Source organism: Syzygium oleosum, unplaced genomic scaffold (assembly GCF_021117445.2).
Source record: "Syzygium oleosum isolate NSW1041296 unplaced genomic scaffold, Sole_v2.1 Sole_v2.14, whole genome shotgun sequence".
NCBI classification, from domain to species: domain Eukaryota; kingdom Viridiplantae; phylum Streptophyta; class Magnoliopsida; order Myrtales; family Myrtaceae; genus Syzygium; species Syzygium oleosum.
In genome coordinates, this window is record NW_026607498.1 from 8,017,856 (window position 1) to 8,242,483 (window position 224,628).

The 224,628-nt window shown below is 41.3% G+C and overlaps 21 protein-coding genes, 1 non-coding gene and 1 pseudogene across 25 annotated transcripts; 9 read left to right on the forward strand and 14 right to left on the reverse strand.

The window, feature by feature from the left end:
- Positions 1–9,772: 9,772 nt before the first annotated feature.
- LOC115688505 (B2 protein-like) lies at positions 9,773–11,826 on the forward strand. Its single transcript, XM_030614330.2, has 5 exons — positions 9,773–10,557; positions 10,758–10,858; positions 11,050–11,133; positions 11,248–11,358; positions 11,486–11,826. The coding sequence occupies exons 1-5, from the start codon at positions 9,831–9,833 to the stop codon at positions 11,525–11,527; spliced, it is 1,065 nt and encodes a 354-aa protein (XP_030470190.2). The 5' UTR covers positions 9,773–9,830; the 3' UTR covers positions 11,528–11,826.
- Positions 11,827–15,153: 3,327 nt separating this feature from the next.
- On the forward strand, positions 15,154–16,682 carry LOC130139995 (uncharacterized). The gene has a single exon (XM_056318117.1). It carries the CDS (start codon positions 15,852–15,854, stop codon positions 16,467–16,469), a length of 618 nt encoding a protein of 205 aa, XP_056174092.1. The 5' UTR covers positions 15,154–15,851; the 3' UTR covers positions 16,470–16,682.
- Positions 16,683–17,078: 396 nt separating this feature from the next.
- LOC115688528 (RNA polymerase II transcriptional coactivator KELP) lies at positions 17,079–20,227 on the reverse strand. Its single transcript, XM_030614354.2, has 3 exons — positions 19,790–20,227; positions 18,745–18,850; positions 17,079–17,371 (listed from the first exon to the last, which is right to left on the reverse strand). The coding sequence occupies exons 1-3, from the start codon at positions 20,132–20,134 to the stop codon at positions 17,277–17,279; spliced, it is 546 nt and encodes a 181-aa protein (XP_030470214.1). The 5' UTR covers positions 20,135–20,227; the 3' UTR covers positions 17,079–17,276.
- Positions 20,228–21,325: 1,098 nt separating this feature from the next.
- On the reverse strand, positions 21,326–26,541 carry LOC115688527 (F-box protein SKIP8). 2 transcript variants are annotated; one of them, XM_030614353.2, is made up of 3 exons: positions 25,746–26,539; positions 23,044–23,240; positions 21,326–21,989 (listed from the first exon to the last, which is right to left on the reverse strand). In XM_030614353.2, exons 1-3 carry the CDS (start codon positions 26,220–26,222, stop codon positions 21,731–21,733), a joined length of 933 nt encoding a protein of 310 aa, XP_030470213.1. In that variant the 5' UTR covers positions 26,223–26,539; the 3' UTR covers positions 21,326–21,730. The 2 variants fall into 2 exon arrangements, with proteins under 2 accessions (XP_030470213.1, XP_056173993.1); XM_056318018.1 differs by lacking the exon at positions 21,326–21,989 and adding an exon at positions 22,018–22,292 and having other exon boundaries at positions 25,746–26,541.
- A 1,730-nt stretch (positions 26,542–28,271) lies between these two features.
- LOC115688526 (SUN domain-containing protein 5) lies at positions 28,272–31,860 on the reverse strand. The gene is made up of 4 exons (XM_030614351.2): positions 31,402–31,860; positions 29,527–30,830; positions 29,319–29,404; positions 28,272–28,681 (listed from the first exon to the last, which is right to left on the reverse strand). Exons 1-4 carry the CDS (start codon positions 31,574–31,576, stop codon positions 28,447–28,449), a joined length of 1,800 nt encoding a protein of 599 aa, XP_030470211.2. The 5' UTR covers positions 31,577–31,860; the 3' UTR covers positions 28,272–28,446.
- Positions 31,861–33,838: 1,978 nt separating this feature from the next.
- Positions 33,839–42,950, reverse strand: LOC115688524 (uncharacterized protein At4g10930). Its single transcript, XM_056317671.1, has 14 exons — positions 42,560–42,950; positions 41,905–41,990; positions 41,543–41,633; positions 41,302–41,351; positions 40,923–40,992; positions 40,408–40,517; positions 39,880–39,945; positions 38,836–39,356; positions 38,619–38,723; positions 38,470–38,545; positions 36,732–37,869; positions 36,568–36,642; positions 34,796–35,845; positions 33,839–34,373 (listed from the first exon to the last, which is right to left on the reverse strand). Exons 1-14 carry the CDS (start codon positions 42,641–42,643, stop codon positions 34,149–34,151), a joined length of 3,747 nt encoding a protein of 1,248 aa, XP_056173646.1. The 5' UTR covers positions 42,644–42,950; the 3' UTR covers positions 33,839–34,148.
- A 3,392-nt stretch (positions 42,951–46,342) lies between these two features.
- Positions 46,343–79,718, reverse strand: LOC115665835 (GDSL esterase/lipase At4g10955-like; annotated as a pseudogene).
- Positions 55,846–58,405, reverse strand: LOC115688516 (GDSL esterase/lipase At4g10955-like). Its single transcript, XM_030614340.2, has 2 exons — positions 57,826–58,405; positions 55,846–57,006 (listed from the first exon to the last, which is right to left on the reverse strand). The coding sequence occupies exons 1-2, from the start codon at positions 57,885–57,887 to the stop codon at positions 56,037–56,039; spliced, it is 1,032 nt and encodes a 343-aa protein (XP_030470200.1). The 5' UTR covers positions 57,888–58,405; the 3' UTR covers positions 55,846–56,036.
- LOC115688480 (GDSL esterase/lipase At4g10955-like) lies at positions 65,128–69,403 on the reverse strand. Its single transcript, XM_056317690.1, has 3 exons — positions 69,289–69,403; positions 67,169–67,275; positions 65,128–66,346 (listed from the first exon to the last, which is right to left on the reverse strand). Exons 2-3 carry the CDS (start codon positions 67,228–67,230, stop codon positions 65,392–65,394), a joined length of 1,017 nt encoding a protein of 338 aa, XP_056173665.1. The 5' UTR covers positions 67,231–67,275; positions 69,289–69,403; the 3' UTR covers positions 65,128–65,391.
- On the reverse strand, positions 75,481–79,732 carry LOC115688517 (GDSL esterase/lipase At4g10955-like). The gene is made up of 3 exons (XM_030614341.2): positions 79,593–79,732; positions 77,501–77,607; positions 75,481–76,684 (listed from the first exon to the last, which is right to left on the reverse strand). The coding sequence occupies exons 2-3, from the start codon at positions 77,560–77,562 to the stop codon at positions 75,718–75,720; spliced, it is 1,029 nt and encodes a 342-aa protein (XP_030470201.2). The 5' UTR covers positions 77,563–77,607; positions 79,593–79,732; the 3' UTR covers positions 75,481–75,717.
- A 343-nt stretch (positions 79,733–80,075) lies between these two features.
- On the reverse strand, positions 80,076–87,171 carry LOC115688513 (dynamin-related protein 5A). The gene is made up of 16 exons (XM_030614339.2): positions 86,828–87,171; positions 86,141–86,204; positions 85,939–86,046; positions 85,303–85,404; positions 85,036–85,086; positions 84,675–84,736; positions 84,202–84,292; positions 83,883–83,947; positions 83,368–83,562; positions 83,172–83,291; positions 82,891–82,961; positions 82,569–82,794; positions 82,095–82,145; positions 80,850–81,078; positions 80,591–80,730; positions 80,076–80,513 (listed from the first exon to the last, which is right to left on the reverse strand). Exons 1-16 carry the CDS (start codon positions 86,954–86,956, stop codon positions 80,385–80,387), a joined length of 1,833 nt encoding a protein of 610 aa, XP_030470199.2. The 5' UTR covers positions 86,957–87,171; the 3' UTR covers positions 80,076–80,384.
- Positions 87,172–92,168: 4,997 nt separating this feature from the next.
- On the reverse strand, positions 92,169–97,912 carry LOC115688455 (UDP-glucose 4-epimerase GEPI48-like). 2 transcript variants are annotated; one of them, XM_056318103.1, is made up of 10 exons: positions 97,634–97,911; positions 97,160–97,209; positions 96,773–96,908; positions 96,212–96,313; positions 94,193–94,420; positions 93,777–93,855; positions 93,328–93,410; positions 93,030–93,121; positions 92,378–92,524; positions 92,169–92,315 (listed from the first exon to the last, which is right to left on the reverse strand). In XM_056318103.1, exons 1-9 carry the CDS (start codon positions 97,814–97,816, stop codon positions 92,431–92,433), a joined length of 1,047 nt encoding a protein of 348 aa, XP_056174078.1. In that variant the 5' UTR covers positions 97,817–97,911; the 3' UTR covers positions 92,169–92,315; positions 92,378–92,430. The 2 variants fall into 2 exon arrangements, with proteins under 2 accessions (XP_056174078.1, XP_056174079.1); XM_056318104.1 differs by lacking the exon at positions 92,169–92,315 and adding an exon at positions 93,191–93,222 and having other exon boundaries at positions 92,383–92,524; positions 97,634–97,912.
- Positions 97,913–102,299: 4,387 nt separating this feature from the next.
- On the reverse strand, positions 102,300–107,954 carry LOC115688454 (UDP-glucose 4-epimerase GEPI48-like). Its single transcript, XM_030614270.2, has 9 exons — positions 107,657–107,954; positions 107,245–107,294; positions 106,839–106,974; positions 106,255–106,356; positions 104,278–104,505; positions 103,862–103,940; positions 103,403–103,485; positions 103,091–103,182; positions 102,300–102,651 (listed from the first exon to the last, which is right to left on the reverse strand). The coding sequence occupies exons 1-9, from the start codon at positions 107,837–107,839 to the stop codon at positions 102,558–102,560; spliced, it is 1,047 nt and encodes a 348-aa protein (XP_030470130.2). The 5' UTR covers positions 107,840–107,954; the 3' UTR covers positions 102,300–102,557.
- Positions 107,955–109,226: 1,272 nt separating this feature from the next.
- TRNAA-CGC (transfer RNA alanine (anticodon CGC)) lies at positions 109,227–109,299 on the reverse strand. Its single transcript has one exon. It is a non-coding gene; the product is annotated as a tRNA-Ala (tRNA).
- A 650-nt stretch (positions 109,300–109,949) lies between these two features.
- LOC115688456 (nucleoside diphosphate kinase III, chloroplastic/mitochondrial) lies at positions 109,950–119,923 on the reverse strand. The gene is made up of 15 exons (XM_030614273.2): positions 119,657–119,923; positions 117,994–118,160; positions 117,782–117,893; positions 117,620–117,702; positions 117,324–117,387; positions 117,106–117,223; positions 116,291–116,442; positions 115,626–115,669; positions 113,124–113,203; positions 111,952–112,089; positions 111,306–111,343; positions 111,121–111,171; positions 110,664–110,831; positions 110,467–110,579; positions 109,950–110,295 (listed from the first exon to the last, which is right to left on the reverse strand). Exons 2-15 carry the CDS (start codon positions 118,116–118,118, stop codon positions 110,172–110,174), a joined length of 1,410 nt encoding a protein of 469 aa, XP_030470133.1. The 5' UTR covers positions 118,119–118,160; positions 119,657–119,923; the 3' UTR covers positions 109,950–110,171.
- A 2,380-nt stretch (positions 119,924–122,303) lies between these two features.
- Positions 122,304–123,182, forward strand: LOC115688510 (NAD(P)H-quinone oxidoreductase subunit S, chloroplastic). Its single transcript, XM_030614335.2, has one exon. The coding sequence runs from the start codon at positions 122,350–122,352 to the stop codon at positions 123,094–123,096; it is 747 nt and encodes a 248-aa protein (XP_030470195.1). The 5' UTR covers positions 122,304–122,349; the 3' UTR covers positions 123,097–123,182.
- Positions 123,183–123,396: 214 nt separating this feature from the next.
- LOC115688511 (uncharacterized) lies at positions 123,397–126,887 on the reverse strand. Its single transcript, XM_030614336.2, has 3 exons — positions 126,733–126,887; positions 124,549–124,697; positions 123,397–123,585 (listed from the first exon to the last, which is right to left on the reverse strand). Exons 1-3 carry the CDS (start codon positions 126,803–126,805, stop codon positions 123,568–123,570), a joined length of 240 nt encoding a protein of 79 aa, XP_030470196.1. The 5' UTR covers positions 126,806–126,887; the 3' UTR covers positions 123,397–123,567.
- A 6,500-nt stretch (positions 126,888–133,387) lies between these two features.
- On the forward strand, positions 133,388–135,933 carry LOC115688459 (putative RING-H2 finger protein ATL21B). Its single transcript, XM_030614275.2, has 2 exons — positions 133,388–134,359; positions 135,385–135,933. Exons 1-2 carry the CDS (start codon positions 133,684–133,686, stop codon positions 135,861–135,863), a joined length of 1,155 nt encoding a protein of 384 aa, XP_030470135.2. The 5' UTR covers positions 133,388–133,683; the 3' UTR covers positions 135,864–135,933.
- Positions 135,934–169,967: 34,034 nt separating this feature from the next.
- On the forward strand, positions 169,968–170,699 carry LOC115688483 (RING-H2 finger protein ATL22-like). Its single transcript, XM_030614311.1, has one exon. The coding sequence runs from the start codon at positions 169,968–169,970 to the stop codon at positions 170,697–170,699; it is 732 nt and encodes a 243-aa protein (XP_030470171.1).
- Positions 170,700–175,163: 4,464 nt separating this feature from the next.
- On the forward strand, positions 175,164–176,400 carry LOC115688484 (RING-H2 finger protein ATL20-like). The gene is made up of 2 exons (XM_030614312.1): positions 175,164–175,299; positions 175,931–176,400. Exons 1-2 carry the CDS (start codon positions 175,164–175,166, stop codon positions 176,398–176,400), a joined length of 606 nt encoding a protein of 201 aa, XP_030470172.1.
- A 16,930-nt stretch (positions 176,401–193,330) lies between these two features.
- LOC115688485 (putative RING-H2 finger protein ATL69) lies at positions 193,331–196,277 on the forward strand. Of its 2 annotated transcripts, XM_056318051.1 has the most exons (4): positions 193,645–193,820; positions 193,967–194,102; positions 194,961–195,405; positions 196,037–196,277. In XM_056318051.1, exons 1-4 carry the CDS (start codon positions 193,791–193,793, stop codon positions 196,065–196,067), a joined length of 642 nt encoding a protein of 213 aa, XP_056174026.1. In that variant the 5' UTR covers positions 193,645–193,790; the 3' UTR covers positions 196,068–196,277. The 2 variants fall into 2 exon arrangements, with proteins under 2 accessions (XP_056174025.1, XP_056174026.1); XM_056318050.1 differs by having other exon boundaries at positions 193,331–194,102.
- Positions 196,278–198,240: 1,963 nt separating this feature from the next.
- On the forward strand, positions 198,241–199,283 carry LOC115688487 (putative RING-H2 finger protein ATL21B). The gene is made up of 2 exons (XM_030614314.1): positions 198,241–198,586; positions 198,823–199,283. Exons 1-2 carry the CDS (start codon positions 198,241–198,243, stop codon positions 199,281–199,283), a joined length of 807 nt encoding a protein of 268 aa, XP_030470174.1.
- Positions 199,284–215,035: 15,752 nt separating this feature from the next.
- Positions 215,036–216,696, forward strand: LOC130139978 (RING-H2 finger protein ATL22-like). The gene is made up of 2 exons (XM_056318068.1): positions 215,036–215,994; positions 216,223–216,696. The coding sequence occupies exons 1-2, from the start codon at positions 215,310–215,312 to the stop codon at positions 216,654–216,656; spliced, it is 1,119 nt and encodes a 372-aa protein (XP_056174043.1). The 5' UTR covers positions 215,036–215,309; the 3' UTR covers positions 216,657–216,696.
- Positions 216,697–224,628: the final 7,932 nt, after the last annotated feature.

A 224,628-nucleotide genomic window follows, 5' to 3' on the forward strand; every position in this document is an offset into this window, starting at 1 on the left:
GGAACCAAATCCTCCTTGGGCAGTTCTAGATCTGATCTTGGAAGAGGCAGGCACTACTTTTGCACCGCCAATCGGGCAATGACCTCTAGATTTTGATTGTGAGAGTTCGCATGTACTTACACTTAGTTCTTGAACTTTTAAGCGGTCTTTAGCTTTTGGGGCTTGTAGAGTTTTCTTCCGAGATTTTAATGGGTATTTTCATTGATGATCGATTGTTGGAATAATGGAATGAGATCTTGAGAAACTAGATCTAGGATATTGATGAGCAACGAGTATAGATGGAGAGCACAATTGAAGCTTATTTCATTCCAAAATCACGATCTAGCCTTACCGAGGAAGCTTCGACGGGATGCGCGGGAGAGAGAGAGAGAGAGAGAGAGAGAGAGAGAGAGAACTAGGCCTGTTGGGGCTTTTGCAGCTAACATTGAAAGGGTAAGATGGTAAATTTTCGTGCTTTTACTGCTAACATTGAAAGGGTGAGATGGTAAATTTTCGAATAATCAATATCTCTTAACATAAATACTTATTGCTATAGATTTTTTTATAAAAATCTATCGAAAATGGAGATACTACTCAATGGGGATGTGATTCACCTTAGGGACTGTGGCTTACTCAGGCTAGAATTAGAAGGGTGCTTGAATTGCTTTGAGCAAACCGCTTTGGTGCACATAAGGACCAAGTAAAACTTTCTTTGTTTGCTCTAAGGGACAATGGAGAAAGATCTCACCAACGTCTTCCATGGGTTCGGCTCAAAATGTTAGGTACGATGGTCGACGGACGTCTTTAAGGTTTTTTTTGTTTCAGTAGCTGTTGACTTGAGTGATCATTGAATGCGCGCACCGGATCCCAAAATTCTTACCACCGAGTGGTTTTTGAGGGAAGTTGACTACAAGTAGGCCCGGTGGCTCTACAACATGTAACATGACTCTGGGTCTGTACGTATAGGGCTTATTTCATTTGCAGTACTCACATTTTAATTAACTTACAACAACTCCCGTCAGATCGAGATCTTATCCGATGCGTTACAGGTATCTCGCCGGTCGTTCATACCCCACCACAGTCCTCGATGTCGAGAGCACGTGATATTAAAAATCGGACGGACGCGGTGCATATCGAGACACGATTAAGCGTCGGGAGGACAGGCGATCACGCGTCGCAAGAAGAGGATTCTGTCGTCAACACTGTTTTGAATCTCGGCGACGGGGTTTGCTACCCGAGCTATTTCTTTGCTAAAATCACTGGCCTCTTGATTCCTTTCTCCTTTCGGCTATTTTGGGTCAAATGGCGTCATCTGACTACAATTAGTCATCGCTTTTTGTTTGGGCAAAGTCTACTCGGTCAACGGGAGGCCGACTTCAACCTTTGAACCTAACAATGCATCTAGAATCTCAAAACCACAATTTCACATCCTTTCCATGTGGGTGCTTTCTAGGATTTTACTGTTTCTGTCCCTCCCCAATTTTTCAGGGACAGATGACATTGCAATCTTAGCAGAAAAAAAAGGGCGATCTATCATCATCGTTAAAAGGATTGTCAAATTGGTCATATACAATCCCACTATTTACTTTCTTTTCTTTTCTAGGAAGACACATTGGAAATACCTTATAATACTTGAGCAGAAGAAAATATATTGCTGTTATTTTAAAAAAAAATTAGGCTGCCCATTTTCGCTCGGTTTTCACCCCTCTCGAAAAATTCAATTTTAACGTGGTTGGAGATTGATTATTACGATAACTAGTTATTTTCTCCACGTCCTGACTCGTTTGAAGCATCATGCCCCTCTCTCGTTGCATTAGTATGTTAGATGTGTTGCGCAAAATTGGAAAAACTCAACACAAATTCGATCACAGGCATCGGTCGTATGTGTTCACAGGTCGCATATATACGAGAGGCATGTTGGCTAGCGAGGTCTGAGTTGTACGGATCTTTCCGTTTTGCAATTTGGATCCCGCTTTGAAATTATAGCTCCGTGACCTGCATCTGAGGACAAGCATCGATACTAATACAATGTTTTAAGAATGATAGCATAAAAACGCAGGATGATTAAAAAATCACATGTAGGATTTGGATGCTTAGGTTGAAGATGCAATCTCAAGAAGTCGCATCATCTTTCATTCTTTTACGTGTGACCCAAGGTTCTATGAGTCTTGGATCACATCACATGTAATTAACAACAAATTGCTCAATTATGAATAACAACTTGCTTAATTAAACAATAGCATCTCAGAATCAATCTTTAAATTGCAAACATCTTAAAGGACCGAATTCTTTTTCTTTTGGGTGGGCAGAATCTCAAGGACCGATTTGCTCAATGTTTTCTTCCCAGTGGAATAAGCACGCACTCGTGATGGTCCTACAAATTCACGTACGAATTTTGATTTTCTTTCTTTTTCTGAGTTGATTTTGTGGAAGGGACATAAGAGGATTATTTAAAGCAAGCACTTAAGAAGAAAAGTAATTATCCGAGGTAGTAGGTGTTGCCTGCCTAGTGATTTTTGGGTTTATCCTGAAATAAGATCCACTGATCTTGAGATTAGTTGCTGTTTGCACAATTTAGTGGGTGGGCCTAATTGTGCATTTTCCGCAAGGGGCACTCAACAACATTGTAATCACAAATTCTTAATTAAAAAAAAAAAAAAGGTATTCGAGTGCTCGACCGATCTTCACTGCACGAGACGGTACTCCCGTCTTAAAACTTTGACAATCGCCAAAATAGATAAACCCGTGTTGGGTGCGCATGCCCGACGGTATGAATTCGAGGTTGAAGAAACAGATAAGAGACGATACTCCCGTCTTAAGACATTGGTATAGACGGACACAAACACACGCATATTCGTGGAAATGTAGGTAGGGGCAAGCGATGTAAAATATGACTCTAGGGGTCAAATTTAATATACGAAACAAATTTCCCAAAGATATAATTAGGTCTTCTTTGTAATTAGACAAGAATACGAGGCCCATAAAGAAACTTACTCATGGGTCAATATTCTGATTTTCTTGATCTTCATTAGTAGGTCTAGAGTCTAGACCCTATATTCACTGTATCATCCTTCAAAACTTGACTATTTCCCGTTCTTACGCATCTTTTACTTCCATCTAAAGCGTCAACAAAACAAAACAAAACAACGAATTTACTTTCCTCTGCTTTGACTCCACATTTTCCCTTGATTCATTCATTTCTCAAGGACTCGCGACTAAAATAGTCTCACTCCACATGAATTCACGACGTTAAACTTCGCGCAATGGTTCATTCATGAGTTATTTGGCGTAAGCATGATCGATGGATGACGTGCTGCTGCTATAACCTTAAGTCTTAATCATTCAGTAGCGAGTTCGGCAGCGCAAGTAGAGGGGGAAAGCCCGTTTTGGTAGGTCTGCTAATATAGCGTTATCTTGTACCAAGACCACCGAATTTTTAACCTATCTTATCTTAATCAATCAAGCTCCCCAAATCATCATTGCAAACCCCATGATAAGATTGAGCGCACGCCTTTTGGTACTCGCTACTGTTCTTTATAATTAAGTCTGAGATCGATAGTGCAACCAAAACTCTTTTTGGGATCTCAAGGCAAAAGAATTAGGGATTCAAAAAAGAGGTGATGTGCAATTATAACTCTGTTATGTGGGACTTTTGCTCGCGGATAGATTAAATTTGGATTTAAGAACCCGAACTGGGTTATTTTCAAGTGGTAATCTTGACCATTGCGGGGTCACCTTCAATCCTATGGAGCAATGTATACTTTTGCATAGTTAGTTAGTGAATAATCTTATGCCGAAGCTAATGATGTTCTTGTGTCAATGGCCCTACAAAAAGTAGGGTTTGGTTTTGATAAATCCAAAAAGTCAAAATGTTCATGCATGCTACTCTAGATTGGAACCCTCCATTGATCAACCCTTTGGTCAATGGACTACGAGTCTCCTTTTAGGCTTGAACATAGGTCCCTAATGACATCCCGTGACATTTGATGTACCGAACTCGACTCAGTCTAGCTTATAACAATGCAAAAAATCGAGTGAATTGCTACAGTATATGAACACCTTAGAAATAGGAGGATATTGCATCGCGGGATATTAGATACGTAGTCATTTCACGCTCTCAGAACTATATGGGGTTTCTTCTCTATGTTTCTTTTTCTCAGTTTGTTTGGCTATTTAGGTCTTTATCAACGTGAAATAGTATTAGCAAGGCAACTGCGAAAAATGTTTAGCATGGTAACACGAGAACGTAAGATTCTGTCTGTCTGTCTTTCTCTCTTCTTTTTGGGCCAAAGAGAACTGAAGATGAGTTCAACTAGGCCGGTAGTGGGCACACATTCTGGGCGAGAAAGAGAGGTTTTATGAGATGGACATGGGCTCTCCTGAATCTGGAACCTATTGGACCCAAAACCCATGATTTTAATTCGGTCCATTTGACCGGACAACGAGTAACGAGAGCTTAAATTCGTCTCCCCTGCAATTACTATTCGATGAATTATTGGTTTACATGTAGAATGATGCTTCTGTTATGTAATATATCGTCCACCCTCAAGAAATGAGACTAATGTCATCATATTATGACAATTTCACATCGCCCCACAACCGGATAAATGCTAAGGTAGAGGGACTCTTAAGGGATCCCAAGAATGTCGCCACTACTCCAGCTCGAATACGAACTCATGGCCATATTTCTCGAGGTGCAATTTGATGTTAAATCGCAACCTCCCCGAATCTCTATCTCCCTCCCCCCTCTCTCTCTCTCGACTCCTTATCCACATCCTAAATGTACAACTTTTGCACTACGGTCTAGGTCAAAATCGGGAGTATCACAATATTAAATATTCAACTACGCTTGTTGTTGTCAGTTTAAGTTTTCACAACATCGATTCAATTAAAGCTCTTCAAATTATTTCCTTCGTGGAGAAAACATTCGACTTTTTGCCGCTTAGGGCAACTGTTTATAGCGTTATTAAGGAGAAAGTATGAGGCAGCATTGCTAGATGAGAACAGGAGAAGAATGAACGTTAAACAAAGTTTGTACGCGGTGCATGAAAGCTTGGTCGCAAAGCAGAGGAGAGGAAAGTTAAAAAACAACTTAACATGTTAAAAACAGAACAGAAAAGAATTGCATGTAACGATATTGAATGTCAAAGGAAGATGCGATACAAAGCAGCTCCAAAGCCATCCTAGCGATTCGGTTTTGGCAGTCACTAGTCAGCATTATTGGCTGACGACCAGAAACCCTGATTAGCGTGCTTCATCATGTTTGTGAGAACAGGATCCAATTCAAGTTTTCAGCTATATGTATGGACAATACTATCTATTCCTCGGACTGTCTTTTTCTTCGACTAGTTAAGCACGGGCTACTTTCAACATCTTCTTGCTCATGACTTGTTCATCCTGTTGAGAGGCGTCTACAACGATCATCACATGGGTCTTCTACTGTTTCAACTGATGCAGAAGCGTCCACAGGTCACGAAGACTTTCTCGAGTCACTTGCGATCACAGGCGCACAGTGCCTCCGAGCTCTCTCTCTCTCTCGACGCCAACAAGATTGCATGAGGAAGAAGACTCCAAATCGAACTACCAACTTCTTCAACCGTCCATGGGGGTTAGAATCTTCACTTTTCACCCCACTTTCGTCTGTCGAGAAGTGGATCTTGGAGATCGCCACTCGTTTTCATTGGAGCACTCTCGAGGAAAAACGGTGGCCACTTTGAACTTGGACTTTTTTCAAAGAGTCCAAGAACTGCTGGGACACCACCCCATCAATGTCCTCGTGAGAACAAAGCCATTGATTGCGGGCTATGTAAAACGAAAGGTCCACTTCGGCACCGTCCTTCCTCGGTGCAGCCCCGGGTGCCGACACGCCTTTTCGAGGATGTCGAGTCGATTCGCGGGAGATATCTTCCGTAAATCCGAGATATTTTTTTTGTTGGGTGCACTACGAAATCGTTTATGATACAATGTTTGCTTCGTAAAAAGGTTTGTTCTTTTTTTAAAGTATGTACCGACAATGGCGCATCGAAAAGATTTTCGTAACTTTTCAACGCGAGAGAGATCTTGAATGCACATAATCCGACAAAGAATGTCGAATAAGTGTGAGTGGAATCTGGAACCCACCCTCTCGGAATTGGTTCGTTAGTTTTTGGAACCTTGTAACCCACCTTGCGTACCCTAGAATCACGATCTACTTAGGAACGGGCCAATATCTTTTTTTTTTTAATCTTTTTCTTCATTTTGATTTGCTTCAACTACCATTGCCTTTCTCAATAGACCTTCCTCTAGCAACTAAACGGCCCCATGGTCATTACTGCATTCAAAAGTCAATTATGTACCTAATTTCTGCTTATTTAGAAGACCAGTCTTGACATATTTAAGATCAATAGTTTTTCGACTAACAATCATGGTCTCTCTAAAATTTTTATATGAGGGAGGTAGTGAAATCATCAACAAAAGAGCTTGATCCTCATCTTTAATCTTAACATAAATACTTCTTAATTCAAAGATAATAGTATTAAAATCAGAAATATGAAACTTAAGAGAAGCACCTTCAGCTATATGAAGAATGAAGAGTCGTTATTTGAGTCTCAATTAATTGGCGAGGGATTTTGTCAAAAAAAATACTCCCCAATTTCGTCCATAAACATAAATCTGTTTTTTGATCTAGTACTTTCTGCAAAACTTCATTCGTGATACACAACTAAATAGCGAATATAGCTTTTTCATCAAACCATGTAACCGCCATTCATCGGTTCCCATTTCTTAGGTTCCTAGTTTGATTCTTACGTAAGAACCGAAACCCGAACTGCACAGTACCAATTCCATTTCTTTCGAAATTAGGAACTGGATCAGTAACTTCGCAAATTTGCTATCAGACCGGCTCTTAATTCTTATGGCTGGTCTAATTTTCGATTCTACTCTAAATCCATACTCACCCCTTACCGTCGAATTCGATCGGCCTCACCCAAGATCTATACGAGTCCGCACCGATGGGGGGCGGATCGGATCCGATCCAGTCCCACTCCACTTTCCTCAGGCACACGTGTACGGCCAGGGTTCCTCCTCGATCCCTCCGCTGATCTCGGGTTCCATTTCTTGGACGATCGAGATCGAGGGTCTCATCACGAAGCGGGGCCCATAAAAGACCACGTGTAGGGCCTCTGATCGAGGGAGAGGCCCGCCGCGCACGATCCATCCCTTCCCCTTCGAGTTCGGCCTCCGTGGAGTCGCGTGGTCAAACCCGAAAGCCTAAGAACGGCGTGACTCGCTCCTTCTCGCTAATACTATACCCAGTGAATGCGTCACCGACGACGTCAGCCCACACGTGTATGTGTCTGTGTGTTTGCACTGACATTTCGTCGACACTAAATTTTCCGCACCGCATCAAATGCGTGTCATCAATTCATTCATGGTACCATCCCTAGGTAGACATAGACGTCGGAGCCTATAGGGAGGTGTGCTGTCGTTAACACGTATTCCAAGTTAATTGAGGTTGCTATAATTCCAAAATGATAAAATAAAGGGTTAATACTAAAAAAAAAAAATCTCAAAATTAATACATCCGTGATAAATTTATCGAAAACACCAGTGACAAATTTACTTTTTGTTATTTTCCGTTAAATTTTATAGCTAAATTGATGAGTTGGATGGCACTTGGCAGTTGATGAGTATACTAGTTTAGGGTTTTATCCCTCCGTTTATTATAGGTTTATCGGTTTGTGATTTTTCGTAGTAGTAATCCAATTTAACGGAGGATAAATTTGTTACAGATGTATCGGTTTGGGATTTTTAGTGATCAAAAAATTAGTTTGGGATAAATTTGTTATAAACGAATTAGTTTCGAATTTTTGGTAGGTAAAAAATAATTAATTCGGGGTAAATTTATTACGAGTATACTGATTTGAGATTTTCCATAGCAAAGGCAAGTTAGATCGAGGAAAAATGGGGGGGAAAAGAAAAAGGGAAATCAGTGAGGAGAAAATGACAATGCAACCGAGCTGACGTGTATATTGTTAAAAACTTGGGAAGGAGGAATGAATCTTAGGAGCTAAGGAAAAAGAGAGAGGGGCAACATCGGAGGAGCAACGCGAACTCACGGAAAGAGCAGTGGAACCTCGCTAGGCCGACCTTCTAGAAACCCACGCTGGTAACACACTCCGCTCTGTTAAACTCCCCCCCCCCCCCCCGAGTCATCACTCCCACACGAAAAATTTGGTGAGTCGGACTTTGGCTCGACTCGAGTCCGTCAATTAACAAAAACAAAAGGTGAACGAAAGTTTGAATAGGCGAACCCCATTCTTGGAGCCAAATTGGGATGCTACTGTTAGGGATAGAATTCTCTCGTACCCTTAAGAACTTATGCCGCCCCTCTTGATGAGGTTATGACAGGTCGAGATCAGTTATTGTATCGAAGCGATCCGTTTGTTTGTCTCCTTCGAGGGATCGGGAAACGTGAGCTGAACTGAGCGTGACACGATCCGGTGCGATTCGCCGTTGCTATGCCTAGGAACCATCTTTACAATGAGGGGCCGGGCTGGTGTTCTCGGCTTACCAGGCGCCGCGCGCGCGGGGCTATTTCGCGGCCGAGAAACTGTCGGCCCGTGACGCCAGCGATAGACGGATCCTGCCATTTGGAGCCACGCCGAGATGCTGGCTGTTAGAAAAATGTCTATACACGGATGCATATCGAGATCGAGAATGCAGCACGAGCGATACACACGAATCTTTGTAACCTCGCCGAGAACCGTCGATAAGGTGGGGAATTCAATGAATCTTTTAGTTCATCGAATGCCACGAGCTCGACGTCGAATCCCACGAGTGCTTCTTCCCCTCCAACACCACCTACCCCAACCACAGCAAAATGACCCTCTTGTCCATTCCCCGTCCCCCACTCTCTCTCTCTCCTCTCCCGATGCCGCCACGTCACCGCTCCGCTCCCATCCTCCCACGCGTTTTCGGCCGTCATGGCTCCCTCCCATTGGCTCAGCCACGTTGTCCAAATCCTCTCTCTCTCTCTCTCTCTCTCTCTCTCTCTTTTTTGAAGGATTTATAAAATCAAATCACCTTTCCCCTTTTCAAAAAATTCATTTTAAAAGTCCCCCACACACCCAAAAAAAATTCCACGCGTCCCTCCTTTAAACGACCCGATGCGAAACCGATGATAAGCACGCTGAATTATTCCGTTGGCTTTTGTTACTGATTCGATCGATGCGGGCGCGGGCGGGGGTACGCAATTTCGAAGGAAAAGTTTGGGATTTCCGAGTCCCAGATTAATTCATATATTCGAACCGAATCATTAAAAGGAAGAGAAAAGAAGAAGAAAACACAGTTTCTTGGGGGGTCGTTCAACCCACCGAACTCCAGTGATCGGGCGATCACTAATCAATTAATCGTCCATTACTTAACGCCGAAGGAGAGAATCTCGGGTTAAAAAAAGGGAGCAAAAAACGGGGGAAGAAAATCCCCCCCGAGCCCCGTAAAATCGGACGCGGTTGAAATCCACGCACTTTCCCCTTAAAAACAACGATACCAACTTTGACAAATCCCACGCGCACAAACCCTCATCTCCCTTTCTTTTCACCTCCTTTTGGCCTCCCTTATATAAACGAGCTCCTCTGCTTCTCCTCCTTCCGCCACCACCGCCAGTCTCATCTCAAAGTCAGTCCGTCGGTTCTCGCTCTGTTTTCTGCTCTGTTTTTTTTGGGGCTCTGGTTTTTTTTCCCGCATTTCCACACGCGCGGTCGGTCGGTCGGTCGGTCACTCGCTCGCTCGACACTTCTTCGCTCGAGGACTTTACTACCCGACGAGCGCCGCCGCCGCCGCCGCCGAGCTCCGTGACGGGGTTGCCGGAGATGGAGAGCAATCAGCAGTCGTTCTGGCAGTTCAGCGACCAGCTCCGCCTCGCCAACCTCTCCCTCAGCGACTCCATCTGGAGCAACGACTTCGCCTCCAGGCTCCCCGAGGAGCGTCGCAAGTTCGACACCCGGGTCGGTGGCAAGGTCGCCCCCGCCCGCTCCAACAACGACAACAACAACGATGCCAACTTCAACACCAACAACAATCCCCTGAAGAATCCGCTCGGCGAGCCGCTCGGCCTGCCCAACGACGTCGCCTCGGGCGACTTCAACGGGTTCAACTTCGGGTGGAAGCTCGGGGGGTCCGGCGCCGGCTCGAACCTGAGCGAGCTGAACCGGTTCGACGACGGATGGAAGGTCGGGGGGTCGCGGGTCGACGTCCCCGTCAACGGCGGGTACAGCAAGGCGGCGATTTACGGGGAGCAGCAGCTGGGGTATCCGTTCATCGGCAATTTCGTGAGCCTGAAGGGAGGGAAGGCCAAGATCGAGGGGGGCGAGCACGGGGGCAAGCTGGGGAAGAAGAGCGGGGGCGGGTACAGGAAGAACGGGAGCGACCACGGCAATAACAACGCCAGCGGTTACGAAGGTAAAGAGGGGAAGAGCGACAAGAGGTTCAAGACGCTCCCGCCGTCGGAGTCGCTTCCGAGGAACGAAGCCGTGGGCGGGTACATCTTCGTGTGCAACAACGACACCATGCAAGAGAATCTCCAGAGACAGCTCTTCGGTATGTCCCATGTTTTCTTTTCGATGACATTAATCTCATCTTTAATGTGCTGCAAATCTAAATCCGATGGTTTGGCAACTCCAGTCATCTTTACGGGTGATTTTAGCTAATTGCGAATTGTAACAATTGTTTTGAGTTTGGATCATTGATGGTTCTGATGTCTTATGTTTCTTGTTTTGTCTTCTGATGTTTTTTGGCAGGCTTGCCTCCACGGTACAGAGATTCGGTGAGGCAGATAACGCCTGGGCTTCCTCTGTTTCTGTACAACTACTCCACCCACCAACTCCATGGCATTTTTGAGGTTGGTCATCATTACTTAGTATGTCGATCTTGTAAACCACGCTTTGTAAACATAACATTTCTCTTACTTAATTAGCAAATGAGGGCAGGTTGTTGAGTTGACGAAACTGTGAAGTGAACTAGAAAAGAAGCATCTTTGGTTCGGGTTGAATGATTTCTGAAGTTGCTTATCATGGAATTCAATGTGTACAGGCTGCTAGTTTTGGAGGGACTAACATAGACCCGATGGCCTGGGAGGACAAGAAATGCCCCGGCGAATCGCGCTTCCCCGCTCAGGTATTGCCCTTTGATCATGCCATTCGTGCGTAACCGGTGCTATAAATTTGAGTGTCATATGGTGGTTAGGACATGGATAAGGGGGCTTACTTTAATGTTTCTTCATCTGGGCAGGTTCGAGTGATCACGAGGAAAGTTTGCGACCCGTTGGAGGAGGACTCGTTCCGCCCGATCCTTCACCACTACGATGGCCCCAAGTTCCGTCTAGAACTGAACGTGCCCGAGGTAATTGAACTTCACCCATTCTCTTTGTTTTTTAAGCAGAATTTGTACAGGAGATGTTCATGCACATGGAATTGGCAAATTCTTATATACATGCCTAAGTATGTGAATTTGGGGAATTCATTTGCAGGCGCTGTCTCTCTTGGATATATTCCGGGACCAAGAACCATGAAAACACCAACGAACCGAGCACTTCGAGGCTTGGAGATACAGAGCTGATCCAAAGAAATTAGGAAACAGATAGTGTCGTACCTACTATGGAGGCGAGAAGAAGGATGACACTTTGTCATGTTAGGAAAACTTGCAGAAGTATAAAAGCTGTCTTGTCTTTGGGATGTAAATTTTTGTAAGGGCGGTTTGTTTACTTATTTTGCTCTTTGTTCCCTCAGTTTGGATGATATATAATAGGAAACAAGCACAGAATTTGCCAAAACAGACTTTTATGAAGGTTAAGATGAGAACTACTCACTTTAGTAGTCTCAAGGCTAAAATGAGACTTTGTTAGTAGAGACCACTTTGGTTTATCTTGGGGTTTCTGGACCGGATATGAATCTCGAGCTATGAAACATTTGGTTATCTGGCTTTGAATTAGCTATAGAGTTATAAGGTGAAATGAGGGGCGGCGAGGAGCTTCTTGCAGAGCTCGAGTTCTGCTCTGCTCGATCTTGCCTGGTGTTCTGTCGGGACCTGAATGATTCACTCGCCCCGAACCTCGATGTCCTGGGACGGGCCCGAGTGATTCCGTGCTCTGAACCTCCTGATCTAGGTAAAGGGTTTCAATGTATAGCTCGGAAGAATCGAATTCCTAATATGCCTGCGAAAATTAGTACTCTTCGGATGTAAATCGCACCGCATGGTTCGCAAATCGCAAGGGATTCTAGGCCTTGTTTGTACCCATCGATTGGAAATCCCCATTTTGGTCTTTGATTATGGAGATCGGACATGACCTCGAACTTATGGACGACTATTTTAACATCGAGCTCCGGGGAATTCTCGATCACGGAATATGAACAACAATGCTAAGAGATATGAAGCTTACTGATTGAATTGATTTTCAAATGATGCGGGGCTTCGAATAGACATTTCTGTGCGTTTATCATCCGTGTCACTCAAGCATGAAAGGGGGGGCCTTGTGGAGCTGTGATTATTGCACAGTTCTACATGATTGAGCTTTGCTGTTCCGGGACATCCTATGCAATCACCGAAAGTGGTTGGGAGTTTGGTGCAATGGTTGAGAAGAAAACAGTCGATTCAGCAACAGCAAGCATCATTGTTGGTTGTTATTATTATTGTTGTTATCAGGGAAGTGGTTAGGCCATCAGTTATGGCCAAGTTCCAAAGCTTGAAGCCAAAGTGATAAGGGGGTGGTGCCATGCGGCCATCAATCTTGGACACATTTCTTCACCTACGCAGCTTTGACTGCTTCAAACGCGAAACCCTATGGTCACAACAATTTCTACCTAACGTTTTGATGTTTCTCGTCGCCTCCTTTGCATGTGATCCCCGCCGCGCGGCCTTACGACGCAAGCAAGCCCGATACCGCATTTTCAACACATCACCAAAAAAGCACTGGGCTTTGAACTCGTTCGTACTGTATCGACTTGTTATGGGCCAACCGGATATTGTAACTGCTTCACATTATATCAATTCATGGATGTGCGATTGCTGCTTTCACTACCCTCACGTGTATACCTCAACACGTAAGAGACAATAGGATTTTAATCTCCCCATTTGCGACGACGGGAAGACTTATTTTAGGTAGGCAAACGGTAAACCTCAAACCCGCACTTTTTTGTTAATCTTTTGCTAGGGAATGCACCTCATTGATATGTGCATCCCTATACCCCAATCATCTATAGATGAGAGTCGCATCTCCCGTAGCCTTCTTCTCAAAGAGGACTGGCTCCTAGGTTAATGTCTAAGTGATTATGATGACCATTGGAGTCAATATAGATTTGGTTACTTAGTGCAAAGGAAAATTTTCGATATGGTTATTGTGATGTGTTTCATTCTGTCCACATGAATTTACCCCGAAAGTTCTAGAGCTTTTTGTGAGATTTGATTTCTCCACAGGAGTTGGACAAGATAAAAACGCTGTCCAAATTCATTGAAGCTAGGGTTTACTTTTCATTCATGAAGGAGAACCTTGTGGAAATGCAAGGGAAGAGAAAGGTGGAAATAGAGATGAAAGAATTGTGCGGTCCGTACTTTTAACAAATCGGAATCTTTTTCAGTAAATGTGTTTAATAAATGCTTTTAGGACACTAGTTAAGATAGTTATTTTCACGGTATTTTCAAGGGGATTAATAAATTAAGATTCTGATCTCCTTTGTGCACTCGTTATGCATCCGAATAAAAGAATACTGCAATCGCCGGCGCACCTACCATCTTTGTAACGTACGCAATCAAACACTTTGAAAATAAAAAAATTCCATCAATAGATGTAGTGCCTAAATTTGCAAAATCTAGATCATTGGTGTCACGGGCTAAGTTCTGTTGTCGTGGTGCCGTATAGAGTAGGTTGGAGGCATTGAACCTGGCAAAAAGAGCAGACCATATGGAGAGGGGAGGTGAACTTCTTTTCTTTGTTAATTTGTATTTATCAAAGACTTTGTCGAGAGTTGTTGAAAGGGCAAAGAACATCTTTACTCCTGCTTTGTTCTTTTCTTCCACTCTTCACATGTCGATGTTTGAGGCCTAGTAGTTGACTGGTTGGTCGATGAGAACAACTGTAAGGCCTAGTTTAATACCATTTGCTTAGTTGCAAAACTTAAGTGTGATTGGTCATCCAATCAGTGTCCATCCATCACTCTCTACTTTGGCAGAACAAGTTAACCACAGAAAGTTGTAGCTTAAGTTTAGACACGTTGGGTGCGTTTTTTGCAAAAGGGGATGTAAGAAATTGACAGGATCTTGTTATAAATTATAAACATGGCTTAGCAGGACGCAAAACCGGATGGTTGAATATCAATATACGGCGTTGAAAACGATGTGTAGCAAAGACAAAATGGTTTATACAATGCGTAGACGCGATTAGAAACGAGATTATTATAATGATGATGGGTGTGACATCAATGGAAGTTAATATGAGTGGGTTTTCGATAAGGTTTTAGTAAGTGGGGACGATAATCTTGGGATGTGCTATTAAGAGGAAGCCATTATAAGATGAAGAGGAAAGAGCTAAAGAAGACGTGAAGATAGAAGATAGAATGTTCAGGCTTCAGAATTTTTTTTTAAAACTCGAACTTTTGATGGGAAAGACTTAGGAAAGGCAATGGCATTTCATGGGAAATATAATCAAAATTAAAAATTTAGAAGCTTGAAAGTTGTAAAGCTTTACCACCATCTTTCCTCTTTTTTTTTTTTTCGTAATGTAACGATTAATCGCATCTCGCACCAACTTTTACTTATCAAATTAAATTCATTCACATTTTCAGTCCGGTCAAAGACTTCACATTTTCAGTCCTGTCAAAGACAGATCATTCATGTTAAGACCGGGGCTTGGTTTGGAAAGTGAGGGAAAATGGGAGGAATGAAAATTATGTGGAAAATTTTGAAAAATCGATTTTTTTTTTGGTGAGATAGAAGAGGACAAAAAATTCGAACTTTCGATAACTTTCCTTGCCAATTTTCATCACCTCATGCTCCGAAGCAAAGCATAAGGATTTTACGAGGAATTACTTCATTTCATTTACAATCGTATTCTAAATAATTATGCAAAGAGATCTCACGCCTCTAGAGATGCAAGATCCTCGACTGTTTCACTGCTCGATCAGTAGTACCACCCGGGGTTCATACATAGAACCGTCCTCCCGTGAACTCGGCTGCCTTTGTTGATCTAGAAGTAGTGGAGCGGGCTACACGATCCAAAACCCAAAACCCCCCAGATGCAATTTTGCTGTTCTGGTTTTGCTCCATCAACATTCTTGATGAACAGGTTCTGCAAACTAGTCGTTGTGAAATTGATGCACTGAACCTGCAGCATCCAACTGACCCTTTAAATCAAATCACTGACACCTCTTCCTAAATTTAAAAATTTACTGAAACCGAAAGAAATACAATAATCACAAAGCAGCAACAAGTGAAAACCGCACCTCCCAAGCCACGGATTTTTGTACCGGAGTGAAATTTCAGCATATTTAACTGTTCTCTTTTGGGTACATTCCAAGAAAAAATAGTGTTCAATTTAGTCCCCCCATTATTGAATTCACAATTCCACCTCCTTTCTCCTATTCTTTTGTCCCCGGGATCACCGCAAAAACTTTACCTTTAAAATGCATAAAATAATGGACACAACGGTCTTCAGTCACATGGCGCCTCCAGTTTGTTTTCAAAAAAGGTTTTAAGGACTTTGAGTGCCTGTTCTGCCCTGAAGCCCCCGTTAACTCTCTCTACCTGCTCTCTCCTTTTCGAGATTCTTCAGTTTAAATACAGGGTCACTGACTTTTAATCCCTTTGTGTAAAAAGTTGCGGAGGGCTTGCAACTTTTTGGCTACATGGGGAATTGCTCACTCAAAGGGGATGCTGGGAAGAGCCCTCCCAAGAAGAGTGGCAACTTCCGGGTGCTCACCGATGCCGGGGTGATCGTCGAATTCCAGGGCCCCAAGATAGTCCAGGACGTGCTCGATCACTACCCTGGGTACGGCTTGTTCAGGCAGGGCTGCGCGTCGTCTCGATTGCCTTGCGACGAGCGTCTTGCTGGCGGCAAAATGTATTATCTCCTTCCGCTCCGGAAGGAGCAAGGGCAGGAACGAGACATGGAGGTTGGGCGGGAATTAGAGGCGAAGGAGGATGTCAGCCCCGCTGGCTTGGAGGGGAGATCTTTGGGTGCTGGGTTGGATCTCGTCGAGAAGTTCGCTGGGGGGCTGGGCCCGGCGATGGAGGTGCTGCCACGGGATGGGAATGGGATGTGGAAGGTGAAGCTGGCGATGGATACAAAGCAGCTGGAGGAGATACTGTCTCAGCAGGTCAATGTGGAGGCCCTGATAGAGCAGATGAGGATGGCCGCGAGTTCGGCTTCTCTCCCGCCGAAGAGAGCAAAGGGTTCATGGGCGGTCGGTTGGAAGCCAGCTCTTTCTAATGTGTTCAAAGCTGGGTTTGATGATGGGAAGTGAAAGCAAGCAGAGGGTTTTGGTTTGAGAGCCATCTCTAGTTTGGGAAGGATTAGGGAAGGTGTAGTGAGTTACTTTTATGTGTTAATGTGAAACGGCATGATATGTCTGATTATCATGCGTGCATATACTGATCTTTTAGCTTGACTTACCATTCCAATTTTGGTGGCAAAATTGTACTCGAAGGATCTGGATTTTGGCTTCTTGTCTCTATAATTTCTTGACTTTCGACCTTCTCTTGTTCCAAAATCATGCACCATATGCACTATTGTTCCCTATAAAAGATGATGGACAAACATAATCGCTGATCATTATCGATGTCCTCACCACATAAACGACTCATCAATCGGATTGGGGGCTTCTGGCCAGAAATGCATTCACAGAATGCTAGCTTGAAAGTGAGGTGAAGTTTCAGAAGATTTGACACTGTAGTTTCAGAGCTGCCAGAAACATTAACCAAAATGCACTGGAGGTGGAAGGCATACGAGAATTCTTAATACGATTAGCGAAACCCAAATCACTGATCACTTAATCGAAAGCAATGTTAGTAGATCCTGAATTCATATAATCTCGGTGGTTGCTGAGCTAATAAATAAGTCTAATGCTGCAGTATTATGATGAAACATGGTCATTCACTTATTGAAAATATGAGACAGCACCACATGTATCGAGTTGATGCGAAATTTGACATCAAGAAAACAACAAAACCCCACAATGCAGAGCTGGATCTTGGTTAAGATCACACAACTCAAAAGGTTCAAAAGGTTGAAGCTCTACGATGGGGCCAGTGTATTCAAAGGAAATCATCTCTCACATGGAGTTTGACTCCATCTTCTTGACGGCTTTCTCTATAGCAGGCATATTCTTTCTCAGGACAGACCATTGTTCCTCTGTCAAGCTTATGCCTGAAATGCGATAAAATAACAATTGTAAGTTTAATACCATGCATAGAAAGAAAACTATGAGCAGGACAGGTCTTTTATTGCAAACTTGCAAGCATTAAGCGATGATCGCACTAGCGTATGAGGACACGAATGGAAGAAAAAGCAACTCAGAATGATCCAATTATATAAATTAAGTAGATTGAACCATTTGGATCGAGGTTCCTCCTTTTGGATACTGTTACCATCTCTTAGAACCCTTGTCTCTCATATAGGAGCTATAAAGCCATGAAGTTTAAATAGTCTATTAGACCGGAAATGGAAAAGCAGCTTTCTTTTTCAAACATAATCACTCAACACCTTTGGGCAGTGTCTCAAATTCGAGGGGCTTGGAAACTTCCATCTGTGGAGTGAAGGTTGCAGTGAGTAGTGTTATGAGAATCTCTTTTGCTACTTGAATCTACAAAGCAAATAAAAACAAGAGGTGCATCGTTTTTCTTATGTGATACTAATTACCATGGAATCAAACTCCAATCTTCGTAATCACCTAAGCTTTACTCTCCCGCCTACATGATACGCAAGGCTCTATCAAAGCAATCTACATGGTACATGTGATAGAAGTGAGAATGACCAAGGCTTGTCACTAAAACATGATGCAAGACCAATACTAAAACATTGAAAAATAACTTGATCCTGAAGCAGAGGTAAGGAGCACATAAAGATGACAAGATATTGACGCTTCAGTGTCATCACCCCACATCTCAACTGCACGTCATCAAGGTGAATTCTAATGTCAAAAACTCACACAATAGCAGATATCTGGTTAAGACCTTTAATTATGTCGACTACCAACAATTTGAAGCGAATTGGTACACTGCAGTAGTTACAATTAAGATGCAGCAATCCAATTCACAGGGCTTGGGTATCACCAATCCTCATCCTTTTTTCCGAGTCGAATGATTCAAAAACACTCTAGAGCAGAGATGAAATTTTCCACCTTTACCAGTGAGCTAATTGTCCAATAGATTCAGTACCAGTTCCTTACACTCCTAGCTCCATATATCATTATCTTATGTTTGCACTATCAAGATTTTGGAGGCAATTGAATATCTTTTCTGTGGTTTAATTCTTATTCCTCATCAGAAAGCGCTGTGCTGACAACTTATGAACCCACTCGAATGCCAATCCGACAGGTTATTAAGTTTCACCGATAATCCCTTCTAATGCAGCCATATTGAGAAGTCAAAGATCAACTTTAGTCTTTTCCCCTATCTAGGCAATATAACTATTTACCTTGCAATGCTTGTGAAAAAAGGGCAAAGTAGATACAAGCATAAAAGAGGCAATCTCTAAGATGTGGAGCAGAAGAAGGCGAATAGCTACGAGCAAGAATTTACCTTTTGAAGTAGGGAACTCCTTGCCTCCCTTCTTGAAATACTCCCTAATTGAGACCAGGGGTTTGCCTCTAAACTCTTGCATAGTCACCTTTCTCTTTTCAGATAACTGCATCGAAAGAACCAAAGAATATCAGCGATGATCAAAGCAAAACAAGCCACCGACCTTCTCTCTTAAGCAAATACCCATCATATCAAAGTTTTCCCCATTAAAGTCAGAACAAAATCCATACTATAACTCCTAATAACTTTCCAAAGATTCGTTTTTCATTCTCAAGTTGGGGATATCATTCGTTTAACCACAATTAGTGACCACTGAAACCTGACTACATTGTCATTAAAAACATTAAACGAAGATATATCAAGACGAATCACATGTGTATAAAGAACATATAAATCCTGAATGTGCAATATTTAACACCCCTCCCACGTGCAAGTCGATTAGACGGAAGCTGCACATACGGAATATACTGAGACACCACCTGGCAGTTTGTTTTGACATTATCTAATCCAAAAGTTTAAACTTTTAAGTGGAGATTACATGCACACGTAGACAAGCGATCGGGGAATAAGCTTCTTATTGGTGGAAGGAGATCACGTGTATAAAAAGATCATAGAATTCCCAAATGTGCAATATTTAAAACCACCCCTCTCACGTGCAAGCCGGATTAGACGGAAGCCGCTCGTGCGAAATATACTGGGACGCAACCTGGCGGTTTGTTATGATATTATCCAATCCAAAAGTTCAAACTTATACGTGGAGACTACATGCAGACGTAGACAAGCGATCCGGATACTTTGATAATCTGCACTAATTTTCTACTATGCAGTGGATCATATAAAACCCTAGATAACCAAAATCGTTCTCAAATTCTGCAATCCATATCCCTCCACACACGCAACACATCTAAAATTCCTACAACAAATCACCACATTTGAACCTCTCTTCTCTGCTCTCACGAACTTACAGAAAAACCCAACAACAGCAATTGCAAGAAAAAAAGGGCGTAAGAAAAAACGAAACGCAGGACCAAAGGAAAGGAACAACCTTGCAGATGATAAGGTCACCGTCCTCAGTATACTCAGCATCCCCGCCAGATTTCTTCCCTGCCTCCTCCTCCTCCTCCTCCTCTTCTTGCTCTTCCTCTTCCCCCTCTTCCTCCTCTTCCTTCCCCGCCCCGTTCGCTGCTTGATCCTCCTTCGCTTTCTGCTCTTCGAGGAAGGACTGGACGACCCGCCTCACGACCGCCTTGAGCTTGGGCTGGGACAGGTCCATTCCGAGCCTCTCGGACGCCTGCTTCCGCACCTGGTACTCGGTGGTCTTGTTCATGTCCGATTCCTCCAGGACCTCGCGCACCGCCGTCGCTATCCTTCGCTCAACGTCCGAATCCATGGTTGGGTTCTGCACCTCCAAACCTGAAGAATTTCTAAGCTGTCGAGAAAGTGGAGATAAAAGAGCGACCTTTACCAATTTAAGGTACGAGGTTGAGTAGAGTTTACTTGCCCAGTATGGAAATTTGGGTGCCATTTATGTCAAACTATGAGAAAAAAAAACAATTTTTCTTATTTTGCTATCTAAAATAATGATTTTGATGTGACTGGGGAGTGTGTACTTGTGGAAAGTTCGTTATTTTTTGCAGATTCAAATCGAGAAAATGAATTTCTGATCCAACAAATGGAGAGAGAGAGAGAGAGAGAGAGAGAGAGAGAGGCCAAAAAGTTGGAGGCCAAAAAAAAAAAAAAGTTGTGTTGAGAAAACAATACCCAAAAGGGGTGAGGGTCATAAATCACATCATATTCCATCTATAGAATCAGAAAACATTTTAATTATTGAAAATCTATGGTAATCTTAAAAAGGCTAAATGGAAAAATAAGACCATCTTAAAATATTATATTGTTTTTATCGAATTTTTTTTGGGGTCGAAATCGAATTTGAGATGGTATACTTGTTGGTAAAAACTTCAACTTGTCCAACCCCCTGAGAATTTTTTGCAGCTTAATTCCCAGCTGAAATTAGCCTAAATGGTTGGTTAGTCGACATAAGACCCGGTTAAGGCATAATCCAAATTGAAAACAAAGGAAATTCAAGAGAGAGAGATTATATAGAGATTTAGATTAAGTGAGATTTATAAACTTTTAGCTATATTAACGGGTTCATTCTATTGCTGGTTAGAGAAAGCGCTTGGCATATTGCGCTTCCTTTCAAAACATACTGGTCTAAAATTGGTTAAGCATATGTCATTTGACTTAAATAACAATCTTGCCAAGTCAGACTGATTTTCACATACCCTTTGCACTACTCTTTTCTGCTCAGTGGGATTACACACTTTCTTCACTTTCCAATCCAGACAACGCCACAATTCACACGAGCAAATGCCATAACCTCATGTAGAATCGACATTAACTCAAGTCAAAATGTTTAACACCTACATAAGCTAAGTAAATCGGGCACAACCGATGCCATCGGTAGGAAGTCCACACGCATAAAGATCAAAGTAGAAGCGTAGCAATAGAGCTACCAGCATTGGAATAATCAAAACTAGAGCTGGAGAGACTGAATATATAAGCCATGTAGGACATATAGTTCAATAAAACTTAAAAGCACCATTGATATCACGATCCCCGTATTTTCAACCCATATTTGGCATATCACATAGCTCTCATTCGATTCACGCCAAACTTGACCGGTAATGTTCATCCCTCAAATCGAATCTCATTGCTATCATGTATGTACTTTCATAATTTGAGCAAGACTATACAGAACAGAACAAGAAGAAACACTGTGATATGGATGGTAAAGCAAGACAGCCTTCATGTACCAGACTCACCCATAATAAGGTTGGGGCGAAAAAATTATGGAGTACCCCTCGACAAAATCATAGATAGTTTTTCCTTTTTTCAAATCCTTTCTTCCTACAGACTAGTTACCACTATTGCTCCAGCAACCGAGATTATGATCTTCATCCTCGCCAACTGACCACTCATCCATTTACCCATGAATGTTTTGTTGATCCACGTCTCCATCAATGAGCATCACCGAGCTATGATGGTGTACCATGTACCACTGTCCATTATGAAATTCAAAGACATTTGTCACGTTAAAAGGCCCAGTATCCATATCAACAAAAGTTTTCATGGTGACCCAAGCCATGTCTGTCAGCACTCGGACACGAACGTCGCGGACCTGGAAGTCAACCCCCTGATCCCAGTTAAATGCAAGCTGCCAACTTTGTATCACAGCATTATACCTGTAAAAAAGTGTCAGCCACTTCCAATTCTGTAAACTATGGGTTTACCACCCCTACTAGAAAGGAGATACGACCTAGGCTTGAATTTGGTCAAACAGCTAGAAACATGTACCGAAGATATAAGGAACATCAAGATGTATAATCTTGACCAAGAAAAGGCACGAGATAACAGATGACATCATTAAGCTCAAAACACAGAGTCTACCCTGATGTTATGAATTCAGATTGAGGTGCACAGCACAACCGCGTAGCGCGGTAGATCAGATAAGAGCCTGAGCAGTCATGAGAAGCTGACTAGGAAAGCTAGCAAAAGGTTAAGCTATCAGACCAAGGTAAGTGAATGACGAAATGCCTTCTCCAAATGGAAAGACTGGGACTGACACAGCGAACAAACTTAAAACACAACAAAAAACTCACATACACAGGGAAAAGAAAACAAAAAAAATTAACAACAAGCACACATGTCCCCACCTCACGTCTCTTTTATTAGTGACACCATCCACGAGGACTAATAAGAAGTTCTCAACATTAAAGAAAAAGAAAACAGAACAAAAGCATGTGTTTGATTAGAGGAGACTTCCAATCATTGCTTTCAATATATACATGAGAATATTTGAGAAATAAATTTGGCGGTCTCCCTTGCTTCTTCTCAACTTTCTGGAATAAGACATCATTTTTCTGAAAACTAATTATGACATAAGTTTTTTTCCATGTTATCCAGCAGAAAGAAAAGGAAAATAAGCATTTTCCAAAGATGACAAAAAAGACCAGCTTTTTAGATATCATGCTCCGCGAGTAAGATAATGTACAAACGTTTCAAACAGTTGTTTCCAACTGAATAAGACTATAAGATACTTCACAAATATTGCTCTATTTCTACGTCATCGAATATCCATCATTCACCGATATGACTTATTGGGCTATATTGACCGGTAAAGAGAGACACCCAACCTTCATAACAACAGAGTGTGCCAGCTCTAAGACTCCACAATCCAAGTATTAAACAAATCTCAACACTCGTTGGAATTCTGAAGACATAGACAGAAATTCTTACCCAGAAAAGAGTTCCCCTGAAGCATGAACACACTTGACATAATCTGCATTGAGCCAAAGGCGGCTCATTGATTGAAGGGACCTTTCTCTAATAATGTTAAAGAAATCTGAATTAATATTCACAATAGCCCTTGTAGCCGCATAGTAGGCTTTCCACCCATTGACTGGTGTGACGCTATCTTGTTCCAGAGTAAAATCCTGAAGAACTAAAGAGAAGGCATTAATATTCGAATAAAGCAGAAAAAAATTCATTTTGCCGAAGTTTAACTTTGGTAGATGAAAAAAAAAGTTATAAGAATAAATTAGGCACTTTCCATCAGAATTAAAAAAACCAGAGATCAAAATATATACTCCAATAAATCTGCCACTCCTGAAACCTTTGCACAAAATAAAGTTCAGATCACATCATTATCCTTCAGTTAAACCCTAAACCCTAAGCAATTATATAAAGTTTGAACAAGAAATAGAGGTATCTGTACAGCAAGAGAACAAAAGCATATGCAAGTTCTATTGCAACAAGTCGAACCAATAGGAATGTATGATGCCATAGTCAATGCTGCTTTTATGGTTGAAACTTGATTGCAAACATAACAACCAACCAAAATCGCGGAGCGCAACTCTATCAACTACTTTCCCTCATTTCGTCAAAATGAACAAGATTATGAGCATATGAAGGACATGAAAGGTAGGTGAACCAATTATACAAGCCACATTGTAAGATATAATTGTATACATCACATCTTAGATTGCCATTGCTAAGTACTAAGAGAATTCTAAAATAACCCAACAGCAAATAGTTAGTGCAATATCTATAAAGCATGCGTCCATCTACTCACGAGAAAATATTGGAATTTACATTAATAGGTACACGATAGAATTTTATTGAGTAGCATAGAAGATAAGAGAAAGGATGTATCACCCCCCTAAAACACCCGTCATACTAATACATTAATGCCTTCTCAAACTTGCAGAGCTGTGACGGGGACAGATGGAGAGACCAAGAGGATGCGGATTCCCCACTATACTCCCAACCCCATATGATGCGTGGAAAACAATCAAACAAAAGCAGATTTGCATGGATACACTTAAATGTTTTGACATAAGTTAGAATGTACAGGTTTATCGCTAGTATATTTCGTACCAATAGCTACGGCATTTTCTATAATGAAATGACGTGATAGCTATCTCTCGTGAATGATAATTCTCCTTCTAAATCACTAATTCTCCTAACTTTACGTACTTCTCTAGTGACTTCAATTTCTTCAAGAAGTTTCATAATTTCGCAGTAACGCCTATAGGAAAATTATCATTCACGAGAGATAGCTATCGTATATGGTATTGTAGTTTAGTTTTTCTCCCACGACGGTAGTCTTTGCTTTCTTCCGTGACTTGGGGAGGAAAGGCTTCATTCCGTTATCAGGAGTTTTGTTATCATTTGGTAGGCGTTACTACGAAATTAAGAAACTCTCTAAGGAAATTGATGACATTAGTGAAGTAAGTAAAGTTAGGAGAATTAGTGATTTAGGAGGAAAATTATCATTCACAAAAAAATAGCTATCAAATATGGTATAATAGTTTAGTTTGGCTCCCACTATGGCGGTCTTTGGTTTCTTCCGTGACTCGGGCAAGTTTCTTAATTTCGTAGTAACGCCTATCAAACAATAAAAAAGCTATCGATGATGGATTCCAAGTCATAGAAGAAACCAAAGACTGCCGTAGTAAAAGCAAAACTAAACTATTATACCATGTTTGATAGCTTCCTCTCACGAATGATAATTTTCCTCTTAAATCACTAACTCTCCTAACTTTACGTACTTCTCTAGTGTCATAAATTTCCTTAGGAAGTTTCATAATTTCACAGTAATGCCTACCAAACCATAGAAAACTCCTCAAAACGAAAAAGAAGCCCTTCCTCCGCACGTCACAAAAGAAACCAAAGACCACCGCAATAGGAGTAAAACTAAAGTAATATACTATAATGATAGCTATCTCTCGCGAATGGTAATTTTCCTTCTAAATCACTAATTCTCCTAACTTACATACTTCTATAATGTCATAAATTTCCTTAGGAAGTTTCTTAATTTCATAGTAATGCCTACCAAACCATATAAAACTCTTGATAATGGAAAGAAGCCCTCTCAAGTTCCTAAAGGAAAACAAAGTCTGTTATAGTGGGAGCAAAACTAAACTATTATACCATATTTGATAGCTATAGGAATGATAATTTTCCTTCTAAATCACTAATTCTCCTAATTTTTCGTACTTCTCTAGTGTCATAAAAGTCCTTAGGAAGTTTCTTAATTTCGTAATGATGCCAAACCATAGAAAACTCCTGATAGAAACCCTTTCCTCCCCAAGCACGGCAGAAACCAAAGACTGCTGTTGTGGGAGCAAAACTAAACTATTATACCTCATATCATAGCATTAGCTGCACAGGATTATTGAGTAAACAAAGGGTACAAAGTCATAAATTCTTGGAGAAACCATGGCAGGTTCCAACTCCTAAGAAAACTACAGATTCTTGTCAAAGTTCATACTTTAGCACCAATTCGAAACTCTTCTCAGCTTACATTTTGAGAGCAACCACATTCAGAAACCCAAGCAACGGCATGCTATAAAGAACAATCCAACAGCAAATACACATAAATCCAATTGCCAACACCAAATTCTACAAAACATCTGCGAAGCCGAACCAAACCTCACCTTATGATAGAGCGCTTTCCAGGCATTGTCATCATTAGCCGCCTTCCGCATTAAGGAATTAGTCATCGAAAGCCGGCACAAGCTCGGGTAATCGAGGTAACTCAGCGCGTGCGTCGTAATCTCCGGCACGAGCTGTTCCATCATCGAAGCCCCGCTCTGCCTCTCCGCCGCCGCGGCCGCCTCCACCACACCACCCCCGTTCGCGTACGTCTTTCCAACAGCCATCGGGGCGGAATCGGAATCGGAATCCAGCACGCTCGAGCCGCAGGTGCACGGGCAGTCGCAGGCCTTCAAGCTCGCCGGCTGCTTGGCGGAGGGGGAGGAGGAGGAGGGGGGCTTCTTCGATTTCGAGGAGACGACGGAGAGGAGGAGGAAGGCGAAGGCGAGGAGCAAGCAGAGGGCGGTGGCGACGGCGGCGGCTACGAGGCGAGGACCGGATGCGAGGTAATCGGTGGCGAAGCTGGGCTGTATCTCCATTCACAAGACATGAAAGCCGCAGAGAACATGAAAAGGAGAGAAAAAAAAAACCCTAGAACGGAGAGATTGGACCGGCTCGGAACGACGAGCGCAAGCGTCGCGAGAGATCTTTCGACAGGAGGCGGCGGAGGAGGAGGAGGAGGAGGAGGAGGGTTTCGTTGCTCCGGCGAGGGTTCCGGCTGAGCAGCCTAGAGCGATTCAAGCGGCGGACGGCCGGAGTTCGCCGGCGACGTCGCGGAGGAAGGAGGAGGAGGAGGAGGAGGAGGAGAGAGAAGAGGGAGAGAGAGAGATCGGCGACATTAGAGAGTTCTTCTTCGTCGAGCCGCAAACTGACTTGGGAAGAGAAACCCGAACGGGTGCCCGCCTGGTCAAAACCGTAATTTACCGCGAAAGAGGAGAGTAATTTCTGTGATTTTTTGACCCAAAAAAGGAAAATAATTTCTGTGATTGCATTTTTTTTTGACAAAAAAAATGTGACCGATAAAATAATGAGTTAATACCACGAAAAATCTTAAATTAGTACACTCGTGATAAATTTACTCTAAACTAATTTTTTTATCATAAAAAACCCCAAAATGGTATATCTGTAACAAATTTACCCAAAATTAATTTTTTGACCACTAAAAATTCCGAACTAGTACATTACTGATAAATTTACCCTTCTTTAGTTTCCGTTAAATTAGATTAATATCACAAAAAATCATAAACTGCTAAACAAAGAGAGGCTAAAACATAAAACTGGTACATTAGTCAACTGTCGCGTGTCATTTAATAAAGTAATTTGACAGTAAAATTTAACGGAAATAAACTGAGGTAAATTTGTCACAGGTGTACTAGTTTGAGATTTTTTAGTAAATTTGTCACAGGTGTACCAGTTTAGGATTTTTCGTGGTATTAACCCTAAAATAATTTAGCAAGGTAGAGAACAAAAAGAGATTTTTATCTTTCTTGGCTCCCAAGAGAAAATGGTATATAAAATTGGCCATATCGGCCGAGTCGAAGATTTAGAAAGAAACACAAATGCGACGACGGCATTGCTTGCCTCTTAAGGATTCATACTGGACATTTAACTCATTATTCAATAGATTCCTAAAAGAAGATACATAATTTTGTCGATATTTTAAGGTAAGAGATCAGATCGGAAGTATATTTCCATTAATCGAAATACTCCAAGAAAATCGGAGAAGAGTGTAAATAGACTCTCAACTCGGAACAACCCTTCGAGTGTAGGCGGATACCAATACACCTCGTAGAAATGCTCGGACTCGTTCTCAAATAAATAAAGCAAACACTTAGTAAATGGAGCATAACTTCTTTCACAAGACTCCAAATAGCGCGAAACTTAACCAATAAGAAATTAGAGGCATATAACTTTTCTAACCATGTACGGTGGGACTTAATTAACAAGAAATTAATTAACAAGAAATTAAACACGAACTCCTTCATCTAAAGGTAAAAAGAAAAGAGTGACTTCAACAGGATTGAACTCATCCTCTCCCCACCAAGCAATTTGATGTTAACAGGTCGTTCGTTTCGCGAAAAATGAATAATCTGAAAAATATTTTCCAAAAAATGATCGCTTATATCGATTAGAAAAATAAATGAATAGAAATTTTTTTCATTACCCACGAAAATAATTAGATGTAAATTGTTATCAATGATAAAAATATATTCTGTTGACTAATTTTTCTAAACCATATAAACAATCATTTTTCAGAAAATATTTTATAAATAACTTATTTTCCCCTAAACGAACGCACCGTAAGTGTTGAAACACGTGATAATCAATGTTATCGAGTTGATTTATAAGTGGTATGTGGTTTAATGGGACTAAATCCACCAAAATTTTCAAGATTTTTATGGTACGAACGAGCCATGATTTTGGGTTTATAGAGTTCCATAGTTCACACTTTACATTAATATTGATTTTCCTAATCAATTTAGAGCTTTTTTTCCTGATTTTTATCAAGGTTTCTTTTAATTATGCTACTAAGGTCCACAAATTGAGCCATCTTCCTTGTAAATCCTTGATCAAGTCAACTGCTATAGTTTCCAATGTATGGCAGCATTAGTAAATGGTCATGCTGTTCTCATGGAGTCAGAATCTCATCAACATGGAAGCAAAAGGATTAGCAAAGAGTTTCCCTACAAAACCGTTCTGAGAACGAGAGCTTGTAATTACATGGGGAAAGAAATCCTATCCAGAGCTAAAAGAAGTCAGGGACTAGCTATAGAATAAGGGGATGCACATTGTCGTGCTGCTGCTAAGTAATATCAGGAGCCACCCTCGACTCGCGTGGACTGCTCTGTCAGGTCGAGAGGCTCGAAAAATTAGGGAGGGACGTGTTGAAACTAGCTTGAAAAGCGCGCAGCAGAAGAAGAAAAAGCTCACTGCCAGCACGGCGAGCTCCTTGTTCTTCAGACTCGCCTGATCTCTCGCGACCTTCTGGATGTCCGATCTGAAATGCCATCAGTGAAAGGATCAATGAAGTGAGGAGGGGACTTTGATGGATAACATTGTGGAGACTCTGACAAAACATGGTGACAATATTTAAGGAGATAAGGGGTGATGCTAGACAGGAAAGTTGGGAGAAAGAAGAGAAATAACGATACAGAGACAACGGGAAAAAAATCAAAAGAACTCACGAAAACGGGAAATTCGGGCGATAGAAACTGTGGTGGAAGTTAGAATCAAGGTGAAGGCGAAGATGGAGAGTATAGAAAGTGAAACATTGCTTCAATTCATAGGGCACATCTACATAGAAAATCAAAAGCAGGATTTTAAACACACTTCTAAGTCAATGAAAGAGGGACATGTATTCTTCTTTGCAAGGCAAAGAATATAGAACAGGTTACACTTGATAATCTTATGATGATCTAGCATGGTTAGATGAGACAGTGTCTCTGCAAGTACTAGGGAGAAGTGAAAAGGCAAATGGACTAGTCACAGTAGATGGCTCTAATCAGTCCATACGCAAGTTAGTCCTAAAAAACAGTCGGGTCAGTTTTCTTTCCTCGACGCAGTATAAGTTTTGCTTACTGCTAAACAAAGCAAGCCAAAGAAGAGACTCAAGCAAAATTCACAAGAAGTCTAACCTCAACAGGGTGTTTTCTTTACCGAGTACATCCACTTGTGATGAGACAACAGACTTCCATAACACAAGATCGTTATATCCTTTTTCCTGAAGGAAGCCAAGTGTCAGACAAATAAGGTGATCGAGAGAGAGAGAGAGAGAGAGAGAAAAGAGAGAGAGAGAGAGAGAGAGAGAGAGAGAGAGAGTAGCTAGGGACAGATAAGCTATACCGTAAGTTCCTTCCACTCCATGAGATCTCGAATCTCTAATTTTCTTTTCTCCACGAGGACCAACATCGTAGATACCTGTTTCTCGAGTTCGGGGAACATGTCCCCTTGCCGTCGGTTCAATTCTTTGATATACTCCTCCAACACCGCCAAGTTCTGCTCAAGAGACCGAACTTTCTGCATCAGGATTTTAAGAACAGTGTCACCAGGAATTCTGCCATTTAGCATTTGCCTCACTTCCTCAATGGGATCAGGAACCTTTCTTGTAATGTCAGGATCAGTCGCCTCATGAGCTTTTGCATTTTGTGCTTGATCAACAGCTTCGGTTGCCATAGTGGCTGTCTCAACCGTATTTTGACTTCTATTGCTGCAATTAAGTTCCACAGGAACTGACTCATGTCTTGGCAGGTGTGTTGCCGTCACGTTAGGCTTTGCAAGATCAACTTGAGAAGGTTCGTTAGAAGGCACAAAGAGATCTTCAAGCATCCGCTCTATTGCATCGATTCCATAAACCTCCATAACGCTTAGTGTGCAATAGAACTTTGATCCGTAATGACTAAGCAAATTCAATTTCAAGTACCTCAACCATTTCGGCTCGGGCAGCTTGAAGGTTTGAATATGCTTCACATTTTTGGCAACAAACTTGCCCAGTGGGGCCCATGTTTGCGTAGGGTAACTCAAACTTCCAGACAACTCGAATTCCTTAAAATTGGAAGAGTAGTGCTCAAAGTTTGCGATTTTGACTGCGTCAACCAGAGTTTCCTCTGCAAGCTCAATCACGACAAACTTCTCTTCGATAGAACAAGGGTTTCTCAAGTACTTGTCATGGTCTTTTCCGAGTATGTTCGTTGCTCCTTTCGCTTCTTTGTTATAAGCAAGAACCTGGGCTCCCTTTGATGCAGACGCATAATTATACTCAGTTCCATCCGGTTCAAGCCGGTGTGTAATGTTGACAAGCCAAGTAGGTATTCCCAACACTTTTTCTTGCCTTCTCGAGTTTCGAAAATCATCGAAATTGAGATAAGAAGGCTGATTACCTCTCGAATTCAGCTGTTCTGGTGCTTTTCTTCGTTCTTCTTTTTGTATTTTACACAACGGAGCAGCATAACCTAATAAGTGCCAAAGGGCTTCTTCATTGACATTGATCTTCGGAAGAGGATGCTCAAAATCTCTAAGTTCTCGACGAACATTTGACCTGTCGCGAGCAGTACAACTTCTGGATTCCGAACTCAACTGATTTGCACCGGTATTGCTACCAGTGCCAACAAAATTTGCATGTTCGCAAAGCTCACTGTCCCTGCAGACACCTGAAAAGGGCTTGCGTCAATTAACTGCAGGACAAATACAATTAAACAACAACAATTTAACACCCGGCCTGAAAGGAGACAGTAGATTACCATAAATTTATCGACACTGCAATTCTTATGATGTTTCAACCAAGTCCTGTTCGACCAAAAAAATAAAGTACCGAGTCCAGAAAGTTGGTTATTGTAAGGACGAATTTATTTCCAAAAGTTCATCCCGCCCCAGAAACAATGGGCCTCCAATGCACTGGCAACTATCATTACTCACCACCAGCAGGAAAGAGCAGACCAAATCTTGAGAACAAACGGGCATCAAATATGGAAATCTGAATGTGTTGTTAAGCGGTAAAATTCAAGGAAAAATTAGATAAATGAAGAAAGAAAGCTTCTTTTTTGCACTATTGCATTCAAAATTAGAAAGAACCGATCTTGACTGATTCCCATCAAATGGCATATGCACAAAACTGATCGAACTCAAGCAACTACCTCACACACGAGCTAGATGCAACTCAACAGAAAGCACAGCTAAGAGAAAGGAGCGAACTTTACTACAGAAACCGGGCAAATTCTTCACCTTCAGTCCCATGGCTCAGCCTCGAGCGGGAAAAGAAGACGAAGCACCAGACCCAGAAGATCAAAGACGTCCAGAAGAGCTCCCGGAGCCTCCTCCTTCCGCCATTGCACCCAGAGTTGCCACTTTCGTTTCGGGTCTCGTCGCTGTCGCGCTCGATGTGGCTGGACATTGTCATGGCTCATTGGGCGAGCGTCCGAGGGAGGGAAGGACAGGGTCGAGGAGAGTAATTGTGCATGTGGGGGTTCTCTTCTGTTCCTTCTGATCACGCGGATGGAAAGCAACGGCAATTGTTCTGGATTTCCTCAGGAATAGGGAGGGAGAACGACGAGCTATTTTTGGGGTTTGGTTAGTGAATCACGAGCATTTTCCATTGGTCGAGTCTTGGCATTTAGTCAGTTCGTTTATTTGGCCCATGTGACTCATGTGTCAATTTTTGGGAACCAGTGCTCGCGGAAACGAGCTTATTGAATGTTTGGTTTGAAGGAATGGGGGCATTCCAATGATGGGTACATGAGTAAGCTGTGAAATGCCATTCTACCAGGCAGGTTGAGTAGGTTGGAACCAGCCTGAGATGGAATGCTCCATTAGAGAAAATGCCCGATTTTCTTCTGTTAAGCATCGTCTGATTTCATGAAAGGCTTTGCTTGTTTCGTAAAAAATCTTTTCCGGGAAAACTTTTTCTTCATTCTTCAATGTTTGAATCACTTAGGAAAATGAGCCAACAGAAAACGTTTTCCAAATTAACGGAAAATCTATGCTTAAATTCAGAAAAATTTTCTTCTTGAAAAATCAAGAATCATTTTCTAAAATATGACTGAATATCGGTTCTTGAGCACGAGAGCCCTTACCCTCATTCCTGGGTCCCCGGCGCCTTGGCTCAAGACCTTTGTGCTCATGCCTGGGTCTTCGGTGCCCAAACCCAAGTCCATTGAGGCCAAGCCCAAGACCTGGTACTTGTGCCCAGGTCCCCAGGCTCGAGACCCCAGTGCCAATGCCTGGATTTCTCGTACTTGGGTCCATCATGGTTGGGCCGAGGACCCCGGTGCTAGTGCTCGGGTCCTCGGCCCATGTCCATTGATGTCATGCCCGGGTCTTAGCGACCAAGGGTCCTAGGCCAGCCCTGATGGATTGAGTTTGGTAATCGAGGACTCGAGCCTAGTTGTCAGGGACTCGAGCATGACCACCAGCGTCTTCTGGTCAGCTTTGATGGACCAGGGCTTGAGTGTCGAGGTCCGGAGCTCGAGCGCCGAGGACCTGGGTCATCGGGGTCCTACACTCGGCCTTGTGGACCCGGGCTCGGGTGCCGGGGATCTGAGCACAGGCACCGAACCCGGCCTCTGTGGACCCAGGCACCAAGAAGTTGTGCACGGGTATTGGGTTCTTAGTTTCCGCTTCTATGAATGCGGGATCGTTGACGGTGAAATTCGGCGATTAGGGACTAGTGATTGACGATTGGCAACACGGTCTGACAATCGGCGGGAGTTTGTTAGCGATGACCGTCACCGCCGACCAATGGCAAAGTCTACTGCTAGTGCTCGGTGGCAGCGGGGGCAACAGCAGCTCTCGGCTGTGCAATTGAGTTTTTGATAGTTTTTTGGTTATCAAAATATTGAGAATGGGTACCAATATTGGAAATTGTACAATTTCCAATACGCGAACTTGTGTCGTGCATTGGACCACAAAAAAAAAAAAAAACCTGTGTTGTGCTATGCATAATTGATGCTTAAAAAGTTGAATAATGTTAAGTATATGCTTCATAAGTGTAACATCCCTGGATTAATTCACTCGAGGTATTGTTTACTTTGACCTATTTTATACCGAACCTCACGATTTTCTCCTTTGGCGCACAGGCAAGCACTTTCCAAGCGATCACCCATCATAATAGTGCTCAGCAAACCTTGCCGTTACGTTAAAAAGCACATCCGTGAGTTAATTTCAATTTTCACACACACAAATATATATATCCCAAAATAGCTTTTCTCATGTTCGGTGCACAATTTGGTGCACTCCTGCCCCCTTCGCCATACTAAAAGCCTATCAGGAAATTTATCAGGAGCCGCTCCTTGTCCAGGCTCTCTAGCCACGACAATCACTCCCCACCCTCGTCTGGCCAAGTCATTACAATAAGTATCCTAAGAACACTCATTAACATGTTAAATATGGTTAGCAAGTTAGTTAACATGATCCTAACTGTTCATCATTGTTAAGAGTTCTTTTTTCTTTTTCCTACCTTGGGAAAATGAATAGAATATCTAACTGTGCAACAAATATAAACCAGCAAATTGGTCACCTTCAAGATATAAATTACTACCATTGACAGTTGCTATTATCTCGCCAGCAACAACTGTTGTGGGCATCTTTGAGCGAACATCTTAGCACCTCGCTAAGTACTCCCGAAGGCCTGTGCTTCCAATGCCTCTCAACCAAAAATAAAAAATTGTAACAACTTAGGTAGCTCAATTTCATATATCGAACATCGATATTCATTGGTTGCAGCACATGATAAAAACTCGGTTTCTTAGGCGTAAAATTGGGTCACCGTCATTTTCAGCCCTACCTCCAACAATGGAAGAGCTGCCTTGACTGATAAGGATTTGACTCTCCTGATACATCATCATCCAGCTGTCTATATGTACAATCCTGGACAAAGAAACATGCTAAAATAGAGAATAGTTGGGAAAGAACTTCCAAGTTGGGCAGGGAGTGATATTGAAATTGTGAAAGAATAAGGAAGACGAACACAGTTACTACAACGGATCAGTTTTTCCCCGCTGTTGAGATGCCTCGACGTATTGCTCCGCAAGTCTCTTCACCTTCTCACCTTCTTTAATGAGGAAGTTGGCATTTTTAGCTTTGCAATGGTATTTCATAACCTTCTCTACAGATTTTGCAACGGCCCAACGATACTGTTCAATTGAGATTACACCGCTCTTGCATAGTGGCCTTATGTGTTCCTTGATGTATGCTTCCACCTGCGCAAAATCAAAACGACCGAATTTTGAACGAGAATTTCCCACATAAAAAGAGGAAAATAGGAAGCTTGGACAATCCACATACTAAAAGTAACATCAGATTAATTTCTTGCGAGCTAAAGTTTTTCAGCAATCGTAGATTTTTATGTCTTTATATCACGCTACAACAAATGAGAGAAGAAAGTCAAATGTGACCTAAAACAGTCTTCCAAAGATATAGGGACGGCTAACCTAAAATGCTGTTGCTTTCTTATGTTGATACAGCCAATCTCATTATAATGAGATGGTTTCCATACATTGATACTTCAAATAGTATTTTGGTTGTTCCCAAACCTTTAATCGTGGGATGGAAACCTCAAACCTTATGTCACGCAAGTATAGAATAGGAGGAACAAGAAACATGAATCACATTAGGTACCAACCTTTCTCTTTATGGATTCGGCGTGATCAGACCGCTCTTTGTCATGTTTCTCCCTGTCTTCTTGCTCCAATTTACTGTCTTGAGAAACACTACTAGATTTTTTTTCACCAGAAGCCTTGTGATGCGTGGTGACTCCAGCTGGTTGTTCTCCCTCCTGGCTTGGCTCGCAAGTCTTAACATCTCCAGGAACTCCTATTCCATTTTGAGATTCTGTATCAGTCAGATCACACTCCGTCCCTCCTATTCCGGCAGAAAGTTTGTTCATAAAGGGTTCTCTATCTGGACCATATAATTCTTCACATTCTCGTACTGAAGGCTGATCCCCGACACGATCACATGACAATTTATGAGAATCACTAGGTTCATTGCCCACATCCTCCACAGGAGATGTTCTGATGCTCGCCCATTCACAACACTTGGACGAGGGAACCTCAGCAGGTTTGGAATCAAGAGCATGATCCAAATTTTCAGAACTTGAAGACGGAAAAACCCCTTTCATTTTAGATAAACCTTCTTCTTCTTCTGGTTGCTCAGAGACTTTCATCGAACCATTGCCAACATAATCTTTATCCCCCAGGTTATGCTCAAACTCACCATAAATATCTATTCCAGATTCACGACCCGCTTGGGTAACATTATCACACACTTCTTCTCCAGCTTCTGCAGAGGGATCCTTTTCCTCACCCGGGACCCCAAGAGTAAGACTTGGAGTATTTGGAGGAGAATCTGACAGAAGACCAGCAGCTCTTAATGCTACTTCAACCTCTGGGTCGGAGCGTTCTTCCATGCCTTGCTCTGGTTTTTCAGTAGGCACAGCTAATGGAGACAGGGGAGTGGGTTCAATTGTTCCAGAGGACTTGCTATTTTCTGTACAGTGCATTATCTCTTGAGAACAGAGATTTAAATAGACAAGTTTACTGTTTGACCGATTTGCGACTTCCCTTTCAATATTGATGGCATCTGCAACAGCCAACTCCGTCTCTGCAGTTCTACATATTGTTTGCAAATTTGCATATCTCAAGAAGTGCTCGGTCAAACGATACAACTGTTTCTGCAGAGTAACCATTTATGAGATGTAAAAGCTGGACAACCTCCAGAATCATGTTTAAAAGTATACAAAATAACACAACCTTCATGATTATATTAGGAAAGCAATTTTGAACCACTTTGAACATTTGCCGATGAATGAATGCATCTCTCGAGCAATTTTTCTCCATTGGGGATGTAAGTTCTTCGAAAGTTGAATGTCACTCTTATCATATATTAAAGAAAAAAATTAAAACGACTAATCAGTATTCGTTGAATTTTACATTTTAAGAAGAAACAGTCAAATATAGATTTCTTTTTGTGGTTCTATTCCTTCAGTGGTTTACATAATCATGAGGGAGGTTGAGCTCAAATTCTCACCATTGACCACACAGCTTAATCTCTTAAATATGACAGAACATGTGAGAGATTATCTCTATATAGGGCACACTCATAATAGGATGTAACTATCCAACATGGAACTGTTATTCTGTCCATCCTTAAATAGAGAGCTTCAATACTTTGTTCTCTGAATGTTTGAATCACATATGGTGGCAGAACCTTGAGTAAGGGCAAAGAGTCGGTGCCGCTGTGGTTTGGTCTAGGGACGAAGGTAATAAAAGATTTCCAAATCCAAATCCTTTCTCTTCTTATCCACATTTTCACAGAAGAAAATTAACAAAAAACAGAATGATCCATATGTTTATGTCTAGTCTCTCTATGAAGACAGCATTAGGCAGGTCATACCTGTCTTACTGATTTAGGAACTTTGTTATGGTGAGTAGAAGCCAAGACTGGTCTCATGTCTTTTGGTAGTTGAGCCTGCTCAATACAAAGAAATGACTCAATAATCAGTCGCATATATGCAAAGACAGTACAACTTAGCATAATCTCTAGAAGGTTGTACGCACCAACAGTGGGAAATTTCCTTTAAGTATGGCATTGTCTTCATGTTCATCAGAAGTAGCACCTTTACCTGCAGAAGCAGTTTTCCTAGCAAGAATCTCCAGGGCCCACTTTCTTTTATCCCTCTTCAAATCATCCGATTTACTAACCATGTCATTCCCTCTACCACAATTTGAAGCATTGTGTTTTGAGCTTGGCACTTTCATACCATGTTTAGCAGAAGAACCTGAATTATATGTATCCTTATTAGGTTCTGCCGATTTCAGAGCATGATCCACAGTCTTCCCCCCAGGGATAATTTGCTCCTTTTTCTGCTCAGAATCGACTTCAAGATAAGATAGAGGCTTTATGTCATCCTTTCGAGGTAACACAGAAGTATCTGCTAAATACAACCTAGAAAGGATAGAATCTGTAGAGGGCTGATCAGGTTCCTGCATAATCTCCAAATTTGTTGAATTCCCTTTAAGGAGATCAAGGACTGACTTCAAGGTCTCAATCTTTTCAGGCTTTGCTGCTCTCATGCAACGATACTTCCAAAATTCGACCTCACAATCACGGTCCCATGCACGTTTTCTTCTTCCATTAGATGTTCCATATATTTTCTTTGTCAAACTTTCGCGTACTTTCCCCTTCTGCAACAGTGACTTCTTCGCCTTGACAGACAAAGGTGATAACTTTTTAACAGGTTCAACTCTAGGTCCGGCAATCACAGATCTAAAGGCAGCTAGAAGTTTAGTATCAAAAAGATTTTCCTCAAGAGCTTTGGAGGATTTATTTCGAACAGCTTCTCTTATTTCTTTTCTTAGATTCTGGACCAAGATTGATGATTCCTCGTCCTTACCAGCTGTCCTCATGATCTTCTTAATCCTCAAACCACCTGCATTTTCTCCTCTTGATGAAGGTTTATCTGTGGTAGAGGACTTTTGTCCTGTTCCCTTAACTATATTCATTATATCTGGAGGTGTTTCTCGATTATTACTCAACTCATCTGCTACATCAGCCAGGATGGCGCACTCTTTAGTATCATCAGAAACTAATGTGTCAGTCTGGTCCTTGAAGCAACCAACTTCAACCTTCTCTTCCACCCTCCTTTTCTTTGGGACAACTTCAGTCTTTATCTCAGCTTTAGGTGCCGCAGTATCACTGGTCACATGCATGGCAACAACAAAAAGATAGTGCCCAAATAATACAGAAAAGTAACTTGAATTTAGAATCTCCACAACGATTATCTCTTAGGTAATGATATCGATAACTGACATGCACATAACAAACAAAGTACCCAGTTATGCATTCCTACAACTTTCTAATGGTGATTTACAATAATAGTACCACTCCCTAAAGTCATAACGCAGAACCACAATGGAGAATTTAAAATGACAATTTGACTAAAGATAAACTGATCGGATTATTTGTCCTCTTAAAGAAAATTTAAGTACAGATACATAAGGCTCTCCCTATACCAAGAAAAGTTTTTTTTCCCATTACATAACTGCGATATAATAAATAATTTGTCAGCAAGTAGCCGTGTTAGTGAAAGGAAGGACAACACATTACAAATAATGGACAGTTGAATGGAGAATTTAACAGAGACAGAGAGAGAGAGAGAGAGAGAGAGAGAGAGAGAGAGAGAGAGAGAGAGAGAGAGAGAGATGGACCCTGGACAGGATTGAAAAATAAATAGCATCATAAGAAAATGAGCGCCAAATGCCAATTAGAACAATACAGATATTTGTCGGAAATTACCAGGAATTTGTATGCTTTCTCTTTGCACCAGTCTGTATTGCAGGAACTCTTTCAGCAACAGGTGCAGTATTATATGCTGAAAACAAATCAGTAATGAGAAACTCTAAAAACAATCCTCAAAAGCCCTAAAGGAGACAAACTTTCCATACCATCTAAGGCAGAATCTTCCATAAGAGTTGTCTGGGAAACATCTTGACTAGTTTGATTATTAGTTGCACCCTCCGTTTCAATCTTTGTCTCATCAGTGTCTTGCCCTAAAAGCAGAGAAAGAGAGAAAAGGGACATTGATTGTACTTCTACTCGTGAAATTACCAGGTGAGAAAGAGCCAATAGATAGAACAAGGTGAAAACCAATACTAGACTTACATTCAGATGTTTTCATTCCAAGGTGGGATTCGCTAAACAACTTCCCAATAACATCTTGAGGGCCACCAGTACTCGGTTCATTAGCTGCATTCTCATCATTGTTAGGCTTCAATTCACTGAAACTAAAGGAAGTGGGGGGCATAACTGAGAAGGTATCCTGTGATAAGGACAGGGCCACATTTTGTGTAGCTGATTCTGGATCAGTAGCTCTATTTTCCACTGTTTCAGTTTCCAACTTTCTGATATTGGCATCAGAAACTAATACCATGCTTTCCGTTTTTATGGCCTCATCAACTTCAATATTCAATGGACTCTCACTTGGCATTTCAATCTGCAGATCTCTCGGAACCATGGAAACAACTATAGCTGTCTCTCCAGCATCAGCAACAGCTACAGACACCTTCCCACACAAGGCGTCCTCAACCATATAATCACAACTGACATTTCCAGGGCACCACAGGTTGCCAGACTCTTGTAATGAAGCTAAACTTGGAGCATTCTGCATTTGATGAGCCACACATCTGCAGATAAACCCCAATTGAATAGTAAATATAAGTGGTGGAAGGAAATTAGGTTTATATGGCAAATTGGTCAGGTAACTAAGTATACTACCAATGCACTTTGAACATCTTCAAGGGTTGGAAGGATAGAATACAAAGGCAACTCTAGGTTCTATCTAGAGCAGTATCTATGTTCAAGAGTATACTGCCAGGGTCATGTAGCTTTAAGAAGATGTTAAAATCGCTCGCCAACCCATGCTTCTCAGCCCGACAAATTTCCAAGAGCGTACAAATTCTCAAAAAAATTGCATCAACAGGATATGAAACTTACAGTTCTTACCAAAGTACTCTGCTTGGACAATTCATTGTGAAATAGCCACTACAACTTTCTATTACTTAGCAAACAAACAAAAATATGCAATACAAGATGAACACTAGGTGACATTCTATTAAATTGCACCTGGGAACCAAAATCATCACTGCAGATGAAGCAAAGTGACATATGCACTATGATCGAGGAGGTGAAAACAACTCTTGCACAAACCTGGGGCATAACCATGTATTCTCTGATGTGCCCTCGGGATCAAATCCTACACAGGAAGCATGATACCTATTTTGATGCAAGTCGAAGATATAGTTAGTAACGGACAATGTAATAAATCAAAGGAAAATTGTGCTCTAAGAAAACAAATGAAGAAACAAAATAACAAGGGGAAAAATCCAGAATCGATCAAACATGCATGTCAATTTCTAGAAGACAATCATTTGCTGTAAGGTATTTCATACTTAAGAAATTATACTACGCCCTAGACTACAACAGCTTCTAATCTGATTCTCTCTCTTCAGTTAATTAAGGATGTGCCATGAAATGCAAAGCATACATCATTGTCAAAATTAAGACAACCTCAGCAAAAGCCAAATTGGATATAATGTATATTAAACCCGTTATAGAGAGAATGGAGACCTCCCTATTAAACTGTTGAAAGTTATGCAACTATCAGATAAGCAATCTAGTATAAGCATAAACCAATTTGTATTTACAAATTAAACAGGTCAGGTTTATTTCCTTTACCATGTGTCACATATATCGCAAGCAATCGACGTATCGAGATGAGAATCACACTCAGCACTTGCTGATCCACTGCGAACTTTGCAGCCATCTCCATCCAAGCAGACAACTGCCTAGAAAAATGCCATTTTCATAAGGATGAATTATGAGAGGATACAAATGCAAACCAAAGACAAATTTAAGACGTGAAACTCCAGCTTGTGACTATTTAAACGATCTCCACTCTAATATCTTTACATTGTGATCGTGCTAATGCAAAAGGTCAAATTCTTGGGTACGATAGGAATCATTCAACTTCCCGAGGGGGAAGAGGAAGGTAGGACACAATTCCAAGACCCCTGGCCCAGTACGGATACGCCAATCCCCTTTTTAAGTTCTGCTACTCTATTTGTAACATACATAAATCGACCATAGAGGTGTCATTGTTCTCTTTAACAGGTTAATAAACATTTCGAAGCCTATAAAGGAAGAAATGTCGAGCCAAAATCATGAAATTATTCCACATAAAAGATAATTACATTTTCATCGATGTAGTATGATGGAAAAGACAGAGTATTATTCTTCCCTTCAACGCACCAATCATCTTCCCTGCATTATTGAAATAGGAAGAGACAAGAAAAATAGCACATTAGTTGTTGCCCCATTATCTTTGATTAAGAAAAGATTCCGAAGGATTTACTCGAATTTTTTTTTTTTGGTAAGGATTTACTCGAATATTTTTTTTTTTGGTAAGGGATTTACTCGAATTTTAATCATCAGTATTTTCAAAAAAATTATCTTTCTCTAGTAACAGAATGATGAATGATGAAATGAAAAACTGCAATCATATGGAACATTACAGTGACCAGTCAGGTTCTCACTAAAATACTTGTGCAGAGAGAAGACATATTAAAGTACCTTGAGACTGGCTCCTCTTCAAACTTGCTGCTTCCAATAGTATCATATACCTTCAGGTACAAGTAAAGCCAGTATTTAATCTTATATTATACATGATCTTTGAAAAAAAGTCCCAATGGTCTAGCCAAATATTTTAAACAAAATGTTGAGATGGAGAGTGAGGAGAAAATGCAAAATAATATAGTGTAGCATAGATTGGAAAAAAGAATAGGCTATAGTCCGATGATTCAGTGTCACTCACAGGAACACAAGTGATCAACAAAAATTCACTTTGGCAAAGCGGACACAGGTTGGTGATGGTGGCCCAATTGTCAATGCATGTAAAGCAGAACCTGAAAATCCAACAGATTCATGTCAAACTCAAAACAGTATTGCATTGAAGAACATACATAAAAATAAAAGATTGAAGATGCTTAAGAATGAGCTCATTCCTATGTCCACATATGTGAGTCAAATAGTAAGCGTAACATGATAAGCAAGATGGCTGTAATGGCAATGCCTCAGTGGAATAGCAACAGTTCTAATCGTTCTACCATGTTTGTTCCTTCCTCATCCAACAAACAGGTTTATTAAGATGCAAAAGAGCATTGTGAAGAAGTGTACCAGTGCTGGCAGCAGTCTAAGACCCCTCTGTCGATGATAAGATCCATGCATAGCCCACATCTCTCGCCCCCAAAATTAGCAGCGTCCTGCATGTACAAAAAATTATAAAACTACTCAGTTACAGAAACATCAAAGCAACACAAGGCTAACCTCGATTCTTTACCTATGCGAACATATGTCAAGCAGGAAGCAAAGATTCCGTAAAGTTCATGTATTTGACAAGGATGATTTAAACACAAGTAGAATTGGATATATCAAGCCTTAAATTCGTCGACAAGATCCTCTGTTAAGTTCCAGAAAGCAATGGAAGAATCAAACTTCACACATCAAAGGAGAAATAGCCATTACTCCTCATAGTCTCTTCCTTGACCTTACACTCTCAAGGCTATTCCAATTCTCCCAAATTTCATCCAGAACTAAATTTCCAAAACCATGGTAATGGAAAAAACTCTCGAGAAAGTAAATTCCTCGAAGAAAAGCAGCATTCATTCGCACAACCTCGAGAATTTCACATTCCAAAAGAGATAATTCATTGCCACCACCAGACCAAACCGCGAAGCAGCCCAGAAGAGACCATTTTCCTCGACTCAACCGATTAACCGAAGAAGACCCTCTGTTCCGACCAAACCACGTCACACGAAGCAACAAAACTTACAGCAATGTGGTCAGCTTCGAGAATCTCCTCGTCCGACATAGCCGGCTCCACCAAACCCAGCTCCATATCGTCGAACAACGGCATGACCGCAGGCAAAAAAGATCAACGCCTCGAAGGCTTGCGGACGATGCCGAGGCGATCGTTCGAATCGGAAACGAGGTTGCGGCGGAGGAAATTCATGGGATTCAGCTCCGGCGACGAATTGCTCCGAAGCCGATGGCGACGATCCGAAGCGGAGAAAAGCTTGGAACTTGGGAAGATTTGCGAGGTCAAGCTCCGGAGAATCGCGTCAGACGATCGCTGCAAGTGGAGATGGCAGTGGAAGAGAGAAAGAAGGAAGGAAGGAAGGAAGGGTCGGAAGGAGAAGGTGGCTTTGCGCGAAACGAATTTCGTCGCCTGAAAAGGTAGGGCCAAAACGAAGGAGAAAAAAGAAAGAAACTCCTTTTTTCAATTTTCTTTTCTTTTCTTTTTAATTTCCTCCTTTATGTAGCTGTAATAAAATTGCAAAATACAGAAGAAAAGGTTATTTTCAAATTCACGACTTATGATGGTTCAGCTAACAAAAATAAATATAGGTTTACGTATGACGACTTTCCCTTTGAATTTAAAAATAAAAATATATATATATATTGTTTCAAAATTAAAAAGATTATTAAAAGTTTCAAATATTTCAAATTAAATAAGAGTTTATATGAGAATTCCCAAAAATCTAGAAAAAGCTAAAATGTAAAAGTAAATGTCTCATGTGATATTTATTGTTTACTCTTTGCAATATTATGACTTCATAATATGCCTTTTTTCTTAATGGAAAATGATTAGGATAAATTGTTTTAGGGAAAATTTCAAATCAGTACCCAAAGTAGGGTCATTTTCTTAAAAAGGGGTCCAAAATGGATATAGTACTAAAAAAGGGCCTGAAATGCCCAATCAGTCTTAAATAAGAGCCTGAAGTGCCTAATTAATCTTAAGTAAGGGTATGGGTTCGTTGGCCAATCAAATGCTCGCCGGCTGGCAAGCACGTCACTATTCCAGCGATCGGAACGAGGGAAATTTCGTCTTTTACTTTTTAAATTTTTTTTTGTTTCTTTTTTCCTTTTTTCCTTTTTTTCTTTTCCTTTTCCTTTTCTTCTTCTTTTTTTTTCCTCTTTCCCTCCGCCGGCCATAGCCGAGGCCGGCGAGCGTCAGGCGAGGGCAGCCTCCGCTCGAGGCCGGCAACCTCCGCCTGCCTCGGCTATGGCCGGCGGAGGGAAAAGAGGAAAAAAAAAAGAAGAAAAGGAAAAGGAAAAGAAAAAAACAGAAAAAGGAAAAAAGAAACAAAAAAAAATTAAAAAGTAAAAAACAAAATTGCCCTTGTTCCGATCACTGGAAGAATGACGTGCTTGCCGGCCGGCGAGCGTTTGACCCACCGTCGAGCATTTGACCGGTTGGCGAACTCAAGCCCTTACTTGAGACTAGGGGTGTCAATGGGTCGGGTCGGGTCGGATTTTCGTGATACTCGACCCGACCAAAATATTGGACATATGTGTTCGACCCGGCCCGAAACAAAACCTGAACAAGATAAAGCTCCATGATCGGGCCGGGTCATGTTGGGTTTGGTCGGGTCGAGTTTTGTGTTTCAAACAATGAATTCAGAGATAGAGATAGCGAGAGAGACGCCATTATTGCGGATCCCGAATTCATCATCTTCCCAGCAACACCCTGTGCATCACCGCCCCGGCCTCAGCGATTCAACCGCCGCCGCGCCATCACCGCCTTTTGCGCCGCCGTCCCGGCATTGTTCTTGCCCTCGCCAGGAGGACTCCGCGTCGTCAACGAGCCCGCCGCCGCAGCGCGCCCGGCCTCATTGTCCGGGAACCGCTGTCGCCGCAGCGCCAGAGATTCCGCCATGAGAGCTCTTCGAGATCCGTGGAATGGCCGAGGCCCTGTCGTCGACTCCTCGGCCTCGGGACTACGCCGTCGTCGAAAGCTCGGCGACCACCCCTCCGATTTTTCTTGACAGAGTTTGTCCGTCCGTCTTCGTCGATTATCGATTCGTCTTCTCTTTTCCATTTTTCGTGTCGTTCTTTTTGGTGGGTCTCTTCGCAATGCATCAAGAGGAGTGATCTTTGAGCGAACGGTTCACGACATTTCCAGCTTCGCCTCCCATTTCTTTTTTCTTGCCTTCTCGCTTTGCTTGACCCGAAGCAATATCGCAAAGCAAATATTCTATCTCAAATTCTCTGCTTTCTTCAGATAACTCGATTACCAGATCACAGAGATCTACTTGCTTTCATCAGCTCTACTCCCTAGCATCACATTCTTCTTCTCTCCCATTGCTCTGTTTCGAGATCGAAAAACAGAGCAAGCGAGTCTCCATCGAAATGGACCGGCTCTCCGCAACTAGTCTCCTTCCCGACACGTTCGAAGGAGCAAGAGACGACATCTCCATGCAACTGTCCTTGATTTGGGCTCAGATCAAAGCGCCGCTGCTCGTCCCGATGCTCAGGATCGCGGTGGTCCTGTGCTTGGCCATGTCGTTGATCTTGTTCATCGAGAGGGTGTACATGGCCGTTGTCATCCTCCTGGTGAAGCTCTTCGTACGGAGCCGGAGAAGCGGTGCAGTGGGAGCCCATGAAGGACGACGTCGAGCCGGGCAACTCGGCCTATCCCATGGTCCTGGTCCAAATCCCAATGTACAACGAGAGAGAGGTCGGTCCCTTTCCGTCTCCCTCTACAACGACGAAGGCGCGCGTAACCCGGGAAGAAGAAGTCGGCGGGTCCTGGGAGGAGGAGAGATTTTAAGGATTTTGGTTATTGTTTGAGTTTGCTATTGTTTGGGTTGGGCTTGGGTACCCAAGCCCAATAGATCCAAACAATACCCAATTCTTTTTATTGTTACCCAAATAAGTTGAGACCCAACCCGACCCAATAAGAAAATTTTGTGTTCGGGTCGGGTCGATTCGTGTTTCGGTTCGGGTATTGTGTTTGGTTTTGACACCCCTACTTGAGACTAATTGGGCACTTTGGGGCTTTTATTTAGCACTATGTCCACTTAGGACCATTTTTTGAGAAAATGACCCCATTTTGAGTACTGATTTGAAATTTTCCCATTGTTATACAATATATAGAAATTGCACACAGGATATGACATTTTTTTTACACGGCTATATGAATTTTAATACTTTTTTACTTTCAAAATTGTAGAGGAAAAGTGATGATAAAACTTAAAAGTTGATGGGAAGAATCATCCAATCCTTTTTCTTCTTTTTCCATTTCGTAAACTCTCTCGACATCTCAAAAGTAACAAATATTAAATCAAATGAAAAGAAATAAAAAGTCAAATTAGTTGCAAAAGGTCCTAGATTCATATTTTGGTATTGTTAGATGCCGTCATTTGAGTTTTGTGCTGTTTTAACAACGCTATTTATTTCCTATACGAGTTGTTAATCACTTTATTTGCATCAGAAAATGTGATGAAAACGACTTTCTATTTGGTGAGAAAGCACCCATGGTCCCCCAATTCCTTCTTAAAGTTCTAAATTAGATCTGACTTATGCCGTAAAATGGTGGGTTTAGCGTCATGACAATTCCATGAGGGGGTTGAAGACTTTGTGTACTCACAACCACTAAAAAAAAGGTGGCATTGCTTCAAACTCCAAACTCTGTGTACTTTCCCTCGGGCGGTATATTTTGGATTGTTGATGTACACTTTAGGGATCGCTCGAGCAGTTTGACGTCTTTCCACTATTGGTGGACTAAACTCTGTCCTGAATTCAGGAGCCAAAGTTTTGGGGATACCCCACATGAAATGCAGTACTCTTTCCAGTTTTTACACCAAAAAGAAAATGTGCCATAGAACTCAATCTGGCATGTCTACAGGTCCAGATTACATTGATCTGCAGACAAACAGCTCGGCACAGGGAGAGCAAACAACCGCCTATCCAACGGCTTGTGGAAGTTCATCCACACCATGAGATACAAACGCATGTACAACTTGAAATCGTCCAACAATAGCACCAATACTAACTGTACTTGTAAACTTTGGGTTGCAGGTTCAGGTCGTGGCTCCACCATTGGTGCATACCATGCGCCCTCTTGAACCCCAGCTACGGACTTAAATTGATTGTTAGATATGCGGACGGGATGAGGTGCAAAGGCTCTGCCTGCTTCCCCATCGCGCTCATGAACAGCGATCCCTAAGAATGCTGAGTAGCTAACCTAACGATAGCTCCTACTCCGATCTCTTGCATCTTGTTTCAGTGCTCGAAATATCCAATGTATTCTGAGCAGACATGATCGTCCGCGTTGACATGCAGTTGAGGGACCCAAGCGGACAAAGCCGCAAAAGAATCGGCGGATTGATTCCTGAGTTGCGGAGCCTTCATGGCTAACGTGAGTCCGGCCGTGATCACGCTGGTGGCGAAGCGAATACCATGCTTCACTTTACTGTTCTTGATCTTCTCGATCGGGGCAGACACATAAGGCGGATTGAAGAGGAAAGACTCGAGAAAAGATCCCGTTTTGGCCATGTTCTTTCCAGCTAGCAGAGCAATGGCAGACCCCAGGGAATGACCAGCTAACCAGACCCTAGAATCGCCGGCGGTTGCAACCATGTTTCGTACCTCCTGCATGGCAGTCTCGAAGCGAGATGTGGAGTGGAGCATATGCCGGATCAAGTGAAGATCCAGCATAATATCTCGAGAGACCGATTCTTTCTTAGCCATGGTGCCTCGGAAGGCGACCACGAAATGCGGTCCATCTGCTGAGTGGTTTCCCTGAGGATGATGGAGGCTTATACTCCAAGATGGCACAGAAGATAGAAGAGTCGACATCATCTATGAGTTTGCGCAGCAACTGAAAATTGAAAAATTCCCACCAAGGAGGAGCAAGAGCCTTGGGACCTTCACGTTTCAACTGGCGGTCCCGCCTTAAGATATAGACACCTCGAACCAAACAAGCAGCAACCGACCTCCGATGATGTGCATTTTTCCTATGTTAGAAGTTCAAGAAATGTTGTTTTCGTCAATATGTTTGCTGACAAGAAACTCTGTAGCTAGACTATGCTAAATGCTGATGTCATCGTTTCACGCAAAAAGAAAAAGAAACTCGAGAGCCAAACATCAAACTTGAGAGAAGTTTAAAATGCCATATTTTCCGAAAAAGCCTCTCATGCAGTCTGAACTTGGTGCAGAACGAAAAGTTGGCACTCCGCGCATGTTGCTTCTGTCCCAAAAACTATGAACTGGATGTGTCCATGAACCAATAGAGTATTACATGGCAACCGTGGAGGACGAAGTTACAATATGTGGTGGATATGCTGGCAAATCAACACCTAGCGATAACAGCCTATGACATATAAAGGTCGCATATCTAGCAAAACTCCTCCTTTTCGGCTTAGTATCTAGCAAAACTATATGATGAAGGAATTGGAGATATGCATCCCCCAGCTTAAATGAATTCCAAGGGGAGACAAGCGCCCGTGGCACATTAGGGAAGTTCGTCTGTCAAGAACACAAATTACATACAGAAGTAGATGTAAGTTGCACCATAGATGCACATTCCGAGTCGGTATTTCTCTTACTATAAACCCTGCTAGTCGATGTTAAGTAATGGAAAAGTTGAACAGCTAGAACAGTGCTTAGTTTTGCATGTTCAAAAAGTCCAGTATGACAGTAATTAGCCATCGCCAAATAAGTGAGACAGAGGAGAAGAAAACTCTCCGGGAATTTTGATAGACATGACGGAAACTTAAAAGGTATGACTTGGACCTTTTGTTCAATGAGAAAAGAGATTCCGAAGGTCTTACCAGTCAACGCGAGTAAGGTACAAGGGCCCTGAAATGTCAAAACTTTCCCTCTCAGAGACCATAATCCCACAGGTTCATTTAGGACTTCTTTGTTGTATCCCTGAAAGCTGCTCAGAACTGGACATTCCATATGGCAGTTAGTAAATGACAATGCCTAGTGTCGTGTGCATAACTGCACATCCATATTTGTACTCGACTTCCTTTACCGTAATTAAATCGATGTACTATAAGGGTCAACTGTGTATCTTTTTTAACACATACAACTATTTTAAGCCGCCTCATGAAGTTTTAAGTTCCATCCAATTATTATGCATCAAGGACCTTCTTTTTTCTTCAATAAGTATGTAAAGTTCAGGGAGAAAAGTAATCTGCTGAGACAGTAATAATTTGGACTGTCGAAGTATGAGCTTAAAGGTCAACATGTCTGGACCAGTAGATTCAGTCACTAAAAGAGTAGCTACAAAGAGGTTCAGGAGGGAGTTAAGCTGGCCCAAATGATTCTGAATAATGTTCCCTCTTCAGACTATGCCTTAATCTACATCCTATCAATTTCCACTTATCCCAAAAAGATCGAGCAGGTTAGTATGCAACAAAAATCTGAAAAGACAATGAGAGGAAGAATATTGTTTTGCAACTTTTAAGTCGTAGCAAAATGCCCGAATAGATTACCAAATAGGAAAAGGAGAAAAAGTGGAAGTTTGATTATATAAAAGATCGTCACCATTCCCAAGCTATGATTCTTCACGAAGAAAATTCAAACTACTCCGAGGAGAGAACTTGCACTGGATTGTTCATAATGACATCCAATTCATTCCAGACTATCTCACAATCAATATGCACACAGCAATGTTACAACAGATAATATTCAATTAAATGGACAGAGACGGGTCATGAGAGGTGGACCTGTTAAGAGTAAATTAAAATTAGGATCTTTAGGGAAAGGGGAAACAAAGAAAAGAGAAAAAAAGGAGAATATAAAAAAACAAAAAAAAAAAAAGAAAAAATAAAAAAAAAGAAAAAAAAAAAAAATTTTAAAAAATTTTTTTATTTTTTTTTCCTTTTATATTTTTAAAAAATTTTAAGGGTTTATAAAATTTTTTAAAAATTTTAAAAAAAAAAAAATAAAAATAAATTTAATATTATATTAAATTTATATAAAAAAAGATTTAGAGATATGGAGAGGAGCGGGAAGTTTCTAGCTAAACCGATTCTGGTGGAGATGACTTTGACTTGTGCAACATCCCCCACGAGCTAACGGGGCGGACGAATCGTCGGCATGGATCGTAGAAGTCGAAAACGTGCAGAGGAGAGTCCTTTGGTGAAAATATCAGTAGGCTAATCTATGAATGAAATGAAGTGAAGATAGAGCTGCCCACAAGCTAGTCGTTGACGAATAAAATGATAGTCAATCTCCACGTGCTTTGTACGAGCATGAAAAACGGGGTTTGCAATTAGGTACAGTGCTGATAAATTATCGCACCAAAGAGTAGGTGGATGTGGTGGAAGAGCATTTAGATCTTTCGAGAGATATTCAATCCACATAAGTTCTGCAGTCGTATCAGCCAAACACTTGTATTCAGCTTCTGTACCAGAACATGCCACAATTCGTTGTTTGCGAGAGCTCCAAGAAATAAGAGTACGACCAAGGAAAATGCAATAATGTCTAACAGAACGCTGATCGTCACGATTACCAGCCTAGCTTGCGTCTGGAAAGGCATGGAGAGTTGTAGATGAACCACGACTAAACAAAATACCAAGTCGAGGAGTGTCTGCAAGATAGTGTAGGATGCGCTTCACCGATTGCCAATGGGCTGTGGTAGGGGCATGGAGGAATTGACACGCGGTATTGACGGAGTAGGCAATATCTGGTCGTGTAAGTGTTAAATATTGTAGAGCACCAACAATACTTCGATAAAGTAGAGGGTTCGGGAGAGGGTCTCCGTGGTGGAGAGAGAGGGGCTCATCGGTGGTGCATGATGTGGAAACAGCTCGAGCATCGGTCATTTCGGAGCGAGCTAGAATGTCATGTGTAAACTTGGCCTGATGAAGGATGAGACCATCAGAAGTGGACTGTACTTCAACACCGAGGAAGTAATGAAGGGGACCCAAATCTTTAATGGCAAATTCGGCTTTGAGAGCACTAAGGAGGTTTGAAAATGGAGTGTGAGGAGAACCTGTGAGGATGATGTCGTCAACATACACAAGGAGTATCATACTGTAGTGACGTGTATGTAGAACAAATAATGAAGAGTCCGCACTCGACATCCGAAATCCAAGAGCAATTAAATAGGAGCTAAGACGTTGGTACCAAGCTCGAGGGGCTTGCTTGAGGCCATAAAGAGAACGCCGGAGACGACAGACATGATGTAGCCTTGTTGTATCTACAAATCCCTATGGTTGCATCATATATACTTCCTCATTGAGATATCCATGGAGGAAATCATTCGAGACATTAAGTTGACGGATGTTCCAACCCCGAGAATACGCAAGAGCTATGATAGTGCGAACTATTACAAGTTTTGCAACAGGGCTGAAGGTTTCATTGTAGTCCAGTCCTGCTTGTTGATGATATCCCTTCGCTACAAGACGGGCTTTATACCATTCGAGAGAACCATTGGATCGAAGCTTAACTTTGAAGATCCATTTACATCCAATGGGACGAGCATGAGCAGGAGCAAGAACAAGCTCCCAAGTTCCGTTTTGAATTAAGGCAGTATATTCAGCTGCCATGGCTGCACGCCATTGAGGATCACGCGATGCTTGAGTGAAGCATGTAGGTTCAGTGTAAGGATGAGCTGCGACCATCATTGCATATGTGTGCTGGCGGTTGATAGTCCTGCGCGAAATAGTACCATCTTTGAGACGAGTGACCATCGGATGAGTAGTTGCAGAAGGACAGGTTTCTGGTGGAGATGGTGCTGTTGAGATAGGGGGTGATGGTAAAGGAGGTGGAGGCGTTGAAGGCACCTGTTGTGGAGTCGCGTTTGAAGTTGTGACTGGAGGTGGAGGTAGTGGCAACACTATGTCCGTAATGTGAGTTGGCGTTGATGTAGAAGATATGTTGTTGAATGGGAAGCTTGTTTCTTCAAAAATAGCATCAGTAGCAACGTAAAATTTACGGGTAAGTGGACAGTAACAACGATACCCGCGATAGCCTGGAGGGTAGCCAAGAAAAATGCATGCCTTTGATCGTGGAGCGGGCTTGGAGGAGCATAGGGCCGTAAATAGGGGAATATTGCACACCGAAAGATGCGTAGATAAGAAATGTCAGGAGGTGTCCCAAATAACGCCTGCCAAGGACTGATGTTACCAATGACCGGCGAAGGGAGTCTGTTGATGAGAAAAGTGGCAGTCTCGAATGCAAACTCCCAAAATTCAGATGATATACCAGCGTGTGTCAAGGGAGCAAGGCCTGTTTCAACAAGGTGACGATGCTTTCGCTCAGCAGTGCCATTTTGAAAAGGAGAATACGGGCAAGAGACACGTTGGTGAATGCCATGTTGAATAAGGTGAGCACGAAATGCCGATCAGAGAAATTCAGGTGCGCCATCACATTGTATTACTTGTAATCTACACTGAAGTTGAGTCTCCACAAATTTATGAAAAGCAATAAATGTAGGTAAAAATTGTGCACGAGTTGTGAGAGGATAGTACCTAGTAAAACGAGAATAATCGTCAATAAAGCAAACATAATATTTATAACCACTTAAAGACATTACAGGAGAAGGCCCCCATATATCAAAATGTACCAGCTGTAGAGGGGAAGAAGCCCTAGACATAGTGGATGGGTGGGAATGACGATGGCTCTTGCTAAGAGCACATGACTTACATACAGTGGAGGGTGAGCTGGTAAAACTAGTCTTAGTGGAATGTAGTAGTCGAACTGAAGCATTGGAATGTGCATGGCCCAATCGATGATGCCACAAATTTATTGAATGAGCATGAGAAGCAGTAAAAGCTGGGGAAAAGTGCCAAAAAAAGTCCTAAACCTTTTGCATTAGTACCAATTTAGTCCTAAACCTTTTTTTGATGCTAATTCAGTCCTAAACCTTTTACATTAGTGCCAATTTAGTCCTAAACCTTTTTTTGGTGCCAATTAAGTCCTAAACCTTTTAAATTGGTGCCAATTCAGTCCTAAACCTTTTGTTTTTGTGCCAATTTAGTCCTTCCGGTCAATTTTGACCGGAATTTGCCGACGTGGACGCCTGCCGGCCGGCGGCCGGTCACCGGCGCCGACGTGGCGCTGACGTGGACAACTTTAATAATATTTTAATATTTTATTGAATTTTTATTTTTTTTCCTTTTTTTTCCACTTTTTTTTTGTCCCCCCTCCTTCCTCTGGCCGGTCGCCGGTCCGGCGACTAGCCAGAGGCTAGAGGCTGGCGAGCTCAACCTCGCCGGCCACCGGGCGAGGGCGACGGCCTCGCCCAATGAGGGCGACGGCCTCGCCCGGCCGAGGGCGAGGCTCGACCTCGCCCGGCCACCGGGCGAGGGCGGCGGCCTCGCCCCTCGACCTCGCCGGCCACCGGCGAGGGCGGCGGCCTCGCCCGCCGAGGGCGAGGCTCGACCTCGCCGGTGGTCGGCGAGGCCCGACCTCGCCGGATCCGGCGAGGTCGCCGGGCGAGGCTCGACTTCGCAGATCAGCGAGCTCGGGCCTTGCTCGACCATGGCGAGGCTCGCCCTCGTCGCGGCCTCCCGGCGAGGGCTCGAGCCTCGCCGCTTGCCGGCGAGGTCGAGCCTCGCCCGACCAAGGCGAGGCTCGCCCTCGCCGCTGGCCGGCGAGGTCGTGCTCGCCGGCCTCTCGCCTCCGGCCTGGTCGGGCGGACCGGCGACCAGCCTGTGAGGAGGAGGGGGGACCAAAAAAAAAAGTGGAAAAAAAATAAAAATTCAAAAAAATATTAAAATATTATTAAAGTTGTCCACGTCGGTGCCGGTGACTGGCCGCCGGCCGGTAGGCATCCACGTCGGCAAATTCCGATCAAAATTGATCGGAAGGACTAAATTGGCACAAAAATAAAAGGTTTAGGACACGGAAGGGCAAGACGCGGAAGGGCAAGACGCGGTAGAGGCCGTTCTCAAGTCTGCCTTGGAGTAGAATCTGATTATTGTGAAGAGAGATCGCAAGACAATATGTGCCATAAAACAAGAAAACACAATTATTTTCAATGGCAAATTGAGAGACTGATAATAAGTTTTTAGTGATAGATGGTAAAACTAAAATATTTGATAATTGAAAAGGAGTGGAAGAAGTCGGCTCAAGTGTACCTGTGTGGGTGATATGAAGAGAAACTCCATCACCCACAGTGTTAACATGTCGAGACGCACCAGAATCCGGGTACCATGACGCAGCATCCAAAGCAGAAGGAGGAGGAGCAATTGGAGCATAATGGGATACGGTTGGGGGAGTCAAACCTCACCGTTGCTGGGTGAGGGCTCGTCCTCGCTGGGGTCAGCCTCGCCTAGCAATGGCAGGATGATCCTCGCCATCACCGGCAACTAGTGAGGTCAGCCTCGCCCATTAATGGCGAGGTTGAGCCTCACCAGCGAGGTCGACCTCACCGGCCCTCGCCTCTGGCCAATCGCTGGTGACCGATTAGAGGTTAAAGATGAAGATGAGAAAAAAAAAAAAGAGAGGGAAAAAGGAAAGGAAAGGAAAGGAAAAAGAAAAAATGAAGAAATGAAAAAACTTGCAAAAATAAAAATAATATTAAAAATTACCACGTCAGCGTTGGCATGCCGGCTAGCCAAATTGGCCAAATAGACTGAATTGACACAAATGCAAAATGTTTAGAACTGAATTGACACAATTGCAAAAGGTTTAGGACTATTTTGGTAATTTTTTCGAATTCAAAGCAAAACGATTGAAACTGGGGGGTTGGAAATGAGGAAAAAAAGAAACTCCTTTTTTATTTTATCTTTTATTTTCCTCCGTCGATATGTAGCTATAATAAAATTGCAAAATGCATAAAAAAAGGTTATTTTCACCTTTAGGACTTATGCTTCAGTTAAAATAATGATTAAAAAATTATTTGGAATTAAATAATGATTAAAAAGTTATTAAAAATTTCAATTGTTTGGAATTAAATAAGAGTTTATATGAGAATTCCGAAAATTCTAGAAAAAGCTAAAACATAAAAGTAATTGTATTGTTCACTCTTCGCAATATTCATAAAATGATTAAAATAAATTGGTTTACAAAATATAGAAATCAGCACACAGGATGTGACATTTTTTTGACATTTTTTTGCACAGTTTTTAATTCTTTTCCTTTTCAAAATTGCAGAGGAAAAGTGATGATAAAACTTAAAAGTTGACTGGGAAAATTATCCAATCCTTTTTCTTCTTTTTCCATTTACGTAAACACTCTCGACATCTCCAGAGTGGCAAATATTGGATCAGATGAAATGAAAGAAAAACTCAAATTAATTGCAAAATTTTCCGAATTTATTACATATCAGTATTATTAAATGCTTTCGTTTGAGATTTGTGCCATTTTAACAAAAACTATTTCATATATAAGAGTTGTCGGGAAAATTACCAAAACAGTCCTAAACCTATTGCAATTGTGTTAAGTCAATTCTAAACCTTTTTTTTGCATCAATTCAGTCCTAAACCTTTTACATTTGTGCCAATTCAATACATCCGGCGATTTTTGGCCGACCGGTGCTGACGTGGACACCGGCCGGTGCCTACCATCCTGCCGACGCTAATGTGACAATATTTTTAATATTTTTTTGAATTTTTTTTCTCTCTCTTTTTTTGTTATCTTCTTCCCGGCCGGTCCGGCAACGGGCCAGATGCTAAGGCCGACGAGTTGGGCAAGGTTGGCTGTCGCCATCGCTGGGCAAGGTCGAGCTTTGCCAAGCTCGACCTTGCCCAGATCCACCCTTGCCGTCGGTGGGCGAGGTCTCGCTAAATCCACCTTTGTTGTCGCTAGGGGAGGCCGAGCCTCACCATGGCTGGGTGAGGCTCAACCTCGCCATTCGATGACGAGGCCGCGCAGATCTGGCTCGACCTCACCCGCCGACGGCGAGGGTGGATCTAGCGAGACCTCGCTGTCAGTGGGCGAGGTCGAGCTCGCCCGGCCATGGCGAGGCTCGACCTTGCCCATGGCCGGCGAGTTCAACTTCGCCGGTCACCGGACCGGCTAGGAAGAATATAGGAAAAAATAAAGAGAAAAAAAGTAAAAAAATTCGAAAAAAGTAAAAAATATATTTAAAATATTGCCACGTCAGCGTCGGCCGGCATCGACTAATGTCCACGTCAACACCAGCTGGCCAAAAGTGGCCGGATGGACTAAATTGGCCAAAATTTTAAGATTTAAGGCTAAATTGACAAAAAAATTTAAGACTGAATTGATACAAATACAATAGATTTAAGACCGTTATGGTAACTTTTTCAAGAGGATTAATGGCTTGATTTGCATCGGACCACCACCACCCCACACCCCCCCCCCCCCCCCCCAACGGGTCCAGTTTTGACACCAAAAGTAGACAATAAAGCACTGTTTCGAGTTCTCACACCAAAAAGAAAATGAGCCACACGGAACAGCACGTCCAGATTACATTGATGGCCACACAGACAATTCAGCACAGGGAGAGCAAACAGCTGTCTATCAGCACAGGAAGTTCAATCACACCATCAGATACAAATGCATAAGCCACGGGAAATAGTCCAACAATACCGCCAATACTAATTCTTGTACTTGTAAACTTTGGTCTTCAGCTTCAGGTCCTGTTTCCACCATTCGAGGATACCATGCGCCCTCCTGAACTCCGGCGGCGGATCTAAATTGATTATTAGATTTGCCGACGGGATGAAGTGCAAAGGCTCTGCCTGCTTCCCCTTCTTGCTCATGACCAGCGATCCTAAAGAATGCTGACTAGCAAACCTCCCGAGACCTCCTGCTCCCATCTTTTGCATGCTGACTCGGCGATCGAAATAGTCAATGTATCCCAAGCAGATTTTATCGACCTTGTTGACAAACAGCCGAGGAACCCAAGGGGACAAAGCCGCAAAAGAATTGGCGGATTGATTCAGCTGTTGACGAGACTTCGTAGCAATTGCCCACGCAGCACGGCCCACGTCGGTGCCAAAATGGACAGCCCGCTTCAAACTCTCGTTCTCGATCTTCTCGAGCGGGGTAGATAGGTAAGGCGGATTGAAGAGGAAAGACTCGAGAAACAATCCCTGTTTGGCCATGTTCTTTCCAGCTTGCAGAGCAATGGCAGACCCCAGGGAGTGGCCAGCTAACCAGACCCTAGAATCGCCAGCGGTTGCAACCATGTCTTGCACTGCCTGCGTGGCAGTCTCGCAGCGATAGGCGGAGGGGAGCTCATTCCGGATAAGCTTAGCATTCAGCTTCATATCTTGACAGAACGTTTCTACCTTGATCAAGGTGCCTCGGAAGGCGACCACAAAGTGCGGTCCATCTGCTGAGTGGTTACCTGAGGATGGCGGAGGCTTATACTCAAAGATGGCACCGAAGATAGAAGGGTTGGCCTTATCTTCGAGTTTGCGCAGCAACTGAAAATTGAAAAATTCCCACCAACGAGGAGCAAGAGCCTGGGGACCTTCACGTTTCTCCTGGCGGTCCCGCTCTAAGACATAGACAGCTTGAACCAAACAAGCAGCAACCGACCTCTGATGATCTGCATTATTCCTATGTTAGAAGTCCAAGAAATGTTAGTTTCGTCAATATGTTTGCTGATAAGAAACTCTGTAGCTAGACTAAGCTAGATACCCATTTCATCGTTTCACGGCCAAAAGAAAAAGAGAAACTCGAGAGCTAGACATCGGATTTGAGAGAAGTTTAAAATGCCATATTTTCGAAAAAGCTTCTCATGCAATCTGAACTTGGTTTAGAATGAAAAGTTGGCACTCCATACATGCTGCTTCTATCCAAAAACTACAAACTGGATGTGTCCATGAACCAAATATTACATGGCAACCGTGGGGGACGAAGTTACAATAGGTAGTGCATGTGTGGGCAAATCAACACCTAGCGATAACAGCCTATGACATATTAAAGGTCACATATCTAGCAAAACTCCTCCTTCTCGGCATAGTATCGAGTAAAACTCTATGAGGAACTAATCAGAGACATGCCACCCCAGCTTGAATGAATTGCAAGGGGAAGACAAGCGCCCGTGGCGCATTAGGGAAGTTCGTCTGTTAAGAACAAAAACTACCTACAGAAGTAGATGGAAATTACACCATAGATGCACCTTCTTAGTCAGTTCTTTCTCTAACTATAACCCCGGTAGTGCGTGTTAAGTTATGGAAAAGTTGAACAGCTAGGACAATGCTTAGTTTTGCATGCTCAAAAAGTAACAGCACGACACAGTAATTGGTCATCCCCAAATAATCGAGACAAAGGTGAAGGAAACTCTCTGGGAATTTTGATAAGACATGACGGAAACTTAAAAGGTGCGACTTGGGGCTTTTTGTTCAATGAGGAAAGAGAATCTGAAGGTCTTACCAGTCAATGCGAGTAAGGTCCGAGGGCCCTGAACGGTCAAAAATTTCGCTCTCGGAGACCATAATCCCACAGGTTCATTTCAAACTTCTTCTCCCTGAAAGCTGCTTAGAAGTGAACATTGCATACAACAGTTAGTAAAGGACATTGGCTAGTGTCGTGTGCATTACTGCACATCCATATTTGTACCCGACTCCCTTCACCGTAATTAAATCTATGTACTATAAGGATCAACTGTGCGTCTTTTTAAACACATACAACTATTTCAAGCTGCCTCATGAAGTTTTAGGTTCCATCCAATTATTATGCATCGGGGACCTTCTTTTTCTTTAATAGTCATGTGAAGTTCAGGGATAAAAGTAATCTGCTGTGACACTAATAATTTGAACTGTCGAAGTATGAGCTTAAAGGTCAATGTGTCCAGACCAGTCGATCCAGTCACTAAAAGAGTACCTACAAAGAGGTTCAGGGAGGGAGTTGAGCTGGCCCAAATGATTCTGAATAATCTTCCCTCTTCTGATTATGCCTTAATCTACATCATAACAACTTCCGCTTATCCCAAAAAGACCGAGCAGATTATTATGCAACAGCAATCTGAATATACAATGAGGAAGACTATCATTTTGCACCTTTTAAGTCGTAACAAAATGCCTGAACTTACCCTGCGTCAATTACCAAATAGGAAAAGGAGAAAAAGGTGGAAGTTTTGTTATATAAAAGATCGTCGCCATCCCCAGGCTATGATTCCTCACGAAGAAAATTCGAAATACTCCAACGACAGAACTTGCACCGGATTGTTCATAAATGGCATCCAATTCATTCCAAACAATCTCACAATCAATTAAATGGACAGAAATGGGTCATGAGAGGTGGACCGGTTAAGCTTGAGTTTTTCTAACTCGGCTCAAGTTGATACAGTTTTTTTATTAGACGTATCTGCAACCTTTTCCCAGATGGATTGCTGGGTCGCAGGTCGAACTGGATTTTGTTTAGCAATGACCATGTGTCCTGAGATATTCCCATTTTTTAAACATTGGAAATGTGGTTTTGAACATTGGTCTCGTCTTTTGTACCTTGTAATATAGTGTATAGCCAGCAGGTAGAAAGAGATCCCAATGCAAAAGGGCAGAATAGGATAAACAAAGTGTGATGACATCCAAATTCAAAACAATTCCAGCATACCATTTCTTTTTCCATCAAAAGTAATGCACATCTCTTTGTTGGCTTATACAAACTTTTTCTCTTTCAAACTCAACCCACAGTGTGCTTCTTATTGTTGCCATATTAAACAAGCACAACGCACACCAGAAAGCACGCAGAGATAGACCCGAAAATGGTACATGCGCACTCAAACAGGCACGTAAACACACGAATACCATGGATGCCATTGCGTGTGCGTCGAAAACTGATATGAATTTGAGCAAAATTACCAAACGTTTGACCTCTATTGTACCTTACTAATATAACTGCCTCATCTCAAAAGGGCATAAACATACGCGAAACCTGACCTATTCACAACAATTCAATGAAAAAACCCACTAAAAGATTCACGAGGTTCTGCACAACTACTCCACTATCCGCCAGAGAGAGCAGCAATTCCTTAACTTGCAGTGACATATGCAAAACCCCACAAAAGAAAAAGGACAAACCGAACCTCGCCCATTTGCAATTACTTAACATCCACAACACGAAACATCGCGCCCGTGGGCATTTTGACAAAGTCCATTCCTTTCACTTTTCGACCTCGAAATCGATCGTCAGGAATCGGAACTTCAGCGTCCCCGCAAGGCCAAAACCACAACCCCAACACGTAACGCAAAGCGAAAGGGTCCACGGACAAATGTAACCCAGATTAGAAACAATGAAGCGTACCTCAAACGTATCCGATGAGGTGCGAGAAAGAGTCGCAGGGTTGATCAAGAGCTCACCTTTGCTCGTCGCAAGAAACTTTGGTGTTCTTCTTCTTCTTTCTTTTTGTTTATTTTTTTGGGTCGAAGACAAACTTAACCCTACTAGTCCCAGCTGAGTAAATCCAACTACAGACGAGAAAATTCACGGGATTCAGCTCCAACCAATGCCTCCCTCCAAACCTGATGATGACAATCCGAAGCGAAGAAAGCTTGAAAATTGGGAAGAATTGCGAGGTCAAGCTTCGGAGAATCGCATCAGACGATCGCTGGAAGTGGAGACGGCAGTGGAAGAGAGAAGGAAGAGAAGGAAGGAAGGAAGGGTCGGAAGGAGACGATGGTTTTGCGCGAAACGAATTTCCTTGCCTGAAAAGGGGGGGCCAAAACGAAGGTAAAAATGAAACTCCTTTTTTCAAAAAAAAATTTCTTTTTATTTTCCTCTCTCGATATTATAGCTGTAATAAAATTGCAAATTTCAGATAAAAAGGTTATTTTCAAATTTACGACTTATGGTTCAGCTAACAAAAATAAATATAGGTTTACGTATGACGACTTTCCCTTTGAATTTTTCTTAAAAAAATATATTGTTTCAAAATTTAAAAATTTGTTAAAAGTTTCTAGTGTTTCGAATTAAATAGAGAGCTCGTGTGAGAATTCCGAAAAATCTAGAAAAAGCTAAAATGTAAAAGTAAATGTCTCACGTGATATTCATTATTGTTTACTCTTCGCAATATTATGACTTTCATAATATGCCTTTTTCTTAATGGAAAATGATTAAGATAAATTGTTTGACAATATATAGAAATCGACACATGGAATGTGACCCTTTTTTTACACGGAATTTTCAAAATTGTTAGAGGAAAAGTGATGATAAAACATAAAAGTTGACGGGATGAATCATCCAATCCTTTTTCTTGTTTTTCCATTTCCGTAAATTCTCTCGACATCTCAAAAGTAACATATATTAAATCAAATGAAAAGAAATAAAAACTCAAATTAGTTGCAAGACTTCCTAAATTTATATTTTGATATTGTTAGATGCTGTCATTTGAGATTTGTGTTGTTTTAACAAAATTATTTTCTATAAGAGTTGTCAATCATTGGAAAAATGTGAAGAAAAGAATTTTCTATTTGGTGAGAAAGCACCTATGGTCCCCCAATTCCTTCTTAAAGTTCTAAATTATATCTGACTTATGCTGTAAAATGTTGGGTTTAGCATCATAACAATCCCATGAAGGGGTTGAAGAATTTGTGCACTCACAACAACAACAAAAAAAGGTGGCGTTGCTTCAAACTCCAAACGAAAAATGACAAGAGGGCTCTCTCTCTCTCTCTCTCTTGCCCACAAACTGAAAACTCACCTGTCCTTTCACAACTGACGGCATATTTTGGATTGTTGATGTTACACTTTAGGGATCACTTGAGCAGTTTGACCTTTTTCCACTATCTTTTCAAAGAAAAAGAAAAGAAGCCCAGCCGTGTTTTTACCTTTCTTCACGGTTTCCCTCCTCCTGCACTTCACCTTAGCAAGAGAATAAAAGAACAGGGAGCTCGGGGGTGATGGGGGAACAAGATCGTGTCTCACAGGCAGGTGATCAAAGCAAAAATCGGAGCTCTTCTAGAAGCTGAGCTGGAGAAGGCTAACGGAATTGGTTTTAGATTCCTTAGAGATAACAGCTATGGGGAAGAAGAGAATCAGTTGGACTCTGAGAGAGAGAGAGAGTTGGCCGAAGAAGAGAGAGCTCGCGGAAGAGAGTTCAGAGGGAGAGAAAGTGAGGTTGAGGCTCCACTGAGAGAGGAAGAAGAAAGAGTTCTTTGCCATTGATGATTAGTCGGAAGCTTCGCCGGTGTTTGCTGTTGTCCGTCGGTCCTAGACGATCATCGCATTTCGATCACCGGTCATCGTCTTGCTCGTGATTCATTTCTGCTGCCGCTATCATCACATTGTCGACGATTTCCGATATCGCCGTTTCTGTCATTGCCGATTTCTCCTCACCGTCGTCGATCGCCATTCTGCAACTCACGAATCAGGTAAAATCATCTCCTCTAGTCTTCTGTTGCCTCTTGTTTTCTGTAGATGGGTAGCCGAAAGTCCAATTCTCTGGATAGGATTAAACGGAGCAGAACTGACCATACATGAGACTGATAGAGCGTCATACATTCATCTGATTCGAGCACGATTGCGAGTTTGCATCAGAAGTGGTTACAATCCACTCGTTCACCTTTTGCATAACATATGTTTGACAAAATGCTCGAGTGAAAGCCTGAAACCGATTTCGTAAAATTGATTCGTAGAATTTTCGTTTTATACTCTATTTGTTCTTAAATGGTCAGATTGATACTGAATCCGTGTTTTTCCTTTGATTTTGTGGCATATTCGTCCTTTGTTCGAGTCGGCCATTGATGGAAACTTCGACGGAGATCCATTCCACTTTTGCTGGAGCGATGCCCGCGGTTAGAGGCCGATTCAGTTAGTCCATCTCTTACGATTTGATTTGCATATATGTTTCCTACGTGCGATTGAGTTTCAGTTTACGTGATTTTTGAGTTTGAGAATTTCTCGCCGGAGTTAGTCCGACGATGTAGAAACCGTCGGCCAACTAGTGGCCGGTGGTTATTGGCCGGCCGTGGTTATTGACGTCGACGATTGAAGGTTGAGGTCGACGGTGTTATGGAGTTCGCCGGAAGAATTGTTCTCAGTGAAGGCGTGAGGAAAGTGAGATTTCGGTGAAGAAGACGATGCAGAGGGGAAGACCAAAAGGAAAATTAAAAAAAAGTTTAAAAAAATTTAAAAATAAAAAAGAAATAAAAAAAATATAAAATGGGGATAAAAAAGGGAAATAAATCAAAGTCGGGTCAGATCTGGTTAATCGGGTCAGATTTGAGGTTGGGCTAGAATCTGGGCCGAACAAGGAATAGGGACTTAAAAAGTTTAAATAGAAAGTGGGCTGAATTCGAATTGGGCCTAATGAATAAAAATTGAAATTTGTTAATTTGGGCTGTAGTCACATTGAGCCCAAGAGCTTGCTCGAGTTGACCCAACCCGGGCCCTCTGGATCCGGGTCAGACCGGCTAATTGGACCGGGTTCCTTGACCCGGTCCGAAGTCCTTTTTCCCGATATAAAAAAATTCAGAAAATTCAGAAAAATAAAAAATGTGAGAAAAGCTAAAAATGTAGAATTCTCTTGGCTTAGGGCTTTAATAAACACTTTAGGTTTGAATAATATTTGATCCCAAAATTGAATAAGCCTTTAGGGCTTTACCTTAGGGATTTTTTATTGTTTTTTTTAGAGACGATGCTAGGTTGCTGTTTGTGCACTTTCATTTTGATTTCATTTGATTGCGCGCTTTTAATTCATTGATTGTTGTTTTCCCCTTTTAGAATGGTTAGGATGCAAATTCAAAATTCTCGACTAGTAAAAGACAGCCGTGATATTTTGGTTAGCAAATAGTTAAGTTTAGGTACCGAAAGGGCATTAGTTGAAAAATTAATGTAATCAAGTCCCCGATCCCTAAAAATCTCTAGTTGCGTATGTTTTCGAGATAACACTCTCGCATCTCGATTAGGGTTTCTAGCCGACCCTTAATCGTAACTAGTGATGACTCTTATCGAATAAATATATTTAAACAACTAATATTGCGCGAGGTATGGACTTGGGGGAAGTGAACTGTAATAGGCCTAAGGTTGGGGGTGGGCATGGTTTGGGTAGTATGTGTTTTGAGTCTGATGAGCAAAATAGGTCTGTTGTGTTGGTGGGGGAGGGATAATTTGAGGATTGTATCTTTCTCGACATGTGGCAACTTTGTGACCCGGGCAACGGCACAGCTGGCAGAACAACACATTTGAACGACGGCCACGATTAGTTGGAGGTTGATGGGGTGCCAGTGAGGTGGGAATTGGGAGAATTCCATTGTGCTGTCTTGGATTGTACCCCGAGGAGTTTCGGGAAGATTGTGAAAACTGGTTCTGGCAACTTTGAAACGAAGGAAAACTCCTTTTTCATTTTATCTTTTATTTTCCTCCTTCGATACGTAGCTGTAATAAAATTGCAAAATGCATAAAAAAAAAAGGTTATTTCAGATTTAGGACTTATGCTTCAGTTAACATAATAATTAAAAAATTATTAAAAATTTCAAGTGTTTCAAATTAAATAAGAGTTTATATGAGAATTCCGAAAATTCTAGAAAAAGCTAAAATATAAAAGTAATTGTATTGTTCACTCTTCGCAATATTCATAAAATGATTAAAATAAATTGGTTTACAATATATAGAAATCGGGGCCTAATTCCAAAAAAAAACACCAACTTTAGGTTGAGGGATAATTCTAGCCCGAACTTTTTTTTGTTCCATAAAAAAGCACAAACTTTAGGTCGAGGGACAATTCTAGCCCGAACTTTTTTTTGTCCCGTAAAAAAGCACAAACTTTAGGTTGAGTGACAATTCCAGCCCCAATTTTTTTTTTTGTCTCATTAAAAATCACCAACTTTCATCATGATCCCAAATCTGGCCCCCTGTTGACTTTCACCATTGTTTGAGAAAGAAGGTTATGGTGATGAGCTTGGCGAATCTCGTCCATGGCGTCTGTCGACAAGCAGTGGTCAGTTTTAGATTACGTTTAGCCAGAGAGATTCAATTTGGAGATATTTTTGACTTGTCAGTGAACTGAAGAAGATGAACAGTTTTACCGTTATTCTTCAAATTGTGGCAAGCCACATGGATTTATTGCTAATGTAAAATAGTCGAGTTAGATAATCAATGGTTCTAAGTCAATGGAGGCCGGATTTGGGATTTAAGTCAAAGTTAGTGCTTTTTTATGAGACAAAAAAAAGTTGGGGCCAGAATTGTCCCTCGACCTAAAGTTAGTGTTTTTTTACGGGACAAAAAATGGTTCGGGCCAAAATTGTTCCTTGACCTAAAGTTGGTGCTTTTTTATGAGACAAAAGAAAGTTCAGGCTAGAATTGTCCCTAGACTTAAAGTTGGTGCTTTTTTTTGGAATTAACCCTAGAAATCGGCACGCAAGATGTGACATATTTTTGCACAGCTTTATAAATTTTAATACTTTTCCTTTTCAAAATAGCAGAGGACAAGTGATGATAAAACTTAAAAGTTGATTGGAAAAATTATCCAATCCTGTTTCTTCCTTTTCCATTTATGTAAACTCTCTTGACATTTCCAAAGTGGCAAATATTGACTCACATGAAAAGAAATAAAAACTCAAATTAGTTAAAAAAGTTCCTGAATTTATTACATATTGGTATTGTCACATGCTTTCATTTGAGATTTGTGCCTTTTTAACAAAAACTATTTCCTATCAGAGTTGTTAATGGCTTGATTTGCATTGGAAAGATGTGAAGAAAAGGAAGTTTCATTTGGTGAGAAAAGCACCCATGGTCACCCCCCAGCCTTTCCAGTTTTAACACCAAAAAGTAGACAATACATATCACACGAAATGCGGTACTCTTTCCGGTTTTCACACCAAAAAGAAAATGTGCCACACAGAACAACAGGTCCGGATTACATTGATCAGCACACAAACAATTTACAATTCAGCACAGGGAGAGCAAACAACTGTCTATCCAACAATGGCTTGTGGAAGTTCAATCACACCATCAGATACAAATGCATATAAGGCGGGAAATAGTCCAACAATACTTTCAATACTAATTGTACTCGTAGACTTGGGACTCCAGCCTCAGGTCCTGTTTCCACCATTCGCGAATACTGTGCGCCTTCATGAACTCCAGCGGCGGATCTAAATTGATTGTTAGATTTGCCGACGGGATGAGGTGCAAAGGCTCTGCCTGCTTCCCCTTCTTCTTGCTCTTGAATATCGATCCCGAAGAATGATGACTAGCAACCCTCTGGATAGCTCCTGCTCCCTTCTTTTGCATCCAGTCTCGGTGCTCAAAATAGCCAATGTATCCCGAGCAGATGTAATCTTCTGCGTTGACAAACAGCTGAGGAACCCAAGGGGACAAAGCCGCAAAAGAATCGGCGGATTGATTCAGCTGTTGCAGAGACTTCTTAGCTAACGCCCCTAAAGCACTGGCCGTGCTGTTGAGTATCTGGATACCCCGCTTCCATTTCTTGTTCTTGATCTTCTCGATTGGGGCAGATAAATAAGGCGGATTGAAGAGGAAAGACTCGAGATACGATCCGTCTTTGGCCATGTTCTTTCCAGCTTGCAGAGCAATGGCAGACCCCAGGGAGTGGCCAGCTAACCAGACCCTAGAATCGCCCGCGGTTGCAACCGTGTTTCGTACCTCCTGCATGGCAGTCTTGAAACGAGAGGTGGAGTGGAGCCCTTGCTGGATCAATTTAAAATCCAGCATAATATCTTGCAAGACTGATCCTATATTGAGCAAGGTGCCTCGGAAGGCGACCACGAAATGTGGTCCATCTGCTGAGTGGTTAAGCTTATACTTGAAGATGGCACCGAAGATAGAAGAGTCGGCCTTATCTACGACTTTGCGCTGCAACTGAAAATTGAAAAATTCCCACCAACGAGGAGCAAGAGCCTGGGAACCTTCACGTTCCTCCTGGCGGTCCCGCTCTAAGACATAGACAGATTCAACCAAACAAGCAGCAACCGATCTCCGATGATCTGCATTATTCCTATGTTAGAAGTCCAAGAAATGTTAGTTTCGTCAATATGTTTGCTGATAAGAAACTCTGTAGCTGGACTAAGCTAAATGCTCATGTCATCGTTTCATGCCAAAAGAAAAGGAAACTCGAGAGCCAAACATCAGATTTGAGAGAAGTTTAAAATGCTTATATTTTCAAAAAAGCTTCTCATGCGCTCTGAACTTGGTGCAGAACGAAAAGTTGGCACTCCACACATGCTGCTTCTGTCCAAAAACTTCGAACTGGGTGTCTCCATGAATTGATAGAGTATTACATGGTAACCATGGAGGACGAAGTTACAATATGTGGTGCATGTGCAGGCAAATCAACACTTAGTGATAACAGCTTATGACATATTAAAGGTCACATATCTAGCAAAAACTCCTCATTTTCGGCATACTATCGAGCAAAACTCTACGATGAAGAAATCGGATATATGCGTCCCCCAGCTTAAATGAATTGCAAGGGGGAGACAAGCGACCATGGCGCATTAGGGAAGTTCATCTGTTAAGAACACAAATTAACTACAGAAGTAGATGGAAATTACCCCTTAGATGGACCTTCTTAATCGGTTTTTTTACCAAGTATAAACCCCGCTAGGCCATGTTAAGTTATGGAAAAGTTGAACAGCTAGGACAGTGCTTAGTTTTGCATATTCAAAAAGTCCAGTACGACACAATAATTAGTCATCGCCATATAATTGAGACAAAGGTGAAGGAAACTCTCTGGGCATTTTGATAAGACACGATGGAAACTTAAAAGGCATGACTTGGCCTTTTGTTCAATGAGGAAAGAGAATACGAGGGGTCTTACCAGTCAACCTGAGTAAGGTCTGAGGGCCCTGAAAGGTCAAAACTTCCCCTCTTAGAGGCCATAATCCCACAGGTTCAATTAAAACTTCTCCTTTGTATCTCTGAAAGCTGCTCAGAAATGAACATTCGATATGGCAGTTAGTAAATAACAATGGCTAGTGTCGTGTGCATAACTGCACATCCATATTCGTACTCGACTCCCTCCGCTATAATTAAATCTGTGTACTATAAGAATGATCAACCATATATCTTTTTCAACACATACAACTAATATAGGCTGCCTCATGAAGTTTTAAGTTCCATCCAATTATTATGCGTCAGGGACCTTCTTTTTCTTCAGTAGTCTTGCAAAGTTCGGGGAGAAAAGTAATCTGTTGCGACACTAATAATTTGGACTGTCGAAGCATGAGCTTTAAGGTCGACATGTCCACACCAGTAGATCCAGTCACTAAAAGAGTACCTACAAAGATGTTCGGGAGGGAGTTGAGCTGGCGCAAATGATTCGGAATAATCTTCCCTGTTCATATTATGTCTTATTCTACATCCTATCGACTTTCACTTTTTTGATTCCGTTAAAAAAAAGAACTTCCACTTTTTCTCCTTTCCCTATTTGGTAGTCTGTTCGACAATTTTGTTACGACTTAAAAGTTGAAAAAAAAATTTCTTCCAAAGTGTCTTTTCAGATTTTTGTTGCATAATAATCTGTCACCATCCAAGGAGAACTTGCACTGGATTGTTCACAATGACATCCAATTCAATCCAAACAATCTCACAATCAATATCCACATGGCAATGTAACAATAGATAAAATTCAATCAAATGGACAGAAACAGGTCATGAGAGGTGGACCGATTAAGCTTGCATTTTTCTAACTAGGCTTAAGTTGATACAGATTTTTTATTAGACATATCTGCACCCTTTTCCCAGATGGATTGCTGGGTTGTAGGTCAAACTGGATTTTGTTTAGCAATGGCCATGTGTCCCGAGATAATCCCATTTTTTAAACATTGGAAATGTGGTTTTGAACATTGGTCTCGTCTTTTGTGCCTTGTAATATAGTGATAACCAAGCAGGTAGAAAGAGATCCCAATGAAAGAGGAAGACAAACAAAGTATGATGACATCCAAATTCAAGACAAATCCAGCATACCATATCTTTTTCCATCAAAAGTAATACACATCTCTTCATTGGCTTATGCAAACTTTTTTTACTCTCAAATTCAACCCACAGTGTGCTTCTTATTGTTATCTTATTGTTGCCACATCAACCAAGCACAACGCAAACCAGAAAACACGCATAGACACACCTGAAGAAGGCACATGGCCACTCAAACAGGCACGCAAACACACGTCGCCTGAATTCTACTCTTCCTTTTATTTATCATTATTCTTCCCTTACACAACCCACTTGGACGAATTCGTCAGGTCGAATAATCAAATAGCATAGTTAAAAATACCAATTAAAAGTTACAGATAATTTTTTATTTACATTTATTTATATATTCTTTATACTTACCTCCTTTTTTTGTTTCTATATAAAATATATAATTCTCTTTATTACTATTATTATTACTATTATTTTTTCTTATTAAATAAAATAGCAATAAAAAATATTTATTGGGGTTGTTACTATATAAATTAAATAAACCAAGCAGGCCTTTTATGAAACAGATCTTTTAGATCTCTTTCTCTCTTTTTTTTCTTTTTTACGATTCCCCAAATCGAAATATCATAATCTTTCTTCCTATTCGCATGTGCCATGAAAACCCATATGAATTTGAGCAAAATTACCGAACGTTTGACCTCTATTGCAGCTTGCTACTGTAACTGTCTCATCTAAAAAAAAGGGCACAAACATACGCAAAAGAAAAAGGACTAAACGAACCTCGTCCATTGCAATTTACTTAAAACATCCACAACATGAATCATCACACCCATGACAATTTGACAGAGTGAAGTTCACTCCTCTCGCTTTTTGACGTCAAAATCGGTCGTCAGGAATCAGAACTTCAACGTCGCCAAGGCAGAATCACAGCCTCAACACGTACACACAAAAGAGAAAGGATCCACGGACAGGACACAGATGTAAGCCCAAATCAGAGAAACAAAGAAGCAGCATTACCTCAAAGAATCATGCAGAGAACGGATCCGATGAGGTGGGAGAAAGAGTAGTCAGTGTTAGATCCAGAACTCTGATTTGCTCGTCGCGACACACTTTGTCTCGTCTTTGTTTCGTCTTCGTCAAACCAAAGTCTTTCTTTCAGGAATATTTTACTAGGACCCGAGGAAACCCCGTTGTTTGACATGTCTCCGTTGACAAGTCGCGAATGCGACGGCCACAAAGGGGCAGAACGTCGTGTTATAAAATCATGAAGAATGCTTATTGGCTTTTGACTTACTTTTTTTGTTCAGTACAAATTATAAAGCCAATTTTGCAGCTTTTCTTGTTGTTCTTCCCCATTTCTTTCTCGCGTCATTGGAGGTAAAGAGAGCAAAGTCAACTTGAGTATCCAGAAATGTTGTTCATATAGAAATAGGTTTTGCAATACCTTTCTGGATTAGATTAGGTCATAATTGGTTCGTTATTTTCTGGTTTATGTAAGTAAGATGAGTATTGGACGGGGTCATTACACATCCAATCGCAATTGCTTTTTTTACGTGTTAAATTATGCCTCGAATTTGAGGTCACGAACAAACTAGAAAAGCTCCAATGGTTGATGGGATTTGGTGCGTGAAAATAGGAAATATATTCCTATTACTCTTCTTCAGAGAAATCACATAAGGAAGTTTTCTTATTAAGTTTGATCGGCCAACTTTCATTGTTGGGGCTCACATTTTTAATATAATATATGTTAGTTTGTGGAGTCCAGCAAATGTGTCAGAAAAGAAGTGAATTATATTAGGAAAGTTGTTGCTCCTTCGTCTTCTTTGGGGCACAAGGGTTTTGACCGTAAAAAGAGTATATATGTATATGTATTCTTTGTGGAGTCCAGCAAGTGTGATAGTTAATGTTCTTACAAAAGATTACGGGTGAGCGGTTCCCGGTCCGGTCCGGTTCCAAGGTGGAACCGGGAACCGGACCGAGAGAACCGGTTCCCAATTTTGAGAACCGCGGACCGAACCGATTGGTTCTAGGACCGGGAACCGGACGGGACCATCGGTCCGGTCCGGTCCAATAGAACCGGTTACTTAGAGTTTAGGATTTTTTTTTGTCAAACACTTAAGGTTTGGTTCACATTTTGCTAATTTTTGTCAATAAATTTATGTCAATGAAGTCCACTTAGGGTTTAATTCACATTTTACTATTTTTTATCAATGAATTTATGATAATGAAGTTCACTTAGAGTTTAGTTCACATTTTATTAATTTTTTTAAAGAAAAAAATAACAAAAATATATATTAAATAGTCGGTCCGGTCCGGTCGGTCCGGTCCAGTCCGGTTCCCCGTTGGAACCGGGAACCGGACCGCCTTTAAAACCGGTTCCGCTTTTAGGAACCGGGAACCGGACCGATAGTCCCGAGAACCGGACCAAACTCGTCAGTCCGGTCCGGTCCGGTCCGGTCCCAATTTGGACGGTCCAAGTTGCTCACCCCTACACGAGATGCCACATTACATGAATTTGAACTAATGGCATCGAAGTGAGGTAGGATTCTAATGAACCGGTCTTCACCGTCGTTTGGTAAAGCTCGGAAGTGATAAGTTATATCTTAAACAAAATTAGAACAATTACAGAGATAATAGAAAAATTAACACACGAATTTACCTAGATTCACCATAGAATAGGGTTACGTCTTACAAAACGATTCTACTATGATATTTAAGTTTTACAACCACAACCACTCATTACAATGATCTCTCATACGAGTATAATATATAGGACTTAAAATGGGTCCAAAGTTCAAGGCTATCCGAATCTCTTTAATTTTATAATAAATGGGTAAGCAAACCCTGCTAGCCCATGTTAAGTTATGGAAAAGTTGAACAGCTAGGACAATGCCTAGTTTTGCACATTCAAAAAGTCCAGTATGACAGTAATTAGTCATCGCCAAATAATTGAGACAAAGGTGAAGGATACTCTCTGGGAATTTTGATAAGACATGATGGAAACTTAAAATGTATGACTTGAGCCTTTTGTTCAGTGAGGAAAGAGAATCCAAAGGTCTTACCAATCAACACAAGGTACAAGGGCCTTGAAAGGTCAAATCTTTTACTCTTAGAGACCATAATCCTACATATTCAATTAAGACTTCTTCCTTGTATCCTTGAAAGCTGCTCATAAATGAACATATATATTGCGGTTAGTAAATGACAATGGACATCCATATTTGTACCCTTCACCGTAATTAAATCTATGTATTATAAGGATTAACTGCGTATCTTTTTCAACACATACAAGTATTTTAAGCTGCCTCATGAAGTTTTAAGTTCCATCCAATTACTATGCTTTAGGGACCTTCTTTTTCTTCAATAGTCACTAAAGAGTACCTACAAAGTTTGGGAGGGAGTTGAGCTAAGCCCAAATGATTCTGAATATTCTTCCCTCTTCAGGTTATGCCTTAATCTGCATCCTATCAACTTCCACTTATACCAAAAATAAGATCGAGCAGATTATTATGCAGCAAAGATTCTGAAAAGACACCGGGGAAGAGTATATTTTTTTGCGACTTTTAGGTCGTAACAAAATGCTGGAGTAGATTACCAAATAGGAAAAGGAGAAAAAAAGTGAAAGTTTGATTATATAAAAGATCGTCACCATCCCCAAGCTATGATTCTTTGTGAAGAAAATTCAAAATAGTCTGAGGAGATAACTTGCACTGGATTGTTCACAATGACATCCAGTTCATTCCAAACAATCGCACAATCAAATTGCACATGCGCACTCAAACAGGCACGCAAACGCACATCGCGTCAATTCTACTCTTCCTTTTATTTTTCATTATTCTGCAATTATATAATCTACATGAACGAATTCGTTAGAACGATAATTGAATAGCATACGTAAAAATATCGGTATTTCATTGATTTAAAAGCAAAAGTGCATACCATTTATATTTATATTTATTTATATATTGATTTATAATTATTTTCTTTTTTTGTTTCTATATAAATTCTAAATGATTCTCTTCCTCATCTAAAAAAAAAGGGCATGAACATACGCAAAAACCTGAACTATTCACAATAATTCAATGAACTTGACCAAAAAATGGGAGTGCAATAACTTTTTTACGGTGATCACTTGAGTGCTAAAAATTTGAAAAATTGATTACTCAAGTGCTATCGGCTATTTGCATCACCGGAAAATCAGACGTGGATGCCAGTCGTCTTACGTGGCATTGCTAATGCTAACGTAGACAATTAATTAAAAAAAAATCCACGTCGGAATGGAAACTTAATAAAAAAATCCATGTAGGATGATTTGCTAGAAATGGCACTCAAAGAATTGATTTTACTCCAATGTGATACTTAAGTGAGCGAAAAAAAAAATTTTATAACACTCAAGTAAGAGTCGTATGAAAGTTATGGTACTCCAGCTGTTCTTATCCTTATAAGATTGTCACCATCCCCAAGCTATGATTCTTCATGAAGAAAATTCATAGTACTCCAAGGAGAGAACTTGCACTGGATTGTTCGGATTGCTCATAATGACAACCAATTCATTCCAAACAATCTCACAATCAATTAAAATGGACAGAAACTGGTCATGAGAGGTGGACCGGTTAAGCTTGAGTTTTTTTATAACTTAGGCTTAAGATGATGCAGATTTTTTTATTAGACATATCTTCACCCTTTTCCCAGATGGATTGCTGGGTCGCAGGTCAAATTGGATTTTATTTAGCAATGACTATGTGTCCCGAGATATTCCCATTTTTTGAACCTTTGAAATGTGGTTTTGAACATTGGTCTCGTCTTTTGTACCTTGTACTATAGTGATAGCCAAGCAGGTAGAAAGAGATCCCATGAAGAAGGGCAGAATAGGACAAACAAAGTGTGATGACATCCAAATTCAAAACAAATCCAGCATACCATATCTTTTTCCATCAAAAGTAATGCGCATCTCTTCGTTGGCTTATACAAACTTTTATACTTTCAAATTCAACCCAAAGTTTGCTTCTTTTTGTTCTCTTATTGTTGCCACATTAAACAAGCACAACGCACACCAGAAAACACACAGAGACAGACCTGAAAAAGGTACATGCCACCTCAAACAGGCACGCAAACACACATACTGAGGACGTACGCCATCTCGTGTGGGTCGAAAACTGATATGAATTTGAGCAAAGTTACCAGACGTTTGACCTCTATTGCAGCTTACTAATATAGCTGCCTCATCTCAAAAAGGGCACATAAGCGAAACCTGACCTATCCACAATAATTCTATGAAAAACCCACTAAAAGATTGACGAGGTTCTGCACAACTACTCCACTTTCCGCCAGAGAGAGCAATTCCTTAACATGCAGTGACATATGCAAAACCCCCCAAAAGAAAAATGACTAACCGAACCTCGTCCGTTGCAATTACTTGACATCCAACAACATGAAACATCACGCCCATGGCATTTCGACAAAGTTCATTCCTTTCACTTTTTGACCTCAAATTCGATCATCAGGGATCGGAACTTCAATGTCCCACAGGGCAAAACGACAACCTCAACACGTAACACAAAGAGAAAGGGCCTGCGGATACAAATGTAACCCAGATTAGAAACAAGAAGCGTACCTGAAACGGATCTGATGAGGTGCGAGAAAGAGTCACAGGTAGATCCAGAACTCACCTTTGCTCGTTGCGACAAACTTTGATCTTCTTCTTCTTCTTCTTTCTTCTTTTTTTTTTTTTGTTTTAAGTTGAAGACAAACTATGGTCTTCAAACGGAAGTCTTCCCTGAAGTTGCAGGGATGTTGACCTACGACGACTACGCGAGAGCGAAAGGCAAAGGTTCTGAGAAGCGCCGTCGGTTGACATGTCTCTGTTAGTGGCAAGTAGTTGAATGCAACGGTCATAACGGGGCGGAACGTCTTACAAGTTTTTTTTTTTTTTTTGGTTGTCCGTGAGAGGGAAAAGGCGAAAACAAAAACAGAAAGAAGAAAAGAAAAGAAGAGAAAAAGAAAAAAAAAATTAAAGAAGGAAAAGAGAAGAAAAGAAAAAAAAAAGAAAAAAAAGAAAACAATATTAATAAAAATTTTGAAAAAATATTAAAAATTATTTACATCAATGCCGGCTGTGTCACGTATGATTATCATTGTTCGAAAAATGCGTTATAACTTGCTACTAAAGGAGTTCGTAATAAGTTGAAACGCTAAGGCATTTTATTAAGCTTCGAATAAGACAAGAAATAGACAATTTTGTCCCGTGAAATTATTCTATATTTAATTGCTTGCGTTTGCATTATCAAATCATGAAAAATGCTCATTGACTTTTGAATTAGTCTTTTGTTCAGTACAAATTATAAAGACGATGTTGCCACCCTTCTTGTTATTTTTCCCTATTTCTTGCTTGCGTCATTGGAAGTAACAGAAAGCAAGCTCAACTTGAGTTTGCAAAAATGCTATTTCTAGATTGGATTAGGTCAAAATCGGTTGGTTATCTTCTGGAATATGTAAGTAAGGTGAGTATTGGACGGCGTCATTACACATCCAATTGCAATTATTGCTTCACCTGCTAATGATCTTGTAATAATCGAACAATTCAGTTTTCGAACGATACAAATTGATGTATCATTGCACGCATTACAGACGGAAGGAACACCTATACATGTATATCGTCCTTCAGTGTGAAGAAATAATGTCTTCAACGCCAGACCAACAACTGCGTCGACCACAGATACCTTCCATTAATATGTGATTGGCCGCGACGACAAAAGTATAATTGATCCCATATTTAATTACTCCTGTGAAAAGAGAAGCTTTGGAAGCGAGCAATACGTTTTTTGGTGAGACAGCACTCATGGTCCCCCAACCTTTCTTTAAGTTATAAACTAGATCTGACTTATGCTGTAAAACGGTGGGTTTAGCATCATGACAATTCCATAAAGGTGTTGAAGACTTCGTGTACTCACAACCACAAACAAGGTGGCATTGCTTCAAACTCCAAACTGAAAAATGACAAGAGGACCCTCTCTCTCTCTCTCTCTCTCTCTCTCTCTCTCTCTCTCTCTCTCTCTCTCTCTCTCATATAACAAACTTAAAACCCACCTTTCACTTTCAATCTGACGGTGTATTTGGGATTGTTCATGTACTCTTTAGGGATCACTTGAGCAGCTTGACCATTTTCCATTATTGGTGGGCTAAACTGTGTCCTCAGTTCAGAAGCCGAAGTTAGAGGAAACCCAATACGAATGCAATACTCTTTCCAGTTTTGACATCAAAAAGAGAATGTGCCACAGAACTCAATCTGGCATCTCTACAGCAGGTCCGGATTATATTGATCTGCAGACAAACAACACAGCAAAGGGAGAGCAAACAACCGCCTATCCAATGCCTAGTGGAAGTTCAATCACACCATCAGATACAAATGCATGCACAACATGAAATAGTCCAATAATGCCACCAATACTAACTGTATAAGTAAACTTTGGACTGCAGCTTCAGGTCGTGTTTCCACCATTGGTGAATGCCATGCGCCCTCTTGAACTCCAGCGACGGATTTAAATTGATTGTTAGATTTGCGGACGGGATGAGGTGCAAAGGCTCTGCCTGCTTCCCTATCGCGCTCATGAACAGCGATCCCAAAGAATGCTGAGTAGCTAACTTCTCAATAGCTCCCGCTCCGATCTCTTGCATATTGTTTCGGTGCTCGAAATAGCCAATGTATTCCGAGCAGACGTTATCGGCTGCATTGACATAGAGTTGAGGGACCCAAGCGGACAAAGCCGTAAAAAAATTGGCGGATTGATTCCTGAGTTGCGGAGCCTTCATGGCTAACGTGAGCCCTGCCGTGATCACGCTGTTGGCGAAGCGAATACCGTGCTTCACTTTCTTGTTCTTGATCTTCTCGATCGGGGCAGACACATAAGGCGGATTGAAGAGGAAAGACTTGAGAAACGATCCCGTTTTGGCCATGTTCTTTCCAGCTAGCAGAGCAATGGCAGACCCCAGGGAGTGGCCAGCTAACCAGACCCTAGAATCGCCGGCGGTCGCAACCATGTTTCGTACCGCCTGCATGGCAGTCTCAAATCGAGATGTGGAGTGGAGCCCATGCTGGATCAAGTGAAGATCCAGCTTAATATCTCGAGAGACTGATTCTTTCTTGGTTATGGTGCCTCGGAAGGCGACCACGAAATGCGGTCCATCTGCTGAGTGGTTACTTGAGGATGATGGAGGCTTATACTCGAAGATGGCACCGAAGATAGACAAGTCGACATTATCTACGAGTTTGCGCAGCAACCGGAAGTTAAAAAATTCCCACCAAGGAGGAGCAAGAGCCTGGGGACCTTCACGTTTCTCCTGGCGGTCCCGCTCTAAGATATAGACACCTTGAACCAAACAAGCAGCAACCGACCTCCGATGATGTGCATTATTCCTATGTTAGAAGTCCAAGAAACGTTATTTTCGTCAATATTTTTGCTAATAATAAACTCTGTAGCTAGACTAAGCTAAATGCTCATATCATCATTTTATGCGAAAAGAAAAAGAAACTTGAGAGCCAAACAATAAATTTGAGAGAAGTTTAAAATGCCATATTTTCGAAAAAGCTTCTCATGCAGTCTGAACTTGGTGCAGAACGAAAAGTTGGCACCCCACACATGCTGTTTCTGTCCAAAACTACGAACTAGATGTGTTATGAACCAATAGAGTATTCCATGGCAATCGTGGAGGACAAAGTTACGGTATGTGGTGCATGTGCGGGCAAATCAACACTCAGCGATAACAGCCTATGAGATATAAAGGTCACATGTCTAGCCAAACTCTTCCTTTTTGGCTCAGTATCTAGCAAAACTCTATGATGAAGTAATTGGAGATATGTGTCCCCCAGCTAAAATGAATTCCAAGGGAAGACAAGTGCCCGTAGCACATTAGGGAAGTTCGTCTGTTAAGAACACAAATTAAATACAGAAGTAGATGGAAGTTACACCATTTATGCACATTCTTAGTCGGTTTTTTCTCTTACTATAAACCCCGCTAGTCCATGTTAAGTTATGGAAAAGTTGAACAGCTAGAACAGTGCTTAGTTTTGCATGTTCAAAAAATCCAGTATGACGCAGTAATTAGCCATCGCCAAATAATTGAGACAAAAGTGAAGGAAACTCTCTGGGTATTTTGATAAGACATGACGGAAACTTAAAAAGTATGACTCGGAGCTTCTTTTCAATGAGGAAAAAGAATCTGAACGTCTTACCAGTCAACGCGAGTAAGGTACAAGGGCCCTGAAAGGTCAAAACTTTCCCTCTCAGAGGCCATAATCCCAGAGGTTCATTTAAGACTTCTTCTTTGTATCCCTGAAAACTGCTCACAATTGAACATTCCATATGGCAGTTAGTAAATGGGAATGGCTAGTGACGTGTGCATAACTGCACATCCATATTTGTACTTGACTCCCTTCACCGTAATTAAATCTATGTACTATAAGGATCAACTGTGTATCCTTTTTAACATATACAACTATTTCAAGCTGCCTCATATCTGACCAAAAAAAAAAGCTGCCTCATGAAGTTTTAGTTCCGTCCAACTATTATGCATCGGGGACCTTCTTTTTCTTCAATATTCATGTAAAGTTCAGGGAGAAAAGTAATCTGCTGAAACACTAATAATTTGGGCTGTCGAAGTATGAGCTTAATGGTCAACGTGTCCAGACTAGTAGATCCAGTGACCAAAAGAGTACCTACAAAGAGGTTCAAGAGGGAGTTGAGCTGGCCCAAATGATTCTGAATAATCTTCCCTCTGCAGATTGTGCCTTAATCTACATCCTATCAACTTCCACTTATCCCAAAAAGATCGAGCAGATTATTATGCCACAAAAATCCGAAAAGACACTGACAAAGAATATTTTGTTGCAACTTTTAAGTCGTATCAAAATGGTCAAACAGATTACCGAATAGGAAAAGGAGAAATGGTGGAAGTTTGATTCTATAAAAGATCGTCACCATCCCCAAGCTATGATACTCCACAAAGAAAATTCAAAATACTCCAAGGAGAGAACTTGCACTGGATTTCCAACCAAAAAAAGAGAAGAACTTGCACTAGATTGCTCATAAAGACATCCAATTCATTCCAAACAATCTCACAATCAATATGCACACGACAAGGTAACAATAGATGGGTTCAATTAAATTGACAGAAACAGGTCATGAGAAGTGGACCGATTAAGCTTGAGTTTTTCTAACTTAGCTTAAGTTGATACAGTTTTTTTATTAGACATATCTGCACCCTTTTCCCAGATGGATTGCCGGGTCGCAGGTCAAACTGGATTTTGTTTAGCAATGACCATGTGTCCCGAGATATTCCCAAATTTAAACATTGGAAATGTGGTTTGGACATTGGTCTCGTCTTTTGTACCTTGTAATATAGTGATAGCCAAGCAGATGGATTGCTGGGTCGCAGGTCAAACTGGATTTTGTTTAGCAATGACCATGTGTCCAAAGATATTCCCAAATTTAAACATTGGAAATGTGGTTTTGGACATTGGTCTCGTCTTTTGTACCTTGTAATATAGTGATAGCCAAGCAGGTAGAAAGAGATACCAATGAAAAAGGCATAATAGGATAAACAAATTGTGATGACATCCAATTCAAAACAAATCCAGCATACCATATCTTTTTACATCAAAAGTAATGCACATCTCTTCATTGGCTTATACAAACTTTTTTACTTTCAAATTCAACCCAGTGTGCTTCTTATTGTTTCCACATCAAATAAGCACAACGCACACCATAAAACACACATAGACAGACCCGAAAAATGATACATGCGCACTCAAACAGGCACGCAAGCACACACATACTGTCGACGCCATCGCGTGTGCATTGAAAACCGATACGAATTTGAGCAAAATTACCAAACGTTTGACCTCTATTGCAGCATACTAATATAATTGCCTCATCTCAAAAAGGGCATAAACATACGCGAAAGATGACCTATTCACAACAATTCAATGAAAAAACCCACTAAAAGATTAACGAGGTTCTGCACAACCACTCCACTATCAGCCAGAGAGAGAGAGAGAGAGAGAGAGAGAAATTCCTCGACCTGCAGTGACATATGCAAAACCCCACAAAAGAAAAAGGACTGACCGGACCTCGTCCATTTGCAATTACTGAACATCCACAATACGAAACATCGCGCCCGTGGGCATTTTGACAAAGTCCATTCCTTTCACTTTTCGACCTCAAAATCGATCGTCAGCAATCGGAACTTCAATGTCGCCGAGGCAAAATCACAATCTCAACACGTACACAAATGCAAACCCAAATCAGAGAAACGAAGAAGCATACCTCAAGAAATCACGCAGAGACCGGATCTGATGAGAGGCGCGAGAAAGAGTCACGGGTGGTAGATCCAGAACTCAGATTCTGTCGCCTCTCTTTGTCAAACGAAAGTCTTCCTCGCGGGGATGTTCTCCCAACGGGAGAGCGAGAGGCGAGGATCTGAGAAAACGCCGTCGTTTGACGTCTCCGTGGGCAAGTCGTTGAATGCAACGGGCCACGTTTTCAACTTGATTAGTTTTAATGCATTTTGCCAAACTCTGACTGAGACAGGAATAGACAAATTATTTTTTTTGTTTCAGTACAAATTCTAAAGGCAATTCTCCAGCTTTTCTTATTATTTTTCCCCATTTCTTTATTGCGAGAGCAAAATTAACTTGAGTATCCAAAAATGTCGTTCATATAGAGTACGTTTTGCGATATTTTCTCGGTTGGATTGGGTCATAATTGGTTGGTCATTTTCTGATTTGTGTGAGCAAAGGTGAATACTAATGGGGGGTCACCACGCATCCAATTGCAATTGCACTAATCAAACAATTCAGTCTGTCGGATGATACAAATTGACGTGTCCTTGCACGCATTACAGAGGGAAGGAAAACCAAAACCGATACATGTATATCGTCATTCACTGTGAAAAATGAATGTCTTCAGCGCCAGACCAACAGCCGCGTCGATCAGGTGCTCATTCTTCAACAGATATCCTCCATCAATGTGATTGGCAGCGACGACAAAAGCAGAACTGATCCCATATTAAATTACTCGAGCGAAAAAGAGAAGCTTTGGAAGTGAGCAATGCAGTTTTCACTTGGACCAGGCAACAGCGTCGATTTCAGTTTGAGCACTCCTGTACAACTCGAGTCTCTTTGAAAGAGCACTACGTCGCTCCATGACCGCTGGATCCTCATTCAATAACGATGATAGACGCTTTTGCTGCACAGGATTTTTAGATTCAGTATAATAATGACTCGATGAAAAAGAACCATCAGGAGAAATCGTCTCATTCTCACCTCCATTGCACCAAGTTCAGTGAAGAAACGGTCGAGGAGGCTTCGTTTGGCCTCCCTTACTTGACAGTGCACGATGGATTTAGGAATGGAGTGGCGCAGGGTTGCACAGACCATATTGACGTAAGACAGAACTGTCGATCCTGTTTTACATTTTGTGAAAAGGAACTTCGACAATCAGTACCAGGTAACTTATTAACTTAGACCGATCGTCATAGTTTCGCCATAAATGATTGACAAATAGGAATTCCACATATCTCACCTATCCGCCTGAGATATGAATCATTGTATCTGTCGAATAGTGAATGTGTGGGGTTGCCACCCTTCTCGACATCTTGAGGGAGCTTCCGGAAAAAGTCAACAGTTAGGTAACTACATTCCATGTCGACCAGCTTAAGTGTTGCTTTCTTGCTCTCTTCCCTCATTCTCTCGAGCGAATCACAAGCAGCGTTAGTGACTTCCACTCTGAGACCAGGATACTGCTTTAGCTCCTGGAGTAGAAGAATATATACCAAGTGTTAGCCAGACTGCCCGTTTTATATGTTAAGAGGTTTATGTGATGCGTACAAATTAAAGAGAAATAACAATAGAAATTAAAATTGGGCTCTAAAAAAGCAAGAATTGCGCATGAAGTTATTATTAACCCTTTAAAACAACATGATGCTCAAAATGCAAATTAAATTCGGTGCGTAGAGACCAATAAGCATGCGCCAGAAATTATTAGAACAACCAGGGAATCTAATTGGGAAAGCAAACATCATCCAACTTTAAAAGCAGTTCTCAAGAAGTTGTTTCCTAAACCCAATTTTTTCATCTTTTTCCTTCTTAAGGTTGAAAATTGAAGTTTTAACTTCAAACAATCGAGACATAAATGCTCCCAGGTACCTCTCATCCATAGGAACAATTCTGAAGAAAGAACCCCAAAGAACATACTAATAACCAATCACAACCCAGAATATTCAAGATGCTTGAGACCCAACTTGAATTATGATCGTTCCCATTAGGAATGTAGAAAACAGGGTGGCAGATTCTATGATAATAGCGGACCCTTCAGAAGGAATACCTGATAAAGTAATTAAGTTCATTAATATCTCGTTTGCACCAATGAAACACTATCTCTATCCCTCGATATTAGGAATGTATCAAAATTCGATGATGCTTTGTTGTTCTCAACTTTAGCAAAGCTCTCTTTATCCTCAGACGACCTATGTGACACCCTCCCAAGTCCCAAAAGGGTTAAAGAGTCCGAAATGCAATACTGGAGTTAAAGATCCATCCCCAATGGTCAATTGACAAGTATTCTCTATCCCCCATGAGGCTGGCTTTGGTCAAATCATATGGTGTTCCAGTTCTTCACAATAGGACATTCAACAATGGAATGCTCGTGTGAGAACATGCTGTATTTGTTTTGAGACTTCGGAAAGGGGCAGCAGTTCTTCATAGAAGCTTTGTGCACTAGGTCCTTCAGTAGAAACCTAAAAGAAATGTAGTTCAGTAGAAAATGTACCAGTGTTTCACTAATAGCCTTGTGCACTAGGTCCTTCAGTAGAGCATGAACCTGAAGAGAAGCAAAAACATAGAAGATCGTATTCATATTCAGTTTTTATAGCAAACAATGATACACACTCATAAGCACCTCCAGTATATAACACAATATCATAGGCAAATAATGAAATAGATCGTTATGATTTTGTCTTGCGAAACTTGAAAACATATAGTAAATTACTCGGCAATCCCAAAAAGTGACACGGAACCATGTGGTGTTTCGGTTACTCCGAAAATTCTAACCAAGTTTCTGATTCACCATCATAAAATCATGTCTAACATAATTCTAATGAACGATAAGCCACGTCAAGTTTTGTACTAGAAGAAAACTGATTGGATTGACGTTCTTCACATTTTGATCACAAGACAAACCGACCAAGACTACCGCATTTCATTACCAATTATTTTATGTAAGCTTCAAGGTGTTAAAGCATACCGCATCAACAGAAGCCTCAGCAGGACCTCTGATAGTTATTAAAGAAGACTCGATCAGACGGCGATATCCTTGTTCAGGAGCTATTAAATGAGGTTGGTATCCATCAGCTTCTGTAATGAGCTTCTTTATATTTTCCATGGAAAGTTGTTTGTCAAATTGCAGCCTCTTAAGAGCGGCAGGGAGCTGATTGTCGAAAACATTGTAAATCTTATCACCTCCAGAGCGCCTGCACAAGAAAATAATATCAACTTTCACTTTCTTCATAACAGATACGCATAAGAAGAAGGTGGTTCGGCCAAGAAGAATGAACCATAATACATACACGCCATCTAGATGCTCCTTGTATATTTGATCAAAAAGACGACATATCTCCATGATTGAATATAACTTTCCCTGCATTTTAGTGAGATCTTCATCAATTATACTTCTTGTAGCATATGAACTTGAGGTGTACAGTCATGCTATTGGCATTCCTTGCCTGAGTGAAAATTGCAACCCGCAAATAGTGTAAAGCTAGCAATGGGATAGTTGGTCTTCATAAAAAGAACCAGTAGAATGCAACTGATAAAATAAGCTAGCATGGGAAATAAATAAGACACATACTCCTGCATCTGAAGCTATAGGCTTGCCGAGACGATTCAATTCAGTCTCAAGCTCAAGAATTGTTTTGTTAATAAGGGATTGGATGCCCGGTATTTTGGCCTTGATTACATTCTCCAAGTGCTGCAATGAACATGATAGAATTAGCACATGAAGTTGAATAAATGGTTGAACAAAGAAATGATCATGATTTTCCAACCTTCGAAAGCGATTTCGCTAAATGCTCAGAACCCATTCTGTGTGCAAGATGCTTGTATTCAGGAGTACCAGAGAAATATTCACGCTCTCTGCGGCGAGCAGCAATCATATCGACATTCTTGTTAATATCAGCTTGGGATCGATTTACTACTCCAATCCAAGGAAACTTAAGTCGATATGATTTCCCTTCTAATATCTAAGAAGCCAAAGAACATCAACCTCAGTAGTTAGAATGCATCAAAACAAGGTGCTCATAATTGCAATAAGAGCACCTAAAATATAAGTCAACATAATCGAGATCTTAAAGCGTGAGGACAGTTATGAATGTTTCAACACCCATTAAAAGATGTCATGCAACTTTATCAGGCTCTGTTTAGTCCTGACTCCTGACAACACTCAGATCAACATTTTGTTGATTCAATGAAAACTAAATACAGTAAACACCAAAATATTCCCCAGTAAGAGTAATTAATACAAGTCATTGTCTTTCAGCAGAAAAGATACAATTAAACTTACATCAACAGCATCTGTTCCCTTATCCATTAGATCAATCTTTGTCAAGACTCCAAATGTCCTCTCCCCTAAACAAAATCATCACAGCGACTTAGTTACTGGAAGAAAATGAATGGAGATGCCAATAGAATGCTGCAAAGATGGAATTTCATATTTGCCCATCCCTGCAAGAGTTACATTTTAGGAGATCTAACAGGAAGACGAGTTTTGGAAAGCACCCATGATATACTCTTAACAAGTCCGAGGACCAGACACAAACATGAAAATTCAATCAGGGAGAGTAGGAAAGTTGTGCAGGGAAAGAACAAAATAGAAATGTTACCTGTAGGATCTACTTCACGAGAGATCTTAATTGCATCAGATGTAGCAAGATCTTGATTTGCAGGTGAAATTGCAAGAATTATACAATTAGGCTGCATAAAGAATCAAGAACTAATAAATTCTTTATTGTCTTCTTGGACAGTTCCGAAGGCAGTCATTGTGATGCGAAAATACTTCTTTTCAAATACCAAAGGGGCCCTTTTAAGACTAAACCAAAGTGAACACTTAACAGGTGCTGCAAAATCTAAGAATTTGGATGCCACCCCTAATGAAAGAAAACAAGAGCTGCAGAAGGCAGCATAAAACTTTCAAACAACAAAATTCACCCTTCTGCTATTCATGAGAGGGCATTTGCTCAAAATTCAACCAGCTATTAGCTCAATAATTCCTTGTGTTTAGCTAACCTGCTAAACCTTCTAGCAATAAAAAAGTATATTCCAAAGTAAATAACGGATGACGTATGATGCACAATACCTTCTCGATGTATGAGCGGACCATGTTCTCAATGTCTTGTACAATGCTGTCCGGTTGGCCCTCTTGTTTTCCAAAACATCAATTGGAAGAGAACAGTTAGTTTATGACGAAAACAGTGTAAGCCATTTATGTTGGCATAAATGAATAAAAGTATATGCAGCGGAACAATAGATGGTGTATGGTTTCTACTATCAGTTCACAGATGAAATTCAGCACAGGAACTGCGATGACTGAATGGACTTGTTGTCTTCTTACAGAAACCACACTTTTCAACTCTAGGTACCATCAAGTTATAGAGAAATCTCAATTCAACCAACAAAAGGAGAAGAAATCTCCAGTGCTGAGATAAGATGTGACTTACCAACAGCAACCTTTGTAAGCCCAGGAAGATCAATCAAAGTCAAGTTGACAACTGCCAAAGATAAATGATACAATAAGCACTCCAAATAGATCATAAAAAGAAAGGCTATAAAACAACAAGACCTGATTTGAGTAAAACAAGTTGTAAGAGATATGTTGTAACAATTGGACAGGAGTAAAACAAGTTGTCAGAGATAATTACAATATGATGTCATAGAAAAATAACAACACTAACTATAATTAGGTGTTTTGCCAAGAAAAGACATACCATTAGGTGAATATATACTAAGATGGATTGGAACACTTGAAATTTGCTTTGAGCGACCAGTCTCTCGATCAGTTTCATCTGCGATCTCCTTTCTCACGGCAGCTGCATAATTTCAATTGACATCAGAGTGCAAGCATCTACAAAAAAAATTTCTTCACCCAAATGAATCTCTTGTTTTGTGTGAGTGTGGGTGTGTGCATGTGTGCATGTGCGTGTGGAAACATGTGTAGAAGTACCAACATTGGGGAAAAAAATGTGTGGAAGTACCAAACTCATGTCTACATGTCTCAATTTGCACCCATAATTCATGATTATGACACCACTCATGCAAATAGCCAGAACTAGTGCAATCAGACTGGTGCAATCAGAAGCATAATACTGTGTAAAATAACACTCTGGGAAACTCGCATCCTGTAGATTCTAATATCCCCATGAACTAATGAGTCAAGTGCAGTGCATGAGAAATGAAGAATGTCTGTATAACCAGGTATCCTGTAGATTCTAATATCCCCATGAACTAGTGAGTCAAGTGCAATGCATGAGAAATGAAGAATGTCTGTATAACCAGGTAACTCCAACCAAACGCATCTGGTTAACCAGCAATATTTAGTTAAAAAATTATCGTGAAGAACACACCAAAATCAGTGAATCTCTTTCGTGGAAGGTGAAGGAATTCAGCATATTCTCTGCTTCCTTCTTCAAGTTTGTGAAGCTGCAAGACAAGAGGACGTCGGGTAACAATACCTGCAAAAATCGTTCACGCATCACTTTTCCAAATTCTGGACTTACGAACAAGTAAAAACCAAAGGTAAGAAAAAGTGCAGGTGCCATTGATTACCAGAGCCACGAGGTAAGAAGTCCTTGCCAACAACACTCTCCAGCACTGATGACTTTCCTGAACTCTGTATGACATCACAAAGCGCATTAGAGGAGATACATGACGCTCAAAATAGCGAAAGAAGATTGCTTTATCATCAAATTTTATGTTTTCTAAGCCTCTGACAACGTCGCAATGGGGGAAAAACGTATCGGGCAACATAGCTCCTACTCCAGACAAGAAGAAATCTTGAGTTAAGGCTCCTACTTCATCGTACGTCATTATTGCAGTCCTAGCCAGCAGTTGACAGAAGCAACGACACAGCAGCGACCAAAGCACACGAGATACACGGACGAGAAAATACCGCGCATCGTTAAACTCGAGTGACAAATCGCCCATCAAACGGCGGAGAAACCGGCTCACCCATCAATTTGAGCTAAGATTAAGCTCCGCATGAAACATTGCTCGCCTGAATTTAACGCATACAAAAAACAAAAAACAAGGGCGAGGAAATACCGCAGATCGCCAAATCACAAGTAACGGAAATCACCAGCGAAAGGGAAAGGCGACTCAATCGGTGAGCTCTGAGCTAAAACGAAGCTCCGTCGCCCAACAGCGGCGACATAGATTCTCCAAAAAAACGAGCGGACGTTTTCACAGAGAGAGAGAGAAAGAGAGAGAGAGAGAGAGAGATCTGGGAGGGGAGACCTGGCCACCGACGACGGCGATGGCGGGGAGGGATTCCCAGAGGGTGGGGAGGGCGCTGGTGTCGCCGTGGTCGCCGAGAGCCGTGCAGGCTCTCTGTATCTTGTTCACCAGCGAGATCAGGTTCTCCATCTCTCACCCCGGGGGGGCTCGCTGAATCGGATCCGGCGGCGGCGAGTGGCGTCGGGCTCAGATCGACCTGGATCCGACCGCTCGCCGGCGACGGACGGACGGACACAGCACTCCGCCGGCGAGATCGAGAGCGCTCGAGAGAGAGAGAGAGAGAGAGAGGTTTTGAGTTTTGAAAGTGTAAGATGAGAAGCTTGAGGGAGTGGGGGGTTGCTTTTGAAGTATTAAATTGGAAGTCGGAGCGGACGGGACGGAGACAGAGGAGAGCGACAAAAGGAAGGAACGGCTAACGACTCCGAAATGGTCAAGTCCCGGTTTAAAAGTCTTTTTTAGGGAGGGAGTAAACCCAAAGTCTCCCTCTTCACACCCCTCGCTTTGTATGCTCCGTAATCCAACACTTCATTCCACATTACTATAACTATAACTATATATATATATTATATATATATATATATAGTTTTATAGTTGTTGAATTTAGTAAATCGAAATTAATTGTGCTCTTCTCCTCTTCTTTTTTTGGGAAAATTTCAAATAAAGACCCGAAGTGCTGTCATTTTCTCAAATAGAGGCCTGAAGTGAACCATGTGTCAAGTAAGAACCTGAAATGCCCTCATTTTCTCAAATAAGGGCCTGAAGTGAACTTTGTCTCAAATAAGGGCCTGAAGTGGCCATCTCAGTCTAAAAAAAGGGCCTCGCCTCATCGGAGTCAAGGGCATTTTCGTCTTTTATTTTTTTTGATTTTTTTTCCTTTTTCAATTTTTTTCCATAAAAAAATAAACTAAAAAATGAAAAAAAAAGCTAAAGTTTAAAAAAAAAAAAAAAACAAGGGGAGGCCACCCCCCACCTATGGCCGCCACCCCGTCGTGGTGGGGCGGCGGCGATGGCCGGCGGGGTCGCCGGCCAGAGGTGAGGGCTACTGGCCCTCGCCAAACCTGGGCGAGGGCGGCGACCCTCGCCCAGATCTGGGAGCCCTCTCCCGGCTCTGGCGAGGGCCAGCCCTGCCCCTTGTTTTTCTTTTTTCTTTTTTATTTTAAACTAATTTAACTAAAATTTATGTTAAAAAAAATTTTGGACGAAAATGCCCTTGATCGGACGGAAAATTTGGCCGATCGGCGAGTCGGCTGGGTGAGGCCTCTATTTGAAACTATTATAACCACTTCATATCCTTATTTGAAAATATAAGTTCGCTTCAGATCCTTATTTGACACAAAGTCCACTTCAAGCCCTTATTTGAGAAAATGAGAGCACTTCGGGTTCTTATTTGAAATTTTCCCTTCTTTTTTTTTCAATTTAACCGTTCTGTTTAAACAGGTGAGAATGCCGATGTCCCGCACGAGTTCGAACTCGATTACAGAAATTTGATGGGCATCGAAAGATTGGAGATCACGAGCGAGCGCGCACAAAGAGGGTTGAATAGAGATGGTTTCGCCGTCTTGTTAGATTCGAAGAAAGAGAGGGCAGAGCATGCTTGTCGATGGCCAAGTCGACGATAAATATAGAAGATGGTGGTTTCGGTAATTCGATCGGAAAAGTGTACTTGTTAGCAGTGTTGAGAAGGATAAGAAAATGCGAGTTTAGGGAGGTGAAAATGCAATTCTTTTATAATTCGGGGTTCGAGGTGCATCATCAACTCAGAGTAGAGAGGGGATAAAATGAAATTTTCTCAAAAAGAAAAAAAAAAAAAAAAAAAAGCAAAACGTGATTCCAAGACTTAATTAAACAAAAAAAAATGCTGTGACAATATTAAACAACGGCTAAAGAACAGAGGACCTGAGTATCATTTCGACATTTTCCAAAAGAAACGCCACAGTAGCTCTCGGGAGATTAGACTAGAGACTCGTATCGGCCGGTTCTATTTGGATCCCACTTCGCGGTTGTATGTGAAGCGAAATCCGACGAGATTTCACACATCCTGAAAGATTTAAGAACCTTGAGAAGTCGCTTTCGATTTAACATAAGCGGTGCATTTTTTGAGAAGGGAGGTTGGAGGGTCTTTCTTCACTATTCTTCTATCAACATCTTGTTTTGTTAAGAAAAGGTGAAACGAATGTACAGCACCGCTTGTTCTTCGATCAAAGTAGCCCTTCATTTGAGGAATCGAATGCGTCACGAAAAGGTTGGCTTTTCACGCAATGTACCTGCATGCTTAGCTCGCTTTATGCACCCATGCCTTTGCTTTTTAAAAAAAACTTCAAGATAATCAATTTCTTTTATCATTAAGTAATATCTATCGAAATTAAGGGTTCGATGTGGTAAGTACGATGTATGATTTCTATATCATTTGACGCGAATTTCCCAAAAAAAAAAGAAAAAAAAGAGGGCTACTAAAGATCGACACGAACGGCGAATATCTTTAACGCGCGACTCAAACTTCATGTTTTGCTGTTAGGATTGGCATGCGATCGCGAAGGAAAATCCGATGAATCCACCATTTGGCTTGCTCATTAGTCAAAATCCATGCGTCTCATCAGCCCCAACGGCACGAACGATCCGGAATCTGTGGGTTAAGAGTAGACAGAAAGACAAGAGGGGGAGGAAGAAAAATTTGGAAGTCCTGTGGGGAATGATCATGGGCGAGGAGGACCGCACTGTTGTTGTCTTTCGCTTCCACCTTTTCTTCTTCGTCCTCCAATCAGGAGAGAGCCGTTGCCGTTGCCGTGTTCGAACGCATCGAATTCAAAATTCAAAATTCAAAATTAGACGTCAGGACTTCAGAGACAGCCACACAGGCATAGGCCAAGTGGAGGGGTCATTCGTCAATCAGTGATTTCTCCGAAAATATGGTCTCATGGAGATCACTGGAAAAAACTTTGAAGATCTTTCTCGGCCTTAACTTTGTTTGATTTACGGGATAATGACACAAACAGTTTATCAACTTTAGTTTAATATGCAATATGGTCTTGAACTTTTAATTTGTTCGGTGTCACAGAGTCCTTGAATTATGGCCTAATATTATTCGATGTGGTCCAAAATGTTTAATTTGCTCGGTATAGTCTCTAGGATTTTTGATACGTGTTGATGTGAAGTTTTGAATTATATGAACATGTTCAATGTAGTTTACGGACTTGAATTAATGTAAAATTATATTGAACATTTTCATATAATCCATGGACTAATTTTTTTGTCAGAATGGATTAAATTGAACATGTACCAAAAGTTCAGAGAATGACATCGAACAAATTTAAAGTTGAGGAATATTGTTACATTGGATTAAGTTCGGGGATCATATTGAACAAATTAAAAATTCAATGACTACATTTGCATTAGGATAAAATTCAAAACCACATTGACTAATTTAAGAGTTCGGCAACCATATTATATATTTGGTCTAAATTGCAAAACCATTTGTGTCATTTTCTTCATGTAGATGGGGGGGGCATTCCTTCGAGCTCTTGTGCATCTCCAAGTGTAGGAAGTAGGAAAAGTCAGTGGAGTGCTGCAGGCCCCTTCAAGCAAATCCCTTTATGCTTTAAGGAACAAGACATCATCGGCGATCAATCGTCCGGCAATTCCGATGTGAAAGCCACGCCCACTCCGTGATTGCAACGTTCTTTTTTTACCTTTTCGACATCGCCGAATCATAAGGTACAAATTCCTACGTGACAAGAGAGGGATCGCATTCGCAGCAAAGGTCGACGTGTTATCCCCGGCCAAGATGATAAAAGCCAGAGTCATCCTACATTCCTAGCATTCGACATCTTATCCCCGGCCGATTCTGACCATTTGGGACGATGCGGACATCTCTTGTTTTATCATTATAATCAAGGCGAAAGATTTCAGCCGTTGCTATTGCCGTCGCCTTACGGGGTAGTATATGCAACACCCATCAACGTCATCCTTTTTTTTTTTTTTTTTTCCGACGTTAATTGGACAGGAGTTATAACGGTAGGGTAGATTTGGGACTCCGAGAGAAAAGTTTGAGGTTTTTCTTGAGACAAAAAAAAGTTCAGGGTATAATTGGGACAAAGTGTAAAGTTTGGGGTTTTTTTTGGAATTAGGCCGTTTAAAATGCAATATGGTCCTTGAACTTTTAATTTGTTCAGTGTAGTCCTTGAATTATGGCCTAATATTATTCGATGTGGTCCCAAAATGTTTAATTTGCTCATTATAGTCTCCGGATTTTTGATACATGTTCAATGTAGTCCTTGAATTATATGAACATGTTCAATGTAGTTTCTGGACTTGAATTAATGTAAAAATTATATTGAACATTTTCATATAATCCATGGACTAATTTTTTTTTGTCGGAAATGGATTAAATTGAACATGTACCAAAAGTTCAGGAATGACATCGAACAAATTTAAAGTTCAAGGACCATATTGTACATTGGATTAAGTTCGGGGATCATATTGAACAAATTAAAAATTCAATGACTACATTGCACATTAGGATAAAATTCAGAAACCACATTGACTAATTTAAGAGTTCGGCAACCATATTATATATTTGGTCTAAATTGCAAAACCATTTGTGTCATTTTCTTCATGTAGATGGGGGGCATTCCTTCGAGCTCTTGTGCATCTCCAAGTGTAGGAAGTAGGAAAAGTCAGTGGAGTGCTGCAGGCCCCTTCAAGCAAATCCCTTTATGCTTTAAGGAACAAGACATCATCGGCGATCAATCGTCCGGCAATTCCGATGTGAAAGCAACGCCCCATTCCGTGATTGCAACGATCTTTTTTTTCCTTTTCGACATCGCCGAATCATAAGGTACAAATTCCTACGTGACAAGAGAGGGTTCGCATTCGCAGCAAAGGTCGACAACTTATCCCCGGCCAAGATGATAAAAGCCAGAGTCATCCTACATTCCTAGCATTCGACATCTTATCCCCGGCCGATTCTGATCATTTGGGACGATGCGGACATCTCTTTGTTTTATCATTATAATCAAGGCGAAAGATTTCAGCTGTTGCTATTGCCGTCGCCTTACGGGGTAGTATATGCAACACCCATCAACGTCATCCTCTTAGTCATCACGCAACATCACTTGGCATCGTAAAATGCACGTCCCGATGACATAGCTGTTAGTAAATGCATGTCGTAAAATGCACGTTGCCTTACGGGGTAGTATATGCAACACCCATCAACGTCATCCTCTTAGTCATCACGCAACATCACTTGGCATCGTAAAATGCACGTCCCGATGACATAGCTGTTAGTAAATGCATGTCGGCTAGTTGATCACGGTGAATACATGATAGAGGAGATTTTCTCCTGTAGCATAATCAATCGAAGATTTCTTATTGCATGTCGTATCTGGAAATATTACATCAAGTCCCCAACAGGAGATAATAGGTTGAGGAGAAGCTTGAGTATTTTCACCTTCTTTTTTTTCCCTAGCCTAATTTTTTCTCCGTTTTAAGACTCAGTAATTGGTGACCATTTTTTGACCACCCCCAAAAAAAAAATTGGCGACCATTTTATACCGACGACTAAATTCAGCAATACCTAATACGAGGACGCCCAAAATCCTCGGCTATTAGTCAGTCGAGTCGGGGGACCCATAGCCATAAGGGTTCTTGCTGGCCCAGTTCCATTGATCTCGGCACATCTCCTCAACGCCATATTTGGCCCTACAATGACAGTCAAACCAATGCATGAGATAGAGGATGTGACAGTAAGTTATCTTTTCACAGAGATCTAATTGCTGGGCTTTGTTTTTCACAGTCCAGAGACTTTTTCTTCCAAAGACGTTGAAAAATTTATCTCAAAGTAAAGATTGAGAAGCCATTTCAATTAACAGGATAGCTAGAATGACAGGCAAGCAGCAGATGCAACTCATTCAACCGGCACTAGAGCAGACATAATACTTCCTAAATAGTCAGTAAAATCATAGATCACCCACAACATTCATCAAACGAACAGCAATCCCCCGGATGGCATTCTCTTTCACATTCAGGCTTAGAGGCACAAAGCACACAATCCAAGCCAGCCCATTAGGTGTTACTCTTTGTAGCTCCTCTTGATTATGGTATTCACAAGCAGAGGTCGACATTGGTAACACTAACCAATAAGCTATGCATAGCAATATTAACTCACAAATTTCTTCATGCAGCAATTGCATGGCCCGATACTTACTTCCAGTTCAATTCGCGTTCAGCCTTTTCTGTTGATGCATATACAACTTCAGCATCGCCTGGTCGGTGCCCAGCCATAACAAGTGGAATTTTCTGGAACAGGAGAAAACATTCAATGGAGAAATTAAGTCATCTCAAAAGGAATTTCGGAACAAGGAATACATGATGAAAGTGGACACCGAGAAGGGATCAGGCTCACAATCAGATCAGATGATTGAGAGTGTTATCAAATATGACGACATAAACACATAAAATTCTGTATGTATTCTGGTGCATCATCCCGACCAACTGAAACATACCTTTCCAGATGCCTTCTCAAATGCATCAACCATCTCCAAGACTGAAATTCCCTTCCCCGTTCCCAGATTATACACCTCACACGCTGACAACCAAATATGACCAGGAGAAGAGATTAATGAATTGACTTCTCAAGTCAAAGCCCAGAATCTTAAAACAATTAAATTGACATGTGGGTAGATTGCGCGGCGAAACATTCTTACAACCTCCTGCTTAGGGCCCTTACATGAAATGTTCTGGTTGAGAAAAGACTTCATATTCAAATAAAATGCATGCAAATCACATCATACATTTGTCTTATGCATGGAGGGGCGGGCATTAAGTAATGCCCTATTTGTGGAGGTGACAAAGAATGGTCACAACCATGCAGGCACATCACAATAAAATTCGACCGACCAGCTACTGAATAGAAGCAGCAGTTCAAATTAAAAAAATGTACGAGTTCTCATACCTATGCCGGGTTCTTCAAGCTTTTGCAATGCAGCAATGTGTCCATCGGCTAGATCAACAACATGGATGTAATCACGAACCTGAGATGACACACACAGACTTGGGTTCAGAATGTAGAACAGATGATGCATCAAGCATAAAATATTTGCTTGCTACTTTCTGTAGATGACATGAGCAAACTCAAAGAACAATAAACAATTAAATCAGGAAGACTCTGCATCGACAACTTGAGCACAGCAAAGATCAGTTGTGTAGGTCTGTTTACATATATAAATGAGATTGACTCCTATCATTAATGAGGTGCATGAACAAGATATACAACTCATTATAGACCTCATAAGTCATATTAACTCGAGGGACAAAATAATGGTGTCAAAAGACTGCATCAAAGTAATGAAGAACGTGCAAATACCATACCCCAGTACCATCCTTCGTTGAATAGTCTGTTCCATAAACTGTCAAAGCAGGTCGCCTTCCGACAGCAACTTGCTGCACAAATGGCATTAGATTGTTCGGGATCCCCCTGGGATCCTCGCCAATGTAGCCGCTAGGATGTGCACCAACTGGATTGAAGTATCTTAACAACATTATCTTCCATTCAGAATCTGCCCGATAAACATCACGGCATATTTCTTCAATGAAAAGCTGGAAGAACAGGCAATTGCGCTTGTATAAGATGTAGCAGAAATCAGGAAACCAAAAACAATTTGGAATAATTCCCCACTAGTACTAAAAAGGGAAGTAGCATAATAGGAGGAAAGAAACCATCCTTCTTTTTTTCTCATGTTTGTAAGGGACACAATATACATCCTTGCCTTCATGCTTGTTATAGTATATTTCCGAATATCAGTTAGTAGTTAGTAGGTGGTCATCAATGAGATAACTAGGGTTTTTGGGTGTCTTTCATGCTCTATAAATAGAGCAATCTATGTATTTTTTTATCAAGTCACTAAGTAAAAATTTAGCCTTTGAGTATCTTCTCTCCCCTCTCTTAAAGATCCTAGAATATCTATATAGTATCAGAGTCATCAAGAAAGAAAGGCCCGAATCAACACTCTGACTTTATCTTTCTTCTTGCCATCAGTCTGAAGAAAAAAGAACCCTCGATTCTACTTAATGGTTTCTACTTTGACACTAAGACCTCCAGCGTCAACCATTCCAAGTCCTTTGTTTTTCGTCCTCTGGTTTTCATACTGGAGAGCAGCCACAACAGTTCGTCTTCAAGAGCAGCATCATCGTCCTTTGCTTGTCATGGTGACAGATCTGCTAGGTAATCTTGAAGAGCAGCGCTACCTCGTGAGTCACTCGTCTCTCCGTTGTCGTTAGGGAGAGTTATGGTTGGCCTCATCAATATTGTCGCCGGCATCCTTGTGCTTGTGAAGTCTTCCACAAGTTGAGCCACTCTGTTCTCTGGATTCATTCCGCCATGCATCCTTCTCGATTGTGGTCACTGGTTCCGCTTCTCCGTCAAAATAAAGCTACAGTTCTCGTTCGTTTGATGCTGTTAGTCTTGCATTTCTTTTTCACTTGTTTTCTATACTTTTGCATTCCCAAAGAAGAAAAACATAACAAAAAAAGTGCTTTCTGGGGGCTGTTAGTGCTCCAATCTACAACACTTTATCTTCAGAAACTTCATAAATTTTTGGTCCTCCGAAATCTCAACAAGCCTACTATGGAAGGTATCCATTGTGAGACTCATCTTCGATTGTGAGTGTCATTAACAAGTGGAATCGCCATCAAGATTTTAGGTTGCTGTGAGCGCCGGAGTCCATCACACCTTCATCGAGTGATCAAAGTCGAGCGTTGTAAGGTGATGCAATTCAGTTTGCCACAATTCACGAAGTTGGTTCTTGCATGATTATATATTTGCAATTCGAGGAAAAGAATGGTATCAACTTTCCAATCTTGATTTGTCTCTTTACACTTTTGTCAAATCCAGAGTTGATATGGGTTACATTCAGTTTGTCATGTAAGGTGTAGCTTGCACAATTGTCGTCATCTTAAATAGACTTTGATATTTATATCGATTGTCTAGTGCAAGGGTCGGCTTACACGGCGCTTTGAAACTTTGGACGAAAGTTGCACCTATCAGATGTAAGCCGGGAATGATAAAAATCTTACTCAATAGTTAGTAGGTGGTCATCAAGAAGGTAATTAGGATTCTTGGGGGTCTCTTATGGATTCTAAATGGAGTCATCTATGTACTCTTTTATCAAGTCATTTAGTAAGGATCTAGCCTTTGAGTGTTTTCTCTCTCCCTCTCTCTTGAAGATTCTAGAATATTTACAATGTTAAACTCAAAAGCATGTTTAATTTCTTCACCAACAGTGCAATAAACCACTAAAAAGCCTTACTAACCAGCTAATTCATCTGTCTTTTGGTTAGTGTCCCGTTGCATGATAGTACTATTAAGATGAAAGAATATCTTTCACTAACCTTGGTTTGTCCATATGGATTCACTGCACAAACAGGGAACTCCTCTGTACAAGGGACCTCCTTTGGCCGACCATAAACAGTAGCAGACGAGGAAAACACAAGCTGCAATGTTTCACGAAAATCACATTTTGGTTAATTAAAGTGAGAGATCACACAAGTGTGCATCTCTAAACTCACAGATCACGTACTTCTGAGTGTGCAGGGATGCAGGAAAGACAGAAAGAAAAAGAAGAGAGCGAATGAAACATGCACCAAAGGAGCAGATTAAGTGAGGACCACACATGAAAACAACACCTAATTTAGTTGCACTTCACTCCACACAGCAGTCAGCACACCAATGTATCAATTGCAGAGATCTACTAGTCTAGCATATCAAACATGATAGACGGCAGCCACTTCAGTTTGTCCATTAACATGAATTCCCTTTTAAAGGTTTCATTCATAGTTACAATAGTCCAACAACCAGATTTCATTAACCCTGATATAAGATGAGGCACACAACTAAACAGGAAAAAAAAAACAACGAAATGATGCACAGTTACGATAATCAAAGTACCATACCTTCTTACATCCATGGGCAGCCATGACTTCTAGCAAGGTGATGGTCCCGATGAGGTTATTATTGAAATAAAGCAATGGCTTCTGCACACTTTGACCTACTGCTTTTAATCCAGCCAAGTGTATGACAGCATCAAATCTGGACATAATAGGAGCTGACAGTCAAAACAAGCAACATTAAGGAAGAACAAAGAAGTCGCCTTTCCAGTTCTCTATTATTTCATATATCTACGAATCAATTGATATAGTCGTAATCGAAGATCCAAATTTGAAGATTGGCCTGTATCAAATTCTAAGGGACCGATAAAACCACATACTACGCACATCGAATGGAGGTTCTGAAAATGGAACCAAATGACAAATAATCGCAATGTTATGTAAGGATCGTACTTTGTCGAGGAGAACAATTTCTCCAGCGCCGGTTTGTCTCGGAGGTCAAGCTGCGGATGAAGAGCAGACAACAAAGTCAAAGAGAGTCAATTGCTACCATAAATACAACAACCATCGTTCGCTCGAAAGCACATCAACAACGAGTTCCCCAGCATAATTAACGATCAAATGACACGGGATCTCGCAGCAGGGCGTCCTAACACCAGTCGCACTCACAATCGCACGTCGCATAATACTGAACCGCCAAATTCAAAAAGTCTCACAACATCGCAACGAACGACCGGAAAACACGACATGACGAAGCATACTCCACGCTTTCCCAGATTTAAAACCGCCCGACATCCCCCCCGCCGCCAACGTCCCGCGACAAACACAACCCAGCGACCGAGTCCTAGATCGCCGATACCATCTCGGAAGCACAAAAAAAATAAAAGAAAGGGGAAGGCGGCGGCGACGGCGGCGATCGTTTCGAACCTCGTGGAAGGAGAGGCTGGGGCCGTGCTCGCCGGCGAGCTCCTGGACCCGGTCGAGGGCGGTCCGGGAGGAGTTGTCGAGGATGTCGACGGCGGCGACCCGGAACCCGCCGAGCAGGAGCTGGAGCACGGTGTGGCTGCCCATGTAGCCGGCGCCGCCGGTCACCAGCACGTTCTTCGCCATGCGCGTGCGTGCGTGTAGAGAGAGAGAGAGAGAGAGAGAGAGAGAGATGGGAGGAGAAGGGTCGACTTTGGTGTGCACGTGGAGTTAAAACAGTGGAGGAGAGGGAGGACTTGAGGAGCGAAAACTGAAGAAAAAGGAGATGGCGGTTTTTTCATTAGAGAGAGCGGGAGCGGACGATGGAATAGCCACGTGAAGTGTGGCTTCTTTTGTCTCGGCTCGAACTGGTGGCGGCGGGAATCAGGGGGTGGCGGTGCTAGGATCGATCCAGCTTTCACGTGGTAACTAAGGCACGAATGGTAATTATTCTGCTCCAAAAATTAATTTCTGAAGGGGAAATCTGTTTGATAAAACATGATTAATTATGCTCCAAAAATTAATTTTTGAAATTGAAATCTGTTTTGATTTGTTGATTTTGTTTGCACCTAAAAAAATTTAAATTTTACTCAAAGTGGATGGTCACAGGTATTCTAAGCCATTCTGTGAAATTTTAAAATTTTTTATTTTTTAATTTTTTTTGGGCACCTCAAAATATTTAAATTTCACTCAAAGTGGGTGGCCAAAGGTATTCTAAGCCATTTTGTGAAGTTTTAAAATTTTTGATTTTTTTTTGCACCTCAAAAAAATTAAATTTCACTAAAAAATGGGTGGCCACATGTATTCTTAATCCATTCTGTGAAGTTTTGAAATTTTTGATTTTTTTTGGGCACCTCAAAAAATTTAAATTTCACTCAAAGTGGGTGGCCACAAGTATTCTAAGTCATTTTGTGAAGTTTTGAAATTTTTGATTTTTTTGGACACCTAAAAAAATTTAAATTTCACTCAAGGGTAACTACATGTGTTCTAAGCCATTTTGTGAAGTTTTGAAATTTTTGATTTTTTTATATTTTTTGAAAATGATTCACCAAATTTCCTATTTTCCCGAAATTTGACTTTTTTTTTTTTCTAGAAATTTTTATGAATTTTTCTGGAATTTTTCAATTTTTATGCATTTTCTGAAAAAAAAAATTAGTGAGATCTCAAAATGTGTTATAAAGACCGCGAAAAAGAAAGAAAAGAGAGAGAATGCATTTTGGAAGAGAGAAGCTACAAAAAGTAATTTCTCTTTTTCTTGCCCAAAACTCATTCTGGAATCAAGAATGCATTCTAGAATCAAGTATTTTTAACAAATGCATTTTTATTCCATAATGCAAAAATTGCTCCGGAATGCATTCCAGAAATTTTTTAACAAACGCATTGTTCGCGGTCCTAGGATTTCGATCCCAGAATGGATTCTATGCGCCCTAAAACTTATTATGTCGGAATTAGTTTTTTGATTTTTATAATATGAAATCTATCTGTATAAGTGGAATTTGGAACCTATCCTGTTAATCGATTCCAGGTTCACTTACAATGATTCCAAGTTTAGTTACGAGGTCTACCTCAGTTTCTTCTTCTTCTTTTTTGTTTCATATTTTCTTTATTTTTTTTGTTTCATTTTAAGTCGAGCAAAATGAAAATGAAGGTGATAACAAAAGTCCACATTTATCAATAGCAACAATCCGTAAAAGATAAAACATAAAATACATAATATAAAACCTGAACTATAGGGTTTTAGTCATCAACCATCCATGAAGATTTGCTCCGAATTCTTACCACTTGAAATCAAAAGAAGCAACAAACGTAGTTACTCGCTTAATAATATTTTTAAATTAAAATTACTATTAATTAAGCTGAGATAATTTTTAGAAAATCTCACCGCATTTATTCAGGAGTCTTTTCCACAAAGTTGGCTAGTTCCAAATCTTCTGAAAGAGGCAGACACATGAACAAGAAAAAGAAGTGCTTCAGGCAAGCGTAAGTATACAAATAATGTGGAACCATGGAAGAGTATATGATGACTACGGGTTTTACGTTAAGAAAGTCTCCACAATCAGTTCACTCTAAAAGTCAATTTTCAAAACCTTGATTATGTATCTAAGTCAATGCCGTTACGAGCCAATAAGTTCAAACAAAATCTATCTTTGAACTCAAATAGAACTCCTGTAATGATAATCCTTGGTTCTTCGGTTCCCAATTCCCGATTCGGTTCTTACTCAAGAACTGGGAACCACACCGCATAATCCTGGTTTTACTTTTTTTGGAACCGGTAAATAGGGAACCTGGAGTGGGACCAGTTCTTATGGTCGATTCGGTCCGGTTCCCAACTTTATCCTAGACCCATGCTCAGCCCTAACAAGAACGCAAAGATACTCGCTCGTCTTCTTCTTCTAGCAATCAGGTCACCAACTCTCGCTTCTTTCTAGAGGTGGTGAATCATTGATTTTGACTAAACCCATCAAATGGATGGGTAGGATTGACTTTCGATCGGGTCGAAAATTGTATGATCTATTTAACCCGTTTTGATCAATTTTATATCTAATGCAAATTTAGTGATTCATATTCAACCCATACCAGACTCGGAATCCAACTTTAGCAATTTTTCTCTTTAAAGTGTTGCATTTGAAGAATGAGCTTCTTCTCTCTACCAACTCATAAAGTTAGTGAGGAAGCTTAGGGGTCGAGTTATGGACGAAGGCATGAAGGTGGCTGCGAAAGTTTGGGTTTCCTCATAAGTGAAATTTGTCACAGTAGTGTGAAGTTGCGAGTTAGAGGTTGAAGAATACTTAAGGATAGCAGAAGTAGAGCGAAAGAACGGAGAAAGTCGAGCGTCACGAAATTTAAGAGGGAGAAAGAAGAGATTGGCAAAGAGGGACCAAAATGGGCTAATACTAATCTATTTATTAAATATGTTGAAAGTGAGTTTATAATCAACCTACTAAAACTCATATGTTTTGGGCTTTTAACTTTAAAAATCATTAATACCCATATTTTGAGTTTGAGGTGACCCATTAAATAAATTTGGGTTAGAATATGGGTTTGCGACTCGTTTTGACTACATCAAATGGGTCATAGATCCATTTATAAACCCATATTTGATAGATCGAGTCATTATATGGTTAGCTATGCTTAGTAAATAGGTTTAGATTGTTATATATATATATATATATATTATGAGTTTACAGTTTACTCAAACCCAACCCAGTTTTGTGACTCTTTCTTCATTTTCTATGAGAAAATAATAGACTCATCAAACTATTCCAAGTTCAGATAAGTCTTGATGGGCCCACAAAATGAGTTAAGCTTTCTGGGCCATGGGCTTTCCTCAATTTTACCCTGAAAGCTAGCTTGGCCCAAAACATTAGTTGACTCAAATTGAACTTTTCTGACAAGTCGAAAAGTCACAGGTTTTATTTTTATTTTATTCTCAATCTCAGAGACCTTGATTAATCTACGAGTACAAATGATAGACTTGGGCTTAAATGTATGCTGGCTCTCTTGTTTCCCTGCTCACACCTGATGGAGCTATGGGGATAGTTTGCTCGATTGGCCGTTGACGCTTCTTTGGCGCCTTAAATAGAAGTTTCAACAATGAGAAAGACACGTTACAACTTCCCTTATTTTTCATAAAAAAAACAAAAAAAGGGGATAATTTTTTTCCCCGCACGCCTTGATTCTTGTAGGGTGGAAATACTAGGAAAATTGTCCAAAAAATCCCAAAACTATTGCACTTTTGCCAATTCAGTTCAAAACCTTTTTATTTTGCCAATTGAGTTATAAACTTTTCATTTCTTGCCAATTGAATCCGTCCGGCCAATTTTGGCCGGAAATCACTGATGTGGACGCCAGGCAGCCGCGTGGCGCTGACGTGGACATTTTTATATAATATTTTAATAATATTTTAATTTTTTATGTTTTTTTTCTTCTTTTTTTTTTTTTTCCTTTTCTCTGTTTTTTTTTTTTTCTGGATTTGAAGCTAGGGCAGACAAGGGTGGCTTGCCGGCCCTTGCTGGCCACGAGCAAGGGCCGACGAAGGTAGGCCGGCCACCTTCGCCGAACCTAACTTTAAAACCCAGAAAAAAAACATAGAAAAGAAAAAAAAACATAAGAGGTTTAGAAATTATTAAAATATTATATAAAAATGTCAATGTCAGTGCCACGTGGCAGCCCGACGTCGACATCAACGATTTCCAATTAAAACTGGCTGGATGAACTCAATTGACAAAAAATGAAAAGGTTTATGACTCAATTGGCAAAGTTAAAAGGTTTAGGACTGAATTGACAAAAGTGCAATAGATTTAAAACTTTTTGGACAATTTTCCCTAAAAAAAACCCGTGACAAAAGTGTGAGTGAGGGAGCAATGGAGTTGTCCCATGGATAGTTCGTCTTTTTCTTGTTTTTATGTGCAAGAGGAGTTCATTTTGGTTTGTACTTTGGAATTTAATAAAGTTTAGCTTTTGACGGAGATAAAGTGGCCCCCGAAAAGAGGGAAAACTGCCCTCCTAGTCATCACGCAACATCACTCGGCATCGTAAAAAGCATTGTCCGGGATGACAAAAAGCAGTTAACAAATGCACGTCGGCCAGTTGATCGCAATGAACACATGATGGAGGAGATTTTCCTTACTAGCATAATCATTAGAAGATTTCTTATTGCACGTCGTATCTGGAATTATACATCAGGTCACCAACAGGACATTTAATAGGTTAACCAGAAGCTAGAGCAATTGACTAATCTTAAAGGCTTATTCCGAGTATATTCGCCGCCTTCTTTTTCTAGCCTAAGTTTGTCTCCGTTCTAAGTCTCAGAAAGTGGTGACCTTTTTCTACACCGACGTCTAAATTCAGCAATACCTAATCGGAGGATGCCCAAAATCCTCGGCTATCAGTCAGTCGAGTCGGGGGATCCATAGCCATAAGGGTTCTTGCTGGCCCAGTTCCATTGATCTCGGCACATCTCCTCAATGCCATATTTGGCCCTACAATGACAGTCAAACCAATGTATGAGATAAGAGGGTGTAACGGTAAGTTATCTTTCACAGAAATCACGTGAAAATTTATATCAAAGTAAAGACTGAGAAGCCATTTCAATTAAGGGGATAGCTAGAATGATCGGCAAGCAGCAGATGCAACTCATTCAACTGGTAAAAGAGCAGACATAATACTTCCTAACTAGTCAGTAAAATCATAAATTCATTAGACCAATAATAAAACACTGAATGGCATTCTTTTCCACAGTCAAACTTGAGGCATAAAGCATAATCCAAGACAGCCCACTGAATGCTACTCTTTGTAGCTCCTCTTAATTGTGGAATTCGCAAGTAAAGGTCGACATTAGCAATGCTACCCTATAAGCTTTGCTTAGCACTATTAACTAACAAATTTCTTCATGCAGCCATTATATGGCCAAATACTTACTTCCAGTTCAATTCCCGTTCAGCCTTTTCTGTTGATGCATATACAATTTCAGCATCACCTGGTCGGCGCCCAGCCATAACAAGTGGAATTTTCTGGAACAGGAGAAAACATGAATGCGATAAACAGGTCGATGGAGAAATTAAGTCACCTCAAAAGGAATTTCGGAACAAGGAAAACATGATGAAAGTGGACACCAAGAAGGGATTCGACTCAATCGGATCAGATAATTGAGAGTGCTATCAAATATGACGACGTAAATACATAGAAATCTGTATGTGTTCTGGTGCATCATCCCGATCAACAGAAACATACCTTTCCAGACGCCTTCTCAAATGCAGCAACCATCTCCAGGACTGAAGTTCCCTTCCCTGTTCCCAGATTATACACCTCACACCCTGTCAACCAAGCGTGATCAGGAGAAGAGATTAATGAATTGACTTTCTAGTCAAAGCCCAGAATGTTGAAAGAATTAATTTAACATGTGGGTAGATTGTGCAGGGAAACATTCTTACACCTCCTGTTTAGGGCCCTTATATGAAATGTTCTGGTTGTGAAAAGACTTCATATTCGAATAAAATGCATGCAAATCATAAATTCGTCTTATGCACGGTTTTGAATCTGGTTTGTATGAAGGGAGGTTAGGTAACACCCTATTTGTGGAGGTGACAAAGAATGGTCACAACCATGCGGACACATCAAAATAAAATTTGAGTGACCAGCTACTGAATAGAAGCAGTACTTCAAATTAAAAAAATGTTCAAGTTCTCATACCTATGCCGGGTTCTTCAAGCTTTTGCAGTGCAGCAATGTGTCCATCGGCTAGATCAACAACATGGATGTAATCACGAACCTGAGATGACACACCCAGACTTGGGTTCAGAATGTAGAACAGATGATGCGTCGAGCATAAAATATTTGCTTGTTACTTTCTGTAGATGACATGAGCAAACTCAAAGAACAATAAACAATTAAATCAGGAAGACTCTGCATCCACAACTTGAGCACGGCAAAGATCAGTTGTGCACATCTGTTTACATATATAAATGAGATTGACTCCTATCATTAATGAGGTGCATGAAAAAGACATACAACTCATTATGGACCTCAAAAGTCATATTAATACAAGGGACAAAATCATGGCATGAAAAGACTGCATTAAAGTAATGAAGAACGTGTAAATACCATACCCCAGTACCATCCTTCGTTGAATAGTCTGTTCCATAAACTGTCAAAGCAGGCCGCCTTCCGACAGCAACTTGCTGCACAAATGGCATTAGATTGTTTGGGATCCCTCTGGGATCCTCACCAATGTAGCCGCTAGGATGTGCACCAACTGGATTGAAGTATCTTAACAACATTATCTTCCATTCAGAATCTGCCTGGTAAACATCACGGCATATTTCTTCAATGAAAAGCTGCAAGAACGGGCAATTGCGCTTGTATAAGATGTAGCAGAAATCAGGCAACCAAAAAGAAGTTGGAATAATTCCCCATAAGTACTAAAAGGGAAGTAGCAGGATAATAGGAAAGACATCATCCTTCTTTTTCCTTTTTTCATGTTTGTAATGGACACAATATACATCCTTGCCTTCATGCTTGTTATAGTATACTTATGAATATTAGTTAGTAATTAGTTGGTGGTCATCAATGAGATAACTAGGATCTTTGGGTGTCTTTCATGCTCTAGAAATAGAGCCATCTATGTAACTTTTTTATCAAATCACTTAGTAAAAATGTCGCCTTTGAGTATCTTCTCTCCCCTCTCTTAAAGATTCTAGAATATCAGAGCCATCAGGAAAGAAAGGGCCCGAATCAAAACTTGCCATCAGTCTTAAGAAAAAAGAACCTTTGGTTCTACTAAATGGTTTCTACTTTGACACTAAGACCACCGGCTTTCGTCATTCCAAGTCCTTTGTTTTTCGTCATCTGGTCTTCATGCTCGAAAGCAGCCATGACCGTTCGTCTTCAAGAGCAGTATCATTGTTCTTTGCTTGTCGTGGTGGCAGATCTGCTCGGTAATCTCGAAGAGCAGCGCTACCTCGTGAGCCGCTTATCTCTCTGTCGTCGTCAGGGAGAGTCATGGACAGCCTCATCAATATTGTCGTCGGCATCCTCGTGCTTGTGAAGTCAAGCCACTCTGTTATCTGGCTTCATTCCGCCATGCATCCTTCTTGATCGTGGTCATTGGTTCTGCTTCTCCATCAAAATCTAGCTACTGTCTTCGTTAGTTTGATGCTTTTAGTCTTGCATTTCTTTTTCATTTGTTTCCTATAATTTTGCATTCCTAAAGAAGAAAAACAAAACAAAAAAAAGTGCTATCTAGGGGCTGATATTGCTCCAATCTCCAAAACCTTATGTTGAGAAACTTCATAAATTTTTGGTCCTCTGAAATTTCTATCCGTTGTGAGACTCATCTTTGATTGTGAGCATCATTGACGAGCGGAGTTGCAGTCAAGGTTTTAGGCTGCTGTGAGTGCTGGAGTTCATCACACCTCCATTGAGCAATCAAAGTCAAGTGTCGTAAAGTGATGCAATTCAGTTTGCCACAATTCACGAAGTCATGTTCTCGCACGATTTTATATTTGCAATTTGAGGAAAAGAATGTTATCAACTTTCCGATCTCAATTTTCTTTAGCACTTTTGTCAAATCCGGAGTTGATATGGGTTACATTCAGTTTGTCGTGTAAGGTCTAGCTTGTACAATTGCCATCATCGTAAATCAACTTTGATATTTATGTCGATTATCTAGTGCAAGGTTCGGCTTACACGGCGCTTTGGTCACAGACTTTGGACAAAAGTTGCACCTATAAGATGTAAGCCAGGAAAGATGAGGTATATTAAAAATATTACTCAATTAGTTAGTAGGTGGTCATAAAGAAGGTAATTAGGGTTCTTGGGGGTCTCTTATGCTCTCTAAATAGAGTCATCTATGTACTCTTTTATCAAGTCATTTACTAAGGATATAGCCTTTGAGTATTTGCTCTCTGCCTCTCCCTTGAAGATTCTAGAATATTTACAATGCTAATCTCAAAAGCATGTTTAAGTTCTTTGCCAACAGTGCAATAAACCATCAAAAAGTCTTACTAACCAACTAATGCATGTCTTTTTGTTCGCGATCCGTTGCATGATATTATTACTAAGATGAAAAAATATTGTTCACTAACCTTGGTCCGTCCATATGGATTCATTGCACAAACAGGGAACTCCTCTGTACAGGGGACCTCCTTTGGCCAACCATAAACAGTAGCAGATGAGGAAAACACAAGCTGCGATATTTCACGAAAATCACATTTTTATTAATTAAAGAGAGATCATACAAGTGTGCATCTGTAAACTCACAGGTCGTGTACTTCGAGTGTGAAGAGATGCAGGAAAGACAGAAAGAAAAAGAAGAGAGCAAAGGAAACATGCACCAAAGGTGCAGATTAAGTGAGGACCACACATGAAATCAACACCTAATTTAGTTGCACTTCTCTCCACATAGGAACCAGCATACTGGTGTATCAATCGCAGAAATCTACTAGTCTAGCACATCAAACACCACAGACAGCAGCCACTTCAGTTTGGTCCATTAACATTAAGTTTCTTGCCTTTTTAAAAGTTTTCAGCCCAATTAACAATAGTCCAACAACCAGATTTCATTAACCCTGATACAAGATGAGGCACGCAACTTAACAGAAAAAAAATCCCAAAAGAAAGAACACAACCAATGAAATGATGCACAGTTGAGATAATCAAAGTACCACACCTTCTTACATCCATGGGCAGCCATGACTTCTAGCAAGGTGATGGTCCCAATGAGGTTATTATTGAAATAAAGCAGAGGCTTCTGCACACTTTCACCAACTGCTTTTAATCCAGCAAAGTGAATGACAGCATCAAATCTGGACAAAACAGGAGCCGACAGTCAAAAAAGCAACATTAAGGAGGAACAAAGAAGCCGCCTTTTCCAGTTCTCTATCATTTCACAACTCCTGAATTAAATGAATCAATTGTTACAGTTCTAAGTTTAGTCTTTCGAGCTCCAAATTCGAAGAATGCCCTGGGTCAGATTCTAACGGGCCGATGAAAACCACACACTACGCACATCATACGGGAGGTCCAGAAAACGGAACCAAATGACAAATAATCGCAATGTCATCTACGGATCGTACTTTGTCTCGGAGAACAATTTCTCCAGCGCCGGCTTGTCTCGGAGGTCAAGCTGCGGATGAAGAGCAGACAGTAAAGTCAGAGAGAGTCAATTGCAACCTTAAACACAACAAACACCGTTCGCATGAAAGCCAGCACAATCAACACGATCAAACGAGACGGAATCTCGCGGTACAGTGTTCCAACACCGGTCGCACTCGTCGCAAAATACCGAACCGCGAAATTCAAAAAAATCTCAGAAAATCGCAAGGAACGACCGGAGAACACGACATGACGAAGAAGCATACTTCCCAAATTTGAAACCGCCAAACATCCCCCGGCCACAACCCAGCGGCCGAGTCCTAGACTCGGCAAATACCGTGGGAAACGAGAAAGAAAAAAAACACAAGAAAGGAGGCGGCGATGGTTTCGGACCTCGTGGAAGGAGAGGCCGGGGCCGTGCTCGCCGGCGAGCTCCCGGACCCTGTCGAGGGCGGTGCGGGAGGAGTTGTCGAGGTTGTCGACGGCGGCGACGCGGAAGCCGCCGAGGAGGAGCTGGAGCACGGCGTGGCTGCCAATGTAGCCGGCGCCGCCCGTCACCAGCACGTTCTTCGCCATGCGCGCGTGTAGACTCTAGAGAGAGAGAGAGAGAGAAGGACGACGAGAAGGGGGGTCGAATTTGGTGCGTGCGCGAGTGGCGTTAACAGTGGTGGAGAAGGAGGAGGGAGGGAGGAATCGGGAGGAGCGCAATAAATGGAGAGCCGAAAAACCGAAGAAAAGAGGAAGATGCGTTTTTCGTTTTAGAGAGAGAGAGAGCGGGAGAGGGAGAGCGGGATAGCCACGTGGAGCGCGGCTTCTTTTCGTTTTGTTTTTTTTGTTTTGTTTTGTCTGGGCAGGAACGCGACGATTCTCTCTCTCTCTCTCTCTCTCTCTCGTCGTCTTCTTCTTCTCCCTAGCGGTCAGGTCACCAACCCTCTCTCCTTTCACTAGGCCCTTAGGGGGGCGGTGAATCATTGGTTTTGACCGCTCCCCGAGCGAGCCGTACGCCCAATTCTCGATCCGTATTTAATAGGGCCTAAATCGTTATATGAATTAATCGTGTTCGGTTAATAAATTATAAATAAATTTAAAATAGCAAAACTCAGAAAAGATAAAAATATAAATATACGTGTTAAATGGGTTCGCCCCTTGTGATTATCTCTTCACCCTTTACGAGAAAATAACGGATTCTTCGGACTGTTTCAGGTTCAGAAAAGTCACGTGTGAAAGAGCCCGCGAAATGAGTCCAGCTTCCGCTCTAAGCTAGGCTCGGCCAGAGTTTTCCGGGCCATCATGGGCTTTACCTATATTTCGTCGGGCGCCTTGAATCGGACGTTTCAACGGCGCGAGAGAGAGACACGTTTCAATTCCGTCCAAACTCTCTTTTTTTTTTTCATGGAAAAAAAAAAGACTGAAAAAAGGGGACGAATTTTTTATTTTTTTTTTACCCTACGTACCTTTATTCTCGTGGGGGTGGCAAAGCCCGGGAAGAAAGTGCGAGGGAGGGGCGCAATGGAGTTGTCCCATCCGTGGACAAGTGTGCCTCTCTGTCTCTTGTTTTTGTCCGCAAGAGGAGTTCATTTTGGCTTGTGCTTGGAATTCAATAAAGCTTTTTCAGCTTTTGATGGGGATAAAAAAGTGGCCCCTTCTCCCTTAAAAGAGGGAGGAAAAAACTTAAAAAGAAGAAGAAAATTAAAAGCTGTGCACTTTCGCTCCGTTACGTAACTGCTCTCCAACGCTGTCTTCCCCTTCTTTTGCTCCAAGGTCGGAACCTTCTTTTGCATGGCAAAAAATTGCAAGATAAAGCAAAAGTGAGTCTTTTACTCGGATCGGATTCCCTTCACCTTTCTCTTCTCGCGGCATCACCGGGGGGGCGGTTCCGACAATTTTGACTGGATCATTGTCGTGACAAAAGAATCTTTTTAGAGCTCAGAGATGAAAAGAGGAAAAAAAAATGGAGGGGGAATGGAGGTGCGGGGAATCGAACCCCGTGCCTCTCGCATGCGAAGCGAGCGCTCTACCATATGAGCTACACCCCCCTTGTTGGCTCTCTTGGGTTACGCATTGATTTCATTTTATATTCTTGTACGTATATACTCTAGTTTTCTCATGCTATAAAGATCCCCACCCTTCGTGGGTATCGAAGGCCGAGCAAATTAAAGCTTAAGCATCGTCGAATATACCCCTTCTATTCGCAATCACGTTACTTTCTCAAATGTAAAGGGAATCGAGTGCTCAAATTGTGGTCGCGACGCTTGTTTTCTCGACTTTTTATAGACCGCAACTGGGGGGACCCTGTTAAACATCACGTTGCGTTAAAAATGCGAATGGTTTGAGACAACATCGGACATTGCACGAGCGAGAGCAGTGACTCCTTTTACCTACCAGCAATTCATTCTGGTTATAGCTGAAAGAAAAGGAGGAGAGAGCAGCCTGGCAAACGAAGTTTGCCAATGACAACATCGGACATTCTGGTTAGCTCAATGCACTCTTTTCTAATCGACCAGCGTTGGGCTACGCACAGCACAAGCTCGACGCCCAAGCTCGCGATCTAGGATCCGAAATGTACGAGCGGGTCATCGTTCTTCGTCCAGACAAGGCACGATGCAATGTATCGATCGCTGCAGCAAGATGATAATCTCAAAAGAGCAGACAAAAGCAAGACATGGACAAGCTTGCAAAGGGGGAATCAACAAAACTGCAATACTTCATCAATTGAATCAATTCGAAAAATCTGATGACATAAATTATTGCTAGAGAGCTCCAGCCATGTCGATTGTTTATGGAGATTCATGTGGGCACTCTGCCTCAACAGAATTATTAAATTTTATTCTCGATCTTATGATTCTAATTCCCCCTCTTCATGTTGGGTCTAAATGCCCGGGAAACAATAAAAAGGCAAAAAATCTGACTAGTTGACTCCATAGATCCACTTCTCCGCGTTGCTTGTGTAATTCACCAATTCCTCTGGCTTGAACCACAAGCTGATCTCGTCCTTGGCAGTCTCCGGGCCATCGCTTCCGTGGATGATGTTCCTGCATTTGACGGCCGCAGATGAAGTCAGTTTTTGGCAAACCAAACAACGTACTGACACGATCCAAACGGAAATTTTAAAGAGAAAAAGGTAACGATATTTCTCTGTAATCGCACAAGGGCATGAAGCGGGTATGATATGTCAGCAAAGCCTGCCGAATTCATGTCCATACCTTCCAACTACTACTGCGAGATCCCCTCTGATCGTGCCTGGTTCTGATTTCTGGGGATCGGTCGCCCCGATAAGTTTCCTACCATACTTTATCACTCCCTCACCTTCCCAGACCTGCGCAGTCACAAGATGGAATCAGAAATTGATAAACAAGATGACGAGACAACTGGGTTAGTAAGCTCAGAGCATGTGTCTAACCATAGCAAGAACCGGGCCGGAGCTGAGGAAGTCGCAAAGCCCATTGAAGAATGGCCTTTCTTTGAGGTCATGATAATGCTTCTGTGCAAAGTCCTTTGAGGGCACCACTATTTTGATGGCAACTAGCTTAAATCCTTTCCTCTCAAAACGTGAGATGATCTCTGAAATCTGGAACAAAGAGAATCATTTGTATTGGACATGATGGCAGAATCATTGTCCCAAGCAAAGAGATGCATTCCAGATAGAAGAATTTGTGAACACAGAAACCAGCATATAGAGATGGAATTACGTAAATGCTGAGCCTATAAATGGATTTTAAACCAAAAAACTCACTGGGATTTTAACACATCAACATGAATACAGCTTTTAAAAGTTATTCAATACAGCTCACAGTCGGAAGATTTTCTGCCGAAGCAATAGTGCATAGGAACGACTACTGATGAAGAGATTATTTTACCAGCCCCCTCTGTACTCCATCGGGTTTGATAGCAATGAAAGTGCGCTCCAGCTGTGTTCAGATCAGGAGATTTTTTTTGGTAAGGGCAGATCAGGAGATTTTATCTCAGGAATAATAAAGAAAGCAAGAGATTAAAGATGCCACAAAATTGAAATCAGAGATTGGATCAGATGGTTATTACATACCTCAGCAGCATAAGCCTCCTGCTCCTGGAGCATGTAAACTACAGAAAAATGGAAGAATTACAAGTGAGATGCAATCCCTCTTTTTTTATTTACTTTGTTAGGATGCATCAAGGGATTCTATAGCCAGCGCACACAGCCATTCAACAGTCAAAAGCCATTAACTCTGTGCACATGGATACTCATGCCCATGCATCTACCCCCCAAGAATAGAAATCCCACCCTGTTGCCACAATATGCAGACCAGAGAGAGAGAGACAGAGGGAGAGGAATGGATTGAAAGAGGAACGAGGAAGTCAATAACAAAATGCAACGGATCCAACATGGGTGTGTCATGAGTGATGACAATACGGATTCCGGATAAATGTCAGGAGTAAATCAAATCGACCAAGCTAAGAATACATGGAGTTTCCCAACTCAATGTTGTCATCCTGGTTACCATGCAGGAGCACAGCAGATTTAATGTGGAAGAGGTTCCGGATGCCTGTTGCCAAATCTCCAGCAACAGACAAGGCTCCTCTTCCTATTTCCTCGAATACCTAAACAATAATTCGCCACTTGGAACACTCTGTTTGACTTGCATAGCAACAGAACAGCAAAGAAGCCAACAGAGTAGGGAGTAGCTGGATGATGAGTTCAGTGAGGAAACCTGCAGCGGGAAGTGCAAGAGCTCCGGTTATCCATCCTCTAGATGCATTTTCCGAACCAGCCCGGGCAAAACTTGAAGATAAGATTGATGACTTGCCAGCGATCGTGACTGCCGCAGCTGCCACAGCTGCTCTTCCCTCTGCAAGGGAATCGAGTATGAGAGAACATCAATGCACAAAAATCACACGGATCTAGATATCAAGTAGCCATACAACGTGTCATGGAATTTGCTCATTATGCGAGCCAGGCCCGTTGGAGGAGAGATGGAGCTAGAACATTTGTGCAGCGGGTGCAAATTTTAGCACTCAATACAACCACCCAGCATAATTAGGGGTGTCCATGTCTAAGAAGGTGGGGTTCAAGTACACAAATCAGACACAAAAAAAAAAGTACACATAAGAGAAGAAGGACCCATCCGGCGGGGACCACGCTTCAGTCACCTAACAGAGCAAACGTTCGCGTAAATTCCCCAGTTTTGTCATCCAGTGAAGCAGCAAAACAATGCTGCTCATCGGCGTGGTAATAAAAACTGCAAGAAGTTAGGCGAATCGCATGAAGCCTGACTAATGGAAGAGCACAAAATTCGCAAAGGTTGGATCTTTCATGCACTTCGCAGTAAAAATCTCGCAGTGATCAGACGTCAGCACGGCAGGAACCCAGATTGACTCGAACTCGACAACGACTCGCAACGACAACACACCCACAAAAGCACCATCCATCTCCGAATCAATGCCATGCTAAAAACGATAGCCAGAGAACTCACGCCCAGAATTCCCATAATTCACCATCAAAACAACACGTCAAAACTTCACCCATCTACAACCCTGCTACAGCAGAATCACGGGTTCAGCTCCGAACAGAGGCTACGATACCCACCCGAGAAAAGAAAAAAGACAGACAAAAGCGAGTCAGCACTCGCAACAACAAGACACCCACGAACCCACCATTCATTTCCGAATCAACGCCACGTTAAAAAACGATAGCCAGATAACTCGCGCTCGGCCTCCCCCTAATGCCCACAGAAACGACGAAGCTCTCGTTTCGCCGGAATTCCCATAATTCACCATAAAAAAAAAAAAAAAAAGCTCGTCAAAAACTTTCACCCGTCAGAGAACAAGACAGACACGAAACGCGAGTCAACACACGCGGAGGCGAACCAGGAGGAACCGGTACCGGAGCAGAAGCTCGAGCGCTTGGAAGCGGAGAGGAGGGCCCTCGCGGCGGCTCGGGAGGCCGATCTGCAAATCTGGGAGCTCATCCTGCTAGAGACGGAGATTCGTTGCAGGGGAACAGTGAGCCAATGAGAGTATGATGATGATGATGATGAAGATGAGGGGGAGGTGTTTGGGGGGTTTTATTTACGTGTGGTTGAGTCAAACCCTAGACCGATCTGTTGGGGACGGGGAGATGCGATCTCGTCCGTCCAAACCAACTACCTCAACTTCAAGGCTCCCGCAAAGGTTGGCTAACCGTCCGGTTCGTTCGGTTTCGGGACCTTAAAATAAAAAAAAATGAGGTCGGATTATATTTTATCCCGGCGCTCGTGCTTATATACAGTTTTTCGTTTTGGTAAACGGGTTCATTCCATTAATAAACGATAGTTGTTATGGGGGAAAATTTTACAGAAAGGAGAATGCAAAAATTGTCCACGTCAGCGTCGGTTGTGCCACGTAACGACTATATTGACAATCGTCATCAATTTCACGAGCAATGTTCACGTCATCAATTTCCGGCCAAAATCGGACGGAACGGTTATGTTGACAAATCATCAAAAGGTTTAAAACTCAATTGATAAGATCGAAAGGTTTATAATTGAATTTGCACAAGTGCAACATGTTTAGGGCTTTTTTTTTTGGTAATTTTCCCTATATAATGTTTCCCGGTATGAAAAATATTCTACACCGGCAATGTATCTTATACAAATCTTGCATTTTATTGAGGATGTTAAAAGAGGATCACAAGATGTGTGCAAGGCGAACATATAGAGTTTGAATTCTTATATATTTGTGTCATTTTGGGCTTCGAGTTAATCAATTTCTACTACCGTACGTGAACATTAGTACGTTTAAAAAATCGTCTATCCTAATTGTACCGTAGATTCTTATTACTTGTAAAATCAAAGTTAATCGTTTTTTTTTAATATTCGAGAGATCACTTAAAATATAAATTTTATAAATGAAGTTTTGTATAGCTAGCATTCCATATTTGCTCTATTTGGTGCACTTGAGTCCCTTATCATTATATTATCATGGCTACTACTATTAATACCATTATATCATCATCATCATTATTTTGACGACGAAAGTCATGCACATGCTTTTTGAATGTTAACACTGTCACCATAAGTTCATTATTTTTTTCAATCATTGATTGTATTTAAATAACCTAATTACACTTTTGTCGCTTTTTATATATGATTTAGCAAAATCCCAGAAATGATACTTTTCTTCCGTGAGAGTCTCGTGAAATTAAAAAAGCTCCTCTTCTCGTTATGTAATGAATTGATAAAAAGGAACGAATTTATTACTAAACTCGTTAACGCTAAACAATTACATAACGAGAATCCATAATCATTCATGTATTGAATTTTCTTGTGAAAAATCCTAATCAATACTTCGAAAAATCGATTAATTTCCTCTGTTCGTGTACTTTTCATTCTTTGGTTACTCGTTACTACGACGACGAACAAGTTATTTCAAATGGAGTTTGGTGATTACGAATCCTGATTTTTTTTGGCTATATCTCTAGCTCACGTGTTACACGTTGCATGAAAAGCATGCACACCGTAAAGTATTGAAAGCGAACTGTTGCTGGGTGTCCCACCTCATATAAAGAAGATCACCAAGACAAGGCAAGCTGATTCGAGTGTGTTTGAGGTGCAACGTGCGTGATTATCATGTTTAAGTCACATGTAGGTTTCATCAGTAAGTTCTTCAATAGCGGTTTAGTGTCATGTCCTATGATGCTAAGTAACATAGAAGCACTCCTCGTTAGAAGAGGGAGCGATCACGATATCGGCAATTTTTCTAGCCATTTGATAGTCGCTTAATTAGTCCGCTTCTCACGGAAGACTACATCACCGAGTCTGCTGCGTTTCATGCTTCTCCTAGAGCAGAACTCATCTGTAGATGCCGCGAACACCGAAACAAGACGAGAGACAATTGAGATACTTCAGATTGAAAAGAAAGCGCTTTGCCGCTCATTAGAAGTCGCAAATCCGCGACTTTGAGTATGAAACAGAAGAAGCATATCTTTATTGTTGTGCTTCCACCGAAGCAGACATTTGCGTTTTGTCAAAGGAGCACAAGACCTGAAAAAGGGAGCTAAGGGACAATTGTTTCTTTTGTATTGAGGGCACTTGAAAAATTCGAATCAGATGTCCAAGGAGATACATTTAAACAGAGGGAAAAAGAGTCCTGTGTCAACAGTCCAGCATTTGAAGGTGGAATTTCGTTTCCAAGAGGGATGTGATTGGTTTCTAAAAGGCCTTATTATAGATTTGCTTAATCGGCAAACAAGAATGCTATCCTTATGTACACAAATACAATGCATAAATCCTAAGTTACAAGTATAAGACATTGGACTAAAGGTGTACGACTGTCAACTTCGAGCTATATGTACAGCTTCTTGCAGTAACATTACGAATGATCTCCATTGGGAAGTTTCGTATCGGACTTCGACTTGCAGTCGGCTTGTAGGGCGGCCAACCAAGAGTCCACCTGACAACATGAAAGAATGAGTCGTCCAGCTATTAATGGCAACATGCCGACAAGTTCTGATAACCGAGCTGCTTTTTACTTTTAGCTTAATGAATAGCATCGATGAAAACAATTTCAAGCTTCGTCCGTCCCTACCTATTTACTCGTGTATGAATCGATCCCAAAACCTCGGTACAGCAAGCGGAGGACATCAGATAGTCTAACTGAGACTTTTGATTAAATCAAGTAGAGGAAAGAATATGCTTTACCCAACTTTTTCTCTCCACCCAGAGGTGGAGATGTAAATAACTAGAAAAAGCAGATGCAATACTTTGTTTAGTGGAGAGCTCATCATACCAGACCTAATCCATATTATATCCACCATGCTATCTTCTTCAATCTATGTTGATATTTATTTACTTGCTGTGCTCTTTTAATCACCTTATAATAACTCAGGCTTTACTGGAGGGGAAAAGAAAGATTATCCGAAACTTCAACCTGCTTCTGTGTGTTGCAGTAAATGTTCTTATGCTGCCAATTGAGGCATTTTATACTACATATTCACCAATAACTAATGAATCTGAAACAAATGGAGCACCGAATCTGAACTCAGGGAATTGTAGGGAAAAATGCTGGAAATACCTGTATTTTGGAAGCACTTGAGCACTCATATCTCAATCCTTGCCTAGTTAATATATAGAAGGAGTATTGCGTGTCATCTTCTCTTGTGAAGCATGGCAAGGGACCCACTTCAACAAAATCAGATAGCAGAGCGGAGTCCTGAGGACTTAAATCTACATAAAGTTTTGTTCAGTGTTGTCAGAGAACAAGATTTATAAATACTATTGAATCACTCCTTTATCTTTCTTCTACTTTCCACTATAAATCCAATTCTAGATTATTACGATATGTTGTCACCTATTGTGAACTGAAATTCGAAGGGCACAGCGGAATGTGGCACAAAGTCACAAAATCAACTCTTATCATACATAGACATATGGATGTGAAATGACAAGCTGTGTCCAGAAAGAAGAATTCTAGTAAAGTATGAAGTATCACCCTTCAATACAATAGTAGCAGTAAAGAATTTTGAACATTTGAATCTCACTGCAGTATGTTTTCTTAAACATTTATAACATAACAAATTTACATTTTAGACTACAGGAAGTAAAAAGGCATCTAGTAACTATCATTTCTAAGAAAGAAAAAACTAGCAGTGTTAAATCATGTGCTTATGTCAATCAAAAAAACAAAAATCATGTGCTTATGCTCATTCCATGAGTGGAATGAGAGTAATGCCTTTTAACGGGATTGCTCTGTCTCTCTACTGGATGTATTGAAGCCACAGAATTTGTCGAAGAATAGGTATCACTTATAAAGATAACATCAAGACTTTTTTAAAACCATTCACCGAAGATGGACTTAATATCCCTGAACAGGAGAAGATATGAATGTACCTGTACAAACCATATAAAAAAAGATGCATGTTCCATGGAGAACGACAAAGCGTGGAAGCCAGTCATCGACATCTGTATCATCAATAGGAGGAGGTTCTCCTGGCAGCGGCTTCCATCTCTGCAAGAAATAAAAAGGGTTTAAGAAAGCTGTTAACTGCCACCAGGTCCACGTAGTATTTGCTTTTGTTAAATCTAGATATGCTGGGAGTTGTTAGTACAGTTCTAATGTGCAGGTAGCCGGACAGACGAGCAGACCGTAATATCTCATCTACTTGTTCCAACCTGTGTAACAGAGAAGAAATCTTCGTCACAGACTAAATTATTATAAGTATTGAGGAATGTTTAATTTCTTGCTTCCAGAAGTGCAACACAATGAACTGCTTATGCCTGCATTTATGCATGACTTAGTGGGGTGAAGTTGAGAACATGATGATGATTTAGAAGAAAATACAATACAATGGTCATGACATAGAGAACAACGAAACGGCGAAAGTCTAAGTTTGGTTCGCCTTACTGTGCTTTCAAGTGGGCCTCCCTCTCTTCTAGATCGGCGAGTTGTGTTCTAAGTGATTCAAGTTCAGCAGCAGTTAGCTCAACCTGCAAATACAGTTGCCAGTGAAATTTGGGTTCTTCATAATTGCTAACTGCCTACCCAGGTAAGAACTCATGTACCAACCTTTTCCTGACCATCTGCACCAGATCCCCATGGCAGGCCCTTTAGATTCAACAAGTTCAACATGAAACCCGCACTTCTATAACGTTTCTTTGGCCAAAAATAGCTGTCGGACCTATGCTAAATCAGAATAAGAAGGCTGAAACTAAACCGAACAGATTACAACCTTTTCTTTTTTCCAAATTCTTTTCCTGTTCTGATTTAAAAGGATGTACCTCAAACAATTTTCCGTCCTTGACGGCGATTTGACTGAAGGTTTGTTTGGAGGAGAAGAGTCTTCACTTGTTGACGGCTGGAAATAATCTGGGATAACCTTTATTTTCCCGATAGCATCATCCATCAAGCATCAGATATTTCCACAATAAGGTAAAGTCCAGACGACCTGAACCAGAAGATAACATGCAAAATGAGAGAAGTCCTGTAACAGGGGATAAGCCATGTCCTACTTTGCTCTAAACTGCCAATAGCTCAACTAAAACCACATTGTTGACTCTTCACTTCAGCAAAAACACTTATGTGGATGTGATGAATGAGGAGTTGAGAAAAGCAGATTCCAAGGGACTGAGGCATTTGAATGTGTAGCACCATGTTGTACCCAAAAACTAGATTTATCCTTTAAGGTTTAGTAAGGTAGTCTCATTTCCTTGAACCTCTTTGCAAATTACCTCAATTTAGGATTTTCCTTCAGAAACTTGTGTTCTAAAAATATTCCCAGAAAACCAGAATTTATCAAAGTTAACCCTTTGATCTACGCCTCCCATCAATACCAAGTTGTTCACTGTGTCAAAACCTCAAGAACTATTTGGAGAACTGGCAGCTTTGTAAGCTTTTATACCATTTGATTTGGTTCAAATACCAAGTCTTTTATGTGTTGTGGACTGGGGTCTGTTTCTACTAGTTAAACTTAAGTACCCCACACTTTCTGAACACGAGATCTGTCATTATCATTTCTAGCATTAACCTTGAAAATCACCAATCCCCCCTCTTAGGACGTACATGAGTCACATGAGTTGCGTGAGAAATCAAGCTAGATCAAGCTCGAGTATCTAGCCGTGCATTATTGCCCTGAGCCAAGGTCGAGTATTAATCTGCTTTGACTTAATACGGATCATACTGCAACTTCAGCGGCATTCACTGATAGTTCTGATGCTGGAATTCTTTCTAATAAAGTTATCCAATATAGGTTTGCAGATAATCAACCCAATAAGCTATCATCATGTTCACTGATGGACCCAAAGGGCAGCTGGCAGGGCCGTCGCCCCCGCAGTACTAGGTTCTACAATTTGTGAAATCTCAGGTGATATTTCTCTGCTTCAAACCCACCCTCCTCCTCTCAACTGGCCGCAAAAGCTAAGAAAGGAGGGAAGAAAAGCACGAAGATATCCGAAGGTTTTAATCTCCCTCCCCCGCTCCATAATCTGAGTTTCTGCATCCACCAGTTTGATCTAATTCTTTCGATCATCGAAAACACCAAAACTTCTGCAATCTATGCATCAACCGTATCAGTATATTTCTTTTCTGACCCACAATCCTACATTGTCATTGCCCATCGGACAATTAAGCAAGGCACAACAACGAAGCAAGTTCCACGCGATCCCTTATCACCAGAACAGAGTTTCAAGAACCGAGTAATGAGAAAAGCACGCAAATCCTCGTCCCGGGAACCAAGATACACTCGGCACGACACCAAATCAGTCAAATCGCTTCGACGAAAGTAAACCCACCAAACTAATACGCCAATAATTAAAAGAGGAAACTTCAAGGGAAACATGAACTCAACTACCAGACCAAACACAGCTCATCAGAAAGCGCACATCTTGATTAAAGCAGAGCGCAAATCACGAGATACAGAAAGAAGGGCGCGATCGACAAACTCACAGGAACATCAGCAGATTCCCCCCCCACGAAGTCCACAGCTCCAACAAGACCCGCAGATCAATCAGTATCAACTCAACCGGGGATCAATCGCAGCACACCCTCGAAAACCCCCCCCTAGATCGACAGGAGCGCCAATCGATACCGCCTTCCCCGGCATGAAACGGAGCTGGCGGAAAACGTGATCCGTAAGAAAGACTTTAAGCAGGACTAAACGAAAGCCAGCATCCCTCACGCAAAGCAGCAAAATTCAATCAGAAGCAAGAAAACGGAGAGAGCAAACAGAGAGAGCGCGGGAGGGGATAAGGAGGAATACCGTACGACCTTGAAAGAGACCCCTTTTCACGGCGGCGGAAGGGGAGCTGGGAGGAAGGAACCGAGGAGGAAAGTGACGGTGGGTGGGTTCTTGATGTTTTTACGGGAAAGCGGATTGACCAACCGCGAGAAAGTGACGAGAGAGAGCAGCGACGCAGATGGAGACTGGTCGGTACAAAGGCTACAGAGGCAGTTTTACCTGGGCGGGTTTTCCTATTGGCGGGTGGGGAAATGACCGGAATGCCCCCGGTCGGGCTGTTTTCCTCGTCCTCCCCGCCCCGAAAACCGAGGCCGACACGGTTTGGGGGTTGCTGCCCCGGTCTGGGGATTCGGAGGAGCCGAGGATTACGTGCGCGCGCTTCGGGGATAACGATCTTCCAAACCGTGGATTGAAAAGTTACTGTCGTTATTGATTATATAATATACGTCTTAATATTTTTCTTTGTTAATTAATTGTTTTGAATTATATAGAGACTAAATACATGAAAATGTTAAGTGTCTTGTGATCTACTTTTAATAATCGAAATAATTTCTTAGGTTAATACCATGAAAAACCTTAAACTGGTACATTTGTGAAAAATTTATTCCAAAACTGATATTTGGGTCACCAAAAATTCTAAACTGGTACACGTGACATATTTACTTTGAACTAATTTTTGTGTTACCAAAAATCTCAGACTAGTACACCGATGACAAATTTACACTATGTTAGTTTCCGTCAAATTTTACCGTGAAATTGTTGAGCTGGATGACACATGGTAATAACTCAGTTGACATAGCAAATCAATGTGGAAATTCATAACTCTCTATTTATTTCTTCAATTAGCCCTAATTTTAAGACATTTAGGAAAGCGTGCTCGAACAAGTTCTGATGCCTAGTCACGAAGATGAAGATGACAATGAAGGAGAGTGCTCAATGAAGAGGAAGACGAAAAAGAATCGAAGTGCTTTGTGAGAGAGATCGGAATGACCCTAATTGTTTTCAAATGCCATAATTTTGATATTTTTTTTAATTATTCAAATGTTATTAAAATGATGTCCAAGTCAGCGTCGGCAATGCCACATAGGACCCAGCCATACCATAAAGGACGGTTAGCACCCACATCGGTAATTTCCAGCCTAAATTGGGCATATAGACTGAATTAGTACTGATGGAAAAGGGAAAATTGTCAAAAATATCATAAACCTATTGCACTTTTACCAATTTAGTCATAAACCTTTCAAGTTTGCCAATTGAATCATAAATCTTTTTACTTCTTGCCAATTGAATCCATCCGGCCATTTTGCCCGCTTGGAGCTGACATGAACGCTGGGCATTCGGCTAATGCTAACGTGAAATTTTTTAAAATATTTTTTATTTTTTTTCTGGCTTCTTCTCTCTGATCGGTCGCCGGACTGGCCAAAGGCAAGGGCCCTTTTGGCAAAGCTTGCCCTCGCCAGTGGGCGGTGACCATTGGTGAGGGTGAGCCTCATCCGCCCCTGGCCTTACCCACATTTGGTGAGCCCAACCTCGCCGGGAGACCTAAGCGACGGCAAGGTTCAACCTTGCCCAGCTAGGAGCCGACGAGGCTTGCCCTCAGCAGTGGCTAGTGGGGGCGAGCTTTGCTAAAGGCCGGCGAAGTTGCCTCTAGTCGGAAAGAAGCTCGGAAGAAAAAAATACAAAAAAATAAAATTAAAAAATATATTATAATATTAACAAATTGCCACATCGGTGTTGACCAGACGATCGGCGCCGGCCAGCGTCCACGTCAGCTCCGGTCGGTCAAAATTGACTTGATGGAGTGAGTTGATACAAATGCAAAAGGTTTATAATTGAATTGGCAAACTTAAAAAGTTTAGTATTGAATTTATAAAAGTACAATATGTTTATGACTTTTTAGACAATTTTCCCCAATGTGAAAAGGTTTATGACTAAATTGGTTTTATTGAAAGGTTTATAATCGAATTGGTAGAAATTCAATGGGTTTATGACTTTTTTATACTTTTCCTGAGGTAGGTACTCCACGAAAATCTGCTTGATAAAAATGTAGGTTAGTGCATTAGAATATATCTCCACCGTTTCCCATTTCGAACTTCAAAACCATTTTTTCTCGAAAGCAACTGGCCTAATTCATTCAATCATCTCCAATCGAAATTTTTCCATAATCGGGTCAACCCGTAATCCAACCTGTCGGCCCATGCAGAACAGAAGCGTGTCCAAAAACCACCAGTACAAGAAGCCCGCAATCCAAATTCCAACGTACCACTTCTGCTTTGTACTCGTGGGGCTCCTGTACCGGTGGGTCTTTTCCCATACTCCACAAAAAATTATCCAATCAACATAGGCACACTCTTGTGGCCAGGATTTAAAGGACATCAACTCCCCTACTCGGCCATCAACCATGGCTTCCACTCTCCCCAACCTCCACCCTCCTTCCCTCAGGTCCGCATTCCTTGGCGGCAGCGCCGCCCGCCTCCGCAAGCCGTCTGCCACATTTCCGAAGCACGGCCGGTCGACGATCCACTCGAGACCGTGCGCTGCTAAGTTTGACCTCTCTGAGATACTCGGCGGGCGAGGCCTCTGCAATGGCGAGAAGGGCATTGAGCAAGAGCTCAAGCGAACCGTTGGAGAACCGTCCCCGTCGTCTGATGTTGAGAAGCCCGCGGGAATTGAAGAGCCGTCTCCGTCTTCGGACGGTGGAAAGCTCGCCGGAGATGCGGTATCTGCGGCGGAGAGCGTCTCTGAAGATGCATTCGAGAAGGAACTCATGGGGTTGACTGGAGGATTCCCCGGCGGTGAGAAGGGACTGCAGTCTTTCATTGAGAAGAATCCACCACCGCCGAAGAAATCGGCCGAGAAGATGAGTTCAGCGGCAGTGCCAAGCTTGAAGAAGCCGAAGGCACCGGAGCTGCCGCTTCTGATGCCCGGAATGATTGCGCTCGTGAAGAACCCAAACAACCCGTACTACATGTACTGCGGGATCGTGCAGAGGATCACCGATGGAAAAGCTGGGGTGTTGTTTGAAGGAGGGAATTGGGATCGGTTGATAACTTTCAATTTGGACGAGCTGGAGAGGAGAGAGAAAGGACCTCCCATGAACAGTCCTAGGTCTGTGATGTTGGAGAATCTCATTCAGAACAAACCTTGAATTCATGTTCTTTAGCATCTCTGCTTGAGTATGTATGCATATTACTGAGAATATGATTTAGTACTTAAAAGGTTCAAACTTGGAAATATGTCTGTCTCCGAGTGTCCCCAAACATCATGCCTAGAGTTAGAAAAATTGGTTTTCAAGGTCTTTGATGAATGATGATTATTCAATCATTCAGCTGATGAGCACATCACTGGACTGTTGAGGAACCCAATTGCATAGACCGGGACAAACATTATGCATGATGGGCGTATACAAATTTCGACGCAAATACAATGAATTTTCAAGTCATTCATCTATATTGTGTCCACATTCGAAATTGCTACTGGGTGATCTAGAAATCACAAACAATAGAAATTGCAAGTACAGGATAGATCACCAACCAAAAGAAAGTACAAGATAACGCATAAATCGTCAAGAATGAAATTCCAGCAACATCAGCACCTCTCTAGCAGCTCCATTCTGCAATCAGAAGCAGCCACCCAACTGCCAAAAAGGCATTCCAAGAAACTTCTTATCAACCACCCAATCATTAAAGAAAAAGATTGAAGGAATCAAATTATGTTGCTTCTTAAATAGGATGTGAGAAATCTGGTCGCGGTACATGAAGATGTGCGGATGATGAAAAACCGTAACGCACTTCCAGTTGGACCAGAAAACAGGAGTTGCATTTAACATGACAAATTCAAAAGGGCAAGTATTCAATCACTTTGCTTCTCTTTTCAATCCAGAGAACACAATGTCTTTACTTGCTTTTTATGGGATTTGCTCACTCTTTTTGGCCTGGTAAGGTTTGCCACAAAAACTTTTGACTATAACATGGGAGTCATTTTCAGGCACCACTTTACAATTAGAGCAGGTAATAATAGCTATATGCAGCTCTCAGTGAACAAGATGCTATGTAACTTAAGAACTTCTTTTTCAACTTGAAATATTATGATTTGGAATTACTTAAAAAACGGAGCAGTCCACTGTCAGAGCATGAAGATGGAAAACAAGACATTCCATCCTACTATTCACAATTGAACAAATAAGAATGCGTTGCAAAATTTGTTCTCTACTTCAGTATCTAAGTAGTAAGTTCGCCAAACTTTTATGAATAATGCATCCACGCCATGTTAACACAACTTTCCCAAGAAGCCTTGCTATTTCCTAAATGCCTCTACAAAAGCAAAATAGGTACCGTTCTTTCTCTATTCATCGATTTCAGCAAAGGAACTTGTAGTACATTTTCACAATCAATCGCCTGAAGAACATTTTCATCAGCTGCAATTTGTACCTCACTAAGTTTTGATTTGATTCCTCAAGAGAAGACCGCTAACTAATGTGTCCCTGTTTCTTCTCATTGTTTCTTTCCATTTATGGTGATTGATGCAGCTAAAGATGAGATAGATCACTTGAAAGGTAACGAAAATGTCAGGTTCTGAGGAGAAAAAGAATTTGACTGACCAATATAGCATCAATCTCCTCCTGGGACACAGCTGTTCGTTTGGGCTGAAGTGAGGCCTTTCCTCCCGTAGATGTTGAAACCTTTGAATTTGCAAAGAATGTTTGAACAGGGGGAGCAGCAGATGTAGATTTAGGCTGGGATACCGTACCTGCAATTTATTAGAATCCTAGAGGTCAATAAATAATGTTTAGTCATTCTCCATGAATAATGCTTAAAATTATTGACAGAAAAGAAACCAAAAGTCTGTTGATGTACAAGGACACAGGTAAGCAGGGCTGCATTTCAGACTGGAACATTTGAAGTGTGATGCATTCATACAAGGATTTAAAAATAGCATCGACAAACCACGATCTGATAGATGTCACAACGTAACCACGGCATAAAACAGACTAAAAGCATCCACACAAAAGGCTACACATGCAGGAACAACACATCTTGAGCCATAAAATCAGCCATAAACTTTAGACAACTAAAACTGAGACTGAATTTAAGGTGGAAATGGGAGTTTTGCACATTAATATGTATCTTCAACATGTCAAATGTTCGATAAGTTTAATGTACTATTGTAAGGAGTAGGAAAAATCTACTTGTTGTTCCAATACTTTCACGTCTTTTCTAATCAAGTCTTTGTACTTTTAATTTGTCTAATCAAGTCCTTCTACTTTCACTATTTTCCTAATCATGTCCCTCCGACACTAATTATTGCCAAATTCAGCTAACGTGGCTGTTGGACGACGTCATAGTGTGACATGGACAAAAGTTTTCCAATGTGGGTCCACGAAGGCGTCCATATTGGCTGAATTTTATCCACATCGTACTCTGCATAATTTATCAGCGTTATACTTTCATGTCGTCCTATAGCCATGTCAGCTGAATTTGTTCCAATTTGATGTAGGATGGACTGGATTAGAAAAGCTGTGAAAGTAGAAAGACATGATTAGACAAGTCAAAAGTACGGGAACTTGATTAGAAAAACCGTGAAAGTACAGGGAAGAAAGTCATAATTTTCCTAACGAGTAAGATGGTTATGATTATACGGACTGTTGAAGCAGTCAAATGCCAGCAGAAATTGAGCTGCAAGTGGGAGCATCAATATCAATGAAAATATGCCAACATGGTGCTTCCAACAAGACAATAGGATGGAGGTTGAAGAAGCATTGGAAAGGGCAGTAGATAGGCAGCATGTATCTGGACTTACTAGTACATACCGACCAAGAAAAAGACACAACGAACAATTTATCAAAGAAAAACTATCCCCAGGAAAACCTTGATGCATTAAGTAAAGAAAAAGATGCGGGAGCGCGTGATTTACTACCCTTACGCAAAAATGACTCCATGTAAAGACACAAGCCAGATCGTCATTCCACATAAAATGCTTGAGTGACCAATACTTACATGCAACATACACTTAAAGCACAACAGCTCAAGAAAGACCGATGCAGGTTAAAAAACTTGGGATTTCTGAGGAGCAAAAAGCTAGCGCTCGGGCATTATGGGAGAGGCAGAATCCTAAGATGACTTTGTCTAATTAAGATTTTGCACACAGAGGCTGCCTCCTAAGCACCAACAAAGATCTAGCCACGTAAAAACCAGTTGGCCACACAACCCAGCTTTCAGCAGCACCCCCTACTCACGTAACAAATGACTTGCCTCCAGCATCAGAGAACCTAAGACAACCGCAATCCTTCCATACTGCAACGAGCTCTCCAACTATTTCCATTTCATTCTTCGAGCTAAGCCATTTCATCAAGGAACCGCAGCTTCATCCGATCCCAAGCAGTTTGACTATATAATCAAGCAATCACAGAACCCGTCCGCTTCAATCAAGCATCTACCCACTTCTCAGACCAACCCAATTTCCCCACCACCCATCACAGCTTCCCACGCTCGGTGCTCTCGCACCCATCAACCCAATCAACGTCACGGAAGCCAATCAATCACCCGCCGCCGCATTCCCACACACGCAGAGAGAGTCCCACAAATCCGCGCGCGCAGGTCATCTTCGTCAAGCAATCCCGAAGGGGGTTTACTTCACGACGACGCCAGGCGATGATGACGGGGCCACGAAACAACCGGATTGAAGAAGAAGAAGCCAAAAGAGAAGGCGAGAAAGGATAGAAAAGAAAAGCAAAAAGACGCGAGCCGAACGAAGCCGCCGGAGAGAAGGATTCCGAGATGGTTACCGGAGGGATTCGTACGCCGCTGAGGGAACTTGATCCTGGGGATCCGCTTCATCGCTTGGCCTCCTCCGGTCATCTCTCTCTGTCTCGCTCTCCGTCGCTCTGAAAATTCCTGCCTTCTGGGATACTTCCGACGACGGGGGCGGAAGGGATAGAAGTGATCGTTACGGGCCGGGCCGAGCGGTCTTGGGCCGAAACTCTTGTGCATCAATGGGCTGATTTGCTTGGGGTTCTTTTTTCGGCCCGTTCTTTGGGTTTGGGCCAGAACTTCCAGCCCGCCCAGCCGTGAGTTTTTGTTGAGAATTATCTGTTTGGCAAACGAAATTTCTAAACCCCCTTGTTTGGATAGTGCAATTCGTCGGTTTTTTTTTTATTTTAAATTTTGCTAGTTTACTTTTAGATCCGTGCACAAACATATTTATTTTTATTGTTTCTACAAAAAAAAAGGGGTTGGCATGACAGTTGAAGATACCATACTTATGCGCGGTGCACATGCCTGGGCTTGGCTCGCCCGTGCTTTTTGATTGGTGAGCCTGGATGCTTGACCAAGCCGGCGACTTCCAGCCAAAGCCCCCCGCCACGTAAAATTTTGGGCTTGGCGGTCTCCCCGATGGTCAGGTCTATATGGAACTGGGACCTGAAACTCAACTCGATGTTCGATTGCACCATTGTTTATACGAAACCCATTGGCTTTTCGTGCGACGTCAACCAAATACGAACTGTTCGTATGAACACTAAGGTATGTACATCCGGTTCATGAGATAATTCATGCTCTTGACGATGATTTGAGAGCCATCATGTCACACTGAATAAATATGCAATATCTTGCCCAGGACCATTGAAAAAGAACAAGATTATCTAATTTGAACTTTGAATAACGGTACATGCATGCACCATCGGCTATTGAATAATAGGGATCTTGACTGACCGATTCTTGATTCTATATGAAAGGCATGTGATAATGAGATGATGACAAGGCCCGTGAGCTTATTTTTCTCGAGTTGGCTGTATCTTTGCTCTTTTCTACGCCAAAGAATCGGACAAATCAGTGTTCAAATAGGAGAGCTACGCACTCCTCGATCGGTCCATGTCCATGTCCATGTCCATGTCCGTGCTTTGTCTATCCAAATGAGTGGTAATCAGAAGTGCAAGATTGTTGAAAAGACGCGACTGAAAAGGGTCATGCATGTCAATGAATGCAAACTTTGATTCGAAGCGAAAGATATGACCATTGCTCCACCGATGAAACTTCAACTGTTATATCACTGTCCCATGTGGTCCACGAACCGTTTTGTGAACTCGCGATTTGTTCGACTCAGCAGCCGTCATCCCTGTCGTCGCAAAGTCCATCCAAGATAGTTTAAACCTCCAATAGTTGCGGAGGGGAACGGAGCCTGGTGAGAACGAGCGCCGTTTTGGTGGACCAAGAGCTTAGCGACGCAATTAGACTTGTTAAGGAGAACCCTAGCTTTGACTTTGTAATTTGTGTCCTCACGTTTGACTTTCTCTTTTGCTTTTCTCTTTTAGGGTTTTAGGAGTCCCCAGCTCTTGCAGGAGCTTCTTCTCTGAGTGATCGGAGAGAGAACACGGAATCAAAAGTCAACTGTATGGTGTGTAAAGAATCGGATATTTCATACATATTTTTTTTTATTGGAAAAATTATCCAGAAAAATTCTAAATCTACTGTGCCGGCCGATTCAGTCTTAAACTTTATAATTTGGCCAATTTAGTTGTAAACCTTTTGACGATTTACCAATTTAGTAACGCCGAACGTCCTACATGGCATAGCCGGCAGCGTAGGACAGCCGGGCCGAGCCGGGCTCTGATGTGGACGATTATTGTAATTTCTTTTAAAAAAAATTTCAGACTTCTTCATATTTTTTATCATTATATATATTTTAAAATTTTCGGTCATTCATGCCTTAGAGATTTCTGGGTAGATATTCTTGAGCATACTATGGTTTCTTCGTCTTACATTCTAACGATCAACATGCATCTTACGTTAATGGGGAAAAGTGCCAAAAAAGTCCTAAACCTTTTGCATTGGTGCCAATTTAGTCCTAAACCTTTTTTTGGTGTCAATTCAGTCATAAACCTTTTGCATTTGTGCCAATTTAGTCCTAAACCTTTTTTCAGTGTCAATTCAGCCCTAAACCTTTTGCATTGGTGTCAATTCAGTTCTAAACCTTTTGTTTTTGTGCCAATTCAATCGTTCCGGTTAATTTTGGTCGGATTTTGTTGATATGGACGCCAACCGGCCGGCAGCCGGTCACCAGCGCTGACGTGGACAACTTTAATAATATTTTAATATTTTTTGAATTTTTATTTATTTATTTTCTTTTCTTTTTTTTCCCCTCCCCTCCCTCCAGCCGGTCGCCAGAATAGCGACCGGCCAGAGGTCAGCATCAGCGAGGCTCACCCAAGCCAGCCACTGGCGAGGTTGTGCCTCGCCCAGCTGCCGGCGAGGTCGAGCCTCGTCGGGCCTCGCCTAGCAGCCGGCGAGGCTCGCCCTCGTCAAGGACGGCGAAGGCGAGCGTTGCCATGGCTGGGTGAGGCCCGACCTCGCCCTCGCCAGCGACGGTGTAGGCGAGTGTTGTCATGGTTGGGCGAGGCCCGAAATCGCATGATCTGGCGAGGTCGAGCCTTGCCGACGGCTCCGATGAGGTCGGGCCTCGCCCAGCCATGGCGACGCTCTCCTTCGTTGTTGCTGGCGAGGGCGAGCCTCACTGGCGGCTGGGTGAGGCACGACCTCGCCGGATCTGGCGAGGCCGCCCTCGCCAGTGGCCGGCGTGGGCGAGCCTCGCTAGCGCCGGCCTCTAGCCTCTGGCCGGTCGCCGGTTCGGCGACTGGCTGGAGGGAGGGGAGGGGAAAAAAAGAAAAAATAAATAAAATTTCAAAAAAATATTAAAATATTATTAAAATTGTCAACGTCAGCGCCGGTGACCGGCCGGTTGGCATCCACGTCAGCAAAATCCGGTCAAAATTGACCGGAAGGACTGAATTGACACAAAGACAAAAAGTTTAGGACTGAATTGGAACCAATGCAAAAGGTTTAGGACTGAATTGACACTAAAAAAAGGTTTATGACTAAATTGACATCAATGCAAAAGGTTTAGGACTGAATTGGTATAAAAAAAAGGTTTAGGACTAAATTGGCACTAATGCAAAAGGTTTAGGGCTTTTTTAGCACTTTTCCCTACGTTAATGTTTTCGAGAATAAGCATGTCGTTTCTAACTTTAGACTAGAACCGGCACAAGTAGAAACCTTTTAGACTGTCACCTTCGTCTTATAAACTGAAGTCAATTAACGTGAGAGAAGGGCTGTAGACCAAGAATTTAGATGTGATGTATCTCAAATGTAATTCAAAGTTGAGAAAGATGGCTATGTAAAGAATGTTGTCCCATGGTGCCACGATGGTTTTTTATGGGATGTTGTCAACGAGTTGACCCAATTAGAGGAAATTTTTCATTTGCTTCATCTATCTCGATATAATCTGTTTTACTTTTCGAAAACTGAAATTATAATGATACTATTGAAAAAACGGTAAGACAATAGAGGGTATTTATCTTGGTTTCTACCAGATGAATTCGATGAAAATGGAGTTTCATCTTAGGTAAATCCTTCGAACAAGTGCACCTCCATGGATCAAATGACACGCGAATCGGAGCCCGGGCGGATTAGCATTAAACAAGGAACGGTTTGCGCTTGATGTGTGGTGGGGAAAGTTGGCCAGCGGCCCTTGCCGGGCTTGTAAGGAAAGAAAAAAGAAAGAAAGAAAGAAAAAAGAAAAGAAAAAAGAAGAAAAAAATAAAAAAAAAACTATAAACCAATTCATAATTTCAAAAAAATTATAAAAATTGTACATTTCAACGCCGATCGTGCCACGTAAATGTCCATGTAGGATGGCCTGCGTCTACGTCAACGATTTCATGCTAAAGTTGGCCGGATGGACTTAATTGGCAAAACGTGAAAATGTTTATGAATCAATTATTAAAATTGAAATGTTTATGACTATATTGATCAAAGTGCAATAAGTTTCGAAATTTTTGAACAATTTTCCCATCGAACGTGTGCTCCGCGTCTAATCCATACTCACATATTTGATGACTACCACTAAACCTGTCTAATGAGAATAGCGTAGCAAAAAAATCGATAAATTAGCAGAGCATCTTGTCAATTTGTTCTGAAACAAGCCTTTAATTCTTGACTGTCTCCCCTCCCAGCGGTTTCCACGTGTTTTGGAGGTTGATTTAGGGTCTGATTAGTAGCGTTTCTGTTTCTTTGTTTTTCTGTTCTTTTGTTCCCAAAAACAAAAAACGAGAAATCCGTTTAGTAAAAAAATCTATTTTTTTGTTTCGGAACAAAAAAGTGTTTCGAAATAGATTTGAACAGGAACAAGAAGAAAAAAATCTGCTTCTTGTTTGGAACAAGTAAAAAGAAACGATTTTTTTTCTAGAATTCTCCAAAAATAAGAAACAATCCATCGGCCGTAACCCGCCCACCGCCGCCTCTCGCCGTCCTCCGCCGCCACCTACCGCCTGGCCTTCCGCCGCTCGCGGCCGCCTCCGGCCGCCGGACGCCTCTTGTCGTCGACCATTGTTCTCCGCCGCTTGATGCTTGTCGACCATCGGCCGCCATCCTTCGCCACCGGTCGCCGTACTCCATTGACCGACGATGGCCACCCTCTACCGCGCCCACCTCCCGCCGCCCTCGCCATGCCGTCACCGCCGCCCGAAATCCACCGTGGTTCGCCTCGTTGACCGCCGTGCTCCACTGCCTCCCACCGCCGGTTGCCATCCTCTGCCGCCGCCGACCACCGTCCTCCGCCCCCCACCGCCACCCGCTGTCCTCCGCCGGTAGTCCAGAAGGGAGAAACTTGTCCATGGAATAGAAATGGATCATTCGCGCCGTAAATGCGTTTCTATTCTTTTTCTATTTCAGGAATATAAATTTTGTGCAGTTACTAAACGCTATTTTTTGCTCAGAAACTGTTCCAAGAAATAGAAATAGAAAAAACTATTTCTGATCAAAAATTATTTCTGGAAACAGAAACGTTGCTATGCAGACCCTTAGACAAACTTCTTTTTCTGCAATGTCTTAGAATTGTTTAGCTTACAGGACCCACGAAAAAATGTTATCGTTACTACACAAGTCGTATCCGAAGCTGTTCATGCTCGTATCAAAGGTCATCTGGTTATAATTGTCAAAGTTGGGTATGCCAACTTTCTTTTTTAAAGTGCCAACTCTTAGAAGAAAGGCACAAATTATGTTTCAAACTTCAAAAATCATAAACTAGCTTTCTTGTACTATATTATCTTAATATTGCAGGATTAGATTATTTGTGCCAGGACTCTGAATTCACTGACAATGATAGCACCTTTGATTTTTTATTTTCTTGGGATAAGCAAGTCAAATTATTGCACTCCAAACTTGTTACGGTGGGAGGACTATTTCCCTCTTACAAGCCCCATACGACAGTGGCCTTAAATTCGAGAATTCAGTCATTTCTGCAGCATTTGAGGCCCTTTGGCAAGAAGTTACGACGGTCGCATTCACTCCTTTTCAACATCTTCTAGGGGTAGAAAAGTCACACACCAGCCGCACAAACCAATGACAGGTAGAGGTGAGAAGTTCCAGCTTTTTTACAAGTTTCACCTAAAATCTATATGTTGAAACATGTTCTTAATTTTTTGGAATCTGGAACTTATCCTGTATATCTTGAAACCTATAATCTACTATGTCATAGGTTACAAAGTCTACCCAAATTTTATTTGTATTATTAATTGAACGATTGCAGTAAATCGTTACCTTTTATGATCGTCAATTGTTGTTATAATCTACTAACAACAATTTATATTTAGACAGATAAAAATATGAAACATTAATAAAGTAAAAGTCTCAGTCATAAAATGGAAAGTTAGACTAGTAGTTTTAGATTATATATTCATCATTGGACGTCATGGAATGTCGTAGGATCACGTAAAGACATATATAAAAAAAAACATAGATTTTAGATTCCACCTATCTAGAACCTAGAACCTATCCATCGAAATAAGTTCCCAAATTTTTGAAATTTGGAACCTACCTTGTATACCTTGAACCTATAATTGGATAGGTTCTTATCGTTTCGGTTCTCAGATTCCAGGTTCTAGGTTCCTATAGGTCCGGTTTCTCACCCCTAATGACAGGCCAAGCACCAGTAAAGAAATCTTGAGGAAAACCCATCAGGGCCACGTTCCATGTCCTTGGTTCATGGACCCTAGCAGATTTCATATCCTCAAACGTAATTGGGAAAGGCAAGGTCCTGCTGCGAAAGCATCTGGCAGCTTATGCTGCAGTACATCAGTCGATCTAGGAAGAGATACAGCAGAGCGATCAGGGTCAGGAGAAAGCCTACAAGGCCCTTGTGAAAGAATGTTGCTTCCTCAGCAGTTCGATGATGAACCTTAGTTCTCGTACCATCTGCGGAGAACAGGAGGGCCCTGAGAATGAACAGGAACGCGCAACGTCCTTCTCACTTTGCGACATTTGATCAACTTTGCTGCATTCATTGCTCGTCGAACTTTCCATCTCCCGTCCTAGAAGCAACGCTGCAGTTAAACCGTGGACATGGTCCAATCTCTCTCATGTATAAGATTTCTACAGCAGTCGACCTTTAAAGCACTTTCATTCAGGGTTGACCACTGTTCATAGTCCTTCACTCACCTGTACTCCCTCATCATTTCTTCGCCCTCTCCAATCAAAACCCGCCACGACATGAACCCCACCTAATTATGATTAATGAACATTCATTAAAACATAATTCTAGTCCATAAAAAACGCTTTTTGCGTCGCCATTAGTTAGTATTTGAAGTCGTACGACGTTTATGTAGCCTTCCCAACCATTTTCTCTCTCTAGGTAAGTGTTCAAGTATCAACTTCCTCCGTATAGTCTCATCAGAAAGCCCAACACGATGTATGCTTCGGGACTGTTTTTCTTAATCTTTGTTCCTAGCTTCGTTTTGTCTCAGAAGACAACAGCCGTCCATCACTGCCCTTCATCGTGTGGCGGGAGCGGCCTCTCGGTACAGTTCCCGTTCCGGCTCAACCAGAGCCGCTGCGGCTACCCTAGGTTCGACCTCTCTTGCAATAGCCAGCGCCAGACCATCCTCACCCTCCCACTCTCCGGCAGCTTCGTCGTCCAGAACATTGACTACGCTGCTCAGGCCATCTATCTCAACGATGGCGGCAACTGCCTCCCGAGCCGGCTCCTGAACTTCAAGCTCGACGGCTCGCCGTTCAGGGCTCCGTCGCGCAAGAACTTCACGCTCGTGAACTGCTCCAGCGACGCGGTGCTGGCGGCGAGGGCGGCGATGCCTACGCTGCTGGAGATCCAGTGCATGAGCGGCGGGGACTACACGGTGATGTCGGTGCAGAGCCAGTTCTATGGCGGGCACGGGTCGCACGCGTGCGACGAGATCGGGACCGTCAGCGTGCCGCTGATGTGGCAGTTCACGTCGGATCTGCACGAGGACGTGAGGCTCGCATGGCGAGAGCCGGACTGCAAGTCGTGCTTGGCGCGTGGCGGGACGTGCGGCTTGAGGAACGGCTCTGGTTTGGAGATCGCCTGCACAAATGTTCCGAGCACCGGTAAGCATAACGATCTTGCGGTGATGCCATTGTCCTAGTTTTTACTCCTAAAGTGTTTTATGTGAATATCTTCGAATTTGAACACAATTTTATCTTAACATAACAATCTTAAAAGACTAATAATTAAGTACCCATCGAGTAAAATTAATGAAAATGATGCTAAAACTTTGTCCCGAGTACTTTGCAATAAGTGCATACTTTTTTTTTTCTAACTTTAGTAATTAAAAATCTAGCAGTTAGATTGTCGTAAACTTTGATAAAGTCATACTTTTTCTTTGAGTTTCTTCTCTTTGGTCATACATAATGAAGTTTGTCACAATCAAAGTCGTGCTTAAATTACCTAAATTCTGGTCCACCCACAAACTTTTTAATAATCCGCTACGGGAACGTGGACACCGGCTACTTGAAAATCCATGTAATTTATGCATTTTTATAAAGTTTCCCCGGAATTTAACCACTGTTATTTAAGTCCAATGTTCACAAGAATTCTTCATTTAATGAGGACGTGAGAAGGAAACAGTTGTGACAGTACGCGGTCAAAGGATGAGGCCTTTTCTTCTTTTCTTTCTTTTTATAATAAGGTCAGAAAATAACATTTGAAAGAGAAGGCGAAAGGTCACTTTCCTTTTGATAAAAATGAGCTCGTGATTGTCACGGACCGTGTCGTCCGGTTTGTATGCGTCGCACAGCGCCTTCGTGGCGATTGGACTTATATGGCTTGGTACGTGATTTTGAACTTAAGACTTCAGAGGCCGTGATGCGCAAATAATTATTTTTCAAGTCCTCAAAGTGAAAATTCCTTGAAGTTTGGTACTTGATCTCAAAAGTCAAGGTGCGATTGTCAAGTGATCAATTCCTGATACATGGGTTTGACATTTTGAACTTAGCTTGACTTCTTCATACACGAGTATTCATCGTAACCTTTGATCTGATTCTTTGAGCCGACAAGTCAAGGCAATGATCTGTATCGGAACTTGCATCATAGTTAGCTCCAAGGATTTCACACCTTGAGTGGGATTTTTCAGGTCTTCCAAGGAGTGCCAAGTACGGCATAATCATAGGCCTCGGCATCCCGGCCCTCCTGTGCCTCATCGGGCTCGGCGGCTACGTATGCGGCCTGATAAGCACTTACATACGGCGGCGACACCGACGAGAAGAAACCAACACAGACTTCCCCACCGTGATTGTTGTCCCCCGGTCCTTTGCCATGATGGGACTCGACGGGCCGACCATTGAGTCCTACCCAAAGACGCTGCTCAGTGCGAGCCGTCGCTTGCCTAAGCCCAGCGACAACACTTGCCCGATATGCTTGTGCGAGTACCAGCCCGAGGAGGTGTTACGGACCATACCCGAGTGCGATCACTATTTCCATGCGGATTGCATCGACGAGTGGCTTAAGATGAATGCCACGTGCCCATTGTGCCGGAATACGCCAGATGAGTCCACTTTGGTCACACCTTCGGTTGCGTCGCGATCGTCATCGTTGCCTTCGACATCAACTTAGGATGGCATGGAGCTTGCCGTCTGTATATATTCAGATCACTATGGCTTAAGAATTCTCATGTTCTTTAGATTTTGGTGTGATTTTTATTTTGGAATCCTCATAGAACATAAATCTTGTTCTCGATCTGTGAATGGGATTGATATCGTTTGCATTGATCCGACCCGATTCCTATGTCCAAGTTCCTTAAAGAATGGCCATATGATGGTTTTCTCTCTTTCTTTGCCCATCTTCTGTTACACCTGATTTGAAAACTAGACTGTCGTTAAACCTGTCAAATAGGTGGATCAATGGTCCGATCCAAATTACACATTAACCTATTTATGACCTACTTATTCGTAATGCAAGTTTCTAGACTCATATCTGATCCGATTCATATTATTAAGACACTTCTGCATTTAACCCAATTTAAGACAACTTGTTTCTCATGATTTTAAAAAAATTATATTATTAAAACACTTCCGTGCAATACAAATTTAGTGGACAACTTTTATAATTTTTTTTAAAATTGAATTTTTTATATTTATATTTTCAATTTTCTTTTTCTTTCTTTCTTTACCTTTTTTTTTTTCTTCTACGTTCAGCGAGGGCCGAGGGCAAGGGTCTCGATTTTCGCCCAGATTTGGCGAGGGACATTACCCTCGTTTGCGATAGGCGAGGGCTTCGCGGCATTAGCTTGGTGTCGGCAAAGGCCAGCTAGCCCTTACCTGTGACCGTTGAGGGTCCGTCAACCTTCGTTAGATTTCATAAAAAAAAAAAAGAAACAAAAAGAAAAAAAGAAAAGAAAATAATAATTCAAAATTTTTTAAAAATTTAAAATTTAAAAATAATCTATTTATGACTCACTTAAACTTATTAGGTAACCCATTCATTATTAAATTACCAACCAGTATTGCATTACTAACTTTTATTTAAGTTAGTTACCAACGTTTATTTGTTTTTATTCTTGGAACCACCAAATTTTCTTATTTCTAACAGATAAAAAAGGCTAAAATTCAACCAACTTTTATTTTCGTTTCTTACCAATATCTTAAATGTACTCACTATTATATAAAATTATAAACCTTTAATTGAGTTACTTACAAACTTTTTTTCCAAGTCAAATAACCCAAAAAAAAATTGGTATATAAAAGAAACCAAATAAATATTTGAAACTGACTTAAGTGAGTAGAGAAATGTTTGTGAGATGCATTAATGTAGGTTTTTTTTTTTTTGGTCAACACATTAATGTAGGTTGATAATGTCTAAAAAGAGTTAGTAAATGCAAGGGGTCGCAAATTAAGGCAAATAAAAGATGTTGACTAAAAAAATCAATTAAATAATGGCAAATAACTCAGAGTTGAGAATCCAAAACTAGTTGGTAATTTAATGCGAAAAAAGTTGGCAAAATTACTCTAATTTAGGTTGGTAATTTCATATAAGAATTGATAAATTTGAAATGTTAGTAAGTTATGCGAATAAATGTTAAAGAGTTAGTATAGAAATTGGTAAGTTGCAAATTGTCCAAAAAAAAAGTTGATAATTTCATTATAAATATCACTAAGTTACCAACAAGTTACCATTATTAAAGTCACCGGTTATACTTTTACTAATAGTTTTTTTAAATATTTACCAGCTTTACCGTCACGAAAAACAATCCCTATTTTTTGGGCTCGACTTGCTAGTGCAAATTTTTTTATGCCTTGCACATGTTAGTTTTCTAGACCTAGAACCATATCTGGTAGTTGACTGGTTGCCTCCTAAGAGAGAGTAGATTCTGTAATAACATGATCGTATTTATAGAATTTGCAACATGATCACATTTTCATAAACTTCAGAAATTTGTGACACATAATCGGTTTTCCTCTTAGGCGCGTTTGTTTGACGGAAAATGAATGATTCAGAATTTTTTTCCTAAAAACCATTACCCGTATTGCTTACAAAAATGAGTAAATAAAAATATTTGTGTTGCTTGCGAAAATATTTCAGACATAAATTATTATCGAGAATGAAAACATTTTCCTTGACTAATTATTTCAAGCAATATAAGCGATCATTTCTAAAAAAAATATTTTTCGAACCATTCATTTTTCTCGAAATAAACGCACTCTTAATTTTTTTTCCTGATACCTCCTAATTCCCAAACATTCGATTCAATTGAGACTCCAAGGCAGTTAAAATCACTTTGAGAAATGATGAGGCAATTGAGACGACTGATGGCCAGGTAATGTATCGTGATCTCAAGAGAATTAATTGAACCGACGTAGTTTTCGCAGGTTAAGAAGATCTCGATAATTATTTTTGCCAATGATTGTCTTTGGTATGTTCTATTTTGACCTTGTGCTTTCGCTTTGGTTGCATACACTTTTCTTAGGAAGCTCCATCGCCCCGTCCGTCTTGCTCTGGAGAAGAAAACTAAGCATACCACTAGTAGTCCTCACTACTAAAAACCTTGTGTTCTCCACTTACTCACTGTCGGATCTTCTCAAAGGATCTCACATGGCTTCCTCAACAATCTTCTCTTCCTTGTCCTTGTTTTTCCTTCTCTTCCTCCAAGTAATAACCAGCGAAAGCACTAGTGCCGAGGTCTGTCCGATCATGAATTGTTCGTCTGGCGGACCCGAGATTCGCTTCCCGTTCCGGATTAGGGAAGTCCAAGGTGAAGACTGCGGGTACAAGGGGTTCGAAGTCTCGTGTGACGACCGAAACCGAACGATCCTCCATTTGTCTGAAGCAGGGGACTTCGTCATGGACACCATTGATTACGTGCACCAATACGTTCAAGTGAAGGACCTGGACGATTGCCTCCCGAAACGGCTTCTGGAGGACCAGTTCATGAGCTCGTCCTCACCCTTTGAAGCCCCAGATTACAAGTACTCCGTTCTCGCAAACTGCTCGTACGTGAATTCCTCCATGATCGGGCCAGAAAGTGGTGTTGCGCGACTCGACTGCCTCAGCGTGGCGCACCACACGGTGGTCCTGGTTATGGACTATGACCTTGCCCAGCCGTGGATGTTGTGGCACCAGTGCTACCCATCGATGATATCGGTCCCTTGGTCGTGGCAACATCCGGCGAACATAAGCGAAAGCATTTGGTTGAGCTGGGTGGAACCCGATTGCAAATCGTGCGAAGCGGCCAAGGAGAGATGCAGACTCAAGGGTCCTAAATGGGGCTCGGAGGTTCAATGCATACGCAAACACGGTAATGTTATATGTAGCATTTTACTTCTCTCCTTTCTTTGTCCTTTAAAGTCTAACTTTGGTAATCTAACTTGTAATCCGGTCTTAATCACATAAATGGTTTCAAGTGCCGGCCAAAGTTCACAGAAAGGTCGACGCATTTCTACAGGACAAAAATACCTCGACTTTGCAAACGATCGAAATCTACTCACGAATTTCTTCGAGAGGAACATCAGTACTCGCCCTTAAATTTTCCGTCTAAGAAAATTGAAGCGGCACGTGACATGGTTATGGTAATGTTTTAAAGATACAAATTAGTAGAGAAAAGAGCTGCAGTGATCTCTTGAAACGTACATGAATCATATTAGACCCAATTAAAAGGAATCGGAGATAAGAGTTGGAAAATTGTACGGTAGTGGCTAGATGTCACCACAGATTAGAATGGTTTATTTATCGAGTAGCATCATGAGTTGGAAGATGGTACAGTAGATTCTTCCTAGAAATGAGCAGTAAGTTTTTATTTTCCAAGTACGTGACTCTTTTATAGGGCATAGTAAGTTTTTACTTTCCTTATGACGATTCAAGGACCTCGAGATGCCAATGAATCCACAATGGGCAGTAACAAAGATTTTCTTTCATGGAACTTCTCGATAGCAGATACATTAATTTGAGAGGACGAGTGTTTGAATTGCAACCAATTTATACAGATCTTTGGGAAAATGACATAGTGATTCTTGAACTTTTCTTCGTTATGTAGTATGATTCCTGAATTTTTTCCTGTTTGATCTAATCCTTAAACTTTTCAAGTTCACTCAATTTATTAAAAATTCCAAAATGTATAGGGAATGTGACTATCATTTTTGTTAGCTTTATGTTGGATTTATCATGCTAGCATTCGCGTGGCTTACTTGTGACTTCCACTCTCTCTCTCATTATTTTGGGGCAAAACAGAACAAATGAACAACATTAAGCGGATTTTAATTAGATTGAGCAAAAAGAAAAGTTCAGGAACCATATTAAATTTTAAAGAAAAATTCAAAAACTATATATTGGGGTTATCCCATATCGGTTGTGAAAGGGACATGTGATCAGTTTATAAGTGTGAGGGGAAAATCTTACTCTTTGAGCTAACTTTTGGGGTGAGAGAAACCCAAGATCACTCAACACCATCCATATTATTATCTCTGATTTTTTTTTTATAAAATCTTACTCTTTGAGCTAACTTTTGGGGTGAGAGAAATCCAAGATCACTCAACACCATCCATATTATTATCTCTGATTTTTTTTTATAATAAATGGTAGCCAAACTTTCAATTAGACCCACCCATCGATGGCCGCGTTGGTTTGCGCTCAGTTCCTTTCACGAGAGGTCCTGGGTTCAAAACTCGCCCATCGGTGATTTAAGTGGGGGGTCGTGGCGGTGGGATGCTGCGCTAGCCCCCCTCGAGGACTAGTCAGGCATCACCGCTGGTTTGAGCCCTAGCTCGCCGGCCGCGCGGACATCTCGATTGTCAAAAAAGAAAAAACTTTCGATTAGACTTGTCGTACCGATAATTTATCATTTTTATAGAGGTGAACGCCATTTTCAGCCCTGAAATAACTACGGACACAGCTTGAGCTTCAAAAAGACTGAATATTCGTGTTTTCTTCTCGTTTGTGGAGTTTTTGCAAACATTTAATGGCATTTCCTATTTTCTTAGGCTTATCGAAGGTTGCCCGGATCGCCATGGCTTCGCTCTTCGCGTTGACATGGTTCACGTGCATTTTGGTAATCATATAGTTCATGGTTTGGGTCTTGGTTCGTTGGGGTCCCGATCGAATTCGCTCCAACACCGTCCCAGGTTCAGCTCCATCGAACGACGTCAATGGGGAAGCCGTCGAAGTGGCCCAGCGCAATGCCATCCGCATGATGAGCATCAGCTCACCCACCATCGAATCTTATCCGAAGACTCAAATCGACGACCTGGGACAATTGCCTCGGCCTAGCGACGATGTCTGCGCGATTTGCCTGTCAAAATATGAGCAAAACGAGACGATCCGGACTTTTCCCGAGTGCGAACATTACTTCCATGCGTATTGCATCGACCAATGGCTCCGGAAGAATGCTTCTTGCCCGCTGTGCCGCAATTACAAAAGGGTAATCTATAATTCTCTGGACTTTGTCATCATTTTCGTCATTCGGGTTTTGACATTTGAGGCTCAAAAGTGTCATTCAAACTAAAATTTATTTGTCTAGATTATGGTCCGAAATGTCATTGCATCAACTTACGAGGGATGGTACATAAGCCGTCTCTGAATGCACTCACTCGAGACGGCTGCCCTATTCCTGATAACTCTTTTTTCCCCTTGGAAGGACTGAAATTAATGTCTACAACGGGACAATCAACAATAGATCCTAAAAGAATTTGAATTCGTGATTAGTTCTTTTCATCGTAACATCGATAAAAATGAGTTTACTTTTAGTATTCTCTTGCTTATGATCGGTGTAGATTAACTTTCGATCGAGTCCGTCAAGCAGCTCGATTTCGAGTAAATAAATGAGATCTGAATTGTTCACGCACTTGCTTTGTTCCCCTTTGGTTGCGCAGGTATGCTAGGACCAAGGTCACAAGTAATTGAAAGCCTGCACTCAGCACAGAAACAGTTAGAAGTGGTATCGCTAATTCTTAGCCAAAGATAACACAGAAGAAGAAGAAGAAGAACTTTTCAATTTTTATCAATTTAGTTTTAAACCTTTGCGCCGAATCTCAAGGTAGTCCTCTTGTCTAATTTTGGCCGGAAATTACTGACATGGCGGTGTGCCACGTAAGATGGCCGATGATAACCGGACCGCCATGTCAGCGATTCCAACAAAAACTGAGTAGAAAGCCTATATTGGAATTTCGCACAAATACTTAAGATTAAATTAGCAAAATTGAAAAGTTTAAAATCAAATTGATATTTATACAATAGGTTTATGATTGATTGAGTAATTCTCCCGTTGTACTTGGTGTATATTCACGTGTGAAATCGAATATATATTAAGATTATTTGGCAAATAGCACCTCGTGAACCGATATTAGAAAGTTGAAATGACAAGTACATAGATCAATATCTGCCTTAATAATTACGAATCGATTTTTACTTTTTACTTTTTATTTAGTTTATATTTAGCAACCGACGTAGTCGAACATTTTTAGACATAGAATAACGAAAAACTTTCACAATTGTAAATATAGGCCTTTGAGTTCACAAATTAATTATTTTATAATTCATTTATATTCGCAATTCTGACTTATAGCCAAAAGAAAAGACGTCAAATGAGGTGTCTATTTGCTAGTCTTCCTAGAGTTCGAGCACCGTTTTATAGAACACGTCGCCCGCGATGCGACAAGTTCAGTTAAGTAACGCCGTGGTGATTGGCCTACGAGTCAAAGACTTACTCCCATTTCAAATCCCGATTTCTCGTCTCTCTAGAAAAATCCTATTTCATATGTGGAAAGGCTTGGGACAGAGTGAAGACCAACTTTTCTTCAGCTAAATTTCTAGCTAATTTTGCGTTTGTAGCTCTTATTTGATTTAGTTTTCCGCGGTCATTTAGCTTTTTTTTTTTTTAAATTATCCATTTCTCTATCTTTCATAAAAAAATCCCATTTATTTTTTAAAAACTTTTATACCCTTTTTATCTACACCTTAAACTGACTGACTATTTTATAAATTTCCAAAATTTATTTGACTGACTTACAAAATGTTCTTCGCTTAAATTTAAAATTTGTTTTGATGACTAACTTCCATTTGAGCCGCCTACAGTTGTTTATATGTTTTTATTAAACGGATATTTACTTATCAATAGTTTTTTTTTAACATTTACCGACACTTGTTAAATTTCACTTTGGATTGACTTGCAAGTGCAAATATTTGTTTCTTGTATATGTTTTTTTTTTCGAAAAATTACCAAAAAAGTTCTAAACCTATTAAACTCGTATCAATTTAGTTTTAAACTTTTCAATTTGCCAAATTCAGTCATAAACCTTTTGACAATTTGGCATTTGATTCATTCCGACTAATTTTTGCCGAAAATCGCTAGCGTAGACATCGATCATCCTATGTGGCATGGCCGGTGCTGGCGTGAAATATTTTTTATAATTTTTTTAAAAATTGCATTTGTTATTATTTTTTTCTAATTTTTATTTTCTTTGTGACCGCGAGGGTTGCCAGCCGCAAAGGCCTAGGGTGAGGTCATGTGTAACATCCACGATTCTGGCCATGGGAAAATGGCTATGGAACTGGTGTGCCGATAGTGGGGGAAGTCGGCCATGAACTATCCAAGGATCGGCCATGGACTATCCAAGGATCGGTCATGGACCGATCAACCCGATCAGAAGGTTAACCAAGGGATCAACCATGGCTTGATTGAAGAATCGGCCCTAGAATGATCGAGAGATAGGCAGCGAACCAATCCAATGACCACGTAAGTGAACCAAGCTATTCAGCCTTGGATCGGCTGCTCGACTATAAGGGTTGGTCGTGGGATGGTCATGTACCACCGCGGATCGATGAATGATCATCGATCGATCCCGCAAGGTTTTATTTCGGTCGCGGGTGATTCCGCACGGTCATGTATCGATAGCGGACGGCCATGGATCAATTCATGCGACCGTGTGTCGGTCACGGAACAATCAATCTCACGTGACTACATGACAACCGAGATTCGGCCATGGGCCAAGTATGCTTGGCCATGGACCGGTCATGAACTGGCCATGGGCCACTTGGATGGGTCACGGACTGATCGTGGATCGGTCACGGATTGGCTCAACGATCCTGCCGATAGGCCATGTGCCAAGTCATAAGCCAGGTTTTGTACCGGGCCATGAGCCGGCCATGTGCCTAGATTTGGACCTTGCCGTAAGGCCACGAGCCAGCACAAGCGTCGGCCATGTGCCCGGCTAGTCCGTGGACACTGCGGACAGGCCGCGAGCCAGGATAAGCATGGGCCATGCGCCCGATTAGCCCGGCCAGTGCCGGCCACGAAGCCCACGCAATGGGCCATCGACTTAGCCTTGCTAGGCAAGTTTGGCCACGACTCACCTCATCCTATGGTGATTCGGTTACGAACCTCGGTTTGGTTGGCACGGTCGATCGTGGATGGTCATGAGAAACTCATACCCAACCAAGTTAGCGCTTCCAATGGCCTAATTTCCATGTTGTCTATATTCTTTGAAAAGAGACATAATAGAAGACTCTAGAACATTGGCCATTAATGCAATAGATGAATCATCATCTTAGGTGGCCTTATGAAGATTTGGTAATGATAGCCAAAGATTTGGCTTGGAAAGCAAGCTAGAAACATCTGACAAAATCCAAATCCCATCATGACCATATCTTGAGCATTTAATGAAGGTGTGAGTTGTCCACTTAGGTGGTAAGATATGGTAATGATGGCAAAAAGATTTGACTTAGAAAAGAAGTTAGTGACTCATGACCAAGTGTAACAATTGGAATGATACACATTGGCTTCATCATTTCCCTAAGAACTTAGGCATGCCACACCACTCCTTTAGGCATGTCACCTCTCATTGGTAGACTTGCCACTCATCCAATAGACTAGCCAATTCATTCTAGTAGGCTTGCCACTTCAAGAAAACCTATTGAACCACTTGGACAAGCAATGATGAAGATGGAGCCTATAAATAGAAGGACCCCCCCTCTTTCAATTCCGCCATTTAGCTCATATTTCCATCTTCCCTCCCTTACACAGTAACCCCCTCTTTCTTGGCCAAGCTCTTTAGTTCATCTTTATGTAAATGAAATTACTAACCCTTAGCAAGGGCGATGTCGCGACCTAACTCTCGAGGGCCTGCCTCGGGGAAGTAGGTTTAGAGGTATTTTATTGAACTCTCCCTCAGTCCATACTTCGCGTGACATTGATTGTTTAAATCTATTTATTTGATAGGAGTCGACACTAGCCACGATTAAGGGTCAGCTAGAAACCCTAATCGAGATGCAGGAGTGTCATCTCGAAAACATACGCAATCAGAGATTCTTAGGGATCAGAGACTTGATTACACTATTTTTTCAACTAATGCCCTTGCGATACCTAAACTTGACTATTTGCTAACTAAAATGTCAGAGCAGTCTTTCACTAATAAAAAAATTTAAATTCAGTCTTAACCATTCTAAAAAGGGAAAAACAACAAATAATGTATTTAAAGTGCGCAATCAAATGAAATCAAAATGAAAATGCATAAACAGCAACCTAATATCTTCTCTAAACGAAAAAAAACAATAAAAAATTTCTAAGGTAAAGCCCTAGAGGCTTATTTAATTTTGGGTTCAATTTTTGTTCAAGCCTAAAGTGTTTATTAAAAGTCCTAAACTAAGAGAATTTTACATTTTTTAGCTTTTCCCACATTTTTAATTTTTTTGGATTTTTTATTTTTTAATTTAAAAAAAGAAAAGAAAAGGGCTTCGGACCAAGTCAGGAGAACTGATCCAATTAGCCGGTTTGATCCGGACTCTAGCGATCTGGGTCAGATTTGCAATTTGGACCGGTCCTTGGGCCCTATCCAAATTTGGGTCTCTACTGATGGGCCATCGCAACAAATAAAGCCCATGTTTCTACCTTCTTTTATTTAATTCATTATGGCCCAATTTTGAGTTCAGCCCAATCACACCCACATTGAACACTTTTTACGGCCCAACCTCCAACCCAACCTCAAATTTGACCCGATTAACAAGGTCTGACCCGACTCTGATTTATTCGAATTTTCTATTTCTTTTTCTGATTTTTTATTTTTATTTTTTTATTCTTTTGATTTTCTCCTTTTCTGGTCTTCTTCCTCACGAGCGTCTTCTTCACCCAGAGCTCCCCCGAACCAATTTTTACTATGAACCTCACATCGGAGCTCCAATCAATGGATCCCACCATCAACACCAACTGCCAACACCGGCCACCACTCTCCGTTGGTTGGCCGACGCCAAGTCACCGCCAGTCACCAGCTGGTCGACGGTTTCTAAATTGCCGATCACATATTCCGATCCGAGAAACTTCACTCATCAAATCCATACAACTAATCTAGTATACAAACAAGCATATGCATACTAAAACGAAGAGGAATAGACTAACACGGGCGGCCTCAAACCGCTGGCTTAGCTCCGGCGAGGGGAATATATCTTCATCAAAAGTTTCAACCATTGCCGACTCGGACGAATGATGAATATGCCACAAATTCACACAAAAATATAGATTCAGGATCAATCTGACAAGTTAAGAACAAATAGAGTGTAAAACGACAATTCTACGAATCGATTTTGTGAAATCGGTTTTAAGCTTTCACTCGAGCATTTTGTCAAACACATATTATACAAACGGTGAACGAGTGGATTGTAACTACTTCCGATGAAACTCGCAACTGTACTCGCATTAGATGAATATATGGTGCTCTACCAGTCTCATGTATAGTCAGTTTTACTCGGTTTAATCCTATACAGAGAATTGGACTTGCGGCTTCTCATCTAATAAAGCAAAAGGCAACAAAGGATAAGAGGAGGATTTTATCTGGTTCGTGAATTGCGGAATGGCAATCGACGATGATGAAGAGGAATCGGTGATGACAGACACAACGATATTGGAAATCGTCGACAATGTGATGATAGGGGCAATAGAAATGAATCACGAGCAAGACGATGACCGGTGATCGAAATGCGATGATGACCGACGAACAACAACAAACTTCGGCGAAGCTTCCGACTAATCAATGGTAAAGAACTTTCTCTTCTTCCATTCTCAGTCAAGCCTCAACCTCACTTCATCTTCCTCCGAACTCTCTTCCGTGAGCTCTCTCTGTAACTCCTTCCCCGCCGACAAACAGTTTCAATTGATGTCTTCTTCGTTCAAGCGAGATGAAATTCGACGGCTGGCAACTGGTGTTTTCCAGCGACGGTGAGCAGACGATGGAAGAAGGGGAAGAGATTTGCCGGAATTCCTCTGCGCGGGTAGAGGAACCGAACGCTCTCTTCTTCAAAAACCTTTCTCCTGCCAAAACTTCTTCTGTTCCCCCCTTCTCTTTGTCAGTTGAGCGAGTATATCTTTTTCACCGCCTCCACTGTACATTCTGTTTCGCTGATAACAACCTCTACAACTCAGCAAGCTTCTAGATGATTTCTTGAGTTGATTTGCTCCGGTCACACGCTTGTGAGTCTCACGGGCGTTCTCCATCTGTCACTGTTCACGCCTGCTTCGCTCACCGACGTGAGCGTGAAATACAGATAGAGAGAAAAGAAAACTGGGTTGGGCTGGAAATTATCAAAAATGGGCTGAAAAAGGAGGAAAGAAAAGAAACAAAAGATTGGGCTGGAAAGAAAAAGTAATGGGCCAATGAATGAATCGGGCCCAAATGGGCCGACTTAGATTGACAATTTTTTTTTATTTTCTTACAAAAGAAATGGATGCTTGGATGGTCGACGAAAATTCGGGTGTCAACAGGCAATATGTTGCGTTGTTGAATTTGGACGAGTGCTCACCCGTACTTTATCGTGTGTATGATGTTCTTTTGTATGATTTGCTCATGTGGCATGTTTGAGTGTGTTCACGCCCCGGGACAAGGTTGAGGTTCGTTCGGCTTGGAATCAACATTAAGGCGAGATAAACCAAGCCCCAAGGCCTTGGTCGGCGTTGAGGCGTGCCGGTTCCAAGTCTTGCTCGATGCGGGGATCGGTGCTAGGCGTTCGGCTCAAGCCACGAATCAATGATTGTTCCCGGCATACTATATAGTGAGGGTCATGACACACACGATTGTTTGAACACGCCCCAAGTCACGAACGAGTCTCGCTCCGTTATGGGAATCGGTGTTGAGGCATGATGGTTTGGGCCTCGCTTGGCATTGGATCAGCATTGAGGTGTGTTGATTCAAGCCTCGCTTGACTTCGGACCGACGTCAATGCGTGTCGACTCAAGCCATGAGTCACGTGTCGCACTTGGTTCATCAGTTTAGCTGTGATATTATAGACCATGACACGCATACACACTCGTATGAGCACGCCTTCGGGCATTGTGTATGCATTAGCTAAGAAACAAAGATAAGAATCCAGCTTGCATGAATGCTTGTTGTGTGGTCACATAAAGGAAATAGCCGTCAACAATGAATTTTGGTGACGTTGCTCGGTGGATTCCGGATGCCTAGCCTGAAGCTAGAAGCCCCTGAGAGTATGGGATGCTCGGTAGGTTCCGGATGCCCAGCTTGAAGCTAAAAGCTCCTGAAAGTATGGGAAGCCCCTGAGAGTATGGGATGCTCGATAGAAGAATTGTATGAGATGGTTAATGAACATTTGATGCATGTTGATGTGTGTTGTTGTTAAGTTTATTGACAAGCCGAAGGTAAATCGTGCCTTGACGGTATGCCGGAATTGATCACATGCATATAGTCAAGGTCCAGCAATAGTATTGCTATTGATTCGCCATCGATGCAGTGGTGCGAGTGATGTTCACATGCTGGGTTCGACGATGAGACGTCCTCCTAACTCAGGATTAGTGATTTTACTTACTGAGTCTCTGACTCACTCCGCTGTTTTTTAGACTTGTAGGTATGGACGTCTCACCTCCTCTTCGTCATGGTGTACCGACTTTGGAGTTGTAGCCTTGCTAGAGGAGATACGAATCCCTCGGCCTATGCTTTTGGATAGGAAAATAATGTAAACAATAAGTACCCGTAGAAAAAGGGGCTTGTAAATGTACCGAGGCAATATGGAAGTAGTGTGTTATGTATGGTGTTTTACTAGCTGCTTGTTTGTTGTGTTGTCTTGAAGTTTGTTTGTACACGTTTTCCGCATGTGCATGTTAACGAGATAAAAGAAACGGGATGGTGACGAGCCTGGGATGCTGCAACAATAACCCCCCGAGGGCCGTCGGGGCCCTGACATCATGCCCTTGCCTGCGACCAGCGGGGTTGCGGAGGCCTTGGGCAAGGCTACCCTCACCCAGTCTGGGTGAGGCCTTCGTGGCCGATAAGGGTTGCTGGTGACCCTCGCTGGAACAATGAAAAACAAAGCAAGAGCAAAAAGAAAATAAAATTAAAAATTTCAAAAAATTATAAAAATTATCCATGTCGGTATCGGCTGTGCCACGTAGGACAACTAGCATCCACGTTAGTGATTTTTCAGTTAAAATTGGCCGAAAGGACTTGATTGGTAAATTGTCAAATGTTTATGACTAGATTGGCCAAATTAAAAGGTTTAGGATTAGATTGGCACAAGTGCAATAGGTGTAAGATTTTTTTAGTAGTTTCCTAATTGTTTTCAAGACCTAGAACTTTTGGAAAAACAAAAACAAAAGAAAAGAAAACTGTCTATATATGAGTAAGTGTTTCTTTGGTTAATTGATTATATCTATCTGCTGCATAAGCAAAAGATGCTGCTTAAACGTAGTAATACCAGTCCTTGTTGTTTGATCGGCGGTCTCCTAAGAAAGTAGATTTTGTAATAAAATGATCATATTACATTTTTGTAACATGACCATATTTTCATAAACTTTGGAATTATGTTACTTATTATAGATTTTTTTTGAAACTTTATTCATAATAAGTAGAGGTGACAAAATGGGTCTAGAACCCATATTGGGTCATATGGGATTTCCCCGTTCTCTCCCCCGATCGAGATATCCTCTGTTTCGCCCAAAAAAGATTTTGAATTATCAAAAATTTGAGCGTGAAGTAAAATCAAGTGAAATTATATCCTTTTTTGTTTTGGAGGGTATTCAAATTTATATTATCAATTAGAAAAGTCTATAGAATAATTTATGGTTGGATTGGTTGGACCAATAAAATGAAGTATTCAGACTCCGTTTAAAAAAAACCCAATTGGTAATATTAATGGTGTGGATCATAAATGTGTTGCCTTAAGTTTTAAAAACAAACTTAAATGGGTTACCTAACAACTTAATGGGTATCAAATGAGTCATAAATATGTTACCTAACAAACTTTTTTTTATTAGGTTTTACTCATCTCTTCTATGTACATGTGCATGTGGTATATACAGGGATCAAACTTTGGACTTGGTACTCTCCGGCCCCACCCCAATCCCTTTACCAAAGGGCTGTATGCCTGTTGGTGGGTTACCTAACAAGCTTAAGTGAATCATAAACAAATAATTTTTAACTTTTTGATTTTTTTTTTATATTTTCTGAATTTTTTTGTAATTTTATAATTTCTTTTTCTTTCTTTCTTTTCCTTTTTTTTTTCTACGAAATCTAGCGAGGGCTGGCCAACCCTCATCGATGCCAGGCGAGGACTGCAAAGCCCTCGTTAGCAGTAGGCGAGGGTTGTGGCCGACGAGGGTTGCCGGCTGTAGAAGGAAAAAAATAGAAAAAGAAAAAAAGAAAAAGAAAAAGAACATATAAATATAAATATAAATATAAAAAATTCAATTTTTATATTTTTAATAAAAACTATCAAGTAAATTGCATTACATGAAAGTGTTTTAACAACCACCCGCCTGGGTGGCGCTGCTGGAAAGGGCACTATTCCTCTCGCAAAAAGGTTGAGTGTTCGAATCCCGGGCGTCGCAGGGTGACTTAACCAGTGCACGTGTGTGGTGGCTAGCACGTGTCGCCCCCAGGGTTTACCTCCCGGCTGTCGGCCGTGCGGGGGTTCCCTGAGTTACAAAAAAAAAAAGTGTTTTAACAATATAATTTTTTAAAAAACCATTTAGATTAGGGCAAATATAGAAGTGTTTTAGCAGTAGGGGCCGATTAGATATGTGTCGAGTTGAGAAATTTGCACTATGAATAAATAGGTCATAAATAGATTTATGGATCAATTTATGTCAGACCATTTATGACTCGACTCACTCATTTAACAAGTCTATTAGTAAGTTGATATCACTCAAACATTTGACTCGAGTTAGACTTCCGAGACAATTAGAAATCGCTTCGACAGATGCTGAGACGATTGAGACGGCCCATGAAGAGATGATGTATCATGATTTCAAGAGAATTAATTCAACCTACTTACTTTTCGTCAATTAAGAAGATCTCGATCTTTTCTCGGCACATCCTTCCAACGATTATCCTGAATATATTCTATTTTGGGGACCAAACAAATTGTTTTACCGTCACAGATGCCCGAATGTGACCCTTTGCCTTAGCATTGGCTGTTTACACTTTTCCAAGGAAGCTCCATCGTCCCGTCCATCTTGCTCTGGAGAAGAAAACTAAGCATGCCACTAATCCTCACTACTAAATCCTTGTATTCTCCACTTACTCACTATGCAATCTTCTCAAATGATCTCACATGGCTTCCTCACCAATCTTCTCTTCCATGTCCTTGTTTTTCCTTCTCTTCCTCCAGGTAATAACCAGCAAAACCACCAGCGCCGAGGTCTGTCCGCCCAGAAATTGTTCGTCTAGCGGACCCGAGATTCGCTTCCCGTTCCGAATTAGGGAAGTCCAAGGTGAAGAGTGTGGGTACGAGGGGTTCGAAGTCTCGTGTGACGACCAGACCCGAACGATCCTCCATTTGTCCGAGGCAGGGGACTTCGTCGTGGACACCATCGATTATGCTGGCCAACACATTCTAGTGAAGGACCAGAACGGTTGCCTCCCAAAACGGCTTCTCGAGAATGAGTTCATGAGCTCGTACTCGCCCTTTCCAGCCCCGGAACACGAGAACTTCACGTTCGCGAACTGCTCCTCCGTGTCCTCCTCCAATTTCGGGCCTGAAAGCGGCGTCGCGCGAGTTGACTGCCTCAGCCTGGGGAGCCGCATGGTGGTGGCCTCGGTTGCGGACGATGATCTCGCCAGGTTGTGGATGTTGCGGCTCAGGTGCCGCACGTGGATGGCCTCGATCCCCTGGTGGTGGCAACGTCCGGCGAACGTAAGCGAAAGCATTTGGTTGAGATGGGATAAACCCGATTGCAAATCGTGCGAAGTGGCCGAAGGGAGATGCGTACCCAAGGATTCTAAGTCGGGCTTGAACCTTGGATGCATAGCCAAACACGGTAATGTCATATTTTCTCTCCTTTCTTTTTCTGTTAAAGTCTAGTTTGGGTAATCTAACTTGTAATCGGGTCCTAATCGCATAATTGTTGTGATCAAGTTCCGGCCAAAGCCCACAAAAAAAAAAAAAAAAAACTCGACGTATTTCCTATAGGACAAAAAATACCCCGGCTTTTCGAACGACCAAAATTACTTATAAACTTCTTCCCGAGGACCACACCGATACTCACGGTTGAATTTTCCGTCTAAGAAAACTGAAGTGGCGCATGACCTAGCTAATAGCGACGTTTTAGAGATAAAAACTAGGAAACAAAAGAGGTGTAGTGATTTCTTGAAACGTACATGAAGCAGATTGGACCAGTTAAAAGGACTCAGAAATGGCGATGATTCATAGTTGGGAAGTGGTACGAGATGCTTACGTGGCAATATGTCGTCACGAATCAGTGTAGTGTTTACCCGGTAGCATCAAGAGTTAGGAAGATGGCACAATAGATTCTTCCTAGAAATGGCACTTTCTAACTTAAAAAAAGACGCTATGGAAGTCTTCTAAAAGTATTTTCCAAGTACATGAAACTTTTATAGTGATAGAAGTTTTTACTTTCCTTATGACGATTCAAGGACCTCTAGATGCTAATTAATCCACAATCATATATCAAATGCTTGGAAGGACAAGTATCTGGATTGCAACCAATTCCCATAGATTTTTGGGAAAATGACATAGTAGTTCTTGAACTTTCCTTTCATTATTCGACGTGGTTTTCGAACTTTTTCTTATTCAATTTAGTTTTTAAACTTTCTAAATTCACTCAAATCATTTATAATTCTAAAAGGAAAAGCTGATATGACTACCTTTTGTGTTAGCTTGACCTTAGATTTATCATGTCGGCATTCACGCAATTCTCTCTCTCTCTCTCTCTCTCTCTCTCTCTCTCTCTCTCTCTCTCTCTCTCTCTCTCTCTCTCTCTATTTTAGCCCAAAAAGAACAAATGCTAACGTGGCAATACAAGTTTGAAAAGTTGCGGATGACGTAGTGACACTGTTAATGAAAGGACCACATTGAGCAGATTATTTAAAGTTCAATGACCAAATTAACTATTGAAGAAAAATTCAATGAGTACCCATATTATTATCCCTAAATTTTTTAATAACATGTTGTATCCGAACACTAGTCATACGAATGCGTAATTTGTCAATTTTACAAAGATGTAGCTATCTTCAGACTTCCAATAACTGTGGACGAAGCTTGAGCTTCAAAATGACTGGATATTCGTAATTTCTTCTTCTTTGTGGAGTTTTTGCTAACATTTAATGGTACCTCCTATTTTCCTAGGCCTTTCGACGGGTGCCCAGTTCGCCATAGCTTCGCTCTTCATGTTACCATGGGTGACGTGCATCTTCGGATTCATATGGTTCTTAAAGGTTCGGGTCTTCGTTCGTCAGGGTCTCAATCAAATTAGGTCCAACAGGGTCCCAGATTCAGCTCCGTCGAACGGCGTCAATGGGGAAGCAGTCGAAATGGTCAGGCGCAATGCCATTGGCGTGATGGGCATCGACTTACCCACCATTGAATCTTATCCAAAAACTCAAATTGACGACCTAGGACAGTTGCCTCGGCCTAACGATGATGTTTGCGCGATTTGCTTGTCAAAATACGAGCAGAACGAGATGATCCGGACCATTCCCGAGTGCAAGCATTACTTCCATGCGGATTGCATCGACCGATGGCTCTGGAAGAATGCTTCTTGTCCATTGTGCCGCAATAACAAAGGGTAATAAATACTTCCCTCAATTTTGTCATTATTTTTGTCATTCGGATTTTGATATTTGAGGCTCAAAAAGTCAAAAGTACCATTTAAACAAAGATTGATTAATCTAGATGATCAAGTACGATATAAAATGATAGTGCATCAAATTTTGAGGAATAGGACATAAGCCGTCCCTAAATGAATTCACTCGAGGTGGCCCGCCCGTCCCTGATAACTTTTTTTTTTCTTAGGGACTGAGATCAATGTCTACAATAGGACAATCAACAAAAGATTCTAAAAGAGTTTAAAATCGTGATTGGTTCTTCTCGTCGTATCATCGATAAGAATGAGTCTACTTTTAGTACCGTCTTGTATACGATCAGTGTAGATTAACTTTCGATCGAGTTCATCAAGCAGCTCGATTTCCAGTAAAGAAAATGAGATCTGAATTGTTCACGTGCTCGCTTCGTTCCGTATTGGTTGCGCAGGTGTATTAACGCCGAGGCCCCAAGTAATTGAAAGCTTTGCGCTCAGCACAGGAACAGTTAGAAGTGGCTTTTGCTAATTCAGAGGAAGAATTCATCCCTCAAGGTCTAAACTTAGTCGGTTCACTTCAATTTACGGAGCACAACCAGGTTGATATGTTTATCAGCCAGTCAAGGGGATGAAAAAAGTGGCGAAAAGAAAAGGGTGGGTTGAAAAGGAGAAAAAGAAGAAAGGGGAGGGCTTTCTTCCTGCAGACAGATATGTGTATGAGAAAATGGATGCATATTGAGATCATATGGCGAATAGCACCTTGCGGGCCAAAAATTAGAAAGTTGGAATGACAAGTACATGGATCAATCTCCGCCTTTTGATCATTACGGATGGATTTTCACTTTTCACTTCTTACTTAATTTAGATCCCGCAATCCATGCGCATTCGAACGAGGTTGCTAAAAAGCTTTCGCAAGACGCAAATATTGACCCGTAAATTCACATATAGTTATCTATGATTTCTTTGTCTTTGTAGTTTTGACTGAAAAGTAAGAACAAAGCGACCTTAAATGAGGTGTCTGATTGCTCGTGTGTTTAGAGTTCATCAAAATCTTTCATAGAATGCCATCCTCGACGTTACAAATTCAGTTAAGTACCATTCCAATGATTCACTGAGTCGTAATTCAAGGCTTACTCCCAAATGATTTGGAGATGGCTTTGTGCCAGGTCCAAATCCCGATCGCTCCTCGTTCCTAAAAAATCTTAGTCCATATGTGGAAAGGCTTAGGATGGGGTGAGACTTGACTGGGCTGTGCTAACGGACTTGCCATCTAAGCGATGCACGCGTGGGAATTTTACTTAATTCAAACCAAATATTTCGTAGCAAGGGTGAAAATCCTAGCATAGCGTTTAAGGAAGGCTGTCAAAATTGGTGACCCTTTGCACCTTATTGGCAAGAAATAGATAATTTAGATAATTTATCTTCATGTATTATAAATTTTGAAATGTGCAGTCTCCTATACTACTTAATAGTGAATATTCCAACAAACTTGTGTTTATGACCATACTTCGCACGAGTGTTGTTTTTCAAAAAAAATTGTGTAACTAAGATTCTCTCTCTAGTCTTTTGCATTCAACTTATAAATGACCAACTTAATACCAAAACTTTACAAACGATCACTTTTAATAGCAAGCTTTTTAAAAAAAAATTCCATTTAAGTGACTCCAGCAAGCCACGTCAAATTTTCCGGCAAGCCAAGTCATCAAAATTAATTTCAAAAATTGTGGCACTTAAACAATCGTTTGAAAAGTTTTAACACTAAAATGAAGCACTACACGAAAGTTGCTGCACCAAAGCTGTAAATTTTCGCCAACTAATACATGTTGATTAAGGAGCCCGGAGAAAAGAGAATGGAGCGAAAGGTTTAAGATCCCATGTCTCATCTGTTGCCCTACAAAACTCACGATCTCTTCAAGTAATCGTCCTTATCGGCATGGTCCGGCAAGAACTCAGTTAATACGTTGCAATTCCATGTGTTTATTCATTTGGAAACCCCAATGACCGTTTGGCCTTTTCTTTTATAGCCCCATCCATTTGCCGTGCTCAGGCTAAAATAGACCAGGCAGATTCTATGCTTGTCTCGAACAAATTGCATGTCGGATTGAAGTCTTATCTTGGAGAAGGAAGCAGACATCTTAAAATGCATCAAATTGCAAGAATCTTAATTCATATCGTCGTACTATCCGCTATGTACCTCAGCCATCGTCATCATCATCATCATCATCATCTTCTTCTTCTTCTTGTCTCTTCTTGTCTCTCCGCTTATCCGTGGATAGTCCTAATAAACATCTGCCGAAAGATTGGGGAGATTTATTTAATGTATAAAACTGCACGAAAGATTTGTCGGAATTTCTTTCCATGAATAAGATTTTCAAATTGCCTGGACAAGTATCCTACGTATTGTAAACTATGAATTCGTACATTAGGCCAAAATTACCTTGATGCAAATTGATGTATAATGGAGTTGGGTGGTCTTGATTTGGGAAAACCTGCCAGGATCATGGTCCATGCCTTGTGAACTAGGTGCAATCACAACCCCTCGACTTTGTAGACCCATGTGAGATTCAGATGATCAATCACCGTGATTAATCTCGTCTTTATAGACCAGATCAGCACAAATACTTACTTAAGAGAAGAGAGGAGGACTAAATGGATTGTGATCCTAGGTGATGATGGTTCATCATTTATACAAAATTTCAATTTTCCTTCCTCAGTTAAATGTCTCTATGGGCTTGTCCTCATGGAACCAAACAACATACTGCAATTGTAAAAACGTACATATACCCATCCATTTGGCTGGCTAAATTGACTAAGGCACATTTTCTTTTTGTGCCTTTGAGAAGGTACATAAGATATTAAAAACTTCTCTTTGAAAAGGAAATAAATCTTTCTTTAGGAAAAAGGATAGAGAAGAACCTTAGATTCCTAGGTTCAATCCTAGCTACTCTTCGGTATGTTCCTCTGATGGCTACCTCTGCCATCTTCTTCTCTTTCGTCCTCACCCTCTCTCTCCATGTGTCCGCCGATAACCCTAACGATATATGTCCGGTAACATTTTGTCATCCCGGCAGACCCGAGATTCGCTTCCCTTTTCGAGTAAGAGACATCCAACCCCGAGCGATGTGGCTATCCGGGCTTCGATGTCTCGTGCAACAACTGAGGCCAAGTGATTATCCAATTACCTTACTGGCAGGACTTCGTCGTCGACCTCATCGATTACAAGCAACAATACATCAGGCTCAAGGACCCGAGCAACTGCCTTGCGAAGCGGCTTTAGAACTGGACGTTCTCGACCTCACTTTTCGCAGCGCAAGAGTGCAAGAGCGTCATGTTTGCGAATTGCTCAGTTGATCTATCGGATTTCAGAATCAGATGGGTCCGCTGCCTCAGCGATCAACACCACACGGTACTGCTGAGTGCCAACGGCGGTTTCCCCAGCTACTTCTCGGAGTTCCGATGTCGTACTTGGACAGTGTTGGTTCCGGTGGCACGGCAATATCCGACGGATATAACTGAGACAGTTTTCGTGAAGTGGAATCGGCCGGATTGTAGATCGTGCGAGAGAAGTGGCGGGAGTTGCAGGCTTAGGGGTTCCACGGGCGCCCATGTTGAATGCTTCGGTAAACATGGTGTGTCCATAGATTCGCCAGTTTCTGTCTGACATTTATTCTCTTCGAAGCAAAGTCAATGCATTGAAAATAATAACTTATCCTTATTAATTAGTTGATTGAACCAGTGCTTTGAAAACACATCGTTGATAAATTCGTTTTCAGTAATTTCTCTATTGGCGTGGAAATTTTTTTTTTTTTTTGATAACCGAGGTGTCCGCGCGGCCGGCGAGCTAGGGCTCAAACCAGCGGTGATGCCCGACTAGTCCTCGAGGGGGGCTAGCGCAGCATCCCACCGCCACGACCCCCCACTTAAATCACCGATGGGCGAGTTTGAACCCAGGACCTCTCGTGAAAGGAACTGAGCGCAAACCAACGCTGCCACCGATGGGTGGGTAATTGGCGTGGAAAGTTTTCTATATCATTGATCGAATAATAGGTGTAAAACATATGGGAATTGAATCTCTGCTCTTGTAATTTTAATGGTGTCTGTGTAAGAGGACTTCTCTTGTCACTGGTACGTCCAAACTTTCTTTTCCAACTCCTATCGCACAAATAACAACAGTCACCTACGAAAACAAATTATTTTACAATAAGATATCAATTCTATTTTCACAAGTTAATGAGATCTTGCTTTGCCCAACTATTTCATTATTCATCATAATCAATTAATCATGTATGGCTTTCAAAGAGGGCCAAGTTCTGGATACTCTCCGGCATCACGTTGTCTTCGCTCCTTTGCATATTCGGAATCGCATACTACCATAGATGGCGCGCTCGAGTCTCCAGACATCGTGGTTGTCTCGGTCAACCTCCTAACAACAATGACGGTGAAAACAACGTCGCAAATATCTCATTTCCTTCAAGCCCCTCAAGAGAAACTCGACGCGCCCCCAGTAGGGTCACGGGCCTCGATTCCCTCACGATAGAATCTTATCCAAAGAGTCAAGTCGATGACGATGGACAGGTACCTAAGCCGATCGATAATGTTTGTGCAATTTGCTTGTCGGTGTACCAGCCCAAGGAGACACTCCGGATCATCCCCATGTGTGGACACTACTTCCATGCGCAGTGCATAGACCTGTGGCTCAGGTAGAATGCTTCTTGCCCGTTGAGCCACAATCACAAGGGGTATGCGTAAAATTTGTTGTTTCTATAATTATGCTCGAACAAAATGGATATACTGACCTCATTTGACCACTGACATTAGATTGATATATCGGGTCATGTCAATTACCGTATGTTGTAATATTGTTTCTGGGGAGTTCAGATATCTACTGGCTTATTTCTTCTAATTAAAATGGATTCAGGTGATTTGTGCAAAACTGTGACGTTTACCCTTCTTCTGAGAAAATTTCAATGACCTTAGGGGATTAGGGTTGCACGATAATGCTGATAGAGAGAAAATATGAAAAAGCTATATGTTAAATTAAGGCACAAGGCTAGAATAAATAGGTACAATAAAACCTAATCTATAAGATATTTTAGGGAAACAATCCCAGAGAATATACAAAGAATAATTCTACAATGTCCTACAATGTCCTACAATGTTGTGGCAATGTTCAGCACCCAAAAGATATTCCCCCCGGAGTCAGAGCGAAAAACTTTGATTTTCTTTTGAAATTGTGTAGATATCATGGCAGTAAAAGTCTAATAAATGGTAAGAAAATCACTACGCTGACGTATAAGATAGACCCAAGTATAGCGAGAATAATCGTCAATAAACGAAACATAATATTTGAAACCACTCTTGGATAGAACAGGGGCAAGGCCCCATACATAAGAATGAACAAGATCAAAAATAGCACTAGAACTAGAAGTACTCGTAGGAAAAGGCAGAGCAGATTGCTTTGCTAAAGGACAGACAGAACAAGGAGGTAAAGCACCAGATGGGACAGGGCCAAGAACCCCCTGTTGTTGAAGGATAGAAAGGCGAGAAGAGGAAGCGTGCCCTAGACGTTGATGCCACCGCGCAAGATCCACTGTTGCTAGCACGGGATGAGGAGAGGAAGTGGAGGTGGATGGAAGGTGGAGAGACTGCATGGTGTATAACCCGCCATTCCTACTGCCCTTACCAATCGTCTTGCCACTTGAATGATCCTACACAAAACAAGAGCGATCAGTAAAACTCACAATACAACCAGCATCAGTAAGCTGGCTAACAGATAATAAATTGAGCGCCAGAGAAGAGACATGCAACACATCAGGAACACAAAAAACCTGAGGGCGGACAAGAGCCCCCTGTTGGGCAGCTATAAGAGGAGAACCATCACCTGTAAAGAATCGTGCTAGAGACTTGAGCTCAGAAAGCTCAGTGAGACAAGTAGCGGAAGCAGACATGTGTCTAGCAGCTCCTGAGTCAAGAATCCAAGCAGTAGAAGAGTCACTTGATGAGGAAGCAGCAGCTGCAGCAACCGAAAGGCCAGAATTGGATGACTGAGAGTTAAGCTGCAATTTATTTAAGCTGGCTAATTGAGCCTCAAGTACAGTAAATCGCTCATCCATAGAAGGAGAAGCGGGAGAAACATGCTGAACCGGAGTAGGAGCGGGTGGAGTTCGAGAAGAGCGCTGGGTATCGCGATGATGTAGGTCGAGGAGTAGCAGCAAGAATCGCGGTGGGATCAGGCACCGCAGAAGATGAGAGAAGACCCAACCGGGCTTCCTCAGACTGAAGTTCCTTGATAGCATCAAGAAGAGAGGGTGGAGGATTCCGATAAAGAATCTAACTACGAACACCCTCAAAAGCAGGTCGAAGCTTCATAACAAAATCATAAAGTCGCAAGCAATTCTGAGTTTGTAGTCGAAAAGACTGACATGTGGCACAACTAGAACATGTGGAACATAAAATGGGAGACAAAACATCAAGTTGACTCCAAAGTGACTTCAAATAATTATAAAACTCAAGAATAGATCGAGCGCCCTGAGCAGCAGCAGCAATCTCCTGCTGTAATTGATAGACGCGGATAGAGCCAGTCTGAGTAAACATGTCAGCGAGCTGATCCCAAAGATTCTTCGCACCCGTGATGTGAGCAAACTGTGGACGAAGGGCATGATCAAGAGAACCAAATATAATGGCCCAAGCCCTTCGATAAGCAATAGTCCAAGTCCGAATGTCAGATTCACGCTTAGCAATCTCCTTAGAAGTGAGTTTGGATTGCTCAACGTCCTTGAATTTGGCAGGACAGACGCGTACACTCTCAACATGCTCAAATAAGTCATGATAAACAAGTGCAGCCATAGCCGATGGCCGCCAAAGAGCATAATTGGAGCCATCGAGTTTGACATCAATTTGGTCACCCGAAACACCCATATCAAATCCAATAGCGCAGAAAATGACCAAAATTCAAGAGCAGTAATAACAACGGCACGTGAGAGTGCGTGCGTCGAGAATTTATCGGGTGGTGAAGTGTGAGAAGTCACCGGTGACGAGACGATGAACGTGGTGTCGTCAAATCAATAAAACCACGAGAACACAATGGCGAAGAGTCCCGATCTTCCAACGACAATATCAAACCATGGTGAACTTGATTGCCGGTGAAACAAAAGCCCAGAGCAATTGCTCTGATACCATGATAGAGAGAAAATATGAAAAAGCTATATGTTGAATTAAGGCACAAGGCCAGAATAAATAGGTACAATAAAACCTAATCTATAAGATATTTCAGGGAAATAATCCCAGAGAATATACAAAGAATAATTCTACAATGTCCTAGAATATATACAGAATCCCAAAGATATTGTAACAAATGCGACTCTACAATCCGGTTGACCCTGCAATTTAGAGATTATCTTGCTTGCACCACTAAGCAAAATTTTCTTCTTCTAAACAAAATAGATAGGTGCGTCACTTTAGGGACGGGATGAACAGTCCCCAGGCACAACAATATGGTTTCGATGTCATTTTATGGTGTGTACTAGGACCTCTAGACACAAACTGATCGTCGCTGATGACAAGTTTTCCGAATGGTTTCTTAGCCTGGAGATATATTGTCGATAGGAATTTCCGTCACTAAAAATCGTTGGGGTAGTTCTTTCAGCTTCTAGGGAAGGGTGAAGCCTTCGGCCGCTAGCCCTCTTAAGTAGTGATGCTTATGGTCCTAAGTAAGACCTTAAATTGCTTCATCCCGGGCCTTATCCGGATCTCGGGATCCTCATGATGCAAAGTAACAATAGGGTATTTCCTTATTCCATGGAAGACAAAGATTTGGGGGGAATTGAGGGGCTTCGGCTGCCAGCCCTCTTAAGTGGTGCTGCTTCGAATGTGCGCTCATTTCCTGGGTAAAGTAGTGGGTGATTTTGACCAGTAAGCTCATGTGGATATCTGAAAGTTTGATACCTTGAGTATTTTAATCATACTTAGCTCTTTTTGTTTCCTGTAGTTTTGTACTAGTTCGATGTGATAATAATAATCTCCTTGGGTCATGGAGGTCTTCCAATTCTATGACCGCAAGCAATTGAAAGTAAATTGCCATGTAGAGGAACAGGGTAATGCGCAACTTTTTGGCAGTTCTCTCTTCGGAAGTTCATCTCCTCACGCAGGGCAAGCATATGCACATGCACAGGAGCATTTCATCAGTCAAAGTGGAGGGGTGAATATACATCAATACAACGTACAAACTTAGGGTGAAATGGATTGAAATTTATGATTGTGGGTAGGTTTTGTGGTGGTACCTACAGGAGTGTGATTGTACAATTCAATTGATTCATATTTACCTTTTCTTTACAGCTTATTCTACCGACAAAGTTTAGTGCCTTAATTCATGCATCACATCCTTATGGACTAGCCGTGAACTTTTGTTTGATATACAAGCACCGGTACCTACTATCTTTATGCTCGAACTCGGCTTGCCAAGCCACTCGAACTCGGAAAAAGTCAAGAGCAGATCTCGGGCAGCTTAAATGAGGTGTCTATTAGCTATTGTGTCTAGAGCTTGAGAAATCTTTTATAGGACACATGCCATTGGAGATGTCCCAATTTCAGTGAAGTACCACCACGGTGATTGGCCTAATAGTTGAAAACTTGCTCCCGTGTGCTTTGGAGATATCTTGGTGCCAGGGTGAGACTCGAGGTTAGTTCCTATGCGGAAAGGTTTGGGACAGGATGAGACTTCAGCTTGACAAGCCACTCGAACTTGACTCGAGCTCAAAAAATAATCGGTTACAAAATGAATGAATGAAAATTAGTTGCATCATCCATGAATAGTTGAACATAAATTATTGTCGAGAATGAAAACATCCTCCATTGACTAATTTTTCTAAACAATACAACCAATCATTTTTCGGAAAATATTTTTCAAATCTTAATTTTTTCTTAAAATAAACTCACCCTAAGTATCTTTATGTAATGTAAATTTTGAATTGTGCGATCTTCTGTAGTAGTGAATAGTGGATATTACAATAAATTAGTGTTTATGCGTCGCATGGGTTTTGTTTTTCAAAATCTACTAAGAAATTTATCTAACTAAGATTGTCTCTCTAGTCTTTTCCATTCAACTTATTGGAAGATATGTAACTTTTTGAACTACAATAGCGATACAATCGTGAAATTTAGTAAATGAGATAATAATAGTGAAAATAGAAAAAAATGTTAAAATAATTTTTATATATATCACAATTAAAGTACCATGTATTATATTGTCTAAGAAATATATTCACTTCACTGATAAAAAATCTACTATGTCGTATAAGAATTTTTTTTATCATTATTGTAACTTTTGGAACTACAATAGTGACACAGTCGTGAAATTTAGTAATTGAGATAATAATAGTGAAAATAGAAAAAATAGAAAAATAATTTAAAATAATTTATATATATGTCACAATTCGGGTATCATGAATTTAATTGTCTAAGAAAACAATTCACGTCACACTGATAAAAAAAATCTACTATGTCCTATTTACTTCATATATTAATAACAAATAGAATTTATCGTTGACTAATTCTTCTTTATAATTTGACATTATTGCTTTCTCACCATCCTTTAAACAACCATCATCCCGTTACATAAAATCGATGACAATGTTTGTTGTATTACGCAAATAATAAATCATTTTAACTTTTATCTTATCACACAAAATATATTTTACATAGTAAAGCCGCATTAAATAATCTTGACAATTGCATGGATTATTTCTATTACATGATATATTATTTCATAGAGACTCTAACCTATTTTCGATTGGGAAAATTACCAAAACAGTCTTAAACCTTTTGCAATTGTGCCAATTCAGTCCTAAATCTTTTTTTTTTTGCTAATTCAGTCCTAAACCTTTTGCATTTATATCAATTCAGTCCATCCGATCAATTTTGGCTGGTCGATGCTGACGTGGACACTGGCTAGTGTCGACCGTCTGGCCAATGCTGACGTGGCAATTTTTAAATATATATTTTTTTGTTCGAATTTTTTTATTAATTTTTTTTCTTTTTTTTGGTGATGTTGCCAGGTGAGGCCGACCTCGCCGTCGCTGGCAAGGCCTCGCCGTCGCTGGCAAGGCCTCGTCCTCGCCGGCAACTAGCGAGGTCGGCCTCACTCGAAGCGACCGGCGAGGACAAGACCTCGCCACATCTGGCGAGGCTCATCCTCGCCGATCGCTGGCGAGGTTGGCCTTGCCTAATTGCAACGTTGTTGGGCAAGGCCGACCTGGCCGTCCCTGGCAAGGGCTTGTTCTCGCCGGCAACTGGCGAGGCTCGGCCCTGCTGATCGCTGGTGAGGTCAGCCTCGCCTTGCCGGCCCCAGTCTCTGGCCAGTCGCCGAACCCGGCGACTGGCTAGAGATTGAAGAAGATGAAGGGAGAAAAAAAAAAGAAATAATAGAAAAAAAGGAAAAATATGTATAAAATTTTGAAAAAATAAAAAAATATTTAAAAAAATTGCCACGTCAGTGTTGGCCGGACGGCCGGCAACAGCAGGCGTCCACGTCAGCATCAGCTGGCCAAAATTGACCGGATGGACTGAATTGGCGCAAATACAAAAGATTTATAACTTAATTGGCACAAAAAAATGTTTAGGCTTGAAGTGGCATAATTGCAATAGGTTTATGACTGTTTTGATAATTTTCCCATTTTAGATTCTAGAACACATTGTTAAAAGCGAATTTTTCTCGTTATACTAACATATAGATATGACACTTGTATTTGTAGATATTTCTTTGTACCACATAACATGATGTGCATAGTAAGGTCAAATACTTACAAATAAGTATTTTCTCATAACATGTCAAAGAATGTATTGTAGGATTCAAATGGGTTTTTTCGTTACGTGAGTCAAGTATATATATTAGGGAATTATTTTAGAAAATAACAAAATTGAAAATGAATCAAACGAAAGATCTAAAACAACATTTATCCTTCGATAATAATTTAACCAAAAGGAAATGTGAATGATTGAATTCATTCAAACACGCGTATCTTTTTCACAGGTATGTGACTATTTTTGGACAATAGCCTCGATCACTTATGATGCAGCCTGGTGTAGGCTACTCGAACGTTAGGATCGGGAGAATGACTTGCACACGTGGAACAGGACGAACAGTAATTACAGTCCTGCGCAAGCTCGGGAAAATGGATGTAACTTCGTCGATACAGATCGGAATGACCTGATTCCAAAGCCAAATGAACAAAGACTTCTGGATTAACAATTTCTCTGTTTTGAGTTTTCTCAAATAAGCACTATAGGAAGGACGAAATCGGGGTGGAAGTGGACGGATGTAAATGGACAGAACAGAGGAAAAGATAGAACTTCGTTGGTTGCTCTTCCAGGCCTCCAAGGAAGTGGATAGGGCACCGATTCTTCTAGATCGATGACTGCAACTCTTTAAGGATGCAGATTTGAAAACCTCCAACTCTTCAAGGACGGAGTGAAAACTCTTCTAGGTTTTCAGGGGTATGATCTCTTCAAGGTTCAAGATAATTGCTTGATGCAAAATTTTCATTAATCAAATTCGTCTGTCGAATACATAAAGTAGATGGTCTTTTATAGCCAAAGAAAAACAAATGAAAAGACTCAAGCAAATGAAGAGACTAAAGAGCATTAAAGACCCTAGAAGGCATAAAACATTAAAGAACTTAGAAACTAGAAACTAGATAAATGCCCAACGTCTTCTTGATCATCCCAAAGTATCTTTTAGGCTTCCAATGTATAGGGAAAGACAAGGACTTTATTGTGGCATGGACTCGCGGATGAGAGTCTTGGTCTTCGAATTGCGTCCCTTCGATATCTTCAAGACTGGTCGAGCGACTTGTCGAGCTCGGATGCGGGCTGATCTCCTTGGTCGAGTGAGCTCGTCTTCGATGCGGGCGGCATTATCAATCTGGCCTGCATCAACTTGTCTCGATAAAGCAAAACCAAAATGTCTTGTACCATGTACATAACACCATGCTCTCCACATTTTAACATATGTGCTTGTAAGAACTTCCATGTCCCCATCCATCTGGCAATTGAAGTGAACAAAGCTCGCCTTCCCTATTTCACGATCCCTCGTACTCTCCACCATTTCACCTCCCTTCGCATGGCGTCCTCCGAAATCATCTTACTCTTCTGGTTTGCCTTCCTTCTCCTTCTAGTCCGCGTCGCCGTGGATAAGCCCGGCACTCTCTGTTGGTTGTTTGTTTGTAAAACAAACAAAATAGTGCATTTTTCTTTGTCCCACGTAGGAAAATTTTGAGAAAGTGGGCCACTTTATAACTGTGAATATCTTCTTTCTCTTTAGAGTGAAGACAATGGGGTGTGTGCTAGTCCACACAATACCCGCGTGCGGGTGTGCGAATAATTGCGCGATTTTGGCGCACTTAATCCCTTTACATTTTTTTTTTATTTTATTTCGTAAGGTTATCTTATTAATTTTTATTATTTGAAAGGTTGTTTTTTTGTTTATTAAGTAATTTTCGAAATTATGAAAATTCGGAATTATATATTTATTTATTTTATTCCGAATTTTACATGTGTCTTTCCAAGACAACTTTTGGAGATTATACTTGTTCAGTTTTCAATCTTTTCCGAAGGGTTGCATCTATTCAGTTTGCAACTTCTTCCGAAGGAATATCTTTGTTAGCTTTGCAACCTTTCGTGAAGAGTTGCCAATGTTCTTTAAGACCGATTTCTATATATGTCAGTTTTTGGCAAGAAAGAAAAGAGAGATCAATTTCTTCAAGTCTTCTTTCGAAAACTACGGTCATCATTTCTTTTGTTTCCTAGAGAGACCCTAGTATTCTCATTTGAGACTTTGTTGTATCCTGGAGGATTTTTGCCGATGACCATTAGCAACAATTGTGGGGCAAATAAATCCTTAAGGAAAGTGATATCACCCCTCAAAGTCCGACTTGATTGCTTTTTGATTCGAAGCCATTCAAATTTTACAACACTCTCTGTCGAAAGTCGCATTGCAATCGCAAAGGACCCCCAATCCGCTTCCCGTTCCGAATCAGAGGCCTCCAGGATGAGCGCTGCGGCTATCCAGGATTCGAAATCTCGTGCGACAACCAAGGCCAAGCAATCCTCCATTGGCCTCACTCTGGCGACCTCTTTGTGAAGTCGATTGATTATGCGGATCAATTGGTTTTGCTCGGGGACCTTGAAGGTTGCCTCTTGAAGCGCCTATTGGCGACCCAAAGCTTCAGCTCCGACCTGGCGTCCGCGTCATCTCCCTTCTTAGCCGAGGCGCACGGGAAGTTCACATTCGCCAATTGCACATGGGATTTACCCGCGGACCTACTGTGAACTGGGATCACACGCGTCGCTTGTCTTGAAGGGGCGGACCACATGGTTGTGGTCGCGCCCACAGAAGATTATGTCTCTAGAAAGGCGATGTCCGATTTCGGGTGGTGCGATACCTGGACGATGTTAGTTCCGGAGGCGCTGACCTTAGCGGAGGATATAACCGTGGGTGTTTGGTTAAAATGGGATTGGCCGGATTGCAGAGATTGTGAAGCTACCGGTGGGATATGTGGGCTCGAGTGGCAACGGGTCATCGGAAGTTCAATGTGCCCACAAAAGGACAACTATGACAAAGGACACAAAAGGTATGCTACTTATGACAAAGGACAACTATTAATCAAGCTTATATGTCTTAATCAATGAATTTATCATAATAAGAAGGTCTATGTTTTGCTCCATCCTTGGTTGGATGATAGGAGGAGCTAAGCTTTGTCCAACCGCGTTTCTTTTTGAATGGTGAATTGTAAATACGGGCATTACATCTAATTAAGTTTAACTGTGTATGATGTTCAAAACTTGTAATTAGCCAATCAGAATTATGTTGGGGTAGAGAAGAAAAATCTCTTAACAAGTAGAATGTACTTTGCCTAAGCCTTAATCAACTTATGTTGGACTTTGCTTTTAGATGATGCATACCACGCATATACATTGCAACAGTTCAATATATCCGATCTATGTAAACCAGGACTTTGACTAATTTTTGTAAATCAATTTTGTATGCTATTGATAATAACCTTGAGAATATAATGTGCTAGCAATACATTTTTCGAGATACTAACCAATTACTGATCATTGATTATTGATGTTTTTCTGACATTTCAAATTCAATTGATCGAATCATGATATGTGATTATATATAGAACTTTCAGAAGGCGTAAAGTTTGTGATAATGACGATCGCCCTATCAGCCTTTTTCTTCTGTCTCTTTGGAAGTGTTTGTTACCTCATCACTCGAGCCAACAGACCTCGTCATCTGAGCCACGATGGCAACAGCAACACATATCCACCTCATGCCATTGATGGTGCCATGGGCATCGACTTGGCCACGTTGGAATCGTATCCGAAGGCTCAAATTGATGATCTAGGACAAGTGCCTAGGCCGAACGATGACCTTTGCGCAATTTGCTTGTCGGAATACCAGCCCAAGGAGACACTCAGGACCATCCCTGAGTGTGCACACTACTTCCATGCTCATTGCATAGACCAGTGGCTCAAGAAAAATGCTTCTTGCCCTCTATGCCGTAATCATAAGGCTTCTAGCCTCCAATCATAACCTTATGTCTACATCTACATGATAATAACGAGGGAGATTTAAAATTAAAATTGTACGATGGAATTATAGTATTACTTGGCAATTTTTCTGCATTTGTGTATATTTTCATGGTAAGTTGTCTAATTCAAAAAAAAAAAAAAGCATCAACTTTACCTTGAGTGAATTCTAGTACTCAAATCCCAAATCTGGCCCCTGTGATGTAAAATTTTCAAATTGTTCGAGCCAGATTTGAGATTTAAGTGAAAGTTTGTGATTTATTACAAGATAAAAAAAGTTTGAGCCAGAATTATCACTCAAGGTAAAGTTTGTGCTTTTTTTTTTTTTGGAATTAAGCAAATTGTATATGACAGTTCACTAACAAGGGTCCGAATCCCAGAATTAAAGAGGATCCTTTGATAAATATGGTTTTCATATGGTAAATAATGCATGAAATTACAAACATAGCTGGATAAAATCACACAATCATCCCAATCAACCTATAAGTTACGAGACATTCTCTAGTTCCCCTAGTCCTACTCCGCTAATATTAGTTACAATAAGATTTTAGACCTCAAAAGGCAGTGATTTGAAAGGATGCCCCATGTAATACTTCTTAGTTAGTGCCTCTTATGTACATATCTAAAATTATGCTTCAGCTTCACCACCATGCGACAGAGTACTTCAATTGGTTATTCTTTTAGGCAAATTTTGACTGGCCATTTTTTTCGTCCTTAAATAGAAATATTTTAGCTTACGAAGCGCTCTATTAACCTTATAAAAGATGAAAATTTCATTGTTGAGATGCACGTGCCACTCGTATTAAAAAAAATCCCATATCAAAAAATTGGTTTGGGCCAAAGTAGTGAATATATTTTAATTAGCCAATATCTCATTGGTTTAAGCTTTTCGGTGAAAGTTGGTCCAACAAGATACATTAATGAACTTGGATTTGGCTTTCTTGTAAGCGTTTTCCCTAGGTAAAGGTATTGGATTTCTGATGAGCGCACCCAATATACCCCAATAAGAACAAAGTAACATGTAATTTTATATTGTACGTTCGAAACCCCATGACCGTTTGGCCTTTTCCGTTATATATAGTTCAATTACAACTTTATGGGACTAACGGTGGTTGATTGCAAGGTGGGTAAGTTCCAAACTTGAAACCTGTAACCTACCTTATTATAATAGGTTCCCAATTTTTGGAACCTAAAATTTATATTGTTTGCCTTGGAACCTACCTTGTCTGATCCGATTCCAAGTTCTATGTTCCTTTTTTTTGTTTTATTTTTTACAGCAAAATAATATAAGCAACAAAACGGCTTGAAGTAAAAGATAAACTACATAAATCCCTTATCTGCCACAAGTAATATTCTATAAGATGAACACATAGTCACGTACAATTTTTACAGGACGTGACTCTTTCTTGTACAGTGACCTCGTTGACTGGTCTTGATAAAAGAAAACCAAAATGTCTTGTCCCACGTACATGTCACCGTGGTCTCCACATTTTGACATTTGCTCTTGTAAGAACCTCCATGTCCCCATCCATCCTGCGATTGGAGAAAACAAATCCCGCATTCCCTATTTTACAATCCCTTGTACTCTCCACCATGTCACCTCCCTTCTTATGGCGTCCTCCGCAATCTTCCTGCTCTTCTCGTCTTCCTTCCTCGTCCTTCTAGTCCTCGTCACCTCGGACAAACCTCGTGTTCTCTGCCCGACGTCGTCTTGCAATCCCAACGGACCCTCGATCCGCCTCCCGTTCCGAATCAGGGGCCTTCAGGACGAATGCTGCAGCTATCCGGGATTTGAAATCTCATGCGACAACCAAGGCCAAGCGATCCTCCACTTGCCTCACTCCGGCGACCTTGTCGTGAGGTCGATCGGTTATGCAGACCAATTGATTTCGCTCGGGGACCCCGATGGTTGCCTTCCGAAGCGCCTACTGGCAACCCGGAGCTTCAGCTCCGACCTGGCCTCTGCGTCATCGCCCTTCTTGGCCGCAGCATACGAGAACTTCACGCTCGCCAATTGCACATGGAATCTGCCCACGGACCTGCCGGGAACTTTGATCACATGCGTCGATTGTCTCGATGGGGCGGGCCACATGGCGGTGGTCGCTTCCACAGATGATCTCCTCGCTAGATGGTTGTTCTCCGATCATAGGTGCTATACTTGGACGGTGTTGGTTCCGGAGACGGTGAGCTTTAGGGAGAACATAACCGAGGGTGTCTGGTTGAAATGGGATCGGCCGGATTGTAGAAGTTGTGAAGCGATGGGTGGGAGATGTGGGCTCAAGAGTGACAACGGCTCATCGGTAGTTAAATGTGCCCACTATCAAGGTATGCTACCAATGTAGGATACACGAAAACTATTGATTATCAAGCTTATATATTTTAATCAACGGAATGATCATAACAATAAGCCGGGCGTCTGTGTTTTCCTCCATCCTTGGTTGGATGGTTACTTCAACCGCTCTTCTTTCTGATCTGTGAATTGCAAATATCTATATTATTTCCATATATGTATCCAATCGAGTTTACATGCGTATGATGTTCACAAGACGCATTGTCTAAGTCATATTGGCGTAGAAAAGGAAAATCTCTAAACAAGTAGGATGTACTTTCCCTAGTCCTTGATTAGCTTGTGAAGGACTTTGCTTCTAGATTATACATTCATACATATCGTTACAACAGTTGAATATATTGATCTATGTAAACCGGGACTTAACAAGTTTTTGCTTGGAATGCCAGAGGAAACCTAGAATATTAGGACTATTGCGGAAAACCAGTTTTTAAAGTAATGTAGGACTCATTTACTTGAGTATTCACTAGTCACATTATTTTACAAATCAATTTTGTATAATATCCGTAATGATCCTAAATATTAACCCTATGAATATGATGTGTTAGCACTACTTTTTTGAAATAGTTACCGATTGCCGATTATTGATCGTCGATGTTTTTCTAACATTTCAAGTTTAATTGATTGATCCATGATCTGTGATTATATCTAGAGTTTTCGAAACGCATAAGGCTCGTGATAGTGTGGATCGCCATATCACCCTCGTTCTTCTGCGTCTTGGGAAGTGCCTGCTACCTTCGCACTCGAGCCAACAGATCTTGTCATCAGAGCCACAATGGCAACGACGGCACGAATTTATCTCATTCCGGTGACGCGGGAAATACCCAACATGCCGCCGGTGGTGCCAAGGGCATCGACTTGGCCACGTTAGAATCGTATCCGAAGGCTCAAATCGATGATCCGGGACAAGTGCCTAGGCCCAAAGACAACATTTGCGCGATTGCCTGTCGGAGTACCAGTCCAAGGAGACACTCGTGACCATCCCCTAGTGTGCACACTACTTCCATGCTCATTGCATTGACCAGTGGCTCAAGAGAAATGCTTCGTGCCCTCTATGCCGTAATCACAAGGCCTCTAGTCTCTAATCATCACCATATATTTTCTGCTTTTGTGTATATTTTCATGGTAAGTTGTAAGTATACCAATCACTAAATCTCTTCAATATGTTGTGGCAATCTCTCAAGAAAGTAAATTGTAGATGTCAATTCACTCACAAGGGCCAAATCCCAGAAGTATAAATCTAAGAGGATGGTTCGAAACAGTATGATTTTCTTTTGCTAAATAATGAATGAAATAATAAAGCTAGATAAAATCACAATCATCGTAATCTGCCTATACGGTTTATGTTGTTTCACGGAAAATGAATGATTTGGAAAACATTTTCTTAAAAACGGTCGCTTATATACGATTTATGTCTCGACATTTTCATGGATAACGAAAATGTTTCTTGTTTATTCATTTTTGTAAGTGATATAAGAGCAATCTCGTTTTTAGGTAAATATTTTTCAGGTTATTCATTTTCCACAAAACAAACGGAGCCTAAATTATAAGGCATTTTCTAGTTCCACTAGTACCACACTGCTAATATAAATACACTAAGACTTTGCAACTCGCCCATATGATCCTTCTTAATTAGTGCGTCGTAAGTAATTACGTACGTGCTAGTCTCTCGAAACTTATGCTCCACCTCCATCCTGCATAGCACTTCCGCTGGCCATTTTTTCATCCCTAGATAGGTATATTTCAGCTTATGAAACAGTCAATTGAAGTCATAAAAGATGAAGATTTTCGTCGTTAATGGCTAACCATCCGACGAGTCAACATTAAAATATGAAGATTAAAGAGTCTAGAGAAGATTAGAATGGTTTAAGATGTCTAACCTATTGTTGCAATTCTATGTTATTTGTACATTTGAACCAGGCCATATGTTGCAATTCTATGTTATTTGTACATTGAAACAACATGACCGTTTGTTTGGCGTTTTCCTTTGAATTAGTTGAATTACAACTTCGCTAGGACCTACAGATCCCCATCCATTTGTCGTACGCCGGAGAAGGTAGACGGACGTTAGATAGAAGTCAAACCTCGACAAGGAAACAAATATTTCAAAAAAAATAAAAATCAAAGGCATCGATCTTAACTCATACACGAACACAATGCTCGGAGCACCTCTCATTGCTACCTCGGCTACCTTCTTCTCCGATCAGCCTGGTCGTGGGTTGTGCGAGGCAAGTGGTGACAGGTGCGGGCCAAAGGTTCGACAGGCTTCGATTTTGGATGCTTCCACAAACATGGTATGTATGGTGTGTTTCGTTTGGGATGTCTAGATAACAACTTCGAACGACACATACCGACCTGATTGAGCCATGGTCCACGACGCATGACATCCATTTGACGACTTTTTCTCAATAGATCCCCATGGGTTAGGAATAGAAGGAATGGGTAACGATACACTTCCGGCCAAAAGTTTTGATTTAAGCTGAAAATTTTCAATCGATTTGCTTTGCAATAAACTGTATAGAGTTAATAGTGTCAATCTAACGGGCTCATCCATCCCAAGTCGACTTTACCACGAAGTCAAGATGTGCCAAATTCTATAAAACTCGACCGTACGACGCAAGAAAATTATCACCCATTATCTCATATTTCTCCTAATTCGTGCATTCCGAGGTTTATTCATGAACAAACAGCGGACGACCACCTAAAGAAACAATCCTTTTTTCTCTAGCCGCAGTCTATTGTATTTTCAAAAATTTAAATCTTGCTAATTTCCCCTACATAGGTTAAATTACCATCAATCATCTTTCGATTCATGGTCCGACTATTTCATTCCTCATACATAATCATGTAGGGCTTTCAAAACATGCCAAGTATTGGATAAATCGCGGCATCTCAATTTCCGTCATTGTTTGTTTGTTCGGATTCAGATTTCACCACTTTTCACGTGCTTGAGTTGCTACGTCTCTTGCTCTAGTCGCTAGGCATCGCCGTCAAAGACATGTATGGAACAACAACAACATATATCCGTCTCCTTTGGACGCTTTGAGAGGAGCTCAACATGACGATGATGGCCGTGTGATGGGACTCAGATTGGCTCATGATAGAGCCTTATCCGAAGATTCAAGTCGATGATGAAGGACGTGTACCTAGGCCTAACGACAATATCTGTGCGATTTGCTTATCTGAGTACCAACCCAAGGACATGCTTAGGACTCTCGCCGAATGTGCCCACTACTTCCATGCTCATTGCATAGACCAGTGGCTCAAGAGAAATGCTTCTTGTCCTCTATGCCGTGATCACAAGGCCTCTAGTCTCTAATCATTATAATCTTATATCTACATCTACACGGGATCTCTTCAATATGTCGTGGCAACCTCTCAGGAAAGTAAATTGTAAATGTCAATTCACTAACAAGGGTACAAATCCCAAAAGTATAATTCTAAGGGGATCATTCGACACAATATGATTTTTTTTTTGGTAAATAATGAATGGAATTATAAACATAGATAAATTAAATCACAATCATCACAATCAACCTATAAGTTATGAGGCATTCTCTAGTTCCACCAGTGCTACTCTTCTAATGTAAGTTACAATAAGATTTTGGACCTCAAAAGGAGGTGATTTATTGGCATGTCTTGATAAGAACGAAGCAACGTCTCACAATTCTATATTGCACATCTAAAGCAACACGCCCGTTTGGCCTTTTCCTCTCTAGTAGTTCAATTTCAACTTCGCTAGGACCTACATATCCCCATCCATTTGACGTAAGCCGGCCAAATAGACCAGCCAAATTCTACGCCTTCCTTGAGCAGGTATGTGTTGGATAAAAGTTCATCTTGGAAAGGGAAACAAATGTTTTAAAAAGATCGAAGGCAAGAATATTAATCCATACACAATCACAGTCCTCGTACCATCCGCTGTGCACCTCTCATGGCTTTCTCGGCCTTCGTCTTCTCTTTGTTCCTCCTCTCGTTTTCCCACTTATCTGCGGATAGTCCCAGTAATGTCTGCCGGGTAAATTGTTGTCGGCTGGCCGGACCTCCCATCCGCTTCCCTTTCCGGATCAGGAATGTCCAAGATGAACGTTGTGGCTATCCTGGGTTGGTTCTCTCGTGCGACAACCGAAGCTGAGCGATCATCCAATTGCCCAACTTGCAAAACTTCGTCGTCGATAGCATTGACTACAAGCAACGATATGTTTCGCTCAAGGATCCGGACAATTGCCTTCCGAAGCGGCTCACAAGCTCGACGTTCTCGAGCTCGCTCCTCGTGGTGCCGTATTACGAGAGCTTTGTGTTGGCCAATTGCTCTGTGGACTTCTCAGATGAGTTTGGGAACCATCGCGTGAGCTGTCTCAGCGGGGAACAATACACGGTCATGTTCGGGTTCGCGGATGATTTCGCGACCCAGTACTTTTCAAAACGCGGATGCAGCACTTGAACGGTCTCCGTCCCGATGGGGTGGCTGTTCTCCGAAGATAGTATTTCGTTGACATGGGACCTGCCTGAGTGTCGGTTGTGCGAGGCAAGTGGGGGCAGGTGCGGACCCAAAGGTTCGACGGACTCCGATTTTGGATGCATCCACAAACATGGTATGTACGATGTGTTTCGTGTAGAACGTCTTGACAACAAATTCGAACGAAACGTACCTAATTGAGCCATCTTGGTCCACGACGCATGAGATCCATTTGACAATTTGGTCTCGATAGAACCCCTTGTGTTAGAAGGCATGGGTCACAATACACTTCCGGGCAAAAGTTTTGATTTGAGCTGAAAATTTTCAATCGATTTGCTTTAAAATAAACTGTATAGAGTTAATAGTGTCAAGCGAACGGGCTCAGTCATCCCAATTTGACTCTACCACAAAGTCAAGATGTGCAAAATTCTATTAAACTCGGCCGTACGACGGAAGAAATTATCACACATTATCTCATATTCTATAACACTACTCCTTAAGAGACATATGAACTATATAGTGATCTAGAAATTAATGACTGCATTTTGTGAATTGGCTAAGATTACTGATTCATGTACTCCGAGATTTATTCATGAATAAACAGCGGACGACCACCTAAAGAAACAAACTGTTTTTGCTCTAGCCGCAGTCTATAGTATTTTCAAAAGTTTACATCTTGCTATTTCCTCCACATAGGTTAAATTACCATTAATCCTCTTTCGATGTTCATGGTCCAACTATTTCATTCATCCTACATAATCATGTAGGGCTTTCAAAACAGGGCAAGTATTGGATAATTCGCGGCATCTCAATTTCTGTCATTGTTTGTTTGTTTGTGTTCGGATGTCACCACCGATCATGTGCTCGAGCTGCTACGTCTCTTGCTCCAGTCGCTATGCATCGTGGTGAAAGACATGTACAGAACAACAACAACAACAACAACAATGTATATCCGTCTCCATCGGACACTCTAAGAGGAGCTCAACATGACGATGATGACCGTGTCATGGGACTCGATTGGCTCACAATAGAGTCTTATCCAAAGGTTCAAGTCGACGATGAAGGACGTGTACCTAGGCCTAACGACAATTTTTGTGTGATTTGCTTGTCTGAGTACCAACCCAAGGACATGCTTAGGGCTATCCCCGAGTGCGCGCATTACTTCCATGCACACTGCATAGACCAATGGCTCAAGCGAAACGCTTCTTGCCCACTGTGTCGCGATCACCAAGGGTAAGACGAATCTCTGATGATCTGATTTTATCGTTTTTTGCAGGGGGGACAATTCTATTGTTCTATGTAAATTAAAACGGAACATTTTTCCATGTTGGTAGATTTATGGAAGAATTGGTAGTATAAAAAAACTGTTGGTAAAAAAGAAGTTATTAATTACCTGATTTCCTGTTAATTTATTAATAACTTACATATATTTTTATGAAATTATGACTCTAATTGATAATTTACAAGTTATCACTTTGTCCTATCTTTTACTCATTTTCATTTATCTTTCTTGGTAACGCCTTGTATTTACTAACTCCTATATGAATTTGAAAATCTTTATTTGAGTGACTTAAACTTTGTTCTGATTAAATTATCAACTAATTTTTTTAGATTACCAACCCTCATTTGAGTTTCTTACTAGTGTTTTTTGCTGAGGCTAATTGTGCATCCTAGATAGGGCTGATTAGATTGTTTAGAGATTTCTCGGATATCAGCAACTAATACTTGGAAATCAAGAGAAACTGATATTAAGAATATCAGGATATGCTAATGTGCAATTAATCAAATAAGAGCAGAAGTAGAGATAGCACACATTAATATATAACGGTTCGGCTTAGCCACCACGCCTACGTCCACTCTCTAGACTAAAGGCCACAAGTTGGGTTGGATTACACTAATAATTACAAAGATAAGTTACAACCAGCAAACACTGACTCATCGAATTAATTTTTTGACCCCCAAAAATCCTAAATTGGTACACATGTGACAAATTTACCCTAAACTAATTTTTTAATCAACAAAAACCCCAAACTTGTACACTTGTGGCAAATTTACCCTTCGTTAAATTGGATTAATACAACGAAAAACCACAAAATAGTAAACCTATGACAAACAGAGGGGTTAAAACCCAAACTGGTACACCCGTTAACTGTCTCGTGTCATCAAACTCAGCAATTTGACGGTAAAATTTAATAGAAACTAGCGGATAGTAAGTTTATCACAGGTGTATCAGTTTAGGCTTTTTAGTGGTCAAAAAATTAATTCGGGGTAAAATTATTATAAATGTAATAATTTGGGGTTTTACGCTGTATTAACCCTTATTGTTTCATCCGCATAAGTTGATCACAATAGCTTTCTTGAGCCATGTACTCACCTTCAGCGGTTGAAAGAGCAACTAAATTTGCTTCTTTGAAAACCACGAAACTAGCATTCATCCCATTAGTTGACATGTGCCAGAGGTGCTTTTCCTATCGATTTTGCACCCTGCAAAGTCAATGTTCGAATATCCCAGCAATGGTATGTATGAAAGGTTTAGGATACCATCGACCTAACTTTGGAAATGATCCAATATATCTAATAATTCGCTCCACAACTGTCAAAGGAGATTCCTTCATATCATATTGAATACAAGCACATGGGCATACACTGAACAGGATATCGAGCCTAGATGTTGTTAATTATCATAGAGATCCTATCATGCTTCTATGCAGCTTGGAGTCAATGGACTTACCTTTTTCATCCTTGTCAATTTTGGTGGTAGGAGACATTGGTGTATCCACTTTCTTGCATTCTCTAGTCCAAATTTCTTTACCAATTCCATGGCATATTTCTCTTGAGGTGCCAGTTTTTGGTTGCTTGACTTTTAAACTGAGAAAGAAGTTGAGTCCTCTTATTGTGCTCAATTTGAACTCATTTTTCTTGATATCAACAAATTCCTTTCACAGTATCTGATTAGTAGATCCATAGACAATATCATCCAAGTAAATTTAAAAATTTCGATAAAAAAAAGGTAAATTTGAATTAGCAGAATATCATCATCTTTTCTTTTGATGAAGAGCATTGTATCCACCTTACCTTTTTCAAAATAATGTTCAACCAAAAATGTGTTCAGTCTCTCATATCAAGCTCTAGGTGTTTGCTTGAGTCCGTAGAGCGCCTTCTTCAGTCGATATACATCGTTGATCCTGTTTGGGTCTTCGAAACCTAGTGGTTGTTCTACAAACACTTGCTTTTTGATATAACCTTTTAGAAAAAGTACTTTTAACATTTATTTGATATAGTTTGAAATCATGAAAACGAGCATAAGCTAATTACAATCTTATTTCTTCGAATTTTGCAACATGAGCATATGTTTCATCATAATCAATATCTTCTTTTTGAGAATAATCTTAGCAACTAGTCTAGCCTTGTTACGTACAATATTACCTTTATCATCAAGCTTGTTTCTAAATACCCACTTTGTAACTATGATGATATGATCTTGAGGTCGTGATACAAGTTTCCAGACTTCGTTGACCTTGAATTGATATAGCTCTTCTTGCATGGGCCCAATCCAATTTTCTCAATGATAGCTTCTTCAATTCCTATCGATTCGATCTCAAAGATTAGTGACAAGGAGTCGTCAAATCTTTGACCGATGACCTTATTTTGATTCCTTCATCAATCTTTCCAAGGGTCTATTCCTTAGGATGATCTGTATTGAATTTTTATTCTTTTGGTAAAGATGTATGTTTTGAACATTGTGCTTCAAGTTTCTAATGTTGATGGATTTCATTAGTTGGTACAGGCATCAACATAGATTCTTCATTATCATCAGCTTGCACACCTCTCAAGTTTTCCTTGAACTTGATATTTATGGATGTCTTCACTTCCTGAGATACTTTGTTAAACACACGTATGCTCTACTAGAAGTTGAGTAACCAAGAAGAATACCTTCGCTTACTTGGAGATCAAAATTATCTACATTTTGGCATTCTTGAGGATACAACATTTGCATCCAAATATGTGAAAGTAAGAAATATTTGGCTTTCTACCTTTGAAAATCTCGTGGGGTGTTTTCTCCAACAATGATCTCATAATATAGCATGCTGCAGCAATAGCATCAGCTCAAAAGTAAGTAGGAACACTGCTTTCTTCTTTCAGCCACACCACTGTGTTGAGAAGTGTAGGAAGTAGAGAAATTGTGATTCAGACCATTTTCATCACAATATTCTGAGAAGCTTTGATTCTGGAACTCTCCTCCATGGTCTGTTCTAATTGAGGTGATGCTATATGTGACATTCCGAATTTCGGTCAATTTTTGGGATTTATAAAACGGGTATTTCGTCAATGCGCTTATAATAAAATCTCGTCCGGAACTGATCACTCTTGGGTTATTTCTTTTTAAATTAGAGATTTCGCTAGAATCGCACTTGATCGAATTTGGCCGTTATTTAGAGCCCGAACTTTGATGTCGAATTTCTCAAAGTTTCAGGACGAATTTAATTGGATGGTGTCGATATTATTGTGGCTAGCCTCGATATTACCCGGGATATGTGAAAAGTAAAATTTTGACCGGGTGCAGATTTGGACTAGTAAATCTACCTCGTAGTGTGTTTTAATTATTATCTTCTGGCCCTTTTTCCTAATTTTTAATTAGGATTTTCATGGACCGTTAGATCATTTTCGAATTCGAATCGTGATCGTTGGATCGCACTCGAGGACAAAAATTGACTTTTGTCCCCTCTCTCTCTCCCTCTCTCTCCTCTCTCCTCTGCCGCGCCCACACTGCGCTCACGTCTCCCCCCTGCGCCTGTCCTCTCTCTCTCTCTCTCTCCTCCCCCATGCAACGTCCCCTCGCGCACGTTTTCTCCACCCCTGACCATGCAGACCTACCCTCCCCCTTCTCTCTCTTCCTTTCTTTCTTTTCTTTTTTCTTTCTTCCTCTTCTCTCCTTCTTCTTCCTTTCTTCTTGCTTCGCCCGACTGATCTGGCTTCCTGATTGCTGCTCGCCGCCCGAGCTCGTCGTCGCCGACCGCCCCTCGCCGTCCGCCTAGCGCCGCCGTCGCCCCGACCGAGCCGCGCCGCAGCTCGTCGCCCGCTACCACCTGTTGCCGGCCTGCACGCGAGCAGCAGCTCGCCGCTGCGTTCGTCGCGGTCAGGCTTCGCCGAGCAGCCGGCTAGCTTGTCCGACCTCGCCCCGCCGCCCGCGACGCCGCCGTGTCACCTCCGGCCGCCGCGCGACCTCCCCTCAACCCCAGCTCTCCCTCTCTCGCCACCACCGCCCCAACTTCCCCGACCTCTCCCTGTTCTAGCTTGTTGGAAATAAAAAAAAAAAGACTTTTTGTAATCCAAGCTCATCTCGTGAATTGGATTCTTGCAATTATTATCTAGAGATTTGGAGTCTTGGAAATTGTTATCGAGGAAATTAATGTTTACTTATTGTTGCTTGTTTTCAAGATAGTTTTTAATTATTTTAGTTATCTAAAGGGTCTATAAATATTATGTAATCCTTCAAGACATATTAGAATATCAATTCCAAATTTTATTATTCCAACATTTGATATCAGAGCCAGTTTTGGCTGAGTTTTGTGAATTCGGCTTAGAAAATCTTATGTCATATGGCCTCTGTGAATGATACCGGGATGATCCAACCTCAACTCCCAAGGTTCGATGTGAAGAATTTTGAGCATTGGAAGATCCAGATGGAGGTGCTATTTGGGTTTCAGGAGCTGACCGAGATTGTGGAAGAAGGATTCGTGGAGCCAGAAACGCCGAAGGATTTGACAACAGAGGAGCAGAGGACAATAAAAGAAAATCGCAAGAAAGATCGTAAGGCTCTCTTTTACATCTTTCAAGCGATAGATTCGTCAATCTTTGAAAAAGTGGCGAATTCGAAAATGACAAAAGAAGCTTGGGACTCTCTCATCAAAATATACAAAGGCGTTGAGAAGGTCCAGAAGGTTCGGCTTCAAACTCTTCGTCGACAATTTGAGCTCCTTCAAATGGAAAAGTCGGAGTCCATTTCCGACTATTTCTCATGAACATTGGCTCTTGTCAATCAAATGAAGGCCAATGGTGACACTATTGGTGACCAACAGATTGTTGAGAAGATTCTTCGGACGCTAACTTTGCAGTTCGAATATATTGTGATTTCCATTGAAGAGTCTCGGGATCTCTCTATTTTGACAGTTGATGAGTTGATGGGCTCTCTACAAATACACGAGCAGCGACTCAAGGAGAAATCCAAGACGGTAGAGGAAGCTCTACAAAGCCAGTTTGTGTTGCCCGATGAAAAGAAGAAACTTTCTAATCAAAGGAAAGATAAAAAGTGGCAAGAGAAGCATTCTGGACAACGAAAAGATAAATCCCATATTCAATGTTTTAATTGTAAAAAGTATGGGCATTGCCAATCTGATTGTCGAAGCAAGAAGATTGGTGGTCAAAAGTTTCATGCCAAGGTAGCAAGATTTGTTGATAGCGACGATGAGCATGACAATGCTCTTTTATTCACGTGTGATGTTGCGGTGGAAAACCAGAAGAACATTTGGTGCTTAGACACCGGATGTAGCAATCACATGTGCGGCGAGAAGGAATTATTCTCAAAACTTGATGACACCTTTCGTTCGGAGGTAAGGTTCGGGAATAATGCCAAAGTTCCTATCATGGGAAATGGGACAATTAAAATCAAGGCGAAGGATGGGTCGGTTCAAAGCATTTCCGACGTTCATGTTCCCGGTCTTCGAGAAAATCTCCTAAGTATGGGACAATTGTCCGAGCGAGGCTATCACATGACCATTAAGGATGAGTTTTGCACGATTCATGATGGCAAAGGAGGGTTGATTGCGAAGATAAAAATGGCTCGGAATCGACTTTTTCCTTTGTATATTAATTATGCTACCTCGTGTTTTAGTGCCTCGGTGCAAGATTCTTCATGGCTTTGGCACAAGCGGTTCGGGCATGTGAATTTTGATAGCTTGAAGCTGTTGTCTCGAAAGAAGATGGTGCATGGACTACCCGAAATTTCTTCTCCGAAGGAGATATGTGAACCATGTGTTATTGAAAAAAAGTGCAAAGATAGCTTCCCTTCGGGACAATCATGGAGAGCTTCAAAGCCGTTGGAGTTAGTGCACTCCGACCTTTGCGGACCGCTTGGTGAATCATCAAATCGAGGGTACAAGTATTTTATTACCTTCATTGACGACTTTAGCCGGAAAACATGGGTTTATTTCTTGAAGCACAAGTCCGACGCCATTGATGCTTTCAAGGAGTTCAAAACCTATGTAGAAAAACAAAGTGGGCACCAAATTCGGATTCTCCGAACTGATCATGGCACAGAATATTTGGTTGGTGATGGCTTCTTCAAACAGTGCGGCATCAAGCATCAATTGACAGCACGGTATACTCCTCAACAGAATGGAGTAACGGAGAGAAAAAATCGCACTATTGTTGATATGGTTCGTACCATGCTTCATTCCAAACAATTGCCTAAGTATTTATGGGCGGAGGCGGTTGCTTGTGCTGTTTACTTGTTGAATCGGTGTCCTACTAAAGGTCTTGAGTTTAAGACTCCGGAGGAGGTGTGGAGTGGTCCAATCCCTTCAGTTTAGCATCTTCGTGTGTTCGGGTGTATTGCTTATGCCCATGTGCCAAATGAGCTTCGCAAGAAGCTTGATGAGAAGAGTGAGAAGTGCATCTTCCTTGGTTACAGTAATGAGACCAAGGGTTATTGGTTGTATAATTCGGTAACAAAGAAAGTCATTATCAGTCGAGATGTCACCTTTGATGAGGAAGGTGAGTGGACTTGGAGCGTGGAGGAAAAGAAGCAGTTTCACTTTGTCCCGAATGAGGAGAAGTCGGTTCAACCCGATTCAGATAGTCAATCTGAACTAGTAGCGGCATCGGTGCAACCTGATCCGGTAGCAGAAACTCAATCGGATTCTGCTGAAACGTCTTCACGTCCACGACGAGAACAAGTTTTACCGGCTCGTTTGAGGGATTGTGTTTTGTCCAATGGTAATGATCCCTCTGATGAAGAAATTGTTAATTTTGCTCTCTTTGCAGATTGTGATCCGACAAACTTTAAGGAGGCTTCCCAAGAAGATGGTTGGGTTCGTGCTATGGATGATGAGATATATGCGATTGAGAAAAATGATACGTGGGAGCTCACTTCTCTTCTAGAAGGCAAGAAGTCCATCGGCATGAAATGGGTCTATAAGACCAAGTACAAGCCTAATGGTAATGTTGATCGGTTGAAGGCTCGTCTTGTAGTCAAGAGTTACAAACAAAAACCCGGGATTGACTATTTTGAGGTATTTGCTCCGGTTGCAAGAATGGATACTATTCGCATGATCTTTGCTTTGGCTGCTCAAAGACGTTGGAAAATACACCAAATGAATGTCAAGTCCGCATTTCTCAATGGCGTACTTGAGGAGGAGGGTGTATGTGGATCAACCCGAGGGGTATGTCAAGAAAGGACAAGAGGGTTTCGTCTACAAATTGAAGAAAGCTCTTTACGGTCTTAAGCAAGCACCGCGAGCATGGTATTCCAGAATTGATTCTTATTTCATGAATCATGGTTTTAACCGATGTCCTTATGAGCATGCTTTATATGTGAAGATTGGCTTGAACGGTGAGATGCTCATTGTTTGCCTATATGTTGATGATCTCATATTTACCGGAAATTGTCCAGAGATGATTTCTGATTTCAAGGAGGCCATGACTTGTGAGTTTGAGATGGTGGACATGGGTCTCATGTATTATTTTCTCGGCCTTGAAGTTACACAATCGGAGTATGGTATTTTTATTTGTCAACAAAAGTATGCTAATGATATTATTGAGCGTTTTAGGATGGCTACTTGTAAACCAATTAGCACTCCAATGGAGGAAAGATTGAAGTTGACAAAAGATGGAAGTGGCTCCGAAGTCGATCCCACATATTTCAAGAGGCTAGTCGGGAGTCTACAATATTTGACTTCTCCTCGGCCAGATCTTGTTTATAGTGTTGGGATGGTAAGCAGATTTATGGAAACTCCTAGACAATCACACTTGCAGGCGGTAAAAAGAATTCTACGGTACATTAAAGGTACTGTGGATGATGGTATATTCTACACTGTTTCTAATGATTTTCAGCTTATGGGATATACAGACAGTGATTGGAGAGGTGATATTGGAGAAAGGAAGAGTACTTCCGGTTATGTTTTCTCTTTAGGAAATGGAATTTTTTCTTGGTCCTCGAAGAAGCAACAGGTGGTTGCTTTGTCCAGTGCGGAAGCGGAATACATAGCAGCGGCTTATGGTGCTACTCAAGCAGTTTGGCTACGTTTGATGTTTGCTGAATTACGTCATAAGCAGGAGCATCTGACGGTGATTAATTGCGATAATAAGTCAGCAATTGCGCTTGCAAGGAATCCAGTCTTCATGGAAGAAGCAAGCACATTGATGTAAAGTATCATTTCATTCGAGATCTAGTGAACTCTGAGGAGATTGTGTTACAATTTTGCAAGTCGGAAGATCAAGTGGCTTACATGTTTAATAAGCCATTGAAGACGGACTCCTTCCTTAAACTCAAGAGAATGATCGGCATGGTCAAGATGAGCTCGATTTAAGGGAGACTGTTGGAAATAAAAAAAAAAGACTTTTCATAATCCAAGCTCATCTCGTGAATTGGATTCTTGCAATTATTATCTAGAGATTTGGAGTCTTGGAAATTGTTATCGAGGAAATTAATGTTTACTTATTGTTGCTTGTTTTCAAGATAGTTTTTAATTGTTTTAGTTATCTAAAGGGTCTATAAATATTATGTAATCCTTCAAGACATATTAGAATATCAATTCCAAATTTTATTATTCCAACATGACTGAGCTCGTCGCCGCCGCGCGCCGCTGCTCCGTCCTCCACCAACCGCCGCCGTGCTCGCTGTCTTGGTCGCCCATCTCCGCTGTCGCCGCCGCCGTTGTCCCTGCTGCCCGACGACGACGCTGCTACCCCCCTGTTCTGGCCGAGCCAGCTCGCCGTTGCCGCTGCTTGACGCCGCCGCCGACCGGCCAGCCAGCCCACCGGCCAGCCAGCCCAGGCCGCTGCCCAGCCGTGGCCGGACAACCTAGTCCGTTGCCCAGCCGTGCCCAGCCGCTGCCCTTGCCATGGCCGAGTGTCCCAGGCCGTGGCCGAGTTGCCCGGGCCGTGTACCGAGCCGTGGCCGAGCCCCACGCCCTCGCCTGTGCCAAGTCCGTTACTGTTCATCCGGGCCATTTTGAGCCCGTGTGGATTTTTCCCTGGCCAAATTTAGGTAAGTGACTTCCTAAACCCTACTTAGTATAATAAGTATTTTTAGACTTGTTTAGGGTGTGATTAGTACCGGTTTAGGAGCTAAGTGTGGATTAGGGTTAATATGTGAATGTGGTTAAATTGGTAGATTGAATTGCAATGATTATGTGGCATGTTTAGTGGCTAATTTATGTAGGTGTGATGATCGGATTGTCGTGGCGTTTATGGGTGAAATTGACGTGTGATTGAGCCGACTTGAGTGTTGAATTGGTGGGCTAGTGTGATGAGTTTGTGATTGGAATTGGATTTGTACGACGTGTGAGAATGGCGAATTGTGATGTGGTGTATGTGCATGCGAAATGTCCAGTGAGGGACGGAGCCCGGATTGATCGGAGAGCTGACCTGAGGCGTGTTGACGTGAGTCGTGTGAAAGTGTGAAATGTCCAGTGAGGGACAGAGCCCGGATTGATCGGAGGGCTGACTTGAGACGTGTTGACGCGGGTCGTGGGAAAGAGTGAAAGATCCAGTGAGGGACGAAGCCCGGATTGATCGAAGGACTGACCTGAGACGTGTTGACGCGGGTCGTGGGAAAGTGTGAAAGGTCCAGTGAGGGACGGAGCCCGGCTTGATCGGAGGGCTGACCTGTGGGGTGTTGACCCTGGTCATGGAAAGTTGCTCGGCCACGAATGCGAATTGAGTGTGATTGAATTGATTGAATATACGTGTGAGAATGGCGAATTGTGATGTGGTGTATGTGCATGCGAGATGTCTAGTGAGGGACGGAGCCCAGATTGATCGGAGGGCTGACCTGAGGCGTGTTGACGCGGGTCGTGGGAAAGTGTGAAAGGTCCAGTGAGGGACGGAGCCCGGCTTGATCGGAGGGCTGGCCTGTGGGGTGTTGACCCGGGTCGTGGAAAGTTGCTCGGCCACAAATGCGAATTGAGTGTGATTGAATTGATTGAATATACGTGGTTATGGCGTTTAAGTGGCGATGTTATGTTCTTGAATTATTATTGCTTTATGGTGAATTGACTAATATGCAGAGTTGACACGTAGTTTGAGACGAGGTAAGTATGTTATGTGAAAATTGATTGTGTTGGCTGGTGGATTGCATGTTAGACTCATCTGGGTACGCATTGGCCTAGGTGGGGTATAGGTTGTCTGCTTATTGAGATTTATTCTCATTACTGTAGTGCAAACAATTTCATATCCGTATCCGTGATTGATTTGGAGACGCCGCCAGAGTACCTCGGGGATCGAGGATGGGTCAAGTTACCCTGTCTTTTGAGCGCCCCGTTTTGTAGAGGAGATAAGTTTGACAACCACCGCCCCTTTTGATGAACGTGGTTTGAAGTTAGTGGCCTAGAAGGTTGTGGTGTAAATGAAGGTTGTAAGCCTATGCCAAGTATATGTTATGAGTTTATTGATTTGTGCATGTACTACCCCGTTGTCATTATTAATTGTCTGGGTTGTTTAATTTCCGCTTCCGCTTGCGTTTGTCTTCGCGTGTTTCGTTTGGGCCGGCGACGCGTCCTGGGACGTCGCGTTCAATATGGCCATCGAAGGGGTGTTGCGAGCCCGTTGGGGTTCGTGGCGTGACACTATATCCCTTCTCATTTTGGACTTTTCGCGCAAATTTCTACAAATGATTGGAATGCATCGTGTATATGAACTAGGACCATTATCCATGTAAACCTTGAGTAATCATCAATAATAACCAGACAATATCTCTTTCCTCCGAGACTCATAGTTCTTGATAAATATTTTCTTAGAAATCTCTATGTTCAATAGAGCTTATATCTGCGAAAGTAAAATCTAAATAGAAAAAGAAAACATAGTGCCTTTAATATACAAGGGATATCCACAAAAAACAAAAAACAAAACATGTGAATGCTTAATTATAACAACAAGATACTAAATAGACATAGAAACAAATCAATAATAAAGAAGGAATGGGGTCACCACTTTAAATTCTAATAGAATGATTGAGGGCAATTTTATCATTTTAGTGAAAATAAGGTGAACTTAGCCATATGTGGGGTGGAAAATAGCGCCGCCTTTTTGTAATTCACCCGCTTTTCTATCGAGATGCCATTTTCGCCTTGTTGCTCGGCAACTTTTTCTGAAAACATTAGTAGCTACACTCATGAGTATTGACGCTTTGACACGTTGAGCCAATTAAACTCAGTTTTAATGATACCCGAATGGTCAAAATAATGTTCTTCTCTATTTCTTCTGAGTTGTGTAGGCTCTCTGATTCTGTGATTACAAGTAATTGAAAGTATATGACTGTGGAGAACACCAGACGGCAACGATATGCAGTTGTGACAGAAGTCTCTCATTTTGCACTTGTTTACCTCAATCAAAGTGGACCAGAAAAAGGTTATCATGGATATATATATATATATATATATATATATATATATTGTTGCGACCTAAAATTTCTCAGGCTAATGGATTATTAAGACTAAGCCTAACTCGGGCTCTCCCAAGCCCTACCAATTCGCAACTTAGGGTTTAAGTTTTTAACATGCAAATGTTTTCATACTTGGAGTCGCCACTAATCTATTTGTGGTGGGTCGATTAGAAACCTAAATAAAACATAGGGAGATATGTTTTATTCCTACGAACCAGAGATTCTAAGCTCGGGGACTTGGTTACGCTAGATCTAGTCTAACGCCCTTTCGGTACCTTTTCTTTTCAAACAATGTTTATGCATGCAGTCTGGATCCATTTTAACTTAGTCACTAGCATGTGAGGTGATCATGCGGGTGCGCAAACCACCAAAGTAACACCCAATAATCAAAACATTAAATAAATTGCAAGATTGGGAGAATTACTTACCTCGAAGCAACGTAAGCATCTGCATTGTTAGCATAAAATCACATCAACAATTCTAATATGATTTCTAATTAACAAGCAGTTCACTAAACATTTTTTAGGGTTTTCACTTATTTAAATGAAAGCTAACCTATATGTAATGACGTGCAAAAATTAGCATGCGATTAATGCAGCCTAACATGCAAACTATATGTCATGCGACGACGTGACCTAATTCTAATGACGGACAAATGATTTATTTTTGGTATTTTTCCAATGAAATTCGAAATAAAAAAATGTCTAAATTAACATGCAATCTATCTTAATCTGTCCTAAAGTGACTCATTTTTTTGGGATTTTCATGGAAATTCGAAATCTAAATATCCTAAATAATCCACAAAGATTAAAATAATTTCTAATTTAAACTAGGAAATATGCTACTCTAAATCCCAATTTAAATCAAATAATTATCTTACTCTCTTGGATATATTTAAGACTCTCTAAGCATGCAAAACTTTTAATTTAAATTCTAACTAACATATTTTTTGGATTTTCTTTATTTAAAAGGAAAACAATCAAACGAAGATAACAATCACATTCAAACAATTCACGCAATCCGCAAGATTTTTTCAAATTCATATAAGGCAAAGAAATCAAACTAACGGTCATATCTATAAGGCTATAGATATCGACGGAAAGCTGATTGTTCAAATTTGGAAAGCAAATAAAATCTATTATCATATCCAAGTGATTATGGATAAGATAACGATTTTCCGTATCGCCGCGTATCGTACCTTAGGGATAAGGTCGGATAGTCGTCCAGATACGTTGCTAAATTAGGAATGATTCCTAATTTTTGGGTGTTTTCGAATATTGCGGATATCACAAAATTATCCTAAGATATATAGCTATCCACCAAAATATTTACGAAATATCTAAACACCCGAAAGATTAGGAAATTGAATATTCTAAGACTATAGATGAGAATCTTACCTAATTTGTGGATATTTCCAATTCGAACTTGGATCGGCCTCGGGATTGCGGATCGGGACGGTGACCGACAGCGGTGGTGCACAGCAAGGCTGAGCGTGATGATGCCTTGGTCGTGTAGACTCTCTGCTCAGTGGGGGCTACGTTGGTGTTGTTGAACACGACCAAGAATCTGCAAATATCGGTGAAACAAGCGCATGAATTGAGAAGTCGATGAGGAAAAGAGAGAACTTTTTCCTCAACGTATCATGGAAAAAGAACTCCTGTGGGCGTCGTTATTCTCTGTGTCGGTTCTCAAAAGAAGACCTCCAAGTGAATTCTTTAATCCAACTTCCACTAAAGCTCTTTTGACCACCGCTTGGAATTTTCTTTAAACCCGCAAAGGCAGAAGAACAATTTATCATGGAGAGCACAAAGGGGCGCTTGGTGTGCGCAAGGGCAGCAACGTCGTCGATCACGGGAAGGAGCAGCTGCGAGTTTCTCGGCGCAGGATCACGATGGCTTCATCGTCACAATACGTGTAGCAGCTTGTTGATCTAGGCGTCAGTGTTGTGGTAGAGACACAACAAGGAACTAGCCGCTGTACAGGGGCGTCATAGAAGAGCAGCAGCAAGATGGCGGCGTTGTGACCCCAGCTCAGGAGCGGCGTGGTAGCGATGGCAGGACGGCGCGGGCGATAACAGCGTTGCATGTGCAGCCGTCTTCTCTTCTTACTCTTAATCTCATGCGTGTTTCTCGCTTTCTCTGAAAATTCTGATCTCTAAAAATTATCCGAGCCCCCCTCTTGATTATGACGCATAACGACATATTTATATCGCAACCCTAGGTTAATTAACCGGGCTTCCTAGTCCTAATGGGCTTAGACTTAGGCTTTATCATTTAATTTTATTTTAATTCCAAATGGGATAAATTAATTCGGGCTGATTTAAGCTCAAATTAAAACAACCAAAGCCTTTTAGACTTGTGAATTTGGGCCCCCCAATCCCTTGAGTGAACCGAGTGCTCGAGCTCGGTTTATGGGATGAATTTTCAGCTTACTCGCCACCGCCAGTCCGATGTTGAATGCAATTAAACTATATGATCCTAAACTATATGATATGCGATTTTAATATTTTTATTTAGGGGTTAAAATTTAATCCCTAATTTTCTATGTAATTAATCACTAAATGGTTAGTCAAAATTTAGGTGTCAACATATATATATATATATATATATATATATATATATATATATATATATATATATAATGCACCCTTTTGTTTTGGGACAATGAGCAAACATGTAACAAATACATATGTGGCAAGAGTTTGTGGGATAAATTTAGATATAACTTGGAAATAATCATCCAACCTAGAGGTGCAAAAAAGCCCGAATTCGATTAATTTCTCCCATATAATGCAGTAAGAAAATAACTGAAAAGTAACAAAATTAATAAATTAATAAAGACTCGGTACTTGTCAAATAGGAAAAGCGGCAGCCCTACTACTATTCCTATGATAGTTCTTCTCACAAGGTGTGATTGGTCTTCGATGGGCCGAAATGACATGCTTAACGAGTTGAATCTATCCCATATTCGTATAATTATATTGGACTAATAAATGGTAGCCCCTCATGGGAAGCGTTATTTTCACTCCTATTTTGGTTGAGACACTCATTTTTCAATCAATTGATCAAAATACCATTCGTTCTCTTCAATTTATTTATCCTCTTTTTTATCAAGCTAACCAACAAAACTGTCTTTATTTCTGTTATCTCTCTTATCTTATCAATTTCACAATATAAATGTCAAACTACACGCAACAAGATATTATCTTGTCCTGCATCCTGTTATCACTTTGCATGGAGAAGGTTGTTAATTTTAATTAAATTAAATTTAAATTTTCGACTTTGAAATATAGTTTCGCTCACACTATTTGAAAAAAAAAGGGCAATTAAATGTGTGATCATAAGCTGTCATAAATAGAAATTTCTTGTGATTGAAAATATGAGACCATAAATTAAAATTAACAACATCATCAAGGCAAAGTAATAAAAAGATGCATGGTAAAATGACATCTTGTCGGGTATAGCGGAGCATTTGTATAGTGAAACTAATGAGAGAGGTGATAGAAATAAAAGTAACATTGTCGCTTAGCCAGATAAAAAAAAAGAGAAACAATAAATTGAAGAGAGAATAGGGTATTTTGGTAAGTTAATTGAAAAAAACAGATTGCCTTAGCCAAAATAGGGGTGGAGATAGCGCCGCCCAAAGATTAAACATGTGAAAAATGAAACTTTGAAGATATGAATCATTTCAGAAACTGGATTCGATTGTTGAAGCTGTAGATATAAGATTAGGGAGATTTATTTATTTAGCATTTAGATTATAGAAACATTTATCGGATTCTTTTTGGGCCGCGCTTTTTCCACTCCTACCATGGCTAAAACACTTTCTATCATAATATTTTGACAATTTTAACCTTTATGGGTCCCATCTTTTTTAAACTTCCTTTTTTGCTTGGTTGTAGTGTCCCATTTGTTTTCTTCTTTATTTTTTCTTTGTGGGCCCCATTTTCCTCATTCTTCTTTACTTCTCTCCATTCTTACTTAATTTTGATCATGGTTCAAGCCTTGGTGGTATCTGTCGAAAAAAAGAAAAGAAAAAAGAACACAATAGTTAACCTGTCGTCCACGCCACGTCGTCCACGCCACGTCGCTTGTAGTTAACCTGTCGTCCACGCCACGTCGTTCAATACTTCTCTCTTTTGTGGTTAGTCTGTGTCACTTGTCGTCCACGCCACGTCGCACTCATCAATTTTTCAATCGTTAACCGGAGTTTGATACCCACTAACACAATAGACCTAAAGGCTCCCGCATTGAACTCAACGCCTATCAAAACACAGGGATTTGAACAATTGATGGTGGTTCATCGCATGAGGGCTCGAACTTGAGAGTTGAGTTCACAATCACCTCTTCAGTCCTCTTAAGCACCGGCGACGACAGCTCAGTAATTGAGATGGGCGCGAAAGTTAGAGAGATCGCGAGGGCAAGGAGGGGCAAATCCTTGTCGATCGCATTTTCGGTTTGCATAAACAACTTAGTGAGATGAGAGGAAAGATTCGAGCCATATATCTGAAGGCTGGTAGGTGATGGCGAATCGATAATGAAGGTGACAATTATGACCAAGAAGACAAAGACGAAGAAGCAGACATTTCTGATGAGCTTGATGAGGTTTTGGGCAGAGCTTCAACCCCTTGATTTGAATCTTTAATGGGGTTTTTTTTTCTTGTCTTCATGATCGATCGATCAAAGAGTTTGATGCGAAATGAGATAATGAATGACACAAAGTGAAAGGGATGGAATGGGAGTGTACAGATGTGAGATGGATTTTTTACTTACAGTTGAGCTTTGAGTTGAAGAAATGGAGATGGAAGAGGACTAGTAGGGTGAGGAGGAGGTTTTTGCAAATTTGAACTTCAAAACAGATTATTGACATGAAAGGGATGTTTTAGAAAGAGAGAGTACAAAGAGAAATAAATGAGAAAAAGGAAAGTGGACCTGCGAGATAAGAGAAAGAAAAAAAAGTAAATGAAGAATACATAAAAATGTTGGGATCCATGAAGGCTAATATTGTCAAAATATTATAATAGGGAGTGTTTTAGCTATATTGGGAGTGGAAAAAGCGTGATCCTTCTTTTTCCATCAAAAAGATTTACACATTACTTCGACTAGTGTCCTCCGTATGTAAACCATGCTTCCATACATTGGGCCAAAATCATGTCAATGTAAATTAATGCATACGGCGTTGGGTTGTCTCGATTCGGGAATACCTACTTGGATCATGGACCATCCTTGTGAACTAGGTTTAATCCCAACCCCTCGATGCTGTAAACTCGCGTGAAACTCAGATGATTTAACGGATATGATTGATCTAGTCATCATTGACCGAGTCAGCACAAATATTTGCTCAAGAGACGAGGGGAAGAGCAAATGGAACCAGACAACAAAATGCAATTGACCTAGAAATTTCGCCTTTTCCCTTTCTTTGGACCTACATATGCACATCCATTTGGCCGGCTAAATTAACTAAGGCCCATTCTATGTTTGTATCCTTGAGAGATGCATCGGATTTTAATAATCTCTCTCTGAAAAGGACATGAACCTATCTTAATTTAGGAAAGAGAGAGAGAGAAGAAACTTACCTAAGTGCAACCCCAAGGCATCTTCGGTCCGTGCCTCTGATGGCTTCCTCTGCCATCTTCATCTCTTTCTTCCTCGGCCTCTCTCTCCATGTATCCGCTAAGAACCCCGACCATATATGTCCGGTAAGAGTTTGCAATCCTCTCGGACCCGAGATCCGCTTCCCTTTCCGAGCAAGCGACTTCCATCATGAGCGATGTGGCTATCCGGGCTTTGATCTCTCGTGCAACATCCGAGGCCAAGCGATCCTCCAATTGCCCGGCTCGCAAGACTTCGTCGTCGACCTCATCGATTACGAGAATCAATATGTCATGCTCAAGGATCCGAGCAACTGCCTGGCGAAGCGGCTTCGAAGCTTGACACTTTCAGGATCGGTTTTCGTGGCGCAAGAGTATGGGTACTTCACGTTTGCGAATTGCTCGGGTAATTTATCGGTTTTCGGGAACGAACGGGTGGGCTGCCTTAGCGATGGACGCCGCACGGTAGTGGTTGCTCCTTCCGGTTCATTCTCTTGGTACTTCTCGAGGTTCCAATGCCGTACTAAATTAGTATTGGTTCCGGTGGCGCAGCGATATCCCACAGATATAACTGAGAGTGTAGTCCTGAAGTGGGATATGCCGGACTGTAGATCGTGCGAGAAAACTGGCGGGAGGTGCGGGTTCAAGGGTTATGCGAGCTTCGATGTTGGTTGCTTCGGTAAACACGGTACGTACCTAGATTTGCTAGTTTCTGCCTGAACATAATAACTTATCTTTAGGCTCCGCTTGTTCCATGAAAAAGAAATGATTTGGAAAATATTTTCCTAAACATGGCCGCCTATATTACTCACAAAAATGAATGAACGGAAAATATTTCATTGTCTACGAGATTGTTTGGACATAAATTATTATCGATAATGAAAACATTTTTCATTGACTATTCATATCAAGCAACATAAGCGATTATTTGAATAGGTGCTTTTAGAGCAAGATAATTGTCCAAAACGTCTTAAACCTATTGTGCGGCGGCCAATTCAGTTATAAACCTTTCAATAGTGTCAATTTAGTCTTAAACCTATTGTACGGCGGCCAATTTAGTCTTAAACCTTTCAATTGTGTCATTTAGTCTTAAACATTTTGACAATTTGCCAAATTAATCCTAAACCATATAATAATTTGCCAATGTAATCCTTTCGGTTAATTTTGGCCGGAAATGCTAAAGGACTATATTAGCAAATCGTTAAAAGGCTTATAACTAAATTTACAAATCGTCATAATGTTTAGGACTAAATTGGCATAATTGAAAGGTTTAGAACTGAATTGGCTGCCATACAATAGGTTTAGAATTAAATTGGCGCAATTAAAAGGTTTATGACTAAATTGGACGCCGTACAATGGAATTAGGGCTTTTTAGACAATTTTCCCCTTTTAGAACATTCATTGATAAAATGGTTTTCATTAATTTCATTGAATCGCTGCTCTTGTCATTTTAATGGTATTTGGGTTAATGGACTTCTCTTGTCATTGATACGTCCGTATTTATTTTTACAACTCTTACCCCACAAATAATCAATTAATCATGTAGGGCTTTCAAAGCATGCCAAGTTGGGCATAATCCTCGGCGTGCCCTCGCTTCTTTGCATGTCTGGACTCGCGTTCTACCTAAGCTCACGCGCTCAACTCTCCGGGCATCGTGATCCTCGCGATCAACCTCCTAATGGCAGCAACGGCGAGAACAACGTTGCAAATATCACATCTCCTTCAAGCCCCTCGAGAGAAACTCGACGCGCCTCTGATGGCGTCACAGGCATCGATTTAGCCACGATAGAATCTTATCCAACAATTGAAGTAGATGATGATGGACAGGTGCCTAGGCCGAACGACAATATTTGCGCGATTTGCTTGTCGGAGTACCAGCCCAAGGAGATGCTTCGGACCATCCCCAAGTGTGGACACTACTTCCATGCACAGTGCATCGATCAGTGGCTCGGGCGGAACGCTTCTTGCCCATTGTGCCGAGATAACAAGGGGTATGTGTAAATTTTTTTCTATAGTTAACCTCGAATAAAATGGATATATTAAGCTCATTTGACTACTAATTTTGAAATCGATATGTAGGATCATGTCGATTATTGTACGTTGTAATATTGTCCCATGAGAGTCGAGATATCCCCAAGCTTATTTCTTCTACTAAAAATGGGTTCAGGTTTTTCTTTTGGGGATTAGAGTTGCATGATAATGTGACCCTACAATCCGGCCGATCCAACAATTCACATAAAAACCTTGCTTGCACCACTAAACAAAATTTTCTTCTTCTAAACAAAACAAACAAGTGCATAACTTTAGGGACGGGATGAACAGTCCCCAGACACGGCAATGTGGTTCCGAGATTAGTTTATGTTGTGTGCTAGGACCTCTGCACACAAAATTTCCGTCGCTAACAATAGTCGGGGAAGTTTTTCAAGCTCCACTAGAAGCCGTCGCCTGCAATCCCTTTTTAAGTAGTGCTGCTTTGAATGATGAGCTCATTTTGTTGGCAAAGTAGTGGCTAATTCTGAAACTTCGATGTCTTGAGTTTATTGATTAAACTTAGCTTTCTTATCAGTAATTTGGCAATAGTTCTATACAATTATATCATAACAATCTCTGTGGGTCATGCAGGTCCTCCGATTCGATGACAGCAAGCAGATGAAAGTAAATTACCATGTAGATTGTAGAGGAACATGGTAAAACACAGCTCTTGGGCAGTTTCCTCTTTTGGAAGTTCATCTCCTCACGCAGCGTAAGTATATATGCATTGAAATTAATGATTGTACATGTGTATTGTCGTAACTGTGGGTAGACTTTGCGGTGGCACCTAAAGGACTGTGATTCAACAAATTCAATTGATTCATATTTATCACACCTTTGCTCTTCAGCTTGCTCTACCATCTGCATTTTGCGCCTTAAGTACTTAGATCATGCATCGCATCCTTTTGGACTGACCATTAACTTTTGTTTGAGATACGTTCCGGTTAATGCGCCGGTTCCGTCAAGAAGAAAACATTAAGCAATGTGCGATTAGAGAATTGCCGAAAGCGATATGCACATTCACCCCTCTTTCAGGACGGGCTATTTCAAGCTAGTGGAGTTTAGCTTATACATCACACTGTAATTTTGTACCTGAATTCCATCACATCAATGACGATTTTGTGCGTATGACAAACATGTCGCTTTCATGCACTCGTAGCACAATGTTGCTTATTTAAGTGACAGCACTTTTCTCCGATTAAGTTACGGGCTATTCCGCATTACCAGCAATCATTTGAGTTGCTTATTTCCAACATTTATCTATTTTTGTTAATTTATCAGTTTTTCTATTGAGAAACCATTTTTATTGCGTTGCTTGCCAACTTTTTCTGAAGCAATTACTAGCTACATTCACGGCCCATTAGTAGTAAAATATATAAAAACGTGTATATTGACACTTTGACACGTCGAGTCAATTAAACTCAATTTTGAGAATAATACCCAAATGGTCAAAATAATGTTCATTTTTCTTTTCCTTTTGAGTTTGTAGGCCTTTTGGTTCTGTGATTACAAGTTATTGAAAGTATACAACTCTGGAAAATATCATCCAACCTAGAGTTGCAAAAGGCCCTGATTCGATTAATTTCTTCCACATCCCGCAGTAAGAAAAAAAAATTGAAAAATTAACAGAAAAAAAATGAAGACTTGATTTTTTTCAAATAGGAATAGCGGCGGCCCTGCCACTGTTCCTATGATAGCGCTTCTCACAACGTGATTGGCTGAGATGAGCAAACATACTCAACGAGCAAAATCTATCTGAAAAAATCTGGAAAAAGATTAAACATGTGAAAAATAAAATTTGATTGTTGAAGTTGCAGATATAAGATTAGGGAGATATTTTTATTTGAAAATTGTATATTTATCAATTTTCTTTTTAATGAAAACGATTGACACATTACTTCGACACATCACAAGTATCCTCCATATATAAACTATGCTTCCATACGGTAGGCCAAAATCGAATCGATGCAAATTAATGCATATGGAGTGGGGTTGTCTCAATTACATGCCGGGATCATGGACCATCCCTTGTGAACCGGGTTCAATCACAACCCGTCAATGTTGTAAACCCATGTGAGGCTCAGATGATTAATGAACGTGATTGAGCTGGTCATCACGGACCAGGCAAGCACAAATATTTGTTCAAGAGAAGAGGAAAGGGGCAAATGGATCATCATCCCAAGTAATTGTCTTTATGAGCTTGTCCTCATGGAACCCAACAATATAAGTCGATCGACATGTAATTTCGCCTTTTCCCTATCATTATATCAAAATATGCCTTTCTGAGGACCTACATATCCACATCCATTTGGCCGGCTAAATTGACTAAGGCACATTTTAATTTTATATCCTTGAGAAGATAATTAAGATATCAATAATCTCTCTATGAAAAGGACTTGGAATCTTTCTTTAGGAAAAAGAGATAAGAAACATGCATTACTAAGTACAATCTCTAGGTATCTTCGGTATGTGCCTCTCATGGCTTCCTCTGTCATCTTCATCTCTTTCTTCCTCATCCTCTCTCTCCATGTATACGCTAATAACCCCAACAATATATGTCCGGTAAAGTTTTGCGATCCTCACGGACCTGAGATTCGCTTCCCTTTCCAAGCAAGAGACTCCCATCCCAAGCGATGTGGCTTTCCGGGCTTCGATCTCTCGTGCAACATCCTTGGCCAAGCGATCCTCCAATTGCCTAACTCGCAAGATTTCGTCGTTGACCTCATCGACTATACGAACAATACGTCGTGCTCAAGGACCGGGGCAACTGCCTAGCGAAGCGGCTTCAAAACTCAATGTTTTCGGGCTCGGCTTTCGAGGCGCAAGAGCATGGGAGCTTCACGTTTGCGGATTGCTCGCTTAATTTGTCATTTCTAGGAATCGAACGGGTGGACTGCCTCAGCAATGAAAAGCACACGGTACTGGTTGCTCCTGCGGGTTCATTCACTTGGTACTACTCGCATTTCCACTGTCGTACTTGGACAGTGTCGGTTCCGGTGGCCCGGCAATATCCCACAGATATAACTAAGAGTGTTGTCCTGAAGTGGAATGCGCCGGATTGTACATCGTGCGAGAAGAGTGGTGGGAGGTGCGGGTTCAAGGGTTCCGCGGGCTCCCATGTTGGATGCTTCGGTAAACATGGTACGTACTTAGATTCGCTAGTTTCTACCTGAAAACAATAACTTATATCTTTATTATTTAGGTATTTGAATCAGTGCTTTTAGAACATTCATTGATATGATCGTTTTTGGAAATTTCATTGAATCTCTGCGCTTGTCATTTTAATGGCAGTTGGGTTAATGGACTTCTCTTGTCATTGGTACTTTGGTATTTGTTTTTCCAACTCCTACCCCTCAGATAATCAATTCCTCATGTAGGGCTTTCAAAGCGTGCCAAGTTGGGGATACTCCTCGGCGTCCTGTTGCCCTTGCTTCTTTGCATGTCCGGGCTTGCGTCCTACCTAAGGTCGCGCGCTCGAGTCTCCGTGCATCGTGATCCTCGCGATCGACCTCCTCATGGCAACAACAGCGAAAACAACATTGCAAATATCATGTCTCCCTCACGCCCCTCAAGAGAAACTCGACGCGCCTCTAATGGTGTCACGGGCATCGCTTCAGTCACAATAGAATCTTATCCGAAGATTCAAGTCGATGATGATGGACGGGTACCTAGGCCGGACGACAATATTTGCGCAATTTGCTTGTCGGAATACCAGCCCAAGGAGACACTCCGGACCATTCCCAAGTGTGGACACTACTTCCATGCGCAGTGCATCGATGAGTGGCTCGGGCGGAATGCTTCTTGCCCGTTGTGCCACGATCACAAGGGGTACGTGTAAATTTTTTTATCTGTATTACTGTCGTCAGAATGGATATACTAACCTCATTTCAACGCTAATTTTGAAATCAATATATAGGATCATGTCACTTATTGTTCGTGGTAATATCGTTGGATGAGAGTTGAGATATTTACAAGCTTTATTTCTTCTACTTATAATGGGTTCAGGTTTTTCTTTTGGGGATTAGAGTTGCATGATAATGTGACCCTCCAATCCGGCCGATCCAACAATTCACATAAGACCATGCTTGCACAACTAAAAAAAAATTTCTTCTTCTAAACAAAACAAACAAGTGCATAACTTTAAAGACGGGATGAACAGTCCCCAGACACAGCAATGTGGTTCCGAGATCTTATGACAGGTTTTCTGAACTGATTCTTTGGTGAGATACTGTCCATAGGAATTTCCCTCGCTAATAATAGTTGGGGCAGTTTGATGAGACTAGCAAATATTACCTAGAATTGGGTGAATAGGTGATTTGAATGCTAATTGATCAATTTTAATGCGGAAGTAATTGATCTCAGGTAAAGTCTGAACAATGTTCGGATTTTGATCAATTTTTAAATGGCAAACAAATAAATGTGCAATAAAAGGAGTTTTAGGAAAGAGAAAATATGCACACAAATGTATAGTGGTGGATTGAGTAGCCGTTGAGTGACAAAGTCTGAATCCCACTGAATCTGGTCGCCCATATAACCAAAACTTCGGTTTCCATAAGCAGAGCTTCTTCTTTCGGAAATAAACTTGTCGTGGGGATGATTGTCAATTGTCGTGACCTAAATTTCTCAAGCTAATGGATTATTAAGACTAAACCTAACTCCGGCCCTCCCAAGTCCTACCAATTCGCGACTTAGGGTTTAAGTTTTTTTTTTTTTTAACATGCAAAAGTTTTCATGCTTAGAGTCGCCACTAATCTATTTATGGTAGGTCGATTAGAAACCTAAATAAAACATAGGGAGATATGTTTTATTCCTACGAACCAGAGATTCTAAGCTCGGGGACTTGATTACGCTAGATCTAGTCTAACGCTCTTTTGGTACCTTTTCTTTTCAAAAAATGTTTATACAGGCAGTCTGGATCCATTTTATTACCTAATTACTAACATGTAAGGTGTTCATGCGAGTGCGCAAACCACCAATTTAACATCCAAGAAAGCAATAAATAGATTGCAAGATTAGGAGAATGACGTACCTTAAAGCAACGCAACCATCTGCATTGTTAGTAGAAAATCATACAGACAATCCTAATATGATTTCTAATTAACAAAGCAAGGCACTCAAAGTGTTTTTTAGGGTTTGCGCTTTATTAAAATGCAAACTAACATATATGCAATGACGTGCAAAAAAAAATGACATGCGATTAATGCAACCTAGCATACGAACTATATGTAATGCGATGATGTGACCTAATTCTAATGATGGACAAATGATTTATTTTTGGTATTTTTCCAATGAAATTCAGAATTAAAAATACTTATTACCTAAGCATGCAATGTTTAATTGAAGAAACAAATTAATCTATTCTAGAGCAATATTTTTGGTATTTTTATTTAAATTCGAAATTAAAAAAACTCTAATTAAGAATGCAATCTATCCTAATCTAATTCATTCTTTTTTGGGGATTTTCATGAAAATTCGGAATCTAAAAATAACCTAAATAATCTATGAGGATTAGAATAACACCTAATTTAAACTAGGAAATAAATTATCTTAAGTCCGAATTTAAATTAAATAATTATCCTATCTTCTAGATACATTTAGGATTCTCTAAACATGCAAAACTTCCAATTTAAATGCTAACTAACATATTTTTGGATTTTCTTTATTTAAAAGGAAAGCAAACAAACAAAGATAACAAACGCACTCAAACAATCCACGCAATCCGCAAGATTCTTCTTATCAAATTTGAATTAGGAAAGGAAATCAAACTAACGGTCATATCTATAGGGCTATAGATATCAACGGAAAGCCGATTGTTCGAATTTGGAAAGCAGATAAAATCTGTTATCGCATCCAAGTGATTATGGATAAGATAACGATTTTTCCGTATCGCCGCATATTGTACTTTAGGGATAAGGTCGGATAGTTGTCCAGATACGTTGCCAAATTAGGAATAATTCCTAATTTTGGGTATTTTCGAATGTTGCGGATATCACAAAATTATTCTAAAATATCTAGCTATCCACCAAAATATTCACGAAATATCTCAATTATCCGAAAACTAGAAAATTAAATATTTAAAAGAAATATTCGGATAATCTTACCTAATTGGCGGATAATTCCCAAATTCGAATTCGCGGTGGATCGGGATCGGATCACGGGACGGCCTTCGGCGGTGGTTCTCGACGAGCTCAGCCAAGGAGGGACCGAGGATGGTTTCTTGGTTCGACAACACTTGGGGAAACCTGCAAAATTAAGCTCAACTTCGGCCGTATAAATAAGTTGCAGTGAACTCGTTGATCTTGTTGCTATTGGTGGACTGAAGATGTGCCGATGCTTGCTGACTTGCTTTGCCAAACCTAGACACAATCAAAGGAACCACTTCAAGCTCTCTAATTTGACATATGTCGTGCTTGCCATTGGCTCCTCCATCTTTTGTTTTTATTTTTATTTTCAAGTGCTCACGAGGGCATGAGATCAGAGAAGATAAAACAAAAATAATGATGGGATGTTAAGGATGGAATTTCTATGAAGAATCGAGAGCCCCTTTCTGTTCTTTTCTTCTCTCCGTATGTTAACGATCCCTCCTTTAAAACTGCGGCCGTCTCTTTTCGGTCGGGCAGAGCATGTTGTCCAAGTGATCCACGACGCTGTAGCAGATAAGCAACAGGTCGTCGTTGATGCTCACGGCTGACTGCTTCGTTGTCGGAGGAGATTGCGCCGCAGCTGAACACCGTCGATGAGTGCTGCCGATCCGTGCAGGAATAGAGCGGGGAGGCAATATAAGCCGTCAAAACAAGGCGACAGCCTCGCAGTAGGGGGGAAGCGCCAGATCGCGTCTCACGGCAAGGAAGCAGCAACGTCGGCAATGGAGGAGGAAGCGGCAGCCATCGTCATTGGTGGATCAAGATCAGGTAGCCACGTTTGAACGTCTGGGGGGTGTTTCCACCAAGAAAGACCAACAGAGAGCTTTTTGTCTTATGTATATCGGTCGTGCTCCTACTCTCTCTCTCGCTATTCCTCACGTGTGTCTCTCGTGCTCTCAAGAATTGCGTTCTAAAAATTATCAGAGCCCCCCATTGAAGGGTATAATCACATATTTATATTGCAATCTAGGTTAATTAACCGGGCTTCCTAGTCCTAATGGGTTTAGACTTAGGCTTTATCATTTTATTTTATTTTAATTCCAAATGGGCTAAATTAATTCGGGCTGATTTAAGCTCAAATTAAAACAACCAAAGCCTTTTAGACTTGTGAATTTTGGCCCCCAATCCCTTGAGTGAGCCGAGTGCTCGAGCTCGATTTACGCGATGAATTTTCAGCTTACTCGCCACCGCCAGTCCGATACGGAATGCAACTAACCTATATGAACTTAAACTATATGCTATGCAATTTTAATAGTTTTGTTTAAGGGTTAAAATTTAATCCCTAATGTTCTATGCAAATTATCATTAAATGGTCGATCGAAATTTAGGTGTCAACATCAATCAATCAAGGATATTTCACGATGTAAATATTCTTTGCAAAGTAACCTTTTAAGATCGAATCAATCAATATTTTCCAATGGTGAAATTCAAGTCAGATTACTACCTGTTGTTCTGAGTTTGCGATAGCATCTGGATAAAGTCTAATCCTTATCTCGTTCATCAGAGCTTGAGTCAGAATGGTTTGTTCTTTAGGCTCCGTTCGTTTCACGGAAAAAAAACTTCCGTGAAAATGTTTTCCGGTGTTTGTTTCACGAAAAATAACTTCCCACAGAAAACATTTTCCCCCCATGGGCAAAACACCTTCACTTTTGAGGAAAATGACTTCCTCTTTTTGAGAAAAGGAAAATGTTTTCCCTCCTTCCTTCTTTCACCATTCATTTTTTTTCTTTTTCTTTTTTTTTCCTTCTTCTTCTTCTTCCTCAGCCGATCGCCGGCCACGGCAGCAAGAGGCCAGGTCGAGCTTCGCCGGCCTGTGGCGAGGTTCTGACTCGCCTAATCTAGCACAGCCGAGCTCCCCCAAGGCCGGTAGGGCGAGCTCGGGCCTCGCCAAATCCGGCGAGCTCGCTTGATTCGGCGTGGCTAAGCTCGCCTAAGGCCGGTTGGGCAAGCTCGGGCCTCGCCAGATCAGGCGAGCCGAAGCCTCGTAGGCCTATGGCGAGGCTCGACCTGGCCGGTCGCCGCCATGGCCGGCGACTGGCTAAGGAAGAAAAAGAAGGAAAAAAAAAATTAAAAATATTTTTAAAAAATAAAAATAAAAATTATTAAAAGTAGTGAAATGAAGAAAAAATTTTCCATACCGAACAACGGAAAATATTTTCCAAAACATTTTCAGATTTCAGCCGAACACCGGAAATTTGTGTCATTTTCCAAGAAAATGACTTCCTGGAAAACATTTTCCAGAAACGTAACATTTTTCACGAAACGAACGGAGCCTTAATTTCTGAATCTTTTGTTTTCAATATAAACTGAAATTCTTCAACTGCTGTATACAAAGTCTAAACTTTGTCTTTTGCTGTGTATAACTTAGACTTTTCTTTCTGATTCTTATAAAGTCTGGACTTCCAAAAAATGACTTGCTGAACTTAGAAAATCTTCAAGAGTATTTGTCAGACTTATAATAACTCTTGGATAGTTTTGTCAACTTCAAAATATATTAGGAGATTTTCTCAACAATCTCCCTCTTTTTTATGGTGAAAAAACTTTCCATGCCAATGAAAAATTGTGAGTAATAAGATAAATCAAGTAACAAATGTATATGAGTTTACATTGAGCTACAGAGAATAATAAATGTAAGAAAGTCATATAATCTGAATCAACGACTGTGATTCTGCGATCTATGTCATATAATTTGAATCAACGACTGTGATTCTGTGATCTTGTCCTGCATATCATCCATAATATTTTGTCATAATATCCTGCCACCAAGCACAATATCCTGTCATTGTATGCCTTCTCCCCTTTTTGTCATCATCATAAAGACAAATATATAAGTAATAATAATCCATAATATCAATTTAACAAAATATTAGTCAACTAAAAACAAACCAAATGTTCAATAGAAACATTCAAAAGACACAATTTAGAAAATATAAAGAGGCTACTGCTTGAAAGGGGCTCGAACAAGTTGAAAGTTCTCTAAGTTCTAAACAGCATCCTCAACCTTAGACAGCTTCCTCAACCTTAGACATGTATTGACCAATTGCTTTTTCGAGTGTTGCATATTCTATTTTGCCTGATGATTAACATTCTGAATCTTGTCTTCAACAATAGTCTTCAATTTATGCATATCATCACTTAAAGCAGATTGTTTTTTCTTGATTTCAAGCAACAAAGAAAGGATGGTCTCGTCATGGGAGGTCCGTCATTGGAGGTCTTGAAAGTCTGGTTGTTCGATTTGAATCCCTTTATCTTTCCGAAGCTCCCCCTGAACAGTACCCGTTTCTGGATGCTTCTCAAAGTCTTCATTGCCTGCTGCTGATGGAGATTTGCTTTCCTGAGTTTGAGCCGGAGCATCACTAAAATGTATTTCCTTCATTAGTGGTGCAGCTCCTTTGACATTTACTTGTTCAGTTTTGTTTTTCCCCTTTTTCTCTGCATTGATTTTGATAGACCCTTGTTCATCTTCATGCTGAAACTCTTTCTCATCCTCTTCATCCCTTAAAATAGTCTCTATTTTTCTCTTTTTCTTAGAGACATGAGCAAACTGACCCTTCTTCATTTTCTCAGATTTTGCTGAAGGTTGTTCTTTCTTCAATTTCTCATACTTTGCTGAAGTCTGTCCTCTCATCACCTTCTCAGATTGTTCTGAAGTATGTCCTCTTGTATTCATATCAAGCTGTGTGAATCTCATTTTCAATATCATTTTCTCGCCAACAGACATTTCAGGAAGATAGTTCTTTGTAAACTAAGCAGGAATTTCAATTTTAAGAAAATTAAAAATCCTTGTGATAAGAGCACCATATGGAAGTTGTTCTTTGTTCTTCAACACAAATCTATACATATGAAGAATGATGATATGAGGTAAAGAGAAAGGAACCTCATTGATGATAGCCCATATCATCTTTGCTTAAACTTTGACAAGTCTGTCCTTGATGATGCCTTTGGTCTGAGACAATTGATGATACTTTTATGTAGAATCATATTCTTCTTGTTCAGACTTGAGTATGAGATATGTGTCTTTGAGTCTCGAGTAAAGTTGGGATTGTCAGAGATGACTTTGTATGCTTCCTTTGGAGTGACTTTAACGGGGATAAATTTGTATGACTTTGCACCAATAATTTCAACAAGTTGAGATGCAACAAAATCATACTTCTTATCAAACATAGTAAGGCTTATTCTATTCGGGGAGAGAAATGACAAGTTTGAATAGAAATAAGCAGTTAATTCAGGATAGACAGGAGAGGATGGCAAGCAAAATTCTTCCATACCCAATTTTGCAAAGTGTTCTCTCGCTGAAATGCCGATTGAATTAAGAAAGGAGAAATCCACAACGCGATTATTCATAACTCCTCTAGACAAAAGAAGAGCGTGATACTCCTAGTGAGGGGACGACGACCGGCCAGAGGGGGGCCGGCGTTGTCGCGTAACCCAGCGACCATCGCCTGGGCTCGCACGACCGCCGCGAGGGGCCACGTAACCCAGGCGAGGGCCGCCGACGACCCAGATCTGGTGCCACGCAGCCGTCGTCTAAGGTCGAACGACCTTAGTTAACCCCCGACGACTACCGACGAGGGCCGCCTGGGGTCGAGCGATGGGGTCGCACGACCACCTGAGGTCGTGCTACCCAGACGACCCTCGAGGGCCGCCGGAGACCTAGATCTGGCGCTGCGCAGTCGTCGTCTGAGGCCGAACGACAAAGGCAACCCCCAGCGACCGCCGACGAGGGCCGCCTGGGGTCGAGCGACCCCCAACGAGGGTCGTGAAACCCAAGCGAGGGCCGCCGGCGACCCAGATCTGACGCTGCGTGGCCGTCGTATGAGGCCAAACCTCGTCGGTGGTCGCCAGGGGTTGCCCTTGTCGTTCGGCCTTAGACAATGGCCGCCGGTGCTAGATCTGGGTCGCCGGCGACCGCCTGCCCTTCATCGGAGCCAGCAAAGAGTTTCAACTTTTCTTTAATAAACAATATAAAAAGTGCTTTGCAAGTATAATTTTTCCAAACACTATTTTACTCAAAGTTGTTTTGCAATGAACTTTTAAGTTACAACTTACCAAACACAATTTGCATTTTGAAAAACTTCTTCAACTTAAAGTCCTTTACATTTTCCCAAAGACTTTTCCCCAAAGTGTTCCCAAACGCAGCCATAGACTCTTCCACGGTCTGAGTGTTTTTGTTGTAGACTCTATAAGCTTTGCTTGAAAATGAATAACCAAGAAAAATTCCTTCATCTGCTTTCTCATCAAACTTTCCAACATAGTTATTTGCATTTTTAAGAATAAAATATTTGCATCCAAATATATGAAAGTATGAAATACTTGGTTTTCTGCCTTTGTAAAGCTCATAGGGGGTTTTCTCAAAATTTGATTTTAAAAAGACTGTTAATAATGTAACAGGCTATAGAAACAGCTTCTGCCCAAAAGCGATATGAAATTTTGCTTTCAATCAACAGAGTTCTTACCATTTCTTGTAAAGTGCGATTTTTTCTTTTAACAACACCATTTTGTTCTAATGTATAGGGAGAAGAAAAATTATGCTGAAAACCATTTTCATCACAAAAATCTACAAAACTTTAGTTTTCAAATTCTCCCCCATGATCAGTTTTGATGCTAGAAATTGCATAACCTTTTTCATTTTGAATTCTTCTTGCAAATTTTGTAAACTATGAGAAAGCCTCATTTTTATGAGCAAGAAAAAATACCCATGTAAATCTTGTAAAATCATCAATAATTATAAGACAATATTTCTTACCACTAATACTCTTGTTCCTTGTAGGGCCAAATAGGTCCATATGAAGAAGCCGTGGGCACGATTAGTAGAGACATGATGTATAGTTTTAAAAGAACTTCTGACTTGTTTTCCCAGGGTACAAGCTGTACATAATTATGTCCTTTTGAATTTTAGTTCTGACAGTCCTCGAACAAGCCTTTTTGTAGACATCTTTGATATTTGTTTCATACTAATATGCCCCAACCTTCTATGCCACAAGTCTGTATCTTTCTTGATGGAAACGAAACATTAAGCAGTGTCAAATTTTACATCAAGAAGATAAATGTTACAATGTCTTCGACCAGTGAAGGATTGAGAACAATCTTTACTTGATCCAGAACAAATATTCTTGTGAAAGTTGATCTTGAATCCTGTATCATATAATTGACTTATGCAGATCGGACTGTAATTTAAACCTTTTACTAAGGAGACATCATTTATCAATAGGCTTTCGATTTTAACAGTTCCGGTGCCTATGATTTTTCCTTTGTTGTTTCCTCCAAATGATACACTTCCACCATTTAGCTTTTGGAGTTTGATGAACATGCTAGAATCTCTTGTCATGTATCTTGAACATCTAGTGTCCAAGTACCATTTATTCCTTTTTCTTCCGGATAACTGCAAAAATTAGAAAACTCAAGCTTTCTTTGGTATCCAAATTTGTTTGGGTCTTTTGGAGTTAGTGGTATATGTTGTTCTTATCCATTTTCTTCGAATTGGTCTCCAGACTTTAAGACATTCATTCTCGAAGTGCTTTGGATCGCCATACTTAGAGCACTTGAGAGCATTTCGGCCAACATGTTTTACAAAATTCTTTTGAAAGTGATTTATGTAAGCCTGTCTAGGAGATCTTTGTTTAAGTCTCCCCTTGACTTTTGGAAAATCAATCAGAAGATCACTTTTCTCAATAAAACCAAGTCCTGATTTGTTATAATAAGGGACTTATATGGAAAGTATATGTTCCAAAGTTTTTGAACCGCTTGAAAATTTGGAGGTAATATCCGAAAATTCCTTTTTCAAGACAGTGTTTTCTTTGGTGAGTAAATCTCAATTTTCTTTAATATGATGAAATTCCTTTACTAAAAAATTTATTTTATCCTTTGAGAAACGTCCCGTTGCCTCAGCAATGAATTTTCCTTTTTCAATTAGGAGATCCTCTTAAGAGCAAATTTAAATTCAGAACATAATTCATCAATATAATTTGATACTTCAATTGGAATATCTGGATACTTTACCTCAATATATGTTTCGGTTTCTGAGTCAACGTCAGAATATGAGTCTGAGTCAGACTTTGCCATTAAGCAGATGTTAGCATATTCCTCATCACTGTCTTCACATTCTGTGTCGTTCCATGTTTCTACTTTGAGAGCTTTCTTCACTTTTCATATTTCCCTTTATTTTTCCTTAGAAGTGGACAATTTGGTTGTATGTGTCCATGTTTCTTGCAATGAAAGCAAATCACATCTTTTGCTACTTCTATTTCATCAGGAGTCTTCTTCTTCTCATTCAATTTCTTTCCTTTGAACATCTTCCCCTTCTTTTTCATCTTTCTAAATTTCTTGATGATAAGCGCCAATTCTTCATCACTGTCTTCATCTGAATCTACATCACCAGAATCAATATAAGATTTTAAGGCCAATGATTTCTTACCTTTAGATTCATTTTCCTCATTTATTTGCTCTATCTCATAGGATTGAAGAGTTCCTATGAGTTCATCAACAAATAATGGCATGATTCTCTGAGTCTCTCAAAGTGAGGTTTTGATGTTGTTCCATTCCTTTGAAAGTCCTCTCAGCAGCTTGTTTACTTTCATAGGTCCAGAGACTGGATTCCCTTGATATGCAAGACCATTCACAAATTTCTGTAAATCTATCATACATTTCAGCAGTGGATTCTTCTGGCTTCATCTTGAAGGATTCATATTGTCCAAGCAATATATTTACCTGAGTTTCCTTTGCTCGATCTATTCCTTCATAGGTGGTGTAAAGCCTATCCCAGATTTATTTCGCTGTTTCACAAGAAGTAATTTTTTTATATTCAACATGTGATAAAGCACAATAAAATAAATAAATTGATTTTGCATCCAAAGCTTCTCTTTTGGTTATCTCAGATTGAGATAATGAAGCAGATACTGGAGTTTCGCCATTTTGTTGTTCATTTGAGGTAGTTGCAAGAGGAGGTGGTTTGATTCCTCTTAGAACAACATCCCATTGTAAAGGATCAATGGATTTGATAAATGCCTTCATCTTATTTTTCCAGACACTGTATTATTTGCCATCAAAGTATGGAGGTATGGTATTGCTTTGTCCTTTCACAAGACCCGGAGCACTTATGCTAGCCATAAAAATCGTTAGCTCGGAAGTAAAAACACTTCAATAAACGAGCAACATTGGTCTGATACCAATTGATGAGACTAGTAAATATCACTTAGAGGGGGTGAATAGGTGATTTGAATGCTAATTGATCAATTTTAATGCGGAAGTAATTGATCTCAGGTAAAGTCTGAACAATTTTCAGATTTTGATCAATCTTTGAATGGCAAACAAATAAATGTGCAATAAAAAGAGTTTTAGGGAAGAGAAAATATGCACAAGGATGTATAGTGATTCGGCTTAGATCAAGCCTACGTCCACTCTCTCACGCTGACAGCCTACTGGCGGGATTTCACTAGATGATAAATCAAGATATTACAAGTTCTGAGTGATATTCTTCTATGAAGGATGGATCACTTTATCTCACTCAATCACTCTTACATTAAGTCTCTCAATATCACATATATTAGCTCAAGATGGACAAGTTATACTGGTCGAAGTTTGCTAAGACTTTGGAATGGATGATTCTGGATATCATCTCTCTACTTCTGCTCCTTAACAATTTGTCTCCTTTTATACTCTTCTACTTCCAAACTAGTTATTGGACAGTCTTCAGAGGATCATCTTCCAATCTTTACCTTGGACGGATTTATATAAAAAGGATTGAGTAGCCATTGAGCGACAAAGTTTGAATCGCACTAAATCTGGTCACCCATACAACCAGAACTTCGGTTTCGATAAGCAGAGCTTCTTCATTTGGCAATAAACTTGTTGTGGGGATAATTTTCAATCAATCAAGGATATTTCAAGATGTAAATATTCTTTGCAAAATAGCCTTTTAATATCGAATCAATCAATACTTTCCAATGGTGAAATCCAAGCCAGATTACTAGCCGTTGTTCTGAGTTTGTGATAGCATCTAGATAAAGTCTAATCCTTATCTCGTTCTTTAGAACTTGAGTCAGAATGGTTTGTTCTTTAATTTCTGAATCTTTTGTTTCCAATATAAACTGAAATTCTCAACTATTGTATACAATATCTGAATTTTGTCTTTTGCTGTGTAGAACTTAGATTTTTCCTTCTGATCCTTGTAAAGTCTGGACTTCCAAAAAATGACTTCCTGGACTTAAAAAATCTTCAAAAGTATTTGTCAAACTTATAATAACTCTTGGACAGTTTATCAACTTCAAAATATATTAGGAGGTTTTCTCAACACAGTTTTTTTAGCTTCTATAGAAGCCGTCACCCGCGGTCCCTTTTTAAGTAGTGCCACTTTGGATGATGAGCTCATTTTGTTGGCAAAGTAGTGGCTAATTCTGAAACTTTGCAATCTGGAGTTTACTAATTAAACTCAGGTTTGTCATTAGTAATCTGGGGATAGTTGCATATGGTGATAATAATCTCCTTGGGTGATGCAGGTCTTCCGATTCTTTGACAGAAAGCAATTGAAAGTATATCGCCATGCAGAGGAACATAGTAACGCACAGCTTTTGGCGGTTTTCTCTTTGGAAGTTCATCTACTCGCGCAGAGTAAGTATATGAGCACATGCAACGTACAAACTCATTGGTGAAATGAAGTGAACTTTATGATTGTACATGTGTGTTGTCGTAATTGTGGGTAGACTTTGTGGTGGCACCTACAGGAGTGTGATTCAACAAATTCAATTGATTCATATTTATCATACCTTTGCTCTTCAGCTTGTTTTACCAACAATATTTAGCGCTTTAAGTACTTAATTCATGCATCACATCCTTTTGGACTGGCCATGAACTTTAGTTCGAAATATGTTTTGATTAATGTGCCGGTTTTGATAAGAAGAAAAGATAAAACAATGTGCGATTAGAGAATCACCGAAAGCAAGAAGCGCATACACCCCTCTTTCAAGACAGGCTATGACGTAGCCCAAGGTCGACTACTCAAACAATAGGATCGGGAGAGTGACTTGCACACATGGAAACTCCGTCGCAAAATCGGGCAAAATTTCAGTTCTGCACTAGTTTGGGAAAATGGGCATAACTCTGTCAAATTATATTGGAATGACCTTATTCCAAAGCCAAAAGAACAAGGACTCCTGGATCTATAACTTTTGTGTTTTGATTTTTCTCAAATAAGCACTGTGGAGTTGTCGAGTTCAAAAGGAAGTGGACGGTCGTGACTGATCAAAATGCAGGAAAGGAAAGGAACTTCAAGGATGCTCTTCTAGGCCTTCAAGGAAGTTGAAAGGGCATCAATTCTTCCAGATTGATAGCTGCAACTCTTCAATGATGCAGACTTAAAAAGCTTCGACTTTTTAAGGACGGAGTGAAAACTTTTCTAGGTTTTCAAGAGATTTGAACTTTTCAAGGTTCAAGGGAATTGCACTAGGCAAATTTCTTTAATCAAATTCAATCTGCCTTTTGATTACATAGACTTGATGGCCTTTTATACAAAAACAAAAGAAAAGAAAAAAGCTAATCCTAGAAACCATAAGCTATTAAAGTACATAGAAACTAGAAGCACTTAGAAACTAGGTAATATTAAATGTACAATATTTCCAATGCTAGTGGCCATCTCGAGAAGTCTTGATGCAAGCTTCGACGCATGGAAAATGATAAAGTCAAAGATGAGGCTTTTCACTTATCAATCTTATCGATAAGACTCTTGGTGTTTGTCGATTTGTCGATCTTGAATACGAGCTGATCTTCTTGGCTGAACAAGCTAGTCTTGAAGCCGGGCTGCGTCAGGCTATTTCAAGCTAGCAGTGTTTAGCTTATACATTACACTGTAATTTTGTCCCTAATTCCATCACATCAAGGAGGATTTTGTGCGTACTACAAACATGCCGCTTTTATGCACTCAAAGCATGATGTTGACCGCCAAGGTGAGTTTGAGTTCTAGGCCGGTCCATTGGACAAATTGAATGTTAGCATTCTTCACAAGTCAATACTCATTGCTTGACTAAACCAAGTTGTATGAGAAATTGCATAGACCACGAGGCTTTAAGATTAAAAGGATTAGTCAATTATTGTGTTGCCCTAATCGCGACCCTCCCGAGTGAGTGTCGAGATAATGTTGAATTGACGACCAACGGTCCTCAATCGACGTGGATTCTCCCAAACTCTTACCTCACGCGAGGTTGGGATTTTACAATTGGAATAAATCTATCAACGAAGTTCAACTTAACTAGGAGTTTCCACTAGCCTATTGGGGTTATCTAGGAGCCAAATTTGATATGTGAGGATACCTCACTTTCTATGCAGCTAGAGAACCAGGATCAAGAACTTGATTACATCAATTGTCTAACAAATACCCTTTCAATACCCTAACTTGATTGATTTGTTATCAAAATGATTCAGGCAATCTTTTGCCATTTTATTATCCTACTCCACTAAACAACGTTCATGCATGAGTGCACAATCAGAAAAAAATAGACAACCACAACCAAAGTAAATTTAATGAAGTGTCGGATAAATAATGTAAATGGCCTTGTTATTAAGTCCTAGGTAAGTTTGGTATATGTCAAAGGTGCTCACTAAATCGCTAATCTAAACGCATGCTAACTAAATAAAACTTATCTGACCAAAAAAAAAACTAAATAAAACTTCTTCTAAACTATTTTCTGATTTCTTTCAAATTTTCTATATTTTTTGAGTTTTAAAATATTTTTTTAATTTTCTAATTTTTTTTTTAATTCCAAAATTGGGGATCCGGACCGGGCCATGGCCCTTTGTGCTGGCCTCATTGATCTGGGCTAAGGACACTAAGAAGGACACGCAGGTGGTGCAGGGGTGCCAACTTACAGAGAGACACCGACGTCTGATGAGGGTGCTGGTATGAAGCTCGATGATTGGTAGGGACCGTCCGGAACTTAGAGATCACTTTGGAAAGCGCTACAGGGAGTGGCCGTGAAGACTGGGCAAGACGCCTCGGTGGCGAAGCTTGATGGACGGCGTGGTGACGGGGCCGCTGGGCGCTCACCAGGACAGCAGGACCAGACCGGACTCTGCCGCAAAACTGCTGGAGGCAGTCGACTTGCTGGTTGCTCGCCTGGAGGTTTGGCAAGGACCAGTATTCACCGGGGGAGCGCCGGGATTGACCAGAGATCGCCTGCTACTGGCTTCGCTCGGGGAAGACGGCACAGCAAGAAGAGCTGACGACGGAAGACACGAACGTCGGTCGCCAGGGAGTCTCCTTCTCTGGACGTTCTCTTTGGTTTATATCGCGAGTCTTCCGTTCACGATCGTCTCCTCTGCTTTCAAATTCTGCCAAATCTCCACAAATATTCTCTATGCTCGTTGCCTTTTTTTTTTTTTTGGGTAAGGTAAGAGGATTATATACTTTTCAATTCACAAGATACAGCAGAAAAGCCGTACACAAAAACCTCGTACCTAACGCAATACAGGTGTTGCGATAGTTGCAAAGGTGTAGCGGCTGACTAAAGCTAGCGGGCGCTACAAGCTGCAGGGGCCCGGGTGATAAGAAGAACGAGCTGAGCCTCTAACAAGCGGACTAAAGAGCCACAAAGGAACAACAACTACAGAACATTAAGAAAACTAGATGTCGGGATGTCCCAGCTGGCCTGGATTCTTCTATTGCACGGAGTATCTGCAACAAGCTTGAGAGAAAGAGCCTTATCTCGAACAGCTTTGACAAGGTGGTTCCGCATCGCAGGCAGGAAAATGGTCCCATTTCTAAATAGGAAGTTGTTACGCTCTATCCAAATGAGGTGGCATAGAGCTCCAAGTGCAAACCAAGCAAGGCGGTGATGGAAGCTGTTGCCAGCAATGGATGTGGACGCCCAGCGGAGAAGATGTTGCCAAGACCCGTTGTGCCAGGGGAGGTTAAATTTGGCGGCCCAAAATGACGCCAAAGAGCCCGTATAAGTGCAACCAAAGAACAGGTGATCAACGGAGTCTGGCCTACATTGGCAGTAAGCACAAAGTCCTTCAGAGATTCTGTGATAGGAAAGGAGGAGGACCTGGGTCGGAAGCCTGTTGAGGGTCATCAGCCATAGCAAAAACTATGTCTCGGGGCAAAACTGCAGTCCCAAATGAATGAATCCCAGTAAACATGGTGTCCCTTTTTCCGAATTAAATCCCAGGCCGAGGAGATAGAGAACACTCCGGAAGGATGACCTTGCCAAGTAAGTTGGTCCGGCGACTCCGTCACCAGCTGGGGGGTATGTTCAGTCCAGGAATTGAAGGATTGTATCACGTTAGACAGGTGCCATTCGGAGGACAGGAAATCCCTAACCGAGGCCGTTCTTGCAATGCCAGAGCAGAATATGTCTCTATTAGAGAACAATTTATAGAGTGGGCCTTTATCATGCCAGAAGTCGAACCAGAAAGAAGTGGAAGATCCATTGCCAATTCTCCATTTGAATTGCTGCTCGTTGCCTTTTGCTCTCCATATTTTCAAAAAAATTTAGGTGTTGGGACCGATAAGAACGACGGGGTTGCCAAAATTTAGGTGTCGATAGTATTTACATATCTAAATCTATTTGACTGGCTAAATCAACTTAGGCACATTTTAGATTTGTATCCTTGAGAAGATATATTTGATATCAATGATATCTCTCTGCGAAGGATTTGAAATCTTTCTTTAGGAAATAGGGAGAGAAGAAACAGATAAGTACAATCCTAGGTATTTTCGCTACGTGCCTCTGATGGCTTCCTCCGTCGGCATCTTCTCTTTCGTCGTCGCCCTCTCTATCCGTAAATCCGCTGTTAACCCCGCCAATGATATATGTCCGGTGAAGTTCTGCGGTCCTCGCGGACCCGAGATCCGCTTCCCTTTCCGAGCAAGCGGCTTCCATCCCAAGCGATGTGGCTATCCGAGCTTCGACCTCGCGTGCAACGCCCATGGCCAGGCGATCCTCCAGTTGCACAGCTCGCAAGACTTCGTGGTCGACCGCATCAATTATGAAAAACAATACGTCGTGCTCAAGGACCCGGGCAATTGCCTAGCGAGGCGGCTTCAGAACACGACGTTCTCGAGCTCGGTCTTCGTGGCGCAAGAGTACGGGAGCTTCACGTTTGCGAATTGCTCGGTCGATCTCTCGGCTTTCGGAATCGAACGGGTGGGCTGCCTCAGCCGCGGACACCACACAGTACATGTTGCTCCCGCCGGTTCATTCACTTGGTTACTCTCGTACTCGCTATGCCATACTTGGACAGTATCGGTTCCGGTGGTGCCGCCGCCGCAATATCCCACGAATATAACTGCGAGTGTTGTCCTGAGGTGGGATGTGCCGGATTGCAGATCGTGCGAGAAGAGCGGCGGGAGGTGCGGGTTGAAGGGTTCCGCGGGCTTCGCTGTGGGATGCTTCGGTAAACATGGCAAACAACATGGTACGTACTTAGATTCGCTAGTTTCTGCCTGAAAATAATAACCTATCTTTATAATTTAGTTATTTGAATCAGTGCTTTAACAACATTCGTTGATATGATTGTTTTGGATAATTTCATTGAATATCTGCGCTTGGCATTGGCATTTTAATGGTATTTGGGTTAATGGACTTCTCTTGTCATTGGTACGTCCGTATTTGTTTTTCCAACTCCTAACCCATAATTGATCAGCCAATCATGTAGGGCTTTCAAAGCGTGCCAAGTTGGGGATACTCCTCGGCGTCATGTTGCCCTTGCTTCTTTGCACGTCCGGATTCGCCTTCTACCTAAGCTCGCGCGGTCGAGTCTCCGGGCATCGAGTTGAAAACATCGTCGCAAATGTCACATCTCCATCAAACCCCTCGAGAGAAACTCCACGCACCTCTAATGTTGTCACGGGCATTGAGTCAGTCAAGATGGAATCTTATCCGAAGATTCAAGTCGATGATGATGGACAGGTACCTAGGCCGGACGATAATATTTGCGCAATTTGCTTGTCGGAGTACCGGCCCAAAGAGACGCATCGGACCAAGTGTGGACACTACTTCCATGCGCAGTGCATCGATGAGTGGCTCGAGCAGGACGCATCTTGCCCGATGTGCCGTGATCCCATGGGATACAAGTAAATATTTTTTTTCTAAAGTTACCGTCGTCAAAATGGATACACTAACCTCATTTTACCGCTAATTTTGTAATATTGTTCCATGAGAGTCGAGATATCTACGAGCTTATTTCCTCTACTTCAAATGGGTTCCAGGTTTTTCTTTTGGGGATTAGAGTTGCATGATAATGTGACTGTATAATCCGGCCGATCCAACAGTTCACATGATACCATGCTTGCACCACTACACAAAATTTTCTTCTTCTAAACAAAACAAGCAAGAGCACAACTTTAGGGACGCGATGAACAGTCCCCAGACACAACAATATGGTTCTGAGATCAGCTTATGTTGTGTACTAGGAGCTGTTGGGTAATGCAGGTCTTCCGATTCTTTGACAGCAAGCAATTGAAAGTATATCGCCGTGTAGAGGAACATGGTAACGCACAACTTTTGACAGTTTTCTGCATGGAAGTTCATCTCCTCGCGCAGCATAACTATTTACGCGCACGCAACGTACAAACTCATGGGTGAAATGAACTGAGATTAATGACTGTACATGTGTATTGTCGTAGCTGTGGGTAGACTTTCCGGTGGCCCCTACTGGCGAGTGATTCAACAATTCAATTGATTCATATTTATCATACCTTTGCTCTTCAGCCTGTTCTACCAACTACATTAAGCGCCTTAGTACTTAATTCATGCATCACATCCTTTTGGACCGGCCATGAATTTATGTTCCAGATACGTTCCGGTAGATGCGTGCCGGTTTTGTATGAAAAAAAATGAAGCAATGTGCGATTAGAGAACTACCAAAAGCGAGATGTGAATACACCCCTTTTTCAAGGCGAGCTATTTCGAGTTAGTGGAGTTTAGCTTATACATCACATGGCAATTATGTCCGTAGGTTCCATCAAATCAAGTAGGGTTTTGTGTGACTTACAAATATGTCAATTTTATGCGGCTAGTAGCACGATGTGTACAGCTTAGGTAAGATTGAGTTCTCGCTATGGCCGGTCCATTGGACAAATAGATTGTTAGCATTTTTCACAAGTCAATACTAATTGCTAGATTGAACTAAGTTGTATGAGAAATTGCGTAGACCGCGAGGCTTTAACATTACAAGGATAGGTCGATTATATTATACATAAATAGCAGAAAAATAAACAATATTTGGACAGGCAGGAGGACTAGGTCGATGGCAAATACCACACAAGAACTCTATTCAAATGTATGCTTATATTATCACCAATTCGAAAATCGCATATGAGAATCATCTTTCCATTGGCCATATTTAGTGGTGAAATCGAGCCAAAGAGAGACGACACGGTGCCACTCTCGAGCTCGACTTGACTCATAAATTCGAAGTTCAAAACTCAACTCAATCTCGATTGCATACTTCTTTCCCTGCTTGAACTTGACTAAGCAAAAACCTCGACATACTTGAGCTCGGCGCGATTTTAAGTATATAAACTAAGCATCTTTAGATTTTCTAGCTTAATCGAATGGGACTTGGCTCGAAATCCATAACAAAAAAAATATTTGTATAAAAAATGAGATACTCAATTAGGCTTGCAATTCGAGGCTTGCAAGCTGATCAAGTCAAGTGTCTTTAGGCTCGAACTCAGCTTGACAAGCCACTTGACCTCGACTCGAGCTCAAAAAAAAAGCAAGCCGATCTCGAGCAACTAACGAGTTGAGCACAAATAGCTCACGAGTAGCTTGATTCGCTTGTATCCCTTGCCATAATTCTTACGAAAATCCTTTTGATATGGAACAAAATTTGGAACCAGCCCGAGCATGAGCCAAAACTCCTCCCCAGCACATGGCGAATTCACTTATTCATAGTCCCGATTTCGATATTTTGACTTAGGTATTCTATTTTGATTTCGTGACAGTCATCGCAGTTTATCGCTATGGACACGAGGTAGAAACTCTATTTCTTGCGGTTGACGGAAGTGATACGGGCCCATTCATTTCGGAGATTAACTTTCCGCAAGCTGGAATAGCTCAACGGTACGTTCGTTCAACCAAGCATCTTCTCTGTGTCTTCCTCCTATCGTTTCTCCGCTTAAACACGGATAGTCCTAATAATGTCTGCCGGGTAAAGTATCGTCCACTTCCCGAACCTCGACCCGCTTCCCTTTCGGTTCAGGGACGTCCAAGATGAACACTCTGGCTATCCTGGATTCGATCTCTCGTGCAACAACGGAAGCCAAGCATTCTTCCGCTTGCCCATCTCGCTAGGCCTCTTCAACCACATTGACTACAAGCAACAATACATTTCACACAGAGATCCGGACAATTTCCTCGTGAAGCGACTCCGTAACTCGAAGTTCTCCAGCTCCCTCCTCATGGTGAAAGAGTACGAGAGCTTTGTGTTCGGCAACTGCTACTACGACTTCTCATATGAGTTTGAGAACAGGCGCATGGGCTGTCTCAGTGGGGAACTGACATCTTGTTCAGTTTCACTGACGATTTCACGACGCAGTACTTTTCAGATCGCACATCCATTACTTGGATGATGTTCGTCCCCGTGGCGCGGCAATTTCAAAAAGATGTAATCGACAGTAAATGAATTGTGATCCCAAGTGATTGTCTCTACGGGCTTGTCCTCATGGAACCAAACAACATTATGCATTTGTCTATTACCTTTGTAAGGACATTACGTTTCGCCTTTTCCCTTTCATCGTTTCAACATATGCCTTTCTAAGAACCTACATAACTCCATCCATTCGGGGCCGGCTAAATAAACTAAGGCACATCTTAGGACTCTGTCCTTGAGTAGCTACATAAGATATTAATAATCAATCTTTCTTCAGAAAGAAGAGAGAGAAGAACCCTACTTTCCTAAGTACAATCCTAGCTACTCTTCGTTATGTGCCTCTCATGGCTTCCTCCGCCATCTTCTTCTCTTTCCTTCTCAGCCTCTCTCTCCATGTATCCGCTTACAACCCCAACGATATATGTCCGGTAAGAGTTTGTCACCCTCACGGACCTGAGATTCGCTTCCCTTTTCGAGCAAGAGACTTCCATCCTGAGCAATGTGGCTATCCGGGCTTCGATCTCTCGTGCAACATCCGAGGCCAAGCGATTCTCAAATTGCCAAACTCGCAATACTTCGCTGTCGACCTCATCAACTACAAGCAGCAATAAATGGTGCTCATGGACCCAAGCAACTGCCTAGCAAAGCGGCTTCAAAACCTGATGCTTTTGAGCTCGCCTTTCATGGCGCAAGAGTATGGGAGCTTCATGTTCGCGAGCTGCAGGGAAGATCTATCGTCGGAGCCCGGGATCAAAAGGGTGGACTGCCTGAGCGATCAACAAAACAACGTAATGTTCAGTCCTACCGGGAATTTCTACCCTTTTTGGTACTTCTCGGCGTTCAGATGTCGTAATTGGACCGTGTTGGCTCCGGTGTCAGGGCAATATCCAACGGATATAACTGAGAGTATCGTCCTGAAGTGGGATCAACCGGATTGTGGGGAGTGCGAGAAAAGTGGCGGGAGGTGCGGGCTCAAGGGATCCGCAGGCTCCGATATCGGATGCTTTGGTAAGCATGGTACGTACGTAGATTCACTAGTTTCTGCCCGAACCGAAGTTGATGCATGGAAAGCAATTAACTTATCAACATTATAGACTATTCTATTATTCATCATAAATAATCAATCATGTAGGGCTTTCAAAGCGTGCCAAGTTTTGGATACTCTCCGGCGTCATGTTTCCCTCACTCGTTTGCAAGTCTGGAATCGCATGCTACCTAAGCTCACCTGCTCAACTCTCTAGGCATCGTGGTCGTCGGGGTCAACCTCCAAACGGCGACGATGGTGAAAACAATGTCATTGATATCCCATCTTCTTCAAGCCCATAGAGAGAAACTCGACACGCCTCCACTGGTTTCGCGGGCATCAATTCAGCCACGATAGAATCTTATCCGAAGATTCAAGTCGATGATGATGGACAGGTACCTAGACCGAACGACAATATTTGCGCAATTTGCCTGTCGGAGTACCAGCCCAAGGAGACGCTTCGGACCATCCCCAAATGTGGACACTACTTCCATGCGCATTGCATTGACCAGTGGCTCAGACGGAATGCTTCTTGTCCGTTGTGCCGCGATCACAAAGGGTATGCGTAAAAAATAAATTTATGATTACATTCGAACAAAATGGATATACTGACCTTATTTGAGCACTGACTTGAGATTAGTATATAGGGTCATGTCAACTGTATGTTGTAATATTTTTCTTTGAGAGTTGAGATACCTACTAGCTTAAATTGGTTCAGGTCATTTTTGCAATGCCGTGATGTTTACCCTTCATTTGAGAAAATTTTATGATTTTTTTGGGGATTAGAGTTGCATGATAACGTGACACTACAATCAGGTCAATCCCACAATTTACAGAATCCCATGCTTGCACCACTAAACAAAATTTCCTTCTAAACAAAGTTTTCTGAACGATTTTCTTATCAGTCCGAATGGCACTGCTGGGTTCACTAATGTTCCCCGGAGAGTTTCAGCAGCAAGCCTTGTTGATGTTTAGTACTTATTGTTGGAAATATGGGATAAATTGATGGGTGAATGAATGAGAAATTGATGCTCAAAGAACACCCTTGAGTTGGAAGTGGGAAGTGGAAAAATACTATTCCCACATCGGAAAAGAAAGAAAGCTATGGAGTGCTTTATATACAGTTACACTTATTTGAAGTGGTAACTATAATAGCACAAACTCTCTGCCTCGCGCGCAGGGGGGTGCAAATCCGACACCCGACAAGTTGAAACTTGGGCGTGAGCGCACATCCCGCGTACACGATTGCAGGACCGAAAAGTGGGCCTCGCGACGTGATATGAATCTGTGAGGAAGATGATCGTTCTACGAAGATCTATGAGTTACGAATTGCTGACCTCGACCCCCAATCGAACCTGTGATTAGTAATCTCGGTATGAACGAGACCTGTTGACGAACCTGTGTCAACCAATCCACGCTATAACGCCACGAACAAGAGAATTCGCGATCTTGCTCGATAAGTTGAATTCGATCGCCACAAGGGAACCTTGATAAGATCTAGTCCTCAAGAGAACTCAATAAGAAAACTTCTCTATATAAAATTCTATCTCTGCCTCTTAGAAATCTATAAGCAACCTTATATAGGGTGCTAACCCTAATTCTAATCCTACTAGGATTAAAATTACAAAAATAACCTTAATTGCTAAAATTCGTCCAAAAATGGAAAAAGGCCTAAAAGTTCATCTAAACGACTCCAAATCGCTAAAAAACATCATCATTCACTACTAAAGTAGTGAGTATTGATCAGCGGCCCGTTTCCAAGCGTCCATCCAAATTTGAGCCAATTCGGTGTTCGTCAATTCTAAGCTCCTTCGAAATTCGCTGGACCAAGAGTAATCATGTTGCGCCAAAGAGCTTCAGAATCTTCAAGTTTCGAATCCAGATTGTCTCCATTCCAAATATCTTGAACCATGATGCCGACAGCTTATTTGAATTCCTTCGCTCTCGCTCGAGTGATCGGGCCTAGCGGATAGAACAACGGGTCCCTAGCACCTCCTCCTCGATAGGGTTCGATGTCCACGTCATTCCCTCCCTCGTGCAAAGGATTTGCCCTCAAATCAGCGTCTGCATCAAAAAGAGTCAAATCAGAAATATTGAAAGTAGCACTAATACCATACTCACCTGGAAGGTCAAGCTTGTAAGTATTATCGTTGACTCTTTCCAACACCATAAATGGTCCATCCCCTCGCGGTAGCAATTTAGAGCGTCGTTGTTTGGGGAAACGTTCTGTGGGCATATGAACCCAAACCCAATCACCAGGCTCAAACACTACTTTCTTGCGCCCTTTGTTGGCTTGCTTTGCATACTGCTCTGTCTTAAGCTCAATATTCAGCCGCGTCTTCTCATGCAAAGTCTTCACAAATTCAACTTTCTTAGCACCATCTAAATCCACACGCTCAGCAACAGGTAAAGGGGTTAAATCTAACGGAGTTAAGGGATTAAAACCATAGACAACCTCAAACGGTGTGAATTTAATAGCAGAATGCACGCTCCTATTATAAGCAAACTCAACATGCGGTAAACAATCTTCCCAAGACTTAATGTTCTTTTTAATAATAGCACGCAACAATGTCCCTAAAGTCCTGTTAACTACTTCAGTTTGACCATCAGTTTGTGGATGACAAGTAGTAGAGAATAAAAGTTGTGTACCTAACTTCTTCCACAATGTCTTTCAAAAGTAGCTTAGAAATTTAGTATCTCGATCAGAAACAATGGACCTAGGCATGCCATGCAAACGCACAACCTCACGAAAGAACAATTCAGCAACATTCGATGCATCATCAGATTTATGACAAGGTATAAAATGAGCCATCTTTGAAAATCGATCAACAACCACAAAAATAGAATCCTTGCCATGCTTAGACCTAGGCAATCCTAACACAAAATCCATAGAGATATCAACCCAAGGATGCGTCGGGATAGGCAAAGGTGTATATAAACCATGTGGTTTAATCGTAGACTTCGCCTGCTTACATGCGATACATCTCTCGCAAACTCGTGTGACATCTCGTTTCATGTGTGGCCAAAAAAAATGTTCATGCAGCACTTCATAAGTCTTATTGATTCCAAAATGCCCCATTAAACCACCACTATGTGCCTCTCGCACTAATAACTCGCGCAAAGAGCATCTAGGCAAACACAACTTATTTTCACGAAAAAGATATCCATCATGCCTATAAAACTTTTCAAACGCAGCATGCTCACAAGCTTCAAATACTCTTCCAAAATCATCATCGTCAGCGTATAAACCTTTGATATGCTCGAAACCTAGACACTTTGCTCCTAGAGTAGTTAGAATTGCGTACCTTCGAGAAAATGCATCGGCTACCACATTTTCCTTACCTTTTTTGTACCTGATTAGATATGAAAAAGTCTCAATGAACTCCATCCATTTGGCATGTCTTTTGTTCAACTTTTGCTGCCCCTCAAGTACTTTAAGGTCTCGTGATCGGTGTAGATCACAAACTCTTTTGGCCACAAGTAATGTTGCCAAGTCTCCAAAGCTCGCACCAAAGCATACATTTCCTTATCGTAAGTTGGATAATTCAATGTCGCTCCACTTAACTTCTCGCTAAAATACGCTATGGGACGTCCTCCTTGCATCAACACAGCTCCAATTCCTGTACCAGAAGCATCGCATTCTATCTCAAAAGTAGTACTGAAATTCGGTAAAGATAACAAAGGAGCATTAGTCAGCTTATCCTTTAACAGATTGAATGCTCTCTCTTGCTCTTCTCCCCAAGTGAAACCCACGTGCTTCTTGATAACCTCGGTTAAAGGTGCGGCGATGGTGCTGAAATCTTTTACAAATCTACGATAGAAACTGGCTAAACCATGAAAGCTGCGCACCTCTCCTACTGTCTTAGGTGTCGGCCATTCACGGATTGCTTTCACCTTTTCTTCATCAACCTGTATTCCATCAGCACCAACAACAAAGCCTAGAAATACTAATTTGTCAGTTACAAAACAGCACTTCTTTAGGTTAGCATATAATTGCTCAGCCCTTAAAACCTGCAAAACAGCTCGCACATGCTTAATATGGTCATCAAGGCTTCGACTATATATCAAGATATCATCAAAATAGACAACTACAAATCGACCAATAAAAGCACGCAGAACATGATTCATAAGTCGCATGAAAGTACTAGGTGCATTAGTTAAACCGAATGGCATGACTAACCACTCATACAACCCGTACTTGGTCTTAAATGCAATTTTCCATTCATCCCCCTCTTTCATCCTAATTTGATGATAACCACTTTTCAGATCAATTTTAGTAAATATGCAAGCTCCATGCAATTCATCCAACATGTCATCTAGCCTAGGAATAGGATGTCGATACTTTACCGTTATGTTATTGATTGCTCGGCAATCAATACACATTCGCCAAGACCCATCCTTCTTTGGTACCAACAAAACAGGAACAGCAC

Bases quoted from the DNA above. Each gene is read 5' to 3' on its own strand.
- LOC115688456 (XM_030614273.2), bottom strand. From the start codon at position 118,118: ATGGATGATGCTATCGGGAAAATAAAGGTTATCCCAGATTATTTCCAG. The intron at 116,443-117,105 runs GTACATTCATAT...AACTTTATGTAG, and splicing joins TTTTTATATGGTTTGTACAG to ATTTAAGTCCTCAGGACTCC. The intron at 112,090-113,123 runs GTACCGGTTCCT...ATTCCCTTGCAG, and splicing joins GCGCTCGAGCTTCTGCTCCG to AGGGAAGAGCAGCTGTGGCA.
- LOC115688513 (XM_030614339.2), bottom strand. From the start codon at position 86,956: ATGGAGAACCTGATCTCGCTGGTGAACAAGATACAGAGAGCCTGCACG. The intron at 86,205-86,827 runs GTCTCCCCTCCC...GATGTCATACAG, and splicing joins TCGCCGTCGTCGGTGGCCAG to AGTTCAGGAAAGTCATCAGT. The intron at 83,948-84,201 runs GTAACATTTCTA...GATTTTGTTTAG, and splicing joins TCGTGAAGTAGATCCTACAG to GGGAGAGGACATTTGGAGTC.
- LOC115688524 (XM_056317671.1), bottom strand. From the start codon at position 42,643: ATGCCGTTGTTCGACGATATGGAGCTGGGTTTGGTGGAGCCGGCTATG. The intron at 40,993-41,301 runs GTACTTTAATAT...TCAATAATGCAG, and splicing joins GAAGAGGAGCCAGTCTCAAG to GGAAGATGATTGGTGCGTTG. The intron at 40,518-40,922 runs GTAATTATCTTT...GCATTTTTCTAG, and splicing joins CATACTACATCGATGAAAAT to GCAGTTGTCTGCTTGGATGG.
- LOC115688459 (XM_030614275.2), top strand. From the start codon at position 133,684: ATGTATGCTTCGGGACTGTTTTTCTTAATCTTTGTTCCTAGCTTCGTT. The intron at 134,360-135,384 runs GTAAGCATAACG...GGGATTTTTCAG, and splicing joins CACAAATGTTCCGAGCACCG to GTCTTCCAAGGAGTGCCAAG.
- LOC115688505 (XM_030614330.2), top strand. From the start codon at position 9,831: ATGGAGAGCAATCAGCAGTCGTTCTGGCAGTTCAGCGACCAGCTCCGC. The intron at 10,558-10,757 runs GTATGTCCCATG...GTTTTTTGGCAG, and splicing joins TCTCCAGAGACAGCTCTTCG to GCTTGCCTCCACGGTACAGA. The intron at 10,859-11,049 runs GTTGGTCATCAT...CAATGTGTACAG, and splicing joins AACTCCATGGCATTTTTGAG to GCTGCTAGTTTTGGAGGGAC.
- LOC115688483 (XM_030614311.1), top strand. From the start codon at position 169,968: ATGGCGTCCTCCGCAATCTTCCTGCTCTTCTCGTCTTCCTTCCTCGTC.
- LOC115688455 (XM_056318103.1), bottom strand. From the start codon at position 97,816: ATGGCGAAGAACGTGCTGGTGACCGGCGGCGCCGGCTACATGGGCAGC. The intron at 94,421-96,211 runs GTTAGTGAAAGA...CTGTTCTTCCAG, and splicing joins ATCCATATGGACAAACCAAG to CTTTTCATTGAAGAAATATG. The intron at 93,122-93,327 runs GTATGTTTCAGT...CTCCTGTTCCAG, and splicing joins TTGAGAAGGCATCTGGAAAG to AAAATTCCACTTGTTATGGC.
- LOC130139995 (XM_056318117.1), top strand. From the start codon at position 15,852: ATGGGGAATTGCTCACTCAAAGGGGATGCTGGGAAGAGCCCTCCCAAG.
- LOC130139978 (XM_056318068.1), top strand. From the start codon at position 215,310: ATGGCTTCCTCCGTCGGCATCTTCTCTTTCGTCGTCGCCCTCTCTATC. The intron at 215,995-216,222 runs GTACGTACTTAG...ATAATTGATCAG, and splicing joins TAAACATGGCAAACAACATG to CCAATCATGTAGGGCTTTCA.
- LOC115688517 (XM_030614341.2), bottom strand. From the start codon at position 77,562: ATGGCCTCTGAGAGGGAAAGTTTTGACCTTTCAGGGCCCTTGTACCTT. The intron at 76,685-77,500 runs GTAAGACGTTCA...CTTCTAACATAG, and splicing joins TACCTTACTCGCGTTGACTG to GAATAATGCACATCATCGGA.
- LOC115688516 (XM_030614340.2), bottom strand. From the start codon at position 57,887: ATGGTCTCCGAGAGCGAAATTTTTGACCGTTCAGGGCCCTCGGACCTT. The intron at 57,007-57,825 runs GTAAGACCTTCA...CTTCTAACATAG, and splicing joins GACCTTACTCGCATTGACTG to GAATAATGCAGATCATCAGA.
- LOC115688526 (XM_030614351.2), bottom strand. From the start codon at position 31,576: ATGACAATGTCCAGCCACATCGAGCGCGACAGCGACGAGACCCGAAAC. The intron at 30,831-31,401 runs GTGAAGAATTTG...AGCCCTTTTCAG, and splicing joins GCTGAGCCATGGGACTGAAG to GTGTCTGCAGGGACAGTGAG. The intron at 28,682-29,318 runs GTTAGACTTCTT...ATGGCATTTCAG, and splicing joins AAAGAAAACACCCTGTTGAG to ATCGGACATCCAGAAGGTCG.
- LOC115688485 (XM_056318050.1), top strand. From the start codon at position 193,439: ATGGCTTCCTCTGCCATCTTCATCTCTTTCTTCCTCGGCCTCTCTCTC. The intron at 194,103-194,960 runs GTACGTACCTAG...TTAATCATGTAG, and splicing joins TGGTTGCTTCGGTAAACACG to GGCTTTCAAAGCATGCCAAG. The intron at 195,406-196,036 runs GTATGTGTAAAT...TGGGTCATGCAG, and splicing joins TTGTGCCGAGATAACAAGGG to GTCCTCCGATTCGATGACAG.
- LOC115688484 (XM_030614312.1), top strand. From the start codon at position 175,164: ATGGGGTGGCTGTTCTCCGAAGATAGTATTTCGTTGACATGGGACCTG. The intron at 175,300-175,930 runs GTATGTACGATG...ATAATCATGTAG, and splicing joins TGGATGCATCCACAAACATG to GGCTTTCAAAACAGGGCAAG.
- LOC115688510 (XM_030614335.2), top strand. From the start codon at position 122,350: ATGGCTTCCACTCTCCCCAACCTCCACCCTCCTTCCCTCAGGTCCGCA.
- LOC115688511 (XM_030614336.2), bottom strand. From the start codon at position 126,805: ATGACCGGAGGAGGCCAAGCGATGAAGCGGATCCCCAGGATCAAGTTC. The intron at 124,698-126,732 runs GTAACCATCTCG...AATAAATTGCAG, and splicing joins GCGGCGTACGAATCCCTCCG to GTACGGTATCCCAGCCTAAA.
- LOC115688528 (XM_030614354.2), bottom strand. From the start codon at position 20,134: ATGGATTCGGACGTTGAGCGAAGGATAGCGACGGCGGTGCGCGAGGTC. The intron at 18,851-19,789 runs GTTGTTCCTTTC...CTTTCGATGCAG, and splicing joins GTGACCTTATCATCTGCAAG to TTATCTGAAAAGAGAAAGGT. The intron at 17,372-18,744 runs GTAAATTCTTGC...ATCGCATTTCAG, and splicing joins GGAGTTCCCTACTTCAAAAG to GCATAAGCTTGACAGAGGAA.
- LOC115688487 (XM_030614314.1), top strand. From the start codon at position 198,241: ATGTTTTCGGGCTCGGCTTTCGAGGCGCAAGAGCATGGGAGCTTCACG. The intron at 198,587-198,822 runs GTACGTACTTAG...TTCCTCATGTAG, and splicing joins TGGATGCTTCGGTAAACATG to GGCTTTCAAAGCGTGCCAAG.
- LOC115688480 (XM_056317690.1), bottom strand. From the start codon at position 67,230: ATGGCCTCTAAGAGGGGAAGTTTTGACCTTTCAGGGCCCTCAGACCTT. The intron at 66,347-67,168 runs GTAAGACCCCTC...CTTCTAACATAG, and splicing joins GACCTTACTCAGGTTGACTG to GAATAATGCAGATCATCGGA.
- LOC115688454 (XM_030614270.2), bottom strand. From the start codon at position 107,839: ATGGCGAAGAACGTGCTGGTGACGGGCGGCGCCGGCTACATTGGCAGC. The intron at 106,975-107,244 runs GTACGATCCGTA...TGTTTTGTCCAG, and splicing joins AAATTGTTCTCCGAGACAAA to ATTTGATGCTGTCATTCACT. The intron at 106,357-106,838 runs GTGTGGTACTTT...GAAATATCGCAG, and splicing joins CTGCCCATGGATGTAAGAAG to CTTGTGTTTTCCTCATCTGC.
- LOC115688527 (XM_030614353.2), bottom strand. From the start codon at position 26,222: ATGGAGATACAGCCCAGCTTCGCCACCGATTACCTCGCATCCGGTCCT. The intron at 23,241-25,745 runs GTGAGGTTTGGT...TTAGTTCTTCAG, and splicing joins GGAAAGCGCTCTATCATAAG to GATTTTACTCTGGAACAAGA. The intron at 21,990-23,043 runs GTAAGAATTTCT...ACTTTTTTACAG, and splicing joins TCAGGGGAACTCTTTTCTGG to GTATAATGCTGTGATACAAA.